The following is a 221385-nucleotide window of genomic DNA, read 5'->3' on the forward strand; positions in this document are numbered from 1 at the left end:
CCCTTTGTACCCCCACTGATCTCATACTTGTAGGACTTAAACGTCTTCACACAATGATAACTTGGTCCGGCTAGGTCTTGCTGATCTCTCTGTATGTTTTGTGTTCTCTACCACAAGAGGCCGGGAGGACGCCACCTCTTATGTTTCTTGTGTAGCTTCTGATACAGCGATGGGCACATGGGAGGGAATCCATAAGTACTTGTGGGTTGATCGCAGGTCGCAGTGTGGATTTCAGTCTCCAGGTCGCCGCGGTCATTCCTCACCAGCGAGTGGCTCTCTTCCATCTCCACAAATATAGGCAACAGATGCCGCGGCATCTCTAAATCGATGCTGGCTGCTCTCCTAAAACGGTTCCATAGCTTCTACCCAAGTCTGTTGATAGTTGAGAGAAATTCTATGGATTTTTTTTTTTTTTTTTTTTTTTGCCAGCTGGCGAGATGCTGCCCTATGCTTAAACTGAACCTGGATTAAACAGGTGGTCTGTGGCAACTCTTCCGGCCTCCCCACAACACATACACGAAAAAAGAAAAATTATACCATGCCCACTCGCAACAGAGGAACAAGAACGTGCCAGCTCAACTACCAACAACCCAGTTAAAGGAAAGAACACCCCTCTCACCGCCCTCCACCAGGCCTTTGCAAGTTATTTCTTGGGCATCCACCGCCATCTAGTGGAAAGAGCAAGAAAAGACAAAGGGATACCAGCAACCATGCAGAATATTTGTATTTTATAGCTGCTTTCCACACACACACACACACACACACACACACACAAATCATAACCCACTTTACAAGAGTTCATTTAAACCTCATAATACAACCACAAGCTTTTTGGCACAAACATAAATTTTCGTGCCTAAGGTTCCCAGTTTTTCTGGGATAGAACAAGGAATTGTACTGGTTCTCAGCTCAGTGAAATGTTACCACAGAAACTGATGAAAGAGGTGGAGGTGGACACCACGGGTAGACTGACAATCTCTTGAATGATAGCCACTTTCTCAGTATCCACCTAACACTGCTGCTCATTTCATAAGTAGGCTCTTTGGATTGAGGATTGCCTTTAGGCAGCAAGAACCCTATGATAATGGCAAATTCTGAGTTCATTCTGAGTGTCCTGGCAAAATTCTGTGTGACTGAAGAGACAGTATTATTACCAACACATGGAAAGCATCACTTTTTAGTGAAAACATATAAAAGCCATTAACATAGCAGACATTAATTTGTTAGATATCTTTTTAAAATTCTGGTAGTGGGTTAAAATGTTTTCTTTTCTCATCCAAATCGTATAGTTGAAATGCCCGTGGGTGGGTTGCATCAGGTGTGATCCAAATCATGTAAGACAGACTCCTATACCCTGAACGCTGAAGAAATGTAAGAGGACCATAAGCATCTTACTGATGCCTAGAGACAAAGTATTTGTTGTGGAGGGAGGTGAGGAGGGAATTCGGGGGATTGCAAATTGGGGGAAATAGTGAAGTCATTATTACAGTACTTAACTCTGGTATACTAGGTACAAGTCTGTATAAAGAGGTGGTTTGTTCAGCATTTTCCTTTTATTATTTTACCGGAAAGCACTTTCCACTGGAGTGTGTCCAAACCAGCATCTGGCACCTGGGAAAGTGAGAGTTTGAACATACTGTGCATGAAATATAAATAAAATTTAGAAAATTGTTGGTGCAGCAGGCCCTGGTTACATGCCAAATATTGCAGCTGCCTTTTAAAGGGGTGTGGAAAGAGGGGATTTGCAATGGAAATGATTCCAAAATCATAGCTCGAGTAGGTGTTTGCTATAAGAAGAAGCCTGAAGAGACTCTCTGGGCTTCCTGTAAAGAACAGCCAACATCCTTCAGGTTATGGAAAGCACGCTTTCTGAATCTGCGGTTCAAGAGACCCACTTAAAGAAAATACCCCTACTGGTATTTAGCTAATTATGTCATATGAATTTACTGGCTATTCTGCAAACTATTATTGTTTTAAAATATGTGTTAAGGAACCACAACATGCCTGACATTTATGGCAGATACACATTACAGAGTTTTCCTTTTGAGAAATTGCATTCTAAGGCATGTGATACCAGACAAAACATGCACTGGACAAATACATATTTGTAACCTGTAAGATTCATGATCACAAAAAAAAAAAAAAAAAAAAAGATTCATGATCACATTCCTTGGTCTTCAGGACTAGAAGCATATGTGCACAAAAATATATCTGTGTTGGGACATCTCTGGCAGTCCAGTGGTTAAGAATCTGCACCTCCACTGCAGGGACACGGGTACGATCCCTAGTCAGAGAATTAAGATCTCATATGCCACATGGGCCAGGTCAAAAAAAAGAAAAGGGAAAAAAAAGATGTATATGTACAGATAGTTACTGATACATTGGTGAAATTAGAAAAAGACTGGAAAACTGGAATGAGCCTAATTATGTATCAATCAGGAGGATTAAAAGATGGCACATTCATCATTTGGAATACAATCTAGTCACTGAAAAGAATTAAGATTTCTATATACACTGTATCAGTCTGTGTTCTCTAGAGAAAGAGAACCAACAGAGATTTGCTATAAGAAATTGGTTCAAAAAAAAAAAAAAAGAAATTGGTTCACATGATCATGGAGGCTGAGACATCTCAAAATCAGTAGTCAGCCAGCCAGAGGGCCAAGAACTGATGGTATAGTTAATTCTAGTCTGAGTCCAAAGGCCAGAGAATCAGAAGAGCTGATGATGTAAGTACTACTCCCTATTGAGTCCAAAGGCAGCAGGAGACCTATGTCCTAGTTCAAAGGCAAGCAGAGAGAGTGAATTCTCCCTTACATTTTGTTCTATTCAGGCCTTCAACTGATTGGATGAGGCCCACCCACATTGGAGAGGGCAATCTGCTTTACTGAGTCTACTATTTCATGTGTTAATCTCATCCAGAAACACCCACAGACATACCTATAATAGTGTTTAACCAAATATCCATACCCCAGTCAATTTGACACATAAAATTAAGTATCACAAGCCTACCCCTTATCAACTTGGCACCCATATGCATCTCCTTAAACTATACTTTCTCTCTAAATAAAGATAATACCAAGGTCATGATCCCACCAAATAAGATACAAGTATATGGATTATGAAGAACTGAGCTTTGACTGTATGCAACCAAAACTGCACTCATTCCTTCCCCATAGGAGATAGTGATTCCTTGAGGATGTTTACTCACCTTGATGGCCCGTGACTTAAACACGATGATGTAAAAGTTACAATATTTAGATATTACAATATAAAGTCTATATACCATACACTAGATGCTAATTCAGAGAATACACAGTATTCTGGAGAATCTCACCCTGGCCCTGCAAGGTACTATCACCTAACTGGTGCTGTAACTGAATCTTCCAAAGGCCATTCTATCGTTCCATCAAGCCAGGTGTTTCAGAGTGGTGAGGAGCATGGTAAGACCAGAGAATTCAGTGAGCACGTAACTTGCCTATGCCTTCAGGGCCTGCTTAGGCCCAATCACATATATTCCACCTCAACCTGATGATGAAGTGTTCCTGTCCACATCTGATTTAATGGGTTGGTGGGTCAGATAACACCCAGTTCATGATGGACAGCTCAGGGAGCATGGTAATTTCATGGCCCAAGCATTCAGCCTATATGAAGACCCAGCGGCAGGCCACGTGTTGTTTCTCCAAAGGAGAGTAGCTATCCACAGAGAATGAATAACTACTCTTCTTTGCCTCACCTGTAGTGGCTGCCAAAGGCTCCAAACAGCATCCCTATCTGCCACTGACCTATCTCAAGCACCACTGGATCTCAAGGGTCATATGACAGGGTAGCTTCTACAGCTTCTCAGGGTCACGGGAGACAGGGTAGCTTCTACAGCAGCCTGGACCTTCTGCAGAGTCATCCCTTTTTCCGGACTCCACTCAAAACCAGAAACTTTTGTGGTCACTCAATAAAAGGGCCAGGGACTTCCCTGGTGGTCCAGTGGTTAAGAATCTGCCTTGCAATGCAGGGGACATAGGTTCGATGCCTGGTTGGGGAACTAAGATCCCACATGCCACGGAGCAACTAAATTGGTAAGCTGCAACTACTGGGACCACATGGTCCAGAGCCCACGCATTGCAACTGCTGTGCCAGAGACCCCCCGAAAAAGATCTGCATAATGGAACAAAGATCCTGAGTGCCACAACTAAGACCCAACACAACCAAATAAATACATATGTTTTAACAATGGGCCAGAGTGCCCAATGTTGTGTGGCAGTCTGGATGGGAGGGGAGTCTTGCGGAGACCAGATACATGGGTGTATGTATGGCTGAGTCCCTTCACTGTTCACCTGAAGCCATCACAGCATTATTAAACGGCTATGCGTGCTGCTCAGTCACTTCAGGCATGTTTGACTCTTGCGACCCCTGTAGCCCGCCAGGCTCCATGTCCATGGGATTCTCCAGGCAAGAATACTGGAGTGGGTTGCCATGCCCTCCTCCAGGGGATCTTACTGATCCAGGAATCAAATCAGTGTCCCCTGAGTCTCCTGCACTGCAGGCAGATTATGTACCTCTGTGCCATCAGGGAAGCCCTGTGTTAAATGGCTATACCCCAATGCAAAGTAAAAAAGTTTTTAAAAACGGGCCAGAAAAGGAAACCCAAATGCGAAATATACTGCCTCCAAACACCTGGGCATGCTGTAGCCTAGTCAAGTTGACACACAAAATTCACCATCACATACACTGGTATGACATCTCTCTAAGATGTAACACAATAGAATGTAAGGTGCAGAATATGTAGAAAATACTAAGCAACCACTTGTAAATTTTTAAGTGGAGAAAAAAAATACATATATACAAAAATGTAAAGTTTATATATGGATGAAATGTATCTGGAAGGACATTTAAAAAATAGTAACAGGTTGCTTAGGGAAGGAAATTGAACTTTGGAATAAATGTGAGAAAAATCTGGAAGGTATTATTCTAGTCCAAAAAGAAAGTATATTTTGAATTTTCAAATAAGAACCTATTTGAGGTTAAGATGCTACAAGTGGAGAAAGGAATATTTAAAGAATATCAAGACATCTCAGAATAAAAGAGACAAAGTGTTTCACACACACACAAATTCAGATGCCATTAAAACAAAGCTATTAGCACACAACGAACACTTTGATTAGAAAAGTTTTCCAAGTCTACTTACTTCAAGAAATAATTGAGTCATCAAAATTTGAGTAAAAACTGATTCAAACAAAGTATTCCTTTTGGCGGGGGCGCGGGTTGGGGGGTGGCGCAGCATACTGCAAGGCTTGCAGAATCTTAATTCCCTGACCAGGGATTGAATCTGGGCCCTCGGCAGCAAAAGCCTGGAGTCAACCACTGAACCAGCAGGGAATTCCCTAAAAAATGTATTCCATTTAATTGGAAGTTCCCTGTAAAAAGATTTTACCTGTTAATTAATTCTGTAGTACAGTTTTTGGCATCTCCTTTATCTTTTCCTTTTTTAAAAGCTGGTCTTTGGTGACAGATGTACTGATAAGGGAAATTGTTTGACAGAGAGATGAAAGAAGCAAAATATGGAGGCAAGGTTTGACAAAGATCAAGCTGAGGGAAGAGAGGGGCTTCTCTGGTGGCCCAGTGGATAACACTCCATGCTTCCAATGCTCTGGTAATACTCTGTGCTTCCATTCCTGGTCTGGGAACTAGATTCCACGTGCCACAATTAAAAAAGATCCTGCATGCCACAATGAAGATCAACAATGCTATGTGCTGAAACATAGATCCAGTGCAGCCAAATAAATATTAAAAAAAAAAAAAAAAGATGAGGGAAGGGAAAGAGGGGTGCTGTCCTCCCCGGTTACAACAGCAGTGTGTTCCTTCTCTTTCTGGCACCCACTTGATATGTAATTTTAGGAATTTACCATCACAGTTCTTTCTAGATTTCATTTTATCCCTCAGCAAAGCAGGAGTCTGGTCTCTTGTTTTTCAAGCCTTGTAATTCTTGTCTGAGTCAGAAATGTGAAGTGCTACAAACACATTATGCATATTTACGTTTGCCTCCAACACTTCTCAGAGCACATCTCAGGATTACAACTTGTCATCGATGTGACCCTACTGCAGATATAGCAGTGTGTGTGATTCATTGCACAAGTATTCTGGAGTAGGCTCTAACCATCCACCAGACTGCCAGGCTATAGGCCAAATTTCCAATTCAGTTTTTCATAAGCAAAGCCAAAGCAACAGCAGAAGAGATAGTAAGCAAGTCTGATTGTTGAGTCTGGGTGAATCAATAAAACCTCCAAACAATTATGGTGTGGAAGAAATCTGCTCCAGAACATTAAGACCACCCTTCAGAATCAGGTTGGAGTCGGATTTGGCACTGGAGACAGTACAGGATACCTCTGTTATCACCACAGCTATACTGTAAGTCAAAGGTATAAAGAATTAAGAAATAATCATAAACATTTTCTAGGACTTCCTTAGTGGTCTCGTGGCTAAGACACTGCACTCCCAATACAAGGGGACTGGGTTCGATCCCTGGTTGAAGGAATAGATCCCACATGCCACAATTAAAGACTCCATATAATGCAATTAAAAGATCCTGCATTGCCCCAACTAAAAAGGATCCCATGTGCCACAGTGAGGACTGAAGATCCTATATGTCACAACTAAGACCCAGTGCAACCTAAATAAATATTTTTTCTTAAATATGGAGAACAGTACGGCGATTTCCTAAAAAACTAGGAGTAAAACTACCATATGACCCAGCAATTCCACTACTGGGCATTTACCTTGAGGAAACCATAACTGAAAAAGACACATGTATCCCAGTGTTCACTGCAGCACTACGTACAATAGCTAGGACATGGAAGCAACCTAGATGTCCATCGACAGATGAAAGGATAAAGAAGTTGTGGTCTAGATACACAATCTGTACCACAGATATTACTCACTGTATTTCTACAGCTTTCTGAGTTGGCTCTAATGAGGTGGATGAACCTAGAGCCTATTATAGAGTGAAGTAAGTCAGAAAGAGAAAGACAAATATCATTTATTAATGCATATATGTAAAATCTCGAAAGATGGTATTGATGAAACTATCTAAGGTCAGCAAGAGATGCTGACATAGAGAACAGACTTTTGGACAGTTGGGGAGGAAGAAGGTGGGATGATTTGAGACAGTAGCATTGAAACATATATGTTACCACGTGTAAAACATAGCCAGTGGGAATCTGTTGTATGTCACAGGGAACCCAAAGCTGGTGGGTGCTCTATGACAACCTAGAGGGGTGGGATAGGAGAGAGGTGGGAGGGAGGTTCAAGAGGGAGGTGACATATGTATACCTATGGCTGATTCATGTTGATGTGTGGCAGAAACCATCATATATTGTGAAGTAATTATCCAACTAGAAATAAAAGTTAAATATATGGTGGCTGTTTAATCTCTAAGTTGTGTCCAACTCTTGCAACCCCATGGACTGTAGCCTGCCAGGTTTCTCTGTCCATAGGATTCTCCAGGTAAGAATAACGGAGTGGGTTGCCATTTCCTTCTCCAGGGCATCTTCCCAACCCAGGGATCGAACCCAGGTCTCCTGCACTGCAGGCAGGTTCTTTACCAACTAAGCTATCAGGGAATTCCTACATAAATATATATATGTATATATACATATAAACATATACATATATACATACATATATATATATATATATATATATTGTGCTATGCTAAGTCGCTTCATTCATGTCTGACTCTTTGCATGGACTATAGCCCACCAGGCTCCTCTGTCCATGTGATTCTCCAGGCAAGAATACTGTATGTATTTACACTTGACTGAGAATAGGGCACAAATCAAAGAAATGACAAAGAGTCCTAAAGTCCAAACTTACCTCACAAACATTAAAGACCACATGTTATTGAGAATGATTCTGAGCCACCACTTTCAGATCCAAAAGAGATTATGGAAAGCAGACCACTGGAAATGGAAATGTTCAAGAAAGCACTTGGACAGAAGCATATGTCTTCCTGGACACAAGTTGTAGAAGCAACACATCAAATTTAGACTTTACCCTGACACAGAGAAAAATTCTGAGTAGGACATATGACTACACTTTGATGCTGTAAGACCATCCTGTGGATGGCGTGGAGAAGAGCAAGGGAGGAGGCATGCCCAACAATTAAGTCAATTATTAAGTGAGAATTGACTAGAGGGCTTCCCTGGTGCTCCAGGGGTTAAAGAATCTGCCTTGCAATGCTGGGGACGTGAATTTGATCCCTGCTTAGGGAAGATCCCACAGGCCTCAGAGCAACTAAGCCTGTGCGTCACAATAGCTGGAGCCTGAACACCTAGAGCCCATGTTCTACAGCAAGAGAAGCCACTGCAATGAGAAGCCTGGACACCGAAGTTAGAAAGTAGCCCCAGTTTACAGCAACTAGAGAAAGCTTACACACAGCAATGAAGATCCAGTGCATCCAAAAATTTATTATTAAAAGAAAAAAGAAAATTGACTAGAGGCTAAAACAGAGCATTGAGTCTAAAAAGGAAGGATGGGTTTAAAAAAACATTTAAAAGGTGTATAGGAGATGCAGGAGGAATGGAATCTAAGACTAATGGAGCACATGGAAGCACCAATCACCCCGGTGGGAAGCTCAAGATGAGCAGGTTTGAGGAGGAAAATAAGTTCTAACTCAGGTCCACCTGAAACCTGTAGCCCTATAACAGGATCTGCCTGTGGGTGCACGATAAAAGCCACACCCCCTTAGATGAACCCTCTCTTCTGCCTTCCAGATCTGCTTCCTTGACCCTGGGGAGCCTGATTTGGAAATCTGATGGTTTGTTTTTTTTTTCCCCCTCTGGCTAACTACTCCCCTGATGGGTTCAGGCTGATCTTTGCTCTTTCTTTTTTGAGGTTTAGTGTGTTTATTATTTATTTTGATCTTTGCTTTCTGAGGTCTCCTACTGGGGCGAGAGGCTCCTGTCCTTTCGCTCCCAGTTTACAGTCCAAAGCACTTCCTACCAACCTCACACTGGTGCTGCCTCCTGAGTGCTCACAGAGCCCATTTGGGGCCAAAGTCTCTTCTCTTGGATGGAGGGATGGAAGTTTCCCTCTAAAACCAGGCTGAAAAAAATAAATAAATAAATAAATAAATAAATAAAACCCAGGTTGGCCTCAGCAACCTGAGTACCGGTCCAGCTTTCAATCCTACAGCTTCTTCTCGTCCATACACGGCACTGATGCCCAAGCAATGCATTCAATGACAGGCTCTTATTCTTTAGTCAGCTCAGAGGCCTACCTGCTGATGTTCCTCGCAGATCAACAGAGTTCACAAGTGACTGAGCTGTGGTTAAAGAAGTTATTTACAACCAAAAATAACACCTGCCCTACCTGGACCCAGGCCCCAACAAAGCTGCATGCCTACTGTGCCCCTCCTAGGAAAGTTCCTTCTTGAACCCAGAGCACTCCAGGCTTTCTCATTCATCTCTGAAAGTAATATCAGGACATGGAAAACTTTGGCTTTGGGGAGGGTGGCAAGTGGGTAAAGGGATCACTGATGGCTTTGTGCCCAGAGAGTGAAGCAATATGGCAGTACACCCAGGTAGGGGCAGCCTCTGCTCAGGTGCAGTGTCTCACCATCATTCCTTCCTAACCAGAAACTCTAGCCAAACAGATATGCCAGGCTTCAAGTGGCCCTCTGTTAAAGCTCACCCACTGCCTTATGTGATCACGTGTGACAGGTGGTGCCAGAACTGTACCAAGTCTTTTTTTAAAATGTATTTATCATTTTATTATTTATGTTTGGTTGCACTGGGTCTTTGTTGCTGAAAGCAGGCTTTCTTTAGTGGTGGCGAGTGGGGGCTGCTCTCTAGTTGTGGTGCTCAGACTTCCTGCAGAGACTTCTCTTGTTGTGGAGCACAGGCTCTAGGCTCACAGGCTTCAGCAGTTGTGGCACACGGGCTTAGTTGCTCTGTAGGATGTGGAATCTTCCTGGACCAGGGATCAAACCCATGGCAGGCAGATTCTTATCCACTGCACCATCAAGGAAGTCCAGGATCATACCAAGTCTTGATTCTCAAATATCCTTGGATTTCTTCTCTGACCTACACATGAAGACAAAGCCATCCTGGGGATGCTGGTGGATACTGTCACCTTCTCGGGGTTCCTGGGCATCTGCTCCAGCCAAGCTCCAGCCACTTCTTGTTAGTATCTTCTTCTATGAGTTTCTCACCTGCCATATTTCCATCCTTAGCTCCTAGCTGTCCTCTGATTTTGAAGGACATGGATCAGAGCCCTTTAAATACAAAGTCACTCATCCAGTACCTACCATCCAGGGTAACTCAGTTGGCTACTCAGTTACCTATGTGGCCAGACCTCCTACCAACAACGGGACTATTCAGACTAATTGCTGTTAGCAAATTCACATACAACTCAAATTCACCCAGGACACACCGCACTTCTCAACTCGGACCTCCTCATTCCATCCCACTTGTGCTATTCCTTTTACTCCTGGGCTCCTGACATGCTGGGGCAACTACAGGCCAGCCACGCTCTCCCAGACACCCAGGGCGAGAGAGGATCAGGCCCTCCTCCAGTGTGGCACCTCCCCATCTGTGCCACTACCCATCAGTCCAAGTGATGAGTCATCAATTCAGAGCGTTCTGACTTCTCTGTGAATCTCATTTATCATGAAGTGTCTCCTGTTCTCTCTGACCCACTGAGATGCTGCCTCAACCCTGTATCCCCATGGCCAGAACAGACAGCCTGTAACATGAGAGTGACTGGACTCCCATGAGGCCGTGACCAGATGAAGTCCCTAGAGTACAGGCAAAGTTCAGGCCAGGGAAACAGACATGGGAAACCACTTCTTACTTGTGGAATATGCTTGAAGAGGTTCAAACTTTCCATCAGGTGAAACCCATTCCACCTATGGAAGGAGAAGGGTGGGGGAAGAGAGGTACCGGATCAGGGTATCTGTGTCTCCTTCTGTTATCCAGGCCACCATGTTCCAGAAAAGGCTTCTCCCGCCTCACCATGGTCACACTGGTACCACAGCTTTTAAAAAAATTTTTATCTTTGGCTGCAAGGCTCTTTATTGCTGCATATAGGCTTTTGCTAGTTGCGGCGAGCAGGTGACTTTGATCTCACCTGCGCTCTGATGCAGACTCTTCACTGTGGGATTGACTCTTGCTCTCTAACTCATCCCAGGGATTAATTGTTTAGATTGTTCCTTGCTTTGGAAGGCCACTTTGCCTGGGACTTGCCTAGGGGTCTGTCCCAACCTCTCAGATCCAACTTCGGCTCTTAAGACCTCTGAGTGAATCAGAACCCTGGGCCCCTCACTCTTCTGGAAGGAATGGGTGGTTGGCAGGGTGTGCTGAGTTAAAGATGCCTGTAGGGAATGTCTGGTTCCCAGGCTGATGAGAAGGCTCGTGTCGGAGCTAGAGATGAAAATTTGGGAGTCACTGCTGCAGTACAGGGGCTTACCAGGTGGCTCTAGTGGTAAAGAACCTGCCTGACAATGCAGAAGAGACACGGGTTCAATCCCTGGGTTGGGAAGATCCCCTGAAGGAGGGCATGGCAACCCACTCCAGTATTCTTGCCTGGAGAATCCCATGAGCAGAGGGGCCTGGTGGGCTATGGTACAGGGGGTCGCAAAGAGTCAGACATGACTAAAGCGACTTAGCACACGCACATGCATGCATCTTGCAGTACAGGCGGTAGTAGAAGTCACGAGCATGGATGAGCTGCTCAGGCAGAGTGAGGATAAAGGATGAAGCCCTGAGGGGCCCAACAGGAAAGGGTCAGGCAGAGAGGTGTCAGCACCGATGACCGACAGACACACTGGAGAGGCTTTGGCAAAACTAGGAGAGAGGAGCTCCACAGAAATGGAAGAAACTTCAAAACAGCGGTAAATGCAGCTGAGCCTTCGAGTGAAATGAGATCTGGACTCAACAACTGGGAAGTTAGGATGAGTGGGTTCACGGTCTGGTGGGAGCTGAAGCAGGGTGAACTGTAGGTTCTGCAGGTGACACAGACAACTCTGGCTGCCAAAGGGGTCTCTCAGTCTCTGTTGACTGGCTACCCTCCCCATCTTCTGTTTCCATTTGTTTCTATTAGCTGATACAACCAGATATGCTGCAAGTCTGGATCAATACAATAGTTTGGGATCCATTTTGGTACCATAGAAACTACTGTGAAAGGTTTTCTGGGTTCATACACGCTGCTATCTCACAGTTAAACTCCAGGTTCTGAGTTTGCAAGCTAGTAAGCACTTTTAACTGATTCAGCATAATATAAGTGGCATTCACCGCAATGCTAGTCCCACAGGACAACAACTGGCTGGAGGGAGTAGCAGCCTCGGCCTCCCTCGTTCTCCATCTGGCCATAGACATCTCGTACTTAAACTCGGCTATCTTCACTAATTTTTTTTTTTTTTTTTGGCTGCGCGGCTCGAGGGATTTTTAATTCCCGGATCAGGGCTGGAACCAGGGCCCTCGGAAGTGAAACGCGGAGTCCTAAGCAGTGGATAGCCAGGGGATTTCTTTCTTTTTTTCTTTTTTGTCTTAAACTTCACTCATTTTTTTTTGGCCCCTTCTCTCTCCCCTCAACGATTCAATTACTGAATAAAACATTTACTCCATACATTCATATCACGTTTTCACGTTAATTTACAAAGCACCTTACCCCATCGGCATCTAACAACGCACTGTTGGAATTACTAGGCTGGAAGGGCAGTGGCGAGGCGCGCGCACCCCCTGCTGGTGCCCCGGCTCGCTGTAGCCTCTCTGCCCTCCCGCCCGTCAGGAGCGCGAGAGGCGGCGGAGACGCGCGTGCCCGCGCAAGGCTTCCTGGGAAATGTCTGGGGTGTAAGTGTGTCAGAACTACAAATTCCGGTACGCCCCGCGCTGTAGCCGCGGAGAGGGTGCTGTCTGGTGATTCGAAATCTTTTGTCAGTGTCGTTAGGAATGCCTCATAAGCCTGATTCAGTATTCACAGGAGAACATGATAGCTCTTCCGCTGGGTGTGCACGAACTGACTTGGCTTCCGCGGCTTCCTCAAGCTCGCTCGGTGTGGCGAATCTGCCTTTGCGGTACGGTGGCTGGGCGCGCAAGGCCCGACGGGAAGCTTGTGGAATCTGTTATGAGAAGAAGAACGCCAGGTTTCCTGGGCCACAGTCATGGCGGCGACCGCCCCCAGTGCTGGGGGCTCCGCACCTGAGGCGGCCGCTTCCGCCGAAGCTCCGCTGCAGTACAGCCTTCTTCTGCAGTACTTGGTGGGCGACAAGCGTCAGCCCCGGGTCCTGGAGCCTGGGAGCCTGGGCGGGATCCCGAGTCCAGCCAAGAGTGAGGAGCAGAAGATGATTGAGAGAGCGATGGAAAGCTGCGCCTTCAAAGCTGCGCTGGCCTGCGTGGGAGGTGAGGCGGGGCGGGGGAACCTTGGGAGGCTGAGCGCTTGGGCGGCAGCGGGGTCCACTGCGCAGAAGACCACGCACCTAGGAGGGGAGGGGGCCCTGGGCCGCGACCTTGACCCACCCCCGCCTGGTTCAGTGAACTTGAGCAGCGCCTCCCTAGACCCCGAGGTTGGCTTTCGCCTCTGGAAATGCGATCAGAGACTCGGTCCTGGGTCGAGACCTGGGGTTTATAAAATGGTTGACTTCATTCATTCATTCATTCATTCGTTCGCTTTAAAGTAATTACTTTTCAGAAAATTATTACTGAGCGGCTATCACGTGCCAGGCGGTGGAAAGACAGAATGAGAGACAAGAGCCGTGTTCTCATGAAGCTAATATTTTAACATACACAGAAAGAAAAGTGTTCAGAAGGAGGACAGTGCTGCAGACCTGGGGCGCAGAACTTGCAAAGGTTAGGCCTTAAGTGACTTCAAGCTAGAAAAACAGGCCTGTGAGCCCAATGTGACTGGACAGCTGGAACGAGGGGGAAAGAAGTCTGGGCTTGGCATGTTTTTGTTTTTTTAATCGTTTGAGGATTTGAGAATGTAGGTGTCCCTCCTGTGTGCTAAGAGGCTGACCACATTTGCAGGTGAGTTGAAGTCTCATTGAGAATGAAAGGAAATTAAGAAACGAATATAGTGAGAGTGGAAACGTGAAATTGAGCAGAAAGAAGAAAGATCTCTTTGGTTGGGAGAAGACCACAAGAGGTGAGACTGGAGCCTGTGTCTTGAAGGATTAAGAGAATGAGGGTAGATAAAGAGACATGGCATTTCAGGTTGGGGTGGAGTGGTGCAGGTTGAGCTTTTTGCATGTAGGCATTAGGGCAGTCATTGATGGGTTTTTAGAGTTACCAAGAGCTTGATGACTCATGGTGGAGTGTGGCAAAGGGAAGGAAAGTCAGTAGACAGAGAGACCATATAGGGAATTTGCTAGACTGAAGCTCAGTGAGACATGGACTGGGTCTTTGTTCTTCATTGTGCCCGACCCTAGATCTCTTATATGTCTGTTGAAATAATGCTTTGTAGTGCTCCAGGGTGGAAGTGATGAGGGCCCTAGGCTAGGATGATAATTGTGGACCTAGCCTCATAGGAGGAAGCAAAGAAACAGCCATAAGTGTACCTGAAGTTTGGCGCGGGAATGACTGGAGAACAGGAACCGTAAGCAGGGAGGTCTGGAGGGGAGGTGCCCGTGATTTCGTTGAACATATACTGACCTTGAGGTGGCGAAAGGACATCCATGTGGAAATGTCCAGCAGGCTCAGGAAGGTCAGCTGTGGACCACAGCGTGGCATTTGCCATTTGGGAACTTTGTGACCTTAGGGAAATTAGTTTACCTCTCTGAGCCTCAGTTTCTTCGACTACAGAAAGGAAAGGAAAATAGTATCTACCTCACGGGATTACTGCAAGGAATAAGTTAGGCTGGGACAATAAAGCGTAATTGGTATATGGTATTTACCAAATGACTTTTATGAATGTCACCATTGTCAAGGGAGTGATTTGCAAAGTTGATGCCTGAACTTGAGGGTGACTGGTTCATGTGTGAATGTAGAGAGAGAAAGAGGGTTAAAGATGGAATCTTGAAGAATGCTAGAAAATGAAAGGAGGAAGAAATACAAAAAGAGTCAGAGAAGAAGCTGCCTACTAGATCGATCTTGGATTTTGTAATGTGGAAACCAGGCCAGTGGAGAGTTTCTGAGGCAAGAAGGGGATGGGGTATCCTCTTCACTGGTGGCCATCCAAAAGGTGCAATTTGAGTATGACCCTATTACAGTAATCTGAAAAACGTGCCAACGAAATCTTCATCTCTGTTCATTTTTAGGATTTGTCTTGGGAGGTGCCTTTGGGGTGTTCACTGCTGGCATTGATACCAACGTGGGCTTTGACCCTAAGGATCCTTACCGTACACCGACGGCCAGAGAAGTTCTTAAAGACATGGGCCAGAGAGGAATGTCCTATGCCAAAAATTTTGCCATTGTGGGCGCCATGTTTTCTTGCACTGAATGTTTAGTAGAATCTGTAAGTGTCCCTGCCTTCTGAGAAAGCCTTGCCTGTTTCCATCCTGTGAGTTTTAAAGAGAAATACTCAATGCTACTAGAAAGCAGCTCAGAAGTGTCCAGTACTTGCTAGATTCGGTTTCCATTAAATAGTCCCTAATGTAAACTTCTTGTGAATTTATGATTTGGGCTTGCCTTATTTTTTATTTTTTTTTACAGGCCAGAAGTTGGTTAATTATTTTTTTATTGCTTTTGACTGCACCTCGCGGCTTGTAGGATCTTAGTTCCCCAACCAGGGGTGGAACCTGGGCCCCTAGCAGTGGAAGCAAGCATGGAGTCCTAATGATTGGATCACCAGAGAATTCCTGGTTAATAATTTTAAACAAGAGACTTGTTGGGGAACCTGAGAAGAGGTTCTGATTACTTCTCAAATGTGACACTTGGCTCAGTGCTTTGGTACCATGTGCAGGAAGCATTTGTGAACACATTCAAATTTTAGGAATTATACTTTTGAAAGAAAACAAGATAGGTTTCCTTTGGGGAGGGACTAAATTAGCCAGCTAGAAACCCTGTCTTTTTTTCCTTAGTTTTCTTGTTTGGCTTGTTTCTTTGGCTCTGAACTGCTCTTCTCCACCCACAGTACCGGGGAAAATCAGATTGGAAGAACAGTGTCATTAGTGGCTGCATCACTGGAGGAGCCATTGGTTTCAGAGGTTAGTAAACAATTCTCACATGCTTTTCTTTGTGGCCTTGGACAACATGCTGAAGTTGACATTTCCAAACACATGAGTGTTCCAAGGACAGCTCAAGGCATATGTGGAACTTGATATTCTCCTCTCCTGACAAGTAAATCACATTTTCTGTGTTAACTCAATTTTGGAAACTTCTAGTATCTAGATCAGAGTTTCTGATCCTTGGCATTGCTGACGTTTTGGACCAGAGGAGTGTTTGCTGGGCGGAGGGGAGTGCTGTTCCTGGCCTCTCCCCACTCGGTGCCAGTAGCACCCCTAGTGGTGACAAGTAGAAGTGTTTCCAGTGTCCCCTGGGGGACAAATAGCCCCAGGTCAAACCCACGGAGAACTATCTCTATCTTAGAATAAAGAACAGTCCCCATATTGAACAAATGGGAAGAACTTCATAATAATAAGCAGTCTCTGGACTGTGTTGCTATGCAGGATAGTACAGAAGCATAGCTGTACCCCATTCAGCCGTGGGAAGCCCATTTGCCCAAACAGCAAGCTCTGCTTAACTTTCAGCTCCATGCATTTCAAACAGACATCTTTCTTCATACTGTGCAGTCATTTTAATTCTGTGTATAAGTTCTCACAGTAATGTTTTTGCAGTTTAGGGTTCTTAGATTTCCACTCCTGAAAGCCAAATATAGGTATCCTACTAAAAATGTTGGATTATCCACTGTAAGCAACCAAGAAGAAAACTGGTTCCCTGCCACTTCTCCCTGTTGGTGTATCTATCAAGAGTGTGGGGCGGGGCGTCAGTGACTTAACTTCCCTAACAGTGTCTATTACTGGGCCACTCTCCATCTGCTGTGCCCAGACTTACCCAAAGCAAAAAGGCTGTTTTCTCATTTTCTGAGAGACAGGATGATTTGCTGTCATTAAAACCTGACTCTCCTCCTCACACAGCCATTTGTGATTTATGGAGTAACTTCTCCTTTGGTCGTCCCATCTCTCAGCTTTGTCAGGGCCTTTGAGAGGCTCAGCTCCCTCTGGGATTGCTTTGATCACCTTCCCAGGAATTTATTCCATAAACAAATCAGAGTAACAGGCCATATGCTTTCACTTGATTCCAAGGGCTGGTTCTGTTAACCAGTTTCCTGCCTGTGAGGAGCTATTTTCATGAGACTAGAAATAGTAGTTCTTCGAAATGAGAAAAGTTAAACGAACATAGATAAAAGCACACTGGATCAGCTCGTGTGCACAGCCTCACTGAAGTCTTCCAGCTCTCTGCTACACTGAATTTTTGAGAACATGTTCACCAGCTTCTTTACATCTCCTAAGTACCCGAACTTTTCCTGAGTGCGGCTTGACTCAGCGTCTTTCACCACAGGTAATGTCGTTTATGTTTGCTTTACAGCTGGCTTGAAGGCTGGGGTCATCGGCTGTGGAGGTTTTGCTGCTTTCTCTGCTGCGATTGACTATTACCTACGGTGAGAACACTGGTGTCCGGCAAGGACGATGGCAGCCCAGCATTAAGGCTGCTCTCTGTAGGGCGGTTTCTGTACCACTCCAGGGCACTTGCTTCAGAGACTGAAGACATTTGCTTTCTCTCACATAGTTGGTGTCGTGAGGGAGCCACCTGGCTGCAATCGGCCACCTCTGAGCAGCCACGCTCTCTGCACCTGGACTCGAGCCAGGCTGTGCGGAGTGGAGTGCCATGCCAGACTCTCTGTTTTGGGCAGTCAAGGAGTCAGTGTGTTGACCTGTAGGAACTGAGTTCCACAAAGGTTCAGTCCACAGCCTCTGGTGCTGTGGGGATGGAGGGAACTTTACACACACTTGGAAGTTCTTCTACCTATACATCAACGCGGTCATCCATCTCATACCTCAGGGCAGGGCAGAGTGGAATCATGCCATCCGACCAGTGCTGTCATTTTGTTTATTGTTCTGCTCACTTTGTTTAATGTTCTGCTACCCTTGTTTTATATATATATAATATATATATATAATATATATATATATATATATAATATATATATATATAATATATATATGTATTTATATTACAGTTTAAAAGCTTGGCTTTTTTTTATTTTCAAATTCCACAACTCCCCAAAATAGTACCAGGTGGCCCAAAGATTGAACATCCAAAGGGAAAGCGTGAGCCAGCTCCTGAGAAGTCTGGGAATGCTAAACTCCCAGGGTCTGCAGAGCAGCGTTATCCTCACTGAGATTGCTGCAGTGGCCCAGAAACCTGGCCTAACCGTGTCCTAGGATGCAGTGACATTCCATACATAACCCTGCTGGCCTCTTCTGAGACACCGTCGGGCTGGCTGGTGGGAATGCCTGCGGTCTGAACCACACAGGGGTGTTCTCCTGTGACCATCGGCCCAGGCCCACCTCAAGGACACAGAGTGTGAGGGTTGTGTTGTTGTGGTCCTCCTGATGACCAGGTCCCAGCAGCCACTGGTTACAACCAGACCGTGTTCAGGAGCTGCTCACCACCACTCTGTTCCTCTGATGTCAGGGGTTTGTTCCTTACTTAAACATTTGTGTTTTTGACTTGACCTGGTAGCCTTTCTCTGACAGCAGCAGCTCAGCCTAATTGTGTGCTATACACATAAAAAAACCCTTTTACAATCGGGATCTGCTGCAGATGCTGTGTTACTCTGGTGCCTTGGTGGTGGGATGAAGATGAACTTAGGACAAGCAGGTAGCATGGTGGGGGCCTGTAATTCCAGCCACCGGTAGTGGCTCCTTTATTCCACTAGAGAGTCATTCCTTTGCCTTTTTTTGCTGTCTCCCCCACTGTGGGCTGTCTTCTAAAGCTTGCTCACCCTTAACCAGAATTCAGACTCAGCTGAACCATCCAGACATCGTGTGTGTGTGTGTGTGTGTGTGTACATGAGTGACGATGTCAAGCCCAGTTGGTAACACCTTCCTCTGGCCTTGTCTGCTGTTGCCTTTGGAATGACCATGGGCTAGTGCACAAGGCTCATGCCCGTCTTAGGGGGAGTTCTATAGAATGCCTGTCCCAGTCTCGGTCAAGAGGCGTCACTGCTGGTAGGCTGCCTGGAGAATCCTCACAGGTCTGAGAACAGATGTTGGAGTGGGTCCTCCACTGTCCCTCAACAAGTCACCTGTAAGCAGTTAGAGCAAGCGCAGACACTCTTACCTGCCACCTGTCAACAGTGCCAGAAGCCTGGCATCTACCATCCAGTCTAGCGTCTACCATCCAGTCTAGCCCATGGGGTCAAACGACCGAGTACAAGCACTGCTCCCCTCATGACTGCCTTGGGAATGACGAGTCCTGGGCTGTCAGTAGCCATCAGTTCAATAAGCCAAGCATTGTCCACACTGACTATTCAGTCAGGAGAGGAGATGAATAGTTTCCTGTTTTAGATGGCTAAGGAGGCAGTATGAGCTCATAAACCAAACACCAATTTTCAGAGACATCTGTTCCCGATCTCCAGAATAAACACACTGTCCAATGGCCGGGGTTGGTGGGAGCCGACATTAACCCTGCTAGCTCTCCTGAGGGAGGCTGGGCCCTCTAGGGGATCCAGCATCTTCAACACAGAGATTAGGCCAGCAGGCTGCCCCAAAGACCTGCAACTTCCAAGGAAATTGTAGAGAGATGTTTGCATAAAATAAACCTCCACTTGAATAGATAACTTCCTGCCATCTCTGAGGCATATCAATGGCCAGGTCTCTGGCGGGGCACTTGTATTTCATGAAAAAAACTGGCTGGTGACAGCTGTGGGCATTTGTGAAAGAACAAGGAGAGAACGTGGGCTCACCTCCCAAACTGCCATGGTCCCCACAGGCCGAAGGGGTGCACGAGGGGGAGTTCACTAGTAAGAAGATTCTTGGAAACACACATCTGGATGCAGCTGGAAGAGTTAAATATCTAGATTGGTGGTCTCCCCTGGACTCCTGAGAACACAAACGTCCACACCACAGGGCTGAGTTGTGTGCAAATGTCAGGGCTTTGCAGGTTTTTTTTTTTATTAACATTTTCTTCTCACGTGGCTTACATCAATTTATAATAATCTACATAAGTTGAAACAGAACATAGACCAAAGAAAAATATATCCTTACCAACTTATGAAAGTCAAATATTAATGAAGGGTCCCATCATACCTGTAACAGCACAACACCGGCAGCCCACAGCCATTGCCAGCAAGGACAGGTGTGTGGATTCCTGTAGCCTGTCTGTGGGCTCCTGTTGGCACAGCCTGCCCTGCTGGGCACAGTGGCTGGGGTTCTGCACAGTCCCTGTCTCTCAGGAGAACCCACAGGCTGTTCCCTCAGCGCAGCTTAGTCCAGGTCTGGTACCCACCCCTCCCGATTCTGGGGGTCGAGTTGATAAATATTCTGAGCCTTTTCCATTTCTCAGCCCTTCCAGCCTTCCTCCCATTCTCATTACCTAAGAGGTTGGCGGCTGCAGTAGCTGCCTGATGCTGAGAGGCACACGTCCCTGGTTTGGGGAAGGCGGGAGGCACCCATTAGGGGCTGTAAATAGCTCTAGGTGGGGCTCCAATTCATTCCAGTTAGTGGCCGTGGAAGCAAGAACCTTCCAGGCCACCTGCCGGCTCCCAAGTGCCGAGCAGGCTCCAGGGATGGTCAGACTCCAGCATTCTTTCTCCACCTGTGGCCCAAGCCCCTTAGGGAGTGGGGATCCTCAGCTGCTTAGCAGGCAGCCAGGGCGTCAGTTCCTCTCTCCTCTGGGGCATCTATCCTCTGATGTGCACAGAATGTGTACCGTTCTGCTCACACCCAGGCCACAGGTGTAAACGAGACAAGAAGGGGCCCTTCCTCTCACTGAGCGGGTGCTAAGGCTTCAGGGGCCCCAGATCCTTCTTTAAAACCGCCCTGAGCTCAAGATAGGGGGAGTTCTTCTCTCCAACCCCCAGGGCTTGGAATCTAGTCTCTGACACAGAGGAGAGCCAGGGAGCCGTGTACTGTAGCTCCAGCCCCTGCCGCCAGGAGTATCTGAACTGCTGAAGGCCGGCAGTGCTGCTCAGGAGAGAAGAAACCACTTTGGGGGCACTTCTCACTCCTTCCCAGTACTGAGCAGCGGCCCTCAATGTGGGGATCAGACCCTGCGGATGAGTCAAGCATCCACCACCAGGGTCCCCTGCAAAACCCAGTCCCGAGAGAGGCAGGTACCTGGCACAACCCCAACTCCTGGAGTTCCCCCGAGTTCACCCACAAGGCTGCGTTCAGAAGCCGGGGGTGGGAGGCAGCACCGTGACGGCTGGCTACTGCTGGACCGCGTCTGACTTCCCCAGGCCCTGGGGCGCACGTGGCCGTGGGGGCTGCCCCATGGCAGTGCTTGGCTGTGGAGAAAGTGTGTAACGTCTAAGGCAAAGGTGCCACGAGGTATGGGAGGCACCAGGAAGGGCTAGCCCTCTCGGACGGAGCCTGCCTGTTTCGAGACACCTACTTCAGCCCTCGTGGTTGCCCTCCCAGAAGCCTGGCTCCACCAGCAAAGCCACCACAACTCCTTGCTCCCAGCCCAGGATGCCCAGCGCTTCCTGGCGCTCCTCTCAACAGCCCACTTGCTCTGTCTCCTTGGCAACCTGACCCTCCCACCTCCCCCGATTCTTTCCTGACCCTCTGGCTGCCTTGATAGCAGGTCTCTGGTGAGTCTCTACACTCAAAAGAAAATAGAACAGCAGGAGAAAAGAAACTGAAAAGCAGTAGAAGAAACAGTCAAAGGTGCCTCACTGGGACTGGAGACGAACAGATAAACCCCAGAAATGGAGGTTCTCAGGTGGAAAATCCCAGCAATTCGCTCTCCAGCCTGTGCAGAGCCGAGGATCAGTGCGAGTCTGTCTCCTTGTCCACATTTGCACAGGCGGCAAAGCGGACAGGCGTGCCTCCACAGGTGAGGGGGGCAAGGAGAGGGTGGGGGGCGGCAGCATCGGACCGGCCAGCCCCCGCCACCGCTGCCCAGGGCCTCCTCAGAACTTTCGAGGTGATGGATCAAAAACCAAAACTGCAAATGCATGCAGGCAGGCTGGGGGAGGCGGGGAGGATAGGGTGGAGGAAGACCGAGGGGAGGCCGCCAGGAGACTGCGATCTGGGAGCAAGGCCAAGAGAGGCGAAGCTGGCAGCAGTTACAGAGCGCAGAATAAAAGCCCTTGGACCGGACTCAGGAGGAAAGAAAGTGTTGGAGGAAATGAAAGAACAAAGCAGGCTGCCTGTGTGCCCACACCAGGTCGGTCACTACCTTTTCTGCATGACAAATAGACGTAAAACAATTCCCGAACAGCACGGAGCATTAGACACGACTAGAGGAACGCAGGGCAGAGCCGGGGTGCGTGGCGGGGCCGGGGCCGGGTCGGCTGGCTTTGTACAAGGTGGCACAAAAGATACACGTCTTCCAGTTCTTGGAAATCTCTGTCCCTTGGAGTGTGGAGCGCTGGGTTTGGGAGTTCTCTATTGCAGTCCTTCAAGTCTGGGTTGGGTCCCCGGCTGGAGAGGCTGGCTCGGGGCCGCACCCCCCCGACAGCCGCTCCCACCTCGGGCTACACATCAGTGGAGAAGTACAGTGTGTTCCGCTTCAGTTCTGCGAAGGAGATGGGAGGGTGCTGCAGGTAGTAGAGGAGGACCTGGACCTGTGGGGAGACAGGGGAGACTGAGGCTGGGATCCTCATCCCGGAGGGCCTCCTCCGACCCGCTGACACGCTCTCTGCACTGGGCTCCTGTGGCTCCAGCCACTCTCCCATCCCTGGGAGCCCAGGTGTGGCTGCCCGTTTGCAGCAGCAGGGGGTGCTGCAGGGCAGAGGGTGGGGCGCCCGGGGCCACTTCCCCAACTTCAGTCCTGCTCCAGACCAGACCCTGCCCTGGGTCTCACCGGGCTCCCAGGGAAGCTTCCTGACCAGCCGCGCATGAGGGCAAGACCCCAGATTTTCCTGACACCCCTGGGTTTGCTTCCCGAGGCCCAGGCAACTCCCAAGACTGCAACCAGTACCTGGACACCCATCCTCTGGGCTCTTGGTCCAGATGCCTACTTTTCAGCAGGACTGTCCAGAGCCCTGACTCCTTGGTGGCATCCCACAGACCCGTCAGCCCCACTGCTCAGGATGGGAGGCGGGTGGGAGTCCACGCCTCAGGGAGGGGCTCGTCCAACCCCGGCACCTGCCGCAGGCCCGGGCAGCGTGGGGGTACCTGCGCCATGACGTCGTGGGACCAGATGTCGGCGGCCGATGTGAGGTGTGCTTTGCTCTCCACTTCCGAGGGTCTCAGTAATGTGGGGCCAAACACGGTAGCCAGGTTGTGAAGGGACATTTTGTTGATGGGCTCCTTCTCAGCAACCCTGAAAGGGATGGGAGGGGCGGAAACACAAGTCACGTCTGGCCGCCACGTGGAGCTCCAGACCCTTGGCTAATGCCACTCCTGGGAGGATTCCCTAAAGTGGTCACTAGCCTGCCCTCTTCTGAGGGTAGAGACCGCTCTTTGAGGAGGGGACTCAGCCAAGGGCCCAAGTTCCTAGCTATGTTCCAAAACATTCCACTGACAGATTCCCAGCTCCTGGGCCACCCCCTGAATTGATGGTAAACTGCGAGAGCGAGAAGGACCCACTCCAACTCTCCCTTGCCTCACAGAGACTATTACAGGTCCAAGAACTTTCCCTGTAATAACTCATGCTTGTCACAAGCAAGCCTTTGGGTAGGTAACAGTTTCATCCCCACTGTAGAGATGAAGAAACCGGAGTACCGAGAGGCCATATGGCCTGCCCAAGGTGACCCAGCAGGTGGCAGAGCCGGGATCCAAACCCAGCAGGTCTGCCTCCAGAGCCCAGGCTCTTCCCCACCCTGTGCATTGTCCACGATCAGCCCAGCCGTGGAGAGGGGCCCAGAGGAGGAGTCCCAGTGGGCGGGGGCCCAAGGCCAGAGGCTCTGCCTGCTGTGCGGCGGCAGGAACATCCCTCGTCCCAGATGGAGCCCACGGGCTATCCTCCCAAGTTTTTCCAGAAGGGTCGGCCTCTTGGGATCCCAGAGCTGCCTCCTTCTGGATCTTCCTCTGCTTCTCTTGCATGATCAGCCAGATGCTCTGTAGCTTATTTCCCCTGAGAGACAGCAGGCACTGCCATCTGGGGCTGGTGTCCAGCAGGTTCGGTACCACCCAACACATCAGAGAGACCCTGCGCCTCCCCCTAGTCCCAGGCAATGTTTTGGGGCTGAGACCCAGCCGCCCCAAGCAGCGCCTCTCACCCCAACTCCCACTGCACCGTCACCCCACCCTCCAGGCAGAAGCCGTGGATGTGCCTGCTGAGTGCCTTGGAAATGAGCAGACACTGCCATGCCAGGAGCTGTGCAGCTGGCCCTGCCCCTCACCACACACACACACACACACACACACACACACACACACACACGTGCACGCGCCAGGCGCCCAGATGTGGGAACAGACTGTGCCCGGTTCCCAGGGTGGAAAACCTAATGAATTTTCCTCCCCACTCCTCCTCTGTGTGTCCTCCCAACAGTGCTCGCCAAACTATTTGGGGATTGGTTGGGACCTTGGTCCCGGCCAAACCAGAGGGAAAATGTCTCATAATGGGAAAAACAGGACAGCGGCCCAGGCGTTCCCAGGTCTCTGCTGGCCCTCCAGAGCCTGGCCCGGCCTGGTCGAGCCGCCACTGGGGGCCCGAGGACTCAGAGCCCCTCATCGGGGGTGCCCTGGACCTGGATGGCAAGTGGATTTAAAGGACGCCTGGGGACGTCTCCTCCCCACTCACACCTGGGACCAGTCCTGGGCTCCAAAGTGAGTGACGAGGTCAGTCAGGGCTAGCTTCCGTTCCTAACTTAGGTGCAGGTGTTAACTTTAGCAGCTCTTGGTTTGACCAGACTATGGAAGGAGCAGAGCAGAAGGTGGGATGAACCATAGTTTAGGATCTGGGTGATGTGGACTCTAAGGGCAGAGCTACTGGTAAACCCAAGCAAGTCCCCATCGAGCTGGGGACTCAGATTCCCTACCTGTTTGATGAGGTGTGGGTCAAAACCAGTGGGCTTCAGATTTTTTGGACTGTGACCCGTAATAACACACACGTTTTACACGATCATCCAGCACATGCAACAAGAGTAACTGAACAATATGCATGCTTGCCATTTGCATGGGGCTCGGTCTTCTACTCCGTTTAAAAAATGCTAAGTGGCTGAGTGGCCCACTGACTGGAAACTCTACCTACAGTCCTTGGCTCTAGCCCTGCCTGTCTAAGCGTTCTATGGCCAATATTTGAGGTGGCCTCTGGGATCCAAATATTTCTCGAAACAGAAGAATGTGAATGCCAAGAATCTGAAGGGCAAACTCTCACCTGGGTGCGGGGGTCCAGCAGAGACCAACACCCATGAGGAGGCAGCCAGGACGTAGGTTCCCAGGGCATGTGTCCTGCCCAGCTGGAGCCCATCCCCTCCCCCCTCCCCCGGCAGACGGGGCAGGACCCCTGCCCGTTACCTTTTCAAGTGTTCCAGCAGGAAGAGGAAGGTGATGAGGTTGGGGTCGGGCAGGGAGCGGAGCAGATGCATCATGCAGTTCTCCTTGGCAGCAGGGTCTGACAGGGCTGTAGGGACACAAGGGGCTGGGGTGGGGCTGGGCCCTGGGGGGGAAGCCTGGGCTGCAAGGGGTCAGGGGGCAGATCCGGCAGGGATGGGGCTGGTATTTTCCCAAGGGTGAGCTATTAACAGGTTTCTGCAGGAGGCCCCACCCATGACCTCGAACCCAGCCAGGAGGTGGGCAGGTGGGGAGCAGACACCCTTCTTCCCTGCACAGTGTAGGCCTTTGGGGATGGAGCCACTCCATCCCTGGTCTGTAAGGATACAAGGATGCCACGGGCGTGAATGTTCTGTTTTTTTTTGGCTGCGCCACTTGGCTTGCGGGATCTTGGTTCTCCAACCAGGGATGGAAACCAGGCCCTGGGCAGTGAGGGGCACAGAGTCCTAACCACTGGACCACCAGGGAATTAATTCCCTAACTGTTCTCTTTTTTAAGCACTTCTGATGCCGGAGCCTGGCAGCCGCCCGCCTTCCACGGGCTCCTCATTCCACTGACTGGCCCAGGAGAAGGCGAGGCAGGAGGGATGCGCCCAGGCCTGGATCTGGCCCAGGTTGGGGGGAGGCCGCAGTCCTGCCAGGCGGGGCCCTCAGCTTCCTCCCAACCCTGGGCATCGGTCAGAGAAGAGTGTGCACTCCTTCTGGAAGGCTCAGTACAAGCCGCGTCAAGTGCACTCCAGGCTCACTTCTCCTTGGTCCTGGACCCCGCACCCTCAGGGCAGATTTCCCTGGTCCTGGGGTTTCTAAACAAAGTCATCAATGTCCAAGGAGGAAGCACAGAGGGCAGCCCCGAGGGACAAGAGGAGAGATGGGCAGGGGAAGAATGGGCCCAACCTCTGGATCGGGCCCCAGCAGGCCATGTGGGCCCAAGGCACAGGGCAGATGGACACGCCAGGTTGGGGGTGGGCGAGTGGGCACAGACATCTCATGTTCTCTGCTGATCGGGGAGGCCTGGCTCAGCCCAGCCCTTAGACCCCTGCCGCCGCTCACCGATCCCCTCCATGAAGGCGGGGTACAGTCGGTCTGTGAGGAGGGGCTCGGGCAGCTCCCGGAAGTAGAGCTTGAGGGTACCGGCGATGGCGTTGATGTCCATGTCGCTTAGCATCAGCAGGATGTCCTTGTTATCTGTGGGGGGGTGGGAGGGCAAGGGCTGTGCTGGCTGAGCCCCCTCTACCCCCCACGCAGCCCTCAGTGGGGCAGGGAGCCCCGATCTGTCCCCGCATCCATCCTGAGGCAGCCCGCTCTGGGCATGCACCCCCAACCCACTCTGTCCCTGGTCTGGTCTCCCCAGCAAAGGCGGGATGTAGGTAGTGCCCAAGGTGGTCTGTGACTCAGCTCCGTGGGGGAGAAGGGGAGGGAAGCACAGTTCATCATCCAGAGTCCTGGAGCCACATTCACACGTGTCACATGCCCTCCTTCCAGCTGCAGTCTCCCCACCGCTAAGCCTCTCTCTGGAAGGCACTGTGCATTTTTATACCTAAAATCATGTTCTGACAAAGCCTCGGCTTCCAGGTGGCATAGAGGAGCCATGTGCCAGCCTGTCCCCAGCTCCCCCCCACCCCCAGGCTCCCTGAACACGTCTGCTTGGCAGCTGCCTGGGGACACCCACCAGGCCCCCTCTCAGCTCCCATAGGATCAGCATTGCCCAGCCAGTTCAGGGGTCCTGCTAGCAATGTTGTTACTGCAGCCTGAACGGCGAGATGGGGTTAAGAACCAGAAAGGTCAGGTCCTACCACCAAGGGGCTCAGTCAAAGTGAGAGGCAGCAGCGCCCCTCCCGAAGGGTAACCGGAGAAGGCGGGGGTGCAGGAGCCAGCCCGGCTCAAAGCTCTTTAGTTTCCCTGCAGCCCGGGAGGCCAGCAAGAAAGCCAGGAACACAGACTCTGGAGTCAGCAAGATCCGAGTTTAAATCAGGCTCAAAGCTTATGAACTGAGTAATCCTGGGCAAAGTACTTGGCCTCTCTGAGGCTCTGCTTCCTTATCTGTAGCAACCGAGGCAAGACTGGAGGGCAACGGATTACATGAGAAAATGCAGGGCAGGCCATGTCACAAGGACTCAGCAATGGTCCACCCCATGCCATGCCGGGCCGGAACGCACAGTCCAAGGCTCCTCTGCCATCGGCCGATCAGGGCCTTTCCATGGAGAAGCCTCCTGCTTCTGCTACGCTCTCCCACCAGCCCGAGGAGCCTGCTGGAGTGCCCCTCCCCACAGCCGCCCGGCTGGGCCTCCCAGACTCACTGGCATCGAAGACGGCCTTCAGCGCCTGGATGTCTGTGGCCACCCCTGATATCCGGTAGATGCCAACTTCCTCAATGCCCCGCTTCTCCACCTCCTCCACACACTGCCGCACGATGTAGGGCACCTTGGAGCGCTCCCGCCTGGGGTTGGGGTAGGGGATGTGAGGGGAGGGAGGGGAAGGGGGCCCCCAGTGATCCCTACATGTAGCCCCTCCCTCTCTGCAAACTGTGGCCTTGCAGCATTTTGGCCTCTGGGATCAGGAGATGGGGGACAAGGACAGGGCTGAGAAAGAGGCCATGCTACCCCACCCCCCAACACACAGCCCACCCCAGGCCTGGGTGTTGAGGGACCGCAGGGGACAAAGGCGGGAAGTTTTAGGAGATCAAAGACTGAAGTAACAGCATTCCTCAGAACAGAGGGCTCACATTTAAATGCTACGGGGGACCCAGTGGGTCACCTACAGAGCAGGGTAGGCCAGACCCTGGAGACAAGGGGAGGGGAGGGGGCTGAAGGATGCCTTTTCCTGGGGGGCAGCCATTTCTGGATTCCAGCCGGCCGCTGCCACACCAAGACATAGACATACAGCTGTCACATCTCCCCATTTATTACAGGATGCTGAGGATCTGGGATTTTCACATGTAATCTCCCAGTGGTTAAGTGCTGGCTCATTTATTTCTAAAGCATTTTGTGAGGCAGGGAACACCCCTCTGCCGGCCACTTTTGCCCATCCGAGTGGCCGCTGTGACTACTGAAGTGGAGGGTGATTGCTAGGGTGACAGACATGTGTGGGGGCCCTGGAGGGCAGGGCTGGCAGGGACTCCAGACGCAGTACCTACTTGGTCACCACGCTGATCTTCACACCGAAGACACCGCTCTGCTTTTTGGAGGGGGTCCTCTTCAGGCTCATGTCTCGGCTGGTGAATTTCATGGAGAATTCCACTTTGATCTGCTTGGGGGCAAGGCAGGCACAACCCCCAGGGAGTGAGTGCCCAAGGAGTGCCCCCCCAAAACACAGGGGGCCCCCCAGGACTGCACCCGGGGGGCTCCCTGAAGCACTTGCAGGGTGGGAATGGGAAGGGTGCAGGCAGAGGAGAGGGGGGAGGGGCTGGATGAAGGGAGCAGGGGGTGGGTGGGTTGGGGGAGGGACAGCGCCCCAGGGCACCAGCCAGAGGCTGGGCTGCCCACCCACTGCGCAGACACTTCCTGTCGCTCCCGTCTCACCCCATTCATCTCAATCACATCCGTGTGCCAGTTCTTGGTTTCTACAGTCTGTGGATCCAGCTGCAGAGAAAGAAAGAAAGAGAAGGTGAGAGAAAGAGGTGACAGCAGAAACCAAACCAGAGCTCCCCCCGCTGCTCAGGCTCAGACGCTGGTCAAAGTTCAGGAAGACGGAGCTGGGGGCTGATGCTCATCTTGACATCAGTCCTTCAGGGGCTCCACGCCCCAGGTCCTTCCTGCCCCGTTAGTGAAGGATGCCCCCCACTCTGGGAAGGAGGTGGGGTGCTCTCTTAAGACACATTTGTCCATCACCTCTCATTCACTCCTGACCCTGCCCTGTGAGAGGTGTACTATCACCCCATTTCACGGATGCACAAACTAAGACTCACACTCTATCAGCAACTTGCTCAACTGCCTGAATTGGAGTCAGGTACGCTTCAGGCGCAGCCCATGTACCTGGAGGTCGTGAACAGGAGGCGGTGCCACGCAGAAGTCAAGAAGAGCCCTGGGTCTGAATCCCAGCTCAGCCACTTCTGGCCAGGTGACCTTGGGAAGTTTCTAACCTTGCTAAACCTCATTTGTTCAGTCTGTTCATTGCCAGTAAAGACCCTGCCTTGCTGGATTGTTGTGAAGACTCATTGAGATAACAGGTAAGTGGCTGGTCTCCCAGGAAGCAAACACGCTGTAGAGGGGGCCCCCAAACTGCGCAGGTGCCCCAGGGAGGTGGAGATGGCAGGGGAGGCCCAGAGGTACCCCTCACAGGTGACCAAACAGGACTCGTTCCTCGGGCTCAGGGGCCTTCGAACTGTTTTTCCTTGTGCATCCATAAAGTGACTTGGAAAAACAATGTGCACCCTGGCACATTTTTAAGTCAACATCTGAATATTTCCAAATCAAGTTTAAATAGCTGCAAAGAACATAATTTCCAGAATAATGTAAATATTTACATCTTGAAACAAAACTGTTATATCATTCTCTTAAACGTATTCAGTGGAATCCAAATTCCATAGTGATTTGATACCCACCATCAACCATTTAAAAAACACATAAACAAGTTCTTCTTTCCCTTGTAGAAACCTGTAACATTCCTTTTTTCTCCTTGATTTTGTGTTTCTAGACTATTTCACTCAAAGAATTATGCCCTCATTTGTGTTTTTTTTTAAAGTCTTTTATTCTTCACACTATTCTATTTTGCTTCAACGAAAACATCTGTGTAAATAGAAATGAAAAATTTCCTGAGACCACAAGGCTCCAAATGTTCAAAACATATTCTGGATTCACTATTACAATGATTAGCAGTATGTAATAAAAAATTTAACCAACATATTAAAAATTTTAATAAACATTCAGCAGCAAAGTACCATTTTGGTGGAACTACAACTCTTAATGAGATTGGGTAGAGCGCTTTATCTGTTTTAGTTCATGTATGTACATGAATATTATTTTTTGCTAGGGTGAAATGGGGTTTCAGCATCAATACTTTTATTTTTTTGGTTTGGTTTTTAAAGATGTAAAAGATGAAACATCTGCTCACATAAAGCAGATGGGGCTCAAAATAGTTTTTTGGGGTTTTTTTGGCCTCATTGTACAGCATGTAGGATTCTAGTTCCCGGACGAGGGATTGAGCCCACACCTCCTGCAGTGGAAGCGTGGAGTCTTAATTCCTGGACCACCAGGGGAGTCCTTTTTTTCCTTTCCTTTTGTTTTTGAAAATAGTTTTATTATAGCAATGTTTGCATTTCTTTAACCTCTTTCCTCGGTATTTGCTTTAAATTGCATATCATCAATATTTATTTTAAATGGTCTCTCAGCTGACAATTCTGCCACTTTTGTGGAAACAAAAAACTGGAAACCATGTGATTTGTGAAAGGATCAGAAACCCAGTCTTTTACTTTCTCAACTCCCACGTCAACATTTTAAGGGGGCCCCTGTTGCCAACCAGGGGCCCTGGGAGCCCTGTGCAGGGTTTTCCGGGGGGGCTTGGGCTCCTCTGCAGAGCAAGGGGTGGGGTAAGGCCATTCTCTGGTGAGTCACTTTTTGGGCAGCAGCACTTATGGGAGCTGAGGATCTGCAAGCTGATTCTCTTAAATGCTCCTGCCCTCCTACCCCTGGACGACTCCTACCCCCAAGGCCTGTTCTAACAGGCCCCTCACTAGAGTCTGGGTCCGCCCAGCGCGGGCTGGGCCCTGGGGCTTCTAACAGGTATTGAGGTATTGGTAAGTCTTCTCCCCATCTTCTATCATTAGACACCCGCTGGGGACAGGGGGCACCTAAGCCTCCAATAGGGTCTGGGGGCCTGCACCTGAGCCCAGGCCCTGCCTCTGGCTGGCAGTCCCCTGCCTGGAGAAGGGAGGAAATGGAGAACAGGGCAGAGGGAGAGTCGTGTGGAGAGGACCGAGCATCTCCTCAAACATGAAGAGTGCGGGGCTCACCGGATGGCTGCTGCCCCAGCCCTTTATTCTGTAAGGTTCCGGGCCAAGTCCTCCTGGGCCCCTGAAACCTCCCTCCCCTAACCTTTATGTCCCAAGGCGTGTGGCACGGCTGCCCCTGACAGCTTCTTTATCGCCTCCAGAATGCCAGGTCTTGGACACAGAGCCTCAGGGTGTCCCCAGCCCTGTGCCCCAGCAGTGGCCACCTGAAGTAGAGAGATCTCCGTTGCCCTCTGTCGGTGGAGGCGGCCGCTGCCCTTGGGGGACACACTCTGGAACGACCACCCCCTTCTCATGTAGGTCTCTCTTGGCATCAGCGTAAACCTCAGGTCAATCCCATGGTCCTGGCCCCTAGGCCCCTCCCCTGCCCTAGCTCCCCCTGGGTTGGTCCTGAAGCAGCATGTGGACACAGCCCAGGCTGGGAAAGCGCAAGGACTGAGAATCAGGCCGATCTGGGTCCAAATGTCCACCTTCTACTCAACTGTGTGAATCTGGGCAGGTCTCTTAACCTTCTGGAACCTCAGTTTCCCCTGCCTCAGTGTTGCTATGGGAAACAGGAACACTGTCCAGACATGTAAGCATTTCCTGTAAGTCTGGCTCCAGGACAAACCCCTTACCTACAGCATCTCAATCAATCATCATAACATAGAGGTGTAAGTCCTCCTAGCTGTTTCCATTCGACAGATGAGAACATTGAGGCTTAAAAAGAATCAGGAGTTTGCCCACTGCCACATGTCTAGGAAGTAAGAGCTGGGGTGCAAATTCAAGTCTCCCTTGACTCGGCTTGGCTAGACCTGCAAGATCTCATGTACAGCACCCAGCCTGGTGCCCTCACCTCTGGCAGCAAGGCAGCTGCTGTGATCAGTGTTTATCTGGGAGAGAGACATGAGGCCTCCACCGTCTGGCACCACAGGCTGACCTGGGTGCTGGCAGGTCGTCTCCCGTGCGATTCTTTCATTCCTTCCCTCCCCCTTTTGTTCCAAATGCCAAGTAGCAACCAAACGTGTTCCTGGAAGCATCTGAGACCGGACCTTCGCAAGCCTGATGCAAAGGTTTGGTCCCAGCGCTGTTTCTTCCAGAGAGCCTTCCCAGATGAACTCCAGGCCTCAGGGATGTTCACTTCCCCTCTGCCGCTCTGCCAGACTAGCACCCTATCCCCTGCACTGTTTGCTGCTGTTGTCGTCTGTCCCAGGCCAGGTCTGGGTAAGGTAGCACCGGTCATGTTTTACCGTGAGTCCCATCACCACCCTATTCCCAACTTCCCTCAGAAGGTGTGGCCCTGGCACCCGCGAGGCCAACCCAGCCCCTCGGCGCCCCAACAACGCAGCCCTGTCTCCTGGGAGGCCAGCAGAACTCCAGAAATCAAGTCTATTTCAGGATGTCATTTAAATACAGAGAAGGGAGGGTGCGGAGTAGAGACGGACATGGCACATTTTCCAGAGAAATGATGCTGTCTGAACTGCTGTGGTTATTTATAACCCCTGGGAAAAGTGGACTTTGCTATTTCCTGATTAGATTAGTGCTGGGGGCGGAGGAGCCAGCCTCCTGGATGTCAGCGGGTAGGAACACCTGATGGTTCACCATCCAGTCCCAGTAGATAGGTGCCGTCCCCACACCCGGGGACCAGGTACCAGGGAGACACCAGATTACCTGTGGGAGCAGGACAGGTGGGGCTGTGAAGATCCCCCATCAAAGAGTGCCTCCTTCACCACACAGGTCACAAAAATGCCACGAGCCCACCCCCAAGGAGCATAGGCAGGAGACAGAAGCAGGTCCTAGAATATCCTGGAGAACGTTCGTTACCAATGGGTGGCTAAACACAGCCTCTGGGAGCGGCTCAACTGTGTCCTTTTTGCCTTTGCCTTTAGACCTAGTGAGGTCTTGGCTACATGTTCAGACCTCTCCCAAGGAAAACCTGCTGCCCTCTGGGACTGATGTCCCCGAAAGAACCGCCATCCCCCAAGGGAATCCCGCATCCGAGGCAAGGCGTCCGCAGTCTCCCAGAGAACCTGGCAGATGGCTGGGAGTCCGCCTTCCCTTCTCTGCCTCAGCAGCCTCACATTCGACAGGAAATGGGCTTCCCAGCCTGGCAGGGGGCTCAGAGGAGGCCGCCCTGCGGGGACCCAAACCCCTCTGGGTGGTGGGTGCCATCTTCATTTCAGAAATGCCCTCAGGGGTCCCCTCTGAGAGGTCTAAGCCTTTTCTCCCGCCCGTTTCTCCCCAGCCTGGGACAGGAGACCCCCAAAGTCCTCCCTCTCTCTGGCTAGAGGGCTGTTCACGGCCATCTCCCAGTGCTTGGGAGGTATCGGTGAATTTGGGGGCCCCCTTCCTGCTCCCTCAGAGTCCTTCTGACAGTGGGCACTGTACCCCCACCATCCCACACTCCCTCCACCACACAGCTCGCTCAACTGTCTCCCGGTGATTTCTGCTGCCGCCCCTTCCCCGGCTCCCACCCCGGGCCTCACGTGGCCGCCTTTAATCCACGAGGAGAGGGTGGCGGGCGGTGAGCCGTCAGAGCTGGCAGCTGCAATCCCAGCAGAGGGGGGCGCAGAGCAGCGGTGGTTACTTTGGCATTACACGGGGGGCTTGCAGGTGACAGGGGCCCCCACTCCCCCCCCCCACAGCCACGTTGGCGCTGAGCCCCTTCCATCAGCGTATCACCGTCAGCTCCCCAGCACAAGCCCCACGGGTCCTGAGGAGCCCGCCTTCCTGGGCCCGACCCCTGACCTCCTGGCCCTCCCAGGCCCAGTTCCACCCTTTCTTTCATTGAGCACACTGCTCTGCCCTCGGCACCCGGGGACTGTCCTGGGTGGTGGCGTGGACTTCACTCGAAGCCCAGAGTTGTTTTTAGGGCTCCTGAAAACTAAGCGCAGTGAACCAGCACAGCCGAAGCTGTCACTGTCCCAGGTGAACGGGACGCTGAATAGAAAGCAGAGGTGGGACTTTCCCTGGTGATCCAGGGGTTAAGAATCCGCCTGCCAATGCAGGGGACACAGGTTCGATCCCTGGTCTGGGAAGATTCCACATATGCCATAGGACAACGAAGGCCATGTGCCACAACTACTGAGCCTGCACACCTAGAGCCGTGCTCCACAGCAAGAGAAGCCGCCACCATGAGACGCTGGTGCCCCGCAATATAGAGTAGCCCCCGATCACACCTAAGGCCCACATGCAGCAACAAAAACCCAGTGCAGTCAAAATGAATAACTTATAAAAAACACATACACAGAAGGCAGAGGTGTGTGGCTGTGCTTTGGGGAACGGAGGCTGAGCGCTGGGCCGTGAAGACCGGGCCCTGAGCCAGGTGTCTTGTCCAAGGGGCACACGTTTCCCGGGGCTCCCGGATCACAGGCCACGGTGGCGGTCCTGGCTGGCCTTCCCCTGCCCTTCCCCAAGTGCATCCACATGTTCTGGGCTGGTCCCCGTGGGACACTGAAGCCAGCCTGTCATTGGGGCAGACCACAGGCGTGAGCGGCATGGGCGGGCTGGCAACGGGCGGAACAATGGCGCTGCCAAGAGTCTGCCTCCCCCAACCCTCACCCCCCGGGAAGGGCACTGGAGGCTTCTGTCAACGTGGCTGTCCGAGAGACACTTGCAGAGAGGCAGGGCGGAGCAGGAGCGGGGTGTCGGGCCTGCACCCTGCCATGTTAGGGGGAGACCAGGGTCAGGCTTAGTAAACTCACCCTGTTTTCCCAGAGGCTGGGCACCCCCCCATAAGGCCAAGCAAGCTCTGTCCCACCCCCTGGCCCCGACCTGCAGGGTGAGCTACAGGACAGCTTGTGGCACCAGCATGAGGCCACTTGGCCTCTGCTCGCCTCCCCTCCCCCCAGAACTGTGAAGTTCCCAGAGGCCCACATATGCAGGGGTCGGCAGCTCTAAATCAGGCTTTTATTGAAGCCAGGTTAGCCCTGTAGCATCCACGGTGACCCGTGTTCCAGGGCTCAGCCTGCCCTGCGCTGCCATTGAGCCCTCAGGCCAGCACAGCCACAGACAGAACTCGGAGTGGGCACATCTCTCCCCGAGCCCTGGGGCCCCGGCGTCCTCAGAGCTCTGTGCCCTCCCTCTACTGCCCGCCCTGCCTGCAGACTTCACCCCAGAATCAGGCCTGCAACCAACAGCCCGGAAGCTGCCCCGCCCAGCTCAGGGCCACCAGCTGGGTCCCTCTTAGGAAAAGGAACTGGTCAGGGCTAAATCAGGGCTTCCCAGGCGGCACTAGTGGTAAGGAACCCGCCTGCCAATGCAGGAAGCATAGGAGATAAGAGTTCCATCCCCGGGTTGGGAAGATCCCCTGAAGGAGGGCATGGCAACACACTCCAGTATTCTTGCCTGGAGAATCCCATGGACAGAGGAGCCTGGGGGGCTACAGTCCAGGGAGGTCACAGAGTAGGGACATGACTGAAGCAACTGAGCATGTATGCACAGGGCTAAGGCGACACAGAGGCAGCCCCCAGCAGCTCTGTCCTCAAAGGGAAGGGGCCACCTTAGAGGTCAGAGTCCCAAGCGAGAGGTTCCCCGGGGTATATCCGGGGAGATCACGCTGCAGCCAGACAGGCCAAGGGCTTCTGGGACTGCTGTGGGCTCAGGGCCTCCCTCTGGACTTGGAGCGGTTTGGTAAGAATTATGAAAAGTCCTCCTCTGAAACTGACCTCATCCTCCCCGCCCCGCCAGGAACACTGTCTGGGCGCAGAGCCTACTGGTGGGAACGGGGCACAGCAATCCCCCGGCCTGTGCCTGCTCTGAGGGGCCTCTTGGTGGATTCTCCCCAGGTCCTCCCCACTTGCAGGCCCATTTCTAGGCTCAGCTTGCGAGGTGGGGCTCCACACCTCCGGAAGCTCCCCACCCAAGGGCACGCAGCCTTGATCCAGACAGGGCTCTGTGATCAACCACCAGGACAGTGGAGAAATAGCCGAAAACTCGAGTGAGCCCTGGGTTGCACAGGGGCATGAGAGGTGAAAGCACTTCCTGCACTAAGCCACTCACGGGACCTCATCATGTCACTTTCTAAGCCTATTAGCATCTTGGGAATTATCACCTAAGTCACATCAAGAGATAAGCAAGAAGATGTCTGGAACTCAGTACATGCTCAGAACGTGCCCGCATCACTAAAACAGGGCTTAACCTCCCCAGCGGCTTCGCACTGCACTTAGATTAAATGCTCAACTCCTCCAAGGCCGCTGCCCACTCTGTCCAAGGTCATTTCCTATGCTCCATGCAGCCTCTCTCTGCCTCCGAACACACCACGGTTGCCCAGGTTCAGGGTTTTCACCTTGCCTGGAAGGCCCTTCCCAGATCTTTCAAGAATCTGTGTCATTTAAGCCTTAGTTCAAAATTATTTTTTCAAGTGAGGCCTCTCCCCTCCGCTTTGCTCTCTGATCTGTTACCCAATTTTATCTTCCTCACAGTACTTGTGCAGTATGAAATGATCTCATCTGTTGCCTGACTAATCCTATGGACAGAAAGTTCCATGAGGGCAAGGCCTCTCTGCCCTGGTCTGCCTCTGCACTGCCCAGCATGTGAGGGTGCCCCATCAATACTCCTAGACCAAATGAATGAATGGGGTGTGTAGGCTGGAGAAAGCAATGTCCTTCAGCCAGGGGTCCTTCAGGATGGGGGTTGAGAAGCCCCACACTCCTGCTCACCTCTCTCCTCCTGTGGTGAGTGAATGGCTGGCCATGGCCCAGGGTAGCCCTGCGACCTCTTCCACCCAGACTTTCCCAGCGTATTGAGAGTTTAAGGCTTAGGCATAGGAATCTTGAGACATGGCCAAAATCATCACATGAACTGGATCTAGGGGATCATCCTGTTCAGATCCTTCATTATATTGAGGCCAGAGAACCAGAGAGGTGAAGAGATTTGCCCAAGGTCACACAGCAACTTAAGACAACAGACCCAGGATTAGAAAGACAAGGCCTTGTGACTCCTAGCGGCCCCGATGCTTTTCCTTCTCTGGCCTCCTGGGTTGGAGGTGGGGGTGCTCCAAGGAGGGGGTAAGAGCACAGAGGGGACACTCAGGCATTCAAGGGGAAGAGGAGCTGTAGCTGCTGTGGGACCCTGGCTCTGGTCACCGTCCAGGAAAGAGAGGGTTTCCAGCTTCTAGCCCAGGCATGAGTTCCACGTTCTCTTAGCCAAAGCAGAATCAGGGAAACCACTGTGGGGCTCCCTGGAGAAGGAAACAGCACCCCACTCCAGTGTTCTCACCTGGAAAATTCCAGGGACAGAGGAGCCTGGCAGGCTACAGTCCATGGGGTCACAAAGAGCCAGACACGATTGAGCACTGAGGGACTATGGGGCCCTCCTGGCCTCTCTGCAGAAGAACCCCCCTAGTGGGAAGTCCACGGTCACTTCCCACTTCTACAGGCCCAACTTGGGGGGGCCAGGGACAATGGGGCCTTAGTCTAAGGCTCATGAGGAACCAGACCTAACTCTGGCTTTTTCCTGGGGATTGGGGCAGGTGGGTTCCAGACACGGGGATGTGTATTTCCTTGGGCGCTAGGAAGATGTCAGAACACAACTCCCAGCGCGATTTGATAGAGAAAAGGAAGCCCAAACAGCACCTGCTGACTAGCTCCCGATAATCTGGGCAGACAGCAAGGCCACTCAGCAGAGGACTGGGCCTGGCCAGACTTGTGTGCCCTGACCCGCACCTGGCAACTCCCCCAAATGGACACCTGCAGAAGTTTCTGGGCTCTTCCCAAAATATCTGCTCTCCTGGGACCTTATGACCTCTGGATAGTTCTGCACCACTGGGCTTGGGCAGCACTGGCAGGCTCAGCTCCCTCTGGGCTGAGGCCATCCAAAAGCCGGGGCACCAAGCCCGGCATGGCTGCATGGCCAAGCCACCTGTGGACGGGAGAGATGCTGGAGAGGGCCAGAGCCCCTTCTAACCTCCCCAGGAGCCAAGAGACAGCAGCTTGCCAAGTGCACTAAGAGCAGGGGATCTGTGACCTTCTCAGAAACAGCACACGATGGTAGGAGTCGCTCAGTCGTGTCCAACTCTGTGCAACCCCATGGACTATACAGCCCACCAGGCTCCTCTGTCCATGGGATTCCCCAGGCAAGAATACTGGAGTGGACTGCCATTTCCTTCTCCAGGGGATCTTCCTGACCCGGGGATCAAACCCCGGTCTCTTGCACTGCAGGCAGATTCTTCACCATCTGAGCCACCAGGGAAGCCTGAAACAGCACAGAGTTTGTGCATATGTCTGGCTTTGGGCCTGGGCGGGGCTCCATAACTGTCATCAGATTCTCAGAGTGGAGGACTCCTGCTCTGTGGAATCAAAACAGGCCTCTCGGGAGCCAGCTAAGGGAAGAAGTGGGAGCAGTGGGGAGCCAGAGACCACCTGTGAAGCCCCAGGAGTAAGGTCCTCTCCCTCAGGGGGATGTGCATTAATACAATGGCTGGAGGAGCACAAGAAGATCTCACTACTCTGCCTTTCAAGCCCCCAAACCAGACAGGGTGGACACCATCCTGGGCCCACACAGAGGCCCGGACCAGGAGGAGATGGGCTGCCCGCGGTGGGTCACCAGCCTGCAGCTGAGGGATGACTATAGGGGTGTGAATGGGGGTGTGAACGGTGAAGAGAGGATGCAGGTCCCTTCCCTCCAGCAGATAAGATGTGTGGATAAGGTGTGTGGGGTGGGTGCCAGATGCGGGGAAGGGGGCAGGGAGGTGGGCAGCTGGGGCAGGAGAGATATCTTGTTGCCTGAGGTTTTAGGATCTTTTTTGATGCCCACAGCCAGACGCCGAAGGAAATGATGATGGAGTAAAAGTAAATGAGCCTGAGACATCTCTCTACCCTAAATACCCTTGTACTGTCCATGCCTGGAACAGCCAGTAAATGGCAGACTGAGCCTTGGGGACAAGCATGTGGCTTGCACACCTGATGCTACCTGTAAGGAAACTGTCAGGTTAAATGACAGACTCTGGGAGGTGCCAGGAACTGCCCAGTGGATGCATTTAAGATGATGAAGAGAGGGACCCTCTTGAACCCTAAGGTTCCCCAGACAAGCGGGCCAAAAAGCCCTCCCCCACCACCATCCTTTCTTGGGTAGCACCCCTGACCCTCCTGAGCAATAGAGGGGCACCAACCCCATCTTAGAGCAGGTGGCCCTATTCTGGAGCTCGGCAGGAAACATCTTGGTTCACATTGCTGGCCTCTGCCTTCCCGAGAGAAGCTCTTTGGAGTGGGTAATTCCTAGACCCTTGAAGCAGACGTAAGATCATCAGGAGCCATCCTCAGTTCTCCCTCACTCCCCTGGACTCTCCTAGTTCAGTCTAAGCCTCCACCTCCAGCCAGTGTCTGGCCTGGTGTGGGTCTAGATGTCTTCACTTGGGCTGTAGGGAGACAGTAGGGGCATGGATTCCTGCCCACCCACACCCCCGACTCCTGAGACAAAAAGTTCTGGCCTGGCCACTGCCTCCGTGGGGCTCTACTAGCCTCTCTGGCTCCCACAAGTGACCCCATTAAAACCTGTGCACACTTTTGGGGACAGGATGGGATTCTTCTTTCAGTCCTTCTCCCTCCAAAGTGCAATCTAAGGATCTAGAAAGAAGCAGAATGGGAGGAAGACCAGGCACTGAGCCTGGTCTCCCTGAGTGTGATTTAAAGCCAAGGGGGAAAAAAAAGGAAAGTAGAAATGTGAAGTTAAACGCGGAGAGCACTGGCAGAATCCACAAACTCAAATGCCACGTGTCTCCTCTGCTAAACGCTTGCACAACAAGCCGACTGCCAAGTCAGAGGCTAGTGTGAGGCTTCAGCCCCAGGACTCCCCTCGGGAACACGCACAACCCCAACCACAGCCCCCACCCAGGACCCAAAGGAGAGTCTGTAAGTGGTCCCTGCCTCCCCTCTTCCAGCAACTGCAGACTCCTAGGGCCAGAGGCTCTACAGGTTGATAACACTGGACTTTTTCCATTCAAACAGATTCTTCAGCCCCAGCGCTGGGTCCCCAGATGAATCACTTGCACCCCCCTCCAGCCTTCCTGAATCTTTTAGTTAAGAGGCAGCAGGAGGGCCACAGGTGTCTCTGGCATCCACCGCATCACATCCTTGTGGCAAAAAGCTGGATGAGGAGTTAATGAGGAGAACCCCTCCCACCAGGCTGGGCAGTACCTGGCTCCCTTCCCTCATCCACCTAAGCTGCTGAGTCCAGCCCCCTCATCTGGCAGTGAGCCTACTGCACTAAAAAAAAAAAAAAAAAAAAAAGGTTAATGCAGCTGGGAAAAGAAAAGAGGTGGGCAGCAGGTCTGGTTCCACAAGCCTGCCTGCTCATCCACCAACCACCACCACCACAGCAGGATGAATGGATGCCCCTCTGTCACCCACCGTACAGACCCTTGTGTCCGTGATAGACATACTTTGTCACACAGCAGGGGCTAGGGGACTGAGTCACCCACCCCACAGAGCATCCCAGAGCCATAGTCACCCTGCAGTTGTGTGGACACCGATCAGCTTGGCAGCCCAGCGTTTGGCTAGCCCACTACCCTTTGCCCACGGAGCTATCAGATACCACCAGAGGCGAAGTTGGCTGAAGACACCCTCAAATGACTTCTTCGTTTTGTTAGTCACTAACGCACAAGGGAAGAACTGAAAGTCTGGAGTTTCTGGGTTGACAGACTGCCCCCTACCTGCTAGCCCTCTCCCCCTGCCCTCATACAAAGGGCAGGTAAACCAGAAAGACTCCGGCTGGCACTGGGCCAGGAACCTGCTGGATCCCTTTCTTGCCAACCTCTAGGTCTGGTGTCAGCAGCGGGTGAGAAAGGGGTCCAGGCAGGGGATGGCTCCGAGCTGCCGGGCACAGACAGCTGTCTCAGCACAGAGGGGCTCTGGGAGCCGCTGAGGCCAGCAGGGCTCTGAAAGTCTAGTCCCTGGAGAGGCTGAAGGTGACACAGGGGCCAGCTCAAGTTGCTGCCCTGCCCAGCACTTTCCAGGACTGATGTCACCTCTGGGAGGTCACGTATACCCCACTGGCAGGGGATGAAGCTAGACAAAGAGCCAAAAGGCCCCAAGATCACTTTTTCTTACAGGTGCCAGGAGCCTCTATGCTGCCTGGCAGTGAGGATCTGTGCAGAGGGTCCCCCTTGGAGCCAAAGGAGGATGTACAAATCCCCACCAAGTCACACCAACCAGCCCAAGCCTCCCTTATCACTACCTCAAAGGACAGGCACCCTGCGACACTTGCTGAGGCGCCTGATTTGGTCTACAGTTATCAAGCGCTTCACTGTGTGTTTGGCGCTGGTCTGGCTCTTGCTCAGATGCCCCATGCCAGGGCCCAAAGCCAGCCCCGCGGCAGCCTGCCCAGCTGCAGGACAGTCAGCTTCTATCTCAGATTTTCATCCCCACCCAAGGTCTGGGGCGACAGGCAGGACGGGCAGTCTGCCCTGGCACAGCTTGGTCTGAGCTGCCCGCTGGGTCAGGAAACCCCTGGCACACTGATTGAGTTCCCTGGTGCCTGGCTGGCACTGGGCCAGCAGGCCTCTGGGTGGTCCCTGAAGAGGCAGCCTAGAGCCCCCAGAGCCAGCAGCACCAAGACCTCGGCACAAACTCACACAAAGAAACCTCACCCTGGCCGGAGGCACTGAGGTGTTTCTGAGGTCGCATCTCAGCAACCGTGCGGCCAACAGCGTTCCGGACATGGGGGATTGGGTCTGGGCTGGGCGCAGGAGGAGAAACTGAGGCTCAGGGGCCCCTCGCCTGTCAGTTCGTATTTCCGAGCCCACAGAGACTCAGAAAGGAGCCAGGCAGTCCTCTCCCACAGGAGACCGGCGCCCCCCTTTTCCTAAGACAGGGATAGATGCAGAGAAAGTAGGGATGGGGTAGCAACAGCATTACTCATATTGAGGTCATTTAGAGCCAACCCACAGCTCACCCCAGCCTCTGTCCTAGGACCCCACGGGCAGGCAGGAGGCGCAATGAGCTCCCCAAAGGGGATGCCGAGGGGCCCAGCACCCTCCACCGACCTCAGTCCCTCTCTGTCTACCCGCTCAGGCCCCCTCGCGCACCTTTTGGCGGAGGAGCTTGCTGCGCACACGGCCCCAGAGCCGCGCGCCGGTGTTGGGGGGCCGCTTGCTCCCCGGCTCCTCCAGCGGATCCAGGCAGCAGCGCTCCAGGGGCTCGCACACCGCCTTCAGGCTGCAGTCGGGCTGGGGCAGGACGTCGGTCATGCCGGTGGCGGCAGCAGAGCCGGGCCCAACGACGGGCGACCCAGCCTGCGGGGCCAGCTCCGCTCCGGGGACTGGGAGGCGCGGGCGGCCGGGGGGGTCCGGAGCCGCTGGTGGGCGGGCAGGCGGGCGCAGTTACTCGAGCCGGGCAGGGAAGCGCATGGTGCGGGGCTCCTCTTTCCGCTCCCTCTGCGTCCTCCCTCCCCGCAGACGCTCGGTTGGATTGCCGTCCGGCCAGGAGAGCGGGCTGCCAGCGCCCGAGCTCTCAGCACAGGCAGCGCCCGAGGCCGCCGGGGAGCCCCCGCCCCCACCGCCCCCACCGGAGGAAGTGACTCAAAGGAGGCGCGGGAGGCTGCCCCCTCCAAAACACCCAACCTCCCGCTTTTAACTCTTGGCAGGCCGGGCCTCCTCCTCACCCACCCCGAGGCCCTCCCTTCAGCCCCTACTAAATAAAGTTTGACAAGCGGCGAAAGCAGCCAGTCCCTTCTCCTCTAGAGCCCGGGTTAACCCCTTCCCCACCAGACGGCGGCGCCCTGCGGCTGAGCTGTTTGAGAAGGAGGCTAGCGGAAGCCAGAAGGGGTCTGCAGCGCCAGAAGCCATCAACAGCTGCCCTTGTCCCGGGGCAAAGAACCGGGACTGCCCTGGAGCTCTGCTTTCCCTCCCCCAACTCAGGTCCCAGACGCCTCCAGCGATGCCACTCAGGGATGGGGCCAGACCCGCATGGAAGACACTCACAAACCTCCTTCTGTGTAAAGAATAAAGACGACCCCCTAGCTGGGCAGCTAACTGGGCTTTCACAGCCCCAGGAGGAATTGGCTACTCTAAGTCTTCTCTGGGGACCTGAGCGAAAAATCCAAGGATGACACTGGTCACGGATATCCAGCAAGAGATGCTTCTTTCACAGTGGTTTTTAACCATGGCCAGTGCCCTTCACCAGAAAAGTCACAAAAGGGGCTGTGCTGCCAGGGGTGGAGAAAGTCCACCGACAAAGGGGCAGTGAGCCACTGTGTGCTGGATGCCTTGGGACAGCAAAGGAAGAACTTGCTCTCCTCCACCCTCAAGTTGATCAGTGTTCATTAGGAAAAAGCCTGAACCCCAGATGATTAGGGTCCATACAACCCAGAGGCATCGGGACGTCACACCCTCCAGAGCTTGACTCAGCAGAGGAAGGACACCAGCAGTGCCAACCATAAGCCGAGTCCCGTGCAAAGGGCGTTCAAATATCCGCTTAGGTGGAAGCCTCATGACTTCTGTGACGCTGGTGTTCAGAGTTATGAGAAACGGGGCTCAGGGAGGTGAAATTCTTGCTTGAGGTCATGGAAACTTCAGCTGGCGAGTGACAGGTCTCCTCCAAAGACCGTGGGGCTCACCACCACTGAAGGATGGCTGGTTCTCTGGATTCGGGGGCCGGGGGGGGGGGGGGGGGAAGACCTGGGTCAGGCCCCCAGGGCAGGTAGGCGGAGGAAAAAGCAGGGGCTTCATGGCAGAGATAACTAAGACCTGGTCATGACAAGGTGACCCTTCACTGAGTTTACTAGGCGACAGGCACCACGCTAACCTTCCACGTGCTCTTCACACGCTAACCCTTCACAACTCCCCTGACTTTAGGAAGTATGTCCTGGCACCCTCATTTTCAACTTGAGGAAACTAAGGGTACAGAGGAGCTAAGCCACTTGCCAGACCAGGCTGGGCCATGAACAGAGGTCTGGCTAGGCCCGTGCCATCGGGATGATGTGCCAGTGTGCTGGGGTCTGGCCCTGCACCGCCTTGTGGCTGGTGGTGGAGGCAGGCTCCTGGGACTCTGGTGGTCCCTGCAGGGCAGCTGGATCAGCCACCAGGGCTCCACTATTCACACCCCGCTCTGCACGGCAGACAGGGCTGAGCTGCCAAGGCGGCACAGACCCTCTTCCCCTACTTGAGCCCAAGCTGCTCAAGCCGGTGCAGCTTGATGGGGCCACAGTTTTCCCAGTAACCCCTGAGGGGGAGGGCAAGAGGCCCACTGAGGCAGGAATGTGCCTATGTCCCCTGGGGCCTGACCTACTCTTGACCTGCTCCCCCAGGGAACCTGGGTGCTACCTCGGAAGAGTCTTCCTCCAGCCCCAAGAGGGGCTGGCAGCTTCCCCACCTCCCCCACCAGCTGCACAAAACCTACCTCCTCCAAGGCTTCACTCATTCCTGGGGTCTTCACCTCTCCATCCCAGTCATTTCATTCAAGAGGCACTGACTTAGACCCTGGCTATGTGCCAGGCTCTAGAAATCACAAAGACGAACCAAGAGTCTGTGCTTGGGACTTCCCTGGCAATGCAGGGTACTTGGGTTCTATCCCTGGTCTGGGAAGATCCCACATGCTGCAGAGCAGCAGAGCCCCGGTGTGCTGCAACTATTGAAGCCCGAGCACCTAGACCCCATGCTCTACAACAAGAGGATCCACCTTTGAGAAGCCTGGTCACTGCAATGAAGAGTAGCCCCTGATTGCCACAACTAGAGAAAGCCCAAGTGCAGCAACATAGATGCAACACAGCCCCCCCACCCCCCAAAAAAAGCCTGTGCTTGATAAAGCTGACAGCCCAAGAGAGGAGAGGAGATGAAGGCTTAAACACCCCCTAATGGGAGACAGAGAGCCATTCATGCATTTAACACTTATCAGCTGTACACCTACCACGTGTCATACCCAGATGGACAAAGCACTGTCTTTCTGCCCTCAAGAAACCCCGTCTTGGGCCATAAGGAAAGCACAGATCAAGTGCCATGGAAGTTGAGAGAAAGGAGAGAAAAATTCTAGCCAGAGGGCATTAGGGAAGGCTTCCCGGAGGAGGAGAGGTTGGCATGGGCCAGAAGAGAAAAAGGTCACCCTCCCTGGCTTTGCTCTGCACCCCTCAGCTGGTTGTGTAACTGGCTGGTGAGGTGCCATTATAATTGCTGACCACGCTCACCTGCTGCAAACACGTGGTCCGTCCTGGGCAATGCCAGCTGTTAACTTCAGAACTGGCCGCTCGCTGGCTCTCTAAGGTTCTCTGCCCTCTATCTGGGTCACATGCCACAGGGTGCAGCTAGGGCGATGCTATGCAAGGTGCGTCCCCTAGCAGGTGTGTGGGAGAAGGGGGACGGTGCAGATCCTGTCCCCAAAGCCTTATACTTGTCTGGCTTAGGAACCCCAGGCTCAACACTTGTCTGGGTAAAGCGAGCTCTGATTGGATGAAAGATGGCCAACTGGTCTCCATGGTGACATAAGCGCCTTAGCAGATGGGGAGCTATTGGGAGGCTCTTCCCTTGAGATGCTCATCTTTCCTTCTTCCCCGTGGGCTGGGGGTTCTCCTCCAGGGACAGCACAGATTTGCCTTCTCTTCCCCAAGCTTGACTCACTCCTTCCTGGAAGCAATGGTCAAGGAGCAGGCTGTGGGGTGGGGGTGGGGGTGGGGGCTGTGCAAGACAAATGTTCCTAAGAAGTTCCTCAAAAGTGGTCGTCTGAGTTCTGGTCCCTCCAGCTAACCACAGACCCTTCTTCAGCTTCGCTGGGTGGGCTGGGCTCATGGTGTCCCGGCCACCCAGGAAGTGACGGCACCCCTCCCCCCTGTCCATCCCACCACACCTGGCAGAAGCGGCCTCTGAGGACGAGCAAGGGGCCCCTGTCTGGATAAACAAAGCCTGGGTGGGAAGGCCCACACGAACAGATGTCGTTGCCTTTGGAATTAAAAACATTCCTAATAGACCGTCCCATCCTTCTTCACCCCCCTCCCCAGGCTCTCCACCGGAGCAATGCGAGGGGCCGTCCCCAGGGAGGTGCGGGCAGGACCCCGGGTTACCCCGAGGGAGGGGGAGACACCTGGGGTGGCGGGGACGGGCCACCCAGCACAGCAGTGACGGAGGCAAAAATCAGGCTGAAGTGATCAGCAGAGGCATCGCTGAGGAAAAAAAGGTCAACGGGGAAGAGCAGCAGCCTGAGCTGCGTGGGCAGGTGAGGCAGGGACCGCCACTAGCGCTGCCTTGGTGACAGCCGGGGGTGGGGACGGCTCCAGGCACGTCCTCCAGCCTGTGAACACGGGGAGGAAGATTCTTTCTCAGAACCTTGCGGAGCTGCTGCAGCTTCTCCGGAGTGACCTCCTTTCCCTTCTTCATTCCCCTGGAATGGCTTTCATCTTCCCCTTGGTGCAGGCTGGAACCCTGATTCCCCGTCCCTGTCCTCCAGCCGAATGACTTGAGGGCAGGAAACAGGGTTCCTGAGTGGTCAGCTAGTCCAAGTTCACAGGCACCCCAGCAAGGACAGCCTGGGAGTGGGGGCAGGGTAGGGCCCCCAGGGGCCACCTGGAGAGGCTCCAGGCGCTGGAGCCCGAGAGGAGCCTGGGACGGCGCTGAGGGTGGGGACCAGGAGGGAAGTCCAGCCCGAGAGAGAACCAGCAGGGCACCCAGCACCCAGGAGCCCATGCAGAGGGCGTGGGAGTTGGCGGGGAGGAGAACTAGGAGGAAGGGAGGCAGAAAGTCCCCTTAAGATGAATGGCAAAAAGAGAAAAAAAAGATGAATGGCTCTGGGGTCCCTGCATTCCTGTGTCCGCACCCTGTTCTGTACCCATCCTGACCCAAACTGTGGACCGGAAGGGCAGAGATCACCAGAGAAGGAGAAAGTGAGATGCATTTACGTTTTTCCATCCTTTCCGAGCATCAGCTATGTTCCAGGCCTGCGTTAGGACTGGAGATGGGAACACTTTGCTCAAGGTGTCCAAGTAGCCAGTGGCAAACTGAGCCTAAAAGCTACATCTTCACTCATTTACCCAGTCACTCTCACTGAATAGACACCCACCACATGCCAAGTGGGGAGGACCCAGGACGCAGCTCACTTGGAGCTGTGACACTCCAAACCAAGCCCTGGCTGCCCCACCGCTGACCTGCCCTCCAAGGAGATAAGTGTCAGCAACGGAGGACTCTCCCAGGCACCCAGGCCAGGACTTCTGAGCCTGAGTCCTGCCTGCTAACAGTGTGAGCTCTGGAGCTTCAACTCTGCAGATAACTGGCTACTGGCGGCTTTAGATGGCCACCCAGAGCAGGGGTGGGGAGTGGCTTCTGACCTGAGGTGTAAGGTGTTGGGACGGGGGCTGCCAGGATTCGAAGGTAATTGCTCCGCAGCCTAACCTCAAGGTGTACCCCCTGTCTCCCAAGGCCCAGCCGAGTCACAAGCCAGTGCAAATCATGTGCAGTTCCCCGTGCGCTCTGCCCAGCCACCCCAGGCTGGTGTGTCTCGGGGCTCCAGGAGACGATTAGAGAGCCACAGAGTTTGTCCATTGCCAGACTGTCCTGATGGCGCGTCCCTGGCAACCCTGAGTGATTCTCACGGCACATTTGGTCACGGAAAAGGATGGAAAATCCACTTGAGCCTTTGGGAACATCCTGCTTACCTCAAACAAAACCCACCCAGGACAGAGTGGGCATAGCACGCCCACCACACGTCCGATCCATTCCTTACCGCACAAGTCATGATGTGACTCACGGCCAGACTGACACCCAGACCCCCGTGGCCACCTGCCTGCTCCTGCTCCCAGGAAGGAAGCACCTGACCGGGCTCCCACATAGCAGCGGGTGGGCAGAGCACTCCATGGGGCCTCCCAGGCAGGAGGGTTTGAGAGGAGCTCAGGGTCCCCTGAGCCTTCATGCTTTTTTCTCTTTCCCTAATATTAAGCAACTTTCTTCCCACCCAACTCTGAGCTCTAAACAGAAGGCAGTTCCTGAGAGCCAGGCAACCAGGGCGTGAATCCTGCCCGGTCACTGTGGCAGCCACTCCCTCTCTCTGGACGTAGTTTTCACACCTGTCAAACAGGAGCCTGTACCGGACAAGTGGTCAGTAATGACTTTTTTTTTTTTTAAAGCCGAGGACACACCCTGCTTTCTTTCCAAATGAAATCTTATGCCAGTCTCCCTGCCTCCATCAATTAAGGGCAGAAGCAGGGAGCCCCTGGCTGAAATGGGAATACAAGACTTACCACTCACACCGCCTTTGTCCACCACTCCCTGCCTTGGGGGCACTTCAGGTCACCCCAGGAGCCCTCAAGCCTGCAGACTTTGAAGCCTCTGGTCCTTCTTTAAGCGGATGGACAGTTCCCATGAGAAATGCCATTCCTCTGCCATGGTCACTGCCCCTCACTCCCCTCCAGGGTGGGTAGATCTGGAAGCCGGGAGATTAAGGGCTTTTTAAGGAAACTTCTGGGTCAGAGTGCTGGATCTGAAACTCATGTCTTAGCTCTACTTTCCCCTCTGGTTTGAGAAAGTTCTGGGTCTCTGCTTTGCTGGTGTGGGTTCCCTTTGGTGGCCTTACAATAGGGTTAACACTTATCTCATGGAGCCAGTCTAGCTGTGTTTTCTGGGTCACCTCCGCCCAGAAGCCAGTGCAGCTCAGCTCTTGCCTCCAAGGGTGTGAGAGGCTACACCCAGCTTCCCCTGTGTCAGTCCACAGGGAGTGGGCCATGCCTGGGGGTCAGACCCTCACAGAGAGCTACCACTGCCCACACGGCTCCTGCCACGGCCAGGCTGGGCTGAGTGAGGGGTGGGCTCTGCAGCACCTGCAGTGAGGGAGGTCGGCAGAGACCACCTAAGGTGCCCCCGATCCGCATTCATGTCCAGCCTCAGTCCTCACTTGGGGAGTCCTTGGCAATTCCCCCACTGTTGGTTCATCAAAGCCCGTGTGGATCCACCAGCCTAAGAAAACAGACGTGGCCTCGGCCAGCCCAAGGCCCAAACGCAGGGGCCACTCGCAGGTGACAGCCTTTGGAAGCAGGAATGCTTGACAAGCTTCACGCAGAATCCCCACAGGAAGGTGGGGGACAGTGGCCCTGGTCCTGCTTGGCTCAGGCAAAACGCTGATGTCACTAGACAGACTCTGTGCCAGGCCCTGCACCAAGGGCCTCACGCACTTTCCCATTCAGTTCTCTTGACAGCCCATTTTACAGGTGAGGAAACTGAGGCTCAATGAGGTCAAGCAACCTGTTCTCTCAACTAATGAATGGAGAAAGCTAGACTGAAGCCCAGATCCATCTGGCCTCAAAGCCTCTTCAACACTGACTGAATGATCCCAGTTCTCTTCCGCTCTCTTCACTCCATGGGGAGGTCCTGTTCATTCTTTGCATCCATTGCACAGTGCCTGCCACTTAGAGGGAGCTCAACAAACAGAAATGCGGGCATCAAGTAGTGAAAGCGTGAATGTGCACTGACCAGCTCTTTCGGGGACATTCCATCCTTTGAGCCTGTCAAGCCTGTAGAGGCAGAGTGGGGGTAACTGTACCCATTTAACAGATGAAGAAACTGAGGCCCCCAGAGGTCAAGGGGCCTGGATGTTTTTTCCGACTCTCAGTCCAGGGTTCCTCCTACACTGTCAGAGTAAACTGCACTCCACACTCAATCTGTCTAAACCACGGACCAAAGGGAGGGCAACCAAGTAGGGAAGGGAGACCCGAGGAGACAGGAATGCCTGACCAGGGTGGGGGGAGAGAAAGCCGGTGGGGCAGTTCTTTTCTTTAACTAGAAGAGGCTAATGGTGAGCGATACAAGCTTTTATATATAGAATGGATAAACAACAAGGTCCTACTGTATGTATGGCACAAAGAACTATGTTCAACATCCTATGATAAACCATCATGGAACTATGCCGTACAGCAGAAATTAAAACAACACTGTAAATCAACTATACTGCAACTTAAAAAATAATGATTTTTTTTTAAAAAAGAAGCCAATGGTGACAAGCTGTGTCCTGGGGGTGTGGAGGCCTGCTCTCCTAATACATCTGCAGAGAGATGAGCAACTATCAGTGGGGGAGGGACATGGTAACCCTGGGTCTGGAGGGCAGGAGCTGAGAAACTCCATCCTCAGAAACTATGCTCTTTCCTCACTTAAATGTAAGAGAGTCGGGGACTTCCCTGATGGTCCAGTGGTTAAGAATCTGCCCTGCAATGCAGGGGACGCAGGTTTGATCCCTGGTTGGGGAACGAAGATCCCACATGCCACGGGGCTTGTGCCACAACTATGGAGCCTGAGAGCTGCAACGAAAGCTCCCACATGATGCAGTGAAGATCTTACCTGCCACAACTAAGACCCAACACGGCCAAATTAATTAATTTTTTAAAAAGTCAAGTCTAAGGTGGAAACAACCCGAATGTCCATTGATGGATGAATGGATAAACAAAATGCAGTTGGCACGTATAATGTTATTCAGCCTTAAAAAGGAAGGAAAGTCTGTTGCTCTATCATACGATGTAGACCAACCTTAAAGACACTTTGCTGCAGGAAGTAAGCCAGTCACACAAGGATAAGCATTGCAGGATTCCATGTACATGAGATACCTAGAATAGTCAAATTCATAGAAGACAGAACACTGGTTGCCAGGGGCTGGGGGAAGAGGAATGCAAAGTTCCTGTGTAATGGGCATGGAGCTTCCGTTTGGGAAGACGAAAAAGTTCTAGAAACGGATGGAGATGACAGTTGCACAACAATGTAAATGGACTTAACGTCTCTCAAATGTACACCTAAAAATTATTAAAATGGAAGATTTCACAGTATATATATATTTTACCGCTGTTGAACCAAAAAGTTAAGTGGGTCTAGATATTGTCAGATGAGCCAATCTGGGCTCTGAGAATACTCTTAGTTCCGAAGGCAGGGGACCGGCCTTCATGACCTCCTCCCTGAGTCACTTCTAATAACTCTAACCCCTCACAAGCTTCCAAGCAGCCAGGTCAAGAATGTCAAAGAAATTACTCTCCTTTCCCTCTTCAAACACAGGCTTCAAGCTCCAGATGGGAGGAAGAGGAGAGGGAGGAGGCTCTCATCAGGCCTGAATGTTGCAATCAGGGCGGGGGAGGGAAGTGGAGGGCAGTGAGGGGAGGCTGGGAGTTATCGCTCCAGGCATCAGGACAGCTGGGGCTTCCTTCTGGGCCTGGAGCCCTGCCCCCGGCTCACCCTGGGGTCTTGGGTTCTCCTGTGTCTGGGGAGGGCAGCCCCTAGCCGGCTCACAGAAGTGAAGCTGCCTCCCAACAGGGAGAGCAGAACTGAAGGTTGGGTGCCCGTCCCCAGGCTTCTGGCTGAACTGGGAATGGGGGAGCAGAGCCATGAAGGGGAGCCTCGGTCTCGGACCCCTCTCCAGTCTGAAGTCAGTGGCAGGAACTGAGCTGTGAGATCCTTCGGGAGAACTCTCCCCTCTGGCCCGGCTGGTCAACAAGGGCTGGATCCTGGGAATAAGCTCATGGGCCAGCGAGCAGGTCCCAGTTGAGACAGCACATCTGGAGCCCGGAGCGGCAGGGCTGGAAATAGACGGGGATAAACATGCAGGAGTCTCCTGGGGCCGGGGAGCCAAGGCGGATGAAGGGGGGCCTCCCGGCTGAGGGGTTCCTGGGCTGGGTGGGGATAGAGCAGCAAGGAGGAGGTCTGGGGAAGGAAGGGAGGGCTCAGAAATGCTCCAGGCTGGGGGGGATCTTCTACCAAAGTTGCAGCGACAAAGGGCAGACCCCTGAGAGTCATGGGCTGACATCGCAGTCTGCCGCTGCCCCATCCAGGAACATTTTCATTTCCCTCATTTGGCCAGCAGCTGACCGAGCAAGACCGAGCTGGGACCAGGATCCCAAATCTGGGGCCCCTGCTCAAACACTAATGAGCTGTGTGACTGTGGCTATCACTCACCCTCTCTGGTCTCAATTTCCTGCTCCCCGCAAAACAGGATTGAAAAAACACCCTCCAGGATTCCTTCTGACACAAATTCTATGAATCCCTCCTCTTTTATTCATCCCTTCAACCTCCCTCTTACTGGCACTGCTCACCATAACTTCAGCGAAGGGCAGGCGGGCTCCTTAATTTCCTGGCACACTCCCTCTGCATTCCTGCCTCCCTGCTCTGGGCCACGTGGGCCCTTCCCCCAGAATCCCCACTCCTTTCTGCTGATCCAGAGCCTGCCCACCTTGCTAGAATAACAGAGCCTTAAAATGCCAATTAATGGGCTGGTCATTATGTAAAATGATTTTTATAATGTACTTTTGACAATGTAACCCAAAAACAAGGCAATTATAAAGACTACCTTCAGTCCTGGAAAAAAAGGAGGTTTATGATAATGTTACGTGAAAACAGAAAAAACAAGACAAAATATGCACTTATCATTAAAACCATATAAAAATCTGTATCCCAAGGAAGGGAAAAGGCAGAAAATAAAATGGCTGTTTCAGAGGAGTGGGAGTTAGGATGGTTTGTGATTGTGCTTGCTTCAAGGCTCATTATTATAATTGCAATTTTCTTTTTAATATAAACACAGCTTTGGGAATGAAAAAAACCCAGCTCTCAAAGCTCTCACACCTCTCTCACTCCACCTCCTCCTGGAAGCCTCCCTAACTCTTGCCCACCAGGATCTCTCCTTATGTGAATTCCTGGGGCACAAGTTTGTGTCTTATTACACAGGGAACAGTTGGGGAACAGAGAGCCCTGGAGAGGGCCAGGCAGGGGCCCTGGAGAGTTCCGACTCTCCTACTTAGCTGCCTGGCCTTCGGCAGGTTCCTTAACCTTTTTGTGCCTCAGCTTTCTCAACTTTAAAATTGTGAAGGGGACTTTGCTGATGGTCCAGTGGATAGGACTCTGAGCTCCCAATGCAGGGGACACAGGTTCAACCCCTGGTCGGGGAACTAGATCCCACAGGCTACAAGTAGACAAACCCGCAGACTGCAACAAAGACCCAGTGCAGCCAAAAGGGAAAGCAAAGAAAATGAAACTGTGAATTACTTTCCTACCCTGTAGGATACTGTGAAGGTTCCCTGGGTAACCGCTGTATTAGCCCAGTGTGGGGGTCAGAGAAAGCTCTCTAATGGGAGGGCTCTCATTCCCAAGACCCCCCATCATCAACATCATCACCCTCCCCATCATTGTCATTGGCATCTTGCTTTGTGGCCAGGCAGCGTGGCATATAGTAATATGTCTTTCAAATCTGGCAGTAGATTCCTTGAGGCTGGGCCCCTACACCTCAGAGCAGCAGTCAGTACCAGGCACGCAGCAGAAGCAGAGGAAGGCCCCTCCCCGGTTCTTTTCCATGAACACTCATTCTGCTTCCTTCCACGTACACCAGGCAGAAATAAATGTCCCTTGCAGGGAGGTAAGAGGACTCCCGATAAAGGAAGCCCTTTGTTCACCATATGCCATAGAGCAGGCTTCCTAGGTGGTGCAGTGGTAAAGAACCCGCTTGCCAATGCAGGAGACACAAGAGACGTGAGTCTGATCCTTGGGTCGGGACGATCCCCTGGAGAAGGGAATGGCTACCCACTCCAGTATTCTTGCCTGGAAAATCCCATGGACAGAGGAGCCTGGCGGGCTACAGTCCACGGGGTCGCAGAGAGTCAGACACGACTCAATTACTGAGCACACACAACAGGTCACAGAGCAGGATGTGGGGAGGGGAAGTCAGCCCGGCTCCTTCTCCAGGCCACGAGTCACGCAGTGCCCTTCACCCAGGCTGGGGGACGCCGTGATGAAGGCCTGGCCCACGGGGACACAGCGTAGAGGAGAGAGGAGGGCCTTTTCTGCACTGCCAGTGGGGACGCCAGGGCCGCACTGTCCTTGTCTACAAACGGGGCGGATGTGACTGTCCTTTTCCTGGAAGAGCCGTTGCAAGGACCACATGAGAACATTTGGGAACAAGCCTCCAAGAGTGCAAATGCTGGACACACAGGCTGGTGATTAGAGCTGCCGTTCGTCCATCACCACATGCCGCCCCTTCCTCACCCCCGGCCTGCCGCTCTGGAGTCCCTGCCCCCAGCGCCGACCAGAGAGGGAGGCTCATTTGGGAGGAAGTGCCTGGGGTCTCCGGCTGTTCCCTGGATGGGCTGAGCGAGGAGGGCCTTAGAAAGAAGTGGGGGCCACAGGGGGTGGGCCTTCTCTGCCTGCCCTTCCTTCAGCCCACCTGAATGTCCCCGAGGCCCCTACTGTGAGGCCACCTTCAGTGTTATCCTCGGCGTCCGCTGAAGGGGCATGGAACCGGGTGCCAGAGGCCAGTGCCAGCTCCCTTCCTTGGACACCCGGGGGGAAGGGAGGTGGGGGCGAGCTGTGGGAACAGACCATTCCATGGCTCCGTGGGGCCTGGCCACGTGGAAATGGCTCGGTGTAGCCTCTCCAACACAGCCCAGGCATCCTCAGAAGGGTGAGTGGACTTCACATGGCACAGCGCACCCCTGGTGGGGACAGACCACCCCCGCCACCCACACCCCATCCACAGGAAGGAGGCAGGCAAGACGGCTCCATGGTTGAAGACCAAGGGCTGGGCCTCAGGGGGCTGAGGGCTGGGGGACTTCAAAGCCCTCCAGAGGACGCTGGCTCTGAACTGGCCGCTCACAGGCCCAGGTCAGCTGGCAGCAGGAAGGTTTGTGTTTCTTTTAATATCAACTCCCAGGCGTTTAACATTCCTCGAAGCTTAAACACAGAAACATTTTCCTTACCAGACTGCGCTCTCGGCTTTGCCAAACATAACCTGGCTTCTTCCCCTTCCCCCACAACCTCCATCTGCTCCTGTCTCCAAGATGTAATGATTTATGGTGTGTTTCCCCTGGGGCCCATGCAGCTGACAGCAGTGAGAAGGAGGGAAGCAACAGGACTGCGAGTCCAGGTGGGGACGATGCCATCGAGCCCAGGAATCCGGGTTTGCGGAGCCCTGGAGGTCAGCGTCCATGGCGCATCCTGAGCTGGCTGCTCAGAACACCGTTTTAATCCTTCCATTCCGTAGCCACTAATGGCCCGGAGTGTGTGGCACCTGTCGTGCTTTTTGGCTGGGCACCTCCTGGGGCCAGATGGGCAGCCCAGGGACGTGGACATGGGGCTCCCAGTCCTTATTCTGCAGGAAGTCGCTTCCCGGGACTAAATCTAGAGCTCGCTCCCATCAGCTCCTGTTCCCTAAATAATGAAGGACTGGCTGCTGGTTGCCTGGCAGCACCATCTCCCTGGCGACGGTGCTGAGGAGTGAGGTGCAGGCCCCCAGCATTAAGGAGGGATATGTTCAGGAATATGGGGTGTCATGAGTCAGATGGCTGGGCCCCCACCGAATAGTGTCATCTTCCTCGTTCAAACACAGGCGCCTGAGACAGGGTAGGGGGAGCACACGAGTCCCCAAGAACACTGCCACTGAGGACACCCAGCCAAGAGTCAGACACCAAACTCTGCGGCCTCAACAGCGCGCCAGAGAACAAACGCTTCCTGGGAAAAAGCATCATTCAGCTTCAGCTCCCCGCACCCAGGTGATACCTGCTACAGCTGCTAAGAAGCCCAGAGCACCCAATGCCCAGAGCTCAATCCCAGGGCGTGTCAGTTGCTGATTCCCTCGAGTGCACGGTCAAAGGGTCCACACCCAAGCCAGGCCACTTGTGTGATAAGCACAAGGCCACACGAGGTGCCAGATGGAACGTGGATGGCTCCGCACCAAATGTCACGCCTCCAAGCCTACATCCCCTTGACAGGTTAAGTGAACAGCAACCATCTTTAACACTGGCAGAATTTCCAAAAACACAGGCTGCAAACAAAGCCCCTTTCCCTACGTACATTTATAACGTAAAGAGACACAGCTGGGGTGGCGCATACATACCTTATCTGGACTCAGGACCTGCCCCTGCTTGGACCGCAAGACCCACCCTAAGCCAACAAACTCCTGGCACAGGTGAGTCAAGCCCAGCAGACCTCGCAGTGGGGTCAGAGGCCAGCCCGTAGCAGCCCAGCTACATCCTCAGCCCTTCCAGTAAAGCGGCACATGCTTGGGGTCTCACTCCTTCCATGGCAGACAGTGCTAATCCAACACAGCATTAACGATACAACCTCAGAATCCTTCTTAACACAGCATTTCTGGAAAAAAGCTATCAGAAGGCTACGGATGGGATGTGTAAACAAAGACACTGTCATCCTTCCAGGCTACCCTGCAGGAGTGTGGATGACCTAAGTGCACCAGATGTGGAAGCCCAAGGAACCAGACACACACCGGCCTCTGGGGCTAGAATAGGACACCATCTCCAGCAGGGGGAGAGGAACGACCTCGGGGAACTTTGCTCAAGACAGCTGTGAACCCAAGTCACAAAGGCCAATCCCCTCGACCGAGAAGGCAGAGGAGAAGGACACCTTCCCGACTGGCGCCGCCTCCCAGGCACGCTCGCCTTGGTGCCCTGGCCGCGCCTGCCTCTCACCTGGATCTGCCCTTTGCCCATGATCTTATCCACGATCTCGTTGTTGTCCTTGTTGACCTTGGTCTTATCATAGCACTTCTCATAGCACAGGATCCTCAGGGACTGAGAGCCCTCCAGCTCAATCTCGAACTCCTGGGGAAAGACGAGACAGGATGCTGAACGCCAGCAGCTGACCTGGATTCCTGGCAGGAGTGGGCCCCATCTTTACAAGGGTGAGAGGGGTGAGGCGGGCCCGTGAGGACCACATCATGAGGTCTGGAGCAGCTTCCTCATTCTCTGGAGCTCCGGAGGCCTGGGAATCACTGAGGAAGGGAAGTATAGAACCTGAACTGTACGCACCTTATCTCATCTGATCTCAGAAGCTAAGCAGGGTCCGGCCTGATTAGTACTTGGATGGGAGACCCCAAACTATAACACTGTGTCTAGACACAAACCCACGATCAGAAGCCAGATGAGCAGGGAAGGGAGGGCACACGGGTCAGAGGGGCGGGGCTGACCCATCAGCAGGCTTGGCCATCCCCAGACCATAGGACAAGAGCACTGGGAGCAGGGTGGGCATGGTGGGAGATGAGCCCAGGGTCCCTGCGGGGACCACTCACCTCATCCCACTTGGGCTCCGTTGTGTCCCGGAACACCCTGGTTTTGGCTTTGCTGACAAAGTAGCCAAAGGAATCCACCTCCAGGGTACAGTACAGGTCTGCGGGGACAGGCAGAGACACCGAGTGAGGCCCGGGGCTCGGGAACCCAGGAGGGAAGGGGGATCACGCATCAGTCTTCCCAGGGTGCCCATGCGCGCTCTGCAAATCCACACACGCCCGCCCAGCCTCAGGCCCCGCAGCCTGCCCCTCCAGGGGGCGCTGCCTAGGCTGTTTCCCAGGGTAATGGTGTGTGCTGGGGGGTGACTCTGGGGAACCACAGCCAATCCTCTACAATGTGAATCAGGGGCAGGGGGTGGAGGTCAGAGGGTGGATGTACATGCCCCTCCCAGGCCCCAGGAGCTACCCAGCTGGCTGTCCTCCATGAGGACTCTCCTGCAGAGCTAAGACTGGGGAGAGCTGTCCCTCGCTGTGTGTGATGGAGACTGGATGTAACCGGGTATCTGAGCAAGGCGCCGGGGAACAGGCGAATGAAGCCAAAGGCCTATCGGGCCCCCATCAGAGCAGAGAGCACGTCTGGGCAGCCGAGAGGTGGATGGGCAGGAAGTGTCCCTTCACTGGTTCCCCTGTGAGGGAACCCCCCCATCAGGGACTAGTTCTGGGACAAAAGGGAGGGCTTTGGAGTCGGCCTGTCTGGGTCAAATCCTAGCTCTGCGCAAACCACCCCCGCTCTGTGCCTGACTGCTCTCCTCTGGAGACTGGGCAAGATGATGGTGCCTGCAGGCCAGGCCGGACTGTGCGGACGTGATGAGTTTACTAGGACAAGCAGCCATGGCTGAAGATTCACAAGGCCTGAGTCAGAATGAACGTCCGAGTGGGTCAGGGGGCTGGCAGAGGGAGGAGGTGAGGACTGGCTGGAGGTGAGGGGAGACTCTGGAACCATATCTCACCCCATGTCTGAGCGCCCCAACCCAGTCTGAGAGGTCGGACGCCTGCGCTGGGGGAGTGGGACACCCTGCTCTAATGGGCCTGCTCCTGAGGCCCATCCCAGCCGACAGGAGGCAGAGAGACAGGAAGGGGGAGACATCTGGTCACCATGGAGATGTGAGGGCCCCCGGCCAGCTCAGGGGGCTGCAGACTTGGTGTGTGCAGCAGCCCCACGGAGCCGACTGACCAGGAGCATTCCCAGGCAATGCCCCCATCAGCAGATTCTGTGGGTCTGGGGGCATCAGGAAGCTGGTGCTGTTCCACCAGCACTGCCTGAGTGATGCGTGAGGGGGTCCTGGCCACACTGAGAGAAATGCTGCTCTAGAGGGGAAAGCGCGGGCCTTGGTGTCAGAAGGCATAGATTCAACGCCATCACCTTGTGTGCCCTGCGCGCCGCCCTGGGAAAGTCCCTGGAGCTTTCTGGCCTCAGCTTCTTTGCGTGCCAAGTGGGAATGGCATCAGCGACCTAGAAAGGGTGCCAGGAGGCTCTGGGCAGATAATGCACCCAAAAAGGCTCTGAATGTGCCGACCACTGTCAGCTCACGAGCCATGTTTGTATTTTCTCTAGCACCGAGTAAGGGACCCAGGCGCACAATAGGTGTCTGGAAATAAACTACTTCGCTCAGCATCTTGAGCTCCTGTTCATTCAGTGATGAAGGAGACGTGGCTCCTGTCCTCTAAGAACTCACAGTGGACAAAGCACATCTTAAGTGACAAAAAAATATGACAGGTGCTGCCCCAGGGTGATGGGAACGCAGAGAAGGGAGGCAGATTTGCTGCGGGAATCCAGGTGTCACAGAGAACGTTAATTGAATGACTGACTGTGAGTCAGCGGCATACCCTCTGCGTGGTGCACTGCAGGAAGAGAGGCAGAAGGCAGATCTTACCAGTCAGAGGGGAAGAGAAGGGAGTAAGGAGTCAGGTTTCTGATCCTATATAATATTAAGTCCTTTTCTTTCTCTGTGACTCAGTTTTCTCATCTGGCAAATGGGAAGAAACTATTAGCTGTCTAATTCACAAATTCCTTCAGGGAGAAAAGTTGGATAAAAATGTAACTGTATCTTGTAAAATACTAATAACTGCACAGACGCAGCAGATGGTGATAAAGAAGGAAAAAGAATGTGTGGTAGCAGTGTGCTGGCCCTACACATATAGGTCATATTTAAGCCAGCTCTTAGGTAAGTATTAACAAGCATGATTGCCTTTTTTTGGAGAAAAAAAGAGAAGGCTCAGAGAGGTTAAGAGATTTTCCCAAGGTCACACAGCTTGTGATCTGTGGATGTGAGATGGGAGCCCCATATTTTTGATACCTGGGGGTAGGGAAGGGCTTAGGGCAGAGCAGACCTTGGAGACAGAAAGCAGGGATGAACCCCTGCTAGCCAAGAGGAGCTAGCTCCTGGCCTTTGGGGGAATGCCCCACACCTCAAAGCGGCTGGCAGGGCCCCAGCCTGGGCAGACCAAGGCAGAGCAGGTGGGAGGCCCCATGCAATGGGTCCACGGGGACTTTCTGTAAAAGGATGAACAATGAAGTCTCTTCCTGGGGCAGGTGGTCTTGGGTACTTACTGGCTGACTGCTTAAACCCCTTGGCAGAATGGACGATGACATGGAGGAAGCCATAGAGTCCTGGAGACTCGTCGTCTGCAAGAGAGAAAAGCCCCCCAGGGAAGAGGGTGATGAGAGGCCCGCTTCCTCCCCGCCTCACCCCTGGCTGGTTGGTTACACAAAGGGAGCCAGTCTGCGCCTTGGTCCGACAGCACCACCCGGTGGCCAGAGGAGGAAGCGTCCACAGTCCATTGCTGCCTGGAGTGCGAGCTGACGCACTCCCTCCACTGGCCTGGCAGCATCTTCCTCCTGGGACTAAGTCCCGACCTCCGGGGGCACTTTCCCTCCTACGAATCCTGCCTATCCCACTGCTGCCCTCCTCACTCAGTCTAGCCTTCCAAGGTGGAAATTAACCAACATAAGTCACTCTGTGCCAAAGAGCAGGTTCAGTCTTATTTCTCACACACTACTCTAATCCACCGAACCTTGTGCTCCACCACCGCCCTGCCCCAGGCTTAAGCCTTCTGCTTCCGTGAACATATTAACATCACAGTCCCAGCGCACCAGGACACCAGATTCTTCCCTTCAGCCAGAGGTCGCCAGGGAGGAGTTGGGCGCCATCCAGGGACTCAGCAGAGAAAAACATCTGTTCAAACTCTGTATCTGGCAACTGTCTTCCCAGCACAGCGGAGCAGAGGTCAGCCACTGGTAGCCAAGTGACTGGCTAGGTGTTTGTGGAAGGTCCCGGCAACACCCCGGGGGCTTGGACCCGCTGATTGAGCAACCTCGGATTCCAGATCTTACCGTCTTTATTGCTGGTGACAGGAATGTTGTGTACAGTCCTTAGTTTGAAACAGGATCCTGTGAGCACCTGGAGTTCCACTGAGCTCAGGACAAAGGCCTGAAGATCTGCAGGAGGAGACAAGAGAGAGCAGAATGTCGTCATAGGTCCACTAGGACCCACGGCTCTTCTTTGAGGGCTACTGCAGGAAAAAAAAACTTAGCTCTAAGGGCAGAGTTGGTCGTTGGAAGAGGGAGTAGACACTCAGCTGGGGACAGTCAGGGGTGCTGCCAGAGGGATAAGAAGCACAGGGTCCAATTGGAGGGGTTCGTGAATTATATACATGACAGCAAGAGCAAGAGACAGACGAGCAACTCTGGGCTCTGGGTCCAGTCCTACTGACAATTCACTACACATTTTTAAGCAAATCACCTAAATTCTTTGGGTCTCAATTGATCAGCAGCATCAGTTAAGAACCACCTGCCCTGGCACTTTACAGAGTAACTAGGAGGGCTAAAGAGAAGCCAGTGGACATCAAAGTGCTTGGAAATGCAAAAGGCCCTCTCTTGCCATGGATACTAGCAGGGCAGCGTAGAGTAGAGGTGGGGCATTACCTTTCTTCTGCAGTTTCTGAATTGCTTCTCTCCACTCTGACCTCTCATAGTCTGAAGACAGTAGGAACAGGTAGCTCTGAAGAGAGGAGATGAGAATTCACTAGAGTGACCACAGTCAGGCCCAGGACATTTTTGGATTCCGGGGCCCCCAATAAAGTTCCTTTGTACCCAGGCACCCCTAGGCTTGGAGAAGAAGGCAGCTGGGAGGAAGGCCTTCCTCCTAGGAAGCCTGGTGATGGGAGTGGCAGTGCCAGTGATGGCCAGCAGAGGGCACTGGCTCTACACGAGTGGGGAGAGGCAGTCCAGGGCAGGAGCCATGGCAGCCTTGTTGGGAATGGGGGGTGGGGGGACCTGAAGCCCTGATTTCCATAGGTCCGGTTCAGGGTCAGGGCAGCCCTGGAGGAAGGGGGCTGTCTGTCCTATCCCCATCCTTCCTGACCTTTCCATTCCGATTGTGGATCCGAAATGGGATTGTGGGGGAATTGAGCAGCAGCAAAAACTCATTCTCAAACATCTTCTTCTTCAGGCGTTCGATGGCCCGGCTCTGTCCTTTGTTGGCTTTCTGTAGGGGACAGAGGGCACAGGAGGGTCTCTTTGCACTCGGACTCCACTTGTCACCCCGTAGTTTTGTTTTTTTTCATTTATTTTTATCCATTGGAGGCTAATTACTTTACAATATTGTAGTGGTTTTTGCCATACACTGACATGAATCAGCCATGGATTTACATGTGTTCCCCATCCCGATCCCCCCTCCCGCCTCCCTCACACCCCTTAGTTCTACATACAGCATTCCTCTGTATAGTCATCAGTTTTCTTTTCTTGGGAGGGCCAGTCAGCCACAGAAAATAAAACTGCTCCTCGCAGGACATGCTAATTCCTAGGCTAGTAAATGACTTCCCTGTGAGTGCATCTTTCATGTGCAAACCAGTCAGTCTGGAGTCCACACCCCTGACCCTCTCCTTTAACTAACTTTCACACACAAGCCAGTATTTCTTCTGCCCTAAGTAACCCAGGGCAACTAGATACCACCACTCTAGCCCAGAGCCTGCTGACTTATTCAGATTTGCCGGTCTTAAGCTGTTTCTTGTGGAAAACACAATCGAGGCTCTGGGCCATGCACTTTCCAAGCTCCTTCTGCCTTTTTTTTTTTTTTTTTTGCCCACGCAGCATGGCATGTGGGATCTTAGTTCCCAGACCAGGGATGGAACCTGCACCCCTGCATTGGAAGCATCGAGTTTTAACCACTGGACCCCCAGAGAAGTCCCTCCTTCTGCCCCTTGACCAAACCTGGTGTTTTCCCACAAAGCCCTGTGTGGTGTGGCCTGCCCCTTACTCTTGGAAACTGTAAGTAATAAAATAAATCTAAGGAATAAAACTTTTCCAGTGGCAACAACATCTCTGGGCTATTACTCAGTCATCTCCATAAATTAAATTCCGGTACCACCGAGCCACCCTGCTTAAAAGCAGCAGACACCTTTCAGCATAAAGCCCCCATTACCTCTGGCCCCAGGGGGCCTCCCCAGGGCTGGGTTCTAGCTTCCATGCCCGGCACATATCCCCTGCATCTTCCACCCCGGGTGCACGCTATTATTCCCTGTTCTCTAACAAGCTGCTCCCTGTCTCAGCTGTCTCCAGTTTTTCCAGTTTGTATCGTATAAAGGATCCCTTCCCTTTTATGAACCACTGTTATGCTTCACATCTCAGTTCCAATGCCATCCTCAATCTCCTACAGCGAGAATTCATCTCTGCTTTTTTTTTTTTACCCACTAGACTGGCAGAATTGTGACAACTGCTCACAGCGGTGCTGTGACACTGGGGGGGAACAGAGATGATGACACACTGCTGGAGGGAACACGATCGGATGCAAACTTTTCAGACGTAAACCCAGCGATGAATGCGCAAGCCCTCTGCCCCAGACATCCCACTTGCAGGGGATCTACCAGAAAGAAATAGAAGGGCAGAGGAAAGAATGAGAAATCATCTAAAGACCCAAATATGTTGTTGTGCCGTCGAGTGACAACAGGATGCAGTTGTGAAAGGGGACCTGACAGATGAAACTGCAAAACGGCACATGTAGTCTAATCTCATTAAAAAATACAGACACACACGTGTAAACACAGGAGAGTCTAGCAGAATATACCTCAAACTGGGAATAATGGGGGGAAGGTAAGAAGTTCTATTCTACACACTTTGGTATTGTATTTCTTGTTATAAGAAGTCAATGTGACACTGGGAATTAGGGAAAAAAACTAGGCTTAAAAATATTATTAAAAGAATAAATTGCTGCTGCTCCTGTGACTCAGAGAACAACACCGTGCATCTCCAGTGACTCTCATCACGCTGTGTCACATGTTGCGGTCACACAGAAGAATGTGTGCCTTCTCCACTGGATAAGGAGGTCTGTGAGCATCTGGCGCAGCCCTGCAGCCGGCAGAAGTCAGTAAGCATGGATCCGATGAAGCAGAAGGCCACGCCTGCACACCTGGGGCAGGACGGAGGCCCAGAGCCTGCAGCTCCCAGGGCCGGGTGAGAGACACGCATGCGGGATGCCCCTGATGTGCAGATGCTGGCAGACCCAAATGGGGAAGCAGGCTCCCCTGAGGCAGGGTGGGCTGGCTGTTTAGGAGGAGACACTTGTGCTGGTCAGGGGGCTCCCTCTGGGCAGGTGTACCCCAGTCCTAGGACACTGCGTGAAAGTGAAAGCTGTTCAGTCGTGTCCGATTCTTTGAGACCCTATACACTATACTGTCCATGGAATTCTCCAGGCCAGGATACTGGAGCAGGTAGCCTTTCCCTTCTCCAGGGGATCTTCCCAACCCAGGGATCGGACCCAGGTCTCCCGCATTGCAGGCAGATTCTTTACCAGCTAAGCCACAAGGGTAGGACACTCCCATGACCCAAACATCCCTGGGTTATTACTGTGGTTTTCCTCTCCTCTGTTCAGAGAAAGATATCTGGGTTGAAAGAATTCTTAGAAGCCATCTGGTCATGTGTCTTTAAACTGTTCATAAAGTACCTATTTGTTCATAAAGTACCTACATGTTAAGTAGTAGGACATAGGGGGCTTCCCAGGTGGCACAGTGATAAAGCATGTGCCTGCCAATGCAGGAGATGCAAGAGACACCGGTTCGATTCCTGGGTCTGGAAGATCCCCTGGAGTAGGAAATGGCAACCCATTCCAGTATTCTTGCCTGAAGAGTCCCATGGACCAAGGAGCCTGGCAGGCTAGCAACTGAGCATTAAGACACAGAACTGAAGAAAACAGTCCCCTCCCTGGAGCTGAAATTCTAGTGGGGAAGAGAGAAAGCAGAGTGTGCAATAATAACTCAGTACAAATAAAGCCAAGCAAAGAGGTAAACATCCTGAACCAGGAAGCCAGGCACCCAACCGAGACACCCAACAGTGGGGAGATAACAGGGAAGGCTCATCCGCGGAGGTGAGGCCCAAGCCAAGCCTGGATGGGTGAAGAGGAGAGATCCGGCCAACTAACCAAGCCCCTCCATCCTCCTCTTTCCCTTCCTGGGGAAGCCTCCTTCTGGGGTGTTTTCCTCTAGCCACTGTTGTCAAATATAATGAATTTGAGGCTATACATTTTCCTCTAAAAAGCGCTTTTGGCTGTATCCCCTGGGTTTTAATATGGAGTGCTCTCATTTTCATGTAGGTCTAATTTGCAGTTTCCCTTTTGATTTCCTCTTTACCTGAAAAGTTTTAACTTCCCAGGTATATATTTAACTATATTCTAGTTGTTGATTTCTAATGTACTGCACTGTAGTTTGTGAACATGACCAGTACACCTTTTTTTCTAAACTTGAGATTTCTTATTCCAAAGAACTGACACTTCTGAATTGTGGTGCCAGAGAAGACTCTTGAGAGTCCCTTGGACTGCAAGGAGACTAAACCAGTCAATCTGAAAGGAAATCAACCCTGAATATTCATTGGAAGGACTGATGCTGAAGCTCCAATACTTTGGCCATGTGATGGAAGAGCCAGCTCATTGGAAAAGACCCTGGTGCTGAGAAAATCTGAGGGCAGGAGAAGGGGGCAACAGAGGATGAGATGGTAGGATGGCATCACTGATTCAATGGACATGAATTTGAGCAAACTCAGGGAGACGGTGAAGGACAGGGAAGCCAGGTGTGCTGCAGTCCATGGGATCACAAAGAGTTGGACATGAACTTAGCAACTGAACAACAACAAAATGCAGCCTACTACATGATAAATTATCTGTAAATGTTCCATGTGTGTTTGACAGAATCTCAGCTTTCTATCAGGATACAAGTTTCTGTGCATTTTTAGACCAAGTGGTCTTTAAGGCCCGCCTCTGTTTACTTATTTGCCTACTCGATCTGTCAATTTCTCAGGAGACTCCCAGGCCCTTCCCTTCTCATACATCCTTTTCCTTAAGAAGGACTTTTTCTCCTCTTGCTTTTGCAGTGTTTGGCATACACTGTTCCCCAGGAAACTTCCCATAATTAACCCCACTAAATTCTGAGCACTGACTCCTTGGCCTGCCGCCCTCTATCTGCCCAGTGCTCATCGTCATGGTCAGACATGTTATCTTGAAGATTGTAAAGAAAGGCCTTCCTCTCTTACATCCTGCCTCCCTTGTCAGACTCCCAAATTTTATCACTTCTCCTTCCTCCATTTCCCTGGCACACCCAATTCAAAGGTCCACAATGAAAAGAGCCAACTTCTCAGCCCCAGATGATGCCAGGCTCTGCTCACCTCCTTCTGGATTTCACTCTTAAGGGCAGAGATCTTCATTTTCATGTCCTCCAGCTCGTGGTCGGGGAAGGGGTGCACCTGGGGACTGGCTTCAGACTCCTCAGGGGATGGAAACACTAGGTCAGCCAGGGGGATGTACCATTTGCAGTCATATTGCTGGTGCTTCCTGCAAACAGGTCAGGGGGAGATGTGAGCCACAGAGGAACTGGATCTTCAGGCCGGAATCGCCGGAACCAAAGACCACCCGAGAGGGGTTTACTGAGAACTCGTCACAGGCAAGAATGATCCCTGCCCTGAGGAGCCTGATCAGGAAACGTTCATGGAATAACGATAGTCAGGCTCTAAGGTCAGGCAGCGGTAAGGGCTCTGGATCTCGCTCCTGCCATTCTTCTGGCCCAGAATGACTGACATTCTTAAGCAGCCCAAACCTCTAGTGTCTGAGCAAGAGTGGTCTCTCCTATTCCCCATCCAACTCTTCCTTCCCTTCCAGCCTGTCTAAACATAACTTACATTCTTTATCTTCTTAGCTAGAGATACAATACAGATGCAATTTTGAATGCCACCTCTTATCAACAGAAGTCACATGGGGTAATGAGTTGAGGGATAATGAGTTGAGGATTATAAAGCCATGTCCAAGTCCAACGAGAAATAGTGCTGTGGTCCACTAGTAATGTCTGCCCTGGGCAAAGGACTTAAGGCAGAGGTATGTATGCTTACGACCATCACCTCTGCTTTAGAATCATCTCAAACGTAATCCCCTCTACTGAAACTCATAATAACCTCTCCTTCTTTCACTTTCCCCAGGACTTCGTTTTGTACCTCCCTGCAACATTAAGCCTGTGGCTTGCCCCCCTCAGCACACCGTAGGTGGTAAGAAAATAAAGATGGAAGATCGTAGGAATACATACTGAAGAACCTTTTCTGCTTGTAACAGAGACACTCTAGTCACTGGGTACAGAGATGGAGCTCAAAAGAAGCTTTCAAGTCCAATTAAGGTTCAAATCCTTCCTCCTCTGCTTTAGTTGTATGACCTTGGGCAACTTATTTCACTTTTCTAAGCCTTTTCTCTCATCTGTGAGATGGGGATAATAATACCTACTTTGTAAAGTCACTGGGGAGATTAGAAATAATATATTCAAAACATTTGTCATGGCACCTGGCATGGCATAAGCACTCAATAAATGGTAGCATCAGATTTAATGAATATTCACTGAATTGCAGTTAGCAAAAATTTAGAGATGTCTAATAAAAGGAGAATGCTTAAGTAAATTATGGCATACCCACTTGTAACATCATGCAGGAAAGTAAAATGATGATTATGAAGATTAGGCAGCAACAGGGAAAATGCTTATGACGTGAAATGGAAAAAGCAGAGCCCCAAATTGGGTATTCACTCTGATTACAAGTATATGAAAAAACATAAGAACATTTAAAAAAAAACTGGAAGGAAATATAGCCGCAGGAGACTGATGCTTATGTTCGGGTGGGTGACAGGGTTTATTTCCCACCCCCTGTAATTTGGTTGTATTATATTTATAATTAAAACCATGATTTATTTTTAGAAAAAGGCTATGAAGTAACATAAAATTAATTAATCTGTTTTTAAAAAGGGGGAAAGAAATGCAGGTGGCCCCGGGCTGCTGACGGGCTCCACCGGGGGGCGGGGTCTAGTTCTCCCCGCCCACCAACCCTCCTGCACACTCACCCCGCTGATGCCTTCTTTAGCTTGGCGCACAGGAGGACGTCGGTGAAGAGGAAGACGTGCCGCAGCTTCCGGGAGCTCTCCGACACTTCCACCAGGAAGCCGTCCTTCACCAGTTGCCGCGTCTGAAAGAGATGGCACACCCACCCCCGCCTGCTCAGGGGGAGTCAGCCCAGGGCCCAGCCCGCACCCATCCAGCTGTGGGCGTGGGGCTGGGGCTCCAGGGAGGGACCTAGTGCCGGTGGTTGGCAGCACTGGCTTTGGGGTCAGGCACAAGGGCCTGGGGATTCCCAGGTGGTGCAGTGGTAAAGAATCCACCTGCCAATGCAGCAGACGCAAGAGATGCAGGTTTGATCCCTGGGTCAGGAAGATCCCCTGGAGTGGGAAATGGCAACCAGCTCTAGTATTGCCTGGAAAATTCCATGGACAGAGGAGCCTGGTGGGCTACAGTCCATAGGGTTGCAAAGAGTCGGACATGACTGAGCTCATACCTAACACCTAATCTAACACGGGCTTGAATCCAGACTCTGCCCCTTCCTGGCTGAGATCTTGGGGGTAAGTTCCCTTACTTCTCTGAGCCTCAGTCTTAGCATCTATAAAATGGGGATAATGACATTGGCCCCCATAGCATAAACATCATGGTATATCTACAACAGTCAATATAGTGCCTAGCATGTAATATATGATCCACATGTGGTAGCTTTCCATTTCTCTGCAGCCCTCAACAGCTCACCCCTGGATGGACCCACCCTGGGTCATAAATACCCCCCACCTCCACCCTAGAAACACCTCCCTAACTCTGCCTAAGATGTTGACCTTGTTTCAGCTGAACTTCGATTTGCAAAACCACTCAGGCCTCTGAGTGGGTTCTGCAACCCGCCTCAGGCAGATGGATGGGGGACCCTAGGCTTCCCTCCGTGGGGCTGTCGCAGTGTCCTGGGGATCCTACAGCTGTCTCTACCCTGGGCTCTGGCTGGCCTGGAGCATTTCGCTTCACATATAACTTCCAGAGCCTCCTCCCCGCCACCCTGGGCCAGCGGGCCTCTGCGGGGCTGTCACGGTCTGTCTCAGGCTTCTCTGTGTGACCTATATATGCTATGTATGTAGGTGAGCACGTAGAAAGCACACTATTAAAATGATCCCAAACTGGTCGTGCTCGAGGGCCTCTGGAGATCTCTCAGACATCCCCAGTCAAACCAACCGGTGACATTCCAGAGTCTGCAAACCGGAGCTGGGAGCTGCATGTAGGGACAGTGCTCTGGTCCCATTAGCCAATCCCCAGAACCCGTCCCTCGTTACTTCCCTCCCCAGAGGACACTGAAACCTCATAAACACTACAAAGGAGCAGAAAGGCAGCCAGCCTTCACTCCTGAACGCCACTTAATTACCTCTCCTGGACAGGAAGCTCCATGTGTGGGTCAGGCTGCTGACCCACGTGGCTAACTGTCCCTCTGATTCTTCAAATTGCTTCCCCTCGCTGAGGCACCCCCCACTCCTCCAGCAAAAAGGGCCCCCAAGGAACTGGAGCTGCTAGCCACATCCAGGTGCCCACCTGGGACAGTTCAGTCACCTGGCAGCTTCAGCCTCTTCTCCCTGACTCTCCCAGCTCCCTCAGCCTGAGCCATTATCTTCCAGGGGACCCTGAGGACATCATGCTGCCCAGAGGAGGTGGCTGCATTCAAGAATGAGACAGAAAGAGCCCTGGTGCGGGGGTCAGTGCCTGAGGCTTGCTGACAGAATACCCCAGCTATAGCTGCAGTCCCCAATCTTTTCGGCACCAGGGACTGATTTCGTGGAAGACAATTTTTTCCACAAACTAAGGATGAGCGGGATGGTTTCGGGATGATTCAGGCACATTACATTTACTGTGCACTTTATTTCTAGTCTAATGCTGCTGATGATCTGATAGGAGGTACCAGTCCGCAGCCCAGAGGTCAGGGACCCCGAGCTAAAGGGTCCAGTTCCAACACTGATAGCCAAGAGACCTGTGCAGGAGACCTAGAGAGACTCTCCAGGCCCCAGTTTCCTCATCTGCCTCTGTGGACTATTATGAAGATTAATGAGATGCTGGACCTTAAGCTGTTGGCCCAGGACCCGAAGGCCTGTCCTTGGCTGGGACTGGGCGTTCAGGGTTGGAGAGTCACCGGGCATCGTGCGGTGGTGCCGTGTGTGCAGGAGAGCAGGAATGGTGCCGGGCACCCTCCTCACCCTGGGGGCCGAGCCCCGCTGGGTCCTGAGCTCACCTCCCCCTTGGGGGTTGTGACTGCAGTCCGGCGGGGGTCGATGTCCTCATTGATGCTGGACAGGAAGTTCTGGGAGATGCGGAGGGCGTCCTGTAGCAGCGGGTAGTCTGGGTGGTCCACAGGCGTGTGCTTCAGCAGGTCCTGGGAAGGATGGGGTGGTGAGACGGGGGAGCGGGGCTGGGGCTCAGCGAGAAGACAGTGGGGAGAACTCAGTCCTCACTGAAGGAATTCCAAGGGGGGCAGCTAGGGACCCTTACTCTAACTTGGTCATGCCTGCCAACGCTGAACTAAGACTTAGGGTCAGAGCAGCGGGGCATGGTGCGCCTTTATTACCGCTGCAGTGATGATTCTTCTCCCTGGTGGTGCAGACCAGGTGGAGTCTCCTCTCACCAAGCAGCTGGGAGAGACACCCCCCACTTACCCTACAGCTGCTCCAAGGACACTGGAGACCAGGCGAGGAATGAGGAGGCAGGAAGTGCCTGCCTCCCAGGGAGCATTTGGCCAAAAGTCAAGCCTAGTGGCCAAGCTATTTTTAGGCCCTGGGCCCATCAGCATGGTCACCACAGGCCAGGCAGGTGCAGTCAGGGCCCAGGGACCCTCTGCCCAGCTCCCCGCATGGGCTGTTGTCATGACTCCAGCGCTCCTGCACCCTGGGCTCAATCTCCCACCCACTCCTGAGCCCTCCCTGGCCACTCGGCGGGGAGACACTCACGTGTAGGACCAGGGTGCTCCTGGTGACTCGGTCAATGGGCTTGTAGAGCAGAGCTGGAGGGGAAGCAGGAACAGGGCCAGGTCAGATGAAAGACAGGGAGCAGTCTGAGACCCGAGGGGCCAGCCTGGGCCCCGAGCCGCCTCCCTCCCCTGCATGGACGTCCACTCACAGGAGGCCAAAGTGGATTCCACAGCAACCACGCCTGCATTCTCACCCCAGACAGGCCAGACAACACCAAAGACAGACACACGGCTCTGGTGACCCCAGCCCCCTCCCACCCACCTCATCTTGTCTCCCACTAGACATGATTTCTTGAAGGGCTATTTGTCCCCCAGGCCTGTCCCTGCCTGACCAGGCTCATAGCAGACACAGATGCTCCTCTGGACCCTCTGCTGAAATCACACAGCCTTACCCCTAACAGCTCTGGGACAGTGGAGGTCACACCCAGGACCCCAGATTGCAGGAAGGAGACACTGTTTTCCCAGGGAGGGAGCTGTCCCCATACCCCATCATTCTCACATCCCTCTGGTCCAAGGCCTGGCCCCGCCAGCTGGGAACATCATGCTTCGTTCTGACCCACACAGCTGACCTCGTCTCCACGAGGAAGACCCCTGATCATGCCCTTAATGCCCTCCTGGCTGAGGACCAGGGAGGCATGCCTGATGGCCACAGAAAGGCTCTGTTCTCAAGTGTCAGCTGATGGGGTAAAGATTTCCAAAAGGAATTCAGGTGGGGCTTCGAGTCAGAGAGCCCCTGAAGAGGCTGGGAAAATGCAAGCTCAGCAAGAATCCCCCCACACACACCACGGGCCACACACTTCAGAGACCAGGACACCAAATGAGGATCGCCAGGATTCAAGGGAACAGGTGAAGGCGGCAGCTGGCTGACCAACACTTCCGAACAAAGCTCCTGCGGGCAGCTGCGTCCTGCCCCTCCCAGCCTGGGTGGATCAGCTCCGGTCCTGCACCTCGACACCTCTGCCCACGGGGTCATGACCTCTGTCCCCCTGCTGTAGGAGCAGTAAGAGGCAGGATGCTGGTCTGGGGAGGAGGACCAGAGTGAGTGTCCCATGGGATCAGGCTGGGACAGGTACCAGGGCTGACATTCATGTCCCAGCCAGCCCCCAAACCAAAGAGTTCCCCAAGGCCCTGGATATTAATACCCTGTGCATTGCTAAATGGTCACTTTGGGAAACAATCTGCTGGCTACGGAGAAGATGCAGTCTCAGCGGTGTGCCCTGAGCCTCATCTGCTGGCTTTGCTTGGCTGCCCGTCAGAATCAGTGGGGAACTCTCAAAAGATTCAGATGCCTCTTTCTCCCTCTCCCATCAGCTAAACAGCAGGCTCTGCTGGGCAGAACCCAGGCATCAGCATTTTTACAAAGCTCCTTTGTGGATTCTGAGATGTCATAACGGTTGAAAACCACTGCTTCATTGAAACACACCTCCCATGATTTATTTGCAGCCCTTTCTTAGTCTAGCAACTTCTAGAACCCCTCCCTGTCCAAGGGCTATGGGAGCTAGAATGGACAAGATCAGGTTGGCCTCTCCTGGGACAATGAGGTTACAGATCAGTCACCAGCCCAGGAGGGGCAAATTCTGAGGCTGTCTGGGGCAGCAGTCCCCAACCTTTTTGGCACCAGGAACTGGTTTGCTGGAAGACAATCTTTCCATGGATCAGGAAGAGGGGCATGGTTTCAAGGTAATTTAAGTGCATTGCATTTATTGTGCCCTCTGATTTATTATTATTATTACATCAGCTCCACCTCAGATCATCAGCCATGAGATCCTGGAGGTTGGGGACCCGTGGTCTACGGTACCCACCTGTGGCTCAGCCCATCTGCAGGGCAGGGGGAAGTCACTCTCTGAGAATCCCAGAGACCCAGAGAAAGTGCAAGTTCAGCAGACACCAGCCAGGGTGGGCCCTCGAGTTCCCGCCCAGAGAAAGTTGATACTGCAGTGTCAGCCCCCTCCATCCCTCTGCTGGGTCCCAGGAGGAAGAGGTTTCTGACTAAGCTCAGAGGTCTGCACAAATGGCGGGTTGGGTTTCAGAGGGGTTATTAATATGCCTCGAGTCACCTCAAGAGTCCACTTGATTGTGGTCATGGAATGAGTCCTAATGCATCAGCCCCAGGTTGGGGAGGGGCAGCTGGGAAGAAGGTGGGGAGAAGCCAAGAGCAAGGACAGGGCCCCAGGGCCGAGGTCAGATATGGAGGGAACCAGGGCAGCCGTGATGGGCATGCTCCCCGCGCCCCCCGCACCTGCTTCCCCTGAGAATGCAGAGTGCACAGCCCACCTACCCCCCCCCATACAACTGCTCCCTGCCTCTGCTTCCCCCGCTCTGCCTGCTCCTCAATGTGTGGTTCCCATTTCTGGGGCACACACCATTCACCAAGTTGCAACGCCCGTCTCTCCCCCTCCTCCTAAAAGCCTTCCCCAATCAGGACTTTCCCAACCAACATTCACAGTGCCTAAAGGACAAACCATGACCTGTGCAAGGTGGGCCTCTCTCTAGCTTGCTGAGTACTTTACTCTGTGTCCAATGGCACTGTTTTACATGTGCTATTTCCTTTTAATTAAAAAAGGAAGGGACTGTCCTAGTGGTCCAGTGGCTAAGACTCCACGCTCCCAATACATGGGGCCCCGGGTTCAACCCCTGGTCAGGGAACTAGATCCCACATATCACACTGAAAGATCCTATGTGCCACAACTAAGACCTGGCACAGCCACATAACTAAATAAAGGAATAAATATACTTTTTTTTTAAAAAAAAGGAAAGCAATGATCACTAGTCCTATTTTACACATGCAGAAAATTTTCCAAGGTACAAAGAAGTGTGATGTAACTTGCTCACAATCACAAAGCTGTAAGGGGCAGCTGGGTTTTGAATGTAGGTCTACCAGTACTCCTTAACTTTGAGCTATGCCCCTCCATGGGGGAGGGCAGCACCAGCAGAAGCTCAGTGGTCCTTGAGAGGGTTCTGGGAAAGATTCATCAAGAAGTGGATGAGCTGGCCTCTCTTGTTGCCAAGGTGAGCCCCCTCCTTAGGGGCCTGAGTCAGACTTCCTTCGCCTCCCACCCCTCCCCCCCAACCATGTTTGGCATGGAGCCCTGGAGAGTGGACATTCGGTACATAACCACTAAGGCAGACCACTGCAGTGGTGGTGGTTTAGTTGCTAGGTCCCGTCCGACTCTTACGACCCCATGAATTGTAGCCCGCCAGGCTCCTCTGTTCATGGGATTTCTCAGGCACGAGTACTGGAGAGTGGGTTGCCACTTCCTTCTCCAGAGGATCTTCCTGACCCAGGAGTCAAAGCCAGGTCTCCTGCATTGCAGGCGGATTCTATACTGACTGAGCTACGAGGCAAGCTCAGAGTGAGCCCTAAGTCACTCAGCTTCCCTGGGACCTCAGACCAGCACCCTTTGGAGGGGCTGAGAAGGTTCAAACAGTGTGGTCAGTAAGGGCCCCTTCGCACCTGACCCCTCACACTTTGAAGCTGACTTCATCTCAGGGACGGAAGGAACCCTGAACTTCGGGTCCCAGGCCTGTTTCACTAAAACTAAGCTTCCTTTCGGGGAAGAAAGAGGAAGCAAAGGGCCAACCATTTCCTCTTCAGAAAGGCAGAGTGGAGATGTGACCAACTCCCGGGCCAGACCGAGAAGGGCATTTCCCCTCCGATCTTCAACCAGCCCAGCTTCAAGTCCAGACCGTCAGGATCTGAGCCGAGGGGTGGGGCCCAGGGCAGCCTCTGCCCGCTGACTAGTGCTCCCCCCGCTGTCCTGCTGGGACAGTCAGAGAGGGGCGACCTCAGGGTCTCTCTCCATCATGAGCAGTCTTCTACACAGGACATCTAAGAAGGGGAGGGGACAGCTGATCGTGCACAGAGGTCGCAGGGAAGAGCCCGGAAAACCTCAGCATCGCTCCTCCGGCAAGCTGCCGCCCCCCTCTGTTCAGCCTTCGACAAGGAGCTCCAGGTTACCACGGAGACATGAAAGCAAAGTGACTGAGAGGAGCTGAGACAAAACGCCTGCCTGGTGGGAGGGAAGACGGTCCTGAAACCAGCCGCCTGCTCCAGGGGCCCAGAGCAGCAGGCCGGGGGCATCACTTGACCCTTATGCCCCTGCCAAAGGCAGCCTGGGTCATCCCGAGGGTACCTCTTGCCCTGGAAGGCGGGGCCTGCTGGCTTCCGGACACCTCTTCGCCTAGGCTGGTGCCAGCCTCCTCTGAGCGAGAACCTGGGTGGCAGCACACACCTGTCTCAGGACCCCTGTCCCCGAGGGGGCTGCAGAGGATGCTCCATCTGCCCCCAGCCCCCCACCCATTGTACGGTGGGGGTGTGACCTTCACAAAGCAGCAACCTGCCACGCCCCCTTCTCCCACCAGCACTCACTGCCGACCTTCTGCACTAGGTGACAAGACCTCAGCTCGAGGGTCTCCAGTGGTTAGGAATGAACCCACTGGGGGCAACCCAATTCCTTCCTGCTCCCAACCATATCCACGTTCTCCCGTCGCCTGTTCACAGAGGAGAGAGCCAAGGCAGCGTGTGTGCTCGGAGCACACAATACCCTGGCCGCTCACCATCCTCTCCTCTCGCCCGAAACAAAGAGACTCCCAACTTCTCCCTCCAGCCGGGGCTGGCACCCTCCAGGTCCAAGGCGCTGCCATCTGGACCATCCGGCCCTCTCCAATCGGCCCGTGCCGACCCCTCTCCAGCCCCGGGATGGCCACCCCTGCCTATGCAGCCTTGTCACTTTTTCTCCTTGACAGCCTCTCCAGGAAGTTGTTCCCAGCCTCTCGAGCTGAGCCACGAATTCCCCCAGAGATCCTCAGAGGAGCCTAGCCCCTCCTAGCCCGGTCCTCCCATTTCCAAGCCCCCCTGCCTGGAGCAGCCCCCAGAGTTCAACTCCAGGCTGGAAGCTGGCCGGGCCGGGGGGTTAACACATGTCCAGCCACTTGTTCCCTGCCCTGCTGCCCCTCCCCCTGCTCCAAACCTTGCCGGCCACGATTCTGCCCCCTCCAGCCCCCACCCCCTCCAGCCGCCCCGAGGTGGGAGGACACCCCCACCTCCCGCGAGAGGGGGCCTGGGTTACCATAGGTGCAGTTACAGCAGAAGCGAATGATGAGAAGTATTTCCATGGCAGCCTGCGTCCCCGTGGCCGGAGCGTGCGGCCATCGCTCCGGGCTCCCCGGCTCCCCTCAGCGGCCCGGCCACTCAGCCACCTTCTCGGCTGCCGCTGCACAGCCTCCAGAACCAAGCAGCCGCTTCTGAGTGCGCCTCTAGCCAGGGGGAGGGGAGGGAGGGCGGCGCGCGTGGAGCGGGGAGGAGGAGGGGAGCGAGGCGCCTGCTGGCATCCTAAGGAGGAGCACGTTTGTAGCTGGCCAGCTGCCTGGGGACAGAGACTGGATTCCTCCTCGCGTGCACGCGCTCACACACACACACTCACACACACACTCTCACACACGCGCGCGTGCGAGTACGTGTGCACACACCTACAACAAGCAGGGCACAAAGCCAGACAAAGGAAGATGACTGTTAATCCAACCCCTTCCCCATAGTACCTTCCATAGTGACTGACGTGTGGCTGTCCCTGGAGTCCTTGGGACCTTTCACCTTGAGTTCCTGCCAAAGAGAGGAGCGGAATCACTCTACCGGGCCCAGCCCCACCCCTGGCCTCCCCATTCCCCGTGGTGAATGCAGCAGGAAGCAGGGCTCTGAGACCCAGGGGTGCAAACAGGAGCAAAGAGACAAAGACTAACTTCTGCCTCTCTGACTCCAGACCCCCTGGGCCACACCCGTCAGCTCCTGGAGCCTCCTGGGGTCCAGTGGCTGATGCAGGCAGAAAGGAGGGGTTCTGGGGACCAGAGAGGACTGTGATCATGGTCGGTGCTCCTCAGGCCTGTCCCCTAAAGCCCCTCCTCAGTGACTAGGAGGGCCTTCAGAGGATGAGCAAGAATGGGACCAGCCTTTCCCAACCCCCAGCAGCAGCCACCATTGCACAGCAGCTCAGGGCACACAGGGTTTCAGTGGACAGACACCAGCATAGCAGCTGGTCTTTGGGCATGAGCAGCCCTGGAGAGAAGGAGACGGGGTCCCACACGCCTTTATAGGGGGCAGCAGGGAAGTGGTGCACGGTGCACCTGGGGCTGAGAGGTGTGCAGGGCAGTCCGACCTCTGCATCACCCATACCGAGAGGGACTCACCCAGCCACCAGTCCCGGTTGCACTCCCCACCTACTGTGCCTGGGCTGGACCTCCGAGCCCACAGACTGCCAGGAAGGAAATAGCAACACCCTTCCTGGATGCCACACAAAGTGACAGGGGGTGCTGGCAACAGACACCAGGGATGGCTTGTCTGATCCTAACCTCTCTCATCTGCCTTCAGGACAGAGGTTCCAGCTCCGGGCCTTTGCCAGTGGACCAGTGTGACCTGTAACTGGAGTTGTAACGCAATCCCCGCCTTGGAAGACTGAGTACATGGAGTGGGGGCTCCCAGGGGACTGTCAGCAGGAAGGCGGGTGTGAGGTGAGGCCAAGGTCAGGTACCAGGTGATGCTGTCTGCTCTGCCTGGGAGGAAATGCCCAGGCAGCGGGCGCTCTACACTTGCTACTCCTGCCTCAAGCTGTTTCTAGACAGAGAAAACCCCCAGGGATGAGCCTGGGGCATGGGGGTGGGGAAAAGTGAGGTTCCTCAGCTTCTCAAGGCTGTGTCTCTGGCTGGTGTCTAGATTCCCAGCTTTAGGGGATTTTTCTCCATGCCCGCTTCCAGTGCAGCCTAGAGGTACAAAATCACTCCGCTGCAGAGAAGGGCCTGATTGCAGTAATGAAGTGGCGGCGCGAGGAGGAAGTGACTGCGACTGCGCATGAGTCAGGGTGAGAAGCCACTGGCAGCCGGCCACGGGCCTCGCTCTGCCCTTGTGGGGCTGGCTGGCTTTGAGGGGCGCGTGGCGATGAGCACAGGGGTTTCTGCTGCTGCTGCTGGGGGTGGCGAACAGAGAACAGGCAGTCAGCCCAGGCTAAGAGGAGACCCTCTCCCACTCTCTGGACAGTACATGACCCGGGCACCCAGGCAGCCTTGGCAGGGCCACTCGAACACAGATAGGGACCACCCTTTCTCCAGCCTCACTGTTCCACGTACTGGGACCTTCCTACCCCTTGCTCCACTCCATCCTTCCAGGCAGAGGGTGACTCACCTGACCCCTGGGTTTGGGAGATGAAAACAGAGCCCAGCTCTTCTTTGTCTGCTCCCATGAAATGTGTTTGAACGTGGAAGGAAGTGTTAGCAAAGCCAGTGTGGCTACAGATCCACATCCACGTTATTCCAATCCAGCTTTGATGGGTAATCAAGCTCACACTTTCATCTCCATCTGCCCAACACGTGTGTTCCCTCTCGGCTGATTCCAAACTTGGGTATAACCCTTATCACCCCAGTAGCTTCCCAAAAACTATCCTGTATCTCCCCAACTTTTCTAGCATTGGAGCTGAGAGAGAACGCAAAGGATCGAGAGAGGCCTGTAAAGCAGGACTTCCAAAACTGCAGAAGGAGCTCCCTCTCCTTGGAACGAGACAATCTCTTACTCTGAGCTTGGAGCTGAGAACTTTGATTGTAAACCCAGTGCCTTAGGGTGGGGGGGTATCCCTGAGATCTTTTTGGCTCAAGGAGTAAGCTGGGCTGTGCTCCTGAAAAATTCTAGGACACTTCCTGGACACAAGTGTTGATGGCAGAGGATGCCACATCTTTGCCTTGTAGAGGAGGATGGAGTGGGGTCTGTACTCCCCCCAGGGAGAGACAGGCATATTCCCAGCCAGAGGGTCTAGAGCTTCTTCTGCAGATAAGGGGCCCTTTTCCTCTCTCTGTGAGAGTTCAAGGATCTTAAAGGATCACCTAGTCCAGACTCCTTCAAGCCTCTCTGATTATAAAAATCACCTGGGCAAGCTTGTTTAAAAAAAAAAAAAACAGACTCCTGGGCCCCACCCCAAACCTCCTGAATTGAAGCTCCAGGGAAGGTGCCTGAAGATCTGCATTTCAAACACTGTGCAGGTGGTTCTTGTCAAGCAGACTTGGGGTAAGCTGGACCAATCCAGATACCTCATTCTACAGCAGAGGAACTGAGCCCAAGAGAAGGGAACTGATTTGCCTAAGGTTACCCCAGTGTGGGAGAATGCTGCCTTTTTTCTTTTCTTGCTTCCCCTGTTCTAATACAGAATAACCTAAAACAAAATAACAAAATCATATAGAAATCGATATTCTTATATTAAGAAGGAAAATGTCAAGGGCAAAAAAGCAAATGTCAGGCTGCTACCCATCAGGAGAACTATTTTTCTCATGGGCAAGCAGAAGAGGAGAGGCCCTAAGTCGGGAAGGCTCTGACCAGCCCCTCAAAACCCTGAGTTGTAGGGGTGGCAGTGCAGGGAGCTGCCCACCTCGGAGATCTTCTGGAACTGGTTGTTGGACTGGCTGCACTTCTCAGCTGTCTCCAGAGCAACTTTATAGTTATCCACAAATGCTTTGTACACACCAAGCTGGCTGGCCTGCAGGGAGAAGAGAGAGGAGGGCAGGAGTGGGATGGGGAGAAAGGATTAATGAATGGATGAAAGCATAACCAGAGAACCTGGAGCTCCCTTAGCACTCAGAACCTCTAACTCAGTCCAAATGGCTAGCTGGGAGCAGAGAGAAAAGGCAGGATGAACATACTACAGTATCCCTTTGAACTCCACAGTTTCCATGGAAACTGGCTCAGCCAATAAGGTTAACAGGGGGGTTTAGGGGGTTGGGGGGAGCAGGGCAGGGCCTTTGTTGGCTTGCTAAAACTCAGCTCATAGCAGCATTTGGCTTTATTTAGCATCATCAAAGTCTTGCACAGTTTGAAGCCCCTTAATGCCTCACACGTCTTTCACATCCTAGAATTAGCTGAAGCAGGGGAAACAGGGAGGGGGGTGGGCACGTGTGGCCTGCTCCTTGCTCCACTCCCCATGCTGAGAGTGGGGAACTGCATTTAAAGGCACAGTCCCTACTTCCCTTGGCCTCCAGGTCCCTGTCCCCACCTCCTCAGCCTTCGAGGAGCCAGAGGTCCTTCTTCTCTACACATCGGCCATGTCAGTCTGCACCTAACACAATGCTTTCCCCAGCTTAGGACCACACAGAGCCTCGCCTTCTAGGGGAGGCAGAACCGATGCCATCAGCCCTTACTGCAAAAGGGGAAACCAAGTTTCATTAATTCAATTCTGCAGATGTATTTATGGAAAGCCTTCTCTGTGTTGTGCATGTGTGTTTCCTCTTAGAGGAGCAAAGGGTGGAAATTCAAATTGAACCACAATGAGATACTATTTCATATCCATCAATCTGGTCAAAATTTAAAAGTCCCATGATATTAAGAGTCAGAAAGAATGTAGGAAAACAGGAACTTTTAAAGACTGCCTGTGGGTGGTGTAAATTGGTATAATTATTTGGAGAGTAATTTGTCGGTAACTAATAAAGTTGAAAATACATACAGTTCAGCCTACTACCGAGCAAAGCCTCTTCTACATACAGACCCCAGGGCTATACTGTCCAATACGGGAGCCACTTGCTGCACATGAATCTGTCAGTCAGTGTTAGTCATTTAGTCATGTCTTACTCTTTGCAACCCCATGGACTGTAGCCCGCCAGGCTCCTATGTCCATGGAATTTCCCAGGCAAGAATACTGGAGTGGGTAGCCATTCCCCTCTCCAGAGGATCTTCCTGACCCAGGGATCGAACCCAGGTCTCCTGCACTGCAGGAAGATTCTTTACCATCTGAGCAACCAGGGAAGCCCTACACATGGATACTGAGCACCTAAAATGTGGCTAGTCCAAATGGAGGTGGGCTGTGAGTGTAAAACACATTCTGGGTTTCATAGGCTTCGTATGCAAAAGAGAATGTAAATTATCTAATTCCTTAATCTTGACTGCATGTTGAAATGATAATATTTTGACTCTATTAAGCTAAACAGAATATATTCTTCACATTAATTTCACCTGTTTATTTCTACAGAGTGTGGCTGCTGCTAGAAAATTTACATTATATATGTGGCTCACACTATTATTTTTACTAGAAAGCACTGCTCTAGAGAAACTTGCATGTGTGTGTGCACAAGGAAATGTAAACAAGGGTATTTTACCCACTTCATTTTTTCTTTTGTGAAAAGACTGCAAACAAATACTCACAAAGAAAGGAACCCATACATTCTGTGCAGTTAAAATGAATGAACTAGATCTCTGTGTAGCAACGATGACAAGTTTCAAAATGAATGCTGATTGAATGGCAAAATATGATACATATATACACATTTCTCTACACTTTAAAAGTAAATGCAATGCTTTAAGAAGATATAGATATGTAGCAAAAACCACAAACTGCAGCCTAAAAGGCTACACACCAAATTCATTCAAATTGAGAGGAAGGGCAAGAGGAAAGGGTGGCAGAGAGAGAGAGACCAACTTCATCCTTATTTGTAATGCTTTAGCTTCTTGATTAAAAAGTCTTTCCCTATATCTTCAGAGATTTGCTGTAGCTCAAACCATAAAGAATCTGCCTGCAATGCAGGAGACCCATGTTCCATCCCTGGGTCAGGGAGATGCCCTAGAGGAGGGAATGGCAACCCACTCCTGTATTCTTGCCTGGAGAATTCCATGGACAGAGGAGCCTGGTGAGCTGCAGCCCATGGTCACAAACAGTCGGACACGACTGAGTGACTAACACAACTACTACGAAAGTTTAATGTCTATTAATTCTGGGAGGTGAGTGTATTGTTGTTTGCTACATTATTCTCTAGATTTTCTGGTTAAGTTGTTTTCAATGAAGTAGCAAGGAGATTCAGCTACTGGGGCCTTCTACCCACCAAGGTGAGGGAATGGGGGTGGGTAGGGGAGGAAGTGTGCTGCCCCTGAGCCCTGCCCAGACACACTCTGCTTTCTGCAGAATACCTGCACTCCTCAAGGACCCAAAGAGGTGGGCCAGGGGACCTGGAGCCCTCCAGGGCAGAGACAGCTCAAGGAAGCTGGCAGGTGGGGCCCAGGAAAGCCAGAGGAAAAAGTAAGACCCGAGATGCTTAAGAAGCCAGGGCCAGAGCCGTGCAGGTCTCAGCCCCAGATGGGCCAGACTTCAGAAATGGGCAGGGGCAGGAAGGGATGGAGTTTGTTGCCTCTTCAGGGAGTGTCCTGGCCCCTAGTGTCCTAGGCTACAGGGGTTGTGCTAGACGGTTGCTTCCTAAACCAGGGATTACTGACATCCTTCCAGGTACATATCTTCCTTGTCCACCTTTCCATGAGGGATAAAGGCTGGGTGCTCAGGGTGGAATGCTACCTTCCTATCCCACTGCCAAGGGAGTAGCCAGAAACAAGCTGCAAGCAGGAGCCCCCTGGGCGGAAGGCCTGTGTGCAGGGGTCACCAGCCATCCAGGCACCGCCGTCTCCACGGAGCACCCGAGTCTGCCGGGCCCGACGCCTGGCCTGCCTGGGCCATCCCTGGGAAGTGGGGGTTGCTTTGGAAACAGCAGCTTGGCACGGGAGTGATCTCATAAAACAAATAACAGAGATGCTAATTCCCCGCTCTCGGTAATGGATAATCAAATACCCAGAGACCAGCTGGAAAGAAACTGCCTCCAGATGCCTGGCCTGCCCCGGCCTTCTCCCAAGCCTATAGCCTCAGGGGCTTCAGACATCAGTTCATGAGGCAGGGGAAGAGAAGTGGGGGTTGGGGGCCGGGGTAGCAAATTCATGGCCAAGCTAGTGGAGCTCAAACTAGAAGGGGGAACCCTGGTGATGGCAGGGTCCAAGTGACAAAGATAAATTGGGCAGGCATTCCACTGGGCTCCTGGCTCCTCACACCTCCACCCCCCTCTGGGTCTGCTCTCTTCTGCCCTCCTGAGGGCTAGGAGAGGCTCCCCCTCAAGCCAGTCAGCACAGGCTCCTAGACCAGGTGGGCGGTGATGACTGGGTGTTCATCATCCCTGAACTGGGGCCAATACTCTGGGGCTGCCAGATCCGGAAGTGTATCCGTGGCAAGAATGCCTTTTGTGGATGCCTCTTCCTAACAATAGTAATAACAGCAGTAATAATAGTAATAATGGTAATGATCATGACTAACTATTGAGTATTTCCTAATTTACTATACTCCAGGTCCTGTGCCAAGAACTTTCCAGGTATTAACTCACTCAGTCCTCACAAGCCAACAAGGTAAACACTATTATTATCCTCATTTTTACAGATGAGGAAGCTGAGTCAGGAGAAACTGGGTAAGTTGCCCAATGTCACATGTTTACATCTAACCTGTGGCAGAGCCTGGATTCCCAGCTCAGCTGTGACCTGGATCTAGAAACTGTGTTTATTCTGTATATCCCTCAGGACATGGACCTCAGGTCCTGTGGTGTCTCCTTAATGCCCTTCCAACTTTTACCTGGTCCCAGGGGCCAAGAACAAGGTGTACTCAATTCACCCATTCATTCATTGGCTCGTTTCTTCACTCATTCATTCATTCACTCACTCACTCATGTATTGAGTTCTACACTGGTTCTGAGAGTCCAAATTGAAGAAAACATAGTCTGTCCTCCTGGAGCATATTCTGGGGAGTCAGGCAGTTTAGTGTTCATGGAGGGTATAAGCACAGTGGCTGCATTCAAAGGGCTGCAGAAGGGTTCTCCATGAGGTCACTTCTAAACTGGAAACTGACCAGAGATGCCAGACAAGACAGAGAAGGACATCTGAGGCTAGAGCCGCAAGTACAGGGAGGTCAGGCGTGTCTGCAGTGTGAGCTGAGAGAACAGGAGTTTCAGGGTCGGGGTAGAGGAGGCAATAGCCAGAGGCCGGGGTGGACTGAGGCCAGTACACAGAGGGTCTCAGAAACCAGATCGCAGTCTGGTCTTTATTCAGTGGGTAAGGGGGAGCCCTCTGAAGGGATGTGAGCAGGGAGGAAGTGAGGTTCAGGCAGGAGTTTAGAAAACATTCTCCTGTTGCTAGGTAGAGGCAGGCCTGGGGCAGAAGGCACTCCTGAGGCCACAGCAGTGGTCCAGATGAGGGCACCAGAGGGTGGAGAGAAGCAGGTGGCTGTGAGCATTAAAGTGGACTCCAAGGGATGCAGGGAGGGGAGGTGCCAAGGATGAGTCCTAAGGAGTCACGGATATCCATCCATGGGATGTGGCCACACCCACTGAGACAGAGGACAGGGACATGGAAGACAGCAAAGAACCTCAGAGCCAATGAGTTCAGTGTTGAGCATGCTGAGCTTGTGGCCCCAGAGCATCCAAGCAAGAGTCTTCTCTGGGTAAGAAGACCAGAGGCCTATCCATTCAACGGGTCCCATCCCTGCAGAGAGGTCCCACCCCTGCTCCCCACCCCCCACTACTTACACCCAGAGGACAGGACCACGACTCCTGTGCTCCATCCTGCCTGCTGGGCTGGTCAAAGTTACGGGCAGCCCAGGGGTCTGATTGGGGGTCCTCGGGGGACATGGCCAGAGACGGACACTGAGCTGGAGCAGACAGTGTCATGGAAGGCCCGGGAGCTAGATGACCTTGACCCCAGCCAGCCTTTCCCGACACCAAAGCCACATGATACTTCTACCTCCTCCTTCCTTCTCTCTGCCCTGCCATGGTGGGGGGCTGGGCTCTTACTGCTTTCTGTCCAGGGTCCTCAGCTGAGGATCGTTAGCCGACACTGTCTCCCTCCACCCCAACTCTTCACTTCAGAGGCAGCATGGAAGTGAGGAGAACATCTGAGGTCTCAGGGGAGAGATGCCTGCCCATCCACCCGGCACTTGCCCCTTCATCAGCGGAGGCCCGTGGGGAGCCTTCGGTCCAGCCCTGGAGCCCTCTGCCAGGGGCACCCACGCACATGGCCTGTCTCCAGCAGCCCGGGAGTCCAGGCACGAGGCAGGTTCTCCACAAGGCAGAAGGCCAGGCTTTTCTCCAGGACTCAGAATGACCCAGGCCTTCAAGAAGGCCAAGGAGGCCTGGGGCTGATCGGTTCTCTGTCAACACCAGCGGCTCCACTGAGGCCCCAGGTAAGTGCCTTCCATCAACGGGAGACTCACCAGCTTTTGGAAGAGGTGGCCCATGGTGACCTGGCTGTCCCATTGTTGCACCTTGGGGCAGAGGTTGTCATAGAACTCCTTGTGGATCTCGTAAATGTCCTGGATCTTATAGAAGATGGTCTCGATCTGCTGGATGGTGAGTACGGGCTGGGAGGTGGTGGCAGTGGCCTTCAGAGGTTTCATGGGCTGGGAGAGAGAAGGAAGAAAGAGCAGAGGTGAAGGCAAGTAAACCCGAAGGTCAGCAGGCTCAGGGCCCAAGTGAGGCCTTTCTGCTGCCTGCGTTCTGCCCAGACAAGGCCACTGAGGGCTGGGCACCCGAAGTTCAGCTTGGATCTAGCAGGTGCTGTCACAGGCCCCAGCAAGCCACGTGTGACTGCAAGCAGGGGCACCTGATGGCCAGAGCCTGGCCCAGCAGCTCTGCCAGGCCCAAGGGGTAGTGCCCGGACACGCTTCTCCCACCCCTTGTCCCTTGAGGGGGCCCAGGTTCCCAGCCTGTCGTGGGTTTGCTTGAGGGTCAAACAGTATCCAAAGCTTTCTTCCACAATGGCCTCATGCTCAGAGTCATAAATCCCCTTGCTGTGCTTCAGTGAGAAGGAGGGTTGACTGAGAACTCAATCCCTTAGCTGTTTCCTTTCAAGAAACAGAACATGATTCTAGGACTTGGGGGGACAGAGGTTTTAAGGGACCAAACCAATTTCAGCTGCATTGACATGTTAAGTTCCCATCACTCAGTACACAGAGGGTGAGCAGGTGGCACCCACACCACTGTCCCACCTCCTGGACCTGTGGCAGACATTACTAAGCGATCACAACCATCTTCCTCATTGAGCCTGGTTGTAGCCTCAGACCCATTCTCAATGCCAAGGCTGATATGCAAGACCATCTGTCATCTCTGACTGTCTACACCAAAATGCTCCCAGGCCTGCTGGTGGAGAGGGTAACGTGACAGACAGAAACTCAAGACCATTCCCAACACTTGCCAAGAGCTGAAATCGTCATTTTAAAGCCCAGCATTAAAAGAAAATGAGGCTTGGATATATTTTCTTCAGTATGATTTCTGTATTTTTATTTTTTTTTAGCTGTGCCATGAGGCATGTGGGATCTTAGTTCCCCAACCAGGGATCAAATTCATGTCCCTTGCATTGGAAGCATGGAGTCGTAGTTTTGAAAGCATGGAGACTTAACCTCTGGACCACCAGGGAAGTCCCTGTATTTTCTAAATTACCTCCAATGAGTAAATATTTATCATGGCAAATAGATGGGGAAACAGTGGAAACAGTAGCTGACTTTATTTTTCTGGGCTCGAAAATCACTGCAGATGGTGATTGCAGCCTTGAAATTAAAAGATGCTTACTCCTTGAAAGGAAAGTTGTGACCAACCTAGATAGCATATTAAAAAGCAGAGACAAAAAAAAAAGCAGAGACATTACTTTGCCAACAAAGGTCCGTCTGGTCAAGGCTATGGTTTTTCCAATGTATAGATGTGAGAGTTGGACTATAAAGAAAGCTGAGCACCAAAGAATTGATGCTTTTGAACTGTGGTGTTGAAGAAGACTCTTGAGAGTCCCTAGGACTGCAAGGAGATCCAACCAGTCCATCCTAAAGGAGATCAGTCCTGGGTGTTCATTGGAAGGACTGATGTTGAAGCTGAAACTCCAATACTTTGGTCACCTGATGCGAAGAGCTGACTCATTGGGAAAGACCCTGATGCTGGGAACGATTGAGGGCAGGAGAGGAAGGGGACGACAGAGGATGAGATGGTTGGATGGCATCACCGACTCGATGGACATGGGTTTGGGTGGACTCTGGGAGTTGGTGATGGACAGGGAGGCCTGGTGTGCTGCAGTTCATGGTGTCGCAGAGTTGGACACGATTGAGCGACTGAACTGAACTGAATCAGGGAAAAATAGGTATTAAAATGCATAGTTGAAACAAACAAAAATACTGAAAGGTACGGAGCTCCTCCATGGTTGATCTTTGTTCATCCCTAAAGTCCCCAGAGATGCCCAGACTGTCCACCCTGGGGGACAGGGCATGGAAACTTTTCCCACAGAGAAGGCACAAGGCGGGAGGGTTTGCGGGGGCAGGAGGTTTACCTGGGAGAAGGAAGCCTGAGTCAGACATGGGGGGTGTTCTTCCTCTACCCTGTAGATAAAGGGCTGTGTGGAGAGAGGCTTTTGACTTAATCTGGGTCATTCTGGAGACCCAGGAGCAGAAAGGAGAAGTTGCAGGAGCAACTCTGGGCTCACAAAGCCGCCCTCCCTGATCTCACAGGATTAGGTAGTGAGCTTTCTGATAAGAGAAGCATTCAAGCAGAGGACGGGCAACTGAAGGCTGGATTCAGGGAACACTTCCACTGGAGGGAGGCCCAAGTTATTGCTGGCTCATCCTGAGAGAAGACACCTGCTCCCCAAACCCCAGCCCGAGCCAGCCGCAGCAGCCAGATGCCTAAGCCAGGCTTCCTTGTATCTTCCCATCTATCTGTCTACAAGAGGAAGTCCTGTCTACTTAAAAACCCAGACAACGCTCTGACTTCTGGTTCCCTGCTCTCTCAGTTCTAAAAAGTCCAGACAGAAGGATGAAGGCAGGAAAAAGCAGAAGTCCTCCTCTGACCCTCCTTGGGCTAGAACCAACAAGGTCTTCACGTCCAGCCCTTTGCTGGGAATGCTGGCTGGGGTTTGACTTGGTGCAGGCCAGGTAGTGTGAGCCAGAGTCCCAGCTCTGCCACTTGATAGCTCTGGGCAAGTCACTTAGCATCTCTGGGCCTCAGCAGCCTTATTTGTGAAACTGGGATAATATTATCAAAGCCATAAGCCATAATTTATATAAAATATTGAGCATGTGCCTGGCACACAGGAGGCAATCAATAAATGCTAGCTGCTACTATGATTACTATTCACCCCACAAATAATGGACCAGGTGCCTACGTGAGGCCAGACCGGGGGTGTGTGGAAGGGTGTTCAGTGCTTCACTAGTCACTGCCCCCATGAAGCCTCCCATGGAGAAGCGGAGACAGACAAAACACAAGGAAACAGTCAAACACAAGATTGCACATAAATTCAGGGAAGGAAATAAGAAGGGGACATCGTGTTGAAGGACAAGGAGGGGATGCTGACTTGAAATGGAAGCACAGGGGCAAAGGGGGACAATATTCTAGGCAGATTTCCTCAATGCCTGAGACTGAGGCAGAAATGGCTTGGGAAGAGAGAGGAGCTGGAAGCAGGCTGGTGACCCTGCATGTAGCGAGCGAGGGGGTTAGCAAGCAGAGCCCTAAAGCAGGGCCAGAGGGGTGAGCAAGGCATGGATCACACGGGGAAGGAATGCGGCTAAAAAGCCCGTGAAATGACCTGGCTTTCCCTGGAGGGATTGACAGGGTCCAATTTTCCCTTTGGAGATTATTTGTATGACTCACAGGCCTTGTTCTGCAGAACGTTATAATCTATTCGGGTAAGGTGGACCAACACAAATGAAACGTTCTTGTGGACAAAGCAAGATACGGTTATTACTCAACTTGGACTGCAAATACCAACCAACTGGTGCCAAGGCTGTCCTGGCCCAGCTTGGAGGGGGCTTCATAGAGGAGGTGATGGGAACAGGGCCTCAGAGGGAAGCTCTGAGCAGGTGGAGAAGTGGGGCCTGGGGAAGCCTGCAGGCAGGAAGGATATAGAGGGAATCTGGGCCATGAAAAAGGAAGAGCATTCTTCCTACTGCAGACAGGCGCCCCATCCAGCTCATGGCCCCAGTGCTCTGTGAAGGATACAGAGCTGGCTCTCGGGATTGGTCAGAGTTTATCCTTAAGACTTTTTTGATGTGGACCATATTTAAAGTTTTTATTGTATTTGTTAAAACAATGCTTCTGTTTTATGTTTTTGATTTTGTGACCCCATGCATATGGGATCTTAGCTCCCAGACGAGGGACAGAACCCCCACCACCTGAATTGGAAGGTGAAGTCTTAACCACGGGACCACCAGGGAAGTCCCAGACTTTATCCTTTTTTACCTCTATCTACCCATGCTGATGACACCACCCTTATGGCAGAAAGCAAAGAGGAACTAAAGAGCCTCTTGATGACGGTGAAAGAGGAGAAAAAAAACTCAACATTCAAAATACTAAGATCATGGTATCCGGTCCCATCACTGTCATGGCAAATAGATGGGGAAACAATGGAAATAGTGACAGATTTTATTTTGGGGGGCTCCAAAATCAATGCAGATGGTGACTGAAGCCATGAAATTAAAAGACACTTGCTCCTTGGAAGAAAAGCTATGACAAACCTAGACCGCTTATTAAAAAGCTGAGACATTACTTTGCTGACAAAAGTCTGTATAGTCAAAGCCATAGTTTTTCCAGCAGTCATGTATGGATGTTGAGAGCTGAATCATAAAGAAGGCTGAACACTGAAAAATTGATGCTTCTGAACTGTGGTGTTGGGGAAGATTCTTGAGAGTCCCTTGGACTGAAAGGAGATCAAACCAGTCAATCCTAAAGGAAATCAACCTTGAATATTCATTGGAAGGATTGATACTGAAGCTCCCATACTTAGGTCACCTGATGCCAAAAGTCGACTCATTAGAAAAAGACTCTGATGCTGGGAAAGATTGAGGGCAGGAGGAGAAGGGGATGACAGAGGATGAGATGGTTGGATGGCATCAATGATTCAAGGGACATGAGTTTGAACAAACTCCGGGAGATGGTGAAGGACAGGGAAGCCTGGTGTGCTGCAGTCCATGGAGTCACAAAGAATCAAACAGGACTGAGCGACTGAACAAAAACCATAACCCAGGTCCAGGGGCAGGGCCAAGTCACCAGAGTCCCTGTTCCTGCTGGGGTGTAATCCCCACCCAGGGTGGGAATAAAGGAAATAGGAGAGAACAGCCCTGGGAAGGCAGGGGGTGGTCAGGATTTCTCAGAAACTGCGGGGGAAGCGCTCAGGGCTATGAAGAGACAAGACACAACCGCTCTGCTTCCTCCTAAACTCCCACTCCGTCTGCAAAAGGGGAAGAGCCGGCGCTCAGCAGGGCGGGTCACATGGACAGGGCTGGCTCTTGGGGCGTCAGGCTGCCAGCTTCTCAGGACAAGGTTGGGGGCCTTTGGGGGAGGGGAAGTGCTGCATGCGTGCCCCTGGCTGGCCTGAGACCCTTGGAGGCAGTTATTTTTATCTGGTGAAGCTCTGAAAATAGGCCTCAGGCGGGGAGGGCCAGCTGAAAGGCACAGGCGGCCCCAGACTGAGCTGGGCTCCAGTCCTGCTCTCCTGACAGAGCACATCCAGTTAGCCCTGCCGCTAGGATCCTGCAACAGAGGATGGGGTGCTGGCTTCCTATCTGATCAGTTAACTCTGGCTCTGGGTGTCCTGGAGAAGGAAATGGCAATCCACTCCAGTATTCTCGCCTGGAAAATTCCACAAACAGGAGAGTGTGGCAGGCTACAGTCCACAGGGTCGCTAAGAGTCAGACACGACTCAGCGCGCATGCAGAGAAACAACCATAAACCGGCTGTCCCATGAAGAGTTCTTCAGGGAGGTAGGCCAGGCGGGCCTGAACTTGTTCATGACTTCACACTGTCATTTGTTCGCTCTGTCCCCCAGCAAACCTGCCTTCTGCCTTTCGAAACAGGGGAGAGAAATCAGCCCACTTCCTCCACCTCTGATTCCAAAAGGCTTGGAGGCTGCCTCATGCAACTTTGCTGACTGTCACCGAAGGCTGGAGGTGGGGGGGCGGGGGGCATCCTGAACCTGTTTCACAGATAAGAGACAGCAAACTCCAGAGGGGAGTCTGGGAGAGGGGCCCAGCGGTGGGAGGTGCTGAAGGCCCAGGAAGCTCCGCCGCAGCACCCAGCTCTCTAACCAGCCTGGAGACACGCAACATGATGAGCAGTTGGTCTGCCTGCCTCCCTTCTTCCGCCTCAGCCCAGGCTCCCAGACCCTCTTCCTTGTAACCTGAGCCCACCAGGAACCTGGAAGGTCCTGGAAGGTTACCAAACCATGCACAGCCAGCAACCCAGGGGCGGCGGGAACAGAGGCTCCTGCTGTGTGTCCCCAGTCCTGGGTGTCCCCACCCAGCCGTTTGCATAGCAGGAAGTGTTAAACCGAGAGCAAACACACAGAGCAGTGGAGCTGTGGGAACGGGGCGGGGTGGGGAGAAGGAGCACTGGGCTGGGCTGGGAGGAGGAGGGAGCTGGGGAAGGCAGCTTTTCTTCTCCGAGCCCCTTGGTCAGATCACCTCTCAAGAGCCAAGGGCTTAGCTCCTGGAAGGGCCCCAGCTCTAGGAGAGAGAGGAGAGCTTGAGTCTTTAAAACCGAGGCTTATCAGCTGAGACTTGTGCTATGGGCGGGGGGGCCCACCAGTCATAGCCCAGGCCGCCTAGATCGTGTCTTGGCCCCTAAATCTGTTATTATCTTCACCCAAACAAATGGAACTCAAATCAGGCCCAATGACAGATGAGAACCGAGCTGGAGTCTAAGAGGGGCCCACTTCCGATGGGAACATGCACCTCCCCTTCCTTCAGGCAACGGGTGTGTAGACAAAAACAAACAGGTTCTAACCCGTGCTCTCTCCCAAAATGGGAGAAAATAATAGAATACACTTTCACTTGGGCTCAAAGAGCTTCCCCTACAGACTCACTCGCCCCTCACAACGAACCCAAAAAGAGAGGATGAATATGAATATACCCAGTTTGCAGATGGGCAGAATGAGGCATAAAGGTCCATTAATCTGCTGAAGGTCTAGAGCTGGCAGGCAGTCAGGTGGGGATTCCAAACCATTCCTCTGAACCTCTTTCAAATATGCACCCTTTTACTCATAGTAATGACAGCCATGCCCCTTTGTAAAAAGGCTATAAGGTGGATTTTGGTTGCCTGTCTTCCTTCCTTTGACTGATATTTGAGTGTCTAAGAACCTAGCATTGTACTAGGTGCTCAAAATGATCTTCTCAACCCCATGAAAGACAGCGAGAGAAGGCAATGGCACTGCTCTCACCTTCAGATGAGGAAACTCAAGGAGGTTATCCATAGCTTACCCAAAGCCAGTGCTTTGGGGTTTTTTTAATTTTTAAAACTTTAATATTTTTAATTGGGGGGGGCAGTGTCTCATAGCATGTCGGACTATAGTTTCCCAACCAGGGATTGAACCCATGTCCCTTCCATTAGAAGTTCAGAGTCTTAGCCACTGAACAGCCAGGGAAGTCCCATCAGTGGTTTTGAAAACCAAGAACACACGTCAGAAGGCACATGGCCCAGTACATACATACACTGCTGCTGCTGCTAAGTCACATCAGCCGTGTCCGACTCTGTGCGACCCCGTAGATGGCGACCCACCAGGCTCCTGTCCCTGGGATTCTCCAGGCAAGAATACAGGAGTGGGTTGCCATTTCCTTCTCCAGTGCATGAAAGTGAAAAGTGAAAGTGAAGTCGCTCAGTCGTGTCCGACTCTTCGAGACCCCATGGACTGTAGCCTACCAGGTTCCTCTGTCCATGGGACTTCCCAGGCAAGAGTACTGGAGTGGGCTGCCACTGCCTTCTCCAACATACATACACATATCCACACAAACCAAAAGCTGCCTGAAACAGTACTTATTCTTACTACATGGGATGCATGCCAACATTTACTTTCTCATTCGTTTAAAAATGCTGGTTCACCCCACTTCGCTGATTGAGCAATCCACTACCAATCATGACGCGGAGTTAGAAAGGCAGGGCAGTAAGTCTACTATTCATGGCAGCGTCAAGTCTTGCCTCAGCTCTGGCCCCAGACCAGAGTCCTTATCGACCTGCCAAGCTGTTCCTCCCTTGAAGAAATAACTGTGAAGACCAACAGATTCTCAGTAAGATTGACCACCAACTCATTCCCCTGTGTTACAAAGCAGCGACACACCTCAGCAGTTACTCCTGGGGTAACAAATGGTAAGCCCCCTGGGATACCTGGTGACAACAGCTCACATCTCAGCAAGTACATAAATGCAGATCTTACAGTACTTTCTACTGATCTACATCTTCATTTCTTATTCCTCCTTGCTCTGATATCATCTGATGTCTCAGTCTGCAAAACACCCCGGGAAGAGAACTTTCCACGCACAATCACTCTGCATAATATCCAGACACATCTAATACGCACTTTCTTCAGAGGCAAAAACATCTTACATCTATGGTTACTTCTACCTTTTGAAAACATTGTATTATTCCCCTCCCAGTCCAATTCTCACAACGCCTCCAGCTTGGAGAAGAAACTAAGGCACATTCACAAAGGGCGGCAGTCTGTCTAATGCCTCAGAGCTATGGTGCTTCTGAGAATGACACAGACAGCCTTCCACCTCATTTCCTGCCAGAAGGCCTCAGGATGGTGCTAATAGTTCACTATTCCAGGGAGGAGGAAGGACTGGGACCAGGGATGACAAAGAGGCCTCAACGTGATTGATTGGTAGAGACTGCCCACAGCATCAGTTGGAGACAGAGGCTAAGATCCCACCTGGACAGAGTACTGTGATCCATTAGTAATGTCTGCACTGTCGTTAGGGGTGATGGCATGTTTGTCACCCCTAACCAGGTGGTGCTTCTCCTCCTACCTGTGATCCATCAGTAATGTCTGCACTGTCGTTAGGGGTGATGGCGTGTTTGTCACCCCTAACCAGGCGGTGCTTCTCCTCCTACCTTTCCCAGGGTAAGTAATGGAGAATTGGGACCAAGAGGCATGGGCCTCTTTTGGCAATGACCTTGGCTGCCAAGCCGTAGGCAGAGCAGTTCCACAGACCCTGGCCCTGGGAAGGACTGATCCACCTCTCTCTCCAATTCCAAACACAGTCTCAGAGCACAAAGACCCCAAAATACATACTTACCAGCAACAGAGCTTCCAGCTGGTTAATATAGATCTCTTCGCTGGCCAGGAACCCTGAGAGAACCAGCTTCCTCATCTCCAGGCCCTTCCCTGCTTCCACCTGTAAAAGCAGATCAGAATCTGAGCAGCCTGTTTTCTTGCTTTTCTCCCCTTCTTCTTTAACATTTTTGCAAGGGGACAAAAGCCAAATACTTATTATAGAAAATTTGGAAAACACAGAAATATAAAAGGAAAAAAAAATCATCCATACTCCTACTGCTCACAGCTTGCTTAATTTCTCTTCCATCCATTTTTTCCCCCATGCTGCCTTATCTGATACCCATCTACCCTTATATCTTCCTGCTTCCAGGAGCTCAAACCCACAACCGACAGAGGAGCCTAGCAGGCTACAGTTCATAGGATCACACAGTGTTGGACACGACTGGAGTAACTTAGCACAACATCCTTATAATGGCTTCCCTGGTGGCTAAGATGGTAAAGAATCTGTCTGCAATGTGGGAGACCTGAGTTCAACCCCTGGGTTGGGAAGATCCCCTAGAGAAGGGAATGGCTACCCACTCCAGTATTCTTGCCTGAAGAATTTCACAGACAGAGGAGCTTGGTGGGCTACAATCCATGGGGTTACAAAGAGTCAGACACAACTGAGCAACTTACATACTTTCACCCTTATAACAGTGAGCAAGGTAAAAAAAAAAAAAAAAGAACCTGAGCCCGTGTGTGGGAGCAATTTAATGGAGGAGGGGAAAGAGACAGTTAAGAGAAATCAGAGTCATGACTGAGATGGGCGTGGTCACCTGGAGGGCATAGCAGGGGCCAGAGAAGGTGCTTGGTGGAAGACATGTATGAACAGAGAGGAGGAATAGGGTCAGAGATGACCGGATGGAAGTGGCCATGGGACTCCCAGCCAAGCAGCCTTCTGGCTACACCTCTGACTGTATCTTCCTGCCCCCAGGAGCTCAATCCCACAATGGAAGGTGCTGGCTGTGGGCCCTCAACCTTAACCCTTATACCCACCCCGCCCCAAGCATCTCCTGACCCCAACAGGCCTCCTCCCTGCTCCAGAATTCTTTCTCCTCTATGGCAGAGATCATACCCCATTTAGCCTTGAATGGCCACCAACTAGCCAACGTTTCCCGTTATATCTACAGGATAGGTGGGTATGTGTTGAATGAATAAATAAATGAGTGAAGAATCTACTCAAATTCCTCAGTAATCATTTTTTGCAGTATTAAGTGCCACCAACAGTGCCTGGCGCAGAGAAAACGCTTGAACACGCTTCCTGAGTGAAAAGACATATAATTCTTGTCATCTAAGATCCCCAAGTCATTCCTAGCCTCTTCTCTCCCTCTCCTCTGCCACACTGAGTCCCCAATCCCTTCAAAGTGTTCTAGGTCATCTCTTACGAGGATTCCTTCCTCTATTCCACCCTCTTCGCTGCTGTAATTGAGGCCCACAGCAACCTACTCCCCACTGGATTCGGACTGCCTTCTGCTTCTCTCTCCTGCCTCCACTGCACTCAGAGTCAGATCAGTCTTCCCAGAACGCCAGCCTACACCTGATGCTTGTCAAAGACTTAATACTGCAAAAAGTGATTACTGGGGAATTCGAGTAGGTTCTTTGCTCGTTTATTTATTCAATCGATACACGCCCACCTATCCTGTAGATAAAGGGAAATGAGCATTCAATAGCCCATACTTTCATGTGGCTTATAAGCTAGTGGGAAAGAAACATGTTAAAAACCAAAGCCAAGGACTTCCCTGGTGGTACAGGGCGTTAAGAATCCGCCTGCCAATGCAGAGGACGGAGGTTCGATTCCTGGTCCGGGAAGATTCCACATGCCATGGAGCAACTCAGCCCACAGCCACTGAGCCTGTGTGCCCCAACTGCTGAAGCCCGCTTGACCTAGAGCCTGTGCTCTTCAACACAGAGAAGCCGCTGCAATGAGAAGCCCACATCACATCTAGAGAGTAGCCCCCGCTTACCACAACAAAAACCCAGCACAGCCAAAAATAAATAAAGCAAACAAACAGAAACAAAAGCCGAGTAAATATCAATATGACTATAAAGTATGATGGGGTCCAGCTTCTTCTTTCCTTAAACACTTGCAATGGCTCCCAGCACCTCTCCCCACCCTTCCGATCTCTCCAACAGCTGTCTGCCTTCCCAACAGGCCAGAGTGCTCCAGCCTCCAGACTTTGGTTCTAGCCGATCCTGCTGCCTATAATGCCTTCTCCCGTGTGAGCACTTCTCTCCTGAAGGCACAGCTTAAGGCCCTGGCCCTCCAGCTTCGGCTCCCAAGGAGGGAGTCCGCTGCCCCTGACACGTGCCTGATCTTGTTAGCTGCCCGGTGATTTTGCAGGGCCTCTGAAGCACCTGTATCTTGCTCCTCTGGACCCCGCCCCCTCCCCCACAAAGCCCAGCACCACGTGATGCTCCTGACATGTGGGCACCTGACACTTATTAAGCCTTGTACGTTCTTTCCATTCTCTCATTCAGCTTCATTGCCCTCTCAAATACCTCTCCGAAGTGGGTACTATATTTTTCCATGATACAAATGGAAACAAACAAATAAGACTTAAAAAGAGGGAGGGGACCAGTCCAGAATCACATAGCCAGAGAGTGGCAGAGCTGGGACTCCCTTCTTCTCCCAGGTCCTCGAACACCAAATTCAGGGCTCATCTCCTGCTCTGATGATTCCCTCACTCTTGTGTTCCTTTGTCAAGCTTCAGATGCTTACCTAGAATCTCAAACAGCTCCCTTTTTGGGCATTCAAGCACACACCCCTAGCATAAGCTGAAGCTATGCTAAGCTTCATATTTCTGAAGCTATCAGAAATCTCCTAGGTCCCATGAGAGCTGTTTCTTCCCTGCTGCCTGGCTGCCCAGCAAGTTCTCACAGGCCTCGCTACCCTTTCCCCAGGTGAGGAACTTAACCCTTGACCTGCTATCAGCAAACCAGTTAGCAATTTGGCCAGAGGCAGTCTCTCCCAGAGTCTCTGAAATAAAACCTGATCTTGCAATTGGACATCCTGCCAAAGATGTCCACCTCCTCTGCCACAAAACCTGCGACTATGTCACCTTAGTAGCAAAAGGGAATTTGCAAATGTGACTAAGGATTTTTAGGTGGGGAGGTTATCCTGGGATTATCAGATAAAGCCCAGGTAAGAGACCTTTTGGGGCTTCCCGGTGGCTCAGTGGTAAAGAACCTGCCTGCAAGGCAGGAGCCACAGGAGACACGAGTGTGATCCCTGGGTCGGGAAGATCCCCTGGAAGAGGGCATGGCAACCCATTCCAGTATTCTTGCCTGGAGAATCCCAAGGACAGAGGAGCCTGGTGGGTTACAGTCCACAGGGTCGCAGAGTTGGACATGACTGAAGCAACTTAGCAGAGCACAGCATGCATGCAAGAGACCTATGAGCAGGAAACAAGAGGGTCAGGGTCAGAGAAAAGGCGACTGGCTCACTGAAGGAGAGAGGGGGGATGCGGGCGGGGACAGGGAGAGGTTCAGTGAGAAACTGACAGATGTGGCACTACTGGCTTTGAGGATAAAGGATGGGACCATGAGCCAAGGAATGCTGGGGCCTCTAGAAGCTGGAAAAGGCAAGGGAACAGGTCATCCTCCCTAGAGCTTCCGGGAGAAATGCAGCACTCCTGACCCTTGAGACTTGCAAAAGAATAAATCTGTGTGGTTTTAAGCCACCAAATGTGTGGTAGTTGCTTTCGGCAGCATTAGGAGACCAAGTATGAGTGCCAAGGTTTAGGGAAAAACAATAGTTACTTATTGATAGCTTCATAAGTACCAGGCACAGTTCTAAGCGCTTTCCGAGGATTAACTCTCTGGAATCCTGCAGTCTGGATGGTGTTATTATTATCCCTCTGAGGCACAGAGAAAGGAAACTGCCAGCTGTCTAGAGCTGTGGGAATCGCAGGCGGGCAGCACCACCTCCGAGGAACGAGACTGGAGCTTGGAGCAAGGCCCGCAGGCCCTGGAGGTGGAGGTCAGACCCTGCTGCTTCTGCCTGACAAGTGGGAACTAGCCCTCTATGTTGGTGGCCAGCCCTTCCTTCCTGTATCCCATTCCCCTCCTGTTCCCTGCCAACTGGGGGATATGCCCAAGGGCTTGGCAAACACACTCTCAATAAGTCACCAGGGGGCATAGTGTGAGCTTAACTGTAGACCTGGCTGGACCAAGTCCAGGGTGAAGAGCTGGTGACTCATGGCTCCCACCAAGCCTTTACATTCCACCCCAGGCATGAGCACAGACCCTGGTGTCAGCCCCCATGACAGCCCAGTGCAGCAGGACCCCCTCCTCATAAGACTCCAAACTCGGAGTCCAATCTTGAAAGAATCCCCGCAAACGCAACAAGTAGTCACTCCCAAGCAGCCCCACTCTGGGCTGTATTCACTCTGATGTTTTGGCTGGTGAGGGGATGGAGGCAAGGGAAAAGGATGTGAAATTAACCATTTTACCAACAGCTAGCTAACCTGTTCTCAGTTAACACCCCAATCCTCTTCCATCTTCGCTTTCCTCAGACCCCACCTGTTCCTGGTTTGAAATTACCTGGAAATTCACAATTCCTTTTTCAGTCCTCATCCCATAAAACACCAGGGCTCAGGACTTCCCTGGTGGTCCAGTGGTTAAGACTGTGCTCCCATTGCAGGGTGCACGGGTTCAATCCCTGCTCAGGGAACTAACATCCCGCCTGCCGCACGGTGTGACCACAAAACAAACAAGCAAGCCAGCAGGACTCGGCATCCATTCACTCATTCCTCACTGTGTGCCCAGCACTGGAAAGACAGGGGAGAGGACAGTCTTGACCCCCAAAGAGCCCCCCAGAGGCACCTACATGCCCAGAATCATCAGGGGGAGTTCTCGAGAGTTCAGGGCCCCCACAGCCTGTGCCAGGCTGCCTGCCAGTCCTGCACATAGGGAAGCTGCCTTCTGGATGACACTGTCCCCACTTCCTCCCCAAGCAGAGCTTATGAAACTCAGCAGCCATGGTGGGCTCAATCACAGCCAGCATTTTACACAATCTGCTGGGCTGAAAGGCTGTCACAGCCTGAGACCCCAAATTCAAGAGGTCAAGTCACTCTGAAGGGGACAGGAGCTGCAAGTTAGGCTCAGCTGACTCCGGCCTGGTCTTCTACAGTCTGGGCTAAATAAAGCCTCCAAGGCTTTGGCTCCAGGCCAAATCAAGACACTCTCTCCAGAGCCTTAATCTCCTCCAAGACAGCAATGTGGGCTGAACAGGCAGGACTGCCTGCGACTCCTGAGTCTTGGGCCAAGTGGCTCTGCAGATAGCAGAACTCAGACCACTGGCCACAGCAGTCTGCAACGGGTAAGGAGGTGGTGGTGGGACTGTCTGGTCAGAGTCAATGCCACTGAGTCTAGGCGCTGTGTGCATGCCAAGCATCAGCCTCGGACCAGCTAGCCCCTCCCTGAGTTGAGTCGATGCAGGGAACTCAGCCATCCTCTCCTCTTCTCAGCCCTAGGCACCAGGAAGTTCTCTTTCAGTTAGTTCCCCAGCAGAATGGAGAGCAGAGGACAGGGGCCACAGCTGGGGGACTCTCCTGAAAGGTGGAGCTCCATATTCCAGGCTCCCTGCTGTCTGAAGCCACAGGCAGGCCCCACGGGGTCCAGCAGTGCTTCCATCCTTCAGTTGTTCACATCCCACATCTTTGCAGTTGTGTCACACTCACACACCACCAGCATGCTTACTTAATACTGTTCTTTACAACAACTGGCTTCTTAAAAGCACAGCCTTGGGCTCCCCTGGTGACTCAGAGATAAAGAGTCAGCCTGCCAGTGCAGGAGATACGGGTTCAAACCCTGGTCCGGAAAGATCCCACATGCTGCAGAGCACCTAAGCCCACTACACCACAACTATTGGGCCTGCCTCTAGAGCCTGGGAAGCACAGCCACTGGAGCCCATGTGCTCTAGAGCTTGGGTCCCCAACAAGAGAAGCCACCACAATGAAGAGCCCCTGCTCGCCGAAACTAGAGAAAAGCTTGTGCAGTAACAACGACTCAGCACAGACAAAAATGAATAAAATAAGTGAAATTAAAAAAAAAAAAAACCACAGCCTTATCCCAAGCATTATATTTGAAAGCACAGGAAAGATGTACAAGTCAAACCCGCACCAGCTGCGGTGGAAGCTCGGTATCTCAACCACTGGATCACCAATCAAGTTCCTATTTTTTTTCTAAGATACATTAAAATGTATGCCTAACTATTAAAGTGAAAAATCTATATCTAGGTGCTACCTAAAATCATCTCTCAAATCATCTCATCTGTGGCTCACACTTCGGGGGAAAACCTGAGTAGGGAACACAGGCATGGCCATCGCTACACATGGCTGGGGGGAGCAGAGATCTGGACAAGTGAAACAGAAACACAGGTGGTTGATAATCCATTAAAAATTGGCACAGAATTCACCTGAAGAGTTAATCTGCATTACAAAAGGATTTAAAAATTCCTGACAATTGAGTTCCTTTAAATAGCAGCTTTTACATAGCAAGGCCTCTATCAGCCCGAGGTACCTTTAAATAGAATCATATGCAAGATTTGCAGGACGAACACAACACCTTAGAGAGGGGAGGCGATGCTGCTCTCGGTATTCATGCGTTATTCTTAGTTTACAGACTATTAACTCTCCAAAGGGAGATGTTGGTTGAAACACATGGTAAGCTCCAGCTCCAAGCTCCATGGAGAAAACCATGGCCATCTTCATACCTGTCCCCTGGGCAGGATGAAGTATCTCAGAAACTACACTGAAAACAGGGTTGATTTGACCTGTATAACAGGACTGGTGTTAGGACACTCTCGAAGGTAAGTACTCCTGAAGTAAAGTAATAACAGAGAGAGAACGGCCCTGGACTCCTACCAGCTGCCAAGAAGAGTCTACCATGCAGGAGCGTGCCAAGCCCAGGACAGGAGCACACCCTCTGGAAAGAAGCCTTGACCTCACAGGTATACATGCCCATCTGCACCCATCCCTGACTCAATGAGAAGCGGTCTCTCCTAATCTGAATTCAGTGCCCTTTTATCAGAACCCTTCTCCTGGCTCTGCCTACTTTCTCATTATATTCCTATTATCTGGGCACTTGCCCCTTTGCTCTGAACTCTTTATGAGAGAGGACCAAGTCTTTGTCATCTCCTCTCCTCCCAGGCACTTTGACTAGAACAGAACCTGAGTGTTTGTTGAATGAATCAGCGAGCTTTCTGCCTGCCTTTCCCCTCTATAGATGGCCAAGCCTGGTTGTGGAGAAGGGCTTCCTAGATATGTTCAGGCTGAGACAGGGGGCCTGGAATTCCCCAACACTCAGGAAAGGGCCCTTGACCCTGGAGACAGATCCAGGAACAGTGTGGCGGCAGGGCAGTGGGGAGGACTCAGCCAGGCACTCACAGGGCTCCAGGAGGAATAGCATATATAGGTGTGATGTGTACCTAAGCCCCCATGGCATCCACACACTTCCTCCTTACAAAGCCAGGGACATCGGGCATCACTCATCCCACCAATCCACTGGACACCAGCCACACACCAGGCCCTGTGCAGTGCCCACCGTGAATACAAGAGGGCTCTGCCCTCAAGGAGAACAGAATCAAGGAGGCAGAGTCTAGAATTCCAAACAGAATGAAATATGGGCTAGGCTGGCATAAACCAGGGAGGAGGCCCATAAGGCAGCACAGGAGTGGGGCCCCATCTGTGCTGGGGAGGGCATCTCAGGGGAGGACCATTAGGAACCCCCATAGGTCCCATCCCACACGCCACTAAACTCCCAGCAGGTGCTCTTGGTTCATAAGCAGACTTTTCCCCATCCTGCTCCTGGGACGGCTGGTCAGACCCCAGGGGCCAGGTCTCAGGGGCCCAACGAGAGACATGACTTACTCCAGCGTGCCAGGCTGGCACCAGATGAGCAGCCCAGGGGTGGGGCATCAGCCGCTGCCAGCCTCCCATTATAGCTCCTCTCTGCCCCACGCCCAGGCCTACAGCTACTGCTCCACCCCTTCCACACATCAGCCCTCTACCGAGGGCCTGCAGTCTATTTTTACCTCCATTAGCTCCTCCTCGGAGCCACACTGTAGCCCGGATGGGGCAGGGCTCTGATGCCCATCTTACAGGAGGGACAAAGGGGCCCAGGGAGGCTCAGTGACAGTTGCCTCCTGCGCACAGCAAGGCTCTGGGCACCACGCCCTCTGGGGTGAGGTGCTGCCAGGGCGGATGGGCCGGGGCCCACAGACAGGCGCCCTCTGTTAGGTAGCCTGGCTTGCAGCCTGAGAACTCCCTGCCGTAAGTTCTCACTGGCCCTCCCTTCAAGCCGCAGAGCAGGGAGGAGGTGAGCCAAACACTGAGGTCAGAGCTCTTAGAAGCGGGCCTAGGTGAAGGAAAGGAAGAATATAGCGTGGCGTGCAGCACTGGTGTGCTTTCAAGGGGGAGCCCAGCCCCTGGGGCGCAGGTGAAGAGAAGGAAGGGGGACTGAGGCAGTCCCGCCCCTCCCACTCTACCATCAAGGCAACTCCTCCAACGAGACAAGGGCACCGCGGCAGAGAATGCCCATAGCCCAGCATCGGCGGACTGTTATGCTTCCTGCTAGTGCCCACCTTGGGTAAAGTGCCTTATCCACCCAGCTCCGGCCTCCAAGCTGGCTGTTACCTCCCCCTTTCGGCTCATCAACTCTCTTCCTTCAAGGAAGCCCAGTGACCCCTGGTTCTGGATCCCTCCAAACACCCCGAGCCCTGGCTCAGATGCTCCAAGTCTCCTAGCTGGGAAGAGCGAGGGTCCCCTTGGCCTGAACTTCCCAAGTGCACTTATCCCCCTGCTGCCATGGAAACAAGGAATTATAGCTTTCTGGTTTCAGGTCAGCCGGCTCTTGGGGGGCTTGGGTGGGCAGCAGGCTCACACCCCTGGCGTGCCCCCCAGGTGACTCATGTCACTGCCAGAGAAAAAGCCACCGCCGCCCCCCACCCCGCGAGCTGGTCTGGGGAAAGCCAGCAGCCACTCCCCTCCGAGGACAACTGGTCCAAGGAGAGGAGGCGGGCACTGCACCTCTTCCCCGGGAACAACTGCCCAGAGCACAGCCCCTCGCATCCCCTGGCGGGCGGGCGGCCGGGCGCCGGCCCCCTCTCCGGTTGGGGTGCTCCAGTTCAGCCACGAGGCTGGTGCGCAAACCAGCCATTTCTGCAGTCAGAGCCGCGAGCCCTGCCCCCTCCCCCGACAAGCATCCAGGGCGTGTCACGTTCCCACCTTCACAGTCACCAAGAAGGGGGACCCTGAGCTGGGGCTGGTCGGGGTTCCCAGCTCGCACTCCTCCAGCAGAAACACATCTTCATCCTCCAGGACCTTGTCCAAAAAGCCTATCGCCTCCTCTTCCTCTTCCATGGCAGCCGGAGCCGCGGAGGGCAAACAGGAAGCGGGGTCCCGGCGGCAGCAACGGCAGCAGCCGTGGCCGCCGGCGCCCGGGAGGGAGCGGGGCGGGCCGGCGGGGACGGGAAAAGCGCGCGGGGCAGGCCTACACCAGCACGCGGGCCTCCCCGGAGTCCGTCCTGGCGCTCGGCCACCGGCTGCCGATGAAAGGGTCCATTATGAACCTTCTCGGGCCGCCGGCTCCCGGCCCTCCCGGAGAAAGGGGAAGCGGGGCGGCCCCGCGGGTCCTGGTCGCCTCTCGCAGGGAGCTCCAGCCGCTGCCGCCGCGATCCCGGGGCCCGCGCGCCCCTGCCCGCCGTGCGCGCCGGCTCTCCGGGCAGGCGGGGCCCCGCTCCCCGCGCCGCTCCCAGCCCGGCCCGGGCGCCCAGCCGCCGCCGCCGGCCGCTGGGATCCCGCCCTCCTGGACGCCGAGGCTCGCGTTCGCTCTCAAGACACAGGAAATACACGACTCGACGGGCGAGGTGGAGCCGTTCCACTCTCTGCGGTCGCCGGGCCAGCCGGCCGGCGGGAGGCTCCGGGAGCGCGGAGGAGGGGCGACGAGGCCGCAGCCGGGCCGGGCGCTGGGGGGAGGTCCGCTTCCCAGAGACAGGCTTTTATTTACAGCCCCTCACCGGCCCCGCGGGCTGGGCGGGCCGGCGGGCGGGGGCGGAGCGGAGGAGCAGCTGCCCGCAGAGCCTCGCGGGCCCCCGGGCCAACCTCGGTGTCACCTTGGGATGCCGACCAGCCCCTTGTTACTTCCGCCCCAGGCTCCGACACCTTTAGGCCTGGTGAGAAACCATAGTTTCCATCGCCACCGTGGTTGGGGGAAGAAGGCTTTGTGCAAAGGAGGCCTGACCTGCTTTCTCGAGGCAGCACAAGTGCCAGCCAGGGGTTGCAGCGGGGGCCTCCTGGGGCCGCCAGGGGTACCATACCTCCTTACAGATGCTGCTGAGATTAGCAGCACCACACCTCTTTGCGGCTCTTCTCCTTCAAGAAGGGCCTCTGGGCCTAGTAGAACCAGCCCCGCAGGGAAGGGTACACTGAAGCCAGGACCACGAGCATCGCCAGCCCTGCCCATCCCAGCCTGCTTCCCCTGGCTTCCATGCTTCCCGAAGCTAAATCCACCTGCACATCCCCCGGTCCCCCTGGCCCCATCCAGAGATGTATCAATACATCCACCTACTCTTGCCAGGAAGGAGTTTCAGGGCGGCAGCTGGGAAAATCTCTTTCACAACACAACATCTAGGATAAAGGTTGCAAACTCCAGGCTCCAGGAGGGTGAGGGTAAGATAGGTTAGTGAAGTGAGCCAGGTAGGGACCAGGTGAATTCAAGAAAGTGTCACTCAGCTCCAGCTGCTGGCTGCCAGGGGCAGTGCAGGCTCAAGGTTGCCCCTCCCCCCCACCCCCGTCTTGGATTGTTCCAGAGAAGCCAGAATCTGGATTCTTAAGTGAGAGTTCTCAATTTAAAAATGATGGCAGAGGGACTTCCCTGACAGTCCAGTGGTTAAGACTTCCCCTTCCAATGCAGAGGGTGCGGGTTCCCTGGCCTGGGAGCTAAGATCCCACATGCCTCCGGGCCAAAAAACCAAAATACGAAACAGGAGCAATATTGTAATAAACTCAACAAAGACTTTAAAAATGGTCCACATCAAAACAATAAAAATAAAAAATAAATGATGGCAGGTAAATTATATTTAAGAAACAAAACAAGGTGCAGTCTAAATGAAACATCTGTGCACTGAATCAGGCTTACAGACAAGACTGCTGCCTTCTTGCAACTGGTTGTTTCTTTGAGGGAAGTTTGGGAGTGTGTGTGCCTGTGTGTGTGTGCGCGCCCGCCACAGATGGGGGTGGGGAGAGGGTGTTGGAGGATGGTCCTGGAGTTATCACCTCTGTCCCATTTCCTCCTGGTATCTTGGAACCAAATTCAGCTTCATACATGATCAGTCTACCACTTTGTAAACCTGTATAATAAATGCCACCAACCAGGCAGGTCAAGTGAACACTCTGGATTCTGAGTAACGAGCCCTGAAGCTCCAACTCCACTCAAGCACCCCCCACCTGCCCCCACTGCCAATCTCCCACCAGCCCCCAAGCTATGTCTCTGGTCGGGGATTTCCTCAAAATCTTCCTGGTGCTTCTAGCTCACAAGTGACTCAGTACACAGTTGCCAGGACCAGCCAGTGGTTCTTAACGATGAAGTGTCTGAGTTGTCCCTAACGCCGTGTGTCTACCAGGACCTCCTTATGCGATGGTGCATCCCCGTCTGGTGGCAGGTGTATGGCCATAGGGGGAAGAGTCCAGCTCTTTGGGACTCATTTGGAAATGCATTCCAAAGTGGGGGTCAACCATGCACCACCGTGGGCCCACCTGGGGTCATCACCTCTCCTTCCGACTGAGTATCTCAGCCAAGAATAGGGCCCTCAATTGAGCCTCCAGGCTGGGTGGAGGGGTTGAGGAAAAGGGAGCAGGGAAAAGGAGAGGAGTGGACGTGGTTTCTCATCCCAACTTCCCCCAAAATCTTTGAAAGTTCCCATCTCTAGGTGGGGCTCCTGCCATTCTATTACAGCTGAAAACCTGTCTTCGCCAGTAAAAGATCTCTCCCTGTCACTATAGCTGAAATACAGACCAAGGCACTTGGTGTAAGTTCTCTGGGGCCTCAGGGCTGACGGGGCTCCACACGGGCACACCCCACCCGACACCCGGCCTCCCCATCAGTCCCCGTCCCTGCCCTGGCTGGGTTATATATAGCCGGGGCACATCAGAAGGGCCACAATTCCTCATCTGGTTTGAGCGGGTGAGGCTGTTCTCAGGGCTTGGGAACAACCAGGACTGGCATTCCCCAGGGCACAAGTGTGCCAGCCCAGGGCTCTGTGCCAGCCTCCCACCCTGCAGGCTCCGAGTGCATGGCATATGGGGGCTGCCCTCACTGGTCAGACAAGCAGGTGGCATGGGAGAAGGGCTTAACAGCCTGAGGGCCCCCCCCCCGTCTGCCTTCCCCCACCCAAAGGAACATGAGGGGTCCTGAGGGGTCTCCTAGAAGTATCCCCCTCTCTGTTTCCCCAGGCCCCTCCCCAGCAGGGCAGGGTCGACACCATTTCTTCCAAACCCTCAAACTTCTCAGAAGCTGCCCCCTGAACATCCAAACATCTCTACTCCACCGGTCCCGGGGTTGGCTGGAAATTCCAGTGAGTAACTCCATCTCCTTCCATCTCCCCCAGGCACACAGACTCCACTCAGAGGCCCTCAGTCCTGCCCCTGGAGGGAATGACTCACAAGTCCCAGGGGGTGTCTCCTCCCTTTCCCCTGCCCATGCCCTGAGCCAGCCCTGGACCGGGCTTCCTCCCTCTGTCCTCTGCAGCTCTGCCTGCTCCGCCTAGCTCCCGATCCTCCTCTCCAGAGAAGCCGCCTGCTCCAAAGGCCTCGCAGCTGCTGTATTCCCAAGTCACAGGCTCCCTTCTCTACTCCTTGGCCTCTGCAGTCTGGGCACTCTTAAACCCCTCAGCTCCCATGGCCGTGTCGATGCTGCCTCTGACCACTCTGGTTTAGGCTGGCCCTTCTCTCTCCTGCCCCCTAGAAGATGGAGTCACCCAGTTGGACCCAGGCCTCTGCACTCTGCCCTCTACCCTTGGGGAACTCATCCCCCGTCACTGGTGGCCTGTCCCCATCTGCAGCCCCAGTGTCCTGCTCTGCTCCCAGTGTGACGTCCGAGCTGTCTGCTGGTTCTTCTCACTTGGAAGTCCCACTGGTAGCCCCTCAAACTCCACCTCTCCAGACCAAACGACCCTTCTCCCTCTCTCAACCAGCTTCCCCTTCTGGCTTCTCCACTTCTGTTGGCGGGGTCACCATCTTGTGACTGTTCCTTCCCTCAGGCCCCACATCCTTTTTACCAAGTCACTTAGTGCTTCCTTCTTTTCCAAAGCCACCGCCCCAACCAGGGTTTGCAGCATCTCACACGACACAACCACAACAATATCCCTCTTTGACTCCTGATCTTGTCTGTCCATCTGACGGTTCATTCATACCCAGAGAAGGCCTGGCATTACAAATACACAAACCTGGGGGACACAGTCCTTGCTATTAGAATGCTCTCAACTCAAACTTTCCTGGTGGTCCAGTGGTTAAGACCCCAAGCTCCCACTGCAGGGGCCAGGGCTGAACCTCCCTGGTTGGGGAGTATTCCATGCATGCCTCGTGGCAAAAAAAAAAACTCAACTCAAAGAGGGTGACGGGCCTACAAACAGATGAGGCAGTATTCTCACTGGTCAACACAGTGGGAACAGAGGACAAAGGTACTAATCCTGCCTGAGAGGAAAAGCTTCACAGGAGAGTGGTTTCTGAGCAGCATCTTGAAAAGGGGAAGGGCTTCAAGGCAATGGGAGGAAAATGTTTTGGAAGGAAGCCCAGGAAACACAGCAGGAGGACAGAAGAGAGAAGGGGCAGGTGATGAACATGGAGGGGTGGGCGGGAAGCACTCCGTGGAGGGCGAGGGGCGTGGGCTCCCCCATGGGCAAGGGGCACGGACTAAGATTTCGGACACCCACCAAGCCTACACTTTCCCAAGCCACCAACAGTTTACTCTCCCCAAACCCAGCAGCCTTCTCTCACACTCCTCTCCATCCCCTCATTCCCTTACCCCCTCCATCAACAAGTATCTATTGCCTGCCAGGCGCTGGGGTAGCACTCACAATGCAGCCACCAGCAAGAGGATTTGTCTACCTCCATGGAGCTGACTGTCTCAGGGACAGACCGGCCACCACTCGCCAAGGTAGGGCCAGGGGAAGGGTGCAGTCTCAGAACTATGGGGCTGAGGTACAACCCCTTCAGAAAGAATAACTCGGAAATATCTATTGTGATTTAAAATGTTCACACCCTCTGAGTCAGCACCTCCACTTTATGGAATTTTTCTGCAAAAACATTTCTACAAGGGCTCAAAGATCTCTGCACAAAGATGTTCACTGCAATGATGGTTAAACTAGTGAAAGACTGGAAACAGTCCAAATGTCCATTTGATGGGGACTGGCCAAGTGAATTATTGTACATCCGTTAAAAGAAACACTACATACAGTTGTGAAGGAGAATGAGGTAGGTCTTTAATTACTGATACGCAAGACGTCCAAGACTTATTAAGTAAAATAACCAGAGAAAATTGCGTAAAGTATCAATAGCATGATCCCACTTTTTTTTTTTTCCCACTTTTTAAAATATATATATATACACACACACATATACACATATTGGAGAAAGAAATGGCAGCCTACTCCAGTATTCTTCCCTGGAAAATCCCATGGACAGAGGAGCCTGGTGGACTACAGTCCATGGGGTTGCAGAGTTGGACATGACTTAGGGACTAAACAACAATAATATATACATATACACATATATATAGAAAGTGTTTATATATATAAATATGTATAATACATATATAATGTACTTATATATAAATATATAATGTATAAGTAAATACATACATATTATATAATGTATTTATAAATATACATTAAAATGTATTTTATGTATATAATATCTCACTTGGAAAAATAAGGAAAAATATACAGCCATCTCTTAACAGATATTCTCTCTGTAAAAGGAGACTCAAGGAGACTTTCACTTTCCATATGATACATTTCTATAAAATTAGAATTTTCAGTGATATAATCAAAAAATAAAGAAGTTAAAAAAAAGAAGTGTGTTACGTGCTACAATTGGGAAAGTAGACCGAGCTCTGGGGGCACAAGACACGCACATATGATGCAGCAAAGGGGAGTCACTCACAGGAAGTTCTCCAGAGAAGGTGACCTTAAAACTCCTACCTGGGACTTCCCTGGTGGTTCAGTGGTTAGGACACCACACTTCCACTGCAGCGGGGGCGATAGGATCCCCGGTTGGGGAACTAAGATCCAGCATGCCACAAGGCACAGCCAAAAGATAAAACAAAAACAAAACTCCTACCTGAAAATGAACAGTGACTAGCCATGCCAGTGGGGACTCGCAGACAGGCAGGACAGGAGAGGCACAATGAAATGAGTTCAGTCTGGGTGGCAAGTCTTCATTCAATCAACCAGTACTTACTGGGCATCTCTGATGTGCCAGGCACAGTTCTAGGTACTAGGGTTTGCAATGAGCACACATTTCAGTACAAAACTGACAAAGCCCCATGGTGGAGCTCATGTTCTAGCTGGAGGGCTGGTGATGAGGTTGCAGAGGTGGGCAGCAGTCAAGTGGTCAGGTTAGGCATGGCCTTGACAGCACTGCTAGGGGCAGGCATGGAAAAATCTGACTGGGAGGGACCGGACAGTGTTTCAACGTGTCCCTCCCGCTGACATCAGATTACTCTTTCTAACACATTGCTCACTCTGTGCCCAGCAGGAAGCCACCAAGTCAGCCCAAACAAGGACAGTGGGGCCCTTGCTGATGACTCAACTGATCACGTTGTTGACAACAACCACCTTTGCTGTTTGCTGTCCCCGAAAGGGCTAGGCACAACCTCGCCTCCAGGCCTTTTCCTGGCTTGGAGCCCCATCTCCCTCTTCTATGCTTATTCCTGGCCCTTCCTACTTCCTTGGCAGGAACTCAAGCCCCATCCCTTTGTTTTCCAGAGCTCATCAGACCCTGGGCCAATGAGAACTGACCCCGGGGGCCAGTGCCATGGGCAGACACAGGGTCTGCATCCACCACCGATAGAATCAGGTTCATCATCTTCTTGATAATCAGCCTCCTCCCTCTGACTTCCCTTTTTCTGCTATAGCAGAAGTCACTACAAACATCACATAAGTTCAATCACATGAAGCAAATGTTGGATATAAGCCAGTACACGACACTGTTTATAAAAACAAAATAAAAAAAAACTTCTCCTGGATTTTAGACTGGAATCCTTGTTCTGCCTCTTACCAGTTGTGTGACCCTGGGCAAGTCATTCAAACTCTGTAGGCCTCGGTTTCCTCATCTGTAAAATGGGGATAATTCTAACACCAACTCTAGGTTTGCTGAGGGTTTCCCAGGTGGCACCAGTGGTAAAGAACCCATCTGCCAATGGAGGAGACATAAGAGATGCAGTTTCGATCCCTGGGTCAGGAGGGTCCCCTGGAGGAGGCATGGCAACCCACTCTAGTATTCCTGCTTGGAATATCCCATGGACAGAGGAGCCTGGTGGGCTACAGTCCATGGGGTCACACAGAGTTGGACACGACTGAGCGACTTGCATATTGCATAGCATATATGCTAGGTTTGCTGGGAGGACTAGTACACGTGGGGCAGTGTCTGGCACATGTCGAGTCCTTGGCAGGCACCAGCTATTCTCCCCTTCTTTGGCAGGGGTGGTGGGGTGTGGAGAGTGCAGGAAAGTGGAGCCCTAGCCCAATCCCAGCCTCACCTCCCACCTCTTCCAGTGAACCCAGTGCTCCGGCCCCACCAGACCATTCCCCTCTTCTCACACCTCCAGAGGCCTTCCCACATTTCAGAACTTAAACAGCCCCCTTTATCTAGAATGTCCTTCCTGACCAGTGCCTGGGCGGAACACTCAGAATACTTTCTGAGGCTGCCTCCTGCATGCTGCCTTCCTTGATTCCCCCGCCTGAGGCCACAGAACACTACCTAATTTCTGAGGCTGCCTCCTCCATGCTGCCTTCCTTGATTCCCCCACCTGAGGCCACATAACATTACCTACTTTCTGAGGCTGCCTCCTCCATGCTGCCTTCCTTGATTCCCCCACCTGAGGCCACATGGCTTCTTCCTTGAGATGCTGTATTAATACATCTCTCAAGCCTTGAAATTGAGGAATTGTGTGCATGTATGTGCATATCTGCGTGTGTATGGGGGGGCGGGGGGAGGTAAGGGCAATTCCTGTTTATCCCACAGCACCCAAAACAAGATCTTATAAAAGGTGCGCCCTGGCAGTTTAGTGGTTAGGACTCTGGGCTTTCACTGCCATGGCTTGGGTTCAAAACCTGGTCGGGGAACTGAGATCCTGCAAGCTGCAAGGTGCAGCCAAAAAAAAAAAGGTAGGTGCTCAGAAAACACATAGTGAATAGAACTGACCTCAGGAGTTTTACAGGGCAAGACAAAGGGTCTCCCAAGAAGATAAATCAAGAGGTTCAGGTTGGGTGGACGGTACCTGAGGAAACTGGTCATCCACCGTGACACCCTCCAGCGGGGCCTCTGTCTCCCAGGCATGCCAGGGAGGGTGCTGAGCCACCTCTGCTAGGACTAGAGTGGGGGTGGGGGGCCCTAGGACAGCCAGAGCTGGGGACCCATGGAACCGAGTTCATATCCCGGGAGAGGTTCAAAGACAACGATCACCTCAGGAGCTGTCCTCCTTGGGATGCAGACTGTGTTCTCACAGTTGCTGCGCCTCTTGGTCCTCTCAGCAGCCCTTCCAGACAGGAGGTATTTATCCTTATTTACATCTGTGGGGACTAGGACTCTACAGGCTGTTTCAAGATACAGAGCCAGGAAGTACACTACGGCTTGTCCTGGACAGCTGGCAGAGAACCACGGAGAGGAGCAAGCCCCACTCATCAGCTCTGGGACCTCAGCTGGATTGTGTCACCTCTCTGTGCCTCAGTTTTCACATCCGGAAAACGGGGCAGTCACAGTGCCAACCTCCTAACGGACGGTGAGGACTAAATGAGGCAGTATTTATAAAGTGCAACAACACGGCCCAGCCTTCTGGAATGGCTATGCAAGTGTTTCTCTTCTTTCTGTCACACAGGCGGGAGGGTGGGAGGAATCTGTGTGGCCTTCCAGACAGAAGCAACCAGCTCATAACCCTGTGGGAGGAAAGTCCACAGGAGCGGTGGTCCCCTACCTTTTTGGTACCAGGGACCAGTTTCATGGAAGATAACTTTTCCATGGACCCAGGTGGGGGGAGGTGGTTTGGGGATAATTCAGATACTTTACATTTATTATGTCCTTTATTCCAATTATTATTACACTAGCTCCACCACAGGTCATCAGGTTATTAGATCCTGGAGGTTGGGGACCCCTGCACGAGAGCATCATCAGAGCATCATGGTGGAAAGAAAGCGCCAGCACCCACTAGTGGAGGAACCAGGTGCATGCGTGCATGATGTGTTAGGTCACTCAACTGTCTGACTGTGACCCCATGGACTATAGCCCGCCAGGCTCCTCTGTCCATGGGATTTTCCAGGCAAGAATCCTGGAGTGGGTTGCCATTTCCTTCTCCAGGGAATCTGCCCGACCCAGGGATCGAACCCGCATCTCCTGGTGGATTCTTTACCACTAGTGCCCCCTGGGAAGCCGGGGGAACCAGGTGATGATGATGGAAGAGAGAGTCCGTGGGTAAGATCCAGCCTGCTGCAGGGATGTTCCCTGTCCTTCTGTGCCCTGGCAGAGCCCAGAGCCCGGAGGCCATCCAGCCTCTGCCCCCTGGCAGCTCAACTATGTGGCCAAACGTCTCAAAGTGAAGGCATTCTTGAGGCAATTTCACATCTGTTGGCCTCCCTGCCCCACCCCCAAAGACTCCAGAGCTTCAAGGGCAGAGGATGGGTCTGGCTGGGCTCACTCTCCTGCCCACCGTCCTGGGATCTGCAGGAGGTGAGCCGACCCTCACCGAATACAGGCTGCTTTGGAAGTAGCCTTACTAGCGAGTGTGAAGCACGTTAATGGACCACGATCTCAGCACACTGGCAGGGAGAGGGAGGCCCCAGACAGGCCGTGAGCGCTACAGGGCTGCTCCAGGTTGGCCAGGTGTGGCAGACCAGGGAAGCCCAAGTCCCGTCCAGGTGTGGGGGGCGGGGGGCGGCGATGAGCCAGAGAGCCCAGGAAGGCCAGCTGTGGAGGGGCTGAGGGTCACAGCCAAGGCACTGTGTCTCCCCACTTCCTATTTACATCCTCCTTGACTTGCATAAGCCAAGCAACTGCCTGAGCCATAGATCCCTCATCTATAAAATGGGGGCTCCTCCAGAAGCTGGAGGGCTGGGTGGCAATGCAGCCAGGCACCCGGCACTTGGCAGGGCCAGGCAGGCTCCTTCTCTTTGTAGCGGGGACCAAAGATCCAGAAAGGAGCCGTGAGGAGCAAGGCTGCTGAGGCAGGAGGTTGGTAACTTGAAGAGCGATGCCTGGTTTTATCTGCAGCTGGAAACCCCTGAGACATGTAAAGATCAGGGGCAGCCCCAAAGCCTCAAACACCGTCCGAAGGGAGCAGGCTGGGAAGCCAGCTCAGAGGCTCCCAGTTCTCCACGTGGCTTCTCCTTTCACCTAGAAGGAAGCTCCTTGTCCTGCAACCTCAAATCCTGAGCTGCAAGCCTCCAAACAGACCAGGAAGGGAAGAGGGGGCAGCAATTCATCCCAGCTCCGTCCCCTGGGACTGCATCCACCTAAACTCCCTGCTCTCCGGCCATCCTGATGCTGGTTGGTTCAATTCTACAATACTGGGTGAATACCCCTAGGCGACCAGAAGTTGCTGATAGGGTCCACAGAGATGATTTGGGATCAGAGCTCTTGATGTCACAGATGCCCCTCAAGTAACTGTGCACACTCCCCAAACAGCAGAGGTCTCAGCCATGGGCTGGGAAAGCTTCACGGGGAGGTGGGGTCTGAGTGGACCCGGCAGCACTGCAGAGACTCCAGCGTCAGAAGAACCCACATTTAGGGACTTCCTGGTGGTCCCGTGGTTACGACTGAGCTTCCAGTGCAGGGGGCTCAGATTTGATCCCTGGTCAGGGAACTAAGATCCCACATGCCATCATGGGCCAAAAATAAAAAAAGAGAAAGATCCAAGTTTAAGTACATCTTTGGCTCCTCTGGCTGGTCTTGGGCAATTATGTCACCTGTCTTATCTTCCATTTCCTCAGCAGTAAAAACAATGATCATTGCACCTACCACCTAGTGTTGTTGTGTTAGTTGCTCAGCCGTGTCCAACTCTTTGTGACCCCATGGACTGTACCCCTCCAGGCTCCTCTGTCCGTGGAATTCTCCAAGCAAGAATACTGCAGTGGGTTGCCATTCCCTTCTCCAGGGGATCGTCCTGACCCAGGGATCTGAACCTGGGTCTCTCACATTGCAGGCAGATTCTTTACCATCTGCGCCACCAGGGAAGCCCACATAGGGTTGTGGTGAGCCTTACACGAGACAACCCATGTAGAAGGGTCAGGGTAAGTAGTTGTGGGGTAGAGAGGGTGTTGGGGGAGGGGGAGGGATGAGAAGGATGACAATGGTGATTATCTCAATTCTCCCCCACCCATCTTTAAATTATCCTGCCCTCTGGAGCCTGAACCCGTCAATTCAACAGCTCGTGCAGTCCTAACACTTGCAGACTTTACAAAGTGCTCCACCTGGCACCATCTTATGGGAGCTTCCTGACAGTTGTGTGAGGTCAAGAGAAGGGAAATTCTCAGTATCTTCACATTACAGATGAGCAAGCTGGAGCTCAGAGAGGGTGAGTGACAGCCCTTAAGTCACACAGCTAGAAAGTGGTGGCACTGAAACAACACCCAGATCTTCTCTCCGTCTTGTGGCCCCTTTGCCTCCCGAGAGGGGAATCAGAGGAGTCCATGGTTTGCAGGGCGCACGCTTTCCTATAAGACCTGGGTCCTGGCGGAGAAACACTCAACCCCCTAGTCACCGAGAGCGAGCCCCGCCCCTCCCTCCCAGGGTGAAAGCCGGCCCTCTGCGGAACGGAGCCACCAGGGGGCGCTGTGCTCAGCCCGGGTTGGGGAAAGGAACGCTGCCTGGCATCGGGCTGCACACTGGAGCACGTCTACGGCAGGAAGAGTGAGGCTCCGGGGCGGGCTGGGGGCGAGTGAGGAGCATGTGTCCTGCCGACACCAGAGATTCAGTTTCATCTGGGCTCCTGCACCTGCTAGGACAGACCCAACCCCAGAAAGGAGATTGCAAAAGCAGAGTGAGTCACTGTCCAGCAAACACTCATCAGACCTCTGGAGGCTGGTCCTCACCCCTCTGGAGGCTGGTGAGGAGAATCTTGTGGGCCGTTGGCACCAAGAACTGAGGACCCACAGCACACCAGGCCCAGTTCTACAGGCCTCACCGGGGCTATCTCGGTCCTCTCAACAACCCTTCAGGTATTTAGCCCTATTCAGACATGAGGAAACTGGTTTAAGGTCCCACTGCTAGACAGCAGCACAAGTTCATCTATCCAAAGCTCATGGCCCTGCCATTCTCTGAGCTGCTGGGAGAGTCAGACCATGAGGGCTGGTTTTATGAACCAAGCTGACGGGGCTACAGGTGCCCAGACATTTGGCCGAACATTATTCTGGGTGTGTCTGTGAGGGTGTTTCTGGGTGAGATTAATGCTTGAAACAGTTGACTGAATAAAGCAGTTTGCCCTCTCCAATGCGGATGGGCCTCACCTAATCAGTTGAGGGCCCGGACAGCCCAAAAGGGTGACACAAGGGAGAATTCACTTCAAGGTGGCTCAGGGGGAAAGAATCCGCCTGCCAATGCAGGAGATGCAGGTTTGATCCCTGGGTGGGGAAGATCTCTGGAGAGGAAATGGCAACCCACTCCAGTATTCTTGCCTGGAAAATTCCATGGACAGAGGAGTCTGGTGGGCTGCAGTCCATGGGTTTGCAAAGAGTCAGACATGACTGAGTGACTGCGCATGCGTGCACGAGGGAGCATTCACTCTCTGCCTGTCTTCGAGCTGAGACATAGGTCTTTTCCTGCCTTTGGACTCAATACACACTAGAACTTCCACCATCAACTCTCCTGGACTTGGACTGTAACTAACTATTCCATCAGTTCACCTGGGCCTCCAGCTTGCTGGCTGCAGAACTTGGAACTTCTCAGCCTCCATGATCTAGTGAGCCAGTTCCTTTTAATACATCAATTCTTCTTCCTCTGTATCCTAAAGGTTCTGTTTCTCTGGAGAACTCTAATGCAAAGACTTGTTCCTTGGGCTTCCAGGAACAAGTCGGCTGCATGTTTGGCTGTGGAATGCCCAGCTGCCAGAGGCCCTATCTCTGAATGTCTAGAACAATCATCTGATTTGGTCCAAAAGTCCCCTTGTTCCCAACGCCCCAACAGGAAGCCTGGCAGGGAGGGGACCTGCCTGGCCAAATGAACAGAGCCAAGTAGCAGAAACCTTGGCTTTCTCTTTCTTTCTTTTCTTTTTTTTTAATGCTGAAACAGTTCCTAAGTACTCAGGAAGAAGTGTGTTAACTCTCCAGCGCCCCATTATAAACAGCAATACTGTCTGTGTCCACTAGATGGGGCCACTGGCACAGCAGAAAGGGCAGAAAGGCGACTCAGGAGAGAACGTAGGCAGGCAGAGGGGTGCATGGGGCTGGAATCTTCAGTTGGGATCTCCAAGTTGGATTAATGCTCCCCAACCCTATCTTGTATCACTTCTAGCCAATGGTGCAAAAGTTAATCCTGGGGTTCCCAAGCACTTTGGTCAGTTTTCACTGTAGTATCTCTTGGATTTTAGTCCTCAAACCCAGTTTTTCTCTTGTGAGTCACCAAGCAAAGTGGGCAGGATTATAGTAAAGGAAGTCCTTGCCCTGAAGCCCCAGGCCTCCAGGTGGGGGCATCTCCTTGTCACGCCTGGGATCTGTTTCACTAGAGAAAGCACCTGAGTACCTTTCACCAGGGCATCTAAAAGCTGATGAACAAGCATTCCTGCAAGGTGGTCATGTGAAAAGGGAAGGAGACAAGACAGGAAGGAAGGAGGAAGGCAGAGAGAGGAAAGGAAATGGCTTTTCTCTCCAGCAAGAGGTTCTAATCTGGCCACAAGTTCTCAGCTCTCAACCAACATTCCTGGTGCTGGGTTGAGTCCTGCAGTGAATCTTTCTGTGCCTGCTCACAGGGGCAGTGCTGGACACTCCCCGGGATGTCTCTAAGCCCTGATGTGGTCAGAGACCTAAAGGCAGTGTCGGAAGGCAGGAGTTTTCACCTTGCTTCCCCTGCTTGGAGCCAGTTCAGGTCCCAGAGCACCCTCTCCTCCATCAGTAACAAATCCGGCCCTGGAGGTCCGCGATGGCTGTCTCTCACCTGCCACCCTTCCTTAGAACCACAGGACAACATACCAGAATGCCGGCTGTGGGGGGCCTGAGCCTGACCAACACCCTTGCCCATCATCTCCTCCTCCCCCCTGCCCCCCGCCCGCCACCACCCCTTTCCAAACCTGTACTGCCTGGCAGCTGAGAAGCTCTGCCTAGGCCTCTGTTGCCATGGCAACAATGTGGCTTCCCCCAAATGGGAAGCTGGTTGCCAAGGCCCTTGTTGCCAAAGGCTATAACAGCCACCCTGGTGTGTGAAGAGGGGGTGAGAGCTCTCCGCAGGGGTGGAGGGTGGCCGAGGAGGTTGGGAGGAAGGGAAGCAGGGGGTTCTCAAGAAATGGTAGGGTCCAGGCAGCCTCCCAGCTGGGGCGAGAAGCACTGGGCCCTGAAGGAGAGAAACAAGTATCTCCTGGCATCTCGGCGACTGCTCCTCAAAGGTATTAGAGGGAAGAAAGGGGACCCCCTACAAAACACAGCCAGACAGGCCCCCTACCAAGTAGGACCGAGCAATCCAAGCCCCCCTGGGCAGAAGAAGAAATGGTTTTGATTCTTCCCAATTTCAGAAGAACAGCCCCCAGGAACCCCTCTGTCTCACTTCTCTTGTGTATCAGACACGCGCACAAGCTGGGTCCAGACAGAGCCGGTCCCCGTGGCCACGAACAGCATTAACTACCAGGATTGCAAACCTCTACATGTCTTATCCCTGGGCCTGTCTCAGAGCCCATCCTCAGTACTGCTCATGAAACGCTTCTCTATGGAGCAGAGCTCTCACCAGTGGACAAGAGGGAAGGAGGACACCATGAGGGCTCATCCCCTTCCAGAGTCAGCAGAGGAGGGCTGGACGGAGCCGGGGTCCTCAGGGAATACTACAGAGGCTGCTCACCGCCCTGCACCCACAGCCGGCACCCAGGCCAGCTTCGGTTTGCTGATCCGGCGTCTGTGCCCTGTTACAGACTTTAGGTCCTGTATGCAGCCAGTGCCCGGCCTGGGCCCAGAGAGGAGAGCCTGTTCCCTCCACGAGGCCCCATCCTGCTAGAGAGGAGCTCAGAGAGAAGGTTGAAAGAGGAGGTGAAGGGCCCAGGAGGCAGGGGGAAGCAGACGGCTGGTAGAGAGGCAGGGACATGTGCAGGGGTGGCACAGAGAGCAGCAGGTGGCAGCGGGAGGCGAGGGGTGATGGTGGAGGGCTAGTCTGAGCGCCCAGGACCAGAATGAGATGTCCAAGGGCACCAAGAACGGCCAGGCTCCAGTTTCCCAAGTCCAGCACCCCAGGAGCACCCCAAGCAGAGCCTGGCCCATGGCACCCATGCCTGCCTACCCCGCCTCCCCTCAAAACCTCCTCTTCCCCAACCTGGAAGGAAAAGCAGGGGTACCTACCCCAGGTGCCAGCCCCTCGGGTGGGGTGGGGGAGATGCTGTCCCCGCCGCCCTGGCTCCGGGCGCTGAGCTGCGGCGACATGGTGGGCGACTCGTCGATGTACGGCATGGTCTCCGAGCCCTCCGGGGGCCCCTTCTGCTCCTCATTCCCCTCTGCGTCGTAGTCGTCCGCCCCGTAGCTGAAGTCTGGGACAAGGAACAAGAGAGGCCACTGAGAGTCCTCCACCAGGGCTGCCAGGGACCGGTAGCGCAGTGGGCGGCGGCGGCGGCCCCCGGCTGCCATGGCCCCGGCCCCACCATCCACGCCCGGCCCGGGCAGGACTGCGTGGCCCGGGCGCCGGCAGGCACGGCGCGCTGCGGTTCAGGGGCCGCGGGGAGTCCACGGGGGGCGGCTCCGTGGCTGCCACCCGCTTAATAACATGTCAGTCGCGTACTTCGAGCTGCTGTTTCCTTTGCCTCCTGCCTAATTCCAAGTCTAAAAATTAACAGTGGGAGCAGGAGGCAGGACGCTTCCAACTCTCCCCTCTGAGTCACCATTTTGCTTTTTATAGGGAGCAGGGAGGTGGGGGCGGGCCGAGCGATGTCACTTCCTGCGCCCCTCCTCTTGGGGACCATTGTACACGGAGCTCCATCCCTGGCTGGTGGGGAGCAGGGCCGGGTTCTGGGGGGTAAGGGGCTGAGGAAGGGCCCCCGAGGGAGCCCTCGCCCCTCTGAACAAGGCTCCGCGCAGGTCGGAGCCCAAGGCTGGCAGAACGTGGGCGAGAAGGCGGCCCGGGCCTGGCAGGGACCTGGGGGAACAGCAGAGTCCTCAAAAGCCGGCACTTATTTCTGTAATTTCCACGGAGGCTTCCTTCGGAGAAGGAGGGCAGAGAAGGCCGTAGGGAAGCCAAGCTGCCGTTAACCCTGCTGGCGCTGCCAGCACCGCTGGGAGGCCGGAGCCCACGCACAGACACACCCTCCCGGGGACAGCAGGCCGGGTCCTTGTGGCGGCAGGGACAGGACAGCACCTCAGAAAGGCCTCCACCCGACTCCATCGGTGGGGGGGTCTCACCTGCAGCGGCCTGCGGGACCCTGCTCCACCCCCACCCCTGGCGGGGTCTGTCCCATCGCCTCCTCCAGGGTGCCCTCCCTGCTGTCCCAGGCCGGAACTCCTACAGCGTGGGGCCTTCCAGCGCCCCTGGTGATCCTGCCCATCTCTCCCTGAACCCCTGGGGTGGGGAATGGGTGTCAGCCCTCGCTGAGGGCCCAGCACTCATGGCCGACACGCGGCGGGGCCTTGGGAACGTGTGCAGAGGGTGACTGGGCAGAGGAATGCACTGTGCCGCTCGGGTCCAAGGCTTAAGCCAACTTCTCGGCGGGGGCCCTGGCTCCTGCGAGGTCACAACACGCGGGCCCCCGGGGCAGCCGGCAGCCTGAGAATGGTGTCAGCGGGTCACCAGGGCGCCCGGCCACGGCCACACTCAATCCAATCTGGCGCTTTGGCAGCTGAGGCCGCCGCCCCCCCACGGCCTCACTGCACCTGTTCCTGCCGACTTCCTCTCCTGTGCCGTCCGCCCAGTAAGCTGTCAGGGCCGTGAGCTATTATTTTTTTCCCCAGGACACACGCACATGAAGAACCAGAGGGCCTAGCGACCCAGCTGCCGAGATATGTGTGCCCTGCACGCAGGAAATGGGACCCACTGATGGGGGCACGCAGGAATTCTGCTGTTTCCAGGGGCCGAGAGGAAGAAAAGCCACAGCATTCTGCCTGCCCGAGTCTGGTACTGTGAAGGGGCCTGGCTGTTTGGTGAGACCTACTCACTCTGGAGGAGCAGAAGGGAATGAAAGGCCACATTAACCCTCCGTCTGTCCTCCAGGAGGCTCCAGGCTGCCCTGTTAGTGCCTGGAGTCAAGGTCAGGGGTGTGAGCTACGGTGAACCCTGCTCTGGCCAACAGTTCAGGCTCCTCTACGCTGGACCAATTCCCAGGGGTCACAGGACCAGCGCCTTCACTCTCAGGACATTTCCCCAGGGCAAGGGTAGAAGGGCCACAGGGAGGGTGGTGAGGCTGGACTCTACTGCACAGTCTGGAACTACCTAGGCCATGACAGGGTGGGAAGTTTGCTGCCAGCTTCCCCGATGTGTGCCCAATTCATCCTTATCAGAGTGGGGGCCGTGGACCACAGCTCAGCCCAGCCACGTCGGTGAAGCTGCTCTCATTACCCCCAGGTCACAGACAGAGTCTCTGAGTCTCAGAAAGCTTTGCGCAGAAAGGATCTCAACCCAAGTCTGTCTGTCTCCAAATGCCATCTTTCCCTTTCTGAATCTCATTACTTTCTAGAGGAATCTCTTTCCATCAGTACAAGGATTGGAGAAGCCCTGCTTGTCAGGGGAGGCTGACCAAAGAGGCAAGGTGAGAGTCCCAGCCACAGCAACGGGGATGCCCAGGGGTGGAAGAGAATGTCCGTAGAGCTCTCTGCAAATTCTCCTGGATACTGCCCCTTTCATTTCACACTCCAGGAGACCCTGACAGTACAGAAAGCCAGCCAGAGACCCTGGAAACTCCTACCAGAAAAGAAGGACCTATAGAAAAGATAGAGACACCACCCCTTTGAGAAGGAAGGAGCCCTAGGAACTTGGAGGATGTAAATCTGCCAAGCACAGCCTTCAGTCTGCATAGGTCCCCAGATAGGAAGGCTGAGTGGACATGGCTAGGTCATCAGGTGTCAAAAGAGGGAGAAGGGGATTTCCCTGGTGGTCCAGTGGCTAAGACTCTGCATTCCCAATGCAGGGGGCCCAAGTTCCATCCCTGGTCAGGGAACTAGATCCCACATGCTGCAACTAAGAGTTCGCATGCCACAACTAAAGATCCTGCAAGCTGCAATGAAGATCAGAGATCCCGCGTGCCACCACTAAGATCTGGTGCGAAATAAATAAATACTGTAAAAAAGAGAGAGAGAGAGAAGGTAGAAGACGCTGCTGACAGCCAATATCCATTTCCCCTCCTAGTATCAGAAATCTTACTACCTTTGGAGTGGCAATGTGCTCAGTGGCTGCTCTGCCTAGTGGTACAGGGTATGTGATGAAGTTCTGGCCAACGAGTATTAAGTGGATATGTGTAGAACTTTGAGGAAAGTTTCTGAGATTGTTTCAGCTGGAATGTATTTTTCCCCTCTCTCCATGCTTCCTCCTTCTGTTACCAGTTTGGAAAGCAGATGGGACGGCTGGAGCTCCAGCAGCCATATCTGAACCACGAGGTGACCTTGAGGATAAAAGCCAGTACTGAATATAGTTGAGCACAAAGCTAGGAGCCTAGGCCAGTGATGGCACAGTGAGCCAACATATCACCCCAGGACTGTCTATCTCTGGACTTCTTCTACATGAGAAAAGAAAAATGCCTGTTATTTAAGTCACTGTTATTTAGTTTCTATGTTATATGTAGTCAAACCTAATTATAACTGATCCAGATGGTTTTCCTTGACATTCTCTCTGGGTGCTTTTCCTACTGCCTTCACTGTTCCTTCTAGTATCCTTGGTAGGATCCTCTTTCTCTGTCCACCCCTTAAAAAATTCCTTTTTTTTTTTTTTGGCCGTACCTTTGACTTCTGGGGTCTTTCTTCCCCAACCAAAGATTGAATCCATGCCCCCTGCAGTGGAAGTGCAGAGTCCTAAACACTGGACCATCAGGGAATTCCCCCAAATTGTTATTCCTACACATCTTTACAGGCTTTCCTGATGGCTCAGTAGTAAAGAATCTGCCTGCCAACACAGGAGACATGGGTTTGATCCCTGGGTCGGGAAGATCCTCTGGAGAAGGAGGTGGCAACCCACTTCAGCATTCTTGACTGGGAAATCCCATGGACAGAGGAGCTTGGCGGGCAACAGTCCATGGTGTTCCAAAGAGTCAGACTCAACTTAGTGACTAAACCACACATCTTTATAATAGAATACTGCTCAGCAATAAAGGTTTTCCTGTGGCTCAGGTGGTAAAGAATCTGCCTGCAATGCGGGAGACCTGCGTTTGATCCCAGGGTTGGGAAGATCCCCTGGAGAAGGGAAAGGCTACCCACTCCAGTATTCTGGCCTGGAGAATTCCATGCGGTCGCAGAGAGTCAGACATGACTGAGCGACTTTCACTCAGCAATAAAAGGGACAAGCTACTGAGACACAAAGAAATGACTCTTTACAGGCATTATGCTAAGTGAAAGAAGCCAGATACAAACGAACACATCTTGTGTGGCTCCACTTACATGAAGTTCTAGAACAGACAAAACTAATTTATGCTTGGAAAAAAAATGAAAATAGCAGTTGCTTGTAGGGGTCAGGTGGGGACAGGAGTTGACTAGCAGGAGCACAGGGAATTTTCTAGGTAGATGGAAATGTATCTTGACAGGGATATGTGGGTATACAGTGATGCATTCATCGACTTCATCAAATAGTACACTTAAGATTTGTGTGTTTCACTAAATATTGAACTCTAGTGATTGATTTGCATGTTAAGGTGTCGAAGTGAAACGTACCTAATGTTTGCAACTTACCCTGAAATACATACAAAACAAGATGCATTGATGATGTTCAAGAGGAATGGATAGATGTGTGATAAAACAAATGGAGAAAAATGATAATTATAGACTCCAGATGGTGGGCCCATGGGTGTTCACTATAAGATACTTTAAACTTTTAGGTAGGCTTGAAATTTTTCACAAGAAAATGAGGGGGAGAAATTGGTGTTCCCCAGGCTTCTGTCACTTTCTTTACTCCCCTCTCCCAAATTTTGTTTATATTCTAGGGAGAGTTCTGGGCTACAGACCCATCTCTTTGATTGTTTCCTGCACATCTCCACCCCCAGGAAATTCAAACCCAACCTCTTCCTGAAGTTAATGTGCTAGATTATTCAAATTGGAAACCAAGGAGTCATTCCAGATCCCTCCCTCTTCCTGTTCATATCTTACACCCTGAGATATCCCCACTCCTCATCCTTTTTCCCATCTTCATCAACTCTTACAAGGACAATACCAACACTCTTTCCCTGTGAGTGCCAGACTACAAATCTGATGATTCAAAATTCAACAGTTCCCCATTCACTTCAAGAGCACAAGCCAAACTGCTCAGTAAAAGGCCTTTCATGGTCATCATTTGACTCTTCCTTTACAGAATCATATTCTGCTATTCTGTAATATCAGACATTTTCTAGGTATGTCCCTGCAAGCCCCTAGATATATATATCCAAATCCTAACCTTGGCACTCATAAATGTGACCTTATTTAGGAAAAAGTTCTTTGTACATGTAATTAAGTTAAGGATCCCTAGAAAAGATGACCCTAGACTAACTGCATGAATGCGTGGTAAGTTGCTTCCATCATGTCTGATTCTTTGCGACCCTATAGACTGTAAGCCCGCCAGGCTCCTTTGTCCATGGGATTCTCCAGGCAAGAACACTAGAGAGGGTTACCATGCCCTCCTCCAGGGGATCTTCCCGACCCGGTGATCGAACCCATGTCTCCTGCATTGCAGGTGGATTCTTTACCGCTGGGTCACTGGGGAAGCCCTCGAGACTAAGACGGATCTGAATCGGATGATGTGTCCTTGTAGGTAACAGCAGGGAGAAGACACAGACACACAGAAGAAGGTCATGTGAAAACGGAAGCAAAGATTGGAGTTATGCGGCCAGAAGTCAGGGGGTGCCTGGAAACACCAGTTGGAAGAGGCAAGCAAGGATTCTCCCCAGCTTAGTGCCTTGGCAGGGAGCATGACCCAGCCAACACCTGGATTTTGGACTCTGGCCTCCAGACTCTGAGCAACTAAATTTCTCTTGTTTTTAAGTCACCAAGTTTGTGATAATTTTTTCTAATGGTAGCCCTATGAAATTAACACAGTGCCCTAACACACTCATTGTTACCTACCTCTGAACCTTTGCCCATGCTGTTCCTATACCTAGAACCCCCTCTTCACCACTTGTCCACCCAGCGAAGTCCTATTTAGCCTTCAAATACAGCTCAGTATGAACCCTTCTCCTATGAAACTCCTTGTCTCCTTCATATAGAAAGTGCTTTTGCAATCCAATGAGAAAAACCCAACTTGCTAAATGAGTTAGAGAAATGAACAGAAAATTAAAAGAACTACAAGTGCCCAGTGTGTAATATGTATATATTATATATATATATGTTAAATGTAACCTCAATTGTAACCAAAGAAAATGCAAACTTCTATATTTTGCAATTTTCCTATCAAATCAGCAAGGAAAATACCCAAACTTGTACAGGAACAGGCATTCTTAGAATTTCTTGGAGGATATGTACAACTGGCACAACTTTTCTGGGGTCAGTTTGGTATCAAAAGCTCTAACAGTTGGTATAGTTTTGTTTTTTTTCTGCACTGGGTCTTCGTTGTGGTGCATGAGATTCTCCAGTTGTACAGGATGGACTTACTTGAGGTGTGAGGGCTTAGTTGCCCCATGGCATGTGGGATCTTAGTTCTCCAACCAGGGATTGAACCCAAGTCCCCTGCACTGGAAGATGGATTCCTAATCCCTGGACCGCCCCAGAAAGTCCTGGTACAGGTTTTAATCCAGCATAATCTAAGACTGTGTACTAAGAAATTAATTGTAAATGTGCATAAAATAAAGTTATAAGATTGTTAATCACAGGGCTGTTTATGATTGTGACATTAAAAACAAGCTGAATGATTAATTATAGGGAATTATTGAGTAAATTATGGTATTTCATCAAGATGAACTACTATGTAGTCATTTAAAATTATATGGATGATTTACATCATCTTATTAAGTAAAAAAAGAAATTAACAATAGTATGTACAGTATGCTGTTGTTCACTTGCCCAGTCATGTCTGACTCTTTGCGACCCCATGGACTGCAGCACACCAGGCTTCCCTGTCCTTCACCATCTCCCGGAGTTTGCTTAAACTCATGTCCTTTGAGTCGATGATGCCATCCAACCGTCTCATCCTCTGTCGCCCTCTTCTCCTCCTGCCCTTGATCTTTCCCAGCATCGGGGTCTCTTCCAATGAGCTGGCTTTTCACATCAGATGGCCAAAGTATTTGGAGGGAAAAAAAAGTTTACATGCTTATATCTGTATGTTGCCTGAAAGGCAACAACACAGAACAATTATAAAGCATTCAGATTCTGAGCACTTGGGAGAAATTATTAATTCACAGTCTCTGTCTCTAGGCTACTAGCAGACACTGTCTTCTACTCAGTGTCTAGGTTCTCTTCTTCCCTTATGCTAGTTTTATATGAAGTGACAATGAACCCAGTCCCAGGCAAAATATCCTTCCTCTGCCTCTCTTACAACCAGGAGTGGCCATTTGACATAGTTCTGGTCAAGGAGATGCTAGGGAAGGCCTTTGGCAAAGCCTTTGCTTTAACAATTAAAAAGGGACTTTTCACCTTGAACTCAGATGTGATGACTGGAGCTACAGTGGCCATTCTGCTGCTATGAGGAAATAATCAAGAAAGAGCATAGACCTTTCCCTGATGCTCCTGAGCTACTTTCACTTTCACTGAGCTATAAGCCACACTAGAAACAGCCAACCTCATTTCTTGCTAAATAGGAACTACAAGCCCCTATATATTGGGTTTCCTGCCAATTAAAATGAACACAGTCTTAAGTGAAATCCTTACAGTCTAGTAGAGGAAGACAGTCCAATAAGCACGAAAACCTCCTAGGTGCTATGACAGAAGCACCTCACAGGCAAGGCAGAGAGGTGGGAGGAAGAAACAGGATGGATAAGGGAGTGGCTGGATGGGCTTGGGTGATACTCCAGGGAAGGCAGTTGATCACTGTGGCTAAGAACAAGAACCCTGGGTTCACACAGCTGCAACTCCAATCTGGGCTCCATCACTTCCTAACTGCTCTGTGCTCAGAGGCAGCCACTTACAAATGGATACTGGTTAAACCAATGGCTGTGAAAGAGGATGACGTAGAGATGGAGCACATACGGCTACTTTGAGGATTAAGCTGGATAACGCAGGCAAAGCACTTCGCACATAGTAAGCACCCAATAAATCTTAGCTGCTATTATTAATATAATTAACTGAATCTCGAAAGATGTGTGGGTGCTTGCCAGGCAGATGGGGGACAGGAGCAGAGTTCTAGGCAACGAGAAGAAGCTTGGCAAAGGCACAAAGTGTGAAACAGCAGGGCCCCTTAGGGGGACTATAAATAGCCTGGCCTGGCTGGAAAACTGAGTGAGCAGAGGGAATGAGGGGCAGATAGCGCTGGAGAAGTGGGCACAGACCACCACACCAACGGCCTTGTGAGCTAAGCGTTAGGCAGGACCCACTGGGGACAGTTGATTTGGACCATTATCCGCAGTGGGGTCTCACCAGGCACATTGTTGCTGAGCATTGCTAACTTTAGATAATTCCTCCTGATGCATATGTTCATCTATGGAGTAACAATGCAGGCAGCATCCTGTGACCTCCAGATTGCCTAAGAATCACCCAGATTGGGACCACATGTGATCACAGAGTTACCTATTTCAGGCCTGTGATGGAGCCTCTGCCAGATGCCAGGATATGAACCAACCAGTCTCAGATCATCTCAGACATGCTCCTTTTGGGTAATGTGAAGAGGTGGCCAGAGGCGGTAGGTTCAAACCCAAATGACCAGCCTTCACTTCTACCACCTCCAGCTCTAGTAGACACAAGGGGGAGGAAGGGGCACCCAGATGGCTGGAGGCACACAGGTGTCAAGCTATTTACAACCTTCTCCTGAGAATGTCCAGTGACTGACGGACATCGCCAAGAATCTACCCTGGTATCCTGAAATCCCCAAAAGAGATCCTGAGGGCAGCTTGAGGGATCTTTCCAATCTCCTCTTGGACACTCTAAGAACCTGTGGGTGCATTATAAAGATGAGTTCCAGGTGTGGAATGGTCCTTCCCTACCATCAGGGGAGGGACAAAGGCTGATAAACTCATTTTCTGCCTTAGAACTGACAATAGGAGTGGGGGTGGGGAAACCTTTGGAGACAGCAGAGGGAAGCTCAGGCCTGACCATGCTTCCCACTAAAGCCCCATCAAACATCTTCAGAGAGCATCAAAAGTCTCTGTATGTAGAGACTTTCCTGGTGGGCCAGTGGCTAAGACCGTGCTCCCAAAGCAGGGGACCCGGGTTCGATCCCTGGTCAGGGAACTAGATCCCACATGCTGCAATTAAGAGTTCGAATGCCACAACTAAAAATCTCGAGTACTGCAGCAACAAAGATCAAAGATCCCGTGTGCCGAACTCATACCTGGCGCAGCCAAAAATAAGTCTCCATATGCCACTCGCTGTGTCAGGTGGTAACAGAGCCAGGGGCACAGACTCCATCCCCCCTTCCTGAACTCGCAGGGTGGTTCTAGCATGCTCACTGTCATCCGTGCCTTGCCAGGCCCTGTGCTGTGCACCCACCTCTTTTCACCTTCAGAGTGAATCTTACAAACAATATGTTGAGCAAAAGAATCCAGACACAAAGAAGCACACACTGCACGATTCCATTCCTATGAAGTTCAGCAGCAGGAAAACAAACCGATGAAAGTTCACAGGAGAGGCTACCTGGGGGTTGGCCGAGGGAGGCGGCGGGTATTGACTGGGAAGGAGCATGAGGGAACGTTCCAGGTTACTGGAAACGTTCTACATCTTGATCTGGGTGGGGTACATGAGTAGACGTATGTAGGAGTTCACATTAAACTGTATGTTTAACATTGGGCTTCCCTGGTGGCTCAGCGGCAAAGAATCCACCTGCAATGCGGGAGACGCAGGTTCGATCCCTGGGTCGGGAAGATCCCCTGGAGTAGGGCATGCAACCCACTCCAGTATTCTTGCCGGGATAATTCCATGGACAGAGAAGTCTGACAGGCTACAGTCCATGGGGTCACAAGAGTCAGACACGACTTAGCAACTAAACCACCACCACCATGCTTAACATTGGTGCGCTTTAAAAAGATTTTTAAGGGGCTTCCCTGGTGGTCCAGTGGTTAAGATGTCGAGTTTCCGATGGATGTGGCCCAGGTTCCCCAAATGTCACAACAAAGAGCCTGCAAGCTGCAACTAAGACCTGGCATAGTTGAATAAATTTTTTAAGAATTTGTTTTTAATTTAAAAAAATTTTTTTAATTTAAAACCAAATTAAGTAGTACCATTATGATTCTCATTTATAATCAAGGAAGTGAAAGCATAGGGGGTTAAGTCAGTTGCCCACAGTTTAAAAGGCTGTTAAATGGAGAACCAGTCTGAATACTACTAGTGTGACTCCAGGACCTGTGCTTCAACCATTATAATAGGTACGACCTGTACAAATAGAAAAAAATAAATAAATAAACCACCTAGGCAGGTTGCTCTCAGGACCCACGAGGGGAAGAAACAACCTGTGTCAAAGCCTGAGGGAGAGGGCCAGCTGGCAAAGGGTCTGGGGGCGCCTTGACAGAACTGAGAGAAGAGGGGAAGGAAGAGGCCGCTCCCTGAGGGGACAGAGCTTCAAAGAAGGGGCAGGACCACGCCCTTCTGCTCAGGGCACTGATGAACAGGCTGGTGCAGCTGAAGCCAAGGTCCTGTTATCCCTTCTCCTGTATCACTCAAGTCCTTCCAATTTGCCATTCCTGTCACTGTTGTTGAGTTGCTAAGTCGTGTCTGACTCCCAAAGACGGTAGCCCGTCAGGCTCCTCTGTCCATGGGATTCTCCAGGCAAGAATACTGGAGTGGCTTGTCATTTCCTCCTCCAGGGGTTCTTCTCGACCCAGAGATCAAGCCCGCATTGCGGGCAGATTCTTTGCCGCTGAGCCACCAAGGAAACCCATTCCTGTCACTAGCTCCCAGCAAATGGTTAGGCCCCCTTCTCAGACCTCCCCTGGATGCCGGGCAGTGGATTCAGGCCGGTGATGCTCCTGCCGTGAAACCACGCGCAGGTGCTTTCCCGATGTCAGCCCCTCCCCCAGGAGGTACCCAGAGCTGCCGCGCGTGCGCACTCAGTCACTTCAGTCACGGCCAATCTTGTGACTCTATGGACTAGAGCCTGCCAGGCTCCTCTGTCCATGGGGTTCTCCTGGACAGAGGAGTGGGTTGCCATGCCCCCCATCCAGGGGATCATTTCCCCCCAAATCCTCAAACTCCCCCACCTTCCCAGCAAACCAGGGCATCCCCGACAAGTGGGGCTGGTTCTGAGGCTGACGACCCCCACGTGGCCTCATCCCCTTCACACAGCTGAGGGGTACGCGGGGCTATGAACCTTGCCCTCCCCGCCCCCCACAATCTGGTGGAAACCAAGACAGCCAAGGCAGACTCGGAGTCTGGAGCTGAGCGGCCACAGAACCCAGAAAACTGCTCTGCGGATCATCAGCTAGTCGGCTCTGGCCTCTCTCTGAGCTTCAGTTTCTCATCTTTGAAACAAGAATAGCAGTGCCATGTCCCAGGCTGGTTGTGGGACATGGGGGTGAAAGAACTTGGACAGCATCTGGGCAGAACAATCCTCAGTAGAGGTCGGCTGAAGGCACAGGAGAGCGGGCTGGACATCTTCAGGGCCCCGTGACCCCAGATGACCCCAGAAATCCCACTGGGAGTCCCCTCAGAGGTGGCATGGCACCAAGGTGAGGTCTTCTGAGACCAGCATCTTTCCCACAGTCAAGTCGCCTCATTCTCAGCACCTCCTGCTCTACAACTGATGGAAGAGGGAGCCGGGAGCCAGGACAGGACAGTGGTCAAGGGCGTGGGCTTTGAGTCAGACTCAGGTTCCAATCCCAGTATTGTCACTTAAAAGCCATGTGACCTTGGGCAAGCTACTTGACTTTCCAGAGCCTCAGTTTCTTCATCTGTGAAACAGGGATAACAGACAATGCCTATACCTCGTGAGGTTTTTGCGGGGTCCCCATGAAAAAATAGAGCGTCCCAGGTGGCCCTAGTGGTAAAGAACCTGCCTGCCAATGCAGGCCAAACAAGAGACACTGGTTCTATCCCTGGTTCGGAACGATCCCCTGGAAGAGGGCATGGCAACCCATTCCAGTATTCCTGCCTGGAGAATCCCATGGACAGAGGAGCCTGGTGGCCCATGGGGTCGAAAAAGAGTCAGACACCACTTAGCAACTAAACAACAACAACATGAAAAAATAAATGCAAGGCAAGGCACCTGGTTCATGACAGGTGCTAAATTAAAAAGTAACTATTATCCTCGCTACCCCAGTCTTCTTGCTGAGCAATAAGGGCCCTCCAGGATCTCCTAGTCCTCAAAAAACAAACAAACAAAAAAACAAAAAGCAAATCAGAACTTTGAAAACATACAACTGCGCTAGGCTCTAGCAGGCTTTGCTTCATCAGTAGACCCAACTGTTCATTGGTCAGCTTGCATTCAGTAAGCTTAGCATCAAGCAAGGCGTCAGAGGCCATGGGAGTGTTTAAAATTTGAACTTGGGAATTCCCTGGTGGTCCAGTGGTTAGGACTCGGCACTTTCACTACCGTGGCGCAGGTTCGATCTGTGGTCAGTAAATTAAGATTCTGCAAGTTGCCCAGTGCAACCAAAATTAATATATATATATAAAAAATAAAATAAAATTTGAACTTCAAGACACCAGTTCCAACCTTTTCTACACACTGGAATTCCCTGGGAAGTCTGGTGTCTGGCTCCCAACCCAGAGATCCATATTAAATTGGTGAGGGGTGACCAGGGCAGCAGGGCTGTTAAAAGCTCCCAGGTGATTCTAATGCATTGTAAGGTTGAGAATCACCAGTTGCAGAAGAGGACCCTGAGGTCACAGCCTCTAAAGTCAAATGAAACTCAACTCCAAAACAGCCCCAGGAAGCCATCAGCCAGGCTGGCAAGTACAGGAAAGGTGACTTGTAAGAGGCACGGTTTGACTTAAGCCCTGAAGGACTGGAAGGATTGCTGGTGAAGAGGCGATGGAGGTGCACAGACAGGGCTTTACCCTGGGCAGGCACAGGGGCAGCCCCTGATCCAGTCACACAACGGTTGTGGGGGGTGGGGGGTGGAGTACTCAGCCTCGGCCTGCAGCAGCTGCCTGGACCGCAGGATGGCTTCCTCCTGACCCCTGAGCCTCCAGGCAGGCCTGGTGCCCGGGCACTAGCCGCGCAAAGGAGCAACAGGAAGACAGAGCAGAGAGGGGCCCCCGAAAGCTGGTTCCCAAGGTGCGGGCCGCTTAGCCTGAGCGCTAGGTTCTGGCTCCACCCCCGCTGCTGAGAACAGGCTCAGACCCCCCGCGGGGGTGCGGCTCGGCCTCTCTGGTTGCCATGGTGACGAGATCCTCTCCTCCACCTCCAGGCTCCCCCGGGGAAGGAGGCAGAGACCGTGGCCGCCTGGAGAAGCCAGGACTCCAAGGTCTGAAACAAAGGAGTCCTAGGTTTGGGGGCATCCGTAGCAGGGTCCAAAGAGGCAGGTGAGGGATGGGGAACCAGCCAACGCTGGCCCTGGCAGAAAAAGGAGAGCGGTTTCACAGTGTCCAGGCTGAGACAGACAGATGAGAAACGCTATTATCTGCACCGTGTTTTAACAGTGTACATAACAAGCCACAGGCAGGATCTCATTTCATTCTCAAAACCCAGGGATGTTGTCAGAGTAGATATTACACGCCCATTTTACACAGGGGAAAACTGAGGCTCAAAGAGCTGGTCTCATCCACAGTCACCTGGCTAAGAAACAATTGGACCACACCATCAAGCCTGCTCTTTGAACCAAGTCTATTGCTTTTTGTACTTGACCTAAGTCCCCATTCAGGTAAAGGGGCCTGAAATTCCTAATTATTCTGTAAGAAATGCAGTTATATGTCCACCAAACATACAGGAATAACGATGCAGAATGACTAGATGACCTCACCAAATTGGAGAAAAACCTACTTCATGTGTAAATGGGCAACAGTCGTTCAACAAACAGCTCCTAAATTATGTACCAGACACAGTGACAGGAACAGACCCCAAGCAGGACTCAGTATCCCAAGCTGTGCTACCATCAGCCAGTCAATGGGATATAATAAATGGACACCGGGACCAGAAGTCAGATCTGGGTTCTGGTTGCAGCCCCACATAGCCTCTCCTTCCTCACTGTAAAATAGGATGACACGGCTGCCCTGCCAAGTCCACAGGGCTGCCCTGAAGATCAGGGAGGGACAGCAAACAAGGAGAGCATTCACAAACAGTACGTTAGCCAGCCAGACCGAAAAAGAAGAAAAAAAATTCCTCTATGAAGAAAGTCAAGTTCATATTCATTTGGTCTTTGGTATTCTCCTGCTGAGATGGTAAAGAATCTGCCTGCAGTGAGGGAGATCAAGGTTCGACCCTAGGTGGGGAAGATCCCCTAGAGGAGGGCATGGCAACCCACTCCAGTATTCTTGAGAGAATCCCGTGGGCTACAGTCCATGAGGTCGCTGAGTCGGACACGACTGAAAGATTGAGCGCAGCACAGCACATACTCTGGCTTACCACTAGGTGGCAGAAGTCTGGAAGACAAGGACGGCCGTCTTCTATTCACTTCGTATTATTCACAGCAATCAGGACACAGTGGATCCTGAATAACAGCGGACTGGCTGATACAGTCCCTTAAAAATCCTTTAATCTCTTCCCATAATAGCCAATTCAATTACTTAGGGTCTGAGGCCAGGAGGTCACTGACAAATCCTATAGGAATTCTAACCTTTGATAGAGTTAACAGCTTTCCCTTGCCTCCCGCTTCCCCTCTGAACTGTCATGAATTGATAACAAGTAGTGATCGTGGACTGATCTGATTTATTAAGGCTCTGCGCCTCCTCCTCTCTCCCGGCTTGATGGTAGGAAATGCGACTGGGCCCCCAAGGGGGAGGAGGGGGAGCAGCCAGGAGGCGACGCAGGAGGAAGAATCAAAGGACCATTATGACAATGACCTTCGGATCCAAGTCCACTTATCACCGGCCCGGGCTGGCCTCCTCAGGGCCCCCCTCCCATATATGGTTTCATGAGTCCTTGGGGGTATTTATGAAAAATTAAATGACTCTCAATCTAGTGCTGAGAAGAAGGCAGGGCCAGTTCAGAGGACAAATATCTAATACAAGATCCAGAGAGGTTGGTAAGACTCTTAAAGAGGCCTTCACACATTGGTGGCAGCAGAGATCAGAATCTCTGCCCTCATCTTTGACATCTTCCCTTCAATCCCAGAGCCTGGTGACTCCAAGCTCCCCCCTCTCTCTGCAGAATCAGCCAAGACATTCCCAACCTGCACACACTTGCACGCCCTCACCTGGACATCCTCAGAAACACCCTGCACCTCTGTGCATCACTGCCAGGAGGCCCGGCTCGCTGGTATTCAGTCCAAGCTGCTGGTGCTCCACACAGAGTCTCCCTAGACCCTAAAAAAATCTCTATGATTGTCTAGGGTCATAAAGAGGTACCTCAAAACTCATGTCCTTCTCTCTTCCCTTCCGAGGGCCAGGGGTTTCACCTGCTTCAGCTTCCTTTTGTCACCCACCGAGGGGAGATGAGGGGAACTCTCCAAATTAATGGCTGGAACACCAAAGTCATCTTTCCTCTGGGTGGTGCAAAGCCAGGAAGGGCAATGGGGTTCCCCCAGCCAGCTGGTCTCTGCTCTTTGCCCACATGCACACACACACACATATGCACACACACACATACACAGACACGCCCACCTCCTTCAGGCCCTGACCTCTGCCTGCAATTCTCCTTCTCCTTCTTCCCCTGCGGCAGTGACCTTGGAGGCCATGGGTTCCAGATGCTATAGCCTCCATCAGGCTGGGTCCCTGAGTAACCCTGTGGAGCAGAGGCCCTGCCTCTTGCCACAGACCAGCGTGAGCAAGCAGCAGACCTTGCTTGTGCTCAGTCACGGGGATTCCAGAACCATGTTGGTTCCCTGGGATTACCAGCCTACCCTCCAGCTCCTCCATGTGAGGTCAGTCGGTCACCCCAGTATCAGAAGGGTTCCATGTCCCCTCCCAACGCCTCACCATCCCTTCCTCCTCATACCCAATGCCGGGCTCCTGGTGCACCCCTGCTGCTCTTCTCCTGTTCCAGGAGAGAACCAGGAAGACAGCACCCTCTTCTAAAGGCAGAGGGGAAGGAAATCCGGAATGTCCTCAAGCAGCAGGCTGAGGCCAGGAGTGCTGACGTCTTAGTTTTGGTAGCAGTAGACACCAGGGCGCCAAGCTTGGTGAGCCACCCACTCTCCCGGGGCAGAGTCAGAGGGCCCATCCCTGACCAAACCCCAAGGATGGCCTGTTGCTGATGTCTGCAGCAAGCCCCAAAGTAGACAGGGAACACCCATGTTCACTGCATCCCTATGCACAACAGTCAGAAGGTGGAAGCGACTCAAGTGTCCGCTGATGGATGAATGGATAAACCAATTGTGGCATATATACACTATGGAATATTACTCAGCCTTAAAAACAAAGGGCATTCCAGCATGGGCTATGGTGTGGATGAACCTTGAGGACATTACGCTAAGTGAAATAAGCAGTCACAAAAAGACGGTACGATTCCACTTACACGATGTTTTTAGAGTAGTCAAATTCAATGACAGGAAGCAGAATGATGGTCGCTGGGGCTAGGGGAGGGGAGAGAAGGGGGATTAGTGCTCAGTGGGTACAGCCTTTCAGTTCTGCAAGACGAAGAGTTTTGGTCACGGGTGGCGGTGATGGTTGTGCAACCGTGTCCTTAATGCCACTGAACTGCATATTTGAAAATGACTTTGATGGTAAATTTTATATGTGTTTTACTGCAACTTCAAAACTAGAATAAAAGATAACTTCAAAAAAAAAAAAAAAAAAAAAAAAAGCACATAGGGGGACTTCCCTGATGGACCAGTAGCTAAGATTCTGCACTCCCAAGGCAGGGGGCACAGGTTTGATCTCTAGTCAGGGAACTAGATCCCACATGCCACAGCTAAGACTCAGTGCAGTCAAATAAATAAACATTGTTTTAAAAAGAGCACATAGGGAAGAGCAACAGCAGAGAAACTCTTCCATGGGAATTAGCAGAGGGCTTCCCAGGTAGCTCAGCTGGTAAAGAATCCACCTGCAATGCTGGAGACCCCAGTTTGATTCCTGGGTCGGGAAGATCCTATGGCGAAGGGATAGGCTCCCCACTCCAGTATTCTTGGGCTTCCCTGGTGGATCAGACTGTAGAGAATCTGCCTGCAATGGAGGAGACCTGGGTTCGATCCCTGGGTTGGAAAGATGCCCTGGAGGAGGGCATGGCTACCCACTCCAGTGTTCTTGCCTGGAGAATCCCATGGACAGAGGAGCCTGGCGGGCTACAGTCCATGGGGTCACAAGGTGTCAGACACGACTGGGCAACTAAGCACAGCGCAGCACAAGGGGACTAAACCAGGCCCGGAGCCCATCAGCTTCCAAAGAGGGCTTTTGAGTCACCTTCTGAGTTACAAAGCCAGGTTCCATCTTCATAGATTGTTTCTGCTATGCTGCCAACTTCCTGGCACAAGACAAGCCTGGCTCTGCTCTAGGCAGGGGCTGCCAGGCATTTGTCGGCTCCCATTCCTTTTCTTTTTTTTAACTTGGTTTTGCCATACGTTGACTTGAATCCTCCACGGGTGTACATGTGTTCCCCATCCTGAACGCCCCTCCCACCTCCCTCCCCATCCCATCCCTCTGAGTCACCCCAGTGCACCAGCCCCGAGCATCGTGTATCATGCATCGAACCTGGATGGGCAACTGTCGTCTCCAATTTCAATACTCCTTCCCCCACCAGGCGGCACCCAGGCGCCCACTACAGGTTCAACCTGCCAATGTCAGTGGACCCACCCTACCCCAGGAGCTACCTGTGTTAGGCAGACTGGTGGGCTGAGGCCAGAGCAGCAGGGTCCGAGGTTAATTACCTCTGCTCCCTGGAGAGTTCCTAAAAACATCCCTTCCGTGCCTAAGCATCTGAGCAAGGGAGTTGGGGGGGAAGGGGGCACAGCTACCGCAAAAACTGTTTGATGTCAGAGGCCACATCTCACCCACAGGACCTGTGGGCGGGCAGTGCGCATGGCCCAGTCTCTCGGAAAAATAAAAACAAGATCCTGAGTTGGAGGCAGAGAAGGGTTACAAGATCCGGAGGTTCGCCTTGGGAGCCATGAAAGGACACAGTTGTGTCCTGTGCCTTCATAGCACTTGCTCTGGAACCCGGCTGCGTGTGTGCTTGCTAAGTGGCTTCAGTCATGTCCTACTCTTTCTGACCCTGTGGACTGCAGCCCGCCAGGCTCCTCTGTCCATGGGATTCTCCAGGCAAGAATACTGGAGCGGGCTGCCATGCCTTCCTCCAGGGGATCTTCCCTACCCAGGGATCAAATCTGCGTCTCTCACATCTCCTGCATTGGCAGGTGGGTTCTTTACCGCTAGCGCCACCTGGGGCTTGGTTCTGGGAACGCAAATCCCCGTTTTAGCTCTGTAACGTCAGGCAACTTGCTTAACCTCTCTGGGCCTTAGCAGCCTCCTTTATAAAATGAAGATAATAATAATAAAACTATTTCATAGAGCTTTTGGACAGTTAAATGAGTTAGTCCAAGTAGAGGCCCTAGGATCACTGCCTGCCATGTAGTAAGTAAGGATGGTTGTTGTTATTTCATTATTTTTATTATCTTATTTCTCCCTACAATCCTGCCCCTGGGGAAGATAGGCAGCTCAGTTGGTCTGAAAGCAGCTGCACGTTCTGTGGGCAGCACACAGGTGAGCCAAGCACCAAAAGAGGCACAGGGGAAGGGCCCCTCCCAACAACTGTGCTCCCACTTTCCCTGCCTGCTCCTCCTGGGGCCGCTCTTCACTCTCAGCCTGAGATCTGAGCTCCTTCCTGGAACCTTGGGCCCTTTAATGCAACTAGGCCAGCCATCCAGGCTCAAGGTCTGCCGTTTAATATCCTCCACAGCTCTACACCGGAGAGGACGGAGCACCCGGCCTCCTGGGAGACACAGAGGGAGGCAGGGGAGGAGGAAGGGCATCATACACATGTACAGGTCCCCCTGGGCCCCCGACAGATACACAGGGGCTGCCATCAACACACAGAAGCTCACAAGTAGAGCCATGAGCCTTCCCTCCCATTGCCAGCATACTGGTGTACGCGTGTGTGTACACATGTGTGTGCACACACATATGCCCATACACACTCCTCAGGGTGGGCCACACGAGCTGACTCACAATCAGGTTTCCAGAAGGTACAAGCAGAGATGGTAGAACATTCTGGTCAAGAACTCATGCTCTGGCGCCAGACTGCTTGGGCTTGAACCCCCAGCGCTACCTCTTAACCCTCTGTGTGACCTGGAGCAAGTCGCTCACCCCTCTCTGTGCCTCTGTTTCATCTTCAAAATGGAACAGTACCAACCAAGCTCCCAGGGATTCTGTGAAAATGAAATGAGTAATTACATCTAAAGGGCACTTAAAAGAGTGGCGCCCCCCTCTGGGTGTTAACTGCCGGTACTCTGCCTCATACGCTCAGCAAGTCAGATCTCATGACTGACTGGCAGGCTCTCCCTGAGGGTCTACTTGTGCGCTGGTTCTACATCTTACTCCAGACCAGTCCACCAGACCCCTCTCTGCTGAGAACTCATCTGCCAATTGGTCCGCACCCCTCGAGGGCCCCAGGCAGAAATCCCCGGCTGTCTCCATACCAAGTCTGGACTTTGTCAACGCCCTGTCCTGACCTCACCAGAGGCTTCCTGAGTTCGCCTCTGTCCGCAGGCAACACCCACATCTCTCATTCTTCCCGTTCAGAAATCAGAAATAGCTCCAGTCAACCATTCCCCACCTAGAAACTGTTTTTCTCTGGAGAGAGAGATGGCCAAGATTTTTCCACTAGATGTACTGCGTGTCTCTTTACTGGACATCGAAAGAACTCCTGGTCCTAAGTTCATCTAGAATCCAACAGAACGTTGAACATAAAATGCGAAGATTTAGGCTGAGGTCTCTGGGCCGGTTACTTAAACTCTCCAGGTCACATGGTTTGCTCCCCTGCGGAACGGGGACAGCATCACAGCCTAGTCAGTGCAGAGGTAAGGAGATGATGAAATGAGGACAGTGTTTAGGGTGCCAACCAGCACACAGAAGGTGCTCAATGTGGCTAGAATGTGGACTTTTTACCTCCTTTCCCACTGCAGGCAAAATCTGAACTAAGTATTAAGAGTATGGTGCTGGCTTGGCCAAGCAGCCATTACCTTTAGCAAGATAATGAGCTCTGTCAGGTGGTTTTGGGGGAAAAAAAAAAATCATGCTGCAGCCTGAGCAGCTTTCATTGGCTGAGATTCAGAGGAGCCCTCCATTCTGGGTGAAAGGTTGCATCCTGGTCCCCTCCCTTCCTCCAGAAGCTGGTTGACTTGGTCAAATCACCCACGGCCCCCAGTATGAGGTGGAAGGGAGTCAATTGTGTCCTCTGTCACACACACCCAACCTGAGCAATGTCAGTTTCTGGAGCAGCTGTCTATCAAGCCCACCTGAGCAGATGATGCATCTTCCCGTGTAAGGGCTGGGAATTCAGACCCTGTGTGCCTATCCCAAGTCATCATCCCAAGGCGAGAAAACCACACCCGGCGACTAAGCCATCCTTCTCACTGGTTTGAAGCCTAGTGGTCACCATAGCAACTGGCTCCCGCTCCAGCCTGCCAGGCGGGGCTGATGCAATTCTCAGGCAGTGAGCAATTCCAACTCAGCTCACAACGCTCTGCTCCCACTCGGGAGCGGGCAAGGGGGGAGAACAACTGAAGAGGGAAGAGAGGGGTGCACTTTACAGAAGCCTCTGCTCTCCCCCAGTGCTGCTTCTAGGGATCTAAGGAAGAAAGAAGTGGATTCTCCTCCCGGGTCCCTGACAAATACAGTGTCACTGCAGTGGCTGTCATTCGGGGAAGACTCATCTCCAAAGCCTTAGGAGACCAGTAGGGGCGGGGGACACACTGTACCCTGGGCCTCTCTACTACCGTGCAGCGCCCTTTCCCCCTTCTGAGCCGGCACCCCACCAGCTAGGCATGTTCGCTTCTCTCAGCCCACAGGCAGCCCTGCCTGCCAAACCCAACAGGTATTAATACAACTTTACACTTCTCTGCTCAGCTGTGTTCTCTGCCTGGGTTCCATCAACCTGGAACTCTGTGCAAGCTAGGACATCCCCAGGGTACCGCGGAGCGCCATCCTCCCAGCTCTCCATCCCACGCCACAAGGGTCTCCGGCTGCCCTGGGGAGTCTTATTCAGTGCCTGGAGTCAATGTGAGATAAGAAAGTACTGCACCAAGGACATACTGGCCAAAAGCCACTGACCTCTTAAAGCACAAACGTCCTGCAACCAGAAGAAACAAGCCCTCAGAAAGGATGGGGGTCAAGTCACCGGCTCACACCACACACACACACACACACACACACACACACACACTCACACACACAGATACACACTAAGAAACCGGGATGGAAGCCACGTTAGGATGAGAGCCTGGTGATGCTAGTGGCCCTCTCTAGCCTCCCCATGCCTACCCATGGATGCAGGCTCTCCCTCCCGAGGCCGCAGTCCTGCCGAAGATGCCTCTAGTTCCAGGAATGCTCCCCTCCCTTCCATCCCAACGGCCACTTCCCGCCCAAGGCTCCCTCCTACCTGGCCTGCATCAAGGGTACCCACCCAATCAGGAGATGGGCCTCAGCACAAACAGCCCTGCTCTGGGACCTTGCACCCTGCTCTGGGAGGAGATGTGCAGGCGTGCCAGTGCAGGGAGGGAAAGCACATCTCCATGGAACCCTCCCCCGTGTGCCCTCAAGGGCCGGTCACATTGGGCCCTCCACGTGGTCACCCTGACAGATACGGAAAGTGATTAATTTCAGGGGCCGCTAGGGAGATCGCGCTCGGCTGTGGGATGTTCCATTAGCACTTCCTGCGGGGTTGGGGGGGGGCTTCCAGGACTATCTAGAGCAGATGGGCAGAGTCGGCAAACTGTCAGAGATGGGAGGTGGCTCTCTATATATACGGATCAATGAAGTAGACTCAAGAGTCCAGAAATAAACACATCCATGTATGGTTGCTGATTTTTGACAAGGGTGCTGAGATCATGCAATAGTTTTTTTCAACAAATGGTGCTGAGGCAACTGGATATCCACCCACGAAAGAATGAAGCTGGGCTCTTACTTTCTATCACACACACAAATGAACGCAAAATGGATTGAAGAACTGCAAAACTCTTAGAAGAAAATAGGGGTAAAGCTCATGACCTTGGATTTGGCTAAGGATTCTGAGATAAGACACCAAAGGCTCAAACAACGAAGAACACAGAGACAAACCCGATGTCATCAAAACTGAAAACTTTTGTGCTTCACAGGGGGACTTCCCTGAAGGCTCAGTGGTAAAAAATCCACCTGCAGTGCAGGAGCTGAAGGAGACCAGGGGAAGCAGCTTCAATCTCTGGGTGGGAAAGATCCCCTGAGGAGGAGATAGCAACCCACTCCAGTATTTTTGCCTGGAAAATCCCATGGACAGAGGAGCCTGGTGGGCTACAGTCCATGGGGTCGGAGTCAGACATGACTGAGCAAGTGAGCACGCATGTGCTTCACAGAACACCATCAAGAAATGAAAAGAGGGACTTTGCTGGTGCATGGGTTCAATCCCTAGCAGAGGAACTAGATTCCCACATGCCAAGTGGCGCAGCCAAAAGTAAAACAAGTAAAATATGCATAACATAAAAAGAAAAAAGGGAAAAGACAACCCAAGGAATGGGGGAAATCTGCAGATCACATATTTGATAAGGGACTTGTAGCTACATTATAAAAAGAAATCTTACAATTCTACAATCAAAAGACACATAACCCAACTTAATCAAAAATAGATGAAGGAGCTGAATAAACTTTTCTCCAAGGAAGGTAAACACAGCTTCCCTTCATTCAACTGACAGATAACCTGATGTCACCTACTATGTGCCAGATAGTAGGGACACAACTGGGAAGCAAAGCTGATTCAGCCTCCATCCTCAGGAGGCTTTATCTGGTGGGCAGACAGTACCCACTTACCATATGCCTGGTTCACATGCTACTGCTAAGTCACTTCAGTCGTGTCCGACTCTGTGAGACCCCATCCCTGGGATTCTCCAGGCAAGAACACTGGAGTGGGTTGCCATTTCCTTCTCCAATGCATAAAAGTGAAAAGTGAAAGTGAAGTCGCTCAGTCATGTCCGACTCTTCTCGACCCCATGGACTGCAGCCTACCAGGCTCCTCCGTCCATGGGAGTTTCCAGGCGAGAGTACTGGAGTGGGGTGCCATCGCCTTCTCTGCTGGTCCACATAGTAATGCATTCAATCCTCATCCCCCATGGTTACATGGCTAGTTAACAGAGGAGCTGAGATCTGAACACACGCATCCTGAGTGCAAAACCAGCTCTTCTAGCCACCTCCAAGTTCATTTTAACTGGGTATTTTGACCTCTTCCCAATATAGTTCCTCTGCCCAGGGATGCTAACAAAGAAATGGATAGATTTTAGCCCCGATGCCCAGGTGGGCTCAGTAGTAATAATAGCCAACACTTACACAATGAATTAACTCATGTGAGCCACACACCACCCTATGAAGTAGGTACTACAGTGGTAATCTCCCCATTTTACAGATGAGGAAACTGAGACACAGGTCACATGTCTGGCTCAAGGTCACACAGCTACTGAATGGCTAAGCTTGGAATCCAGATAGTCTGATTTCACACACCACCCTCTCTCTTGCTACCCGACTGAATCAGTAATTCTACTGCACGCACAATTCTAACACGATCCCGGGGTCTGGTGTCCCTCACGCCATGGTCATTGAGATGTAGCAACTACAAGAGCAAGGCCATAACTAGAACACGCCCAACAGGGGTGGGAAGAAGCCTATAGCCTGGACAGACGGAAGGACGAGAACCACCATGGTCTCGTGGCAAGCAGCGGGCAGGCAGATAGCCCTGAGAAAAGCAGCAGGGCCGTGCCCTGGGCATGTCTGCTGGGCACAGGGCCACGGGGCCACCAAACGGGCCACTTGGGGGAGAGCATCCCGTCACTGCAGGCTGACCCATTAGTGGGTCATGCCATCAGTTTGGCAGGTCATTTTTTTTTTTAATGATTTATTTTTGGCTGTGTTGAGTCTTTGTTGTTGAAGTGGACTTTCTCTAGTTGCAGTGAGCGGGGGCTACTCTTCGTTGTGGTGTACGGGCTTCTCATCACGGTGGCTTCTCCTCTCGTAGAGCAGGGGTTCCATAGCTGTGGTTCACAGGCTTGGCTGCCCATGGCACGTGGACTCTTCCTGGCCAGGGACTGAACCTGTGTCCCCTGCACTGGCAGGCGGATTCTTCACCTGGGAAATCCTGGCAAGTCACTTTTGAAACAGACTGAAAAGGAGCACCTCACATACTAAGGGAGGATGATTTTATGAAACTAATTCAAACAGTTATATGTACATATATGTACATATATATACAGTTATATGTACATATATATAAGGTGTGTGAGCTGTGTTGTAGAGTAAAATGATTCTCCGACTTAGGATTCTGTCCAAAAACGAAGGTGTACCATTATTACCACCAAATATGCTGTAGTTTATTCCTATAATGGAAATTCTACCCAGCTTTGACAATGAATAATCTAGAGCTATAGGTAAGAACAAAGACCAGTCTCAAAACCATACTTTAAAGCAGAAAAAGGCAAGTCACAGAAAAATACTTCTACTATTAGTCTATTTATATAAGTTGCAGACAAAACTACATTTATATCATTCAGGGACACATGCCTGAGTAATAAAACTCTAAAGAAAAAGAGGGAATGATTCACACAAAATTTAGGATGGTGATTTTACCTCAGTCTATGATGGGTGGGGGGCTTCCCTGGTAGCTCAGATGGCAAAGAATCCATATACACTGCGGGAGACCTGAGTCAGGAAGATCCCATGGAGAAGGGAATGCAACCCACTCCAGTATTCTTGCCCAGAGAATTCCACGGACAGGAGAGCTCAGTGCCCATGGGGTCAAATAGAGTCAGGTACGACTGAGCAACTAACATTTTCACTTTTTTTTATTCCACATAATGAGTGAGGGTGAATGTGAGGGATTAAGACTGACACATTTTGGGGGGGACAAACTTAAACCCCTTCAGTCTGGACCCAGCTGAGGGATGAGGGATGCTGGTAGATCCTCCGAGCACTGGCTAATGGTAATGACAGCATCCATTCTCCTCTGAACCCCAGTGAGGTATATTTCACCACAGGGAAGCTCATTAAATGACTTGCTCGATGCATATGAACATTAAGCAGGGGCTCTGGGATTCAAATCCAGGCTCTTGCAATTCTGCAATTTCTCATTCCTTTACCCATATGTCCCTTGAAAATGAGACTCCCCAGAAGTGAGAATGTGTAAGACACGTTCTGTGGAGGATACCCAGTGAGTGTTTATCAACAACAACAATTATCCCTTACTCTGGTATTAAATGATACGATGAGCACATGTCGTCACTGTTCATTATCTTAGCTGATTTTTACAGCCCCAGGACATGCATGGGGCAGGTATTTCTTTCTTTCTTTTAAAATATTTATTTATTTGGCTGCATCAGGTCATGTGTTGCATGCGGGTTCAATAGCTGCAGTGCACCAGCTTAGTGGGCATCTTAGATGGGCATCTTGTGGGATCTTAGTTCCCCTGATCAGGGATCAAACCCAAAACCCTGCATTAGAAGGCGCATTCTTAACCACTGGACCACCAGGGAAGTCCTGGGGTGGGTATTCCTAACCCTCCCTTTGCAAATGGGGAAGAATCCAGAGAGCATCATGTTACCCAGAGCATACCCCTCCAGGTCCGTTCTCCTTGGCCCTCCACCCTGTTTCCTGCCCCAGCCAGAGGTCACAGGAAGGGAGGGGTGCCAGGCTGGGATCTCTCTACCTGCAGCCCCTCCCTGTGGGCCACCTAGGCTGCGTGCTTTCCCTGGAGGCCGCAGCTCCTGCCAGGAAGCCACCCACGGGGCCTCTGTGTCTCCAGGTGTGGGATCCAGACTCTCCCCTCGCTCTGCCCACACTCTGGTCATAGTCCTGTTCCAAGCTCTCTCCAAACCCCCGAGCTGAGCGTGCCATCTGTGTCCTGCTGGACCCTGACAAACACAGCAGTTAAGTTACCAGGTTGGGGACACTGATCTCCTGATGAATGAACCAGGGCCTCTCTGAACCTGCCAACAAGCACCTACTTAGTAGTCCCTGGGGGACAGGGAGAAAAGGGAGATGGCAGATACGTGGAAGGAGCTGGGAGCAGAGGCAATAGGCAAAGGTCTTGGTCTCGGGTTTCTCTGTGAGTGAACTGGAGTTAACCCTCAGAGAGTGAGGAAAGACCACAGCACTGAGAAGTTGAGCCTGGGGGAGGCCTGTGGTGGGAAAAGAGGCGGGAAGACTTGGATTCTGGGCTTCAGGCCAAGTAGAGCCTCTAGCGCTACCTACAAAGTATGCCGGAAACTGACCTCCAGTCATAAGCTGGGATGGGGCCAGGCAACCCCTTTCAACAACAGGCACTTCCACGCTGCTGCTCCCGGGATGGACAGGGGTGAAGAGCCAGTCAGGGCTCTAGAAAAGGCAGGATACCACCTCCTGGTTTCCAGATGCTTTTTCCAATTCACCATTCCCTTTGGCATAAGCATCCAGGGGTGGTGCTGGGACATTCGAGGTTCCCATCATGCTCTGGCCTGCAGCCTGGTCTTTGCTGGGAACGCACAGTCAGGCTGCAAGGCCAGACCCTGAGCAAGGAGCAAGGCCAGAGAGGGAAGAGCAAGGAGGAAGGTGTCATCTCGGGGGTGGGGCAGCAGCACGTGGATTGTCTTCCTTCTACTCTTAGGTACTTTTCTGCTGCTGCTGCTGCTTAGTCGCTTCAGTCTTGTCCGACCCTGCGACCCTATGGACTGTAGCCCTCCTGGCTCCTCTGTCCATGGAATTTCCCAAGCAAGAATACCGGGAGTGGGTTGTCATTTCCTCTTCCAGGCGATCTTCCTGACCCAGGGATCAAACCAGGGTCTCCTGTATTGGTAGGAAGATTCTTTACCACCAAGCCACCAGGGAAGCTAACATTCATTTTATCACAGGAAAGGCATTCTATTCTAGAGAATCATGAAGAATTTCGAGAAGACATCCTACTGTGGCACAGTTATCTGTGAATTAATAAGATTGAAAAGGACTTGATTAGGGTTTGCAGACCTCAGGAATGAGCTATCACCTGGGGCCAGCTCATGCCCCCAGATGACAGGCTGGCACATGGCCAGTACCTCCGTGACATTCATGGGTGGTGGGGAGGAACTGATAAACCCAAGTGTGGGCTCCTCATGCCTGACTGAACCCTCTCTCCATCCAAGGATCTCAGGGGAACCTGGAAAGTCACACCCCACTCTGGGAGCATGCTGTGTTATCACCTGCTTTGGGAAACCATTTCTGTAAGTTTCCATGTCCTTGACCTTAAAGGAACTTTACATCTTTAGCTGTGGAAGTCGGTAGGCAAGATGCAGTATAATGTCCCATTTAACACCAACAATATGAGGGCCAGATTGCTTGGGTTCATATCCAGCTCATCACTTACTAGCTGGTGTCCTTGAGCAGGTTACTTATCTAATCTCTGCCTCTGGGCTCTCATCTGTAAAGTGGAGATAAGTGTCTTCTTCAAAGGGATATTGTGAAGAGTAAGGGGGTTAACATACAAAAAGTGCTTGGAAGATCGTGGGACACACAGCTAGTGCTCGGTAAGTGACAGCTATTTTTATTGGCATTTTTCCACTAGTCGTTCATTACTTTTTGTGTCAGCTCTACAAAAACAACCTCTATATTTCTATGACTACTCCAAAGAAACAAACAGCTCAGCCTCTTGGGGCCAGGGGGTGGCAGAGGAGAGAAGAAAGTAATGAGATGAGCAAGGAACATTTAGATGGGTCCCTTGTTAAGTGTTACATACACACCATTTCATCCAGAGGTAGGGACACCAGGTAAAGTGCAAGACACCCAGTACAATATGAACTTTGGACAAGTAAGAAGTTTTGAGTGTAAGTATATCCCAAATGCTTCCCCGGTGGCTCAGTGGTAAAGAATCTGCCTGCCAATGCAGGACATGCAGGTTTGATCCCTAGGTCAGGAAGATCCCCTGGAGAAGGAAATGGCAACCCACCCCAGTTTTCTTGCTTGAGAAATCTCATGAACAGAGGAACCTGGTGGGCTACAGTCCATGGGTCACAAAGAGTTGGACACAACTGAGCATGTATGCATATGTCCCAAATATTGCATAGGATATACTTCTGCTAAGACAAGTGTTCATTGTTTTAACTAAACTTCAAATTTTACTGGGCATCCTGTGTTTTTATTTGCTAAAAAATTGGGCAACCTTACTGGTGAGGTTGATAAGATTGTTCCCATTTTACATGCAAGGAAAAGAAAGCTCAAAGAGGTGAAGTCAATCACCCAAGGTAACTGTCCCAGCAAGCGTTCAAAGGTTCTGTCCCCTTCCCTCTGGCTGCTCTGCGCTCAGAAGGGCTCAGGAATCAGAGATACAGCCCTTCATCATCTGCCGGCACCCAGAACCTGCTCCTCAGCCCCCAGGCAGGAGCCTGAATGCAGGAAGAGACGTTTTAAAAATTTTTTTCCGGGGGGGCGGCTACTGCTCCCCAAAACCAGTGCACTGGGGAGCCTTCCTGCAGGGGAGGGAGCTCGGGAGGAGGTCCCCGTGGGGGCTGTGGTCAGCCAGGGCGGCACCCGCAGCTCTTCCGGGAGCTGCCCCTGGCTGGGGCTGAAATCTGGAGGCAAAAGAACCCAGGAGAAAACTCAGGAAGCACCAAAGGAAACTTCTCCGGAAGTCCTGAAATATTTCCACAGCCAGGAGAGAAAAGCTTAAAGTGAAAGCGGCTATGGGCTGGCCTCTCAGAGCCCAGGGCATGACCACAGTGTCCGGGAAGCCCCGGCCCAGGTCACAGGGCCCCCTTCCCAGAGCCCCCACAGATGGTCTGGCCTCGTGGGCTCTGCAGAATGGCCCACCTGCTCCACTCTGCTCTCCCAGACCAGACTGGGGCTCCACTTCAGTCATCCTCAGCTCTATTTTTAGTGGAAGGTGACAAGACACAACAAATGTTCCAAGCAGGACAATGAAATCACCTGATTCCTCTGCAGGGTCAGAGACCTTGGCCAACCTTTGCTGGGAGCAGAGACAAGAAGGGGTCTAGGAACCTTCAGGGGGCTTCTCTTAGAGCCAGGGGTCTAGAGCCCACTCCCCAGTCTGTAACTTCCCAGGAAGGTGACCTTCAGCTTCATCCTCACCTGGCTGAGAAAGGCCAAAGCGCATGCCTCCAGGCAAAGTAACAGCCTGTGCAAAAAGCAGGCAGCTCTGACTGGGGATGGTGGTGTGTCTGGGGAGCTGTGAAGAATTCAGTGGGGCTGCAGGGTGGGGAGTGTGATAAAGAGAGCAGGAGGTGAGGCTAGAGATGGCTGGAGACAGTGTCTGAAAAGGCTCCCACCATGTGTGATAAGGAGTTTAGATTTTATCCTCTAGGGAGGAGGGAGGTGGGAAGATGGTAGACTAGTGAGTGATGGAATCAGATCCTCCAGGAGGGCTTGAGGAGTCCAGGGCCTTCCTACTGAACGGGCATCACCTGGGGGCTTGTTAGAAATGCCAAACAGGAAGGCCCTGTCCAGACCTACTGTATCAGGATCTGTTTCCTTACAAGATGCCCCAGCTGATTAATGGGTCAAGGTGAGGCCCTGAGCTACGACTGGGGCAGAGACAGGGTCGATCGTTTGACCTCTCTATTAGCCTTTTCTTTCCGTTTTTTAGAAAGAGACATTTTATTTTACTTTAATTTAGGCTGTGCGGGCTCTTCATTTCAGTGCATGGTCTTTCTCTACTTGCAGCACACAAGCTTAGTTGCTCTGACCATGTGGGATCCCGTGTGGGGTCTTAGTGCCCTGACCAGGGATGGAACCCATGCCCCCTGTACTGCAAGGTGAATTCTTAACCACTGGACCACCAGGGAGGTCCCTCCAATAGCCTCTTCTAGCTGCCTGTCTGTCTTGCCCCTGCTTAGCTCCAGTGCCTCCTTGCATCCTCCCTGCCCCGTGATTCTCTTAGGTGGCCCCTGTATTAAAACAACACATCCTTCTCCTAGAGCATCTCCCCCTAGAGTGTCTCTGTTCATACCCCCTCACCCGCTATAATGCATTTCCAAGCTCTCAAGTGTTCAGGGCACAGCTGAGTGTTGGAAAGGGAGGTGCATGCAGTGGTTAAGAGTCAGTCCCCAAATCAGACTGGGCGTGCAGAGGAGCTGTGCAAATACACAGATGACAGAGGCCAAGGCCAGGTTCTCACGCTGAGGGCCCTGGCATTTGAGAACCTCTGGTGAGGAGCACAGGCTAGGGCATCACACAGACCTGGGTTGAGAGCCCAGCTCTGCTCTTCCTAGGCTAGGTGACCTTAGGAAAACTGTTTACCCTTTCCAGACTCTTGGGGGTTAAAGAAACAGATAAAAATAGTTGAGAGCTCTGCAGGGGGGTTGAAGATTAAATGGGACATTGTTTGTCAAGTGCTTAAGGACACTGTCTGACACCCTATAAATGGCAGCCTTTGTTATTCTTCGTGCCTCTAAGGAGTTTAGAGTCTGGCAGAGAAGAAATGACAACATGTCTACATTGGTAAACACTATGAAACAACAGATAAAAGGGCTCAGTGACGTGGCCTGAGCAAACAGTGTTCAGGTTCTGAGCTGGGACGCTCAGTGAGGCCAGTGCATAATCAGGCAGAAGGGCTTCCTGGAGGTGGTGGTAACCAGGGCTGAGGCTTAAGCACAGAGGTTGACTGCATAATGGTGAGCGGTCTTAGTGGCTAGAGCAGGGGGCACGGGCTGGGATGCTGGCAAATCTGAATGGATAGTGTGAGGTGTCCCGCAGCACAGGGGATATCTTGAGGCATTTGGATTAGATGCGGAAGAAAATGTACAACTGAGGATTTCTGGGCAGAGGAGAAGTAGATGGAAGCAGGTTGAGTGTGGGTGGGCACATGCGTGCATGCTAAGTTGCTTCAGTCATGTTCGACTTTTTGCAACCCCATGGTTGCAACCCCATGTAGCCTGCCAGGCTCCTCTGTCCAGGGGATTCTCCAGGCAAGAATACTGCAGTATGTTGCCATGGCCTTCTCCAGGGAATCTTCCCAACCCAGAGACTGAACCAGCATCTCTTATGTCTCCTGCAATAGCAGGTGGGTTCTTTACTACTAGCATCACCTGGGACACCCCCAGCTTGAGTGTAGTACCAGCCAGCTGGATAAAGAGTGGCATCTCAGGGTCAGGGAGGGAGTTTGCTCAGGTGTCTGCAGCAAGGGCCTGGCTGTGATGGGAGCTGACCAGCCATCACGGGTCCTCAGGCAAGAAACAGCTCCTCATCAGATTTGCATCCCGCCCATCCTTTCCAGGGAGCGAAGACAGGACCCAAAGTTCCAGTGGTCCAGTGGTTAAGAGTCCACTTTGTAATGCAGGGGACACTGGTTTGATCCCTGGACCAGGAAGACCCCACGTGCTGTGGGGTAACTAAGCCCGTGCATAGACTGCATACTAGAGCCCAAGCTCCACAACAAGAGAAATCACTGCAATGAGAAGCCTACACACCTCAACTAGAGAGTAGCCCCTGCTCCTGGCAACTAGAGAAAGCCTGCACGCAGCAACCAAGACCAGTGCAGCCAACAGTAACTTAATTAAAAAAAAAAAAAAAAAAAAAACCTGCTTTGGGTCTCTAAAAGTTCTGCACCCAAAAATGGCACAAGATACCCACTGACTCATCCAGGTCAGGAGCTGCCACAGAGTCTGCAAAACGTCTACAGACCAAATGCAAAGGAAAACACAGCACTTCCACAGAGCTGGGTGGTACACCAGCTGGTTGCTCATTAACCCTCTCAATGATGCACTAGAAAATTAACAACTGAGGTTTTCTGCTCCATTAACACCAAAGTTTGCTCTGGGCAGGGGGTGTTGAGGGGTGGGGACAGGGAAGGTTTTGTCTAGACAGAAGAACTCATGAAGGCCAGCTGCCTGGGCTTCTGTCACTCAGGAAGAGGGTAGGCAAAGGGGACTTAGGGTGTTCCACATGACAGGTGTCCCCTCCCCCCGGTGAAGTCCCCAGCAGAGGCCAGTCACGATGGCCACTCCCTCTTCTCCTCCTTAAAATGAGAGTAACAACCTTTCACAGGTTTACTGTGAGAATGAAACAAGATTGTGAACGTGACAGTGCCAGGTCAGGTATGGTACTCACCAGGTGTCCCATCAATGGCTTCATTATTCTGATTGGGAAACAGAAAGGTCTGACTTGGGTCAGGGCCCATAAGGCAGTCCCCTCGGAGAGGGTATAAAGAACGCTGGGGCCCTGCTACCAAATTGTGGTCCCTAGACCGTCAGCAGCAGCACCAGCATCACCCGGGAACTTGCTAGAATACAGAATCTCAGGCCTCAGCCCAGTCCTACCGAATAAGAATCTGCATCTTAACAAGATCCTCAGGCCATTATTCCTGGTGGCTCAGATGGTAAAGAATCCGCCTACAACGTGGGAGAACGGGGTTCGATCCCTGGGTTGGGAAGATGCCCTGGAGGAGGGCAGGACAACCCACTCTAGTATTCTTGCCTGGAGAATCCCCATGGACAGAGGAGCCTGGTGGGCTACAATCCATGGGGTCACAAAGAGCTAGACACTGAGCGACTAAGCACACACAGGCTATTAAAATGCCCAACAGGGACTTTCCCTGATGCTCCAGTGTTAAGAGTCCGCCTTTCAATGCAGAGGGTACAGGTTCGATCCCTGGTCGGGGACCTAAGATCCCACATGCTTTGTGGACAAAAAAGCCAAAACAGAGACAATGCAGTAACAAATTCAATAAAGACCAAAAAAACAAGTCCATATAAAAAAATAATTTTTAAAAAAATGCACAATAGAGTTTGAGAATCTGCTCTAGCATATTTGTTCTTAGGAAAAACCAGTTTCTCCGCCACCCCTCTCCTGTCTCAGGAAATATGGGGCCCAGGACTCCAGGTGGATGGAGGCAGAGGATGTGGATGCCACAGCCCTCTAATTAGCACCTGCTTGCTTGCCACACTACATTGAAGCACACCAGAGCACATGTTGAGAAAATTACTCCCTTCCTGATTTCTTTCAATCTTTCCTGCCTCTGTTTGGTACCAGTATGTCTTTAATATCTGTCTTCTGTTTCCTTCCCTTTAAACAGAGACACAGGAGACTCAGACCTAGAGCCTTCCAAGGGCAACAGTGTATAACTAGAACTAATAACACTGCTGAGTATTATTTACTCACAAGGAAACTATTTATTGCAAGAAATACAGATTTCTTCTTTCTAGGTAAATGACATTTAAAATAATGAATCAAGTGGAAAGAAAAACAGTTAAATCCATAATAAGAGAAGTGTGTGAATCTGGCAAAAATCACAACAGTGGTATATAACAGGGGTATATATTTACGGCAGTTTCGTAAATCATTATTCCTTATAGTGCATCTCATCCACTTATTTTTTTCATATTGCAGGTCAAGAAATCAATGTTGTAGGTCATGACCAACATGTCTTGGGTTTGTTTTTAATGGAGTGGACTGGAACAGGCTAGAAGAGCACAAAATGATGAGTACATTGCAAATGTGATAAAACAGTAAGTACTATCCCATAAACGTTTGTTTCAGCTTGCGTGTGCCCTGGATCACAATGTAAAACGTCTGTATTCTGTATGAGCCATAGTGCAAAGAGTTAGTGAGTCACTCATCTAGTCCACGGCTTCCCTGATAGCTCAGTTGGTAAAGAATCTGCCTACAATGCAGGAGACCCCAGTTTGAATCCTGGGTCGGGAAGATCCCCTGGACAAGGGCTAAGCTACCCACTCCAGTATCCTGGCCTGGAGAATTCCATGGACTGTATAGGCTATGGGGTCTCAAAGAGACAGACAAGGCTGAGCAACTTTCAGACACACATACACATCTAGTCCAATCTCCCAGGTAGGGGCCCCTGGCCTCTGCTAACTTAATTCCAATGTCGGGGTGGGGGTGGGGGAAAGGCAGGCAGTGGGGGAGGGGAGGAGTTGACTCCTTGGCCAGGCCACCCATGAGCAGATCTCCAGGTCCCATCACAGCTCTCCGGCTCCTCTCTCAAGACAGAACTGATAACAGCAGCCCCTCCCACGTGCTATTAAATGGATGCTTCCCGGTCCTGCTGAAGTGAGGAAAGGCTTAGGCATCGACCCACAACGAAAAGCGGAGACGCTCAAGCAAGAAAAATGCCATTTTTGGAGGGACAGGATCCCCATCACCAGAATCTGCTCTCCAGGCCCTCTCAACCCTCCCCGGCTTGGGCAGCCCTGTTTCACTGGTCTTCCCGGAAAGATGCCTTTTCTTTCCCTTGACAAGCATCGAAGGAGAGGGGGAAGGAGGCTGGGGGCGGGGCAGGAAGAACGGGAGAAAGCGTTGGGTGGGGGAGGGGACAGAGGTCAACACTGGTGGCACTTGAAGGATGGACTTGTCAACGCGGAGCCTCTGGTCTGCTTGCATCCCAGACTCACACGAAGGGCAGGAGCATACCAGGGCAGCAGGAGGAAGAAGGCTGGGGCAAGTTCAAGGTGGTGGGAGGAAGGAGGCAGGAAAGCCTACTACCCTGGAGGCAGCTGAAATTTCACATTAGTCTCTACAAACAGAAGAGCCAGTGAGGGGGAGTTTCATGGGTCCTGACACCCTACCAAGCAGGAGTTCCTAAAAACGCCTGCAGACTCAGAAGGAAGGAAGCTGTCTGTGACATTTTGAGCAGCAAAGGGAAAGGAAGAGAATGGAGGCGACCCTCCCCTCCCCTAATCTCCACTTTTATCCTCCTGCTTGGGTGGTCAGCTCAGGACAGGCCTTCACCCCCTTTATCATCACCCCAAAAACTCTCGGCACACCAACCCTCTGCAGCAAGCCCTCAGATAATGTCCTAGCCTTTCTGGCTCCAGCCAAAGAGGGACCTGCTACGGTGGAAGGCCCCAGATACCGGCCTCCGCAGAGGCCTGAACTCCGGGCAGGGGACTCTGGGCCTGCGCTGGAGCCACCCCATCATTAGCATGCTGTGCGTGGGTGAGTTCAAATGCAGAAGCTGGATCTGTGGCCCAACTGGCCCTGGGCCTCAGCGAAGGACCTTGGTGCATGGTGGCCTGATTTATGGCCAAGAGCTCGCTTTATTTCCCTTTGGAAACTGTGGAGGTGAATTTAAAAAGGCCTGAGATCACAGCCAATGCGCCAGGGCTCAGCCAAGTCCTCGCCTTCTCTAGTCCCCACCCACTTGTCCTTTGCCTTGCTCGGCTCTCGAAAATGGGCCTTAGCTGTTGCCTGTCGCTACCCCCAAAGTCTATTTTCTCTCCTTCCTCTTTATTTATTTTGGGGTTAACACAGAGTGCCTCTTGCCAGGAATCCAGGGATGAGGTAACTCTAGGATAGGGGCTCCAAGTACCCATGGAGGGTCCCTTGGGATCCATCTTTAGGAAGAGGCAGCCCAGCTGGTGGCACTTACAGGGCACCTGAAAGCTGAGAGCTGTCCGAATGCCATGGGGGGGACCAAGACCGTCTCCATAGTTGTCCTTCTAGTTAGAGAGATGAACAGATTAATCAACCTCCACAAAATACCAGCTGCCATGAAAGGCAAGGGAGAGTCAGAAAAAGAGGGGTTAAGAGTCAGGCCAGGGGATTTCCCTGGTGGTCCAGTGGTTAAGACTCCACGCTCCCAATGAAGGGGGCCCGGCTTTGGTCCCACATACTACTAGATCCCCCATGCCACAGCTAAGAGTTCACATGCTGCAACTAAAGATCCTGAGTGCCACAACAAGGATCAAAGACCCTGCATGCTTTAACTAAGATGCTGCTGCTGCTAAGTCAGTTCAGTCGTGTCCGACTCTGTGCGACCCCATAGATGGCAGCCCACCAGGCTCCTCCGTCCCTGGGATTCTCCAGGCAAGAACACTGGAGTGGGGTTGCCATTTCCTTCTCCAATGCATGAAAGTGAAAAATGAAAGTGAAGTCGCTCAGTCGTGTCCGACTCTTCTCAACCACATGGACTGCAGCCTACCAGGCTCCTCCGTCCATGGGATTTTCCAGGCAAGAGTACTGGAGTTGGTTGCCACTGCCTTCTCCAACTAAGATGCGGATGCAGTCAAATAAATAAAAATGCTGCTGCTGCTGCTGCTAAGTCACTTCAGTCGTGTCCGACTCTGTGCAACCCCATAGATGGCAGCCCACCAGGTTCCCCCGTCCCTGGGATTCTCCAGGTAAGTGTACTAGAGTGGGTTGCCATTTCCTTCTCCAAAATAAATAAATATATATAAAAGAAGCCAGTCCTATGCTCAACTGCTGGCTTGCACTCTAGGACCTTGAATTAATCACTTAACTTCCCCGAGTCACAGTTTCCTCCCTGTAGAGAATTCCTTCCTATCTCATAAGGTAGGGACTGTTAAGGATTAGTGAAAACACATGGGCAGTGCCCAGGGGAGTGCTGACACATAGTAGGTCCTCATGGATGTTGGCTAAGATCGTTATTGCTGTTGGCAGCTAAATCGGCTATAGGTAGAGTTGCGGCCATCTGCAACTCAGCTACAGCTGAGAACTGACCCGGCTCAAACCAAGAGACCTTCGGCAATGACTTAACCTCTCAGGGCCTCAGGGTCCTCATCCATGGGTCAGGGGAATGATAAAAGGTGCCTTGGTGAGTTGTTAGGGTAACGTAAGAAAGTACCCAGCACAGCATCTGACATAGAGTAGGACTAGTTAAACATTATGGCTTCTTCCATTCTTCCTAAACCAAACGGAAAAACCTAACATCTATGAACTTGGCTGGACTCCTGGGCTTTCTTTTCCTTGGGCCCAGTGGTTGTGAGAGACTCAAGGATGAGGTTTCCATGTGGCTTTGCAGAGCTCAGACATATGTCCCTAAGAGGTTCCACGGAATAACTCCAGAGGTGCCATCACACAGAGCACAAAGTCACCCAGACCCCAGACCTCTCCAAAAGGGATTGTTCTCCTAAAGCTGTACCTTCAAAGGGAGACATTCACTCAAAACGATGGACTGTATGCCGCTTAGGCCCAGGGTAACTTGCAACTGAATAGGGTGACCACAAGTGAGCAAATCAATTGCTGCTGTGGGGAGTGGCAATCCCCCAGCTCGGGAAATAACTAGGCTTAATTATACATCATCTTCGGTCTCCATGATCTTGATCCATTAAACCCTCACAGCTGGCCAGGAGGCAATGCCCAGGAGGAAGGGGTTAGCCCAGCACACTAATAGGATCAGCCCTTCAATTCCATGAAGGTAATTATGGTCACATTCTTCACCAGCAGTCCTGAGTAAACCCACAGCTCACGTGCGTGCTCAAGTTGCTTCAGTTGTGTCTGACTCTTTGCAATGGTCCACAGTGCACCAGGCCCCTCTGTCCAGGCAAGAATACTGAAGTGGGTTGCCATACCCTCCTCCAGGGGATCTTCGCCACCCAGGGTGCCAAAAAGGTTGAGGATCACTGGTCTTGAGGGACATGAAGACCTCAGAGGTAAGGGTGGAGGAAACGGGGAAGGACACCTGACCAATTAGTTCATCACGGAGCCCACCCTGTCTCCCAAAGACCACATTGACCCTGTCAGTTTCTATGTGGCCAGTAAACACATATTCATTTTTCATCCAGCAGTGTGGTGGGGAAGAGAAGACAGGAATAAAGGGCAAGGGCAGAAAACCGAGAGAGAGGCCCAAATGAAGTCTGAGCCTGGTGGGAAAGATTTGGCTGCCCCATCTGCAGTGGGTCACGGGTCCAGCTGGCCCCATCTCAGAGGGCTCTGTGCCAAATGCCCTGGGCAAGGGGTAGGCTTGGGTCTCTATCCCAAACCCTCTTATCCGGGTGCATCCTATCATTTGCCTGTAGCCCTGACTTCTTTCTTCTCACCCATTTACAGGATCAAGTTCTCCCCCAGCTTCAGGGACAAGCAAAATGTTCCCACTGCCCCCAGGGGCATCCAGGGCTCCATCTGGCCATATCTTGCCCAAAGGAATGCAAGCATGGGTGCGCCAAGGTCACAAGTCAAAAGAAAAATCAGCTTCTGTGCAGCCCTGGAGAAAGGTGAGCCTGAGGCCTCTTCCCTGGTACTCAGTGGAAAGCACCAAGACCCTGTAGGTAGAACGTGGTGGGTCCTCCAAGCCCCATGGATCCCCTCAGCCTACCAGAGCCAGGGGCCTGGCCGAGGCAGCTGATGACGTGGAGATGACACGCGGTTGTCTGAAGCTGCTGAGCCTGTTACCCTAAAGGGCTCAAGCTGAGCCAAACAGCTGCAGCACCAATACTGGCAGCGAAGGCTTCCAATCACGTAATCACAAGCCCCAGCAATGCGTGGGACTCCCTTGGGGGGGTCTCGGACGCTACTACAATTACCAAATCCACACAGCCAGAAACTTGTGAATGGGCCAGCTAATGGGTTTCTGGGGTTTCGGATGGAGTAAGGAGTTAAAGGAGCCAGGAACCTGGAAGTCTTCTTTTCCTTCTCACACTCACTTGTGCAACCAAAACTTACTGTGGGCTTACTACGGCACGAGGCCTTGGGCCAGGCGCCAGCGAAGAACCTGGTTCAACACTCTGCCCCTGCCCGTCCGCTTGCACCCTTCCCAGCCCCTTCCAGACTCCTTTGGCAGCCTTTCATGGATCTGCTCAGTGAAAAAAGCTGGGATGAGCTGGACAGCTGAGCAGTTCAATAGCACTCCTCCTCTTTAAAACATTCGAGAAATATTAACCAATTAATCTCCATTGCACCCACGTGAGACATCAGAGCTTCACTCTACAGAGGAGTGTGCATAACAAAGGTGTCAGAATCGCCCCCGGACCCAGAGAACAACCCAAGTTTTCCCTCCTACCCACTCTCCTCCCATCTTCTACCCACCTAGCTGATTCTTCACAAATGTTCTTGTCACTCCTTCCTTTCTCTAAAGAACAGTAACACCAGCAATCACAACAATGACGAAAAACTACATTTCTCTGAGTAGGAGACTTAATTCTTCTGCCAGGCCCACCTATCGGGCTCCAGCAGTCATGTCAATTACAGGCTGGTGATGACAGACAGGAATAAATGACTGGGTCTTAGCCATGGGACAAGAAAGCATCCATTTGCAGGTGTTCACTGCCACACATTGGGCTAGTCTGATGTGGCCTGGGTAAGAGAGTTGCCCTGATCAAGCCCACACCGTCAGGCCAGTGGCTTGGTCTTTGGTGCAGCTAACATAGGAATATGGTGGGAAACTGAGACAGGTTCATGGTCATCTGGAGATGGGTTTGTATTCTCATAGCCCCAGATGGTTTCCTGGCCATTAGACAGGGCACTGAGTCTGTAAGCGGCACAAAAATATCACCGGAGACAGAAATTTCCCTTGGAAATGCTGTTTCAGGTAACAGAAGTGAGCTCCAAAAGGCAGGTTCTAATAACAGATGATCATGCTAGGCAAGGCACTGAGAGGCAAAGCTGATGCTATGACATGAATGTAGGAAAGTGAATGGTCCAGGGGACAGGAAGTAGGGTGGCAGGAACCCTCATCCACCATGCTTGCTGACCACGGGCAAAGGCCTTGCTCCAATCCATCCCAGATCACATGGGCAGCTGGGAGCCAACCCACCTCCTTGCACCATCACTGCAGACCTTCAGGACTTCAACTATGTTTACCCCTTATCAAGGGACCATCAGCCTGCCATGGAAGTGTGTACAGATGCTAAAGCCAATAAGAATGAGCTGACAATTCCCAAGGCAAGAAGTATGTGAGGGGAGGGGCTGGCAACTTAAGCATAGAGAACCACCAACCTCAGTGAAATTAGATAGAGCCTCAAACACCCCTGCCCTGGCTTCAGGACCAGGCTCCAGTTCCTCCAAGAGACACAGAGTCAAGTGAGGCTCAGAGTCACTGAGACCCCTTCCCCTGCTGGACCATTTTGGGGACAACGCTGAGACAGAGGGCCAGAGTGACAGATGTCTCCCATTCCAAGACTGTGAATAAGCTCAGAGATATCTGGGTGGCACTCAAGAGTCTTCCTCACCATCCTAGGGTAGGATGTGAATCCCAGCTTTGTCACTTATCAGTCATGTGACCTAGGGTAATGATTTGAGCCTAGCCAGCCGCTTCTCCCGTAAAAGGGAGGTAAGACTACCCATCTTGCAGAGTTGTGAGGTTTGCAGAGACTGGATGCAGAGCACCCGGCACGGTGCCTGGCACATGGGAGGCCCTTGGAGATGCTACCAGGCCTTTCACGTCCCTGAGAAGTGTCCTGGCTACCCTGCGCCCTGCGCCCACCCCCTTTATGATTCCTGATGGACTGCGCTTTTGTGGGGACTTGCCACCCCAGGACTGTGAGACCTGTAACCTAATAGCTTCCCGAGAGGCATGGGAACTTCTTCTGGGAGCCACAAAACCATGCTGCCAGGCAAATGACAGCTCGGGTATTTGTTTTAATTTAGGCTCTTGTCAAGAGGAAACTTCATGGCTAACAGCCCAAACATGACTGCACAGCACCTCCCCAGGAAGCCTCATTCTACAGCTCTCCAATAAGCTGTTTGGAAGAAGGAGGCAAGGACTCCTCACACTGCTGCCAAGCCAGTGCCCCCCCCCCCCCCAATCCAGGCTGCCCCAGGAGCCCAGAGCCCAAGGCAGCAGCAGAAGGGTAGACAGCTCAGATGCCAGACTGCCTGAGTCAGGGCTGATTAACAGGCACCCCCTACAAAGAAGCCCTCAGTCTAATTCCCTTTTCCAATCCCACCTTCCTCTAGTTGGAAATTTTCAAAGCAATTTTGCTGCTTTGCTCCAGGCTGTGTATGTGTTGCGGGGGTGGGGGGGGTTGGGGGGGAGTGGAGAGAGAGGTGTTGGGGTAGACTGGAGGATGACAGGAAAACTTGGAATTGACCAGATGATCAGGTAGGGGAGTCTTCTTTAAAACAATGAAGAGAAAGCCAGAGGCAGGTTTTCATAGGATTCTATGCCTTGGGAAACAGGGAAAGCAGGACTGGGTTTTGCAAAGAGCCAGAAATATTCAGGAACATAAGCTGCATGTGAATATGAGGCATTGTTATGACTGTTTTTTGCAAGCGCACAGTGAAGAGGAGGTCACTAATCCTCCCTTTGGGGTCAGGAGCTGATCTGCAGTCAGACTCTGAACAGATGTGTGCCCCCATTCAGGCAGACACATGTGTGCACACACGCCACACAGCAGCCGTGGACCCTGACCTTCACCCAACGGTGCTGGCCTCTGCGGGGGAAGGAGCAGATGGAGTGGCTGGGCTTGGCGCAGGACTGACACCCAGGGGACCCAGCTTTGCTCTTTTGATGTTGAAAAACCAAAGCCGAATGAACCATCACGAGGAGAACTGCTGGGGGGAGGAAAGGAAGGGAAAACAGATTGGGAGAGGGGAGGGAAAAGGATGGAGGGGGAGGAGAAGAGGGGGGAGAAAAAGCTATGGGGAATGATGGGGACCCAAGGGGATACAGAGGTCAGAGGCTGGGTAATGAGTACCGAGAAGCCTCCAGGACAAGAACTTGGGGTACAAGGCATCAACTTGTCCACTCTCCCCACCATTCGAACCAGGTTAATCCTTACATGTATCCTTATTCCATGGCGTCTAGAGTCCAGAAAGGGGAACCTGGTTTCACCTGCCTCCCCCGACCCCTGCCCCTGCCTTGGGACCCTAGGCTAGGAGACCCAGCAAGAGGAAGTGGGCTGGTCCCACTGAAGCGACCAAGGGGGCAAAATCCACTTATTACCTTCTTCAGGAGCCAGGAGAACCCTCTCTCTTCCTATACCACTGAAAGCTTGGGGACGATGTCTCAAGGGAGGGGTGGGCAAAATGCAGCGCTTTAGCCACCTAAGCAAGAGTGAGAGTGGGGTGGGGGGTAAGGGGGCGAGAGGAAGGGGGCGCTCAAGGCTGGGCGCAGCCCCCAGAAGGTAGGCGTGATCACTTACACATCCCCAGCACCAGTGCAAGAGCAATCACATGATCGAGGCAGATTTGGGAACGAGGAGGGTGGAGACACTGAGAAGGGTTTTTTCTTTTTTGGGGGGTGGGGTAGGGGAGGAAGGAGGGTGATGGTAGGGATGATGATAAGCCTGGCAGGAAAGACTGCTGAGCTGGGGGTTTTTAGGTCCTTCATCCTTACGAGCCCCACGGAGATCGACACCTACAGTCTCCCTTCCCATAAGGGGACTCCACCCCCACCCCGAAACACCCTGGCCTCAGGGTGTCCCTGAGATGGCAAGTCCAGGCGCCAAGGACTTCACCAAAATGGCCTTTCTGCTTCGGCGTGCACAGAAGGAGCAGCCAGTCGGGGAGCGGGGGTCAACACCCTACGGGGCTCTTCCCCTCCGCTCCAGGGTTGGGGAAAGCTCGGTTACACAACAGGTGGAAGAGGGGTGACACAGCTCTCCTGGCCCCGTCGATCCACTGCGCCCCCCTCACCCCCGCTCCAGCTGGAAGTCCACTCTGGGGACCCCATCCGCGACTGATCGCGGGGCGCCAAGCCGCTCCTCCCGCCTCCCGGCCCGCCAGGCACCTGGGCGGCAGTGCCCGCAGCCCCCAGCCCGCTCCAGCCAAGCCCGGCAACGCGAACCCCGGGGGCCGTCGGGGCTCCACGCGGGGCTCCGGGACGCGTTCCCGCCCGGCCTCCCTGGCCCGCGCGCACACACGTACTGCTGTAGAGGGTGTCGATCCAGGAGAGGCGCGGCAGGCCCCGATGGCTCAGCGGCTCCATGCCCGAAGCTCCGCGCGGCTGCGGCAGCGAAGGCTCCGTCAGATCGGAAACCCGACCCTCATCGCACAACAAAGGAGGGAGGGCGCGGGCGGCGGGCCCCGCAGGCCGAAGTTGCCGAGCGCTGGGTGGAGGCGAGGGGGAGGCAGGGAAACAGGTAGCAGGGAGGAGCGATCGGAGCCGCCCGGGAGGGGGGAGAGGGCGGGCGACGGCCGGCGAGCGCCCCCGGGAGCCCTTCCGGCCCCTGCGGCCGCTGCGAGCCCCGCTGCGGATCCCGGAGCTGCGGCCCCGCAGCCCGCCCGCCAACTAGCAACTTCCCCCGGGCTGCTCGGCGCCCAGGGGCGGGGGGCGGAGGGCGGGAGCCGCGACCAATCGGCGCGAGGCTCCCGCGCCCCCTCCCCCGCCGCGGCACGCCTCCAGACCCCCGGCGGAGGTGCGGGGAGCAGCCGGGTGTCCCCCACCCAGAGAGGGGCTCCAGCGGGTGACCGAGGAGGGGGTCCGCGGGGGTCTCCGGGGAGCGACGCAGACCCAGACTCCTCTTCCTCCCCCTCGCTGGGCTTGGCCAAATTCTGGCAACCCGCAGACTAAGGTGCTGCGGGGAGACCTATGGGCCCGCAGGGGTGACATCACCTGCCACCCCAGGATCTCTAAGCGCAGTTTCAGGGGCCAGTGCGGCTCCCAGGCCCCTCCTCTCGGCAAGCCCGGGGCGCGGCGCGCACGGGGTTAACGTCCAGCCCGCCCGCGGGAAGCGCTGGCTGCCCAAGGACTCCTTCCTTCCAAACCCTAACACTGCCTCGTCTATTTAGACACCCTTGACCTAAAAGCCAGGCTGCTCCCTGCCCTTCACACCAGGGAGGCGGCGGGCAGAGGAAGGCAGGAGGCCGAGGGGGTCGTCGAGGGGCCGTGGAGGACAAACAGGGTTAGAGGCGAGACCCCAGGGTCTCTGCTGGGTCTCCCGCAGGAACCTTCTCTGGGAATTCCAACCGCAGCGCATCTAAGGAGGGACACCATGGCTGCATAATCACAAGCTGAGGGAAGTCTGGGTTCAAGATGCCTCTGAGAAGAGACCTTTAGAAACAAAATTCCTTCTAAGACCATCGCCCACCCCCCACCCCCCCAAAAAACAGGCAATGAAGAAGCTGGAGTGGGGGAGTTTTATGCCTTCCACTGGGTGCTGGTTCCAAAAGACCCAAGGCAACTCAGCTGCAGGCCTCCTTGGACCAAAGGACTCTGAAGAAGGGACTGGAGGGACCGGAGGGTCAGGCTAGGGTGGTCCAGGGCAGGGGGCCCGAAGCTTGTTTCCTGAACCCCAGGGAAGGGAGGCAGCAGGCCCACAAGGAAACCCCGGGCTGGGCCACTTACCCTGCTTTCATCGTAGAGAGTGAGTTTTCTGCAAATGCAGCAAACCCTTCCACCCCTCATCCCCAAGCTGCTTTAACAGCAGTAACTTTAGGGGACCCAGTTCAATGGACTGGCCTACAAGATGAAACTCACCTGGCCTCTGCATGGGGGAGTGTTGTCAGCATTCCAGAGCATTTGTGGGGGGGGGGTCGGTGGGGGGCGGAGATTGGACAGGGCCGGGTTGGGGGGGGGGCGGTGGGGTGCTGTACTCATCATTCCAAACAACCAGAGATCTAACTCTTCTTTAAAAAAATGAAAAGCAGTATCATTGACGTGCAATACGGTATTAGTTTCAGATCTTGTTCTTAAAAGGAGAAGCAGACCCTTTTGTATGATGCTGAAAGGAAGTCTGAATCTAGCCCCTGCAGCAGCATAGGTAGCACCTCCAGAGCTGCCCCAGGGGAGGTGGGGACCATTGGGCTCACAGAGGGGGGGTGAGTCCCTGGGGAAGATGCAAGGGAAGATGCTTTGGGGGTGCAAAGCATCCACAGGTGGCTACAGTGGGTGTTTTTCAAACTGGAGGTGACACTGGCCCCTCCCTGCATCCACTGGGCTCTCCAGCACCTCAGGCCTCAAGGCTCGGGCTCTGACTTTAGCTCTTGTGGGTCTCCCTGCTCAGCTGTCACCCTCCCACCATCTCTGACTTGCACACAAGACTGGAAGGACCAAGCAAGCAGGCACCTGGAGCTTGGCAGAGAGGGGGGCGTGCATCTCCAATGAGATGCTCCAGAAATAGAGCTGGGATGGGAGAGGAAGCAAACGGGCTCCTGGAGGAACCAGAGGGAGGACGGTGAGACAGAGGAGCAGAGAGGGGCCCAGGGCCTCTCTTCTTCCCACACGGAAGGCACAGAACCCAGAAGAAAGGTGCAAGCAGGATACCAGCCCAGGTAAGCAGCAATACTGCCCCCCTCCCCAACATCTCCACCACTCCCCACCCCCCTGCACCCTCGGCCCCTCCGCAAGGCAGCATGGGCCTTCTCCGAACACTGCCTGATGGCGACATCTGGGCACTGACTGTGGGGAGGCCATGGATGTATGTTTCTGCGTGAGTCACATACATTTGCATACATTTTACATTTTTATCTACAAAGGCTTAAAAAAGCTATTTTCAGCATTTTTTTCAAGCAAATATGTTAGTTGCTCTCCTTAGCTCTGCTTTTTCCCCCTCCATTCTGTCCAATCCTGTTCTAAACCTTCCAGTCCAGAACACAATATAGGGGAGAGGGGAGTGGGGCCTTGGAGACCAATAAGAAGGAACGCTTCTAATAATTAACAGAGAGTGCCTGCAGCGAACCTGGCTTGGATCTTAGTGCTTTGCTTACACAACAGCCTCACTATTATCTCAGTTCCCTCCATTTATCAGGTGAGCAAATCGAGGCCCTGAGCAGCTAAGTAACCCATCCAGACAGTAAATGGAGGGGCATGCACGCTACCTCCACTGTCAGGGTTGAAAGCAGGGAGGTCTCTGGAAATCTCTGCTGGACCATGGGTTAAAGACTATCTTCTAGAAAACTCTTCCAGTCCTATTCCATCTCTGCACAACTGTCTCAAACATATGTGTCCCAGGAAAGGGCAGTTAGGTCAAGATCCCTTGATGGCTACATAGGATGGCTTCCAATGGACATTACCACCACAGGGCTTGTCTAACCTTGGCTATAGGACAAGTGTGCGGAAGCACCAGGGTGACATGAGACCAGAACAGAAGCCTCCAGATTCCTGGCACTGAGTGGAAAGGAGGTGGGGGAGACCCAGTACCACATCCTAGGAAGGAAGGAGTTAAAGCCATTCTCACCCATGTTGTGCCCAAGGTGAGGTGCTCTGCCAGCATCCCCCTTCTGTCAGAGTAGCTGGGGGACATTCCCAGGGACAGGCCACCCTGATTCAGCTAAGTGTGGACCTGCCCCTGCACCCCAAGGCGCTGAGTCAGCACCCATCACACCTCGTCCTCCAGGCCTGCACTAACTATGTGCTGCCTCGTCCTTTGGTGAACACACTCCACCTTCCCAGCCCTCCCTCTGGCCTGTGTACTCAGCCTGTCCTTGGCTCCTCACCTCGCACAGCAAGCGGCTGCGCCTGCCTCATCAGCAGATTTAAGGGGGATTTAAGGGTTGGTTGGGCTTCCTTGGTGGCTCAGAGGATAAAGAACTGGCCTGCAATGCAGGAGACCTGGGTTCAATTCCTAGGTCGGGAAGATCCTCTGGAGAAGTGAATGGCTACCCACTCCAATATTCTTGCCTGGTGAATCCCATGGACAGAGGAGCCTGGTGGGCTATAGTCCATGAGGTCGCAAAGAATCAGATATGACTGGAGCGACTAACACTTTCACTTTTAAGGGTTGGTTGCCCGGAGCACCGGGCTGATGATGTGGGCCAAAAGGGAAGAGGACGTATCCCATCTGAGGTCAGCAGTCTTGCCATTACATAACCCCCAGGGGTGTGCTACTCCCCATCTCTCCATTATCCAGCTCTTGCCTCTACCACCCACTTTTCCTGGGTGGGAAAAAGGAGACCATGCTTAGAACCAAAACTAGGTATTTCCACTTTTCTTCCCCCCTCACTGTTAGCAACCCAGCTCCACTGGGAACAATAGGAAGGCCTGGGAGTCCCTGTGGGGGTCACTGGTGATGAAGAGGATATCTTTGCACCTCTCCCCACTCTGAGGTCTGCAGGGAGCACCAGGGTTTGCAGGTGGGATATACAGGTGGTCGGAGTGGGGTGGGGGTGGTCTCCACATTCAAATTAAAAACAAAAAAAATGACCTATACACAAAATCTCATTTGTACCCTCCCTTTAAAAGCTGGGACAAGGAACTTCCCTGATGGTCCAGTGGCTGGGACTCTGGGCTTCCAATGCAGGAGGCAAGGGTTTGACTCCTGGTTGGGGAACTAGGATCACCCATGGCTGTGCAGCACAGCAAAAAATAACAGCCAAAACCTGGGACTGTGTGTTTTTTCACTGCACCTTGCCCAGTGGATGAATGAGGCTCAGGTAGACCTTCAAGGCAGTCGTACCTACACCATGCCCCTGGATCAGTTTTCTGCCAAAAGCCCAATAGACTGGCATTCAATAATACATGCTGAATAAATAAAACTACTGACAGCTAACTTTGATTGAGTGCTTTTAAAGTGCCAGGCAGTGCTCCATGTGCTTCACATAGACTACCTCCCTCAGTCTTCATAATAAGCCAATGAGATCGGCACTACCATTCTCTCCATTCCTTCCCATAGAAACAGGAAGGTATGCTATTGGCCAGCTAGGAAATGAACTGAGATTCTGAATCCAGAGTCCACATGGGTAATCTCTGTGTTGGGCTGCAATGAGTGACTAAAAATGAATAAACAGAGGCAAGTTAAACTCAGGGAGGAAGAAATCAGAGCTACAGGAGGAATGTAACTCCAGAACCCCCCACAGCCACCAGTGATGAAGCAAAACAAGAACTGGTTCCCAGAGAAAACCACATGTCCTCTGTCAGGGCAGATGATCCCGGAGACAAGCTGGCTGCGATCAATCCAGTGACAATTTCCTGAACTCCAGTCCCAGCCAAACCCCACTGCTTCTATGCTTCAGGCCAGTCTCGAGCCTTGCCAGCCTCAGTTTTCCCATCCTTAGGTGGGCACCCACAGGGATGCCCCTCAGGCTTCCTATCTGCCCAGTAGCCCCCGGGATGGCCTGTTTCTGGTTCTTTGCTCCATTTCCTTTAAGTTCAACATAGCAAAGCAGTGCTTACTCTTCTAAGATTCACCCTTAGCCCTTGGGCCTGGAGAGAAGAAAATTCCCCAGGCCTCTCCTGGGTCACCTCTAAGTGGGCAGGTCTGGCTTAATAGTTCTGTCCTCTGCCCTCTTCCTCCCCATCTCTTCCCAGCCTCCTCACTCTTCCAGCAGGCAGTGAGATCTAGAGGGAGCACGGATTTACTGAAAGCCCTCCCTGCTTCTTCGTTTTCTCTTCCAAAGTTTATCTCAGCTTGAGTCATGGGAAAGATGTAAGAGTCATGGCAAGATGTAAACTAGAAAATTCCATTCACCTTCTTGTTGCCTCCCTCGGTACCATGGCTGAGAGAAGCCTGGTGACATGCAGGTCCCTGCAGTGGTGAGGCTCCCCCCACGTCCCCCCACGTTTCTTGGGAGCTGAGTTGAAGCCCCACTCCCATGGCTAGGGCCACAGTGAGTCCAGCATCCTGGGAGCAGCATACTAGGCAAAGCTGCAATTTCGGGAGGGTCTCGGGCCAAGTTCTAGCTAAAGTGGCCCTCACCCGACACGGCTCGGCTTGTTCCACCCAGGGGTCAACACAGAGGTTTCTGAGAGTGGATCCGAGGGATCAACAGTAGGTTCTGGTGCCCACCCCCTTCCTGAATGACTTACCACAGCATTCCCATCAGCATTTGGAAATAGGCAGGCAGAAGAGAGAAGAGAAGGATCCTCCAAGTCCCCAGAACCCAGAGACAAAGTTCAACGGCTCCAACCTTATCAGCCCCAAGTGAAGCAGAGGCAAGTCCATCTGGGGCCAGAGCTCACAGGCTGGCCCTCTGCCCTCCCGTGGCCACTATTCTCCTGAAGCTGGCTGTGCTTCTTGCTGTCTCGGCCAGAGTTCTGCAGATGACTCTCAGCCCCGCACTGTTCTGCCAGGAGCTCTGACGCCACCAGCCAGGCTGGCCCCCGTCCCTGTGAGGTCCAGGGGGGGCTTCAGGGGCTGAGGGCAGATTGTCAAGGAGACCAGCTCCAAGAGATGGCGGCTCAACATTCGAGAAAGTGAGGACAAAGGAGCATCAGAGCATAGCCAGTGCGTTTCAGAATTACCGTTCTAGTTCGCGGTGTGTGGCCCTGTCTCTTTAAGGACCAGGCCTCTTTAAGACGAGTTCCCTCTGCAGTCTCCTCTGCCACCAGTGGTCCTGCGGCAGACAACGGGGGCTCTTGAGCGCCATCTGGTGGTCCAACGGAGCAGCGCCTCAGCCAGCAGACTGTCCTGCCACCCTGGACACTGTCCAGCCAAGAGGCCTGGAAATGTCTGCAATAAAATCTCAGCTTCATCCACTGGATTTTCACAGGGCTGTTAGGTTGCAACTGTGAGAAAAGAGGCTATAGAAATCAGGGGGAGCTCCATTTGGGACCAGGAGCCAGCAGGAGCCCCCATGAGTGGCCTGGGAAGAAAAACCATCCCACTGGACAAAAGCTTCATTAAGATATTTGGACATGCAGGGACTTATCCAGTCTCTCTGTCAGCCATCTGCAGGACATAGGCAAAGCTGTATGTATCCTGTCCCCATAAACATTGGAGTTAGTAGTTCTCAATTAGAGGTAAAGAATCTGCCTGCTAATGCAGGAGATGCAAGAGATGCAGGTTTGATCCCTGGGTTGGGAGGATCCCTTGGAGAAGGAATGACAACCCACTCCAGTATTCTTGCCTGGGAAACCCCATGGACAGAGGAGCTTAGAGTGCTACGGTCCATGGGGTCACAAAGAGGTTGGACACAACTGAGAACACACACGCCACGCCACGCCCCACCAGGAGGTATTTGAAAATGTGGAGGAGCATTATAAAGTCAGAGATATTAAGATGTCCTGCAATATGCAGAACCATCCCAAAGAATGTCTATCCCCAGATACCAACAGTGTTAAGGACACTATGTGGTTAGGAGGAACAGAGGCTTTTGGAAACTTGCTAAGGTTCCTTAGCAAGCTCATACCCATCCTGTTCTTTTCCCCATCTTTCTGCCTTTGGTGTCCTCCCTACACTTTACCTTTATGAGGTCAGATGTGGAGAGAGGGACTGATCTGGCCCAGGCCACCTTCACCAGGGATGCCAGAGTCCCTGGCTGTTCCACCCCAAAAGCCAGGCACACACCTGCCCCAAGTGTGTGTTGGGTCATCATGCCCCTTGGATGGGAAAGGCAGACTGGCTGGCAGCCTGACTCAGACCGCTGGGAACCAGCAGATGGATTCTGAGAAGAGATTACAGAGGATCAGCCGCTCCTTCCCTCAAGAGAACACCCTGCCTTCCTTCCCCCATGGGTGATGCAACCTAGCCCAGCCCACTGTCTCTAAACTGTCCCATGACATCCATGTTTTACATAAGGCACTTTCATGTGCTCATCATGAAACCTGGCGAGTCCTAGTTTCTCCTTCCCTCAAGCTTTCTGCTGCCTGTCCTGGGCCGATCAGCTTAGTCTCCCAGTCTGATGCCAGCGACTGACATGAGAAACCAACACCCATGACGTAAGTTCTAAGGAAGAGAGTAGAAAAAAGAAATGAAATGCTGTCTGCTGTGGTGAGTAGAAGCCCCACAGTGGTCACATCTGAGCTGGGTCTGCTGGTCTGAGAAGTCGCAGGCTCGTGAGGCTGACATCATAGCTAGAATGATCAGCTGGAGGAAACAGTTTTCCAGCATCCCCCAGCAGCTCGAGAACACTTCCCACTGCTGTCAGAAGGAAAAAGCCACATCCCTGTAGTGTCACACAAGGCTTTGTGGCCTGGCCCCTCACCTCCTCTCAGCTTCATCTGTCACGCTCTCCCCCTGGCCCTCTCTTGCTTTCTCAGAACTTTTGTACAGGATGGTATCTCTGGTCAAAATGTTCCACCCGACTCTGCCTGGGTATCTCCTACTGTTCCCTCTAGTCGTTTTACATTTTTAAAAATTTGTTGGCTGCACTGAGTCCTCACTGTGGTGTGTGGGCTATTCGCTAGGAAGCTCTCCCTAACTATCAGACCAGAGAGCCCTGCATTTCTGATTACTCAGTGCTCTTGTAAATCACCTAATACCTATCTCTTCTGTTAGACTGAGAGCTCTGAGAAAGTAGGAACCTCATCCCTCTTGTTCACTTGTTCACTGTACACTTGGCACCTTGAAATAGTGGTTTCGATGAATGAATCAGTAAATGAATGAATGAATGAATGGCCAAATAACGCTCTTGGTCACAAAGACCCTAAAATGAGTGAGTACAGAAGCTTCAGCCAACCCAGCTCTACCAACTGAAAAAGAACTGTTAGGGCCACTTGGAACATCGTGTTGAGAATAGAATGGTCATGTTCTCCGGAAAGACTCGGACAAACAACAGGATCCTAGAGTCGGATTTGGGGCAGGAGAATTGCTGTTCCAGTTAATTCTCTAACTGCTCACATGAAATCCCAACTAAAAACTCCCCAGTGCCCAGGGCGCCCTGGCTCAGCAGCCAGAACTGGATGCTGCACTCTTTTTCACCCAATCAGACACCAAGACGGAAATGGGATAGAAGCTGAGAAATGGTTCAGCCCACTAAGGGAACTTTGGTCTCCATTCTCAGAGTCTTTCTCCTGGACCTGCCCCCAATTTGCATTTAATTTTGTTTTTAGACGAGGGAGGCAAATTGTAGTCCTCCTCTGGGAAAAAGCAGTCTCTGGGTGTGTGTGCCTGTCCTGTCTCACCTCCCGGTTAGGATGCGGACTCTGGGACTCAACTCCCTAGTCCCAGCGGGGCTGTCAGCTGAAGCTGTCCCTCACCGGTTTCCAGTGATAACTTTGATGCCCCTCCAACTCGGTGGCTCAGTGGTAAAGAATCTGCCTGCAGTGCAGGAGACACAGGAGATGTGAGTTCGATCCCTGGGTTGGGAAGATTCCCTGGACAGAAGCCATGGCAACTCACTCCAATATTTTTGCTGGGAAAATCCCATGGACAGAGGAGCCTGTCCCCCAAAGACTACAGTCCATGGGGTCGCCGAAGAGTCAGACATGACCGAAGTGACTGAACATGCACACGCACACCCGGACAGATGGGAAATCTTGCTTTCAACCCCGTGATGGGAGAAGGATGATGGAAGCTGATTCTGGACACCCTGTCCTCCCAAGGACCTAGCCTGAGAGCTGCTGTAGGCTGCCTGATGGATGGACAGACAGACAGAGGGACAGGGCTTGGGCAGACCCTCTGAGGCTGCTGCACGCACTAAGCCGAGGTGACCACTGAGCAGGCCTGAGGGCCTTGGAGGGCAGTACACCAGACTCAGCCGGTCTGCCAGCACCCGCAAAAGGGAAAGCAGGTTTCCTTTCATTTTCTCTTCAGCACAACACAGGGACAAATACGACACCCAATTATCTGTCCAGGTCTGACTTGTTGGGCCTGAGGTCTATGATGGTCCAGAAAACCACCCTAGGCCACTGGGGTCAGTAATCCAGATGGTTAGTCCTCTAAGCTACCAGCCCAGCTCCTCACCCACTGCTTCATAAAGATGTTCTGGCATAGTTAATACCTTCCGTGTATTTCTCTCCCCTGAAATGAAAGGAAAGGACCTGATGGGAGGAGGCAGGGGTTGACAATAAAGGACAGAAGAATCGTAATAACTGTGCCAGCAATAACACTGACATGGTGCTCACTGTGGCATGGCTGATCTAAGGGCTGCATGTTTTAAGGCCCTGGATTATCACAGTAATAACATCAACACTCTACTCCCTCTCCCCAGCAGAAGTCTGCTAAACCTGCTGTGTGACCTTAGGGGACATTCTTTCCCTCTCTGGGCCTTGGTTTCCTCACCATGGCATGCATGGGTGAAGGTGGCTCAGTCTATGATTCTTTGACAGACAGTAACCAGAAAATAGCTGAGAGGAGAGAGGAAAGCTTTCTTTCCTATGCCTCAGTGGCCCAAGACTTCAGGAATTTCCATGGGTTTTGAGGACTGGGAAACTTATTCATTACCCCATTGAATATTCCCTGAACCCCATATAAAGAAGATTGGGTTCTTTTGTCCAGGATGCTTCTGACAGTGGATTTGAGATGTGCCCAGAAGTCACCAAGAGGCAAGGCAGCAGCTGCTGGGCCCGAGAGTGGTCTGGACAGTGTGTTATGGAGGGAAGGGAAAGTCACCCCTTAGAACTGAGTTGCTGACTAAACGCTCCTTGAAGGAAGTGCCATTTGAACCCTGGGCCTGGAAGAACATCTCATATTTCGCTTGCAAAAAATGGTGGGGTGTGGAGACAGGGCATTCTGGAGGGAAGGAAAGCATAAATGATTACACAGAGGCAAAAAGGGGTGAGGAGGGAACCAGATAGATGACTGAGGAGAAGGTTCTTTTGGGAACTAGTGGAATATATCGCTAATCTAATGTGTGACCTCAGCATGAATCAGGGACACGACAGAATCTACAGCTTCTCTTAGGCCTGTCCTTATAGAGAAGCCTGTCTGGGATACCTCCTTCCCCTCTGCAGTGCCCACAAAGGCCCAGGACCACCTCCCCTCCCTGTGAGTTTGGGGGCAGAGACATCCATTCCTGAAAGCCCTTTAGGCAACGTGTCCCTGGCTTCACCAGTATTTATGTTCCGGACACTGTGTTGAGCACATGACTCTTACTCTTTTCTTTCCAGCTTTACTGAGATGTAATTGACAGATGGCATTGTGTAAGTTTAGGTGTAATGACTTGATATAAGTATGCATTGTGAAATGATGACCACAACAAGGTTAGGTAACACGTTTACCATCACACACAGTTACTTCTTATGCGTGTGTGGTGAGACCATTTAAGATCTACTCTGAGAAGTTTTTAAAATTATTTCTTTCTTTCTTTGGGTGCATTGGGTCTCAGTTGTGGTGTGCGGGATCTTTACTGCAGCATGTGGGATCCAGTTCCCTGACCAGGGATCAAACCCAGGGCCCCCTGCATTGGGAGCTTGGAGCCCTAGCCACTGGACCACCAGGGAAGTCCCTCTGAGAACATTTCAAGGATTCAGTAAGTATTGTTGACTAGAGTCACCATGTTGTACATTAGGTCCCCAGAACTCATTCATTTTATAACTGAAAGTTCGTACCCTTTAACCAACATCTCCCCATTTCCGCCATCCTCCAGGCCCTGCTCACCACCATTCTACTTTTTATGTCACTCTGACCATAGATACATGACACTTCAGTGTGGCAGACACAATCATCGCCCCTACTTTGTAGAAGAGACTCAAAAGTCTAGTAAGTGGTAGAACCAACTTCACACTCAGGTGTGACTGGGGGCAGAGTCCAAGCTCTCAATAGCCTTTATGGACTGAATGTTTGTGCATCCCCCCAAATGCAGAGGTTGAAGCCCTACTCCTCAATGTGAAGGTATTTGAAGGTCTTTGAGAGGTAATTAGGTTTGGATGAGGTCATGAGGGTGGGGTCCCTGTGATGGGACTGCTATTACCCTTAGAGGAAGAAGAGAGGGGGACTTCCCTGGTGGTCCGGTGGTTAAGAATCCACCTGCTAATGCAGGGGGCACGGGTTCGATCCCTGGTCCAGGAAGATCCCACATACCATGGAGTGTCTAAGCCCATGAGCCGCAACTTCTGAAGCCCACGGGCTCTAGTGCCTGTGCACTGCAACAAAGAGAAGCTCCCGCTCTGCAACTGGAGAAAGCCCGCTCGCAGCAATGAAGACCTAGCACAACCAAGAAAACAAACAAAGAAATAAATAAAGAAAGGAACTTCCCCAGTGGTCCAGTGGTTAACACTTCATGCTTCCAATGCAGGGGTGTGGATTCAATCCCTGGTAGGGGAACTAGATCCCACATGCTGCAGGGCATGACCCCTCCCCCCCCAAAAAAAGAAAGAAATACCCTAAAAAAAGAAGAGACCAGAGGTCTCTCTCTGACATGTGGACACACAGCAAGAAGGCAGCGACCAGGGAGAGAGTCCTCACCTCACCAAGAACTCGATCATGCTGGCACCTTGATCTTGGACTTCCCAGCCTCCAGAACTGGGAGAAAGGAACTCTTGTTGTTTAAGCCACTCAGCTTATAGCATTTTGTTGCAGCATCCTGAGCTAAGACACCCACCACATGACTGTGCCTGTCCACCAGTCCTGACGCTGCAGAAGGCATCTTAGCCTTCTGACATCACAAGATTCTTCACTGGCAAGGGAGTCAAGTTTCCCAGGCATACCAGGCAGCTTTGACACGTGATGCTAACATGGATTTATCCTCAGAGCTCTGAGAGCTATTCTCCAGACAAAAAAAGGAGGAGACAAAGGGACTTCCCTGGAGGTCCAGTGATTAAGACTCTGTGCTTCCCCAGCAGGGGGCACGTGTTTGATCCCTGGTTGGGGAGCTAAGATCCTGCATGCCACCTGGCATGCCCCTCCCACCCCCAAAAGAAGCCCCAGAGAAAACACAAAGATGTGTTTCCATCCTCTTTCTCCTCAACTGAAGTCTGAGAAGCTCTGGGGTCTTTCAACTACTCCTTAGTCATGAGGCCTGTACCTGGAGTGTCCCTGGGGGTAAGAGTACTTTGCAATACATTGGGAGGCGGACATGGCAACCCCCTCCAGGATTCTTGCCTGGAGATTTGCCATGGACAGTGGAGCCTGGTGGGCTACAGTCCACGGGGTTGCAAAGAGTGAGACACAATTAAGCGACGGAGCAATGACAAGTCTCAGGGATATGTCTCTCACATAAACAGCCCCCAGCCGTGCCTGGCTCGGGTTCAGCCAAGTATTGTAAGGAGCATTTTAAGGACAATTAACCTTTGAGGAACCTCTCAGTGGAGAAAGCAGGAGAAAACTGCGGTATCAGCTCTACATCCTATGCTATCCAAATTTTCATGTCTTCACTGTCCTAGCCCTGAAAAAGAAAGATCAGTAGGCTCAAAACTTTTCTCGAAATTTCATTGTTCTCTGAACAGAGATAGATGTCTGTGGGAAGATAACACCACCCAGTGAGGGAAAACAGATTCACTTTCCTAGGGAAGGACCCTGTACTTCTGAGAAACCTTCCCACAGAACCTCAAAAAGTAAAGACTCTGAGGAATTTCAGTTCCCCCTGCAGCGCCATCTGGCCAGAAGCACTGTTCAGAGCTGTGTTCGTGCGCGCTCAGTTGCTTCAGTCGTGTCCCAAGTCTTTGAGACCCCAAAGACTGTTGCCCGCCAGACTCCTCTGCCACGGGATTCTCCAGCCAAGAATCCTGGAGTGGATTGCTATCCCCTTCTCCAGGGGATCTTCCCAACCCAGAGATCGAACCCACGTCTCTTATGTCTCCTGCATTGGCAGGCGGGTTCTTTACCACTAGCATCACCTGGGAAGCCCCTTCAGTGCTGCAGGGGTTGGCAAGTCTTTGAGACATCACTCCTACAAAGGCAGCCCCCAGCTCTAACTGGCCCAGGCACAGCTGAGAATTAGTATTATTTTTTCTAGTATTTTTTTATTTGGCTGCACGGGGTCTTAGTTGTGGCATGTGGGCTCTAGTTCCCTGACCAGGGATGGAACCCAGGTCCTCCTGCATTGGGAGTGTGGAGTCTTATCCACTCAGCTGAGTGTTATTAAGAGGAACTTAGACTCTTTTCCAGAGCCAATGGGAAACAGGGCCTGATCTCAAGCTCTGGATGGATAGGGTGAGGACCGGGAGCTGCAGCAGCCTCGGCTTCCTGCGGAATGATTTCAGCTGTCTGCCCCTGCGCATCCCTTCTAAGTGGGCCCCATACCCAATGTCTAGTCTGACGGGTGGCGGACAGGAAGATGCTCTCCCTCTGCCTCCTCTCCCCTCCGGAGTCTCAAGCTCTGGAGACATCCTATGACTCGGACGAAATGTGGCTCCTCCTCCTAACCCTGCTCTCATGGCCCGGAGTCTTTTAGACAGCTCATTGCCCAATCCCCTCCATGCCCCACTGAGTTCTTTCCCAGGTTCCTATTTCTACCTGATTACGCAAGTTTCTTTCCTCCAAGAAGCCACATGCTTGTTACATGGGGGTGCCTGGAGGTCACCAGCAGACAGATGGGGGTGCTGGGAACAGTCCCCTTTCTGGATCCCAGAGCCTTCAGGGGTGGCTCCTCACTCCTGGAAGCCAGCATCCCAGGAGACCTGGGACCACCCAGGAGAGACAGTGTAGCCCCAATGATGTCTTGACTGGGTTTTCAGTTTCCCTGGACAGCAGTCTCTTTTGCAGGAGGCCCCTACCCACGGGCTGTATGCCAGGCAGTCCCAAGCAGAAGACAGTAGCGGCCACTCTTTACGGTCCAGGAAGGACATGGAGCCTCTTCTTAGCACCAGCTGGACGTGGCTCCAGGCCCTCTCTGCCCTTCAGGTCCCCGGCTCTTCAGGCAAATGCACAGTTGGAGCAAAGCTGCTGAGACAGGGGGCTTTGGGGCTGGGTGGCTAGGACCTCCACACAGGAGGTTAGTTCTCTGGGTACCCTTAGGGAGGCTGGGGCTTCCCAGGTGGCGTTAGTAGTAAAGACTCCGCCTGCCAAGGCAGGAGATGCAGAGACGTGCGTTCAATCCCTGGGTCAGGAAGACCCCGTGGGGGAGGGCAGGGCAACCCACTCCAGTATTCTTGCCTGGAGAATCCCATGGAGAGAGAAGCCCTGGTAGTCTCCATGGGGTCGCAAGGAGTCTGAGCTGGCTTTTTTCTGAAGGTAAGAGGGATGCTTTTGTAAAAAGACACCCTATTTGCCTCCCACAGCAGCTAACCACAGATGAGGAAGCAGCCACAGAGAACCCTGGCGGGGCTCCTAGCTCCCAGGGCCACACATGGTGCTGTACACGCCAGCAGGCCACGTTTCCTTCCAGGCCCACAAGGTGCTCCAACTTCCTGCAAGACCGTGAACGCCAACAGCACGACACATGGGCAGCATTTCTGCTGACTTCTAACGTAGCTTTCAGGACCAAAGACGGAAGAGATTCTGCCTTGTCTGGGAGAACACAGCCCGGGCCACTAACAGCAGCTGACCGTCCATCTGGTTTGCCTAATCTTGCCAGCAAAGGAGCCTGGTCCCAAGGATGAGACACTCCTTTCGCAAGCCTGTTCTTCCCAGGGAGCTGGTGAAGGTGAGGAAGCTTCTGTCGGGGAGTGGTCAGGGTCACAGATAGCTTGTTTTGGAACACAAGCTGGCTGGGATGAATGGGGAAACAGGAACCAGGCTGAGGGCCTGCTGTGAAGAACACCCAAGCTGTTCCTCTCAGAAGTCACGCTGCAATTAGCACCCTGTCATTTGCTCATTTGTATGCATTTCACATGTCATCAGAGACCTCAGAGAAGGTGTGAAGTGTATAGGCAGTTGGCTTTTTTTTTTTTCAAACTGTAAGTTTATACAATTTGCTTTTCCTGTTGTGAAATTAATAAAGTCACGATTTAAAAAAAATTTTAGACAATAAAAGAGTAAAATGTGATCTGTGAATGTACCACCCCATTAGCAATTTTCAGCCCCTGCTGGTATGTGCACAAAGGGGTCTTTCTTTTAAAAAAATTAGAGTACAGTTCTTTACAATGCTGTGTTAGTTTCTGTATGACAACATGAATCAGCTATATGTAGATGTATTACCCCTCCCTCTTGAGCCTCCCTCCCAGCCCTCATTCCATCCCTCTAGGTCACCACAGAGGACCAAGTTGAGCTCCTTGTGCTACACAGAGATTCCTCCTAGCTATCTATTTCACACATGGTAGTGTATACATTGAGGCTTCCTAGGTGGTGCTAGTGGTAAAGAACCAGCTTGCCAATGCAGGAGACGTGGGTCTGATCCCTGGGTCAGGAAAATCTCCTGGAAGAGGGCATGACAACCTACTTCAGCATTCTTGCCTGGAGAATCCCATGGACAGAGGATCCTGTCAGGTTACAGTTCATGGAATCGCAAAGAGTCGGACACGACTGAAGTGACTTAGCACGCACAGTGGGGCTTCCCTAGTGTTAAGAATCCATCTGCAGGTGATGCGGGTTCTGTCCCTGGGTCAGGAAGATTCCCTGGGGAAGGAAATGGTAACCCACTCCAGGATTCTTGCCTGGAGAATCCCATGGAAAGAGGAGTCTGACGGGCTACAGTTCACGGGGTCACAAAGAGTCAGACATGACTGAGCAACCAAGCAAGAACAAACTGTATATATGTCAGTGCTATTCTCAATTCATCCCACCCTCTTCCTCCTCCACTGTGTCTACAAATCCATTCTCTATGTCTATATCTCTATTCCTGCCCTGCAAATAGGGTCACCAGTACCATTTTTATAGATTCTATATATATATATATATCCATTGACACACGTTATTGGTTTTTCCGGGGGTCCTCACACAGTCATGGAGAAAGAAATAGCAATCCACTCCAGGATTCTTGCCTGGAGAATCCCATGGACAGAGGAGCCTGGTGGGCTACAGTCCATGGGGTCACAGAGAGTCGGACACAACTGAGCGACTGTCACTCACATAGTCATAAAGCAGCTCTCCAAAGTGTACGCAGGAGCTTCTGGCCTCTGATCCTCAGCCAGTCCAGCTCTCATTCTCTTCGCCTGTCCTGTGATGTCCAGCAGGCCAAGTGTTCTACCTAGATAAGCTATGACCTCACTCTGCTCAGGGCCTCCTTGACCCCAAACGCAAAAATGAGCTCCCATGTGGAAACATTAGTTCACTGTCCAGGTTTATTCACGGTGCAGGTGAGATGTCTGCTTCCTTGGGGGAGGGAGGAACATCAGCTGCTGGTCAGCACCATCCAGGGACACCAGAAGTAAAGTCTCATCCGCAGAGTAGGAAGCTGAGAGCTGCTGGGGTCGGGGTAGGGGGCTGGGAGTCCTGGGGTGACCCAGGGCTACCCCTCGGAGGGGCTGGCCTAGTGACATCAGCCTTACAGCAAAGGAAACTGAGGAGGAGGAGGGGAGGAAGAAGCAGGGAGACTGGCAGACAAACTCAGGCGTGAGCTCACTGCCCAAACCCTAAACCCTGGCAGAGACAGAAAGAGTGGAGGCCGTTCCCATCTCAGGAGGGTAGGACAGAGAAGTGCCTTTTTCACACGGTGGCAGACGCAGGAAATGCCAGTGTTTGCAGAGCACCCTGGGGAAGGAGACGAAGCTGCCAGCTGTCAGAGGCGAGGAGGGCCATTCCTCTGCCCCATGACTTGGCCTGAGGCTGAGATATCAATATTTCTCCACCCTTCAGTGAGTTCTAGGCACCCAGATCGGGAAGCTCTGGGAGAGGGATTGGGGGAGGTGGTTTTCAGCTTCCAACAAAGGCTCTCAAGGCGCCACAGGCTTCAGAAGCGTTTCTACTTTTTAAGCTAATTAATTATTTGGCTGCACTGGGTCTCAGTTGCAGCACGAGGGATCTTCAGTCTTCGCTGCAGCATGCAGGATTTTCAGTTGTGGCACGTGGGATCTAGTTCCCTGACCAGGGATTGAACCCAGGGTCCCCTGTGTTGGGAGCTCTGTGTCCTAGCCACTGGACCACTAGGGAAGTCCCTCATAAGCATTTCTGAGTTTAGAAGCCCTCACACTGCCAAGAAAAAAATCAGTGAAACCCCCTCTAGGGCAGCAATGCCAGCCCCCACAGCAGGTGAAATGAGGCAACATCCAGGTGAATTTACTCACACACCCAGACAACGGGGCTGAGGGCACACGTCCCAGGAAGACATCCTATCCGCTGGGCACGGCTGCTGACAAGCCAGAACTGATAGCCTGGAGGTGAATGCCACAGCTTGGGCCAGGAGTTGGTTGTGCCAATCTTGTCAAAAGGTTCCTGTTTCTCAGCCAAGGGGGAGACTGATACTTACTTTTACAAAGACAAAACTGCCAACACAGTTCTGTCAACATGAACCTTTTGACACTATTGGCACAGCCAATGTCTGGTTGTGCCTTTGTAGCAGCTCTTCTCTGATGCTCTGAACCTGAGCCCACCCCAGGTGCCTGGGGGCAGAGACACCTGCTAATTCCCTGGGGCATTGCTACCAGGTCAGTGCAAGCAGCCGCATTGCCCAGAGCAGCTCACATCAGCAACAGCCTCAAAGGGTCGGCTTCTGGGCTGCTTCTATTCCGGATACAGAGCTTAATGCTGAAGGTCAGGATGTGGGTTCTGGACCTGGGTTCAAGATCTGGTGTCCTTAAGCAATTCAACCTCTCTGAGCCTCAATTTCTTTCACTGTAATATAATAGTAATGGGAGCTGTCTCAACAGCACAGTTGAGAGGATTAAATGAGATTAACAGATGTAATACCCCCAGGGCAGTGCCTGCCCCATCATATCCACCCAAGCAAAGTTATTATAGCTATTAACATTATGTGGGCTGAATTTTACATATGTGCGCGCGCACACACGCACACTTTATACCTCTCTCTTGAGAGCCAAAACAAGGCAAAAAGTGAAACAGCCCCGCTGAAAAGATTACCGCAAGCCTAAAGCAGAGACGCGATGACTGTTACTGAGGCCCCCAAAGCCAAACCACACTCTTTGTTCTCCGTAGTTGTCTCATTGTTACTGCAGAGTTAACTTTTTAGCATTTTTAAGTGTCAAAGCAACCCTATTTTTCTTAACTGTGTCCCCTTGTATTTTGCAATTCAATAGCAGCTGGAATAAGAAAAAGAAAAACATAATCTTTTTGCCATCAAGTCAGGACTGTCATACTTGAGTGAGGCAGGAACTTCTACATTGCTAAAGGTCCTTATAAGATTTCAAGGGCAGCGGAAGCTGAAAATTGTACTGAGTACTATTTATAAGCTCTACTGAGAAACAGAATTTTCTCCAGGGCACCAAAGTAGAGTACCCTCTTTGAGAAAAAGGGAAACTGAGGTCTGAAGTGTTAAAATGTGTTCAAAGCAAAAAAAGAAAGAGTAAGGTATGCAGAGTCAAAGTTATGGTTTTTCCAGTAGTCATGTATGGCTATGAGAGTTGGACCATAAATAAGGTTAAGCGCCAAAGAATTGATGCTTTCCAACTGTAGTGTTGAAGAAAACTCTTGAGAGTCCCTTGGACAGCAAGGAGATCCAATCAGTCACTCCTAAGGGAAATCAATTCTGAATATCCATTGGAAGGACTGATGCTGAAGCTTCAATATTTTGGCCACCTGATGTGAAGAGACAACTCAATGGAAAAGACTGATGCTGGGAAAGACTGAAAGCTAAAGGAGAAGAGGGCAACAGAGGATGAGATAGCATCACCTACTTAATGGACATGAGCTTGAGCCAACTCCAGGAGTTTGGTGAAGGACAGGGAAGCCTGGTGTGCTGCAATCCATGGGGTTGCAGAGTCAGACACGACTGAGCAACAACAATTTTATGTTAAAATGATAAATCTTGGATTACCCAAAGTAAACACTCAATCAAAATCTTTGACCAATTGACTTCCTTGGCAATCTAATGGTGAGGATTCTGTGCATCCACTGCAGGGGTCATAGGTTCAATCCTTAGTCAGGAAACTAAGATCCCACATGCCACATGGTGCAGCCAAAAAAAAATCATGGACCAAGAAAAAATTTTCTTAAAATCTGAAATTCGCATATCCACCTTCCTCTTAAGGCACACACACTACACAAACTTCACACAAGTTATAAATTTTAAGGTATGTCTGAGTATTACAACAGGGACATGTGATCCAGAAGGACCTCTTATAATAACAGATTCAGCTATGCTAGAACCCCATAGCTCACATCAAACAGAAAATGTCTATTGCTCAGCTTGAATTTCAAGTGTGATGGCTCATTCTAAACTGCAAATGGAAAGGTTATCCCTCCTGCCTTTTCATATACTCTTCAGCGAAGAGTACCCAAACACAAATGAGCTAGGAAAACACTCACACACACGTAAATATTTAAGGGCATTTAAGGGTATTTTCCCTGTGGACAAGGAGGACCAACTTCCCAACACTCTTCTGAAGGATCCTCCCTCCCACATGGTGTGCCCACTGGCGCTTAACAATGCTTTCTCGTGCTTTCACATGTTAGCCCCTGGTAAATGTTCCATGAAATCTGATGATCCTATTAGAAAGAGAAGATGATTCATAATCATCTATTCCTAACCCACAGACCCTTGATGAAAGCCTGCCTAGGTTTAGGGTTTAGAAACACGGCTGGAAACAGTTGACTTGAAGATTAATGGCTCTCTCATTTAAAGGAGGTGGCCCCAGACGCCTGCCGCAATGGTAAATTCCGCTCCGCCCCGCCGCCAGCTTCTCCATTAGGTCACAGAGCTAATGGAGAAGATCCTGGGAAGGCCCCCTCGCTTGGGGCTTCTGACCCTAGCGGGGCTCTCCGCCAGCTCCCAGGGGGCGGGGCCGCAGGCTCCGGGTCACGTGACAGGGGCTGCGGTATTTAAATGTGAAATTGAGCACCGGCAGCTAAACCTCACCGGCAACCGACGCTGCCCCCGCCTGCACGCATAACTAATCCGACATCAAATCAGAAACCCCATGGTGGCCTGCAGCTCAAGGAGGAGCCGGGTAGGCGAGGCGGCCTGGGTTTCCGAGGTCTACGCACTTAATTGCGATGCAAATGAATTCTCGCAGGAAGTCAGATGCCGCAACCCTCTGGGGGCCTCAGCATTTGGGAGGTGGTGGTGAAGGAAGGCCTAGGCTCTCCCCAAAACCGAGGGTGTAGTATTTGTTGTGGGTCTTGACACGCCTAGGCCAAACAGCAGGAAGCGGCAGAACTGACGGCGGGAGGTGAAACCAGCTCCAGCCTTTATTCTGTCTTTAAAATAAATACATAGATTAAAGAGTTTTCATTTTCTGGCCTTGGTGCTGGGTCCACTGGGGAAATCCCTGGAGCAGAGCGGAAGTGAGGGTGAAGGCACAGGTCCACCTGCCCAAGGCGCCAGGCCGGCCCCATTTCTTCTCTGCCTGGCCTCCAGCTCTTCCCAGCTGAAGCCACTTTCAGGGTCTCCAGGATTCCCCCAGGGCACTTGGGGAAAGTGTTAAAGAGTCCCCAGCACCCAAAAACTTTTCCTAGAGGTACTTCAAGGATGGCTTATCAACAAGTCCTAGCAAAAGGGAAGATCTGAAATCCAGATGTGGGTGGCCTGAAATTCAAATTGTACACCTAGATCCTGCCCACTCAGGTCTCCCAAAAGACAGCTGCCAGGGGAGAGTATAGCTGAGTTGAGAGACCCCAGTGCCCCTTGGGACTCCCTCAGACCCATTTTGAGTTTGTAAGAAATACACCACTGAGCAAGACTCTTTTTTTTTTTCTTTTTTGAATATAACAAAGAAGAGGAAATAAGAACAGACAGCATATTAAAAAGCAGAGACATTACTTTGCCAACAAAGGTCCATCTAGTCAAAGCTATGGTTTTTCTAGTAGCCATGTATGAATGTGAGAGTTTGACTATAAAGAAAGCTGAGTGCTGAAGAATTGATGCTTTTGAACTGTGGTGTTGGAGAAGACTCTTGAGAGTCCTTGGACAGCAAGGAGATCCAACCAGTCCATCCTAAAGGAAATCAGTCCTGAATATTCATTGGAAGGACTGATGCTGAAGCTGAAATAACAATACTCTGGCCACTTATGCAAAGAACTGACTCATCTGAAAGACCCTGATGTTGGGAAAGATTGAAGGCAGAAGGACAAGGGGACAACAGAGAATGAGATGGTTGGATGGCAACACCGACTCAATGGACATGAGTTTGAGTAAGCTCCGGGAGTTGGTGATGGATAGGGAGGCCTGGCGTGCTGCAGTCCATGGGGTTGCAAAGAGCTGGATACAACTGAGTGACTGAACTGAACTGAACTGAAAGAATATAAGAAAAGAGACTGTACCTTATTAGTAATCCGGGTCTTATTTACATCAAGATGCATTTTTGCCCATTGAAAGTGAAAGTCGCTCAGTTGTGTCTGACTCTTTGCAACCCCATGAACTATACAGTCCATGGAATTCTCCAGGCCAGAATATTGGCGTGGGTAGCCTTTCCCTTATCCAGAGGATCTTCCCAACCCAGGGATTGAACCCAGGTCTCCCGCATTGCAGGCAGGTTCTTTACCAGCTGAGCCACAAGGGAAGCTTGGCCCAAATGAAATATAATAACAAATGTTGGTGAGAGACTTAAAGGGTTCTCTCAAAAAGTATGATGGTAGGTAGTATATACTGGAACAACATTCTTGAACAATATTAATGTTTTATTTTAGTTATTTTTTTAATATTTTAAGCTATTTCTTTTTTAAAATATTTATTTTAAAAAATATTTCTCTACTTGACTGCTTCAGGTCTTAGTTCCAGCCCTCCGGCTTCTCTCTAGTTGTGGTGCATAGGCTTAGTTGCTTTGTGGCATAAGTACGCACACGAGGGATCTTACTTCCCCTACTGCAGGTTGAACCTGCCTCCCGTCCAGTGGAAGGTGGATTCTTAACCGCTAGACCAGCAGGGAAGTCCTACCTATGAATATTTTAAATGCATGTATTTTTCAACTTTGCAGTTCCCTATTTTCTAGAGAAATATTCACGCAGGTGTACACACAGACTGTGTACCATACATGGTTTTTCACCGTGGCGTTGTTTGGAGTAGCAGAAATTGGGATACCCTGCTAAGGATGAGATCTGTCCTATTGCCTTTTCTCTAGCAAGAGGTGCTGGGGAAATAAAACGCTCTTGGAATCACAGACCTTATAACCTTATCATTCCTTGGGCAGCCTCTCTTGAAAGATCAACCACTTTGGAGCCACTGACTTCAGAGACGGCCTCCCTGCTACAGTCTAGGAAAGACAGTATCAGAGGTCTGCCTGTGTTCTGAGGGTTTGAAAAGAGAAGTTGCCTGACCCCCTATGGGTCCCCAGGGATGGAAAGGAAGTCATGGTGGAGGCTAGAACTTGTCCCGTCTGGCCTCCCCGGGCAGACTGACACAAGGGAAGCAGCTCTGCCTGGAACCTGAAGGTGTCAGGAGCTCCCAGCTCATCCTTCATTCAAAAGGATGAAGGCATCAGGAGCTCAGCGTGGAGGGATGGACGTTCTCCTCTCCAAGAATAGCAGCAGCCTGGGCGGGGTCTTGGTCAGTGCGTTCCCATGCCACCTCTGTGTCCCAGGGGCATCTGCTGGCCTGTGAAGTGAGAAGTCCTTCCGGTTAAGGAGACCCAAGTCCTCTGCCAACTTGGGTGTACCAGCACCAAGCACTGCTCCCTCTTTGACTCTGTAAAGGAGAGCTTCGAGGAGCTGGTAGGACTTCCTGCTGGTAGGCACATGGGCACTGGAACTGAAGAAAGAAGCAAAAGTGCCAGATGATGTGCCCTCAAGATTGTGGAGCAGGTGCTACCACTTTCATAACTACTGGTCAACCAGCAAAGATGTGGTTAGCATTTGAACAGCAGTGGCTGCCAACAGTTTGGAGAGACCTACCTTGTGAGGTCTCTCCGGGTCTTATGAGGCAGTTGAAGATGGCAAGCCCATAGCATGGGTCTCTGTTGTGTATACATTTAGGTGGTGAAAACCTGCTTACCAGCCTAGTCCCACAGTGAAACTGCAGGCCCTTGACACAGAGGTTTGAACCCCTCCTGGTTCACTGCTTGGCACAATCCAGGTGTCCATAAAGTTGCTTTATTGGTGCCAGTCTCCTTTTCTCCTAGATAGGAGTTTATGGTAGCCCAGAATTGATCTCTTATAGCCAAAAAATCAGACACGCAATGCTTTACTCTTGGGAACCTGTTTTGAAGTAGGTAGTGCTTTTTCTTCTCTTTTAACCCTCTAATACTTGGTGATTTAGATACCTCATAGACACTGAAAAGTAGAGTGAAGGTACTTCATTGACCTTTTTATTCATGGGTGTAGAGGTTATAAGTACTCCATGTTCTCACAGTGACTTTCAAAAAACTACCAGAAAGAATACCATTTATCAAAGTCCACCAGGTTTGCTATTGATAAACACAGCAAATTTACAAATCACAGCAAAACTGTCATGTTAATACCACAGTGGTCCCTGCTTCCAAAGACCACACACACACACACATGTATTTCATGCCACCTAAATCTAAATCAGTGAAGGCTGATCTCTTTGAGAGAGACAGAAAGTAATGGAATTTGGAAAGGCAGAAACTCAGCTTGCCTGTGTTGGGACTTGAGGACTGTCGCTTGTCACCTGGCTGGAAAGATGTGACCCTACCTCAGTGCCCTTCTTTCCTGGAGCTCAGCAGGAAGAATGAATGCAAGTGAGCAGTCACACCTGGAACCTGATACCTGCAAACCCCATGATCATTATCTCAGGGCAGCAAGAGGGTCACCTGCATGATCCAAAGCACACCTGGCCAGATCTCAATGGACTTCTCTGTACCACTGTCCAAGTCCCACTCAGCTTTCTGCTGCTGTGTTTGCCTTCAGGCCAAAGGTCACCTTAGGCTGCTTCCTCCCTCTGACTGCCTGCTGGCTCCAAACACAAATGGATTATTTTATCAACTGTCTGGCAACTCTTTATCTACTCACACAAACTCAAAAAGGCTTTTTTTCTTCCACCTTTTGCTTAGAAGCATCTGAAGTTCTTAAGTAAACTGGAGATTTTTTTTTTTTTTTTTTTTTTTGCTTCCTATTTAATGTCAACCTGTGGGCTGTATGGACAGACACAGCCTCACCAGCCATGAACCAGCAAACCCTACTCCCAGTATACACACAAAAGAATTGAAGGCAGGGTCTCAAAAAGACCTGTACACCAATGTCACAGCAGCTTTATTCACAGTAGCTAAAACACGGAAGCAAGTCAAGTGTCCACTGATAGAGGAATGGATAAGCAGACTGTGGTATGTACTGGAATATAATTCAGCCATAAAAAGGAAGGGAATTCTGCCATCTGCTACAGCATGGATGAACCTTGAGGACACTGCGCTTAGTGAAATAAGTCAGTCACAAAAAGACAAATACTGTATGATTCCACTTCTAGGAGGTACTCACAGAGTAGACAAATTTCTAGAGACAGAAAGTTGAATGGTGATTGCCAGAGCCAGTGGGAAGTGGGGGGTGGAGAGTTAGGGTTTAATGGGTACAGAGCTTCAGTTTTACAAGATGAAAAGAATTACAGAGATACATAGTGGTCATGGCTGCAAAATGTTATGAATGTACTTAATACTACTGAACGGTACACTTAAGATGGTTAAAAATGATAAATTTTGTTAGGTGTAGTTTACCACAATAAACTTTTTTGGAAAAAAAAAGATATGATTTAGATAGCCTTTTCACATTTGGGGGTAACTGTAATAAAATTTCTTTTTCAATAAAACTGTAAAAATGCACATCAAAAAACAACAATAAGAAACACCAGGCATTGACCACCACCTCCTATTAAGCACTCAGCAAAGCCTCCTGGACTCTGGGGAGCTAGGCTGGCTACTGAGAATCCCCTTGGACCTGTTAGAATTCAGATTCCAGGTTTCATCTGCTGGGATTCCACTTCAGTGGGATGTGGCAACAGCAATCTGTCTTTAAAGTTTTCCTGAAGAGAATTCTGATTTGCAATCAGTACGTTATCTAGATGATTCCAGAAGTAGAAGAATGATAGTTTAGTAATTTCCTTAATTATTCTTTCAACTTAATCAGCAAACACGTGTCAAGCAGGTAGGACACATAAGGCAGTGGCCAATGCTAGGAAAACAGAGGGCAAATAATAATATGAACTATTTATTGAGCGCTCACTAGGCACAGAGGTGATATAACTTTTAAAGATCCTCACAGCTAGTAAATCTGACTCCAGAGCCCACACTAAACTTTTTTTTTTACCCCTAGAAGACAGTTCCTACCTTCAGCAAGCCTTGTGAGGTAGGTGGCAGAATGAAACAAGTCTTAAATTGAGATGCGAAGACAAGTCCTAGGGTAGGAGCCATATCTGGGACCAGAGTTTGGACTCCGGAGATTTTTTTTTACCAGTGAAAGGACTGTGAAATTCCCCAGCTTAATTCTGGAATGGAGTCGCAGAGAATCAGCCCCTCTGACCACAAGACAGATCCACAGTTTTTTCTAACGGATCTTTCTTTAAGACATGGTCCCAAACTACAGCCCAGGGACCAAGCTGGCTATTTCCACTTTTTAGTTTCTAAAACCTCTGGATTTTGTAATGTGCTCAGGGTGGGAGTTGTATCAGACAGGGAAGTGGTCAGAGGAAAAGCTGCAGATTCTGGGTTTTCTTTCCACGTGGTGCCTGCAACCGACTCACCCAGAGGCTGTGATTTAGGGTCAGAGACAGCTGTCCGTTAAGGTGGGACCTAACAGCAGGAAGATGACCCTGCTGGAGGTGCCTAAGCAGATATTATTTAGTCTGAATTAAGGCTTCAGAGGTTGAAGATCATTCCTAACTCAGAAGTTCTTCTATGTTGGCAGAGACACGGTATTAACCCTGCAGTGACTGCGTGTCTTCAAAGATGACAGGCTCTGTGGCTCCAAAGAAACAAACTGGTTAAAAAAAAAAAGAGGCAGTGTAAGAGCCTATTTTGAGGAGGTGTGAAATGCTCTATGGGGGCTTCTTTTTTTCCTCTCTCTCTTTTTTTGTTCTAATCCTAAAGATTAGCTATTAGAGAACTGCTCCAACCTAAACATTTATTTTGGCTTTCATTAATATTTAGAATTTATGATACTAGTATATTTTACTGTATCCTCTTTCTCTTTCCCTTTCAATTTTTTTTTTGGCTGTGCTAGGCCTTCGTTTGCTTGATGCAGGTTTTCTCCAGTTGTGTCAATTGGGGGCTACTCTCTGTTGCGGTGCTTGAGCTCCTCTTGTAGCAGAACACAGGCTCTAGGTATGTGGGCTTCAGTAGTTAGAGCATACAGGTTCAGTAGTTGTGGTGCCCGGGCTTAGCTGCTCCTCAGCACGTGGAATCTTCACTGACCAGGGATCGAACCTCTGTCCACTGCATTGGCAGGTGGATTCCCCACCACTGTGCCACAAGGGAAGTCCTGCCTTAAGTTTTAGTTCCCTACCTTAACAAGGTTAAATGCTAAATGTGTACAGTTAACCTGAAGCAAAGTGAGACTTAAGATTTGAAAATAAAAATTCTGATTGTAAATGTCTTTTTTCCCATTACTTTGGCGGCTATTTCCATGTACATGTAAGCACAATGCCTAAGTTATATTTCTTTCCAGATAAGAAACATGGATGAAATACAACTGCCCAAATCTAATTTTGATATCCTAAATCAGTGCTTTCACAGTATGCATGAATTTGAAGCATAAAATGAAAAAAAAAGGTTGTTTCTCTCCTTCTCCCCCCATCAAAAAACCCCCAAAACAATGCACTCACCCTTTCAGACATTTCATAGATGAAATGGAAGAAGAAAATGGGCCCAAGGAGATGTTGATTTGGGGGCTTATTTAATAAGATCCTGGTGGTAAATACAGGTGAGGGTCCACCAGAGATTCCTGCCCCAGTCCCCTCCCTCTCAGAGTAAGGCTGTTAGTGGGGACCAGCTACCCAATCAGGGGCTACACATGCCAGGACCCCTGCATCTAAGAGGGGCACGTGCTTCATCTTTGCCAGTGGAGCATAAACAGAAGAAATGGGTATCTGTTCTGGGCTGAGAGAGTTAAGAAGCAAGTGTGCCTTCACTCTCTTGCTGCCAAATGCCCTCTGATGACAGAATGGCAGGGATCCGGAGGAGGGCAGCTCCACAAGGGTATGGGAGCCTGGATTCTCAGCAATACCATGAAGCAAACCAGCCCACCGGAACACGTGCAGACACTACACTTAGCCTGGTAAGCCGCTGATACATCGTTACAGGGGGGCTTCCCAGGTGGCACAGTGGTAAAGAATCTGCCCACCAATGCAGGAGATGCAGGAGACTTGGGTTTGATCCCAGGGGAAGATTCTCTGGAGGAGGACGTGGCAACCCACTCCAGTATTCTTGCCTGGAAAAGAATGGACAGAGGAGCCTGGCGAGCTACAGTCCATGGGGTCGCAGAGTCAGACATGACTGAGCAACTAGGCACGCATTTTGTTAGAGTGGGCATCTTAATTCCAAGGTGCTGAGATTGGGAACTAGAAGAGGGAGGAAAACACTTAGTGAGTTAAGAGGCACACTAGGTAATAAATACAACTTTTTCTTCTATGGAAAACTCTAACACAAAGATTATCATCTCAAATGTCTAAAATGCTAGGCACGTATGTAGTGTCATACTAGCGTATATGAACACCTAAGTCGTTCTTATTATGTAACAAGCACACTCTATTCTAAGCACTTATTCTAACTCACTTAGTTCTCACAGATTTGCGAGGTAAACAATTATAACCCCCAATTAGCAGATGCGGAAACTGAGGCCCACAGAGGTTAAGTAATTTGCCTAAAGTCACACAGGTAGTAAGTGGTAGAGGCAGGATGCAAGGCCAGGCAGCTCTGTTCACAGTATACACACTCTTCTCACTGTGGGTGGATAAAGGTGGATGAAACTGAGGCAATCAGCAAAATCATGTCCAGTCTCAAGGGGTCAGCTACTCAGTGCGGCTCACACATATTGTCGACCTTCCCATCTTTCAAGAAAACTCAGAAAATCCAAATTTTATGTGAAACCTCCCAATCAAAAAAATTTTTAACCCCCTACAGCCCAAACAAAGCACATCAGCAGGCTGCATGTAGCCCGGGGCCAGGCCAGCCACTTGCCATTCCTACTTTCAGAACAGCTGTCTCCAAGGACCACACTGTCTACCCGCTTGTCCAAAGGCCCCAGGGAGTCCTGGGTCTGGAAGCCAGAAGAAGCGTCAACTCTGCAAACAACAGCTCCTTCAGGCCCGCTGATATGAATAATTAATTTCTGTTTTCTCACTGCTAGCCCACAAAGGTTACCAACAAGCTCGGCATTCAGGAAGAACACCATGACCTTCTGAGACAACGAGGACAGGCGTGGGGGGTCCTGGGGGTGCATGGGGAGCCCCATAATGAAGACCCGCATGGTGGCCTGGGCTCAAAGGGAGCCTGTGGCTGCGGGCACGGGCCTGTGTGCGCGCTCCCCGCCTGGCTGCCTCCACGGGGCCAGCAGAGCATCCGAGAGGCTCGTTAGAGCTGTGACACTCTGTGGCCTTCTCGGCTGACTGTCAGCGGGAGAGGGCTCTGAATTCCTCAAGATGCTTTAAAATAAAACAAAAAGGCACAATTATGCAGCCAAACTGAAGACAAGGCAGCTGCATACAAAGCAAGGCTTTCTTCTAATAGGACCACAACCTCAGCTCCCCAGTGCTGAGCCCTCACCTTCCTCCCCGGCCTGCAGCTGGGAAGCATCCGTAATTGGACGCTCCACTGCTTCAGCTCTTGGATTATTCAAACTGCAGGATTTCCAGGAGCCTCGGGTTTCAATTAAGGATATGACCAGGCAACAAGATGAGCACGATCCTCTTACCATCTATTTCATGCACATATTTCATGCGCATGGCCAAACCAGTAATGTCTGTGATAGTAATAATAATAAAATTAGCCAACATATACTGTTTACTACATGTCAGGTGCTAAGTGCTTTATATATCAGGTTACTTAATCTTCATACCAATTTAATTAGGTATTCATCATATTATTATCATTCTCCAAGATAAGGAAACTAAGGCACAAAAAATTTCAGTTAGCTCAAAGTCCCACAGCAGTTAAGTGGCAAAGTTGAGGTTCAAATCCAAGCAGTGTGGTCCTAGACCACATGCTTCTGAGCACCATACCAGTGACTGTTTACACTTATGCAGAGCTTATTGTATGCCAGACCCTGTGCTACATATTTTCTGTATATTATTTCATTTAATCTTTACAGCATCAGGTGAGATAGAGTTATCTCTGTTGCACAGAAAAGAAAATAGGTTCATACAAAAATGAGTTTGGTTAAGGGCACAAAATAATAAGCAGCCTACAGCCTGGATCCAAAATAGGTTCTTCTGATTCAAAGCCAAGCTTTTAAAACCATTGGTACAGAGTCCCAGCCCATCTAATTTACTGGTGTTCATGAAATTAGGCCTGGAACATCATCTAGTCCAATCATCTTATTTTAGAAATGAGTAGCTGTAGCCTGGAAAGATTAAGATTTAGTGGCAAGATGGAGTAGAGTAACTTTGACTCCAGAAAGAGCTGGGCTCTAATCGTAACCCTGTTACTTATTAGCTGAGTGACTCATTGGGTAAGTGACTCAATGCTTCTAAACATTATTATTATAGAATAAGAATAATAATACTTAGCCTCATGGGGCTGTATTGATTAAAGTATGTGTGTAATATATACTTCTACTAAATACTCAGAATGGCAAAACCATATCATTATAGTCAGGTATTCCCAAATTACAGACTGATAGTTTCAAAAAGTCTATTCTTTATGATTTGAAATAATAGTATAAGTGGTTGAGTAGGTTGTGAGGAGGGCCCCCCAAACTTAATCAACAAAGATGCTGGAAAATTGCACTGTACTTCTGGAACTTTTCTGAGTGTCATGCTAATTTCAAATGTGCAAAATCCCTGTGCATTCCATTGTCACAAAGTTAATATGCTACTAGAACAATGACATTATGGTGGACATGACTGATCACACATGCATAATCCACATGGTTTTAAACTTCTAGTGTCCTTTTCATGATTTTGCATCTGGAGCAATGGACCATGCTTGTCAGCAGTGCACAAATATCAAGATTGGTAATACATATGTAGCTACATTTTGAGGGTCCCTATATTTGGTTGCCATGATTGGCTGTTTAGCTGAATATGCCCATGTGACCAGTTCCTCATAAAAAGTCTCAAAACTTTTATTCTAATAGTTTTTTGGTGGTATCTTTAGGATTCTCTCTATATATAGTATTGTGTCATCTGTAAAAAGTGACAGTTTTACTTCTTCTTTTCCAATCTGGATTCACTTCTTTTTCTTGTCCAATTGCTATGGTTATGACTTCTAATACTATGTTGAATAAAAGTGGTAAGAATGGGCATCTTTGTCTTGTTCCTGATCTCAGAGGAAATCTTTTCAGCTTTGAGTACAATGCTGGCTATAGGTTTGTCATAAATGGTCTCTACTATGTTGAGGCATGTTAACTCTATACTAACTACATTGACATCTTTTATCATAAATGGATGTTGAATTTTATCAAAAGCTTTTTTAATGCATCTAAAGAGATGATCATATAATTTTTATTTTTTAATTTGTTAATGTGGTTCATCATATTGATTGATTTATAGGTATTAAATCACTCTGGCTACCTTGGGATAAATGCCACTTGATCATGGTGTACCACCCTTCTAATGTACTGTTGAATTTGGTTTGCTAATATTTTGTTGAGGATTTTTGCATTTATGCTCATCAATAATACTGGCCTATAATTTTCTTTTTTTTTATGGTGTCTTCATCTGATTTTAGTATCAGGGTGATGCTGACCTCATCGAATGAGTTCAGAAGTGTTACTTCTTAAATTTTTGGAATACTCTGAGAAGTGAAGTGAAAGTCACTCAGCTGTGTCCAACTCTTTGTGACCCCATGGACTATATAGTCCATGGAATTCTCCAGGCCAGAATACTGGAGTGGGTAGCCTATCCCTTCTCCAGGGCATCTTCCCAACCCAGGGATCAAACCTAGGTCTCCCACGTTGCAGGCAGATTCTTTATCAGCTACCAGGGAAGCCCTTACTTTGAGAAGAAGACATGTCAATTCCTTAAATGTTTGGTAGAACTCACCTATGAGGCTTCCTGGTTTTGGACTTGTGTTTGAGATTTTTTTGTTGTTGTTGTTTTTAATCACTGATTTAATTTCTTTACAGGTAGTGGTCTGCTCATATTTTGTATTTCTTCCTGATTTAATCATGGATGGTGTATGTTTCTAGGAATTCATCCATTTCTTCTAAGTTTTCCATTTTGTCAGTGCATAATTATTCACAATAATCTCTTGTGATCCTTCGTATTTTATCTGGTATTGGCTGTAACTTCTCTGTCTTCATTTCTGATTTTACTTATTTGGGTCCTCTTTTTCCTTTGATGAGTCTGGCTAAAGCTTTATCAGTTTTGTTTATCTCTTCAAAGAATCTCCTCTTACTTTCATTGATTTTTCTACTTCTATAATTTTACTCCATATAGAATTAATTCTATATTTATTATAGAATTAATGTAATTCTATATTTCATTTATTTCTGTTCTGATCTTTATTATTTCTTTACTTCTATTAACTTCAGGTTTTGTTTGTTCTTCTTTTTCTAACTCCTCTAGGTGTAAAGTTGGGTTGTTTATTTGAGCAAATACTAGGATAAAATATTATTACCAAGGAGATCCAACCAGTCCATCCTAAAGCAGATCAGTCCTGGGTGTTCATTGGAAGGACTGATGCTGAAGCTGAAACTCCAATACTTTGGCCAGCTCATGTGAAGAGTTGACTTATTGGAAAAGACCCTGATGCTGGGAGGGATTGGGGACAGGAGGAGAAGGGGACAACAGAGGATAAGATGGCTGGATGGCATCACCAACTCGATGGACACGTGTTTAAGTAAACTCCGGGAGTTTGTGATGGACAGGGAGGCCTGGTGTGCTGCAATTCATGGGGTTGCAAAGAGTTGGACATGACTGAATGAACTGAACTGAACTGAACTGATGTTTTGTTCTGTCAGTCAAATAAAATAATGTGCATAGAGGTAATCTATTCTTTATGGTAAAAAAAAATTCAAACCTTGAGATTCAAACAGACTGCTTTGAGGGAAGATATTCCACACATGTCTTCATATTAAAGTTTGCTATTAGAACATTCCAACATGGCCTCAGACAAGGAAGGACAATCAAAGGTCTGTGGTGGACCTCTCTGGAGTCTGTTGATACACACATTTTTTTTCTTGATTTTTCTCTGAGTCCTCTGTAAAAAAAATCTTAGTCATGAGTACAGTCTGCTACTGAGTCTTAAAAAGTCAAAGTGAAAGTCGCTCAGTCATGTCCAACTCTTTGTGACCCAAATTCTCCAGGCCAGAATACTGGAGTGGGTAGCCTTTCCCTTCTCCAGGGGATCTTCTCAACCCAGGGATCGAAGCCATGTCTCCCGCATTGCAGGGGGATTCTTTACCAGTTGAGCCACAAGGGAAGCCCAAGAATACTGGAGTGGGTAGCCTATCCCTTCAGTGGATCTTCCCGACCCAGGAATTGAACTGAGGTCTCCTGCATTGCAGGTGGATCCTTTACTAACAGAGCTATCAGGGAAGCCTGAGTCTTATAAATTCTTCTAGCAAATCACTGAATGAAACAATGGTGAAACTGTTCAGTCATTTCTGACATTGTTTTTCATATATTTGAGACCCACCCTCTCAAATACATAAACAAACAGCTATGGTTACCACTTGGCCTTAATGAGAAGGGAACTTGGAGATTTTCAGGACATTACTTTGATTTCTGAGGCTCAGGGAGCCATTCTTCTGTATGAATATAAGTCAGGAGTTTGTATCAGTCAAGATAAACAAGGCAATGCTCCAGTGACAAACAGCACCAAACATTTCAGTGGTTTAAGATAACAATGGTTTATTTCTCACTCCAGGACATGTCCACTGAGGCTTCAATAGGAGCTCTGCTCTGTATTGCCCTCCCTCTAAGATCCAGGATAACGGAATTGCTACTGTTTGGAACAGCACACATTGCAGTAGCAAATGAAAAAGAGTGCTCTGAAGGATCTCACTCCAACACTAAATGCTCTGGTTTGGAGGTTGCACACATCATTTCCATGAAAACTCACTGGCTAGAATTAGGCAAATAGTCCCACTCATTTTCAAGAGAATCAAGAATATAATCCTACCTACCATGTTCCTAGAGAGCAAAGGAGATTCTAAATATTTAGTTTATGGTCTTAATGACTACCACAAATCTTCATTAGCTGGGGAAGGCCTAGCTGGGCAGATTTGAAGTATTGCATTGACCACCTTCAGGAAACAACACACTCCTATCAGAAAGAGGGATGCAAAATGGCAAATTCTCGATAGTTAGGGTGGACATGGTAGCAAGCCAGAGGGCACATTTCAAAATCTCCCTGAGGCATGTTTGAAGTGGTGATGTTTGAAAATGGCATCAGGAAAAAAAGCACAACACAGCCCTTGAGAATCATAAGCTCTAGAATATGTCCCCAATTGGTCCTACTGGTCCAAAAAAAAAAAAAAAAAAGAAGAGGAGAAGGGGAGCTAAAGAAGAAGAGGCAGAGAAAATGAAAAGGTGTTAAATGCTAAAGACCCCAATAGTCTGTCCATAAAATTCTTACTTGAAAAATAAACAATCTTTATCTTGTTGTTTAGTTGCTAAGTCGTGTCTAACTCTTTTATGACCCTATGACTGTAGCCCACCAAACTCCTCTGTCCATGGGATTTCCCAGGCAAGAATACTGGATCCCCTTCTCCAGGGGATCTTCCCAACCCACAGATTGAACTCATGTTCCCTGCATTGGCAGGTGGATTCTTTATCACTGAGCTACCAAGGAAGCCCACAGTCTTTCTCTTATTGTTCAATAAATACAATATGCCAGCACTGTGTTAGAGGCAGGAATACGAGAATTTTCTAAAATGATCATCTTCTAATGTACACAATTTAGGGACTTAAAATCCAGCAGGGGAACAGAGGGGCAAACCATTTTAATCCATTTTATAACTGTTAAAATGAATGTTCAAGTTCAGGCAAGGATTGTAGGGCCAATACTGGGCTGGTTTTCCAAAAGCCATTCACAGTTCCCCTTCTCCCTTAACATTCTTTATTACAGACGCTGAAGACAGAAAATTCCTGATTCTCTAAGCCCTCCTGGCAGCTCAGGCCATTCTACTCAGTGTTGGCCAATAGCATGGAAGTAGTGGTTGCTAGGTAGGACTTGGGGGAAAGTCTTTTAAAGGGCCAGACAGCTAGTATGATCACTTCAGTCTGTCTAATCTCATTCCATTTAGGGGCTAGAATAATCACTTCGTCTTTAGTGCAGAAGATAACTGGGGCTGGAGGAGAAAGGCTAAGGGCAGAACAGTAAGTTATGGCAGTGATTTAGATTAGAGGTAATGGAATAAACCTCTGCATATTCATGAACATTTATAAGCACCTCCTATATGTCAAGAACTATGACATTCTGGGGCTACAGAGACAAATAAGATACAGGTCAGTATAAGGGTGCCTCCCGCCTTGTCAATCACATCCCCAGGGCAGGAATGAGGGACTTTCTGCCCCCTGCTTCAAGTTCAGGCAACACAAGCAAGGATGGGGCCCAGAGCAATTAAAGCCAGCCCCATCCTGCAGCAACTCAAAGGGACACCAGGACTGCTACAGTAATGGACAGAAAGCGACTTCACAGGCGATGCTCTTTTTATGTACATATCTCACCCAAACTAGCCCTGATGCTCTCCCAAAGCCGGTCTAGTTATTTTAAATCACTGCATGTGGCAAATTAGAAGAGGAAACGGCACAGTTGTAGAAGCCTGGACTCAAAACAGTCCCATTTGACTGGTGGAAATGGTCTAGAATTATCGAGTGATGATTACACAACTTGGTGAATATAGTACAAAACATGACTGTCCATTTTAAACAGGTGAATTTTATGGCATGTGAATGATCTCTCAATATAAGTAATTAATTAGTTAATTATTTGAATGGGAGAATAAACAATCCCACCACTTAGCCCTAAGCAAACTTGGGCTTGTTTACAGGTCTGTTTCCTCAACTGCAAAACAGAGAATAGTATTACCTCTTTAAAGTAAGAAAAGAACAGCAGACTGTTCTGAATATTAAATGTGATCACATAGGTTAAGCACGTAACACAGTGCCTTGCAGGTAGTAGAAGTAAAATATCTTCTAGTTTCTTTCTTCCTAAGTGCCAATAAAAATTTTAAAACAATCATTTTCGCAGCAACGGCAAGACGTGACATAAGCTCTAGGCAACCTCCCTTCAGACAGTCTTATCTCAGGCAGACAAGAGCAGGGATCAAATGGGAAGACAGGAACACGAACCAAAGCTCTGCTCACTGCAGAAAGACTGCAGATTTACTCCGCAGCTCTGCAGTGCAGAAATAAGAGGAGCGATTCACGCGATGGAAAAAACAGCTACACAGACTGAGCAGTGGTAAAGTCAGTCAGTCAGGCACAGACATTTCTGCTTATAAATCGAGTTTAGAATCCAAACAGAATCGTTTCCTAAACTGCCAAGTCCACCCCCAACACCTGGTCAAGTCCGTGTGGCCACAACACCCAGCCCTGATGTTCAGAGGTGACCCAGGTCCCACTCTTGCTATGGTTCCTCAAAACCAGACTGAACCCACAACAAATCTTACACAACCAGAATTGTCGGGCACAGTACCACACTGGAATTTAAGTCTCCACTGAGCTTCTCCTTTGTGACTCTTAGAAAATCAACCGGCTACTTTTCAAGGGAAGATCCCCTGGAGAAGGAAATGGCAACCCACTCCAGTATTCTTGCCTGGGAAATCCCATGGACAGAGGAGCCTGGTGGGCTACAGTTCACGGGGTGACAAAAGAGTAGGACATGACTTAGCGACTAAACAACAACTTATCAAGTACCTGCTGTGCACCCAGCCTTGTGAAAGACAGATACTGTTGTGAGGGAGAAAAAGAAGGATAACCTATGATCCCTGCTTTCGAGGAGCCAGCTAACCTCTTAGTTTGAGAGCAACACTTCACAGTAAACATATAAAAGGCATCGTGCCTTGCACAGAGCAGTGGTTCACTTGTTATTTGTTAACTGGGTCAATGAATCAATAGATGGCACAATAATAAAACAATTGTGTGAGTATGGGGCTCACTCTAAGAACCACAAGATGGGTTGGAGTACTTGGAAAAGGCTTGTGCCAGAAGCTGCTAGTTGCCTACTCAGTATCAATTCTTCCATTTTTCCTTACAACAGAGCCCCTATTTTATTTGAGGTGGCCATATGCCCAGATAAAATACTACATTTCCCAGCCTCCCTTGTAGCTAGAGATGGCTAGTGAAATCTAAACAAAAACTGTCAAGAGAAGCTCCTAGGAAAGTGCCTTCAAAGGCAGACCAGCAGCTGCTACTCAGTCCTATGTCCTTTCTCCCTTTCTTCTAATTCATGTCTGAAATAAGAATGTGATGGCTGGATTTCCAGCAGCTATTTTGGACCATGAGGCAACCTGGAGACAGAAAGGCAAAAGGAAACATTAATTCCTGACAATTATAGGCTCGCCATTCTCCCCTGGACTCTCTCTCTAGAATTCCTTTATATGAGAGATAAATAAACCTCTATATTACTTTTTTGGGTTTTGTTGAATGTAGCAAACCCATAACTTAACTAATACAAGGTTCCACAGAAAAAGCCAGGCCTTAAAGGAAGGACTCACAACTGGGGAAGAGAAGGAGGGAGGGCATCTCAAATGACAGAACAAGCATTGGAAAAGACACTGACAAGAATGAACACTGGCTGAAGCCAAGAGGGTAGAGAACAGGAAATACGGAGAAGACAGATGATGGTTGTGCAGTGGAGACAGGGCTTGACTGGGGAAGGATTAGGGACCACAGAGGACTAAGAAAGCTTGTTTCCCTCTGAAGGAGCAAAACATCACTGGACCTGGAGCAAGGTAAGAAAGAAGAGAAAGAGGCAGATGAAGAGGCTTGGGGAACTTCGTTCATGAAGAAATACAAGTGTGAGCCATGGCCTGGGTCAGCAGACTGAGAGTTCCTGGACTTAAGACAGTAACAATAACACCATCTAAGATTTATTAAACACTTATGTGCCCTGTTGTGTGCTTATGGACTCTACACACATTATCTCACTGTAGCTTCATGACAAGAGTATCATATTGTCTTATCATAATCTCCCCTGTTTGGCAGACAAGGAACTGGAGCCTAGAAAGAGTCAGTAACTTGTCCAAGGGAAGTCATACAACCCTGCAAGCTAGGCAACATCCAGCCCATTCTTCAGATGCAGAAAGTGTTTGTACCATTCTTTCAAAGCCAGGAAAAGGTATAAAGATCCCGACTTCAAAACACAAAGATCCAGAGACTTCCCTGGTGGTCCAGTGGTTAAGACTCTGAGCTCCTAGTGCAGGGGGCCTGGGTTCAATCCCTGATAGGGAAACTAGATCCCACATGCAGCAACTAAAAGATCTTGCATGCTACAATTAAGAACCAACTCAGCCAAATTAATTAAAAACAACACACACATACACAAAGACCCAGAGTCAAATACAGAGCCAACTGCTTTGTGAATAGACTCTTCATCAGAAGAAAAACAGATCAGAGGATTGGAAAAGTTTTCAGGCTTGGATTCATTTACTACTTGTAGAGGAGGAAGACATTGTTAACAAGCTCACCCACACCTGCCTGGCTGGCAGGTGTTCATGAAGTGTGAACAGTGCTAAGATGGTGGAGGGGCAGGGAACATGCATTAGAAAACCAAGCAAACAGTGATACCATCCACGTCACTTCGGTTAAAAATGAATTGTAGCCAGTCACCAGATCCTGTATCTCTAATAGTTTTTTTTAATATCTCTCCACAACAGGGAATAGGGAGAAAAAATTACTCTATCACAGCTAAGGCTGAAAATTCAATACTTTTGAGTTAAGACATTCAGACACATCCACTGAACACAAGGAATTCTTCCTGGAGCAAAAATCTCATTACTCACTAACAGGAAGAGAGAAAATAACCCATCAGGTTACAAATAAACTAGGTAACATGAGTACCTAGTAGGAAATATATTTCCCATGAAGATCAAGAATAAAAAGTCTCTCTTGGTAGCCTGGCAGAATCTGATGCCAGGGCCTCCCAAGTAGAGAAATCTGGAAATCTACAGCAGGTCCAGGAAAGCCTTACATATTGGACGCTAGAAGTGTCAGCTTTGTAAGACTGACCCGAGTTCCATGCTGTCTCCACCACAAGCTGTTTGAGGCTGGGTAAATGTCTTCACCTCTCCTAGCCTCCGCATATTCACCTACAGATGGGAAGAGTAACTTCCACCCACTGCTGCTGCTGCTGCTGCTAAGTCACTTCAGTCGTGTCCGACTCTGTGCAACCCCATAGACGGCAGCCCACCAGGCTCCGCCGTCCCTCGGATTCTCCAGGCAAGAACACTGGAGTGGGTTGCCATTTCCTTCTCCAATGCATGAAAGTGAAAGTGAAGTTGCTCAGTCTGTCCGACTCTTAGTGACTCCATGGACTGCAGCCCATCAGGCTCCTCTGTCGATGAAATTTTCCAGGCAAGCGTATTGGAGTGGGGTGCCATTGCCTTCTCCGTTCCACCCACTAAATGAGGTTAAATGAGACAGTCTACTGCTCCTGTTACTATGATTTCAACAGGACTCACATCTTAAGCATTCTCGGCTTAAAATTCCAAGAAAGAAAAGACCATAGGCCTCAATGGAAAGAGCCCTGATCTGGCTCCTGGACCCTGCTTGAGGGTCACGAATGTGTGACCCTGAGGTTATTACTCTTAGGGCTCGAGGATCCTCATCTGCCTGGGGAGGCACAGGAAGACTCTTAGACCAAATCTAAGATCCTTTCTCATTTGAGGCCCTTGAGTGTCACTGAGGTTCTAAATGACAGGCCTTAACTTAGTCACTCATTTCAGGATTTAACAAGTTACCTGCTGGAAAGTTGTTCCTTTATCTAAAGAGAAGAAGCAAAAAAGTTTCTACCCTAGAAGCAAAAAGGCCAATGAGAATCTTGAGAGTAGGTCACCAACTTCTGCAGTCTTGACCCTTAACACATTCCTGGCACAAAGCAAGACCCAGGTAAATCCTTGTCGAGTGGAATGGATGAGTGAATGAATGAAGAATTTTTGAGGGTCGGCAAAAAAAAAAAAGACTGTTTATCCTCCACTAAGCCAAGTTTAATGCAAGCAAAAAAAAAAAAAAAGCTACCAATTTAAAATATATTAATGATATTCACTTTGTCATCTGAACAATGATCAGAATACCAGATGAATGGTACTGCCAGTCAAAAGGATGCCTGACGTGGGCTTTTGCTGGGAAAGTGCACTTTGGTCCACGTGTCACAGAGGGGACAACACAGTCTACAGAAGGGACACATAAACTTTGAAGAAGGACATGTCACCCAGGGTGACAGATAGCAGGGGTGATACAGAAGCATGCCCACATGAAAGTGAAAATATCAGGGCCTCCACACGTGGCCGGGCAGTTGTTGGGAGCCCAAGAGCTCCCAGCTGAGGAGGGGAGACCTAAAATCCAGCAGTCAGATTGGCTCACCTGTGAGGCCAAGTCCACAAGGAGTCCCATGGGCAAGCAGCAGCCCTCATGGTTGACCTCAGCAGATGAACTGATGTCTGTTGGGGACTTTAGTGACAAAATAATAATAATGGATACACATATATACACACATATGCATTTAAAGGTCAGTGTGTGAATAAAGTCAACTCTTTAAGTATTTTATTGTATGTTATTTTCATAACTACCCTGAGATATAAATGCTATCACTGGAGGCAGTATAACTTGATGTTTAAAGGCACAGACTTGCAAGTCAGACTGCATGCATTCAAATCCTAAGTGCCACTTAGGGTAACCCTGTGGGTTACCAAAGTACCCAAGCTGGGTAACCTTGGGCAGGTTGATTTAAGCCCTCTGAGCCTCACGCTTCTCATACATAAAATGCAAACAGTAGTAGGGCCTGTCTTATGAAACTGGTGTGTGATATACATGAGTTAATACCTGTAAAATGCTGAGAACAGGAACAGGCACAAGCAAGCCCTCAGGACACGTTAGCTATTCTTGTTACTTCTGCTAACAGAGAGGGAGATGCAGAAAGGCCAGCGGCTTGTTCCCGGCCTCACACCTGCTGCAGGGCTGAGCCTGGGCACACCCATGGGTCTGTCTTCTCAGCACATGTGACCCAACGTGGCTGATTCCAGCTCTGCAACCCCCACCCCCACCCCACTCACATCACCACCTTCATTCACGCCACCCATGGCCTCAGTACCAACAGGGCAATAAGATGCTAACTGGAAGATGCTGAAAGAACTGGTATTCTAGGGATTTCCCTGATGGTCCAGGGGTTAAAAATCCACCTCACCATGCAGCTAAGACCTGTGGCAGCCAAATAAACACTTCAAAAAAATAAAGAAAGAAGACCTGGCATTCTAACTTAAACCCTGATTTGTCTATGTGTAGAACAAACTCAAATGTGTCTTGGTATGGGGGTCTGCTCCTCAGCTAAGAGAAAACAACCCTTTTCTAAGGAGGGAGGCACTTCTGCCTTTGGGCCTTTTTACGTGAGGTCTCACATGCTCTCTCTCCTTGAAACTCTGAGAGGAAGGCAAAGCCTGAATTGTGCAATAAAACCCGATGGGGCGAGGCTCTCTGAGTAGCAACAATGGGCATGATTCCTGGTGGAAAGGGAGGGGTTTGAGGGCCAATCTAGCCAGAGAGCCTCATGAGCCAAGATCATCACTCTGCCCTGGGTCCTGCCCTGCTTCTGGAAGGTTCTAGAAAGAGTCAGAGCCTGGCTAGGAAAAAAAAAACCACATGCACTATAAAAAACCAAACCACCTGAGATCCAGAATGATCTGAGAGTGGAAAGCTCTGAAGCACTGACTTAAAGAAAATGACCCTGGTGGGATGGAGAATACATGTAAATCCATGGCTGACTCATGTCAATGTATGACAAAACCCACTACAATATTGTAAAGTAATTAGCCTCCAACTAATAAAAAATAAATGAAAAAAAATAAAATTACATTAAATAAAATTAAATTAAAAAAAAGAAAATGACCCAGAGTTGTAATTAGTTACAGTTTGTTAATACTATGGGTACTTACTATCACCAGGCCCTGTTCAAAGCCCTCTAGAAATGATATCCCATTTATTCTTCATATCAATGGTATGATGTAATCTGTGTTTATTAGTCTCATTTAACTGATGAGAAAACCAAAACACAGAAAATTCAAATAACTTCTCCCAAGGTCATACAAGCAGTCTAGCTTCAGAGCCCATGGCCTTTATCAGTATTTTCAAATCTTTTGACCCAGCCCTTAGCATGAAATACATCTACATCAGCACCCAGTATACATTCACAAGTACACAGAACCGAAACACAGTTTTAAAACAGACTACTACTCACCATTACTGTGTGCAATGCAAGCTGAGGTTTTCCATTCTATTCCATTAAAATAAAATAAAAAACTATCCCTCAAAAAATACTTATGGAACACCTATTATGTGTTAGAAACTCTTAGGCTTTGGGGCTATGTCAGGGGATGAGAGATAAAAATCCTTGCCCTTTGGAGCTTGCATTTTACCGGAGAGAGAGAATGAATAAGATCCACGTGCAAAATTGTAGCATCTGAGGTGGTAATTTGGCAAGAGCTATGGAGAGAAGTGAAGGAGGGAAGGCCAAGGGCAGGCAGCCAGAGAAGGCCTATGACGCTTTCTGTCCCCATCACGCTGATTCCAGTGGGCTGGCTGTCACCCACAGCTGGAAAAGCCTGTCCTCTAACCTCTCCACTGCAGCACCCTCTGTATGTCTGAAGGCTCTTCTGCCTAGACTCTGTGCGCGTGACACTCGTATGTGACCATGTGCACGTGTGTATACTTGTTACAGGCGTGCATGGATGTGTTGCATGCCTGCATGATATGCATGTCCACCTCTATTTGTTTCCTCACCAGGAAGGTTTGGGAAACAGGAGGCAGGGCCCCCACATGCTGCTTTCCAAGAGCTCCCTACACAAGCCTGCCCTGCAGAAGGGTCCTAGAATGGAGCCTGAAAACCAGCCCAGGCACCCTGAGCCAATGCCAGGAGTGCCAGACATGAGCCCTGGCTGGAGTCTTCAGTTCAGAGGAAGGGAATTTTTTTTTTTTTAAATCACTGGTCCACCCAGAGAGACCACCTCTTGTAAACTGTTAGGGCAGAGGGAATTAGTTCCCAATCTGAATCAAGGTTCTCTATGTGCTAGAGTGCCCTTCAGGAGAGAGGAGAGCACAGAAATCAAACCACTACCTGGGGGAAGAGCAGTGCATCAGGCACACCGGGCAGCATGACTGATGTGGGTCTGGGGGAAGACGGGATTGCAGCCCGCTCTAAAGCGGCCCTGGGCCCCTTGGGTAGTCTCTATGGAGGGCATTTGGAACTTGGCACTAGAATGAAATCTTCAGACTCTAAGTTAAAAGGGGCACATAAAAATGTTACTAGCATGGGCAGCAAAAGCATTGCCTATGGGAGAAGCAGCCAATCTCTGCTAATGAATAAGTGTAATTGATCACAACAGATGACTTGATGGCCCTTCCAAATGTGCTTTTAGCAAAGTGGACAGTTTTTCATTCAAATGCAAGCTCACCCAGATAAGATCTAATAATGGAGATTTTGGAAGAATCCCAGCATCAGTGATTTCTATTTTTTTTTTTTTTTAATCCTTCACTGAACAGGGAAAACATCTTAAGTTCCTGGCTTGACCCAACCAGAGGGTAGTTTATGCTTTCCCTATGGCTGAGGAGACTCTGACAGTCCCTGGGGCAGCAAAGGGTTGGTCACAAGACAGCCCACATTCCTATCTGTCTTTTCCTCTTGGGCCCCTTTCCCATTCCTAACCTGTGGGGAGCTGGGTGGCCAGAAGACTGCATTCAATTCAATGCAATCATCCATTTATTCAATGAATACATATTGAGCACTTACTATATGCAAGGCACCGTGCTGACCACTGAAAGGGGATTCCACCACAAGATGGCAAAGCCCAGGTCCTGTCCTCAGAAGAGAGGGCAGATATGAAGAGAAACAAGAAAATGACAGGAGGCCCCAGGGGAGGTCCCAGCTGGCTCCAACAAGCACTTAATCTTTCTGAGCTTAGGTTTCCTCCTTTATCAAATGAAGGCCTGACTGCAGGCATGATCTCTGGCCATTCTGCCAGCTCAAAAACTCTAGGATTCTAAGCCCTCCCCTTCCCACTCAGGCTCCTAGGAAGCCGACAGACAGGCGCTGCCTTTTAGGAAGGGGACAGTCAGCAAAGGATGGGGGTAGTGAGGGTTATGAACCTTTCCCACCGTGACAGCTTCCGTCATTTTGGCCAGAAAACAAGTTACAGGCTGGAGAAGATGCGAGAGCCGTTCAGAAAATTAAGTGGAAGTTTGAGACTTCCATATCGAGGAATCTGGGGAAATGAGAACCGCTGGAGTCTGTGGAGGGAAGGATACCTTATCAGTTGTGGCGCCGAGGAATCTGACCGACCTGAGAGGATGAGTTGGAGGTGGGGGTGGCAGTGATACTGCAACGAAATAGAAAGGCTGAGGTCCCAAATGAAAGATTCCTCCCACGGTGTGGTCGAGGGCATCATCTTTTCATCCCCTGTCATCGTCGTAATGTTTATTTTCTTAAACTCGCCCAACCGAAATCCACTTTGCACTATCATTTTTTTAAAAGTACTACAAGTGCCTTCAACGTAAACACGTAAATCTTATCTCCCTTCTGCTCAGGCGCCTGAGGCCAAACAGGACCATCAGGGTGTGCCAGGGAGGGGTGGGGGATTCAAGATACAGGATACAAGAGGCGAGGATGCACGCAGGGGTGCGCCTACCTGGAAAGGAGCCGTCCTCGTGGTCGGAGCTGTTGCGGCTGCAGTCACTGCCCCTCTCGGGCGAGCTGTGGTTGGGCGAGTCCCGCTCGGGCAGCCCTAGGAACCTCTTGCGCCGCCACTGGGGGAGGTGCTCGCGAGCCCGACGCCGGGGGGGCTCCTCTGCCGCCGGGGGCGAGCCCCGCCCGTCCTTGGCCTCTGCCTCCAGTTGCTCCAGGTCCCGACTCCCGCGCACCTGCCGCCGGCCTCCGAGGATCAGGTGCATCCAGCGATGGGAACCGTAAGCCCGCGCCGGCTTTTCGGCCTCATCGCAGGTCCCGGGCCGGCAAGGGGCCACAAGCAACTGGCTGAGGGCGAATTTCTCGTTGAGATCCACCATCTCGAAATCGTGGTCACTGCTGTCGCCCCCATCATCCGCGCCCGAGGCGGTGTCCGCCTCGCCCTCCTCCGAGCCCCGCCCCGCGCGGAGCCCGGCGGACCGCTCCTCTCCCCCGGCGCTGGGAGCCGTGCCATGGTGGCCAGGGGGCGCGCAGTCCTCCCGGGGCCTGAAGAGGAGGCGAGGCTGCAGGAGCTGCTGGTGGATGGCAGCGGTCAGGCTGCGCACCGCGCCCCCGGCCCCCGCCGCCCGGGGCCACGTGGGGAGGTCCAGGCACGCGTAGGGGGTACTGTCGGTCTTGCCGGCCACCGCCGGGTCGGGAAGCGAGGGGCCCCGGTGGTCTCCATCACCGCCGCCCGCTGCGCTCTCCTTCTCGCGCGGCGGCCACGGCGGCGGCTCCCGCTCGGGTCGGGCCGGCGCCGGCTCCACCGCGGAGGCCCCCCCGCAGTCGCCGAGTCCGCCCTCCGGGCGCCCGCAGCTGAGGTCCCGCTTCTCCAGGGCCGCCTGCAGGTAGACGGCCTTGAACTTCTCCTCAGCCAGCACCTGTTGCAGCCACTTCAGTTTGAGTTTGCTGCGCTCCAGCTCGCGTTCCATGTCCAGCACCGAGTCCAGCTGCATAACGGGCACCTCCTCCCCAGGGAACTCGGCCCGCCAGTGGCGCTCAAAGTCCTGGGGGTCCCACATGCCAGGCGCCCTTTCGGGCCTCTGGGGCCCAGCGCCTCCGCGCGCAGCGGGCTGGGGTCGCGCCCGGCTCTCTTCGCGCTGACGCAGTCGCTTGCCCTTCACTTCTGCTCCAGAGAGAAAATAAGGGAAAAAACAGTAATAATAAAGTTTTTTCCCCTTCCGCCCTCGAGCCTTTTTCTTCTTCTTCTGGGTTTCGCCTCCCTGACGTCAGCGGCCACCGGCGGCGGTGGAGGCGGGGGCCCCGGGGCTCTGGGTCCGCCTCCGGGGGCAGGACGCGAGGAGCCCGCGGTCTGCGGCCCGGGCTCGGTGCCCGGCTGCCCCCCGGCTCCGACGTCTGGAAAGCCGCGGCGGGGGCGGAGCCTCGCGGGCGCCTCTGGGCTGCTCGGGTAGCTGGGAGGCTGCGAGAGCACCCGGCTGGGCGGGCCTGCGGAGCAGCCCACCCCGGAGGCTGCCGCCGTGGGCTCGACTCGCACCTTACCGGCCAGTCCCGCTGCGCAGCTCCCGCCGCCGCCGGCGCAGACCGCACAGGCTCCCCGCTCCCCAGCGCGGGGCCGCGCGGCCGAGGAGGCGAGAGCGGCGGGGAGGGAGCGCGCGGGGGCGCCCTGGGCTGCTGCCAACCTCCCGCCGTCCGGCCCTCCGCAGTCTCGCCCGTCCCGGGTCAGGGCGGCGCCTGGGACTGAGAAGGCAAAGGTGCGGGAAAGGCGATGTGGCCTCGCGGCGAGGGCAGGTGTCCAAGGGAGCCGTCGGCGAACCGGCGGGGCTGTGCCCCCCTGGGATCTATTGAGCGCGTGGAACTAACTCGGGCCTCTCTGGTGTCTCAGACGGTAAAGAATACGCCTGCAATGAGGGAGACTTGGGTTCGATCCCTGGGTTGGGAAGATCCCCTGGAGGAGGGCATGGCAACCCACTCCAGTATTCTAGCCTGGAGAATCCCCATGGACAGAGGAGCCTGCTGGCTACAGTCCATGCGGTCGCAAAGAGTCGGACACGACTGAGCGACTAAGCGCACACATACAATTAACTTGTCTAAAATCACCGAGCTCCTTAATCCAAAACTGGGGATGAGACTGTGTGTGTGTGTTTGAGACCCATTAAAGCTTTCTCTCCACTGCTCACTAGAGCTTTTCAGGGGAGACACGGGCAAGGGTGACAGCTCCAAGTGGCTCTGCTTAGAGACCCCTGTGACTTCAAAGCTGAGGATACCCCCGTGTGACTCCTTGTGACTGAATCACACCAGGGCTGGCAGGAGACTAAGACGCTGACCTGGGCATCTAAGAGCACCCTCCACTTTGCTTCCTCTTTGTGGCCTCAACAATTCCTCTGAAGAGAAAAAGGAGCTGGGGATCAGGGGCTGGGCTGACACTGGGAGTGGGGCAGAGGGAGGGCTCCCGCCTCACCAGCTCTTCACACCTGGCTGCACCCCTTCTCCAGGGTCCTCTGTGAGGTCCCACTGTCTGCGGAGAGAGGGCCTGATCAACTGTCTCATGCTCTCTGCAAGGGAGGACCTTGTTGGTGACTCATATTTTCTTCATTTTAAGGATAAGGAATTTGATCCTGTAAGAGGATTAAGTGACTTGGCAGCTAGGAATTCTTCCTGGCCACAGTGCCCTTTAGGGACTGGAGTTAAACTCAATGACGCCTCCTCTCCAAGTTCTCGCCACTGACTGCTCATCTAAACCATCTGAACAGACCATCCTTCTCCTACCTTTCAATCCCTTTCAGGCTATCCCTCAAGGCTGGTCAATGGGAAGATATCAGAAAGATATTTCTTAACCACAAATGGGGCTTCCCTGGTGTCTCAGCAGTAAAGAATCTGCCTGCAGAGCAGGAGACCTGGGTTTGATCCCTGGATGGCGAAGATCCCCTGGAGGAAGGCATGGCAATCTAGTCCAATATTCTTGCTTGGAGAATCCCATGGACAGATAAGCCTGGTGGGCTATAGTCCATGGGGTCACAAGAGTCGGACATGACCGGAGCGAATGAGTAGGCATGCAACCACAAATGAGATGGTGTCACTCTTCTGTTCAAACCCTTCCCTACCCCCCACCCCCACCCCGTGGTTCCTCACACCTCCAGGATGGAGTCCAGACTCCTCTCCCACAAAGGAGATCCTCCCACTTTTGGTCTCTACCCACCTCTCTGCCTTCCCTTGTAGGCTTTAGCTTTATCAACTCCATACTGTCCCCAAAGACATCTTGTTCTTTTTAAAAAATATATCTATTTATTTACTTTATTTTTGGCTGTGTGAAGTCTTAGTTGCAGCATGTGGGATCTTTACTTGCAGCACACGGACTTCTCTCTACTTGTGGCGCTTGGGCTTAGTTGCCCCACTGCTGCTCTTAGGGTCCCAAATAGGGATAGAACCTGGGGGCCCCTGCATTGGAAGGCACCTGACCCCAGGGAAGTCCCAAAGACATCTTGTTCTTAAATGTACCGTTTTCCTCTTTCTTAGAACTCCTGTCCCTCCACACAGGCACAACTACCTGCAGCCTGGGGGACTCCAACTCTGCTTTAAGATACGGCTCTATCTCTGAGAAACCTTTTCTGGTCCCTCTCCCTACTCTTTGTGTCACACTTCATCTTGTATGAGTCTTTATCTTTGCCCTTGTTCCACTTTATGGCAATTATCAGTGACATCTTTGTTTCCCTTTCTTTCACAGCTGCTCTCAAGGTCAGGGATTGTGTCTTTTCCACGTGTGTATTCTTGCTGCTTCTTGCAGAGCGTGATTGAGAGATAGCTGATAATTGTTGAATGAAATGAAATGAATGAATGGAGAGGCAGATGAATGGATTCTCACCTTGCAATTTCTACTCCAGTTGTGAATCACTCCAGGCTGGGAGCTGATGTGCTTCCCACTGAGACTTCTCAACTCTGGCATTTCCTTCCTGGACAAAGTCTATGTTTACTCAGTTTTCCAACATCCCTTCTTCCTTTTTCTTTCTTTCTTCTTTTTTTAATTTGGTGTGTCACTGGTATGACTCATTACTGTTTCTCTTTGTGACCGATTGCCATGGGAAAAAGGATGTGTTTTCAAATACATGAGTTGAGTGTCCAGCTCCTGTGATTTCTCAGTCCTTCACCTAGCACCTCAAGCTGCTGCTTTTTCTCCCACCTTTGTTTTGTATTTTGAAGACACTATCCCTACCTTCTTGAGGCCACCACTATCTTTGTCCACTGGGAGGGACTGAAGCGCTTTCAGTGTCCACAGCCAGCCAGTGCAGGGGTTTTCCATCAAGCAGAGTTCACAAGCATCTTGGCCAATCCAATCACTTCATGGCAAATAGATGGGGAAAAAATAGAAACAGTGACAGACTTCATTTTCTAGAGCTCCAAAATTACTGCCACCGGTGACTGTAGCCATGAAATTTAAAAAGATGCTTGTTCCTTGGAAGGAAAGCTATAACAAATCTAGACAGCATATTAAAAGCAGAGACATCACTTTGCAAACAAAGGTCCTTCTAGTCAAAGCTATGGTTTTTCCAGTAGCCATGTATGGATGTGAGAGTTGGACCATAAAGAAGGCTGAGCACTGAACAACTGATGCTTTTGAACTGTCGTGCTGGAGAAGACTCTTGAGAGTCCCTTGGACAGTAAGGAGATCAAACCAGTCAATCCTAAAGGAAATCATCTCTGAATATTCATTGGAATGACTGATGCTGAAGCTGAAGCTCCAATAATTTGGCTACCTGATGCCAAAAGCCAACTCACTGGAAAAGACCCTGGTGCTGGGAAAGATTAAGGGCAAGAGGAGAAGGGGGCAGGAGAGGATGAGATAGTTGGATGGCATTGCTGACTTATTAAACATGAGTATGAACAAACTCTGAGAGATGGTGAAGGACAGATAAGTCTGGTGTGCTGCAGTCCATGGGTCGCAAAGAGTTGGACACGAGTGAGCAACTGTACAACAACAACAAGATTTCAGAATGGTGGAACTTGCCTGGCAGTTCAGTAGTTAAGACTCTGAGCTTCCACTGCAGGGGATGTGGGTTCCATCCCTGGTCAGGGAACTAAGATCCTGCATGCTGCATGGTGCAGCAAAAAAAAAAAAAAAAAAGGAAGCTTTGAGAATGGGGGAGAAATGTCTCTGCAATATAGCAGAGACAGATAACCCCAGTCAACAGCATATTGATTGGAGGGTGTTTCCATATTTAAATACAAAGGAAAGAACCCTACAAGTTCCTATAAGCATCAGTTTCTGAATTTGTAATTTCCCTGGGAGGATAGTTTTAACTCTGTCCTTTAATTAAAGCAGCAGTTGGATTCCCTTTTGGTCAAAGGAAGTGGTTACCAATACCACTAATTTTTTTCCACGAGGACCAATATAGCCAGAAATGCCAACATTCATCTTCTGTAAACAGATCCCAGGAGCAAACTTCATTGTCTCTAGCTGGTGGATAGTTCAGCTTTATTACTTGGCTTTGGGTCATCATGGGGGCAAGGGTAGAGTGGCTGACATTTATTGAGTCCACATTTCTAGTGGCCATATGGCTTTGATTGCATCTAATTTCTCACCACAACCCTGTGAGGAAGGTGTTATTGTCAAGGTAGTGAGAGAGAAAGATGGAAGATCAAAGAGGTTAGAGGTCATACAGCTAATTTTCTAGATTCTAAATCTCAGTAGCTTTGGTTTGGCCCAGGTGCATCTGCCATTAGCATTCATTCATTCAATAAATATTTGTTGAGCACCATTAACTTCCAGAGACTGGCAAATCAAGTTTAAACTTTGTAACCTAGCATATCAGATTCTTCACAATGGATCCTCTGACCCCAGCTTACTTGTCCAATTGCATTTCTTGAATTTCTTCTGCTCACTGCACCTATTCAGGTCCCCAATCTGAGTAACCCTCTAAGAGGACGCCTTCTGGGTTCTGTGCCACCTCCCTTTGGCCCATCATGGATTTCTGCAGCAGGTGCAGTGGATAGTTCCCACGGCTGTTGAGGTCTCAGTGAAAACACCCACCCCTACTACTCTCTACTTTTATACCCTAGGGTGTTTCTCAAGCATCCCAGATGGAAGCTTCTACAGCGGGCAAGTTATCCCTGGGGCATCCATGGCTGGTGGAAATGGGAACTGGTTAATAAATGCCACAGGCTCCTGTCTTTGGAGAGCCTGTCTGAGGCATATACTCTGCATCGTTGCTCAGGGATCTTCAGGAGGAATGACAGTTGGTTCACAGTGGTAACCAATCCATAATGGGCTCTCTAGCGGATTTCCATTCTTGTCTGTCTCCCTCTCCCTCACTCCTGCTTCCTGGAATAATCTCCTGACTATGGAACTTCCCTGGCGGTTCAATGGTTAAGACTTCACCTTCCAATGCAGAGTGTGCAGGTTCGATCCCTGCTCAGGAAACTAAGATCCCACATGCCACACAGTGAGGCCAAAAATTTTTTTAATTTAATTAATAAAATATAAAACAAAAGATTATAACAAAAAAACAGACTCAGAGATGCAGAAAACAAACTAATGGTCACCAGGGGATTCGGGGGAAGAGGGGCAGGAGGAGGGACAAGGTAGGTAAAGGGGATAAAGAGGCACAAACTACTCGGTATAAAATAAAAGAAGTTAAAAGGATATAATTTACAGCACAGGGAATAGAACCAATATTTTATAATAACTTAATATGAAGTATTTTATAATAACTTAATATGAAGCTACCAGGGCTTCCCTGGTAGCTCAGTAGGTAAAGATTCTGCTTGCAATGCAGGAGATCTGGGTTCGAGCCCTGGGTTGGGAAGATCCTCTGGAGAAGGAAATGACAACCCACTCCAGCATTCTTGCCTGTAAAATCCCATGGACAGAGGAACCTGGCAGGCTACAGTCTATGGGGTTGCAAGAGTCAGACACGACTTAGTGACTAAACCACCAAAACCAATAGGAAGTATAATCTAAAATTATTGAATCACTATGTTGTACATGTAAAACTAATATAATATTTTAAGACAACTATACTTCAAGAAAAATAGAATATCAATTGACCATAAACATGGGTTTATTGCTGGACTCACAATTCTATTCCATTTATCTATACCATTTATCTTTGCACTATTACCACACTGTTTTGATTACAGTAACTTTGTAGTAAGTTTTGTAATCAAAAAGTGTGAGTCCTCCAACTTTTCTCTTCTTTTTTCAAGATTGTTTTGTCTATTCTGAGCCTTTTGTATTTTCATATGAATTTCAGGATCAGTTTGTCATTCTGCAAAAGAAAATCAGAGCTTTCAATAGGAATTATACTGAATCTGCAGATCAATTTGGGGTGTATTACCACCCCATCAATATTAAGTCTTCCAATTTGTGACCTTGGAATGCATGCATGCTAAGTTCAGTCATGTCTGCCTCTTTGCAGTCCTATGGACTGTAGCCCACCAGGCTCCTCTGTCCATGAGATTCTCCAGGCAAGAATACTGGAGTGGGTTGCTGTGCCCTTCTCCAGAGGATCTTCCCAACCCAAGGACTGAACCCACATCTTTTATGTCTCCTGCACTGGCAGGTGGGTTGTGACTACAGGATAGGTCTCAATTAATTTATGTAGGTCTTAATTAATTTCTTTCAGTGATGTTTAATAGTTTTTAATGTGTAAGTCTTACACCTCTTTGATTAAATTTTTCTTAAGTGTTTTATTATTTTTAACAATTGTAATAAAAACATATAACATTACTCTCATTACCATTTTTCAGTGTACAGTTCAATAATGTTAAGTATATTCACATTGTTGTGTAACAGATCTCTACAACTTTTTAGCTTGCAAAATAGAAACTCTATATCCACAGAAGACCAACTCACCACTTCTCCTTCCCCTGTCCCTCGCAACCACCATTCTATTTTCTGTTCCCATAATTTTGACTACTCTAGATATCTCATATAAGTGAAACCACAGTATTTGCCATTTGGTGATTGATTTATTTCATTCAACATAACATCTTCACAGTTTATCCATGTGGTAGCATGTGACAGGATTTCTGTTTTTAGGACTGAATAATATTCCCTTGTATGTACTTACCACATTTTCTTCATTCATTCATCTATCGGTGGACATTTGCACTCTTCCCAATGAATTAAAATTTGCTACTAAAAAAATAAGCTCAAATAGGTCTTGGAGAGCTATGACAATACACATTGTGTGACTTTTTTTTTCCTGACACCAATCAATTTTACAATTCTCAGACATGAACAATTTAATTCAATTCTGACACCAACTTCCTAAAGTCAGATTCCACAGGTTAAGGGTCGGTCCCACAAAGCTGCCCCTATTTCAGAAAATGAAAATGAAATGTTAGTTGCTTAGTCGTGTCCAACTCTTTGCAATCCCATGGACTGTAGCCCGCCAGGCTCCTCTGTCAAAGGGATTCTCCGGACAAAAAGCTGGAGTGCGTTCTTTACCATCTGAGCCACTTTGGAAGGGACTCCCTATTTCAGATGCCAACTACAAATGGGGTGCCCAAGCTAGCTACACTTCTGCCCAGTGAGTTACAAATCTAGGGATTCTCATGCCCCACCCCAGATTTGATAATTTGCTGAAACGACCCACAGAACTCAAGAAAACATTATATGTACTATTACAAAGGATACAAGTGAACAGTGAGGTGAATAGGTACATAAGGGGAGACCTGCAAAGTCCTTCCTGCAGCAGCCTCTACCCCCATAGGGGTGGGACTCACACCCTCCTGGGCTACGGATATGCTTGCCAACTCAGAAGCTCTCTGAATTGTGCTGTTTAGGGGTTTTCATGGGAGCTTCATTACGTAGGCATGATAGTTTAAATCACTGGTCATTGGTGATGAGACCCAACCTCCAGGTCCTCTCTCCTCCCTAGTGGGGAGGGGAGGCGCTGGACGTTCTAAGCCTCTCATCTTGTGGTTGGTTGGTTTGGCCACCGGTCCCCATCCTGAAGCTATCTAGCCCCCAATCTGGAGTCATCTCACTAACTTACAATAGACAATAAATTCCAAGGGTTTTAGGAACTCTGAGCCACAGACAAAAAATAAATATTTATTTTTTATTTTATCACAGGTATGGGCCTTCCTCATTATTTTTAATAGCTTCATGGCAATCCATTGTATAGATAAATCATCATTTATTTAAACATCTGCTATTGACAGACATTGCAGGTGTTTACCTACTCCTGCAAATGCTAACAGTAGTTTATGGAGTTTATTGAAATATCCACTATTGATGGCTGTTGTCATTATTTGCCATTTTCTTTCAATCACTAACAATGTCACAGGAAACATCCTTGTTGAGTATTTCTTTAGGTTACATTCTCCAGAGTGGAATCCCTGAGTCAGACTACATGTTCCCTGGACATTTGGATAGACACTGCTAAACTGTCCTTAAGAATCCTGTACCAAAAAAAAAAAAAAAATCCTGTACCAATTTGTACTCACATCAGTAGTGTATAAAAGAGATCATTTCACTAGACCCTTACTGAAATTGGATGTTTCAACTTTTAGAAAAAATTTTGTTGTGAAAAATTTCATATACAAAAAAAAAGATGATTATAAGGATTTCTTATTGCCTATCACCCAGTTTGAACTCATGACCAATCTTATTTCATCTAAACTTCCATCCTCTTCCCTACCACCACTGGAGTATTTTGAAGGAAATCCCACAACATAAGACATTTCATCTGTAAATAATTCAGTATGTATTTATATTATAGGAATCTTAACAAAAATAATCACAATCCCTAGGTGACAACTCAATAAATTAACAATGATTCCATATTAGATGAATGGATAAAAAAGATGGTACAAATGATGGAATACTACTTGGCCATAAAAAAGAATGAAATAATGCAGCAATGTGGCTATAACTAGGAATTATCATACTAAGCGAAGCAAGTCAGAAAGAGAAAAACAAATACCATGTGTGATCACTTATAGGTGGAATTTCTATGTAACAGAAGCAGACCCACAGACATAGAGAAAACACTTGTGGTTGCCCAAGGGGAGAGCAGGTGGGGAAGGGATGAATTGGGAGTGTGGGATTAGCAGATGCAAACTATTATATATAGAATGGATAAATAGCAAAGTCCTACTACATAGCACAGGGAACTATATCAAACATCCTGTGATAAACCATAATGGAAAAGTATGAAAAAGAATGTATATACATATATACCTGAATCACTTTGCTGTAGAGCAGAAATTAAAATTTTAATTAAAAAATTTCAAAAACATTATAAATCAACTATATTTCAATAAAGTAAAGAAATTTTCTTAATATCATCAAATATCAGTCTTAAATGTCCCTATTATCTCATAATTTTGTTGGCAATTTGTTTGAATCAGGGTTCAAAACACTCCATATTACAGTCTATAATCCTCTTTTTAACTTAAAAGTTCTCTTTCCATGTCTCCTCAACTCCTCCTTCTTCTGTCCGTGAGATTTATTGGTTAAAGAAATAAGATGGTTTGTCCTGTAGAGTTTCCCAGTCTGTGTTTTGCTATTGGGAACCTCAGGGTATCTTTCAATATGTCCCTCCTGTGAACTGGTAGTTAGATGTAGAATCCTGATCAGATTTAATTTGGGAAGGAGGCAGGACTGTTTTGTGAGGTTTTCCTGGTGGTTCAGCTACAAAAAGATCTGCCTGCCAATGCAGGAGATGTGGGCTCAATCCTTGGGTTAGGATGATCCTCTGGAGAAGGAAATAACAACCCACTTCAGTATTCTTGCCTGGAGAATCCCATGGAGAGAAGAGCCTGGCGGGCTACAGTCCATGGGGTCGCAAAAGAGTCAGACATGACTTAGCGACTAAACAACAGGACTGCTTTTTACGTGGCGGTGACTTCCTGCCTCAGATGGCAATCATGTCGTCGTGTTTTTTCTTGTGATGTTAGCAGTCATTCATGATGACTGCAAATACTGTTCAATGCCATCATTCCTTCTCATAGCAGAGAAATTTCCCCTCATCAACTATTTGTTTACCCAGAGGTATATGGCAACCCACTCCAGTATTCTTGCCTGGAGAATCCCACAGATGGAGGAGCCTGGTAGGCTACAGTCCATGGGGTCACAAAGAGTCGGACAAAACTGAGCAACTTCACTTCATAGTTCATACAGGAAACACATAATGATTACTTAATTTTTACCTTTATTTCCAATTTTTAAAAGTAATGAGTTGGTTCACTGGTATCCTTGAAGGCAACCAATGAGGTTTTCTTTTGTTTTGAAGTGTTTTTAGCATAATGATAAATTCAGGGATTTTAAATGTATTTAGGGATTTTTGTTCTACTGCAGTTACTATCCTTCTTGACATTCAAATCCTCCCATCTTTGGTCAGAGGGAGATTCTTCAAGTTAACTTCTGAGGCCTTTTAACAGCATTCCAGTAGTCTGATAGTTCTGTTGCTTTCTTGTTTGACAAGATGTTTCAGGCTTATCTGACAAATTCCCTGTCCCAGACATAAAATCAGCTGTTTCTCCAAAGAGCTCCAGTTCTTCTTAGTGGGAGATGGCATTTGAAGACTTCAGTCAACGTAGTAGAGGTGTTTATTGCTTTGGACAGGTCAGTATTTATAGGTCTTTTCAATACATATTTAAACTATGTCATGAGTTTATAGTGAGATTTGAAGTTAATATTCAGGATGACAGAATTTTTACTTACTCTCAATGATCTCACTTTCTCTTTCTCCTTTTCCCTCTTCAATAAAGAGCCCCTGTTCTCAATAATACTAATTTGATTGTTCATACAACAACCCACGGGATTTGTCATTAATTTGCATGTCATCTGTGCCCGGGGACCATGCCGATCCTCACTGTGTCATTCTAAATTTAGTGTATGTGCTGCTGCAGTGAGAACAAACTTTATAATCTTGTTTTGAAGGGGCACACCAGGTGGCTTGCGTGATCTTAGTTCCCTGATCAGGAATGAAACCCACATCCCCTGGAGTGGAAGTGCAGGCTCTTAACCACTGGCCTGCCAGGGAAGTCCCCAAAATTTATGACTTTACCAAACTGAAAGGAGAAAAATTGTATCTCATTCTAGTTTTATTCTGCATTTCTCTGGTGATTAATGAGGCTGAGCATGTGTTTTTTTCATCATCAGTAAATCCCTGGTTTAAATCTCTTCCCAACTGTTGGTATTCTCTATGACAGCATTTCCAGAATTTCAGCCACTTGCTTATATAGTATGCTTTTTTCCCAATTAACAAATTACCCATGCTATTATTGACTGAATACATTTTTAGTTTCTGAGCCCCCACTCCAGTAGTCATATACAAACATAATGAACATGAATAGATTTGGTGTCTACTTATACACTTCCCTAACGCACATGAACATAAACACACTACTCTTAAAACTTAAAAAGTGGATACCACCCAAATCGCCTCCTGTACTTCCCCCCTGTGGTGTGAGCCCCAGGCTTTGGAAATCGCTACCCTAGAGGTTTTGACTTTGTGTGATGGAAACAGGAGGAGAGACATATCTTTCATGAGAAAGACCATGTTCTGAAAAACGTCAGACCAAATGCCCACCCTCACTGGAGGCAGCTGATGTGTTTTACCATCTGATGCAGAAAAAAGAACCTGGGACCTGATTTGCAACACTGTTGAGAACCACGTGGTTGTCTCGGGGAAATCACCGCCCCCTCCTCTAGCCCTTGGTTCCCCCATGTGAAATGCAGAAGTTGGAGGAAATGACTTGAAATCTCTTCCAGGTTTGAAGGGACGGTTTGTCAACGCCTTCCCTCTTCGTGCACTGAGAGTTCCTAGTTTAGAAACACTTGCTCCCACCTGAGTTTCTGGCTCAGGACTGGTGGTGGGTGGTTCCAGTCCCCGCCAGCAAGCCTCTCTCGTCACTGGCAGAGGATCAACACCTAAGCAGTTCACCGGGTCCTGAGCGCATGGAACACCAAAGGGCAGCTGAAGATTTAACACAGCCCCATCCAGATCTTGGAGGGGCTGGTCAGGACACTGCTGGCTGTGTGATGACCACCAGAGGGTGAGGCGTGCCATCAGGTGGGCACACAGTTTCTGTGTTTCTAACACAGGAAGAAAGGAAAAGAGCGACAGAGAAAGAGCAAGATAATCAAAGCTGTTTCTCCAGGAGGTCGGGGTGATGGGGCCGGTGATCTCCAGCCTTGAACACACAAGAATACACAGAAGTGAGCTTCTCTCACAGAGCAAAGGCTAAAAAACAAAGCAAAAACCCACCCAACAAACAAACCCAATAAAGTGCCCTGAGGTATTTCAGTAGTCGGGGCATAGAATGGAGGCCCCTGGCCTCAGCCAACAATCTGTGTCTTGCTAAGAAGAATACCACCACCTGAAACCACCAGAACATTGCATGTCAGTTATATTTCAGTTTTTAAAAGGGAAAGAAAAACAGCACACTGTTCGGTGGCATGTGTGCCTCATGTTATCTGTAGGAAGAAAAGCTGAGTTACCATGATGGTATCTTCTAGGGGGATGACCATGCAGCTTAGAGGGATGTAAACTGCACTGAATCTGCAGGGACCATCACGGTGAGCTAGGTAGCTCGTACCATCTCCAAGAGCAACAGATGGATCCGAGGGGCGGGTCGTTTTCTCAGATGGCTACAGGTGCAGAGGAAGCCAAAGGTCGATCTGGAACGTGGGTCAGGTGACCTGTGTGGGGCATTAAGCTCAGTTCCAAACGGTCAGTGCTGTGGCTACCCAAGCATCCTGTGATCAACCAATGCGCACAGCCCTGACATAGATAATCTCTTCTACATGCCACACCCACAGAAGATGCCGTTCCGAGGAAGTCTTATCTTCTCACCAGAACAGTGCCCAAGACCAACTGTAATATTTACTATTTTGTGTTGGTACTTAAAATCTCTGGTCACTTCCTTGGGGGGTGGGGTGTGGTGTGTGTGTTATCTAGAGAGACAATCTTCCTTTTGGGCCCCTTTCCTCAAGTACTGGGGAAGGATTGAATCCTAGATCATGTTTGACTATTTCCCTGGGTGTTGTTTTCCTGCCATAGGTTATTCTCCTTTGAGACTGGCCGCCACCCTTGCATGTCCCCAGAGTCAGCGTGAAAGATTCAAGGGGCATCAAGAAGTTTCTTTATACCTTCCCAATAGTTCTCCTCCCTGCTGAGAAAATAGCTGAGGTTCCTTAAACCAGATCAGGCCTTATGTTCCGCATCAGGAAGTTTATTCTGTAAAAAGCCAGACAGTAAATATTTTAGGTGTTGTGGGTCATACAGTCTGTTCTGACTACTCAACCCTCTGCTTAGGGCTAGAAAGCAGCCATAGATAACGGGTAAATGAATGAGCACAGTTGTGTTCCAATAAAGCTTTATTTACAAAAGCAGGAGCCAGACATGGGCTGCTGGCCAAAGGTTGCCCATCCTCTGTAAGCGTTTCACACTTACAGAGAAGGGGAGTGGGATGGGGTAGGGGGAGCTGATATTTACAGGGTGTTTACCTAGGCACTATACTTGCACCTTCATACATGGTAATTTTTTTTTTTTTTTTTACTTTTTGGCAATGACACATGACATGTGGGATCTTAGTTCCTCAATCAGAGATGGAGACTGTACCCCCTGCATTGGAAGCAGGAGTCCCAACCACCACTGGACTGTCAGGGAAGGGCCAGACATTGTATTTCAATTGCTTGTCACAAAAATCACTGTGTAGAAGGTATAATCAAGGTTGATATTTTGTAGCTGAGGAAACTGAGGCTTAGAGAGGCTAAATAACTTGACTGAGGTTGCTCAACTGTTAGCAGGATCTGCTATGGTATGTGATGTATGTGAGGTTCTGAGGCCTGTGTTCTTTCTACAGAAACAAAGATGTGTAGAATGCTGGAGCTCACAAAACCCAACATCCTCATTTTATAGAGGAAATGAGAATAATAGGGGGAAATCAGATCCAGACAAACTGTCTTCTTTCTTCATTTTATGAAAGAATGGCCCTATTGCTGCCACCTGGGGCATAGCAGCTCCTCCTCCCTACCCCCGAATAAGGAGTCTTCAGTAGGGACTCTCACTTCCTTGGGGCAGACACCAAACTTCCTTTTCACACGCTTTCCATTCTCCCATCCTTATCCTCTGCTGAACATCCAGTAACACGTCATGGAGACAGCTAACAATTTTCTCTCACTGGAAGATCCGTATTTCTCGTAGGTCTGGGAGGATAGTATTGATTATGGAGGCTTAAATTAGCTGGACAACTTTATGTTGCAAATAACAGAAATTCCAACCCAAATTGGCTTAAAAAATAACTCATTTAACTGAACAAAAATTTATGTAACTGAACAGTTTGGAGATGGGACTAACTTCAGGTGGGATTTGATATAGGTTCAAACAATGTGCCCAGAACCCAACTTCTCTCTGCTGGTTTCTCAGCATCCTCAATTTGAAGCTTAGGCATGCCCTCCCTCATGGTAGCAAAATGGCTGTCAGGCACTCCCGAGGCTAACCCTTAGTTATTTGCATACTTCCCCCCAAACACAAAAGGGTGTTCTTCCTTCCCTGAAATCCCAGAAAACATTTTCTTGCATCTTACTGGCTTGAGTTAACTACCCAGTTTAAACCAATTACTACACCCAGGGGTCAGGACACTGTCTTAAGCTAATCAGGATCCATCCCTGGAACTGAGAGGTGGGGTTAGTTGTATTTAAACCACGTGGTTGAGAACCAGGGAAGGGTTACTCCCCCTTGAGAAATTAGGGTGGTGTTGACAGAAGAGGGTTGGCAAACAAAAAGGCTCTGGCTTAAAGGAAGGGTCCTCTAAGAGCTCTCCCATTTCCAAGGGTTCGCTGCTTCACTCTTTCTTCTCCTCAAGGCAAAGCAAGCTATTTGTGCATCAAGATCCCCCCCTGGTCTTGGAGACAAGGGGGAGCCTCTTCTGCCATCTTCCTGGCAACAAGCCAC

The 221385-nt window shown here is 51.0% G+C and overlaps 2 protein-coding genes across 5 annotated transcripts; one reads left to right on the plus strand and one right to left on the minus strand.

Moving 5' to 3' along the window:
• Nucleotides 1–13107: 13107 nt before the first annotated feature.
• Nucleotides 13108–19917, plus strand: TIMM22 (translocase of inner mitochondrial membrane 22). Its single transcript, XM_065910852.1, has 4 exons — nucleotides 13108–13388; nucleotides 15242–15438; nucleotides 16057–16129; nucleotides 17511–19917. Exons 1-4 carry the CDS (start codon nucleotides 13151–13153, stop codon nucleotides 17585–17587), a joined length of 585 nt encoding a protein of 194 aa, XP_065766924.1. The 5' UTR covers nucleotides 13108–13150; the 3' UTR covers nucleotides 17588–19917.
• A 142-nt stretch (nucleotides 19918–20059) lies between these two features.
• ABR (ABR activator of RhoGEF and GTPase) lies at nucleotides 20060–206711 on the minus strand. 4 transcript variants are annotated; one of them, XM_065910848.1, is made up of 23 exons: nucleotides 205482–206711; nucleotides 118390–118574; nucleotides 93634–93732; nucleotides 84808–84993; nucleotides 79183–79290; nucleotides 76322–76382; nucleotides 70764–70816; nucleotides 70052–70192; nucleotides 67812–67933; nucleotides 66107–66272; nucleotides 61821–61943; nucleotides 61382–61457; nucleotides 60791–60895; nucleotides 60008–60082; nucleotides 57460–57557; nucleotides 56861–56992; nucleotides 29112–29171; nucleotides 28727–28836; nucleotides 27891–28030; nucleotides 26644–26778; nucleotides 25559–25664; nucleotides 23273–23420; nucleotides 20060–22719 (listed from the first exon to the last, which is right to left on the minus strand). In XM_065910848.1, the coding sequence occupies exons 1-23, from the start codon at nucleotides 206536–206538 to the stop codon at nucleotides 22630–22632; spliced, it is 3576 nt and encodes a 1191-aa protein (XP_065766920.1). In that variant the 5' UTR covers nucleotides 206539–206711; the 3' UTR covers nucleotides 20060–22629. The 4 variants fall into 4 exon arrangements, with proteins under 4 accessions (XP_065766920.1, XP_065766921.1, XP_065766922.1 ...); XM_065910849.1 differs by lacking the exon at nucleotides 205482–206711 and adding an exon at nucleotides 161002–161324; XM_065910850.1 differs by lacking the exons at nucleotides 118390–118574; nucleotides 205482–206711 and adding an exon at nucleotides 102878–103597.
• Between the last annotated feature and the right edge of the window lie 14674 nt (nucleotides 206712–221385).

The sequence above is a fragment of the Muntiacus reevesi genome, chromosome 18 (genome assembly GCF_963930625.1).
Source record: "Muntiacus reevesi chromosome 18, mMunRee1.1, whole genome shotgun sequence".
NCBI classification, from domain to species: Eukaryota; Metazoa; Chordata; class Mammalia; order Artiodactyla; family Cervidae; genus Muntiacus; species Muntiacus reevesi.

Excerpts from the sequence above, each read along its gene's own strand:
- TIMM22 (XM_065910852.1), top strand. The coding sequence starts at position 13,151 with ATGGCGGCGACCGCCCCCAGTGCTGGGGGCTCCGCACCTGAGGCGGCC. Across the intron at positions 13,389-15,241 it reads TGCGCTGGCCTGCGTGGGAG|GATTTGTCTTGGGAGGTGCC; the intron begins GTGAGGCGGGGC and ends GTTCATTTTTAG. Across the intron at positions 15,439-16,056 it reads CTGAATGTTTAGTAGAATCT|TACCGGGGAAAATCAGATTG; the intron begins GTAAGTGTCCCT and ends CTCCACCCACAG.
- ABR (XM_065910848.1), bottom strand. The coding sequence starts at position 206,538 with ATGTGGGACCCCCAGGACTTTGAGCGCCACTGGCGGGCCGAGTTCCCT. Across the intron at positions 66,273-67,811 it reads CTAAAGAAGGCATCAGCGGG|GAAGCACCAGCAATATGACT; the intron begins GTGAGTGTGCAG and ends ACCTGTTTGCAG. Across the intron at positions 60,083-60,790 it reads TGTCACCAGCAATAAAGACG|ACGACGAGTCTCCAGGACTC; the intron begins GTAAGATCTGGA and ends TCTCTCTTGCAG.